Source organism: Podarcis melisellensis, assembly GCF_964234715.1.
Source record: "Podarcis melisellensis genome assembly, chromosome: 15".
Lineage (NCBI taxonomy): Eukaryota > Metazoa > Chordata > Lepidosauria > Squamata > Lacertidae > Podarcis > Podarcis melisellensis.
In genome coordinates this window covers 9,544,843-9,788,635 of record NC_138532.1, presented here as the reverse complement: position 1 = coordinate 9,788,635, position 243,793 = coordinate 9,544,843, and the positions used below count along the sequence as shown (strand labels likewise).

At 46.7% G+C, this 243,793-nt stretch overlaps 4 protein-coding genes and 2 long non-coding RNA genes across 9 annotated transcripts; 2 read left to right on the top strand and 4 right to left on the bottom strand.

Moving 5' to 3' along the window:
- Positions 1-458: 458 nt before the first annotated feature.
- Positions 459-108,124, bottom strand: ADGRA2 (adhesion G protein-coupled receptor A2). Its single transcript, XM_081890851.1, has 19 exons — positions 107,583-108,124; positions 69,324-69,395; positions 28,462-28,533; positions 26,201-26,272; positions 24,672-24,743; positions 22,979-23,142; positions 21,956-22,169; positions 19,161-19,325; positions 13,185-13,380; positions 12,646-12,795; positions 10,175-10,336; positions 9,000-9,209; positions 6,922-7,126; positions 5,846-6,054; positions 4,611-4,738; positions 4,166-4,289; positions 3,355-3,500; positions 2,874-2,963; positions 459-1,770 (listed from the first exon to the last, which is right to left on the bottom strand). The coding sequence occupies exons 1-19, from the start codon at positions 107,786-107,788 to the stop codon at positions 534-536; spliced, it is 3,894 nt and encodes a 1,297-aa protein (XP_081746977.1). The 5' UTR covers positions 107,789-108,124; the 3' UTR covers positions 459-533.
- Positions 108,125-120,023: 11,899 nt separating this feature from the next.
- PLPBP (pyridoxal phosphate binding protein) lies at positions 120,024-133,319 on the bottom strand. Of its 2 annotated transcripts, none has more exons than XM_081891131.1 (8): positions 133,296-133,319; positions 130,328-130,435; positions 128,324-128,359; positions 127,726-127,801; positions 126,665-126,799; positions 124,533-124,675; positions 124,337-124,435; positions 120,024-122,164 (listed from the first exon to the last, which is right to left on the bottom strand). In XM_081891131.1, the coding sequence occupies exons 1-8, from the start codon at positions 133,311-133,313 to the stop codon at positions 122,027-122,029; spliced, it is 753 nt and encodes a 250-aa protein (XP_081747257.1). In that variant the 5' UTR covers positions 133,314-133,319; the 3' UTR covers positions 120,024-122,026. The 2 variants fall into 2 exon arrangements, with proteins under 2 accessions (XP_081747257.1, XP_081747258.1); XM_081891132.1 differs by lacking the exon at positions 133,296-133,319 and adding an exon at positions 132,677-132,821.
- A 1,515-nt stretch (positions 133,320-134,834) lies between these two features.
- On the bottom strand, positions 134,835-160,325 carry ERLIN2 (ER lipid raft associated 2). Its single transcript, XM_081891130.1, has 12 exons — positions 160,253-160,325; positions 154,199-154,320; positions 152,175-152,256; positions 151,440-151,486; positions 148,919-148,980; positions 147,833-147,958; positions 147,375-147,448; positions 146,752-146,810; positions 145,769-145,860; positions 145,136-145,225; positions 141,432-141,511; positions 134,835-140,599 (listed from the first exon to the last, which is right to left on the bottom strand). Exons 2-12 carry the CDS (start codon positions 154,303-154,305, stop codon positions 140,411-140,413), a joined length of 1,008 nt encoding a protein of 335 aa, XP_081747256.1. The 5' UTR covers positions 154,306-154,320; positions 160,253-160,325; the 3' UTR covers positions 134,835-140,410.
- A 66-nt stretch (positions 160,326-160,391) lies between these two features.
- Positions 160,392-174,966, top strand: LOC309358293. Of its 3 annotated transcripts, XR_014163420.1 has the most exons (4): positions 160,392-160,505; positions 161,828-161,953; positions 162,174-162,237; positions 163,263-163,654. It is a non-coding gene; the product is annotated as an uncharacterized lncRNA (long non-coding RNA). The 3 variants fall into 3 exon arrangements; XR_014163419.1 differs by lacking the exon at positions 163,263-163,654 and adding an exon at positions 174,495-174,966 and having other exon boundaries at positions 161,828-162,237; XR_014163421.1 differs by having other exon boundaries at positions 161,828-162,237.
- Positions 174,967-220,255: 45,289 nt separating this feature from the next.
- ZNF703 (zinc finger protein 703) lies at positions 220,256-224,586 on the bottom strand. The gene is made up of 2 exons (XM_081890975.1): positions 223,946-224,586; positions 220,256-222,970 (listed from the first exon to the last, which is right to left on the bottom strand). Exons 1-2 carry the CDS (start codon positions 224,234-224,236, stop codon positions 221,519-221,521), a joined length of 1,743 nt encoding a protein of 580 aa, XP_081747101.1. The 5' UTR covers positions 224,237-224,586; the 3' UTR covers positions 220,256-221,518.
- A 7,018-nt stretch (positions 224,587-231,604) lies between these two features.
- LOC309358303 lies at positions 231,605-239,958 on the top strand. The gene is made up of 3 exons (XR_014163432.1): positions 231,605-231,848; positions 232,050-232,150; positions 239,576-239,958. It is a non-coding gene; the product is annotated as an uncharacterized lncRNA (long non-coding RNA).
- The last annotated feature ends 3,835 nt before the right edge of the window (positions 239,959-243,793 follow it).

The following is a 243,793-nucleotide window of genomic DNA, read 5'->3' as shown; positions in this document are numbered from 1 at the left end:
TCAAATGGATAGCAATTTTGCCTATACATATGTACATACAACGCTAGAGATTTCAGCTTATAAACACTGCTTTCCTTGGTATGCCATACCAAAAAAATAAAATAAAAAAGCACCTAGGATCTAAGTGACATGCAGAAGGGATATAATATAGATTGCAATGCTCCAGAACAAATGATTGTCTTTCACCGTACAAATTAGGCCACCACTGCTCGTTCGGTGGGGACAGGAAAAGATCCCCAGGAACAAAGAGCAGCCAAGTCACCTGGTGCACAGGATATAGGTGATGGAGGTCATGGTGTGGTTCCTAGGATGTGATGCACGTACCCTCTCCCTACCCTGCCCCCTTGCAACTCAGATGTCAGGTGACCTTTCCTCTCGACTGCAGGGCAGGGAGTCTGGGAACGTGGTCAACCAGACACTGCCCAAGCCCCACATAGTGCACACCATCAGCCTCTGCAAGATGCCAGTGCCTTGCTAATTCCTGCCCGAGGCTGGGGAAACCTGCTCCAGCCCCCTGGCCCTTTGACCCTTCCCTACACAGTCGTCTCGCTCTTCCAGAGACCCGTTTTCATGCCGGCTGCGCTGTCAGCCCCGGTGAGGTTTATGTCGTACTCGCTGCCCTTCAGCCCCCCATTCTGATTGGCCGTGTTGAGAGGGAAGGAGCGCCTCTTAGTCTCTTTTTCCGCTGCGGCATTGGCCTGGTGCTTGAGGTTGTCTCGGCTGGTGCTCCTCCGCTGGCCTTGGCTGAAGTCTGCCCCGTGGTGGTGGCCGCCGCTGCCGTCGCTCAAGTCGGACTGCGTCAGGGCCAACTCCAGGCTTGGGACCACCCCCTGGCGCCGATTGTTCAAAGGGCTGTTCCGACTGCTTTGGTAGCTCTCCGAGTGGCTGGTGGGGAGGCTGCCGCTCTCACTGGTAGGGTGCTCCGAGGACGGCCCCCGCAGAGCCTTCAGGCGCTGCTGGTGTTTCCCTTCCCGGTACTGCTTAGTCCTGCTTTTGTGGTGTCTGCTGCGGCTGTGCAGGTTGTTGGCATACCTGGCCGGCGGGGTGCTTTTGCTATTACAAGGCTCGGCGTCCTCATAGCAGGCCGTCTGCGAAGGGCTGCCATCTGCCTGGCCGAGGGCCACTTGCAGGTTGTTGAGTTTGCAAGGCCCCGGGGCGGAATTGCTGCTGCTGGGGGAAGAGGAGGACTTGATGGACTGAGCCGCCTCGGGGCTGCAGCCAATGAAGACCTGGGAGCCGTCCTCCACTCCCATTCCCGGGTGCACGTAGGCTTGCATGGGCAAAGCATTCCTGTAAGATGGGCAGCAGGCGAACCACGAGCCCTGCACGTCTCGGCGGCGCGCGCAGTGGTGGGCAAAGATGAAGAGCCCCAACGCCACAGCCGTGACTCCGTAGAGGCAGCTGAAGGCGACCTTCAGGAGGAACCAGCGCTGGGACACCGCCATGGCCCCGAAGGTCCAGAGAGTGATGTACAGGAAATGGGTGATGACAAGAGCCCAGAACTGCACCCCTAAGGAGTAAACGCCGTCGATGTCGGCACTGTGCGGGGTAGAATTCAGCGTGACCAAGATGGACCCCGAGTCTGTCAAGAGGTTGCTGCTGCCGCCCAGCCGCTGACGCATTTCCAGGGGTTTGGGCGCCTCTTTGGGGTTCTTGGCTTGGCACTGCAATCGGATTCCGGCACACAGGAAGTAAATCCAAGTGACGAGCAGGACGAAAGCTGCAGGCACGTAGAAGGCCCCAATGCTTGGCTGACAAGCCAGCCAGCAACTGCAGGGAAATGGGGAGAGGGGGAAGGTTCAGTAGAGCTATCAAGTGGATCTGAAGTAACTGGGAGAATGTAGGGTGAGTCCTGGGAGATCAACCCAAAGGTCTGCCACAGCAATGGAAAGCCCATGCCCCTCCATTTGTTGCTAATATGGTTACCAGATTTTTTTCCAATGAATTGGAACACTTTTTTTTTTTAGCTAGTGGGGATTTTTTTTTTTTAGTAGTGGGGATGGTGAGGCAAAAGACCCTGGGCCCAAGCACACATGCATATTATATAAAGGTGCAAAGCCCTTCTTTTGCACCCTGTGAAACATAAATGCGCAGTTTTTAAAAAACTGGGCAACGGCTGCCCACCCACAACGTCCGAGCCTCCCCCAATCTCCTTTCCCATTCCCCCTTTGTTTTGACTAATTGGGGGAAGGCTTGGGAGTCATGGGCGGGTGGCGGTTGGCCAGTTTTTTATAAAAAAACTCTGCACATTTATGTTTCACAGCGTGCAAAAGAAGGGCTTTGCACCTTGCCTGGCAGAGAAACCATGCACCTTGCGCCCCTCCTGTGGCTAATAATTACTGCATTGCTTGGTTGTTATGTATTTCCCAAACAGGAGTTAACCATAGGAGTGTTACAAAGATTTGGTGCCTGGGCTTGGCATAGCTGCCTGTCAAGTCCCATGCTTTAGTAGGGTGACTCTATGCTAATCCCTGAAGCCTCTTGCCTTGCCTTCTCCAAGCACGAAACAGCGAGAGGAGAAGGAAGAGTAACCACGGTAGGCCTTGTTCTCTGTGGGAGGTGTGATTTGAGTCCAGAAGGAAGTGAATAATCTCTGCCGAAAGAGGCACACTAAGAGCATCTAGCCCAGCAGCAGCTAATATGCTGGACTCCAGATTTTTTGGGAGGGACTACAACTCCCATCTTTCCTGATCATTGGCTACACTAGCTGGATCTGATGAGAGTCCTGCAATAGGTGGAAGGAGCAACATTGGCTAGTCCTGATCTATCCCAGGAATTGTGAGATGCAACCAGTTTTCCAAAGTCCTGCCCCTAATTGGGGTCCCAACACATGAAGCCTTGCTGTATAAAAAGGAGCATTTTGGATTACTTACTAGGAGTCATGATCCCCGTAGTTATGGATATTGACTGCTGCTGTAATCCCACAGATGATGAGGGGGATCCCACCAGCTATCAGGTAGAATCTGAAACACAAAGAAAGTCCCCACTGTTGATCTCCTGGATGCGGGAATTATACCTGCAAACCTTCCACGGGCTGGAGACTGAGAGACTAAGTCCCCCTCTCTTGGTTCAAAAAGGAGCAATCCACTTCCCAAAGGCACTAGAGTTGTCTTGTAAGAAGAGCTGCTGGATCAGGCCAATGGCCTGTCAAGTCCAGCATCCTGTTCTCACATTGGCCAGCCAGATGCCTGAGCACAACAGCACTCTCCCCTTTGGTGGTTTCCAGTAACTGGTATTCAGAATCATTACTGCCATCGCGGCTAGTTTCCTCTTGAACCCAGTTTTGTAAACGTGGAGCAGGGGCGTCTCCCGCAGCCTACAGCTCCCTCCCTACGAGACCTTCTCCCTCGTTACCGTAGCATTGGGCGGGGGGCTGGCTGGGGGGCTTCCCCTTCCTGCTGCTGTGGTGCCTTCCACGTGGCCTCCTTGTAGATCACTCTCACCATCACCGCCATCCACAGGAGAGTCGACAAGGCAGAGTAGTGCAGAATGATGCCAACCTGTAGAGGGCAAAGGAAGAGTACACAGTCATCTCCTGGGGGTTAGCTGCACTCAAGGGCTGGGAGACACTTGCCAGATCTGGGATGGAATGCCCCATGACAACGGCGCTTCCAGGAATGCTGTCGGCAGTGATGCCATCTCCGTGTTATTTATTCCATTTAATAATGTGATGCCATGCCCACGGGGCATTCTTACAGAGGCAAAAGCAGCCTGCTGCTGTTTCCTATGGGTGCAACACCAGTGTGCCACTGGAAAGACAACTGCTTGCCCACAGGATGAAGTCCTCCTTGCCATACTCAGGAGTGACTACATTATTACATGAGCACTGTTCCACATCAATTTATATTTTCACCTACATACATTCATTCGGAATAAGATGGGTTTATGAAGCAATTCTATATCCTCCCACCACGCTGACGAAGAATTCTACGAGACAGTATATATCCAGAATCACTGTTCAGTGTCGGACATCATATTTGCTGAATACACAAAGCTTCACAGCTTGTCTTTCATCGTACAAAGTCTGGTACCTCGCTTCATTTAAAGATTTTTAGACTAAAGATTTCATTTTGGAGTTGTTATGGTTTGAAGGAATTCTGTAAAAGATTGTTTATTGCGTATGTACAGGGTCATCGTGTTGCCTATACATTGCTGACATACTCACCGCTTGGCAGATGACCACGTAGTTGGTAAGGGTGACGCCCCCCGCGAAAACGGCCGACGTCATGGCAATGTGAAAGCAGAGGTTGAGCAGCATGTGCCAGCACTTCCGGGAGATGTGAATGGTGCTGCGGGAAAAACAGGCAAAAAGGAAGGTGGGTGGAGGAGCCGAGGAAGGACCACAGGCCGGCGGTGGCTGGTGCCCATTGTGGCAGGTAGGGCGGAAGGCAAGGTACACCAACAGCAGGTAGATTTGCAGCCAAGGGCAGTGAATTCTGGATCAATCCCCATCCTCCCCACTGCTGAGTCCTACAAAGTTGACACTGAGACAAAGGAGGAGGTGGGAGAAGCTGGCAGGCAGTGACACCCGCCGGCTTTGTTGCAAGTAAGAAGCCAAGGACATGGTGGCAGGATGAGGCCAGGCAAGGGAGATGGGGCAGGATACTCACCTGTGGTTGATGATGTACGTGATAATGGTGGCAAAGAGGCACAGGAGGAGGAGGGCAGTGCAGCTGTAAATGACAGGGTGCAGCACCTCAGCTGGGCTCGGGGACTCACGTGGAAAGTTGCTCAGTTCCTGTGTTTAATAATAATAATAATAATAATAATAATAATAATAATAATAATAATAATATATTTCTTATACCCTGCCCATCTGACTGGGTTACCCCAGCCACTCTGGGCGGCTTCCAACAAAACACAGAGCGGGGAGGGAAGCCTCAACTATGAAACACTTCCCAAAACAGGACTGCCTTCAGATGTCTTCTAAAAGTTGTGTAGTTCTTTATCTCCTTGGCATCTGATGGGAGGGTGTTCTACAGGGCGGGAGCCACTACCGAGAAGGCCCTCTGTCTGATTCCCTGCAACCTCACTTATCACAGGGAGGGAATTGCCAGAAACCCTCAGAGCTGGACCTTGGTGTCTGGGCTGAACGATGGGGGTGGAGACACTCCTTCAGGTATGCTGGGCTGAGACCGTTTAGGGCTTTAAAGGTCAGCACCAACACTTTGAATAAGGTCTAACAGAGCGCAGTGGTTATAAATTAAGGCAGCTTAATTTAAATTAAAGCACTGAGGGGGATCTCGGTGTTCCAGCTCCTGTGGAGAGTTCACTACCTGCATGGCAGCCTTAGCTGAATATGTTGGGAAACTGTGTACGTGCAGCTACTCACACAGAGTCAATTAAGGTTTGGCAGACAGCCAGAAGGCAATCTGAAGGAGTAAGTCTGCCTGGTGATAACAGAGACATGGAGACAGCGCCCTGATTGGTCAAGCTCTCTCAAGGGAGTGATAATTAATGGCCTACTAACTGGAATGTGTTAGTTCAGTATTTCAGAGTTCAGTAGTTCTGTGTCAGTGTAGGAGTTGTGAGTCGTGTCAGAGAGAGCTAGCAAAAGATCCGTGTTCTGTTCCTGTAAATAGTCCACTGTATATAATAAACACCTAACTACAAGTTCCTGGTTCTTGCTTCGTCTATCCTGTCTGCAGCCAAGTTGCCAATTGCCTCCGTGGATTCTGCACTTACTCTGCTAGGTCTGGCTAAGGTCCTGCAGCTAGTCAGAAAGTTGCAAAACACCAAATAGGTTTTGCCAATAGAATATAGCTGGGCAAAGCAACCCAAACCTCCCTTGGGCTAGGCAGGTGCTGGATTATGTGGGCCAGTCCACCCCCCGCCCATGCCTCACCATCAGCACAGCGACGTTGCCAAGGTGCCGGCAGCTGACGGTGGTGACGTTGGGCTCCAGGCCAATCAGCTGGCAGCCTTCAGCTCTCCAGCCCCCGTACCCAGCCAGCACGTCAAAGTCCCAGGAAGCGGCCATGCGGTCTGTGCCCTCGCCCAAATGCCGCAGCGAGATGACGACGGGCTCACTGAAGTTGCTTGCTCCACAGCCATCTGGGGAAGAGCAAACGAGGAATGGGCAAAGTGGCTGCAAGCTGCCTTCAGGCTGAGCGGAACAGATGTTGTCTTGCACAGGAGAGAACGATAGAGTACTATCCCTCCCCTAACGCATAATAATAATAATAATAATAATAATAATAATAATAATAATACATATTCATTATTTCCTGAGCAGTTGCCTGCTTCATTTGGTTATTCCTTTCCTCATTCTTAAAGGAAAGACAAACAGTATGAATGTTGACTTTCAGACACGGGTTCTTAAGCAATGCCCTTTGAGGCACGAGTAACCAGCGTGGAGAGCGGGTGGCACTGTGGTCTAAACCACTGAGCCTCTTGGGCTTGCTGATCGGAAGGTCAGCAGTTCAAATCCCCACGACGGAGTGAGCTCCCGTTGTTCAGTCCCAGCTCCTGCCAACCTAGCAATTCGAAAGCACACCAGCGCAAGTAGATAAATAGGTACCACTGTGGTGGGAAGGTAAATGGTGTTTCCGTGCGCTCTGGTTTTTATCAAGGTGTTCTGTTGCACCAGAAGCAGTTTAGTCATGCTAGTCGCATGACCCAGAAAGCTGCCTGTGGACAAACGCCGACTCCCTCAGCTTGAAGCGAGATGAGCGCCACACCCCATAGTTGCCTTTGACTGGACTTAACCATCTTAAAGGTCTTTTACCTTTACCTTCCATATGATTTGGACTACAACTCCCATCATCCCCAGCCAGTGTGGCCTGTGTTTAGGGAAGATGAGCTCCCCACCCCCCAGAAACCCATCTGAAGGACCCCATGTTGGCTAGCCAAACCAAAAAAGGCAGGTCAGGTCATACAGCCTGTTCCATACAGCCACTGCCCGGGCACTGGGATCCTTACGTGTTCCTGCATAGATCACCGGAGTGGCCACACTGCGCCTTTTGCCATCATCTGCCAGGTGTGAAGAGTTTCCAGTGCTGCAGAAGAGCTTGCCGTTGCGGAATGCCAGGAACTGGAGCTTGTACTTGTGAGCTGAGGGGTAGGGAGGAGCCGACGGGCAGAAGAGACCAGGAGGCAACTGAATGGAGGCCAGAGCAATGCTGTTCTGATGGGACAGGGAACAAAGGGGTCACCCAGCAAAACAACGACAACCCAGTCCCAGCCTGGGGACACACGCAGGGAACTTGACTTCTACCAGTTCAGTTTCTTGTCCACGTTGCCAGGTACAGCTGGAGTAGCCCACCCCTTCATTCATTCATTCATTCATTCATAAATCCATTCCTTCCTTTCTTTGCATTAAGTTACAATGGGTTGCATCCAATGCCAGTCCCACACAGACTAATTAAAGATAATTGGCATGTCCAGGGGTCTGCAACCTTTAAGACAAAAAGAGCCACTTGGACCCATTTCCGAAGGAAAAGAAAAACTGGGAGCCGCAAAACTCGTCATTATAAAAATAAGTTTTTTGTCACTTTTTTATTATTTCTTTGTTTGACCCCTCAGAATTACTCCTCCTCATAGAAATAAACGTTAAATTAACAAGTTACCTTTTTGTGTGTGTGTGTGTTCTTCACTCCCCTTCAAAACAGTGACCAGCGTACATGCCCCCTTTCAATGCAGTGACCAGCGTACATGCCCCTTACAATGTAGCGGGTGGGTGGGTGGGAAGGTGACGTCGGGACGGTGCGTGACTAACACACGCACCGCCCCCATGCGACATCACAGCCAGTACAGCGCCCGCCACAGTGGGGAGTGTCGGGGCGCACAATGCGCCTCCTCCCCTCGCTAGTATCCACCCCGGAGCTGCGGCAAAGGTGTAAAAGAGCCACATGTGGCTCCGGAACCGCAGGTTGCTGACCCCTGGGCATGTCTAACTTGGGATGCAGGTGGTGCTGTGGTCTAACCACAGAGCTTAGTGCTTGCCGATCAGAAGGTCGGTGGTTCGAATCCCCATGACGGGGTGAGCTCCTGTTGTTCAGTCTCTGCTCCTGTCAACCTAGCAGTTCGAAAGCATGTCAAGTGCAAGTAGATAAATAGGTACCGCTCCGGTGGGAAGGTAAATGGCATTTCCATGCACTGCTCTGGTTCGCCAGAAGTGGCTTAGTCATGCTGGCCACATGACCCGGAAGCTGTCTGCGGAGAAACGCTGGCTCCCTTGGCCTATAGAGCGAGATGAGCGCGCAACCCCAGAGTCGTCCGCGACTGGACCTAACGGTCAGGGGTCCCTTTACCTTTACCTTGGGCCCATTAATTTCAAAGGGTCTGTTCTGAGTAAAGCTAAGATGGCTACAGACCATTTATTTGTCTGTTTATTTAAAAACAAACTGCATGAGAATTTGTTTTTAAATATGCGTTTCTCAACAGATTTCCTCTCAAACTTTTCTAAACACATTTCACCCTAACATACAGGTTGGTACTCTCCTTAAGCCCCAAAATTGTGTTGCAAAAGTTGGAGTAGTGCGACATCTGAAAGACAGCTACATTCTGCTCCGTACAAAGCATGTCAGGGGGAGGTTTGAGAAATAACCCAGCATAGTGGCAGAGCTTCTGCTTTGCCTACAGAAGGTCCCAGGTTCCATCTCTGACATCTCTAGGGAGGGCTGAGAAGGACCCCGTTCTGAAATCCTAGCAAACTGCTTCCGGTCAGTGTAGACAATACTGGTCTCAATGCGCCAACCGTCTGACCCCATATAAGGAAGCTTCCTACGTTCCCAAATCCTTTCCCCCCATGTTATGGTGCTGACCCAAATGCCTCCTTCTCAACTCAGTGGTTGCTTTTTTAGGTTGTGAGACCTGATCATGGACCTCCCACTTCAGGTCTGGTTTGAGTAGCAGACTCTCTGAATGCAGTTCATCTGCACTTGCCCTGCCCATGCAAGGGCTGCCTGGATTTCTGCTCTGCTTACTTTATTCTATAACGGTTTGCCAAGATCCTTTCCTCTCCTTTATCCACCCGACCCTGCCCTTCCCCACCTCACCTTGATGTGAAAGCTGGCCAGGGAGATGTTTGGCCGCCCCGTGGCACACCGGAACTTCAGCTGCTGGTCTGCCAGGGACTCGGCATATCGCTCCTGCCGGTGCGGCCGACTGCTGAGCACCACCTCGCGCTTCTGAAAGGCCGTGCAGCTCAGGCCCACATAGCTGTCTGGCTTGATCAGGTAGGCCTCAAAAGCAATGTTCCTCGTGTTCTGCCAAAGCAAAGGTACCCGACTTGGGCAAAGCTGTCCTTTCCACTTTCCCTTGTCTTAAGCTTAGTTCTTCCCATCCATTTGCAATTTATTTATAGTATATACTTATTTTTTAAAGCCCTCCCGAAAGTTCATCGCATTTTGGTGTGCCTTTTTCTTAATATAATGGCATGTTTGTATGCAATTTTGCCTAAGACCCACATATCTGCACAGTGATTTTCCCCAATATAACGCATTTTCTGTACATTATTTTCACTAATATACCCATTTCTATGCATGCTTTACCCCAATATGTGCAATTTTTTGGGGGGGCAGACATTACTTGGTGGGACAGCTGCATTGCAAAAGTGCAAATTTTGAGGAAGGTGGTGTTTCAGTTTTCATATTGTTTCAGGAAGTGTGAATAAGGTAAATTCTCATTTAAATCGTATTTCTCCCCCATTTTTTACTCCCAGGTAAAGAGTATCATTGTTCGGCATGGTGGCACAGATCCACACTCTTGTGTCCATCCGTCCCCCCTGTTAACTTGCAACTACCCCTTTTGTCTCAATACGAATATTTCTTACTACCCACACCTTAATATTATTCCTCCGATTGATTTGTTCCAAGTTCAATGAGTCCCTTAATAAATTGCCCTGCAGTGACCTCCTCCATCCCTCATTCCCTTGCTCTCTCCAAGCGTAGCTGGTGGTACCAGTCGCCATTTCAAGTTCCCCCAATGCTACCATGGCCGCTCCAGGGCACTGTGGGAAATTCAAAATGGCAGGCAGCTCCCAGATAAGCCCATGGACAGGTTGCTGGATGGGTAACTGAGCTGACTGTCAGCACTGGTGAGCCCTGTCAAAGTGCTTGGTCCCCAGCAGCTGCCCAAGAATACTGGGTGTGTCCGTGCCGCCCGTGTTCCTTAGTTCCAAACAGCCCACAACCCTCCCCTCCCCCTCTGAACATCTCTCGGTGTGACCTACCACGGCTATGTACTGAGAGCTGGTGCTGAGAGTGTAGGCGGCAATCTTCTCTAGAGAGCGGACGATGCTGGTGCAAGCCTTTTCCTCAATCTGAGCCATCCACAGAACGTGGTCGTCCACTAGCATCATGTTGCTGGCCATCTCCACAATGACGTCCGTGAGCTGCGGGAAGGCAGACAAGGGTGAGATCTTCCAAGGCATTGCTGGGAAAACCCCAGGGCTGCAGCAAAAGAGATGATTTAAATCAGGGACGGAGAACCTGCGGCCATTCAGATGTTGCTGGATTTCAGCTCCATGCTGCCTGGGGTTGGTGGGGCTAGGAGTCCATCAGCGTCTGAAGGCAGTGATAGAAACTGGGGTAGAAAATCTAGGAGCCAAATGGCTTCTGGGACCTGGGTTGTGGGCGCCAAAACAGAATGTCTAGTGGCCACTGGCGGGACGGGGGACGGGGAGATCAGCAACACTTTTTATTTATTATTTTGATAAGCACGAATTAATATGCAATTCACATAAGCGACACATCGTTAATATCACATTTTTAGCAGAAATTGTTCATACATGTTTAATTTGGTGTTTACAATAAAAATACAGTGGTACCTCAGGTTACAGATGCTTCAGGTTACAGACGCTTCAGGTTACAGACTCCGCTAACCCAGAAATAGTACCTCGGGTTAAGAACTTTGCTTCAGGATGAGAACAGAAATCGTGCAGCGGCAGTGGGAGGCCCCATTAGCTAAAGTGGTACCTCAGGTTAAGAACAGTTTCAGGTTAAGAACAGACCTCCAGAACGAATTAAGTTCTTAACACAAGGTACCACTGTATTGGTACCATACTTCAGCTCTCAAAACACTCTACTCTTTATTGTTAAACTCCTTAACATATTGTCTATCCTTAAGATATACTATGAGGCTTCAAAACACATACATTTCAGTAATCCTTGAGTGTCAGCCAGGCACACACAAAAATGGCACCCAGACTTTTTGAGGTGCTCACTAATGGAGAATCTTTAGGCGCAAAATGCGCCTGATGCCCTGCTAATTTCGAAGCCTGTCTAGAGGACCTCAGCTTCCCCACCCTGCTTTAAATGCAAAGAGCGCTCTGGACAATGCACAGGACATGGAAGCGAGACCCCATCCATCCAGCATTAGAACCCTGCTCAATCTTGGTCCAGACTCCTGTTCTTAAAGAGACCAGATGGCTTTAAGAAGCCTGCAAGCGAGGCCTGAGCACAACCTGGCATTCCCAACAACTTTGTGCTGTGAGGCATCAGGGCCTTGTCCACTATTGCTTCCAATCCACCACTACGGAAAGAGGAATGCAAATGGATAAAATTGATGGTAACTGCAGCCAGACAGGTTATAGCGAGTAACTGGAAAAATCCAGAAGAGCTAGGGGTGAACCAATGGGGGGAAAAACTGAATAATATTATAACTTTAGAATATCTAACTGTGAAGATACACAGAATGAAAGGGTTTAAGGTCAGTGAGAAAGAGGAGGATTGGTTTGAGAAGATACTGAATTATTTGGGTAGGTTTGAACAATTTGGGGCAATTAAAATGTTAAAAGTTAAATAAACCTTGTGGAGGGAGGAGTGTTAAGGTATATGGAAGTGTACATATGGTTGATTTGAATATGTTATTATTGAATATTGTTGAATATGTATATTATTGAATATTGCATACCCAATGTATCAGCCGCTTGGGGGGTTTCACTGTTTGTGTTTTGGTGGTTTTTAAAAAAACAAAATATAATATATATAAAAATACCACTATGGGCCTGTGGCTCCGAGAATAATAATAATAATAATAATAATAATAATAATAATAATAAAAATTTATTGTACCCCACTCATCTGACTGCGTTTTCCAAGCCACTCTGGGTTGCTTCCAACCAGGTATAAAGAAACACACCAAAATATCAAAGCTTCCCAAAACAGGGCTGCCTTCAAATGTCTTCTGAAAGTCATATGATTATTTATCTCCTTGCCATCTGACAGGAGGACGTTCCACAGGGAGGGGGCCACCACCGAGAAGGCCTTCTGCCTGGTTCCCTGTAACTTCGCTTCTCACAGTGAGGGAACCACTGTGAGAGGACCTCAGGGTCCGGGCAAGATGATGGGTGCGGAGACGCTCCTTCGGATATATTGGGCTGAGGCTGTTTAAGGCTTTGAAGCTCTGCATCAACACTTTGAATTGTGCTCAGAAACGTACTGGGAACCAGCGTAGACTGGTTTTATATGGTCCCAGCGGCTGCTCCCAGTCACCAGTCTAGCTGCCACATTCTGGATTAGTTGCAGTTTCCACATCACCTTCAAAGGTAGCCCCATGTGGAAGGTTTCTCTCTAGGGAATCCTCTGTGTTTTGAGGCACAGAGGAAAAGACAACAGGAATCGCAGGCAAGCAGCTTGCTCCCTGCATTGCATTTGGGGAAAGCAAAGGACCTAGGAATGCGGTTACACATGACTCAGTTACCTGCTTAATCTGATCCACGTAACCAGTGAACTTCTCAATCATCTGGGAAACGTAGATGACATCCATCATGTCCGAGAAATTTGCCGCCTCGGCTGTGTAGACACGCAGCTGGTGTGCCAGGGTCAGGGCGTTGGAGGCGTTGATGGGCATCTGGGAGCACAGAAAAGGGGTTGGGCCCCATGTCAACATAGTGCTTGATACATAAAATAAGAGAGGTAGCCCAGGTGTTATGCTCAGCGGCAGAACACCTACTCTGCAGGAAGGTCCCAGGTTCTACCCCTAGTGCCTCCACCTGGGACTGGGAATACCCCCTGCCTGAAACCCGGGAGTGCTGCTGCCGGTCTGAGCAGGGTATATAAGACAATATTGCAGAGCCTCCACATTTGCTTCTCTGGGCCAGGCCAACCACTCCTAACAGAGAAAAGGACATTGAAGGCATGGCTGGCTGGGAGCTGGCATAGCCATGCCAACTGTGCAGCTGCAAGGGAGGGCAAGGCAAGCCCCTGGCAATGACAGGGGCACCCCGAGGAGCAACCCACCAGCACAAAGGTGTAGAGGACACGAGTGATATCGTTGGTGTACAAGCAGTGGGAATAGTCCCCTTCCTCCCAGCGGCCTGTGCGGTCACAGCGCCTCCACGCTTGCTTCTCCAAGCCAGGCCCCCCGTTCCCAGAGGCGAAGGGGTACTGCAGACATGACTGGTAGGCGGTGATGCCAGCCAAAGTGCGTGGCCACCTGCGGGCAGGGAGGAGAGAGGCATGTCATGAATTCTACTCAATATGATCCAGAGCAGAACTCCAACGTATCGTTAGCAGAGTAAAAAACTTAAACACATTGCAGAATTCCAAAAAAATAGACCAGAGGCAATTGCATTTCATCCAGCAGAGCTTTAGTGCTACTGAAGGCAAATGAGCATAATGGTCCCAAATCCAATACATTCAAGACTGGCCCTGTCCGTAAGAAATCCAGTTGCAGCAGACTTAATTTAACTTATACAGTCATACCTCGGGTTGAAGTAGCTTCAGGTTAAGCATTTTCAGGTTGCGCTCCATGGCGACCCAGAAGTAACAGAGCATGTTATTTCAGGGTTTCGCCCCTCGCGCATGTGCAGACGCTCAAAATGATGTCACGTGCATGCACAGAGGCGGCTAATCGTGACCCGCGCACGCATTCGCTTCAGGATGCGAACGGGGCTCTGGAACGGATCCCATTCGCATCCAGAGGTACCACTGTAATAAGTATAAACCTTAACGCTAAGCATCCTATCTACAGAACCCCACACCAGAAGGAAAAGAGATAGAAACAGAAAGTGAAACCCAGGCTCCTTCTAGCCTTACTATTATAGTCAGCATGATCTTGACAGAAAGAGATAACAGAACCGGTTTAAGCTAGCTGTACTCAGCTTCTCTGAAGGAATAACCCAAACATCATGAACCTTCTGCTTGTTTCTTTCACGCAGATAAGCTTCCAGAACCCTCTTGAACTAATTAGAATAGGAAAGACCTCTACACATCAGACTTTCTGTACCAAGAAATGCAAACTGACAAGGTGGCCATTTGGAGGGAGTGCTTCTGTAATGGGAGGCCCATCGGGCGACTTGTTTGGAGAGGAGGCAGGAGGAGATTGCGCAGGAGGAGTTGAAGGGAGCATGAGACGGCAGCAGGGATGGGGAAGGGTGTGCCTTGATGGTTGGGAGACCAGGAGGGTGGAGGTCACAGGGGATTAGCTGGGTACCGATGGGTTCAGGAAAGCCCTTTCCAACCTGATGTTCTCCAGGCGTCGCTAGGCTGCAACTCCTGTTATCCCTGACCATTGGCAATGCCGGCCGGAGCTGATGTGAGCGGACTGCCAGAACATCTGGAGGGCACCCTGCTGGATTTGACCAAAGGCCCAACTAGTCCTTTTCACTAGCCAACCAGATGCCTATGAGAAGTTCAGTCCTCTTATGGCTGCGCCACTCTGTTTGGATGCTCCCCTGAATTTTAAAATAATAATTCAACATATGGGGTGGGTGGAGATAAGAGAGCGAGCTACAGATCCTTCTCCCCCTCCACATTACCTTTCCATGTGAAAGATGGTTGGTGGCTGTTAGCTCTTTATGGGAGATGTGCTCAACTGTATGGTTCCCCCGTCCACAGTCTGAGGACCTTTCCACACAGCCAGGTAGTTGTGGATTCTGTGCTGCTCATACAGGAATGCTTTTGCCCACAGCTCCGTGAGGTCTTCTTCATCAATATGCCACCCCATATTAACTGCTACCCTTCTGAACCATATTTACCATTTCCACTGGCTTTTTTCTGTACCGGATTTTCCATGTGAAACAGCAAATCCAGATTAAATGGGGAAATTAATATGGGATGCCCTATTCGTTGAGAAAGTCAACCTGTAGGTGCTACACAAAACTCACACGCACAAGCAGCAAGGGAGGTGCAATGGCCACACAAGGAAGGGTCTCCTCGGTGGTGGCGCCCTGGTGGGGAATGATCTCCCTAGGGAGGCACGGCAGGTGCCATCACTATCTGCTTTTAGGTGCCAGGCAAAAAACAATTATTTTGCCCAAGCTTTTGACCTTTCACTCTTTTCTTTCTTTCTTTCTTTCTTTCTTTCTTTCTTTCTTTCTTTCTTTCTTTCTTTCAGGGGGTGCCTTGAGTTGGATCTCCTCTTTTATAAATATTACCATGGAGTGTTTAAGGTTGTTTCTACTCTTGCATTTATACTTGGTTGTGATGTTTGTTTCTGTAAGACATCTTCTGTTTACCTTTGTGAAAAAGTGACTTATTATCATTATTATTACCACCACCCCCATCATCATCAACAATTGCACAGGAAAGTTCTGTGCAATTGCCCTGAATCTCCCACATATATCTCCCCCTTGCCCTTTAAGAGAGGGCTATAGCTATGCTATATGCAGAAGGCCCCAGATTAAGTCTCTGGCATCTCCAGGTTTAGCTGCGGGAAACCCCTGGAGAGCTACTGCCAGTCAGTGTAGCCAGTACTGAGCCAGTTGGACCAATAGTCTGACTCCAACTTGATATAAGACAGCTTCCTATGGCAGGGATTCTCCTTCCTGCCTCTCCTCGTCCGCATTTGGAATAAAAATACTGGTCAGGCTGCTCCCTGATAAATATCACACAGAGTAAACGAAGGGAAGAATGGTTGCATTGCAAGCCAGTGAGCATCAAGGAAGGAGACCCCCGCTGCCTGCAACTGAATGAGAGGGTGGGGTTGGGAGAACAGGGAAAGGGATAAGGGATTGTGCCTCTAAACAGGATGAGGCCCCATGATGGGAGGGGGGTGACTTTCATGCTGTGCCACAGGGTTTGAAACAGAGAAGAAAAAATGTCTGATGCCAAATGTTTTATGGAGTAATTTATTTGCCTCCCTGGAACTCTCTCCTTGGTCCAGCTGCTTCAACATCTGGCTTGCAAAACTCTTCCTATGCCTTCTCCCTCCCATGCCGGCGGGAACAGCTGGATGAAGGCATTAGGCTGTCACATGGCTCCATCCACACACACACACACACACACACACACACCAGACGCAGACCTGATACAGCACACCCCTTGGGCTGCCTCTGCAAAAACAAACCCAGTTCCTCCTTTGGTTCTCACAGCCTATTGTCCCAGAACATAACTGGCATATGCGGTTGAAAGCAAGCTCTACCCAAGAGAACCCTAGGCTGTGTACACACCAAAACCTTGAAGTGTGTGACTTCTCCTGAAGAACCATGGGAACTGTAGTTCCAGCACCCTTAGCAAACTACTGTTCCCAGGATTTTTTTTAGGGGGAAGCAGTGTGCTTGATGTGTGCTTTAAATGTAAGGTGCGGGCTGCAAAAATGTTTATGCTATTCTCCACCATCACCGTGGTCTCTATCTCCTCCCATTAGCTACATTTGATTAGGAAATATCAGAGGCAGGAGCAGGAATGGAAAGAGGCAGAGGCTTGTATCTCATCCTCTGTTTGTTGCAATCAGCTCTGTTTGCCTTCCACTACGGTTCAGCTTCCGCTAAAACATCTTCACCTCATTATCTGCAGTGGCTAAAAGTGATGTAATTGATTTCAATGAACGTCAACAGAAGATAAATGTGAAAAAAAAATGCCATTTTTTCCAGACTGGAAAAAAAAATACTCCAATGGCGAATACTGCTCATAATGGCTTGCGTGATTTACATCCGTCCGAAGAACGTGCAAATTGAGGGAATTTCTGCTCCATGCTGGACTTCTCCAATATTTCTGGGCAGGGGATGCAATCTCAGGTCATCTCATCTGCTTTGGTCCTTTAAGCTCTTTTTTAGTCCCAGGCAATAGAGGACCAAACAATGAGGACATCTAAACCATTTCTCATCCATTCTGGGATTTAATTAGTCTCTTTCCAAGTTTTCCCATGGGATAGGAATCCTTCTGCTCTCCCCCACCCCTTCCAAATGCCTGCGGTGCCGCAAAGCTCTTCTGTGCTTTCCTAGGGTGTTGCATTTGTGTCACACACTGGAAGGATCAGGGGTTTTGGGTGCTGCTCTTCCTTGCCTCTAACCCCAGGCCATATCCTGCTCATGCAGAGTGCGGAGGCGGAAGGGGCCGGGATGGGGGGGGGGTTTGGAGGGAGAGAAGACAGGCCCGCTGTTAATTTAAGCCACATTGACTGCGCAGTAATTTATATTCCATCAAGACCCTGCCAAGGTTACAGCGGGCTCCATAAGCCTTTTTTCTCTTGCCAGAGAAATTCCAACACCTCTGCTTCTGGAGCCTGTCTGCGCTGCCAGAGCCGGGCCTCTCTCGGACAGCCTCCCTCGCAACGGACCCTTAATCATTCCCAGATCCCGGTTGCCAGAGAGATCCCCAAGCCCATCCCCTCCCTCCCCTCTCCTCTGTGCAAGAGGGGCTCTGGGAGAGCAGGGATCAGACATCCCAGGGCTGCCTGCCCCCTAGCCGAACCCTCCCGCTCAAAGGGAGCTGGAGACATGGGACCCTACGGGGCCAAGAGGCAGCAGGGATGGCAAAGAGCAAATGAATTCTCCAGTGGCGTAGCGTGGGTTGTCAGCACCCGGGGCAAGGCAAGTAATTTGCACCCCCTAACCCGTGGATTTGCGCTCCCTAACCCGTGGATTTGCGCCCCCTAACCCTAACCCCCAGATGTTGTGCCCGGTGCGGCCGGCCCCCCTGCACCCCCCATGCTACGCCACTGGAATTCTCCCATCCTTGCCAACAGCCAGCACATCTGTGGAAGCCCACCTGGCAAGCACTGGAATGGGTAGGGGAAAGCTGCAGCTAAGCGGCAGACCAGCTGCCTTGAATGCAGACCGTCCCAGATACAACCCCCACTATCCCCAGGCAGGAATGGGAGAGCTTCCTGCCAGAAACCCTTGAGAGCTTCTGCCAGTCTGTGTAGACAATACTGAGATAGATAGGCGAATGGCCTGACTCTTATAAGGCAGCTTCTTGCACTTCTGCGGAAGGGATTCCCAGCTCTTTTCTGATGTGGTCGGCACAGCAAGAAATAAACAAAGCAATGACCCCCCCCCACTTTCCCCAGCAAGTCCAATGCATCAAGCAAGAAACAAAGACTTTTTAAAGTTATCCTATTATTATTTTTTTGTTACGCTGGCTTTCCTTGCAACTCCACCAGGAAGACAGGAGAGGGCGGACGAGAGAAAGCCCAACAATATTAATTTAAGCAGTTCCTGCTTGCAGCCTTCTTAAGGAAATCAGCCCTGGGTGCTCACTGGAAGGACAGATCCTGAAGCTGAGGCTCCAATACTTTGGTCACCTCATGAGAAGAGAAGACTCCCTGGAAAAGACCCTGATGTTGGGAAAGATGGCGGGTGCAAGGAGAAGGGGACGACAGAGGACAAGATGGTTGGACAGTGTTCTCGAAGCTACCAGCATGAGTTTGACCAAACTGCAGGAGGCAGTGGAAGACAGGAGTGCCTGGCGTGCTCTGGTCCACGGGGTCACAAAGAGTCGGACACGACTAAACGACTAAACAACAAGAACAACAGCTTGCAGCCTAGGAAATCACCCTGCCATAGTACCCCTTGCACATTACAGAAGGGCGAGGTTCTAGCTTCTAAGTAATGGCAATACTGCTAGGAACCAGACTGGTATTTCAGAGGTTGGGATCATAATAGTAAGTCTGTTTGTCATTCAGCCACAACTTTCATTCTTCTTTCGAAAGTTTCCTAAAACAGGGCTCATTATATAGAGTTAAAAAAATTATCCACTGAAATGGTACTTTGGACTACATCAGCCCTGGCAGTTGCCTCGGCCACCATGCAAACACACCAGATGAGATACCAGTTTTCCACATTTGATTTAGCGCATCCCTTCTTTCGTCCATCATGCAGTCATGAAGTCTAGAAACCTGACTTAAAAACAACAGCAATGGAAGTTGGTGTTCCTTACACACGATCTCATGAAACCGGGCCCGGCACATATCAGCCTGGCTCGCTTAAGTCTTAACTCAGGCCCTGCCAGTCCAAGGCCCTCTCTGGTCCAGATCCCCATAGACTCTCCTACCTGAAGTCTCCACGGTTGTTGGTGACGCGCTCGGCTGGGCAGTATGAGGCTGACGTCTCCAGAACAACTATTTCGACCTTCTTGCTAACGTTGCCCTGAGCAGTGGAGATGGTGCACTCCCAATCGCCGCTGGCTGAGACATGGATGTTGGACAGGATCAGCTCGCTGGGGACAGACAGGGCTTTTAGAAACCATACGAGACTGAATGGTTGATAGCTTTTAGGAGACAGGTATGAGGGATTTCACAACTTTCAAATCCCAAAAATGAGGGGTGCTAAGAAGCTGTAACGTGACTTAGGAATTCAAAAGGCTTAGTATAATTAATATAATTTAGCCTTGTTTGGTAAGTAAAACATGTGTAAAATCACGCAGAAATCATTACAAATGATTGTCAGGTACTTGCAGTTATATATTAATATTATTTTTTATTATTTGCTTTTAGCATTGTTAGCATTACCTGACATTTTCTGAATGTAAAATTAAAATTCTTTGGTTTTTTGAAAGCAGTTTCTGTGCTTTTTCATCAAAACATAGACTTACCAAGCTACACGTTGTCCAATCACAAAAATGATATCAGATTTGAATTCCTCACACTCAAAAGAAAAATATATTTTTAAGACCCCTCACTGAAGAAATGTGCAAAAATTGTTTCACCCCCTAAAATGCAGGAGAATAACTTCCCACTACTTTTGGTCCCAATTTCTAACGTTTCTTTCGCACTGTAGAACCTGTTGTATTCTGGAACTGTGGCTTTTTCATCAATATGCCATCCCAAATTTAGCTTTTTCATCAATATGCTGCCATGTCACGCAAAAGTTGCTGTAAAATGGCAGGGAAGAACTGTATGCTGGGATACCACCCCAAATTGAGTCATGTGAAATTACAATGCGAAACTCCCACAATTTTCCAAGTTAACAAGGTTGCAAATTGATTTTCCCCCCCTGGAAACAATTAACACAGAAATGAGTGCTAAACATCTTCTAGATTCCACTAGATTTCCAGGAACGGCTTTTATATCATGTGAAAGATCACATAATATGTGGAAATTATCAGGTGAGAAAACAACAGGAAAACAGAATTAAGTGCTGTCTGAATACAGTCTAACTTAGTCTGCAATTAAACCAAAGCATATGGAACTGAACCAATGCAGCTTGACACATGGAAATAAATATATTAAGATACAGGAATTAAAAATGGCATATAAATTCAGCCAAAATGTACTGCGGCTCCTTAAAGAGTAGGGATGGGAGAGAAACTCAATTCAGTTTGCATTTAAAGGCAAAACTACTGTATTTGTGTTTTCTGAAAAAATGTGTGTACTGAAAACACAGCCATCCTTTGAGACTTGCACTTCTCCAAATGTTTCAATGCAGCTCTCCAGTCAAGTACGGCGGTAAAAAATGCATATACTGGGGTAAAGTATGCATGAAAATTAATATACACCATATGATTGAAAATAACATACAAAAATGCATGATATTAGGGGGTATTGCTTGCTGAAATTAGTCAAAACCACATACAAAAATGTTTTATTAGGAGAAATTCACACTAGTATGCTGACAAATTTCCACGAGGATATTTTTTTTAAAGTCACAAATAGTTGCGGAAATGTGGAGAACTGGATTTAAGACTGGGAATGTTAGAAACATGAAGAACTGAAATAGAGAGATTTGTCCATCCCTCTTAAAGGTTCACAAATTTATTATGGCACAGCTTTTCATGGATTCAAGCCCATGAAGCCTTGCATCTGATAATGATAGCTTATGCCATGATAAATTTGTTAGCAAGTCTCTCAGGTGCCTCAGGAACCCTTTTGGTTGCTTTTTGCTTTGTTGTAAGCGACAAACTTTTTCATAGCAAACGTATTTGTTGCAAGAGGCGAAGTTTTTTGTCTGCTGCAAGAGACAAACACTTCTGGGAACAACAACACGTTAAAATAGTGTGATTAGCTGTGATTCCTCTGTTGCAGGGACTTGGGTTAGATAGCCATTGGGTCCCTTCCAACACTACAGTTCTATGATTCAAAATATTCTGAAAAGCTTGTGAGATTTTTTATTTGGTTAAAAAAAAAGAAAAAAGGATTTACCTGGCACAGAAATGATCACAATGTTGGCAGCAAGTGGGTTTCCCCAGTGCCGGATTTACATATAAGCTAAACAAGCTATAGCTTAGGGCCCCACTCTCTTGGGGGCCCCAAAAAAATTTAAAGGGAAAAAAACCTGGATGTACATTTCCAAAATATAAGATAAAAATAAAAATAAAATAAAACCTACATACAGCAACAGTGTTTTGTGTTGTGTAGGCTCCTATTTGTTATGTGCAAACGGCTTGAGATACCTATTAGCTCCATAAATTACCATATAGCATATATTCAACACAAAAAACGGCGACAATTTGTTGTTGACAAAGGACAGCTGGACATATAAAAGGACCCGTTACCTTCAGCAGCTTAGGACCTCATCAAACCTAAATCCGGCCCTGGGGAGTGATACCCAAAAAATGAGGTGCTGAAATTGAGAATATTCTCTCTTGATTCTTTGCCTGTTACCTGTCTAACCTTGGATGGGATTAGACTTCCACGCAACCTGTCAAACCCTGAACTGCGTATTTGTCCTGATCTGTATCCTTCCCAAGGAACTTTGGGAACTACAGCTCACCTCTCAATAGAGTTGCAATTCCCAGCACCCTTCACAAACTACAGTTCCCATGATTCTTGTGGGGAAGCCATGTGTTTTAACTGTATGGTGCAGATGTGAAGTTTTCTCCCTTTCCCCAAGGCAGCAAAGCCCCCGTACCTTGTGATGAAGGTGCAGTCGTGGATGAGGCTCTCCTCCAGGATGATGCCGTTCCGTTCATCCCCCCGCACCAAGGCACGGTTGTGGTACCACAAAATGTGTGTGCTGTTGTCCAGGTAGCTGGCTGTGCACTGGAAAGGGAGGCGATCGCCTTGGAAGACCACTTGCCGTAAGGAGGGGATGAGCAGGTGGGTGTGCAGCTCTGGGGTCCCTTCTGCGGGAGGGAGAGCGAGATCCCACTCAGGTTGTGTAGGCAGGGAGGGTGCTGAGACCAAGACGGTCCCAGGCCCTGCCATGCAAAAATGCCAACTTGCACACAGGTGCCTCTAACACAGTTATGTCTTGCACTTAAGGTGGAAAAGTGATAACCAGAAGTTTACATAAAGGAAAGCTCATTTAGGCAACCAATTATAATTACATAGACTGAGCAAATTTCCCTCTGCTTCTGTCAGCTATGGAGAGTGTTATGTACTGAGCTGAATCCTAGAACAATAGAATCCAGAATGCAGCCGTCTGATTGGTCCACAGGAGCCACCCAATCCAGCTCCAGGTGGAAGTGAATCAGTGACCTGATTGGCCTGCAGGAGCAGCCAATCAGGCTTCTGGAGGAGGTGAATCCGCAACCTGATTGGCCTACAGGAGCAGCCTGCAATTAGCCAATCACACGGGGCCCATTGCGTAAATAATGTATATATAGCTAGACGTTTTGGGGAAAGTTTCATTCATTGCTACTATGAGCTGAATAAAGAGCATGAAATTCACACTCGACTCCAAGAAAAATACTATTTAGAAAGGGAAGCCGAGGGGTGCCCAAAGTGCCTCAACGAGGACTGAGCATGAACTGAGCTTGCTCTGTTACGGCAAGATGCTGCCTGTTTTCAGGGTCGGAAGGAAAGCGGGACGGTGTGTTCTGCAAGACGATGTGGCTGGCGAGCTGGATCAGGGCCACTCCCACCCTGCACAGGTTCCTGCCAGTCCCACTAGTAAATAAACACACCCTGCCCGTCCAGCCGGGGGCCTCACCGCAGCGCATCTGGCTTTCCCGGATGTTGCGTAGCAGCTTCCCATGCAGGCTGCCAGGGTAGATGCACAGCGTCTTGTCGGAGATCTGGACGGAGCGGTTTTTGGACCAGGCTGAGACCCAGCGCATGTTGCAGTCGCACGTCAGGTATTCGGTGGCAAAGTCACTGGAAGGGAAGGAACAGAGCCACATGCTGGGATTAAGCAGAATTGTTGTGTGGGGAAAGGGGTTGTAGAAGACAAGAAGAGGAGGCCTATGTAAAGAGCTCTGTATGGAGTGAGCTCTTCTACCTCAAAGACTGGGTGGGTAGCATACAGTCATACCTCGTTACATTCGGTTCAGGTTACGTCTTTTCAGGTTGTGTCCCGCGGCAACTCGGAAGTACCAGAAAGGGTTACTTCCGGATTTCGCCGCTCGCACATGCGCAGATGCGCAAAATGACATCACGCGCAGAAGCAGCAAATCGCAACCCGTGCGTGCACAGACATGGGTTGCGTTCCTTTCAGGTTGCAAATGGGGCTCCGGAACGGATCCTGTTCGCAACCAGAGGTACCACTGTATTCTGCTTTCAGATTTCCAACCTCGTCCAACCAGAATTTGTGTATGTGTGTGTGCGCTTTTCTTTGATGAATGCTTTTGGGGGCATTGGGGATGGGGAGGGTTGCGAACTGCATCGCAGAATTTCGATAGGTGTGAACCTTGAAGGGAAGCTGTGTTTTGCCTTGTGTATTAGCCTGCGAAGCATGAACTGTGGAGATATGCATTAAAATGAGAACTACCGTAAATGGATTTCTTCCCACCCCTTCCCTACTTTGGAGTTGATAATGGCTCTAAGAAACGGCAAGTAAGGAAGCTCTTCCAGTTTTAGCACCTAATTGGCACTGCCAGTGGTGCCCACACTTCGGCTGCTGAACCATCTTGTCCCTCGCCCTCCTGGTAAGTTGTTTATGTTGCAATTACTCTGTTTTTCAGGTTTTATATTTTGTAAACTGCTTAGAAGCCAGCTTCTAAGTGGCATAATATTTAAGTAATTATAATAAAATGGTTATGAAGAATTCTCTTCCCCCTGTGTTGTATTCGCAACATTTTAGGCATGTGCTGCTTTCTCCTAGCTAGTGCCTCCATTGCCATTATGAAAATGGGTTTAGGCGCCCATCAGTTTACCATTGTACTATCAATAGGGGTGATTCTGCTTCACAGGAAAGCTGAGCAACCATCTATGGCAACACAGTTCAAAAGGTGTCCACCACAGTGGAGGCAACACATGAGTTCAGGCTCCCATGCTCCACTCCTTGCAGAAGCTGAAAGCATGTCCCCGTGACTTCTGAGACAACCACAAGAGGTTCAGAGGAACGCCCTCATCTTGCATGGGAAAGGGGGATGCTCTCATCCTCTCAGCCCCACCCTGCTTAGGACAGCAAAATAGCATGATCTGGCACCAGCCATGACTCACATTCAACCCAATCCCAGCACCGACTGCTTAAACAGCGGTTCTCAACCTGTGGGTCCTCAGATGTTGTTAGACTACAACTCCCATCATCCCTGAGCTCTGGCCTTGCTAGCTAGGGGTGATGGGAGTTGTAGTTCAACAACATCTGGGGACCCACAGGTTGAGAAAGGCTAGCTTAAGACGAAACTCAGTTGCCTCTTCCCTGCCTGCCCCTTCTTTCAACATGCAGGAGAGGATATACTCACAGAACTTTTAGAGACAGCAGCTCATCAAAGACCCCACTCTGGATGCTGGAGAAAATATTCCCTGACATATTCCTGTGGAAGAGGAGAATGAACAAGTCATTTGAGTGGACCAGAGTTGGCCAAGCATGCTCTTTCACTTGATGGCATGATGGGAACATGATTTCTGTTACAGTGTTGGTGTTTGCATGTTCTGGACAGGGATAGCCTAGTTCTGCTCACCTCAAGGTTAGATTACTGATGTGTTATATTATTAATTAATTAATAAATTATTATTATATGTGGGGCTGCCTTTGAAGACAGTTCTGACACTGCAGCTAGTGCAGAATTTAGTGGCCAGATTGTGGACTGGCAATAGGAGGACTGATCAAATAACAACGATCCTAGCACAACTGCTTTGGCTGCCAGTTCATTTCCAGACTCAATTCAAAGGGCTGCTTTTGACCAATAAAGGACCTTAATACCATAGGGACTGCTTCTCCCCACATGAGCCTAGCCAAGCCCTGAGTTCATCATCTGAGGCCCTTCTTCATGTGCCCTTTCTGATGGAGCTGCAGAACATGGCAACATCAGAATGGGCCTTTTGGTGGTGGCTCCTTGGCTGCGAAATGTTCTTCCAAAACTGCCACCATCATTACCAGTTTTGAATAACCAGGGCATTCCTGTTCACCCAAACATTTGGGGCTTGATTGAGTCACAGGGTATGATTATATCCAAGCTTGAATTGGTGTTCCATTTTTGTGGGGTGGGGTAGGATTTGTTCTTTTTATGCTATTGCAAGATGAATGCTTCGAGTTAATTAATGTTTTTTAATTCATTTTTATATATTTGCTAAATTTTGTATTATGTATGCTTTTATAATAGTAAGTTGCTTTGAGGCATTTTTGCAGCAAGCAACAAATAAACGGAACATAACATGTGTTTTATCATATGGGCCGTAGCTTGGAATTGCTGGTCACCATCCTCTTTGAAAGAAAGTCCTCCTCATAAGCAGCAATTCAGTGTTGTCTGACTCAATGCAACCAAAGAGTCAAGAACCTAAGAAGAGCCCCGTTGGTTCAGGTGAAAGGCCCACCTAGTCTACCATCCTTGTTCTCACAGTGACCAACCAGGTGTCTGTTGAATCAGGACCTGAGCACAGCAGCACTCACCCCACCTGGGATTCCCGGCAACTTGTATTCCTAGACCCACTGCCTCCGACAGCAGAGTGAGAACATAGACATTGCAGCTAGCAGTTATAATAGAAGACCAAAGCACAACATTTTGCAACTTGCATGGACAGGAGGTGTATCTATGACAGCAGGGGTAGACAACTTGGTGCCCTCCAGATATTGTTGAGCTCCAACTCTCATCGACCCTAGAAAATATGTGGTCAGAGATTATGGTCACTATAGTCCAGCAACAACTGGAGTGCACGAAGTTGGCCACTTCTGCTTGGCAGCCAAGGAATCGGTCTGCTGAGCAAAGATTCAGTCACTAACACAAATGCGGAAGACTTTGGGCCAAATGACGCCCCCACCACGAATACTCACAAGCGAATGAGGCTGACCAATCCCTGGAAGATGCCGGAGCTGAGACACCCAATGCGGTTGTTGGAGAGGTCCCTGTTGAATAATCAGAGGTGGCAAAAGAGCCGTGAGAGGACTGTGGAAGCCACGGGCAATGCCAGGAAGAAATGCAGCTCACAGGACCCCGAGGTCAAACTAAAAGGGACATGATGGCTCAATGAGTAGTCCATGGGCAAATAGCAGCTGCTGCCATGTCATCCTGACGTTTTGCAAGCTGTCTTCTCCAGGATATCTGCTTTTTTCAGTGGTATCCAAACTTTCTTCAAAGAGGGTCAGTTTTCATGAAGCAAAGGGCCATGAGGGCCGACCAAAGGGCCAATCAAATTTGCTGACTTTTTTAAGGATTGAAGTTGTCAAGGTTTTTTTAAGGGCAGGATTAAACCAACCAGCGGGCCAGATTAGGCCCCCAAAACCAATTTTGGACATGCCTACTGCTTAGCAGGGGCGGGGGTGGTGCTGTGGGTTAAACCACAGAGCCTAGGACTTGCTGATCAGAAGGTTGGCAGTTCGAATCCCCGTGACAGGGTGAGCTCCCATTGCTCGGTCCCTGCTCCTGCCAACCTAGCAGTTTGAAAGGATGTCAAAGTGCAAGTAGATAAATAGGTACAGCTCTGGCGGGAAGGTAAACGGTGTTTCCATGCGCTGCACTGGTTCGCCAGAAGCGGCTTAGTCATGCTGGCCACATGACCCAGAAGCTGTATGCTGGCTCCCTCGGCCAATAAAGTGAGATGAGCGCCGCAACCCCAGAGTCGGTCAGGACTGGACCTAATGGTCAGGGGTCCCTTTACTGCTTAGCAACATGGAGAGGGTGTGAGAAATAATGTCACTGGAGGTGGATTTTGTTGAGCATGAGAATCTAGGTCTCTTCAGGAGCCATTCCTGAACAGCCCCACACCCTGACTGCTGGAGGGTGTGGGGCTGCAGATGCCAGCCTCTACACCTGGGTGTGCTGTCCTCACTCACTCTTCTCACAAAGGGGCTTATAAGCCTCCCCATATTTGGGAAACCAGGTGGAGACATTGGGGGTGGCGCTCATGTAGTTGGAATGCTGTGTACAGGAATAAAACTAGAACGATTTGTTCTTGTGTGCTAGCATCAATTGAGATTCTAGTTGGGAACTCACTGGATGGTCAGAGTGATGTTGGCAGCAGCAGATACTGTAGGAGGAGATCTACCATGGCAATTCATGGCGTTGAAACTACAATTGAATGGAAGGCAGGGGCCATGCCAGAGATGGCCAAGGGTGGGAGAGAGCAGCCCTTTGACATCTACTTTCTCCCTCCCTGCCATAGTCTCCAGTGACAGAACAGGTAGACAAACTGAAATGGGTCCAGAGAACAGCAGCAAAGATGGCCATGGATATCGAAAGCAGTGCCCTGATGTTTTATGACATGGTAATATACACCGTATTTTTCACCCTATAGGACGCACTTTTCCCCCTCCAAAAATGAAGGGGAAATGTGTGTGCATCCTATGGGGCAAATGCAGGCTTCAGGAAGCTATCCGCAAGCCTTGGGAGCTCCGCGCAAGTTCCTGTCGGGCTCCCAAGGCTTACGGATAGCAGCCTGCATCCTGAAGCCTGGGGCGCGCTGTTCCCCGACCTGGTTTTTTGGGGGGGAAATAAAGGAATTTCCCCCCCTTTAATCCCCCCCAAAGAACTAGGTGCGTCCTATGGGCCGGTGCACCCTATGGGACGAAAAATACGGTAAATACTTTTTGATATACTTTATATAAATAAATACTTTAAATGCTTTAAAGGGATAAATCTAATCTCACAGACAAGAGTTTGAAGGAAGTAATGGAGGAGAGAAGACTGGAGGGGGGGAAAGCATGGTAACATTCTTCAAATACACAAATGGTTGCCACGAAAGGCTTGTTCACGCATCACACTGAACTCAGGTACAAGCTGTCTCTACACATGTGCAACTGTTTGTGTGAAACAGCATACAATTGTTCATTGGCACAGCTCAACTACTGTGCCCACTGATAAAGGAATGTGCCCATCAGCATGTTACATGAGAAAAACTGTACACGTGTAGAGATATATTTGACTGTACACTCATTGAAGATCACGTGGGGAGGGCAAAGGTTTGTTCTCTGCTGACCCAAAAGGCAAGATTGGATCTAAGGGGCATAAATTCCAAGAGGCAGTTTCGGCTGAGCATTAGGAAAAACTAATAGGCTGCTCTGGAGTTGGGAGGGGAGGCTTTGAGAGTGATACTTACAAACGCTTCAGGTCCGAGAGGCCTAGAAAAGCTCCAGGTTGGATGATGCTAATCAAGTTGTTCTTCAGGTCTCTGGAAAAAAAGGAGGAAACCACAAAAAGGTGTTAGGAAGGATCTGAGGGCCATGTTCCCGATGGGCACATTCTTACTGAGGACTGGGTGAAATTCCTCACTCCGTATCACTGCAACCAGGCTGCGCCTAGTGGTGGACCAGAAAGCAAGGAAGCCAATGGTAGGCAGAGCTGGAACCAATGACAGGAGGAGCCAACTAACTCACGTTTTGTCCCCATCCTTCTCCCTGCTGTTTCCTAAAAGGGCAAAACTGAGATTGAGGAGGAAGATGGCAGCCAGGCCCCTCTTGGTCTGGCTTAAGAAGGCAGGCAGACTTAGGCTGGGGGGCCATTCACCCAAACGGATCAGTCTCCACAGGCTATGCCAACATTTTCTGTATACACATATATCTAGCCATTCTAATCAACCAGGTGGTTTTAAAAACAATTATTACAGATTGAAGCCCATATAACTCCCCCCCTTCCAGCGGGGGGTTGTCTCTTGTTTGCTATGTCTACAGTGCCATGATTTGTGATTTTGTTTCTTTCACTTTTTATTGTTCCTGGCAAAAAGGGGAGATGACAACTGCATTTTTAAATGAATGAATGAATGAATGAATTCAATCTTTGAAGTGCTCCCCCTCCTGGCCCATAACAAAAAGCAACTATTTTTTAAAAAAATTAAGGAGAGCCCTGTTGGTTCAGACCAAACAAAGTCCTTGTGCAGCTTAGCAGCATGTATCACACAGAAGCCCAAGATGCCTATGGGTTACCCAGGAGGAGGACACAAGAACGTGCTGTTCTTCCCCTGCAACTGGTGATTCAGAATCATGACGCTTCGGATCCTGGCAGTAACATATAACCAGAATGACTAGTAGCCATTGATAGCTTATCAGTCATGAATTTATCTAATCTCCCTTTAAGGTCAGTAGCATCTTATGGTAGCAAATCTGGCTCTCTGTCTGCCTGTCTCAATCATATGTGTGTGTGATTTTTTTTGGGGGGGGGGGAGGTGGATGAGCAAAATAAAACACTGAAAATGGTGGAGGTAGCAAGCCAGTTTCCCACAAATTAATCAGAAGAATGGTGCCAGTACATTTTGCCACATATCTCAGGTTCTACAAACGCTGGAAACTTTGGGCCACATCCAGCCAAGCTGTACTCATAGTAGACTCGTTGAAAATGATGGGCCTAAGTTAGCGATGTATATTCATATAATTAGGATTATTCTGGGTAGGACTAGCGTTGGATAGAATAATAGGATCATAGAGTTGGAAGAGATCCCAATGGTGATCTACTTTAACCTCCTCCATGGCAGGAAGCCTGCCCACAGCCATCCCTGGGTGGGCTCAAACCACCAATGTTCTGATTGACAGCCAAACACACTGCCCCATTGATAACCCTGTGTGTGTGTGTTTTAAAAATAAAAGTAGGAGTCCGTGGGTTGTAGTTCGTCCAGAGGGGATAGGTCTTCCTTCCCTTGCTCCCCATAGACATCTGTGTGTGTGTGTGTGTGTGTGTGTGTGTCACAGTGCTCTCATCACCTCCTATCTCACCATTACCTGTTTCTTTTGCATCAGGAGAGAGAGATGGGGGGAGGGGAGGGCAAACACTTGTGTAAGGAGGAACTGCAGTTAAGCACACGCTCACTGATCTTCTGGATAAGAAGCCAGAGCAACCCCCAGGCTCCTGTTCATCAGACAGCAACTTCCCCCTTCCCTTTCCTTTGCAATATAGTGGTGGATTTTCACCGCACGGAAATTAACTTGATGGGTAGGGCCTAAAGGCGTTCACTACCGTTAACCTCAAACATCAAAGGATGTGTACAGCTTCAGGAGGTTCGTTATTGTTCTGTAATTCATTAAGAGCCCTTGTCTGGGTTCTTCTTGCCCCAGTAATGGTGGCTTCTTCTCACCGCTCAGTGTTTATACTGTGTAATAAAAAAAACAAACAGCACAGACTACCCAGCCCACCCAAGCGCCCAGAAGACCTTGTGTTTTAGCATTATAAGAGAGGGAGGAAAACCTCTGCTTACTTTCTATGCCATGATATAAGAAGTATGTATGAGTGGATCTTTTTTCCTGGATTAGATGATCCTCTTACTGACCAGTGGTGTCCAAACTTTTTGAGCTTTTTTTACGATTTTACCCCAAAGTTGTTGAGGTATTTTTTAGGACTGAAGTTGTTGAGGTTTTTTTTAGGATTTTACTCCAGGAAATAAACTGCCACAGGGTCCGGATTAAACTGATCCGGCCCAATCGCCTTCTAAATCCGGCCAGGATGGTCCAGGATTCAGCGTGTTTTTCAATGAGTTGGGCCTGCCTGGTGTTTGTACATGAGTAGAATGTGTCCTTTTATTGAAAATGCATCTCTGGGTTATTTGTGGGGCATAGGAATCCGTTCATATTTTCCCCAAAAAATATAGTCCAGCCCCCCACAAGGTCTGAGGGACAGTGGATCGGCCCACCGCTGAAAAAGCTTGCTGACCCCTGTCTTAGTCCCTTCCAACACTACAGTTTTATGATTCTATGATATTGCATTTATACCCCCCCCAAAAAAACTCGCATTGCATTTCCTTCACATTGAAATGAATGGGGTGCAAGAATGCAACGACAACCTATTTTACATGATGATGAAATTACTTAAACTGACACAGCAGATGGTGATGCAAATACTGTCGTTTTCAGTGGAAGGTTAACTGCAGCAGAACGGGAACAGTGCTGCATGAGGTAAATACAGAGCAGACTAGAAAATGATGCATCCTTATCTCCCTAGTGATGCGGCATGCAATTCAGAGAAGGGCAACTTGTGATTACAAAGCTGAGCAAATCCCTTCCATCCATCGCCACCTCAGTGTCTCAAGATTCAGGGCCAAAGTGCAGGCACTTGGCTCTGCGAGTTACTCATTTCAGAAACTCGCTAGCGATAAGATCCTCCTTCCAGACATGAACCTACTGCCGTTCTCTCTCCTGTCCCCGAGTCTCTACAGAGTTTTGCAAAAAGAGGAGATGAGCAGAGTCACGCAGACCACATTGTGCACAGCTGCTACCCTAAATCATACTTTAAAGGGGGAAAAGAACAAAAGCAGCAGGAGAAACCATCCCCATAATCCCAAACAGACAGCTGGAGCTAGAAATCAGGGTTGGCAAGCACTAAAAAAGCTCTTCTTCAAATGCTGCCTGCCTTGCCTCCCAAATGTCTGTGCTGGGAAAGCCGTTTCCCCTGAGATCATAGAGAGCCGCATCATTCAACATTCCTCAAAGGGAAACAGGGGCGTGCTTGCGGCGTCCTGGACTAAGGATCATTACCCAAGTTCACCACTCCATAGTTGCATGGAAGTGGGACCTTAAGAAAAGGGTGCAGCACAGAGTGCTGACATTCAGGGTCCTAACCAGTCAGTCTGCCCGTTTCCAGGAGACTCCATTCCACCACTACTGCTTTTCCTCTTTGCTTGCAACGATCAGCCAGCAACTCCCATCAACCTCAGAAAGTGTGGGCCATGGTATGGGGTGATAGGATTCAGAGTCCAGCCACATCTGAAAGGCCACAGGCTCCCCACCCCCATTTTTAATGCACGCAGAATAGACCTATTTGCACCTTCTGAGCATGTCCACTGGACATCTGTGAGCCTTTGTGGATGGTCCTGCTGGCCTTGGCCCTGATCTCCCCTCTGTGGTTGCTGTATTTGGGGCCAGGGAAGAATTTGCCTGCAGACAAATTGGGCTGGACTGGGTTTTTTGCCTGCCTCATAGCAACCGTCACAACTTGCTGGTGGAAAAAGGCAGTGGGTCACATCCTTAGTCTAATAGAAAGGTTGTGGGGGGGGGGTAAGGAGCTCCACACACCCCTCTTTATAATCAAAGTAAGAAAAGGGGAATCTCAGATCAACTTTGTGAGAAATATCCAGCCCAGTCTTTCCTTCTTGTACTTGAATCAGAAGACAGGCGTAGGACCTATGAAAGCCCACCTGAAACGTAACGTCTAGCTGCCGCTGTTGCTACTATTCCTCAGAGGCCACAGAGGTAAAATACTACCTTACTGGCAAAATAGATGCTTGGGGAAAAGACAGCAATAGGAGCAACTCAGGGTGGAACGGGTCTTTGACAGTCCAATGGAGAATCCCTCCTTGCCCATTCCTAAGGATGGAACCACACACTGCACAATTCTCATGGGCCGTGCAAAGGGGATCAAGGAGAACTGTTCAAATGCTACAAGCGGCCTCAGGGCAAAGTTGTTTCTTCAGCTGGGACTATCTCATAAGCATGTGATAACTCTGAATGAAGGGCCCTTGTCAATGCAGCCACAATAGACCTCTGTCTGGAGTTCAGCTTGGGAGGAAGCTCAAAGGCTTTCATTAGCTCCACTTCAAAAGATCCGGTGGCTAAATCACAGATGCAGGAGTCCGTTATGGAGCTGCCAGAGCCAAGGGTTCAGGGCGTTGCTCACAGCCTCTGCAGCGACAGGAGCTATAGGAAGGCTTCTCCACATTTGACAGGTGGAAATAGATAGCCTTGTTTGATGACACACTTCTGCTGTGTCCAGAAAGCAAGGCTCCAAGCGATTTCCCCTTTGCCCTACTCCATTCCAAGGAAAACCCACTGTTTACAAGAGAACAGAACTAATGGCAATCCAGGGAAATATAATTTGCTGTTTGCTCCAATTGGGTGCTAAAGAATGGTTCCCCGAGGAATGCAAAAAGCAGTTTCCCCCACTCTCCATGAGGAAGATCCCAGGTTCAATTCTACCATCCCCAGGCACGGCTGGGAGAGAACATCTTTGCATACACTGCTCTGGAGGGTTGCTGCCAGCCAGAGCGGACAATGCTGAGCTAAATGGACCAGTGGTCTGAGGTTAAGGCATCCAGGTCCCAGACCATTTTGGGCTTGAATGGAGCTCAGGAACAAACAAGCAACTACTGTAGCTCACGCAAAACTGGCACAGTAGCGTCAAAACTCCTTGCACCCATCAGTGTCCTGGCTGCAACATTTCCCCCCATATAGCATTTCAAAGCACTTTAAGGCAGCTCCATACATTAGATTAAACCTGGATGTACAAGTAACATAAACATCTCTCTCTCTCTGAACACCATACACCAGCACTTGTTTGAACCAGCAGAGCTCACAACAGCCAGATAAAGACTTGAGTACACACTCTCTGGTAGCCTTCCTCACCCCTCCAGATGTTGTTGGGACTCCAATCACCTTGGGCCATGCAGACAGGGGATGACGGGAGTTGGAGTCCCAACAGTGTCTTGAGGACACCAGGTCAGGGGAGGCAGCTCTGTGGGAAATTCTGATATAACCCTGTGTCCATACAGAAAACATGCTTGCTGTGTTAATGGTGGCACTGCCCTGTGTTTTCAATGGATCTGACTCCACAGGGGTTAAAACACAGCAGTCCCTGGAAATTTAGCAGCCCCTGCTTAAGCATGGGTGGGTGATGGTTGCATCTTTGGAAGGGCCATGTCTCACTTGGAGAGCATCTGTTTTGTGTGCAAAGGGTCCCAGGTGCAAGCCCTGCCATCTCCAGCTAGGGTGGGAAAAGACCTCTGCCTGAGATCCTGGACAGCTGCTGCCAGACAGTGTAGGAAATACTGAGCTAGATGGACCCATGGCCTGATTTGGTATAAGGCAGGATCCTATGCTCATAAGGAAAGGAGGAATGTCATGGATCAGCTGGGGGGGGGGACAAACCCTCAGCTTCTTTGCAAACTCCTGGCTGCTGAATTTATTGCATGCATCTGGAAGGAGCAGCTGGGAAAGGATTCATGAATTCAGCAGACGCAGGAAGGAAATCTATCCAGATTTTACAGGGAAGCAAGCAGGAGAAGGGGGTGGTTCTGCTGATATATGGTGGTTTCTTCTCTCTGCATAGTGACGATTGTATCAAATCCACCTGGCTTTGGAATGAGTTCTCTTTTTCTTTTCTTTTTTGAGGAGATATCAACCACCCCCGCAAAGAAATAATAAAAGACGGGGAAAGGAGGGATTTTGATCTCAACGGAAAGCAGAGAATTCTTTGCAGCATCGTTTCTGTCTCATCCCCCTGGTACGTGATGGACAGGGGCAATGGCAAAGCAGCCCCCAAATGTAGCAGGACTGAATTAGCACATTTTTGAGTAATATATGTGGCCGCTAAAGAACAACTTGTCCTAAAACTAGCTATCTGTGCCAGTGGTGATGGGTATCACTAATAGAAATGGGGGAAGGAATTCAATTAGGTTTGCTGTTAAAGGCGAAATCTTTCCAAAATAGTATTACAAACTGAAACGCAGCCGCCCTTCAAAATTCACACATCTGCGAATTCTGCAATGCAGTTCTCCAGTCAAGTAAAGTGTACAAAAATGCATGTGCTAGGGTAAAGCATGCCTAGAAATGCATATTGGTGGGAAATGCTTTGCACAAAATGTGTGCATTAGGCAAAATTGCATGCAAATTTTAGGAAAGATTTGCACAAAAATGCTGACAAATTTTCATGATTATGATTACAGTGGTACCTCGGGTTAAGTACTTAATTCGTTCCAGAGATCCGTTCTTAGCCTGAAACTGTTCTTAACCTGAAGCACCACTTTAGCTAATGGGGCCTCCTGCTGCTGCTTTGCCGCCGGAGCACAATTTCTGTTCTCATCCTGAGGTAAAGATCTTAACCTGAAGCACTATTTCTGGGTTAGCGGAGTCTGTAACCTGAAGCATATGTAACCCAAGGCACCACTGTATATTTATATATGGGGAAAACTTCTGCAGAAACATAGAGAACTGGCTTTAAGATTGGAAACATGAAAAACGGAACAAACCAAAATTGACACAGCTACTCATCCTGAATTACTAATATGTTTTTATGACAATGGTGTTGAAGATGATTGCATTTTTAACAATACATAGTGAAATGTAAAAGAAGCATAAAATATAAAATACTAACTAACCAAATAAAAAAAATAAAATGAACAGCTGGGATATGAGTAATCACAGGGTGAATTTTTATGAGGGCTATTTAAATAAATTGCCAACTGATGTGAAAATGGGGAGAAATGATCTAAAGAACGGAAAAATGAGAAACAGAAAGAAAGTTAGACTGACAGACTGGCCTCTCTCTCTACACAGCAAGATTTCGTTAGCGGCCACACTTATAATGACTATTCCCAACAGCCAAAATATCTCCCTCTGTCCTACTGATCCCAAACACTGTCACAAACACAGAGCTGACGAACAGGCTGCTGAGCCAAGCAGAGCCAGGCTGTGGCCGAGACATTGCAGCAGCAGGTTGCCATGTTTACTGAAGCAAACGGTGCGTTAGGACCGACCTCAAGAGCTCAGGCTAAGTGGCTTTTTCCTTGCATCCGACTCGGTGGCCCAGTGCCACGTCTCAGAAAGCTGATGCTATCGCTGCCAGCTACTTTTGCAGCCAACAACAGAAAGCACCCAAATGGAAAATGCAATGCAGATGTCCTCCTAGATCTAGAGGGGGAAGCAAATGCAATGTAAGACAGGACTGTGTACAGAAGGTACTGTGGATTCTTTCTCTCTGAAGCCATTCCATCTTCTTCCAATATTTGCCATGTCAATGACCAACATACGTATGCTATCCTGCTACCTGACTTTTTCATTTATTTATTTTTAAGTGTATGATAGGAAAAGGGCTGATCTCATGAAACAACCTGCCACACATCAATGGACCAGTTAATGTTCCCAGAAGCTCTTCAAAGGATGCCACTGGGGCGTGAGTCAAAGGGTACAATGGGCATATGACACTGGACAAATGGACTCCTGGCCCATACTGCCACCTGGGCATCCAGAAGCAGGGCTGGATTCAGGAACAGCCCCCAAGTGACAAACCCATTTTTTAATAAATGCTTTTAAAATTGATTTTGAAAAATAAGCGGGTAGATCAGCACTGCAAACTGTTCAAAAGAGATAGTCTTTCAGTACTATACATAGCTCAATTCAAAGAAGAAGAGGATTAAGAAGAAATGTATACAGCTTAAGCATCAGAGTCCTTTTTATCTCTTTTATCTTTTTTTACAGAGTTCAGTAAGTACAGTTGGAAATACTTGTGGCATAGACTCACATAAGGTCTAATATTGCTAGGAAGAATTCCATATGCCCACATGCCTAGCTGGGGTTGCTGGCACTTCAATTCCTTCATTGATAAATTTAATAAAATCAAACCATGTAAAATAAAATGGCGTTTTTTTGTCACACTTTTGGTCCCACCCTCTTGGGTTAACAGATAGGTTTTTTTTGTTTTATTTTTTAAAAGACCCAATTGTACCAATATTCTAAAGTGGCATTTTCCAAATACTTTCAGATTCGTGTAGCAGTTAATCTTGGCACTAATAACAGGAAGCTGATTAAATCTTTACTGTTGCAGTCATTTTGCCCGTCGCAGATATTTGTAAGCTATTGGAATGGAATCAGTGATGGTGGTTATTCTTTTTTCCAATCAAGTGTTATACAAACTTTGTGAAATAAATAAGTAATTTTGGTGTAAACTTGAGAGAAAGCATAAAGGTAAAAAGTAAAGGGACCCCTGACCATTAGGTCCAGTCGTGACCGACTCTGGGGTTGCGGCGCTCATCTTGCTTTATTGGCCGAGGGAGCCGGTGTTTGTCCGCAGACAGCTTCCGGGTCATGTGGCCTGCATGACTAAGCCGCTTCTGCCGAACCAGAGCAGCACACAGAAACACCGTTTACCTTCCCACTGGAGTGGTACCTATTTATCTACTTGCACTTTGTGCTTTTGAACTGCTAGGTTGGCAGGAGCTGGGACCGAACAATGGGAGCTCACCCCATCACAGGGATTCGAACTGCCGACCTTCTGATCGGCAAGTCCTAGGCTCTGTGGTTTAACCCACAGCGCCACCTGCGTGAGAGAAAGCATAACCCCACCCAAAAGAAGCTGGGAATTCACCCTGCTTTGCATCCTCTTTGAATGTTTCTGCCTGTCCCCCACCCCAACCTAACACTGCACCAGGTCTGGAAGGGAGGGGGGGTGTTAAGAGGCCTCCCTCATTTTCTTCCTCTCTGCTGTTTTCTGGTGCCACTGCCAGAACAGCACCATGCAGGTGAGTGAGTGAGGAGGAAAGATGTGGATGGAAGACCATAGATGGGTATAGGTTTGTGGGCTGGCTGGGACAAAAGAGTTAACTTATTTTGCCTTAAAATGTGCATCAGCAAGGAATTATGGGTTTGTAAGTCTTATCTGGCAGAGCCCCTCTTGAGAATTATGTATTTCTGAGCAAAAGTAGATTTGGGTTTAGCAACTTCTTGGTGTTGGCTACAGGAGAAGACGCTCTGTTTCAAGCACTGCAATACTGGAAGGCAGCTGCCCTGAAATGAAACAATGCTGAGAAGTCAGTTTAAAATAATTACTGGCAAGGATGTTGGGTGGGGCAAAGGTTGAGTAGCCCTACAATCACCACCCTTTACCTGGTGAAGGTAACAGTCAGTGCATTCAAGACTCCAGATGAAAGCTCTGAATCTCTTATCGATCTCAGGATTGTATTCCTCAGCCTCTTCCAGATCGAGAGATGGAGTTCCTTAGCCTTTTCTAGATCTCAAGACAATCTCTTATCCTCCTCCAGATCTCAGCCTCTTGTAGGCTCATTTTGCCACGCAAACCTGAACCCTTACAGAAAAGGGCAATGAGGTGCAACCCTGTTTTGTCAAGGGCTGGAGATGGATGAAAGCATCCAGCTGCAAAGAAAAAACCATATCCATTCCATACGCGGTGAGACCCCGCCAACACATGCTCGGCAAGGAGTCAACCCACAGCAGCCCAGAACAAAGCTGATCCTGTTCCCTTGCAGATCAAGAATCATTTCCTTTGCGACAAATAAACGCCTTCCCACCCACCTTGCTTCTGCCTGAAGTTGGATGGTAGACTTCAGCTTGCTGAAGGCCTCCTTTGTCTTCTGGGGACTGTTGCCTCATTGACCTACCGAGCCACAGCTGCCAGCAAAAGAGCAATTTTAACAGCAGGTGGGTTTGGGTTGTTGGGTGGTTTTTTTGTTTTTTACAAGGAAGGTTACAATTCTCTAAGGAGAAAAGGATCCAGGCACTGCTGGTTTTACCAAGTTGCTCATCAACAGGCCCACCTAAAAGGCATTTAAAAAGTGGGACGCTGCAGCCCCTTAGAGAAATGAAAGTGTGCTGTGATCCACAGTTCCCGAGCCAGCATATCACCAAGCAGATCTCCATCTCCATCTCCACTGCAACTTGGAAGAGACTTAGTGTGAGCATGGAGGCTCCCAGGGAGTAAAGTGCACCTGCTTTGCTTCTCTCTGGTCCTTCTGGCTTAATGTGGAATTGCAGCTAAGCCAAGGTTTGTTCTTGGTTAAGGAGTCTAGAGCTTAACTAGACTCAGACAACACAGTAATCCAAACCTTTGCTTAGCTGCTGTGCCATAGTGAGCTAAATGGGCTTGGGGTGAGCAAAAGTGAGTGCAAGCTGGTCTCTATGGCTCAAGAGTTTTATGCAGTCTTGGAAAGCCACAACTTGTCTTACAACAATGTGTGAAGCAGGCCACTGAGGAGACTCACTTCTGAGTAGAGATGCATAGGTTTGCACCGCTAGTCGCAGATGTGGAAAGAAATGCTGTAGTTATGAAAAACAACTTTAGGAAGAGATGTTTTAATTGCTGGCATCCTCCCTAAGGGAGCAATAACATGCCCAAGAATATTAGAAATGAAACAGAAATAGTTTGCTTTTCTATAATTTACTGCTGCCTTCCCCAACCTGGAGAAGGACAGCAGCAGAGATTCCTGGGGAATCTCTGGACTACAGGAGTTGTAGTCCAAAACAGCTGGAGGGGATCAGGTAAGGGAAGGCTGGTTTACCGAAATCTGACAGAAAACAGATCCCCTGCATTTTGCAGATGCTACATTCCATTTTGAAGAAAAACTGTCTGGCAATCTGTTACTTAATTTCATTGGAGGTAGTCATGCTTAAATGTTCTGATGCCTGTTTATTTTACTTATTGACAGAACTTTTTTTCTTTCTTCAAGTAAGCTACGGATGTGGAGACCTCTTAAGATACTGTAACCACATTTTGCATGGTGGTTCCTGAGTTCAAGGAGCAGATTTTCATCTGTGTTTTGATACGATTGGAGACAATGCTGAATCAAGATGGCAGACTGGACCTTTCAAAACTGTCTTGATTTTTGTTAGGTTTCTTAGAAATCCTGAGCAATGCCAAGCATGAGGCTGCTAGCATCTATTAAAGAACTGGGCTGTGAAGCTACTGCCAGGGTAGAAGAAGGATCCTAGTCCGTGGCAGCCCAGGTTCTGTGGGGCTCTTGGAAAAGAGCTATAAGTGGGGCCTTCTCTTGGTGTGCACCCATTTTTTCCTTGCCATTGTCATCCCCCCCCCCCAGGCCAAACCATGCAAACATCCAGGGTCAAAAAACAGTGCTCCACCTCCTCACTCTGCTTACTACTTGCATCTTCAAGACAGGCTGGTGAACAAGCAGTGATGGCAATAGGATCAGGAAGCTTCAGGGACTGGCAGTAGCTCCCTCACAGGGGAGTAGATACTTGCCTCCTGACAATGACCCTTTGTCTTGAATATCCCTCAAGGTTTCCCATGCCTGCCAAAGGTTTGGGGCCAATAGACACTTTGTAATTTTAAGGAAGTACTGTGGCCACCAGTCACAAAATGGCTGTTGTAGGGAGTGTGGCATAACACAAAATGGCAGCTGTGAATGCCCAAACCAGTCTAATTGGAAGAGAAGTCTCTGATGAATTGTCAATTTTTGAGGGAATGTTTACTTTTACTTTGATGTTGTTGGTCCTGTTGCTGCTCTCCTAATAGACCAACATAGCAACCTGCAATCTTTGAAACTTTTCCAAATGGAGGGTGGATGAATTAGTTTCTGATTAGGATGGAATCATAGAGTTTGTTCCGTTGCTGTTAAAACTGACAGAGTAGAGGAGTGAAGGAAACTAACATTGGGTTCTTTATTCTTTTTCATGGGAACTGATGTGCAACAAAATCCGATTTGCAAAGAGCATCAGAAAAACACTCCTTGTGGCCAGGTAGGCGGTGGTGCTGAAGGGACAGCTCCAAGTCACCTGGAGAAATTCTGGATAGGTAACTAAGTGAATTCATAAGAGAGATAAAACACCTACAAAAATTGGGTGAGGTATAGCTGTGGAAGAAAAGACAGTATATTTTATTCCTGGTATTTCGCTTTACTGGCCGGGGGAGCCGATGTTTGTCTGCAGACAGTTTTTCCGTGTCACATGGTCAGCATGACTAAGCTGTTTCTGGCGAAACCAGAGCAGCGCACGGAAACACCATTTACCTTCCAGCTGGAGCGGTACCTATTTATATACTTGCACTTTGACGTGCTTTCAAACTGCTAGGTTGGCAGGAGCTGGAACCGAGCAATGGGAGCTCACCCCATCACGGGGATTCGAACCGCCGACCTTCTGATTGGCAAGCCCTAGGCTCTGTGGTTTAGACCACAGTGCCACCCGCATCCCCAGCAAGCATGGCCAACGGTGAAAAATGATGGGAGTTGTAGTTTACCACATCTAGACAAACTCTCAAGGAAGGCTGCCTTTAGAATTTTGAAGTTAAGAAATATTGTTCCATTCTTCAGCAATATCAGCATATATCAGTATAAGCAGAGGATGCTGCTAGCACTGCTGTAACTATTCATTTTGTTTTCAGTATTATTGTTCACTGTGGTTAAAGACACCAACCACCCAGAGAGTCTTATGAATGAAGTGGAGGAAAGCGAAATCTTCATGCCATTTCTTACATTATGGTATAAGTCAGGAAGGTAAAGTTAAGTGGATCAGTAAGTATATTTGCTGCATGCTTTGGCATGAGTCCAACTCAACCCATGTTTACCACACAGCAGTTTTGCAGTGGCATAAAAATACGAGTGGATTAGAATACTAAACAGGCAATTTACACAAGGGCTAGGCAGACTTCAGTCTTGCAAATTCTGGGGTTTTGTGTTATATATATATATATATATATATATATATATATATATATATATATATATATGCATGCCAAGATCCACAAAACAGAGGCTGGTGCAAAAGAGAGACACTTAGAATTAAAGAATTCTGTGCCCAGGAATTTGTTCTAAGTACCAGAACTGAATGGAGATCACATTTCATCCACACAAAAATCCGCTCTTGATAACCTTCCCCAATCACTTTCTACATTTCAGCAATATAATTAGGAAGGGGGGAAAGTTATTTTGTTGGTATTGTTGAAGTCCAAAATCCTTGCCAAACTACTGTAAATCAGAGATCAACCAGTTGCTCCTGAACTACCTTCTGCCTATCCATGATATACGGTATTTTTCGCTCTATAAGACACACTTTTCCCCCTCCAAAAATTAAGGGGAAATGTGTGTGCATCTTATGGAGTGAATGCAGGCTCCATGGCTTCAGGGATAGCTTCGTGAAGCCTCCGGAGGGCAGCAGGAGCTCCCGCTGCACTCCAGAGGCTCAGCGTTGCTTCGCTGGAGAGGCACTGCACAACTTTCCCTCTCTGTGCAGTGCCCCTTCAGCGAAGCGGGAGGAGAAATGGAAGGGCTCCGTTTCTCCTGCCGCTTCGCTGAAGGGGCGCTGCGCAGAGAAGGAGAGATTTTTTTTCCCTTGTTCTCCCCCTCTAAAACAAGGTGCGTCCTATGGTCGGGTGCGTCCTATAGAGCGAAAATTACGGTACACAGAAATCTGTATAGATCAAACCAGCCCACATTCTAGTAACTATTTAAGCTGCATGTACTGGTAACAAGAATGCCATTTTCTTCACTTGCTCTTCACTTGTCTTAGTTTACCAATGACTTTATTTAATTTATTTCTCTTTATTTCTAACAATATTTCTGCCTGCCTTTGAATCCTCTTCCATTTGCTGTCAATCAGTTATGTTCCAGCAAAGTAGTTCAAGTGCCTCTCTCATCTCATCCACTGGATGCAAAAGTTCCAAGGCTGATGATCCTGGGATTGTTTGTGATGCTGTCCTTCTTAAATCATTCTTATCTTTGTTTTTGTTTTTAATAAGCTATCTAAGCTACCAGACATCTTATGAGGTTCCTGAATCTATGTGATGTGTTGCATGGAGAAATAATTCTCTTTCTCAGTCCTGAGCTAAATGCAAATACACTTAACACTGGATGACCCCAAATTCTTGTAGTGCATGAGAGAGAGAGAGAGAAATGCCTTTATCTACAATCTCCATTCCATTCATGATTTTGCAAGCTCTGTCATATAGGGACATAAAATATATATGAAGAGCTTGATGGATCAGAACAAAAGCCCATGTAAGTCCAGCATCCTGTTTTTACAGTGGTCACCAAATCATATACACAGTGGAAAGGCAACTGGGCGAAATCCATGCAGGTATTTTGCTTGCCTGCCTGCCTTCTCTGGATGAAGGCATTGCTGTTGTAGGTGACAGACATTGCGGTGGCTGGCTATCTCAACTGTCGGAGGCAGCACACCTCTCAATGCCAGTTACTGGGAACCACAGATGGGGAGAGTGCAGGCTTTCCACGGGTTGGCCCTTGTGAGAACAGGACTGTCAGGTGTGCGTGCAGGAGCCAGGCCCTGTGACCAATAGGACTCTGCAGGGCTGGGGCCTTCCTAAGTTTGTTCTGAAGAGGCAAGGCACGGCCACACAGGTGAAGCTGATTGGTAACTCACTGCACCTGGTGGCAAGAGCCGGGAAGGGATATAAGGTCAGCATTTTCTCTTCGGCTCTTTGCCACAGCAACACGTTCCCTGCCTTGCTGCATTTGACTCCTTGCTTCCTGACCCTCGGACCCTTGGCTTCTTGACTCCCGGCTCTCTGACCCTCGGACCCCTGGCTTCCTGGCTTCTGAACCCCCGTTCCTGCTCCCACCCCACCATCTTGCCCCTGGTCCTGACGTCCCCTGCCAGGACTTTGATCGCCTGTGAACCTTGACAAGGATGCTGGACAAGATGAGCCATTGGAATGATCCAGCAGGGCTTTTGTGCTCTGCTCTTCAGTGGGAGATAATCAGATCTGAGCCTTCATACGAGGGGTTAAATAATCCTGCAACTGCCCTCTTCCCTACAAGGCTGGCTGGCAAAGAGATCACAGAACAGGGCTCATATTCTACCAAAGAGCACAATTTGGACAGAAACCAGAGACTTTCATAGTCTGAACATAAACAGCCCGAGATAATATAAACTCCCCCCTACCCCAGTTCCCTCGGGACATCTGTGTCTCTGGGACTTTAACCCAACATTCCACCAACAGCATAAACAAGGGACGGCCCCAGGAGCCGACCAAAACAGCGCAAGCTCTGTTCAGCTCAGCCCTCACTTCCCAGGAATGCTAGAAGCAAGTGCAGGGATTTGGAACCAATGAAGAAAAGGAACAGGCTATGGGCAGAAACAAGGAGCTGCATTCAGAAGGGCTGGGGTTAATGACAAATGTCATTCCTAGACCAGCTGCGAAAGGAAGCAACAACAGGCGAGGTCCACAGCTGGCATCAGCTGGCACATGCCTGCAGACTGTGAGACCGTCCGGCCAAGGAATCCGAGTCAGCGATCTTAACAATGTGAAACCAAACGCCACTGGCTTCTTAGCTCATGTCTTAGTACTTTGAAAGCTAAGGAGTTCCTCGGGATTCACATTGCATGTCCGGACGTGGGGGGAGGACAAGAGAGCAGGCGGAAGGAGGTAAAGAGGCAATCCAGTCCAGTGGCTGAAGAGACGGAGTTGGAACTGGGAGAAAAAGACCAAGGAGTGGGGAGCCTTTTTGCATTTCCTTCTGGGAGCCAGATGCTAATGGTGGGCGGAGCCAGAGGCAAAAGAGGGTGGAGCAATCAATGTAAATGTTGCCTTTTTACAGTAGGCTAGTTTCTACACAGAGAGAGACGGTCACATTCCCCTTATCCAGTTTTTGATTTAGCTCAACCATCAGTGTGGCGAAGGCTGGTTTGGTCCCAGATTGGCCAAATTTGAATCCAAACTGGAATGGATCTAGTTAATCCATATCGTCCCAAAATGCCTGTATTTGCCCCAGCATAACTCTCTCTACAACCATCTCTAGGAAAAGTCATTTCAAACCAGTCGTAAAGGAGGCCTCCCTTGTCACCCTGGATGTCGAGTCTCTGTATACAAATGTCCCGTTACCTGAAGTCAGGACAATTATAGAAACACTTTTGGATTCCAGACCCACGAGAGAACCTCCAACACATTTTTTGCTCGACATTCTGGATATTATTTTGGATTATAACTTTTTTCGTTACTTAAAACAGTTCTATCTGCAAATCAAAGGCGTAGCAATGGGCTCCTCCTGTGCCCCTTCTATTGCGAATATTTACATGATACACTTTGAAAAAACTTTCATCCTTCATGACAACAATCCTTTCAGATCTAAAATAATCAAGTATTATCGGTTTATAGATGACTTATTCTTTGTTATACAGGATCAAGACACAGCAACACAATTCCTCCAATGGATCAATGACCAAGATCCAAATATACGACTGTCTGGTACCATTCATGATACATCAGTTAATTTTCTGGATGTCACAGTCTTTAAAGATCACTCTCAACAACTTAAGATCCGCCCATACCATAAACCGACCGATCGAAATTCATTATTACACGCTTCATCCTTTCACGCTCCACAATTATTGAATAACTTACCGTATGGACAGTACTTAAGACTAAAAAGAAATGCATCGTTCCAACATGACTATAAAATAGCGGCCTATCAACTCACACAGTCCTTATTACAACGAGGATACACATTACGGACTCTTATTGCAGCTCAAGACAGAGCGGAAGTGAAAAACAGGAAAGACCTTCTTGCTATAAAAACCTCGGATAAACCCAGAGAAGATCGTATTTACACATCACTGCAATTTACACCACATACTTCCAGCATTAAGAAACTCATATATAAACATTGGCATTTGCTATCCAACATCCCAGGATGTCAAAAACCACCTATAATTGGTCTAAAAAGAACAAAATCACTGAGGAATTATTTGGTGAAATCGGACCAACTTACATACCCGGAAACATCAACTAAAGGCCACTACAAATGTGGAGGTTGCAATGTATGCAAATACGCACTACAAGTAAAGGAGTTCACTAACATACAGACCGGCTTCAAGTTTCAGATTGAACACTTTAGTAACTGTAACACGAAGAATAGTGTGTATGCATGGATGTGTCCATGCCACAAGATATACATAGGCAAAAGCACCAGACCTATTAAACTACGCATAAATGAACATCGATCACGGATCCGTAACAGAGTGCTAGAAGCCCCAATGGTGGAACATTATATACAGCAAAAACACACGGAGGATGATTTTGTTTTCTTCATTATCTGGAAACCAAAAGTAGATTTATATACCAGGAGAAATATTGATAGACTATTGTTACAACAGGAAGCACGATATATTCATCTGTTTGAAACGATGTCCCCCAAGGGCTTGAATGAACATCAAGACTACAATTCTTTTCTTTAAAAAACCATTATAGATGACCTTGGACTTTAAATCCCTTCTCTGTTTACACCTTTAAGAAGGGAGAGCCTTTCCTCCTCCTCCTCCCCCACAGACACATATATAAGACAATGATCTCACTCCCTAATAGAAAACGCACAGAGAAACGCTAGAAAACTTGGATTCAATTATCTAAGGTGAGAAAACACTCATCTGATGTCCGTTTTTTTAAAAAACAATTTGACTGGAAATAATAACTCTTGTAAATTCTTATTTCTAGACGCATGTTGAAAAAGAAACATAAAAGAATTATATGATATGATATAGACTTCCAACAGATTTATAGTCCTCAAAAAACCGAGGTATGGAACCAAATATCATAATATGTGCTAATACACTCTAGAATGTATATACTTTATTATATTTATGATCTATGGAATTGAAGAACCTTGATTTATTTTGACATATTATTTGATATTACCAGCTGAAGAAGGCGTTTACTCCGAAACAGGGCCCTGTCCTGGTCACCACTACTGAGTCGTACATCTGATTCATACTCCGGATACTCCTTTTTGGCTCTTTATTCTTTATTCTGAGTTTATATAATATGGACTCTCTTTGACTACCATTGAGACTTGTATAAAACTATTGTTGTGTACTGGTATTTTATGTACCTTTATACTATATTATTGCACATTTGAAACTACATTATTTCGGCACTTAAACGTTATATCTAAATTTATTATTATCTTAAAACTATTGTACTCACACGTTGCGTTTAAATTTACTATTAGCTTTAAACTGTCATTCTTTGCAGAATATATACGTTTTTTTCTTTTCAACTCTTGAGTAGTAGTTAATCCTTACATTGAAACTTGTGGCCAGAGTTCTTGGTTTATCCATTTCAGTGCATTTCAAACCAGTCGGCACTTAGTCCAAAATAATGCTGTCTCTTTCAAGGAGATCATACAATGAAGCATTTAGCATGCTCTGAGTCCAACCAGTTAACCAAGAGGGACTGGGGAGCGGGTCATGCTCAGGTGTACAGCTGCCCGCAGTTTGTCGACAACATACAACAGATTGTGGCATTAGACACTTTGATCAGAACTGCAGCAAATGTGTGGTCAAGATCTCTCCAATCAAGCAACTTTATCTGTCAAATGTGCAGCCAGCTAGTCATGGCAAATTGCACACAAAGTGCATGCATGTGTAAACTGGGCAGACTGGGGTGATCATGTTTCTTAAACTGTCATCCACACAAGGCATAGGAACACAGGAAGCTGTCACTAGTCCATCTAGCCCAGTATTGTCGACTGTGATGGCCTGGGACTCAGGCTCAGACTCGGAACCAGAGGAGACACAGTCTGCACCGGATCCTTTGCTTCAGGCACCATCTGAACCAAGTCTGGGGCCTGATCCTGAAGAGTCCCAGTCTGCACAGGTTCCCCTGCAACAAACACCAGCTGGGCCGAGTCAGGGGCCTGAGCCTGCCCTGGCTCCAGATGTGGAGATTACCTCATTGCCTTCAGCTGGGCCTTCACTTACAGCTGCTCCACTACCAGTTGGGTCAGGGGAGGCTGAGGCAGCCCCTGGGTCTAGTAACCCACCGACGTCTCCCGAGCTGCAGAGACTAAGGTCTGAGAGAAGGAGAGACCTGAGTACTCGCAGGAGGAGTGCTTGCCTTCAGGTGAAACAGGGAGGTGAGTCGCCGGGGGATCAGGACCAGCCGCTACCCCAACAAAGATAAAAGGCTGTCGGACCCCGCCCCAGGTTGCGGGATCAACATTGCTGTATGCTAGAACCTGCCTGAGATCCTGTACCTGTCCTTGCCTGGTTTCCTGCCTCGTGTCCTGTCTTGGCCCTGTCAGACTGACCCCCAGCGGAACCTTCAGTCTGGACCAGTCCTGGACCGTGTTTCACGGGTTACCCCCGGGGCCAGCACATTGACACTAATTGGCAGCGATGCTCCAGGATTCCAGGCAGGGTCTTCTCCCAGCCTTACCTGGAGCTGTGGATTAGACCTGGGACTGTCTGCTTGCAAAGTAGGTTCTCTACACCCCTTCCCCAAACATACATGCAGTAGTGGTGTGGGAGCACTTTAAATGCACATTTTGTGGCATCCCAAAGCATTTGTTTTCAGGCCAGAGAATCAAGCCGCTTCTGTCTTTCCTCACTCTCATTTTATTTGGAGAGTTCAATCATATGCAGATGACAAAGGGGGGGTGAGTAGCATCCCTGTGGCTAACTAGTTGATTTTAGCATGAACTTCCCTAGGTAAGAGCCTACTGCGCCAGATGCATGAAGTCATCCGGAAAAAAATAAAACAGAGCAGGGACCAAATAAACAACTCAACAAGCACATCACAATTCAGAGGGCAAGAATCCTAAAGGAGCACATAAGCTAAACATGTGCTCAAGCACCAATCAGGAATATTGAAACAAACTGCTGGAATGTTAAATGCAAATGCAACACATAAACAAATTGTGAATGGTTACACATTAAGCTTATTCAAATGCTCAGCAATGTTACACTACTCGTGTACTCTGGCTCTCCAGCTGCTCACTGTACTTAGCCTTTGCCTTACATTATTTTTTTAAAAGAATTTTAAGTATAGAATCCCTAAGTGCCGAGATAAATACAGTCAAGAGGAGACTGAAACGAGGCCTTGATGGTTTCTCTGTGTTCCCGTTTTAAACACAGAGGGGCAAGTCGGTAACCAAAACTTCTAAAGGTCACTTGCTGCTGGTGGCTAGTCCTACAGTCCAGAGGGCTGCTGACAATATTAGCTTCCTTCTGACTGTAACCCATCCGTTTGATGTCTGCAACATGATCCTGCAGCTAATGATCATTTTATTAACCACTCCTTAACACCATTACTCCACGGAACATGAATGTGTGACTGAGCTGTGCAGCTGACAGCCTTGCAGGCACCAGGCTGCTCTTGTCACCCCAGGGGCTAACTTGGGATGTGCTTCTGGTGCTGCTTACAGAGACCAATTATAGCAGGGGTAAGGAACCTTTTTCAGCCGGAGAGCCACATTCCTTTGTAGGCAACCTTCCGAGGGCCACATGCCACTGGGGTGTGTGTGCGCAGAGGCAACAAATGTGCAGAACGACAAATGTGCCTCTTAGCCTTTCTTTGGTAGCCTAAAGAAACCCTCCCAGCTGCACAAATTCAGATACAGTGGTACCTCGGGTTACAAACGCTTCGGGTTACTAATGCTTCTGGTTACAGACTCCGCTAACCCAGAAGTAGTACCTCGGGTTAAGAACTTTACCTCAGGAATCTCTGATCAGAGATTCTTAGAAGACTGGAGTAAATATATGAACTATCTGAAAAGTAATTGTGATGAACAGATTACGCTAGCAGGACTGCAAGAAGTTTTGTAAGGTGGATTATTTGAAATATTGCAAGAAAGACTAAGAAAAGAATTATTAGTTAAGGATAATTAAATGTAATAGGAAATTAAGAAATGCAGAATAAGTGATAAAGAATGGAAAATCATCAGAGTTGTTGATGGAAGTCAAAAATATTGTATAAGATGTGAAGATATGTTGTATGACTGTTGGAACTGATATGTTTATAAAGTCAATAAAAATGTATGTGTGTGTGTGTGTGTGTGTGTGTGTGTGTGTGTGTATATATATGCAGGTTTTGGTGTCCTCGGGTGTCTTCCCGTGTAAAAGTTGGGGTGTCTAGGCGACGTTTCGACGAGGTCTCACTCGTCATCTTCAGGCTGGTGCTTTCGGCTTCTTGTTACTGGAACAGAGCAGGATCTCAGTGTTTGAGTTCCTATAAATACTGTTGAGGGGGTGTGGTGTATAGCCTCCAATGTTCTGGGCAGAGAGGAAGTTCCCAGGCTAGTGTGCCTTTTCTTCTTTTGTTCCTTAATTACTTGAGGGATATCTTGAGTGATTTCTTGAGTGATATCTTGAGTACCACTTAGGTGGGTACTCAGGATATCACTCAAGAAATCACTCAAGATATCCCTCAAGTAATTAAGGAACAAAAGAAGAAAAGGCACACTAGCCTGGGAACTTCCTCTCTGCCCAGAACATTGGAGGCTATACACCACACCCCCTCAACAGTATTTATAGGAACTCAAACACTGAGATCCTGCTCTGTTCCAGTAACAAGAAGCCGAAAGCACCAGCCTGAAGATGACGAGTGAGACCTCGTCGAAACGTCGCCTAGACACCCCAACTTTTACACGGGAAGACACCCGAGGACACCAAAACCTGCATATATATATATATATATATATATATATATATATATATAACTTTACCTCAGGATGAGAACAGAAATTGTGCGGTGGCAGCAGCGGGAGGCCCATTAGCTAAAGTGGTACCTCAGCTTAAGAACAGTTTCAGGTTAAGAACGGACCTCCGGAACGAATTAATTCCACTGTACCACTGTATTTCTTTCTGCGCATACAGATTTCACCATCTTCACTCCAGGCAAGCCAGAGGAATGATTAGAGCTCACTTTCCAGCCAGCCAAAAGCCAAAAGGAGGCAGCAGTGCAGGCCCACTGAAGGATTTGGGCCCAGGGAGCATCCCAAGGGTCAGAAAAAGAAGAAGCTTGGGGGGCACATTCAGCCACACAGACCTGAGGTTCCCCATCCCTGAATTATAATCAGCAATCAAGAGTTTTGCCCAGAACAACTATGCACAGATAATTGGCGTTCTTGGTGTACAACCTAGGTTTTCTTGGATGGAATAGAAACTGCAAACAATCCTGTCTGTAGGCAATACATCATAAGCCTCCAGTAAACCTCTGTTAGGTCTTTGGCCAAATCCAATCCATAGACAGAATTTAAGAGTAATATTTAAAGAGTAATAGCCAGCTTTCCAATCTGAAGAAAGTTCCTGATGTGGTAACAATAAAAGCAAAATGTTTAAAAGCAAAAAACCATAAAAGTAGCAGATTAAAACAGCAACAAAATAAAAATAAATAACCATAAAGATATAAAGACAGTGTAGAGCCGACATCAGATAAAACAGTAGATTAAGATTGCTGAGTGTGAAAAGGCCTAAGGTAAGTGTTTAGCTAATTAAAGAAAAATACAAATAAAATAAAATAAAATGCCTGGACAAACTGAAAAGGTATTAAACAGCCATCCAAACTTTAATCATGAGGACACCAGATGGCATCACCACTGAAGCGAGGAAGTCAACACAAAAAAGGCCCTTTCCACAGTTGCAGCCAGATTCACATTGCAATGGCAGGACCACTCAGAAGTACAGATCTTAGATTTCCTGGTTCTTTTGGAGTCATAGTTCCAGAATATTATGGCGGGAATGATGTTATGATGACCCCAATCCTTTCCAGAAGGTTGCACTAGGGAGCAACGCCTTTCCCTCTTGGCCTCCAGCCTTTAGGTACCATAGGGTGGCACTGTGGTCTAAACCACTGAGCCACTTGGGCTTGCCAATCGGAAGGTCAGCGGCTCAAATCCCCACGATGGGGTGAGCTCCCGTTGCTCTGTCCCAGCCCCTGCCAACCTAGCAGTTCGAAAGCACACCAGTGTAAGTAGATAAGCAGGTACCGCTGTGGCAAGATGGTAAACCGAATTTCCATGCACTCTAGTTTCCGTCAGTGTTCCATTGTGACAGAAACGGTTTAGTCATGCTGTTAACATGACCCGGAAAATTGTCTGCAGACAAACGTTGGCTCCCTTGGCCTGAAAGTGAGATGAGCGCCACACCCCATAGTTGCCTTTTACTGGACTTAACCGTCCAGGGGTCCTTTACCTTTCCATAGATTCTAACTTGTCCCCTATGCTGTTTACTTTAACCAGCTGACAGCAAATGCATTAATTCTGTGACCGACACCCCTAAATTCTCTTCTATGAGGCATAATGGAACTGCAGAATTGAGAGGAACAGGAGGAAACTGCTCGTCACCCCTAGATTGATTGATTGATTGATTGATTGATTGATTGATTGCACGGGCCTTGAGCAAGATGGGCTGAGAGATGGGTGCTGGCCCTTTGTCCATGCCAGGCATAGGCAAACTCCGGCCCTCCAGATGTTTTGAGACTACAATTCCCATCAACCCTGACCACTGGTCCTGTTAGCTAGGGATGATGGGAACTGTAGTTCCAAAACATCTGGAAGTCTGGAGTTTGCCTATGCCTGGTCCATGCCTTACTCTAGACTGGCACACCAATCCAGTTGCCAACCAATGCCAACAGCAGCATCTAGAGATGCACATATTTCTGTCCTTGCCACCCTCCTCCTTATATTATGGAAATGTGCTCTCTTGCCTTCCTTGGGGACGTTTTGTAACCTGCTGAGATACAAAATGCAGAACCTGCTTTGACATTTTCCCTCTCCCAACAATGCATAAAGAACACATTAGCTCTTTCAAGGGAGATGGTGCACCTCCCCCACTTCCTACACAGGAAAACTAATGATGGCTGTTGCCCAGACTGAGCCGCCAGCCAGCCACTGTTTACAGAGGGCGGGATCCATTTACTAGGAAAGCCATTCTGCTTTCATACTCTGGGCATTTTGACACCAGCCTCTTTCAGGGATACAGTAAAAGGAATGCCTTCAGCGGCACTCATGTTACTGCCTCCTTCGGCGCCCCCTCTTCTCCCTAATTTCCACATTTGGGGCCTAAAACAACAAAAACGAGCTCGCTGTAACCTGAATGCAAGCTCTCAGTTCTTTCGCCAGGTATTACGCCAGACTTTTTAAAATACTTCCTCAGCATGGAAAAGAAAAACAGGAACTAAAGGGCTGTACCTTGCTCAGGTGTGTTTCTGTGTGTGTGTGTGTGTGTGTCTGTCTGTCTGTGTGTGTGTGTGTGTGTGTGTGCTAAACCTTTGATGACTTAGCACTTGATGACTAGCAGCCGAACATGGTGAATTGCTACCATATATTACTGTACTGAGCTTGGCTGAGCTGGTTGTAGTGGCACAGAATGTTCACAAACACTCCAACTGAATGAGGTAAGGAAGCGGGAAGCTAGCGCAATGTTTGCAAGTCCCGGTTCTCGGAAGGAGAATTCTTTAGCTAGGGTAGAAGCAAAACCACATGCAGGCACAAGAGAAAGGAGGAGCTTTTCTGGAAAGACTGTCCTCCTAAGCATTGGGGATTGGTCCCAGGAAGTAGAGTAAGGGGCAGAGAGTCACAATGCAAAGTAGCTTAGACAGTGGGCTGAAGGAACAGGAACCCGAGGGAAATATATGTGGAAGGAGCCTTGAAGATAAGGGCAGAGGATTATAGGGAGCTTAGGCAAAAGAGAGAGAAGGCAAAGATCTAAATTGAGAGGGGCTCAGAAGAAACTCCACAGTGCTTAACGTCAGGCGGGGGCTGTATGCTCCTGAGGTAAGAGAGAATTGCTAGAAAGACAGATTAAGAGAATTGTGACTAAGGTCACATTCACAACATATATTTAAAACACTATGCTATCACTTTAACCGTCATGGTTTTCCCCAAAGATTTCTGGGAATGGGAATTGTTAGAAGACTCCTAGTGCCCTCACAGAGCCACAACTCCCTGGGTAGCTTAAGAATCAGTCCCAGGGAATTCTGGGAATTGTAGCCTTCTGAGGGAATACAACCCAATCATCATCATCATCACTATCATCATTCTCAAAATAATGCAATCCCACTGGAAAGGAAGAAAACCTCCCTTGCCACTGCCTTATGAGAATTATTTGAAGTAGGATTGCCATACGTCAGAATTTTCTCAGACATATCTGGAATACTGCAGTTGGCAGCAGTGTCCTGGCAGAAATCCAGGAAATGTCTGGGAAAATCCGGATGTATGGCAGCCCATGTTTTTGTCGTTTTCCCATAAAAATAGCTTGACACCGTTAAAAAAAAAAAGTCAACAACTTTTCTGTCTGGCTTTTCACTGTTTGAACATGACAACCCTATATAAAGCGTTTCACAAGATAAAATCATTAAAATTATTGTAGAAGGTCACATCTGCATGTAACCTTTAAAGCACGATGATAGTACTTTAACACTCTCCAAGTCTGGCTTCCCCCAAAGGATCCTGGGAGCTGTAGTTTGTTAAGTTGTTAGGAAAACCCTTATTCTCCTCACTGAGTTACAATCAATCCATATTCCCAGGGAATTCTGGGAATTGTAGCTCTGATAGGAGCCTCCTTACAACTATCAGTGCTCCTAACAAATCACATTTCCCAGGATTCTTTGGGGAAAGCCATTGCTGTTTGAAGTGGTGTAACAGTGCTTTAAATGGTATGAATGCAACCAACGTAACACACATCACACATAAACCGCAGCCAGCAGTCGAGACCACCATAAGCTTAGTAAACACTATTTCAGCCCAGAAGCAAAGCACAGATTCACCAGTTTTGAGCACAGTGCAGCTGGGAGGCAGATTTCATGAATCTCTTGCTCCGATTTACAGTGGTACCTCGGGTTACAGACGCTTCAAGTTACGGACGCTTCAGGTTACAGATTCCGCTAACCCAGAAATAGTACCTCGGGTTAAGAACTTTGCTTCAGGATCAGAACAGAAATCGTGTGGTGCCAGCACGGCGGCAACAGGAGGCCCCATTAGCTAAAATGGTACCTTAGGATAAGAACAGTTTCAGGTTAAGAACGGACCTCCAGAGCGAATTAAGTTCTTAACCCAAGGTATCAATGTATTGCATTGAAGGCCAGCTCACGTCTAACACACACATGCACACTCCTTGCAATTGTTGCCGAGCTTATCTGCACCGGACATCTGGATACTATCAGCCAGCACTTACTTACAAGTTCAGTGTGAGAGTTCACAGTCGTCACTCTCCATCAAAATTAACCCTTTAAATCACACACACAGGCTTCTTTGCAACTCCCCTTAAAACCTACGCAGAGAGCGGAAGCAGAACATCATGAGCCGGACGGCAGCTGTTGCTCTTTTTAAAATCTGCTGCTCTAACCGTGTGCCGGAGCAGTTCTCCACAAACTCTGCCCATGTGTTAAGCTAGGGACCACCATGCTCCCACACATGTCTGTCTCTGTACATGGTCAGAGGTACTCTGTAAATGACTTTCTCGAAGTGGTTGCTACATGGTTGTTCTGCTCCCACTCTATGTAGTTCCACTCTGCAATGAGGATGGGAGGAAAACTTGAGATATATATATATAATTTCAATCCTTTTTAGGATTTAATTGGTGCTCTCTCTCCCTCCCCCCCTCTCTCTCATTTCCTGCATCTGAGACTAATAAAACTCAATTGGGACATAGGCATAAAATGAATGTGATTTAATATTGGGAACTTTACAGATTTTCATACCTGATCGGAGTTATTTCTTTTTGGTTTATCAAGTGCTTTTGGAAATTTAGCTGCTGCAGCACCATCCAGAGTGGTGCAAAACAGCTGCCTGACCACATACCATAGAGCTTAACACAAAAGGAAGTGTTGCCCCTGAGTTAAACCGTAATGAGGGTATGTGTGTGTGTGGAGGGAATCCTAGTGCAGGAACTTGCCCTGGAAAGCTGACTAGGACACATGCAGTAATTACTGAGAGAACAATGGGGTTAACATTTGGAAAGAGGCAATTAGCAAACAGGAAATGCCATTTAGTTTGCAATGGAACAGAAACCCCTGTCTGCTCTTGCTCTAGTGATCCCAGACATGGGTGTGGGATTGTGCCTTCGGAAGGCCAAAACCCATATTATACAAATGGTAATTTGCATGTATGAAAATGTATGAGGTTGTGTGGGTGACCACACCAGAAGATTCCCACCCACTTGTCCTGCATCGCAATGCAAAACTTGGAACTAGGCTTCCAATGGGTGTATCAGAGTCAAGGCTGTCAAGCAATTACATACCTTAACGGCACAATCCTATGCATGTTTACTCAGAAGCAAGTCCCACTATGTCCAACAGGGCTCACTTCCTAGGAAGTGTGTTTAGGACAGCAGCCTGGCTCCATAGTTCTATGCATATTTAGTTCAAGAAAACTTTCCTCCAGGTTAGTATGCACAGGACTGCAGTCTGACAGTGCAAGTATGTACCGTACTTTTCCATGTACAGTGGTACCTCGGGTTACACACACTTCAGGTTACAGACTCCGCTAACCCAGAAATAGTACCTCGGGTTAAGAACTTTGCTTCAGGATGAGAACAGAAATCGTGCTCCGGTGGCGCAGCAGCAGCAGGAGGCTAAAGTGGTGCTTCAGGTTAAGAACAGTTTCAGGTTAAGAACGGACCTCCGGGACGAATAAAGTACATAACCGGAGGTACCACTGTATAAGACGAGGGATTTTTATTAGAAAATTATGTTAAAAATGGGGGGCTGTCTTATACATGGATAGTGCATAGAGGGGACTTGGGATTGGTTGCTGCCACAAGTCTGAGATTGTCAGTGGCTATTGGGCATGCAGCAAGGGCTGGTGTTGATTGGCTGCGGCAATTGGGTGGGCGATTGGCAATTTCTGCCTGTGAGGGGAAAGACAATAGGTGGCTTTTGCGATGCGTACGAGTGGCTGTGTAGGTCAGGCGGGTGAGCGGTTTTTGGGAATCCTCCCCCCCAAAAGCTGAACAAATCTGGGCAATCCTCCCCCCCATTTTCTTAATTTGGAGTCCCCCAAAATAGGGGGTGTCTTATACACAGGGGCATGTTATACACGGGAAAATATGGCATGTTTACTCAGAAGTAAATCCCACTGAGTTCTGTGGAGTTCACTCCCAAGTAAGTGCGACCAGGACTGCAGCCAAAATCAGTCAATTAATTAGGGCTGTATTACAGCTGTCTGTCCTCTAGCACAATGGCAAATTTTTAATGTTCTGCAACAGAGGAATCCAGTGCCACAATTGTGCTAATGGAAACACATTGTGCAACAGATTGTGCAACCTACTTATGGTATGGAGCAAACTGCAACATGCTTCCAGGAGAGCAAAATGCTATACCAGTGGAACGAGTATAATTTAACTTAATTTAACTTATTGGATACAATCCTTAACTTTTAACCCAATTGTTTCAGTGTATTTCCACATTACAAAACATAAAAGAGGGTTGATGTTGAATTCGAAAGGAAGAGGGCACTCATCTCTCCAGATGTTGTTGCACTACAATTCCCAAAATCTTTTTGTTTGTTTGTTTGTAGGGTGGGGCCTCTTTCCCTTTATATTTCTTTCTCATCTTATTGCTCAGGTGTCATGGAACTGATTAGCCTGGACTAATTAAACAGGATGGAATCAGAATGTGAGCTGTAAGTTCATCTGTATATTGATTTAAACCAGGGAACCTCTGGCCCTCCAGATGTTGCCGGACTGTTGGCTATGCTGCCTGGGGCTGAGTCCAGCAACATCTGCACTACAACAGATTCTCCATCCGGGATTTAAACAACGTTTTAATCAGTTTAATGTGTTTAGGTTATGTTAATGGTGTCTCTATTGTTGTAGTAAGTAAATGAATGAAAAAGAGGAGGAATTCTGTCTAGAGCAGGGGTCAGCAAACTTTTTCAGCAGGGGGCCGGTCCACTGTCTCTCAGACCTTGTGGGAGGCCAGACTATATTTTTTTGGGGGGGAAATGAACGAATTCCTGTGTCCCACAAATAACCCAGAGATGCATTTTAAATAAAAGCACACATTCAACTCATGTAAAAACGCACTGTTTCCTGGACTGTCCACGGACCGGATTTAGAAGGCGATTGAGCCGAATCTGGCCCCCGGGCCTTAGTCCCCAGATGTTGTTGAACTACAACTCCCATCATCCCTAGCTAGCAAGGCCAGAGCTCAGGGATTATGGGAGTTGTAGTCCAACAACATCTGGGGACCCAAGGTTGAGAAACACTGGGCTAGAGCAAGGATGGGGAGTCTACTACAAATACCATAATCTCTGACCACCAGGCATCTATCTAGACACAATCTCAAATGCTATGCTCTGGACACAGCCCTGCAAGTAAGAGCAGAACCGCTGTGAAAGAGTTTACCCAAAATCCACCCCGCAGGGCTGGTCTAGGAGGATGTCATAGTCAACTGTATCAAAAGCCATTTCACAGGTTGCTGTTTTTCGTTACAGGGATAGGTTTGTTGTCAGTTCCCTGAGAGAAGAGCTAAAAGCATGGGTTCCCCTGCCCTGCCAACAAAATTCTGTTGACAGCCTCACCCCAGGGGTGGGGAATCTCAGGTCTAGCAGGCAAACGTAACCCTCCAGTGCTCTTGGCAGCAGCGAGCCAGCAATAAATCACACCAAGTACGTGAAGTTAAACAGGATCTGCACAGCAGTGTCAGACCTAATGAGCACAGCAACTCATCTCCAGCTGGTCTTGTCCCATGAAGCAGTTCCTTAGACTGAAAGTACCCACCTTCCCACAGGTGCCAAAGTCCCTTCCTCTCCAGGATTTTCCCCCAAGCAATTAGAGACTGTGCCTGTGTGAAGATAACTTCTCCTTCACCATTTTCACACCTCTCCTAGTTCTGGGAGACCAGGGAGGGGGAGCCTGTTGCAGCAGGGAAGGAGGGGGAGACACCCACGACTCTTCACAAGCCTGATCCATCTCTGCCTCTTGGGCTCCTTCCTCTCCTGCTTCAGCTTGTGTCTCTGATTCTGGACTTGTCTCTGCCACAGACTCTCCCCGCAGACACTTCCCCTTCCCAGTCTTCTCTCTCCTCTTCCTCTGAATGCTCATCATCATCCCACCATCACTCCCTGGGCTCTGAGGCTTCTTCCCTTGGGGGTTCCCCAGCTGGTTTTTCCCACCGTTACTCCGCATCCAACCACTTCATGGTACCTCTCTGCTTGGCTGCCAAGACTCAACTCAGGCCACGCCCCTCACCAACCCTGCCTCACTCAAGGGCCACATTCCTTCATAGGCAACCTGCCAGGGCCACATGCCAGTTGTGGGCTGGGTTACAGTCAAAATGGGCTGTGCAACAGGCATCACTCTTACCTTGTGTAGTAGGCTACAGGCCACACACACACACTTGTCTCCCTAGTCAGACAAGCAAGAGGACACATTCCTGCCAGGCAAAAGCACTCAAAGATGGCTCAAAGGAGAGCCATGGGGGGGGGGGGGAAATGGTCTGGGAAAGGTCCCAAAGGCAGATAGAGAGGCCTGGAAGGCCACAATTGCCCACTAGACATGAGGTTCCCCATCCCTGCCGTAAAAAGGTAAAGGTAAAGGCCCATACGGGCCAGTCGTGCCCGACTCTAGGGTTGTGCGCTCATCTCGCTTAAGAGGCTGGGAGCCAGCGCTGTCCGAAGACACTTTCGGGTCACGTGGCCAGCGTGACGAAGCTGCTCTGGCGAGCCAGCACCAGCGCAGCACACGGAAATGCCGTTACCTTCCCGCTAGAAAGCGGTACCTATTTATCTACTTGCACTTGGGGGTGCTTTCAAACTGCTAGGTGGGCAGGAGCTGGGACCGAACGACGGGAGCTAACCCAGCCGCGGGGATTCGAACCGCCGACCATGCGATCAGCAAGTCCTAGGCACTGAGGTTTTACCCACAGCGCCACCCGCGTCCCTTATCCCTGCCTTAACTAGTTGCTAAAGTACAGATACAGAATCAGGCAAGACTCATCTTTTCCAGCGGGAGAAAAAGACCTCTGTTCCTATCTGCATCTTATTTTAAGCTCAAGCTTATTGCTTTATGCTTTAAACAGCTTTAGCTTGGCACTGTCATCTGCTCTGAAATTACTCCAGGTGGACCTAAAAATCCAAACCCCCCCCCCTTTCTTTCTTTCTGGAAAGCAAAACGTACCAATTAGCTGCCATGCCACACACACAGGAAGGCCAGCTCCATTCAGCTTTTTGCCAGCTGCACACTCGGCACACAGAGGGGAAATTCTTCTGCATCCCATATGGTAAAAGAGCCTTCAAGCCACTGCAAAGGGCTGAGCCAAAGAAACAAGGGACTGCACTGCGCCAAGCCTCCACTTCATCCCGACCCAAAGGACGTGTTGACTTTGGCATTTTCAACTGTGTGCTTTACTTCTATTCTCTGCCATAGCAGCAGGTGGCCAAACACCATGGGATGTTTGCACTGAAAAGCCCTAGGGAGAAAACAGCTTGCCTTGATGGACTCTGTCAGGTTCCTGAAATGAGTGAGCCAGTTTGTTTTCTCCAGGGTGCCCCCTTTCCCCCCCCTCTCTCATACACACACACACACACACACACACACACACACAGTCTCTGTTGCAGACAAACTGAAATATATAACATTTCACTTGGATCCAAATTCACTTAGTTTTGGAAAGCTATACAAAGCCATCAGCTCACTACCCCAGGGCAAAGAGGGGTCCCATCTGCACTACACATTTAAAGCAGAATCCTACCACAAACGGTCATGGCTCCCCTCCAAAGAATCTGGGAACTATACTTTCTTAAGGGTGCTGAGAGTTGTTAGGTTGTCCCATGTCTCCTCACAGAGCTACGATTCCCATAGTTCCCTAGGAAGAGGGATTAATTGTTAAACCACTCTGAGAATTGAGGTTTTGTAAGAGGAACAAACAGGCCATCCTAAAAGATCTCAGCACCCTTAATAAGCAACACTTCCCAGTGTTCTTGGAGGAAGTCATGACTGTTTAAAGTGATGTGATAGTATATTCAGTGCATAGTACCGCTGGGACTAGAATCATGCTTGGAGAGGAAGAGGTGCCTAAAGAAGAGTTTTCCAAGGAATAGTTCCACCCAATTCTGTTTTCAGTTCTGGGCATCTGGAGTACGGCATCTCATTCTAAGCACCTGGAGTGCTCTATCCAGTTTTGGGTGCCATGTTTTAAAACGTACATTGACAAACTGGTGCCTGTCTAGAGGAGGAAGGGGTGAGGTCTAGAAACCAGTCACTGTGAGGAATGCTCAAAAGACCTGGGTAGGTTTAGCCAGGGGGAGAGAAGAACCAAAGGAGGCATGATAACTGTCCACATATATCCAAAGGGCTGTCACTAGAGGGCAGAACTAGAACCAGCGGGTAGAAACTGCATTGAAGGGAAGGAGATTTCAGCCAAACGTTAGCCGAAAACTTCCGAATTGGAATGGTTGTTTGACAGTGGAACAGATTGTCTTGAGAGGCGGCAGGGTGTTCTTTGCAGCAGGTATGATCAACCCTGCATTGAACAGAGGGTTGAGTAGATTGCCTCCTAGGTCTCTTCATATGCTCTAATTCTATGAATCCATAAATGAAATGCAATATCTGCTCTGTCTAGTATCCTGTTTTTGACAGTGGCCAGGAACCTAACACAAGCAAAGGCACAAAAGGAAAATCTGGGTCCTTGTTTTGATCTTGCCAGAATTTAACCTGCCCTGGCCACATCCCAGGGGCTGCATTCAACATTTTCTGCCTACTAGTGCAAGAGCTGCCGGTTGAGGTTCAGCGTCGTGCAAACATGACAGCTGCACTAGCAGGAGTGCATTGTGCAACAGATTGCACAATCTATTGTGCAATGAATCTACCAGCAACCTCCTTGCGCCACAACATTCCGCTGGTGCAAAACATTTCACCAGTGGACTTTTGACTTAGTTCTACTCTGCATACAACCCCATATGTCTCTCACCACCACCACCACTGCTCCAGCTAAAGTGCACTGCTAGATAGAGAAGACAATATTGTGGCTAAGAGCATTATCCTTCTGGACTGTGGCACAGCCTTGATGGAAATCTGTAGATCCGAGATCTTTTTGATCAAGCAGTGCTTGAGCAGGGACATAAGCATAGAGGGATAACCCTAATAAATCTGAAGAGAAGTGGCAACATTAGAGCTTTGCGGAGACTAAGCAAAGGGGATAGTGATGGCAGAGCCACAGGGATCAGCATTCTGCCTTCACTGCCTCCTTAGTTGTCATAAAGACCTAATCCTCAGGGATTAGTGTCTATAAATGAAGCTTGGAAGCTACAGAGCAAAGCTGAATGAAGATATTTCTTTTCCTTCTGCCCTCTCCTTTGTGTTTCTTTTGATTTTATCGCCTTGGAACGATGGGGGTGTAGAGTGGAGGGGGGGAGAACAAGTTTAATATCCTAAAATTGAGCCAAAAGCAATATTTGATCTCATGACTGTACTCGCTCCATTGAACTGTTGACATTGTAACAGCAGCAGAAATAAGAGCTGGAAGCCTGGAGACTAACATTGAAAGGAGACATCTGTCTTCAGCTAGGCCAGGGGTCCCCAAACTAAGGGACGCAGGCCGGATAAGGCCCGAGGGACTCATTTATCCAGCCCGTGGCAACCACCGCCACCCGCTGCCACCGCCTGGTCTTACTGGCGCTGCACTGCATGGCTGCCCACTTCCGGGTCGGAGGAGCACCGGAAATAGTTTGTGCGCAAGACCAATGGCGTAAAGCAGTTTCTCTTACATTGGGAGCAGAGACAGAGAGCATGAGCCAACTCGTTCCATATGTTAAATGAGCCACACATCTCAAACATCATAAGGACGTAAGAAGAGCCCTGCTGGATCAGCCCAAAGGTCGATCGAATCCAGCCCTCTGTTGTCACAGGAGCCGACCAGATGCAAATGGGAAGCCCACAAACAGGACACAAGCACAACAGACTCTCCCAGCCATGTTCCCCAGTAGCTGGTATTCAAAGGCTCTGATCCTGGACGTAGTATATCATCATGATGACTAGTACCATTCATTGATAGCCTTATCCTGCTCCACTAAATTGTCTAATCCCCCTTTAAAGCCATCTAAGATGGGGGACCATTGCTACTTCTCATGGGATCGTTCCTCTTTTTTGTTATACGGAGACTAACATCAGGCCCCAATGTGCCTTGTGCTCATGTCCACTCAAAAAGAGAGAGAGAGAGTGCATCTTTTCCGTTTTGGTCCATTGCTTTGATTCCTTAAAAAAAAACCACAATACCGGCCTGTTATCCATAAAATAACGAGGAAGTAAATAAGATTCTCCATCCTTTAATACTGAGCTGTGCAGCCTCCCTTTCAGCCTTCACCTCCTCTGTCGTCAAAGAATGGTGGGAAATTGTAACTCTGGTTATCATTAGGTCCTTTTGAAATTCTGGCCAATGATTTAGCCCGAAGGGTCAACTGCAAAAGCGAAAACGTTGCAAATTCCAGGCCCCAGTCTGATACTTGGGAGAAGAACGGGGCAAAGTCTCTAGCAGAAGGAGGGGAAAGGAGCGGGGGTGTCACAGCATGATTAGCTTTCAGCGGTCCAGCGCAAAGTGTCATGGGGAGCGCATAAGGCAGGAGTCGGCTCACAAAGGGGGAGTCCTCCTCTCTCTTAGGTCAGGGGTTCAAGCGCAGCTCAGGTTCACAGTGACGGGATCTTTCGTTCCCATCCGCTGGTTGCTTGTCAAGCCCGAGCGGAGCAAAGCAACAGGGTGCAGCCTAGTTAGAAGTGTCTGCGACACAAAGGCCATCATCTCAATTGGCACTAATTGACCCTCCTTGCTGGTGCCATCAGGAGTGAAGCCAAGAGGTGAATGAGTAAGCCACAAAGAAGGAACTCTTTCCCAGTTTCCCCCTCTCTCTCTCCCCTCTCATTCACACACCACAGCCCTCACCGGTAGTAAAAATGAAAGCTGATTCTAGGCCATTTATATCTGTGCTTTTACCAAAACAAAAAACTGGAGCCACAAATACATCGCAGATAAGGGAGAATTGTCAACAGGTGCATTTTTCTCTCTTGTAACAGTGGAGCTCAGGGACGTCCAGTGAAGCCAACTGCTACCCCACCAACACCCCTCTCACCAGCTTCCTCAAATAAAGTCATGGTGGGAAAGGGCTGAGAGGGCATGGGGTGAACCTACAAGTGTCCTGTCCACATTGTCAGGCCTCAGAAATGGTGCCACAAAATAAGATAAGACGGAGCATGGCTCAACTCCACAGGTACAGTACTAACTCCGGCATTTGTTGTGGTGATTTCTTCGCCCCCCTTGGCCTGCTGCAAAATCAGTGCTCCTCCTGACAAATTCTAACTCGGGACGCTCCAACTTCTTGTACCAAGTGGGCCGCAAGAATACTTCAACTCAGAACCCACTGGCCATGCACTGAATTACATTTCCATACTGTAAATTAAAGTGTTTGCAATATACTTAATATTATTGCATATATAATTATATTATATATACTGTAATTAAATACACAACTAATAGATTTAATATAGTTAATTATCAAACTAATTTAATATACACAGAGAGATATGCGCTTTCATTAACAACGCATGATGGAAAAAATCTTTTTTTTAAGGCTTTAAGATGTTTGTTCTTGAATGTTGCTGAGGGCAGCCAAAAGATATTAAGCCATGTGACTAGGGAAGCCTAAATCTATCAATTACAGTTTCTCATTTTCCAGTCTTGAGTTCAAACCTTCACATTTCCCATGTCAGTTTGAAATGTTTCATTTTATATTTTTTAAGTCTGCAGGAAAATTCATCAGCATTTTAGTGTGAATTTCTTCTAATATAGCGGTACCTCGGGTTAAGTACTTAATTCGTTCCTGCGGGCCGTTCTTAAACTGAAACTGTTCTTAACCTGAAGCACCACTTTAGCTAATGGGGCCTCCTGCTGCTGCCATGCCACCGGAACATGATTTTTGTTCTCATCCTGAAGCAAAGTTCTTAACCTGAAGCACTATTTCTGGGTTAGCGGAGTCTGTAACCCAACATTTCTCTACGCAGTTCACCTTAATAGCGTGCATTTTTGTGAGCAATTATCACGAGCAGATGTGCATTTTTATGCACATTTTGCCCTGGCATTTTTGTGTACACGTTTGATGTTTTGAGAACTGCATTGCAAAATTCGGGAAAGTGCACATGTTCAAAAGATGACTGTGTTTTGGTCCACGTATTGTTTCAGAAAGTGCCAATTAGAAGTAGGCCTGCCTTTAAATGTGAACTGAATCAGACCTCACCCATACCTGCATACATCTCCTTTCCCCAATGAACCAGTGCCTGCTTTTCTCTCTGCAGTTGCCACGCAATCCCACAAGGATACGACGACATCTCTGATCTCGCGCAATCCTTTTCTTCACCCCTCCTTCTCACCCCCCCCCCACTGAGCTACACAGAGCGCTGCTTCTGGCATGCACAAGCCGCAATCCAGAGCTGAGAGGGCAGTGGGGCTGCCCAGGCACCCCTTGACTGACAGCTCCGGTCTCCCAGCGTAATTTGAACATTCCAGAGGTGACCGCGGGGTTAATGCCGTCTCGAGCAGGCTGGGATCAGGCCTGGCTGTTTGTTCAGGACTCCCAGAACAATGAGACTTTAAAGAGATTTTCAGCACCCCGGGGTCCAACCCAATTAGACACAGTTTTTCAGGTTGGCAGTCAAAAAGTGGGAGGGAAACCAGGTTTTAAAAGAACACGCTCAGGAGTCAAGTTCAAGGGTTGCCTAGCAAGCTCTAAGCTGGGGAGAGAGGAAATGGTGTTTGGGGGGGGGCGGAATCTCTCTTTCTCTTGAAAGTGTCATGAGTGTCCATTTGCTAAAATTATCGCTTTGGAAGACCAGCTCTCCAGCTATTTCCTCCAGCTGCCGCCTCGCCCTTGGGGGAGCAGTAATCCCTCGCCATTAATGAGAGCTTTGTGCCAGGATCAAGGGGTGGGGACGACCCACAACTTCAAAAAAAATATTAAAAAATTAAGATTGGGGTGGGGGGGAGGAGAACGAAACAAACAAGCATTAAAGAAGCCGCATCAAATAAATCCAGGCCTTTGCAGCCTGAGCGATGGAAGCATGTCCCCTTCAACAGTAGCTGGGAAACCATTTTGCCACCCTCCCATTTCCAAATGCATTTATTATATTTCCTTCCTTCCTTCCTTCCTTCCTTCCTTCCTTCCCTCCCTCCCTCCCTCCCTCCCTCCCTTCCTTCCTTCCAGGTACTCAGGGCTCTGTATGTCTCCCTCCTGTGCCTTGATTTCTCACAACAATCCTCACAACAAAGTAGAATAATATTCTGAGACCATGAGTGTCAACAGGCTCAGGGTCACCCAATAATCGTTGCTTGACCTGATGCTTGAGCACAGGACTCCCCGTCTAAAATTCAACATGCTAAATCAAGTGTCTTCAACTATTTCGGACCCAGGACCTAGTTTTAACTCAAAGATACATTTGGCAACCCGTTTTCTTAACCTTTTGCCATACATTGGCATGGGGGTGGAACTCGTGTTGTGACACACCTTGGATCAGGCATTGAGTGACCCACTACCACAGGCATAGGCGAACTCGGCCCTCCAGATGTTTTGAGTCTACAGTTCCCATCATCCCTGACCACTGGTCCTGTTAGCTAGGGATGATGGGAGTTGTAGTCCTCAAAACATCTGGAGGGCCGAGTTTGCCTATGCCTGCACTAGCAGGTCCACTCCTGACCCACCGGTTGAAGACCAGTGCTCTTTATCAGCACACTGTACTTTCAGAACAGCAAGTGTCCCTGTTGCAGATGTCTCAAATTTGCCACATTTACACTGTTTTGTTCTGGGTTTATTTATCAATTCATCTATTTATTTTTAAAAGTGTAAATAGCACTATGACTAATCTGCAGCAAGCCTAACTTTTCCCTCTCAGCCCTATCACCGTGAAACTTGACTACACCATACAGGCTCTAAAAAGGCACAAATATATACCGTATTTTTCGCTCTATAGGACGCACTTTTTCCCCTCCAAAAATTAAGGGGGAAAGTTTGTGCGTCCTATGGAGCAAATGCAGGCTCCTTGGCTTCAGCGAAAGCAACGCGAAGCCTCCAAAGCGCAGAGGGAGCGTTCCCTCTGCGCTCCAGAGGCTACGCGTTGCTTTCGCTGAAGCCTTTGGAGCGCAGCGCGAGGTCCTGCTGCGCTCCAAAGGCTCCCCGTGACCTGCGGAGGCTTCGCACAAAGCTAGACCAGCTATCCCAGTGGCTATCCCAGAAGCCAGAACAGCAAGAGGCTATCCCAGAAGCTAGATCCCTCTTGCTGTTCTGGCTTCTGGGATTCAGAATTTTTTTTTCTTGTTTCCTCCCCCCCAAACTAGGTGCGTCCTATCGTCTGGTGTGTCCTATAGAGTGAAAAATACGGTAACAGGTTTATTAGGCAGGGTTATATATGCCTACCCGGCAGGGGTCTTAACACAGATCTGCAGCAGGGTTTCTCCTAGGGCGGGGGCAGGGCTGGATTTTCCTTAAGCAGACTGTGCACTATTGGAACTGCACCAGTTCCGATCTCTCTCTACTTCGTTTGCACGCTTCAGCCCAGTCTATGAAAAGCTGCATTTTCAAAACCTCGTTCAATAATATATCCAGCCACAGTCGCAAATTTGCTGGTGGTACACAAGAGGTTTGCTTATGCTCAGTGTCTAGGAACAAAAACTCCTCAGTATATTCTACCCCCCATCCCCTGACATACCTACCTACCAATGAAATCCATATGATTTGGGGACACGAACACATAAATCTCTCCTTATGAAAGCCTTGAGCCATAGAGATGCCTTTCATTAGGAGATAAGAAAGCTGACTTTGTTGGAGGGGACAATGTTGCTTTTCAGACTGGGCCCCACATATTGGTCTCTTCTTGCTTCCCCTTTGCCAGAAGACCAAGGCTGATCTCTTTCAGAGCACAGCCTGCCCCAGTCTACTTCACTCTGGATTAATTCTGCACATCTCTGAGTCGAAGCAGATGTGGTAGATCCATGTGCGGATCTCCCTGGTTCTTAAAAAGGTTTTAAACAACTGCCTCTAAGTGGGTGGGGAGGTGTTGATCAGAGCACCGATGCTGAGGGAGGGGAGATTAACCCCTTTGTTGCATGCCATTTCCCTGGTCTACCACTCCCTCCCACAGCTGCCATTACCTCTGCTAGAGTAGGAAAACACCTGCAACGTGCTTGTGTGTGTTTTCCCCCAGGAGGCTCAGCAGTGGGCCCCTCCAAACATCCTGTTTATCATGCACTCACGATGATCTGCGATCAATATGGTATTGAGGAAGTTACACACAACCCTGCTTTCAATACCATTTGTGTTTGCAACAAAGTTTTGGAGCGGGCCCACTGCTTTGTCCCGTAACTTCCTAATGAACCCCTGCAACTCTTCACACCTCAAACATTTTTGTTGTTGTTATTGTTCCATTTTCGTTGCTCTGTAGTGCAATAGTCCCCACCTCTAGACAGGATTATTGCAACATCAATGGGGAACCGGTACAGAACAACTAGTAAAATGGAATTGTGTGTGAATGGTCCAGTATAAATCCATCAATACAGTGGTACCTCGGGTTAAGTACTTAATTCGTTCCAGAGGTTTGTTCTTAACCTGAAACTGTTCTTAACCTGAAGCACCACTTTAGCTAATGGGGCCTCCTGCTGCCGCCGCACCGCCGGAGCACAATTTCTGTTCTCATCCTGAAGCAAAGTTCTTAACCTGAAGCACTATTTCTGGGTTAGCGGAGTCTGTAACCTGAAGCGTCTGTAACCTGAAGCGTCTGTAACCTGAGGTACCACTGTAAAGGACTATTATTGCATCAACAGAAGACTCTCGCAAAACCCCCAGTTTGGAGGGGTCCAGTTGCTTTTTGAGGGGGGTGTGTGATTTAGATTGGGTTCTTATCTTAGCTGCTGTCCAAACAGGAAAGGAGATTGTAACTAAACATCAGGGCTAGCTTTCTGGCAGTAAAAGCATGGAACAGTCTCCCATGAGAGGTGATGGACTCTCCTTTCTTAGAGGTTTTTAAGCAGAGGTTGAATGGCTATCTGTCATGGATGCTTTAGTTGAGATTCCTGCATTGCAGTGGGTTGGACGAGAAGACCCTCGGCTCTTCCTTCCAACTCTACAATTCTATGTTCAAAGTTGTTCTCTGAAGCGGTAGAGGTTGGTCCAGTAGGAAGAATTCCACAGAGGGCACAAGCAGCCTGAATAAAGGGCTGGTGTTTGCATGCCAAAATAAGCTGCAATTCACCCCAAACCATGCACTCCCATCACTGGGAATCTGCCATCTACAGAACGGCTCAGCATCATGTCCAGCTGACCCCTGGGTTTTTTGGACAATGAACTTTCAGCACATGATACTCCCAGGTTGATACCCAGGATATAAGAGGGGCAGGCGGGCAGAGTGTTTTGTGGTACCTAAAAGGCTCACAATTTAATTTATTGCACCACAATCTTTTGTGGGATACAGTCCAGCAACTTGGAAGGAACCACATAAACAGCAGTTCAGACTCATTGCGCAGTACAGATCTTTGAAGCTGTGGCCTCAAACACATCCTTCATTTGCTTTACTAAGAATTCCAAAATGTAACAGCTTCCACATTCTCTCTCTCTCTCTCTCTCTCTCTCTCTCTCTCTCTCTCTCTCTCTCTCTCGTCACTCTAGTTCTCGCTGTGGCAATTAAAATTCCTACACACACACACACACACACACACACAGCCCAGACTTCAATTTTGTTGTATTTTGGTCACTAATTCCTCAGCCCTTCATTAAGGGCCCAGAACTGCCCAGAGTACACAATGGCACAGAAAGGCACTTACAGCTTCTCGAGAGCACGAAGTCCGAAAAAAGAGCCATTCTTCAGAGTTGCTATCTTGTTGTTGCTCAAAATCCTGGGGAAAGAGGGAGGGAGGGGAGAGAGAGAGAGGGTTATTCTTCCTGCGTTAACCAAGCATCCAGGGCTTAAAGGGGTGGACTAGGTGTGTGGTCCTTAGTGATGGATTCATTAGCCACACCCCAGTTAGCAAGGGGGGCAGGAGAGTAGGGAATGGTACAAAGGCTATAGGGAAAGTGTACGGCATAGCAGTCTATAGGAAGATGCCCCACCCAGCTACTTAACAGTTATATATAGGCCGATTTGCAAAGTGCTCTTCCAGATGTTTGCTTCCACGTCAGCAGAAGAGTGATCCATAGCAACATTTTGCAGTCACAGAACTAGGAACAACAGACACAGACTTCTCTATAAGACTGAACAGTGAATGCGACGGTCTTTTTAATGGACTCCAACAGCCATTGACAACTAAGAAGCTCCAGTCTAGATATGTCAGTGCTTCCTGGTTTTAAATCTTTATGCTGTAAATCTTTATGCTGTCAACTTTTACAGGTCATGTTGTGTGATTTCAGAGGAAAGCCTTGCTCTCATCCCCTGCTGTACATTGTAAATGCCTTTGGCTATACACCAGGCATAGGCAAACTCGGCCCTGCGGATGTTTTGGGACTACAACTCCCATGATCCCTAGCTAACAGGACCAGTGGTCAGGGATGATGGGAATTGTAGTCCCAAAAAACATCTGCAGGGCCGAGTTTGCCTACGCCTGCTATACACAATAAAATCGATTGGTTGACTTTCATTGACAAGCTGGTGTTGTCCAGCTATTGGGAACTACAAGTCCCATCAGCCCCAGGCAGCACAGTCATGCTACTTGGATCTGATGGGAACCTGTAATCCAAAGCAGCTGGTGGGCACCAGTTTGGCAAAGCCTGGACTACACACTCCCAGCACATATTAATGTATCCCACCCAGTACTTCCCCTGTATCCATTACCGCATTCAACACACATCTGCTGGGAAGGCTTATGATCGTAGCGGTGGCGGTGGTTTTGAACGCTTATTGCTCATGGTTTCCATTCAAAATATAATGTACACTTGTAAAGCAGTGCGGAATGGAAACAGATTGGAGTACAGAGACGTTGCAGTTGAGGAATTCAAACTATGTCTGGGTGGCCTGTTGCCATCTAATGCATACAAGGTTCAAAGTATTTTTATAGTCTTGTCCCTGAGCCAATGGTTGTCATTAGCATCTGTGCCTAAATGGTGGTCCCAGATGAGGGTGAGCTCGCCCATTCAGCCCAGAAGATTCATGCAGTTAGTTCAATGGGGCTTGGATGGGCATCGCAGTGCAGGGCGGGGGGTGCAAATCCATCGGCAAAGGACGGGAACAGGCTGCTCACAGGCACAGATGGATCAGAGATGGATTTGTGTTTTACTCTCAAACAATTTGTCTCTCAGAAGGTTAGACATTTTCTAATGGTTTAAAACTATCAACATCTCCCAATTCTTCTGTCTCTGGAACCCTAGAATTACAAAAAGGTTTCAGAACTGTAAAAAAAAGTTACAATTTTCTGATCTTCTCCCCAAATTTATGCTAAGTGGTGTTCCTACTCATTATTATTGTGCATATGTGGCTAATATTACTAATCTGAATTTCCTTTATCCTATATATTGTTGTTTCATTTATTCATTCATTTAAATGCTTTCTATTACTATTTCAGCTGGGAAAATATTACCTTCTGTTTGTTGAAGTTAACTGGCTAGAGATCTATTATCTAGATAAGGATATGCTACTATACTAATATAAATTATTGCAATATGTACCACAATTCTTTTATAAATAAAAGAATGTGATCATTTAAAATAGTAAAAAATTGCCTGCCCTTTATCCCATTTACTGATTAATTAACCAATTACATTGAAATAAATGGAGATATAAATCAAGATCTCGGTTTCTTTCAGTGATGCTGGAAGAAACACAAGATAATCAACTAAAAAGCTAGCATAATTAGAAGGAAAGCCCTCTTGCAGCTGTTGTCCTCTGAGCTTGGAAGTAACAGAGAGCCACCATGACTCACCCATTGATACCTTCCTTCTGCATGAATTTCTCTTAATCCAAGATGGCAGCCATCACCACCTCATATGGTGGGAAATCCCACACTTAAACTATGTGTGAAGAAGTAGTTTCCTTCATCTGCCCTGGATCTCCCACCATTCAGCTTCCCTGGATGACCAAAGGTTCTATATTATGAGAGAGGAAGGATCTCAACAGGTCTGCTTAAAAGTCCTTCACTGCCTTTCCAGCATCTTCTCTACCACAGTACTGCTGCCGGCACCTTAGTTCAGGATTGGGCAGGGTAAAGTCTGCTGTACCAAGTCAGAGCAGCTCTCCAAGATTTTAGGCATGGGTCTCTCGCAGCCCTACCTGGAGATGCAACTTGGGTCCTTCCGCATGCAAGGTAGATACTGTACCACTGAGCTACAGCGCTTCCCAATCGTGTGGTGGCAAACTGTGATGGGGTAAAGCCAAAGCACAATGTGCTACATGTATATTCTCCCACTGTCCTTGTGAAGTGGGAAGACTCCTGATTTCCTTCTAATTGCGCCCGGTATAAATCACTATTCCTTATTCTGCCCTTGAGGAATACCTTGTTAACATCTGGTTAGCGCACATTGCTAGCACTGGTGTTCTTCAAAATTCATACAAGAAGGGCTAACAACATTAACTTTAATTGTATGGTACAAAAAGGTAAAAACCATTTCCAGACAGCTAGTCCTCAGCGTGCGTCAATGCTAGTTCTCCACACGTTCAGCCATATGCCAAAGCGCTCTGCTCAACCACGCTGCTGAGATCTGCTCTCTGTCCAGCAGAGTTCCTTCATCTCACAAGTTTGCAGGTCAAGTGTCCCCGTCCCAGTTCAGCATTTTGGCAGCAGCCAGGGCTGAGGGCTTTTCAGACCTCTTTGTCCCAAAGTAAACAGTTTAGCTTACCACAAAAAGGGCCTTCTTTTGGCCTCAGGCCCAACGAGCAGGAAGGCAGCCATGCTGAAAGGAGGGGGAGAAAGGAAGAGCAGCCACCAATTCTCCCAGATGCTCATTAAAAGCTTTTTTAATGAGCAATTAGCCCTCGCAGACACTGCCTTCCACCATCGAGGGCCATCAAGCAGCCCCTGAGCTTTAGACAGCTTGCAGTCAGAAGCCACTTCAGACTCTCGACGTCACCCTTTTAAGCAAGGCCACTTTCTCAATAGGCTCTTTGGCAGCCATCACAGCGATGCCACTGTGTCACTGCGCAAAGAGAGAAGCCATCCCCTTGGGTCATCCCAAAGGAAACAACCTTGGCTCCCATCAACCGGCTTTTGGGTTCTACCGGGAAGGTTTAGGGCGGGGGCTTTCCTACTCTCAGCTACAGCAAAAATCTGACAAGGTACACACAGGTAATACTGATGGCTGCCAAAGGGTGTTTTAAAGATGCACTCGAGAAAACGGTTTTTCAGGTATGTGTGGAAACAGAAATGATATTTATTTCTTTAAAGGCCCCACATTGGTGATTATGGACTTCAACCTCATGTAATAAAGGGTCACTAAATACAAACTCTGCTAGCAGCAATTGAAAGCAAAACACTTCTTCCGGGAGGAGGGTGCCAAAAAACACCTCCTAGGTATAAAGCAGGAGTGGGCATCCTGAGGCCTGAAGGCCAAATGTGACCCACCATAACTCTCTCTCTGACCCTCCCAGCTCCCCCCAGCCTGTCCAGATTGCACAGATCACTGGCCCTCCTCCACCCCTTCCTTAAGCTGTTCTTGAACTGTGTACATGAACTGACAAAATGCCTCTATAGCTTGCCTAGGAAGAAGATGGGGAGATGTGTGCATGAGAGTGTAGAAGCCTCTTCCTCTTTGCGTGGCTGGAATACCACCTATTGTACATAAGTCACATCCAGTGCTCTGCCCAGTTTTGCCTTTGGCCCCTGACCATTGGTGGCCCCCGCGAGGCTTTCCACAAAAGAATGTGGATCTCAGGGGGGGAAAGGTTTCCTGCCCCTGAGACGAAACCTTTGCTCTGGGAGCCTATTCCTTTTCTGATATAAGGAAGCTGCCTTATACCAAACCAGACCCTTTGTCCATCTTGATCAATATTGTCTACAGCGACCAGGTTTCTCTCTCCAGGTTTTTCAGACAGGGGTCTCTCCCAGCCCCGCCTGGAGATGCTGGGGATCGAACCCAAGATCTTCTGCATGCTCTGCCAACCAAGTTCCAGCCCTCGTCAGTCGCGATTGGCCCAGCTTCAACTTCACGTGCCTGCAGCATGTATCTTAATATATAAACTACGCATGGCCCCAGAGCAGCTGGCAATAGGTGGTGTCCTGTCTGGCAACTGCAGATGGAATTTCCTCTCTGAACAATAGGAAAGCCTGACCTCTATTTCCCCCTTATTGGTTATGCTAAGTACTTCCTTTGCCGCTGACACATGCGTAGTTATGCCTATCGCCAAACTGTGAAAACATCTTCCTTTGTTGGGTCATTCCAACACAGGCCAGGGAACGTGCCCACCCCCCAGCCAGGCCAAGTTACCTCCCATCCTCTTTTCCCTGAGCCAGCAGAATAAAAAGGGCCAATCATAGAGTTGGAAGAGACCACAAGGGCCATTGAGTCCAGCCCCCTGCCAAGCAGGAAACACCATCAGAGCACTCCTGACATATGGTTGTCAAGCCTCTGCTTAAAGACCTCCAAAGAAGGAGACTCCACCAGTGGCATAGCATGGGGGGTGCAGGGGGGGGGCTGGCCGCACCGGGCGCAACATCTGGGGGGGGGCGCTCGCACTCGCAGCTCTCTGCCCCTAACTGGCTCACTCACTCTCTCTCACTGCAGTGCTGGCTGTGTGAATCCAATCCGCGCCGCCGCCCACTGTGGAGGGGGTGGGTGCCAGGCGTGCGGTGCGGAGAGAGAGCGAGGGACTATCTGGGGGAGGGACAGTGCAGCGGCCGCCCAGCGCAGCGCTGAGCGCGGGAGAGAACCACACCAGACCAGACCAGGCAGCAGCAAGAAGAAACTGGCAGCGACGGCAGGTTAGGGGTTAGGGGGCACAAATTACTTGCCTTGCCCCGGGTGCTGACAACCCACGCTACGCCACTGGACTCCACCACACTCCTTGGCAGCAAATTCCACTGTCGAATCCCTTGCCTTCAGGTGCTCCCTTGGAAGCTATCAGAAGATGCCTTTGACTGAGCTCAGTATTTCAGGCCGGTTCTCTCCCAGCTGTAGTCAGAGTCTGAACCTGGAACTTTCTTCATGAAAAACTAATGCTCCACGGCTGAACTCCTTCCAAAAGTCCAGAATGCTACAAAATGACCACTAACCACAATTTCAGAACTGCACGAGTGCCTTTCTTGACCACCTTAAATTCAAATGAAGAGATCTTCCACAGTTTAGTGTGTTAGAGTACACAGTGGCATTTCAGGAGCATAATGCATGCACACTTCTGATCTAAAATGAGTAATGAAGGAAGACGCTCTGCAAATGAACCTTCACATGCATTCAAAGAACACAAGAAGGGATGTAAAGGAAGCCCTTGCTGACCATGCCCCCTGGCAGCTGCGCATTCAGCATTAGTAAGAAAGGGGTGGCGCCTGTCAAGGGCTCCTTCGCTGGATTGGCCAATGTCCCCAAATGGACTGAAAGAGCCCTGTGCAAACGCAGTTCTTTTAGCACCAGCATTGAATGCTTGTTGAGCAAGGTATGTGGCAAGCAGATGCATCGGCAAGGGATGGGTGTGGCCAGCAGGTTTGCACCCACTCTGACAGGTCCAGGGAACCTGTGGCCCTCCAGCTATTGTTGAACTCCACTTCCCTTCAGGTCCAGCCAGCGTGGCCAAAGGTCACGGGCGATGGGAGCTGGAGTCCAAGAACATCAGGAGGGCCACAGCTAAAAACGGCAAGAGTTATAGAGCAACCACCTTATTCAGTTAAAGTCAGCTTTGGATAGCTAAACAAATCACTAGTGCATCCATATCACCCTCTTAAAGCAGGGGTAGGGAAACTTTTTCAGGCTGAACACCAGGTTCCCTCCTGCGTGACCCACTTGGAGGGGAGGCAACATGCCAGAGGTGGCGCCAGAGGCAAAAGTGAGTGGAGCCTTGTGTTATGTACTGAAGTTCACACCCTGGGCCAGCAGGGGGATACTGTAGATAGTTTTCACTCAGGTCCACACATGCAAATAAGGGATTGAAAGTGACGTTGAGTGATTGGATGGTTACAGAAAATGGTTACTGTTGCGTTCTAGTGGAGTTCTATATAAGTAGGCTGGCTGAACCCTTCAGTTCAGTTCTGTTCTGGCCTGTGAATAAACAAGAGCTGTTTGAAGAATCACTGTGTCGCTGTGATATGTTCACCCACAACTTAACACCATGAATGTAAATTTCCCCTTTGTACAGTAGGCTACTTTCTACACACACACACAAACGACCTCCATCCAGGCAAGCAAAAGTCTTGATCTGAGTTCAAGGGCACTTTTCAGCCAAGGAAGGTGGTGAGGGGCATGGCTTGTGCAGAGACCCAGAGGCCAGGCATTTGGCCCCTGGGCCTAAGGTTCCCCACCCCTATCTGAAAGCTGCCCCACCCCATGAATGCTCAGCAATCCAGCCATTGCAGTGAAAACAGAGAGAACAGATGTACCAGGTGTACCGCTGCATACACAGATGGGAAGACATGTTCACAAGGTGGAAAGTGAAAGCTTTGCCTGGTTTTTAGATAACTTTGGGTGATCCAAGTTTCTGCCATAACATCCAGATCACCTCCCAAAAAAGGCAAGGACCCAGGCAGCCGAGATAAAAATCAGCATCCTGACTGATCTGCTGCCAGCGTCCAAGAGAAGGAATCTGCATCTTTATGGCTTGGAAAGAATATCCTTGACCCTCTCATTCCCACTAAAGCTTCAAGCTCAGACCGCCTCCCCCCTTGTATTCTTCATCAGAGACGTAGCTTTGGATATCCGTTAGCTTCCCACAAACCCTCTTCCACTGCTTCATAGTATCACAGAAGTGTGGAGCTGGAAGGGACCCTAAGGATCATCTAGTCCAACCCCCTGAAAAGCAAGAATAGGCAACTAGCACCATGCTCTAATCAGCTGAGCTATCCAATCAATAGGATGAGTCAAATAATCCATGCAATTGCCATTTTTTGCTGTCTGTGCAGACCAATGGAAGGATTCTTGCAGCTGGAGAACGGGATGCAATACTGCAGGTGGTGGTTAGAGGTTGCCATATTAGGATGCTTCCAGATAAACCTTTCATTGAGCACTATCCTGAATTGTTTGCAGGGAAACCGGCTATTTACCGGTAAAGAACATTCATTCTGATTGGTTTGCGGGGAGGTTAGACAGCATAGCGTCAAAGCAAGTGTTAACCCAAAAAATCCAGTGCATTTTCCCATCAGTTTCTTAGTCACAAAAAGTCAGGTCTTTGAGGGAAGCTGGTTTGTTGTGCAAGACACCCCCACCCCATCAACAGTAATAGAGCAGCCTGGATGTGCCAGTATGGGACTGAATCCCCACCCGAAAGCAGCGGCATTCTGGAGGCTCCCTTTGCCTTGCATTAAGCCTCAGCCAACCCGTTACCAGAACCTTAATAGCTTTTGTGCCATCGGCTGCATTGACTTTGGCAGTAAACAAAACCCACCCCAGCAATGTTTATGAGGCCAAAGAGTCAAGTAGGGTTAGAGGTGCAGATAACAGGGGCTAAACAAAATAAGAGCAGGCAGCTCTATGACCTGCATGGAGGTTAAGCAAGACAACTGGCTAGAAAGTGTTGCAAGGCTGGGAGAAAGAAATCCACTGAGACTGCACAAATTCACCCCCCACCCCCCGCAGGTTTGTAAAAAGCAGATTTTTCCAGTTGTAGCAAATTCCCCATCAGACACCCCACACTGAAAAAAACCAGGGGGGAGCTAAGCATATCAACACATTGCTCCTGTGTTAAGCTTACACCCTGTACCTGGGGTTGGTTTTTCCATAGCAGACAGGCCTAACTAATATCCATTGACACTGACAATTCATTTATGAATTTTTCTCAGTTCAGTAAGTAGCAGCCACAAAACAAGGAGCGCTTTGATGGTATTGAAGGATACGGAAAAGCGTTATGGGTCTGCAGATGAAGGTGAGGACGAGGAGCTTCCGTCCCGAAATAAGGTGGTTTATATGGCAGTTTGTTTAAAGCAGTACATTCCACCCTTATATAATTTCATAAGGTAAAAGTAAAGGGACCCCTGACCATTAGGTCCAGTCGTGACAGACTCTGGGGTTGCAGCGCTCATCTCGCTTTATTGGCCGAGGGAGCCGGTGTACAGCTTCCTGGTCATGTGGCCAGCATGACTAAGCCGCCAGAGCAGCGCACGGAAACGCCGTTTACCTTCCCGCTGGAGTGGTACCTATTTATCTACTTGCAGTTTGAGGTGCTTTCGAACTGCTAGGTTGGCAGGAGCAGGGACCGAGCAACGGGAGCTCACTCTGTCGCAGGGATTCGAACTGCCAAGCTTCTCATCTGCAAGTCCTAGGCTCTGTGGTTTAACCCACAGCGCCACCCGCGTCCCTATATAATTTCATAGATTCATAGAATTGCAGAGTTGGAAGAGACCACAACTGTCATCTAATCCAGCCCCCCTGCAATGTAGGAACCTTTCACCCAACGAGGGGCTCAAATGCATAACCCTGAGATTGAGATTATTTTGCTCTACAAACTGAGCTATGCAAGCTACAATCTGTGTACATGTTGTCCCTGTGATGTAAACAGTTAGCAAACACAACACGCCTAACATGCCTAGTTTCCTTCCCATATTTCAAGCTGCACATTATCAGCTGTCCAAAAGCACCATAGAATCATAGAATTGGAAGAGACCACAAGGGCCATTGAGTCCAACCCCCTGCCAAGCAGGAAACACCATCAGAGCACTCCTGACATATGGTTGTCAAGCCTCTGCTTAAAGACCTCCAAAGAAGGAGACTCCACCACACTCCTTGGCAGCAAATTCCACTGTCGAACAGCTCTTACTGTCAGGAAGTTCTTCCTAATGTTTAGGTGGAATCTTCTTTCTTGTAGTTTGGATCCATTGCTCCGTGTCTGCTTCTCTGGAACAGCAGAAAACAACCTTTCTCCCTCCTCTATGTGACATCCTTTTATATATTTGAACATGGCTATCATATCACCCCTTAACCTCCTCTTCTCCAGGCTAAACATGCCCAGCTCCCTTAGCCGTTCCTCATAAGGCATTGTTTCCAGGCCTTTGACCATTTTGGTTGCCCTCCTCTGGACACGTTCCAGTCTGTCAGTGTCCTTCTTGAACTGTGGTGCCCAGAACTGGACACAGTACTCCAGGTGAGGTCTGACCAGAGCAGAATAAGGTTTCCCTCCAAACTCCAGATTTTGTGTCAAACTGCACACTGAAACAAAACCCTCACCCCTGACCTGTTGCTCTACCAGGGGCCACACTGACCAGCGCTAATGGGAGTCAGGAGTCTAGCAGCACCTTAGGGGCACTAGGTTGGGAAAGCTACCCTATGCCGATCCGTTTCCAGCATCTGCCTGTGGGGTCTCCGTTTGTATGACACACACACAGAAAGAGGGAGGGAGGAAGAGAGAGAGGATTTTGGCTCATTTGTTTAAAAGGGGAACTATGTTAATGAAAAAAACATGGACTTGAAAGATAACAGCAGCAATGGGGAAACTTTCTTTCCAAGGCGCCTAAACAATTAAGGGGCCTCGGCAGTCCCACTTTCAAAAGAGACTCAAACACATCAGATGCAATTTCACTTGGAACGCAAAATGGAGCCGGAGGTGGGGGGGGGGCAAGCAAGAGGTGGGGGGAGATTTAAACAAAACAAAACACCAAGTCGGGTTTGCCAAGCGTCAGCGCAGAGACAGATCCTGCCTGTGCCTTGAAAAAGGTCCAAGGCAGCGAGAGAGGATGGAGACCCAGCATTTCCTTCCCGGATCCCTCCGCCCATCCTCTTATCTTGGAGGCAGGACAGGAGGGGGAGCAGAATGAGTCGGGGAGGGGAGGTCAGAATGCACTTACTATGTCCCCTCTTGGCTTGCAACTTCTATGCAGTTTTACTGACCATGGAGGTCATTTGCTCTTGCAAGCAGCAGAGGCGGCGTTCCTTCCCAGCCCTGGGGCCTGAGACTTTGAACCGGAGAGTCAAGAGCGAGGATTGAGCTTCAAGCCTCCTGCGTGCAAAGATACAGTTCCTCCTTCTTCCCCCAAGCAAGGCTTTCCTTAATGGAGTCCTTTTAAGAAGGCAGAGGCATGGTTTCTGGGTTGATGCCTGGCAGATGTAGCTCTAGACCAGAGCTGGGGAACATCTTTCAGTCCAGGGGCCACACTCGCACCCTTCTAGGGGTCACATGCCAGTGGTGGGCAGGGCCACTTGCAAACACGGGCAGAGGAATGAATCAAATCCTGCTTTCACGCAGTAAGCTAGTTAATAATGCACAGCTCACTCTACCCTCCCCACCCAGGTAAGCGCGAAGCATGGCCAGGGCTCAAGGGCACATTTGAGCCAGAAACAAACCATAAAGGAGGGTATAATGCAGGGCCAGTAGGCAGTGCAGCTGTGAGGACTATGGGGAATTCCAAGGGCCAGATAGAAAGGCTTGGACGGCCGCATTCAGTCCCTGTTTCCACTGAGTCAGGAACGTGATTGTGTGCGTGTGCTTTTAAAATCCTCTACTGATAAGCTCGCACAACCCCAGAGTCTGTCAAGACTGGCCCGTACGGGCAGGGGTACCTTTATCTTTACCTTTACTGATAAGCTCTTCCCCTTATCTACCAAGCTTCTAAGGTCATGGCTTTGTATGCAGAGGGTACTGCATTTCCAGACCCCGAAGGTCTAGTGCTGAGTGGACAATACTGAGTTAGATGGGTTAAAGGTCTATAAAGCAGTTTCCTACGTTCACAATATCCAGCTACTTCACAGGAAAAGACACTACAGGGTCGAATTCATTCATGGGTCTCCACGGACATGTCAAATTTGCTGCTTAGCTTCAGTTTCTAAGATTAAGTTATAGAACTATGGCTTTCAGCCACGATGTTTGCCATCCAGGTGCTACAACCAGAGATTCCAAAAGCATAAGGAAAGCCCACCTAGATCAGGTTGTCCCTTCAGTCCAGCATCCTGTATCCTTACTTGGAAGACACAACTAAGGATGTTGGAGAATTCTGACAGAAACAGAAACGGGAGCAAAAATTGCTGGTGTTCTCTTATTTGTCCCGCAATTTGAACAGAAATCACTCCAGTAAAAAATGATAGGTATATACTCTGTTGTTGCTCCTTTCAGTTCGTAAATGATACCTAATAGATTATGCCCACCCCACACACCCAATTGTCATTGTTTGTACCTTTCATTGAAATGAAAAGGGCAGAACAATGTAATTTATTTAACTATGTACATAAATTACGTAAATTGTGTAATTTCACCACAGCAGACAGTGAGACGAATAATGCAGTTTGTGGCAGAATACAAACTGCAGCAGAAAGGAAACAGTGCTGCGTGACGATCAAAGGGCAGAATAACCCTAGCCACAACCAACCAGAATTGTACCCATTATTTCAATGTGGCTAAAACCAGAGATTTCCATAAGTCTTGAGAGATTCAAGATATTGGCAGTTCTATTTCCAATCAATTCAATGCATGGGATTCTCCATTTTCACAGCTGCCCCACATTGGGGCAATGTTTTATTATCACTCTCTACCATGAGCCCCAAGATCCCTTTCTTGGTTAGTCATCACCACCTCAGACCCCAGGAATGGCAGCTGGAGAAGTCACCATCTGGCAGGCAGACTCCTAGTGTGAGCTAAAGCAAAATGCACGACAAGACAAGGAGATAATTCCTTATTCTTCCCACATGACCCTTCCCCAAAACTAGTCAATTCTAAGGACGTGGAAGAAATTAAGTTCAGCTTGCAACTAAAGTCAAACTGACCTAACTGGCATTCCCTGAAGCAACCGGGAAACTGAAACACAGGAATCCTTTGAAATCCACAGCTCCCTGAATTTTTGCAGTGCAGTCCTCCAGCCAAGTAACGTGTACAAAAATGAATATACTAGGACAAAGTGTAAATTAAAATGCATTGCAAAAATGTGTAGAACAGACAAAGCTGTGGAAAGTAGGATAAATTTACACTAATATGCTGGTACATTTCCACAACGGTTTTTTTTAAAAAAAATTAAAAAAATCATAAACTGGTGTCGGTTTTAAGATTGGAGCATGGAGTTGTTCTTTACCTAATTTCAGCCGCTAGTAATTAACATCCCTAGTAATTTCTTGTTACTATTAACAGCAGGGCAGAATCACAGAGCAGACCCAGGACACAAATTTTCTGGGCTGCAGGGCCTTGTCTAAACGGGTCTCCCGCCTGCTCTGCTTAGCTGGTTTCCTGTTATTGACTAGCTTCTTGTTATGTTTATTTACACAGGACTTGTCCGGGTTGGGCTGGGCCTAGGACTAGGCCCAGTGTTGCAAAGGGAGGAAGAAGTTTTGTTTTTTTCTGGGGTGGGGTATGAGGACAGTGGGCTTGCCGGAAGCTGCATCCAGCCTGCCTCACTTGAAAACCAAAACCGTTTCCCTTGCTGGAGGACAGTTCAGGTGTTCCAGGCTGCATCTGCTCTCTGGGCATGGCAGAGGACAGGATCCAAATGGTGGTGCAGATGCCTTTTATGAAAAGGGCAATTTGCTCAACAAACCCTAAATTTCTTCAGGCCCTCCACCAGGGCCTGCCCGCTCAGGAGGCAGGGTGAAGCAGCTGCCTCAGGCAGTGGAAGCCCAAGAGGCAGTGCCCATTTGGGGCGCCCCCATCTGCCCTGCCACCTCAACCACTGGTAGAGAAGCAGCGCCGGCTTCCGTCAAGATCTTGAAGAAATCTTGAGCACATGAGATCTTGTGAGACTTCAGCAAGATCTTGCAAGTTCTCGCTGGGACTCGTCACCACTGCTTCTGCTCTATGGTCGGTGCCACGCAACCCAAGTTAGGGAGACAGCAGTGTGTTCCTGTTTTGCCTCAGGCGACCAAATGGAACGCACCACCCTTTCCTTGAACTGGTTTACTTATTAAATTTGGATCCTGCTTTCAGAGTGGCTAGGAACCAGCTAAAAACCACACCAATTAACATTTGACACTGCAGGAAGCAAGCAATCCTAGGCAAGAGTGTGTTAGCAATAAACAATCACAAATACTTAAATATCCTGCAGGCCAGCTTCCCAGAGTCACGGTGGGAGTAGCCATGTCTCTCCATGAATTTGTCTAATCCAGGGATCAGCAACCTTTTTCAGCTGTGGGCCAGTCCACCGTCCCTTATAGACCATGTGGTGGGCCAGACTATATTTTTTTGGGGGGTGGGGGATGAATGAATTCCTATGCCCCACAAATCGGGCCCTCCCTTAAAGAGGGCATATACTGCAGTGAGACCTGGACAACCAACTCCCTGTGTTGTGGGTGGGTACGATTGGTCAGCCACAACACCCGATTGGTAGGTCCCTCATAGCTGGGTGTAATCTGGCCAATGGGATGCAGTCCAAATGGTTTGAGGGACCTATCTATGCCCATGCACGTGACCCAGAGCTTCCTCTTTCGGTGCCTGCATTCGGAACACCCACCCACCTCTCCCTACTTTTAGGACTTTGCACTTGACCTTGCTAAGCCGCCGTGTGTCGTCTGTCGTTGGGACAGGGGCACGGCAGGAATTTTCCCCACTTGTCTGATTGGCTGTTGCCATTTGGGTTTTGCCTGCCACGTAGCAAATCGTCACAACTTGTAAGGTTGTGGATAGGCTCTGGTTCAGGTGATAGGGGTGGGAGAACGCTCTCGCCATCCCTATGTGAAGGGTATTCCGTGAAAGGAATTCAAGGACTCGATGGTTTGGTCAACCCCTGAGAGAGGGTTGAGCCTGTGCCTGAGTCCAGGGGGACATTTGGGTGGCGGAGATAGCCTGTTCCCGGCTTTCCACTTTTCCAGGTGTTCACCCTTGGCTGACCTATGCTGGAACCCAGGGTCAGCGCTACCTGCATGGCAGGGAGCTAGTCGAACCAGAGCCTATGCAACCATTCACTTTCTGTAATCAATAAAGTTGTGGCCTAAATTCTACCAAAAACAAACCAAAAATTTGAGTCAAGTTTGAATTTATTTAGGGGGAAGGTTTCTGCGTCTGAACATGCAAATAACCCAGAGATGCATTTTAAATAAAAGAACACATTCTACTTATGTTAAAACACTGATTCCCGGACTGTACACGGGCCAGATTTAGAAGGCAATTGGGCCACATCAGGCCCACGGTCCTTAGGTTGCCTACCCCTGGTATAATCCCCTTTTAAAATCATCTAAGTCATCACTACATCCAGTGGTCATGAGTCCCATAGGCCCCCCCCCCACTTAGTGGTCCATCAACCAGGCAATTGCTTCATCAGGAAGCTAGCCTGGCTTATTTTAACACTTGCCAGGCCCAGGGGTTCAGGATGCTGGCCTGCCTTGATTAGCTTTTAGCACATGCTGGACCCAGGGATTACAGAGGTCTGGCATCCACAGTATTGTGTAGATGCGGCTCTGCTATCAGAAGCAGAATGATGAAGTAGATGGAACACCTCTGCTTAGATTGGGCAGTGCTCTTGTTATGTCACTGCTCTTCCTCCATTGCCAACACCACACAACATCCCAAGGTTTCAAAATAGCACATCTCGCTTTGGGAAAGGAGACTGTTTGGGATTTGGTGGAAAGAAATGCCCACTAATTCTGGGGTGTAGTGACTGTTGTTGCTAATAATAGCTTGGTTGAGATGCATGGCCATTCCCACATGAACAAGCAGAGTCCTTAATAAAAGATGCACCCTTACTTTGCTTGCAGGATCACTACTAGTGATGAGCTGCCCAGACATTGCACAGATATTCATTTTATTTTATTAAGATTAAACAGTTCGCAGATGCAGGACATCAGCTTGCCTTTCCCGCAAAGTAGATCTTCCATTGTAGAGAACAGAGGGAACTGCTTTTTACCAGCAGTGTTCATCAATAGTTTTGTAAACTCGAATTTTATAAGCCATGCATGGGAGTTCATCCCTTGCCCCCATCCTTTGCTGTTGTGAGCATCACCCTGCCAAAAAAGGTCCGTATAGTTAAAGCTATGGTTTTCCCAGTAGGGATGTATGGAAGTGAGAGCTGGACCATAAAGAAGGCTGATCGCCGAATAATTGATGCTTTTGAATTATGGTGCTGGAGGAGACTCTTGAGAGTCCCATGGACTGCAAGAAGATCAAACCTATCCATTCTGAAGGAAATCAGCCCTGAGTGCACACTGGAAGGACAGATCCTGAAGCTGAGGCTCCAGTACTTCGGTCACCCCATGAGAAGAGAAGACTCCCTGGAAAAGACCCTGATGTTGGGAAAGATGGAGGGCACAAGAAGAAGGAGACGACAGAGGACGAGATGGTTGGATAGTGTTCTCGAAGCTACCAGCATGAGTTTGACCCAACTGCTGGAGGCAGTGGAAGACAGGAGTGCCTGGCATGCTCTGGTCCATGGGGACACGAAGAGTCAGACAAGACTAAATGACTAAACAACAAACGTTAGCAGCACTGAAGTGTCCTCTCCAGGGCGCAAGCCTGGGCAGTGTATATGGAGGTCCTGGGCTGCCAGAAGACAAGTCCAAAGAAAAGAAGAGCAAGATGTTTGGCAACAGTTTGGCTGCAGGAGGTGCTAGAAGAAGGTGTACAAAATGTCTTAGGGACTCCACTCCAGAGTTTTATAGCTTTACTTCTTAGCCTTTCAGTCTCCTGAATATATCCACCAAGGTAGCAGATACAGATTTTCCCTTCGGGTTTGCTCCCAAAGCCTTTCTCACAAATGAGTACATCCGCAAGACAGCAGAGGTTTAGGATCAGAGCTTTTCTACTCCTAGATGGGCTACCTTCCAAGGTTGAGAATTCCCATCAGCCTCTCATTTTCCTCTACAACATGGGCAGTAACCATCTTCTTGACTGTTGGACCCTATACAGTGGTACCTCGGTTTTCGAACGCCTTCATATTTGAACATTTTGGAACTTGAACACTGAAAACCCGAAAGTAAGTGCCTCAGTTTTCAAATGCGCCTCAGAACTCGAACAGGAAACGCGGCTTCCATTTTGAGTTTTCCGTATTGAGGCTTGAGTTTTGAGGCTTTCACTTTCAGTTTTCGGACGTTTCGGAACTCAAACGGACTTCCAGAACGGATTATGTTTGAAAATCGAGGTACCACTATATCATTCTCATCCACTCAATCTGCCAGAGCATGTCTTCATATGCAGGGGAAGTCTGTAACTTTGCCCTACCTAAAGACGCCAAATATTGAACTCAGAATCTTTTGAATGTAAAAGCTGTGCTCTACAAGTTGAGGTACAGTTCTGCCACAAACTGCATTTTCATTGCCTTCAAAAGCCAAACCACAACATTTTGTTGGGAAAATGATATCTCTCACTCCCCCCTTCTCCCACCACCTCCACTAGGTGCAGGGGATACTACTCAGTTGATTCTTTTATCCAAGCAAACTGTTAAGGGTGCAGGGAGTTTTTGGGAGACCCCTATTGGCCCACAGTGCTACAATTCCCAGAGTTTCCTGGGCAGAGGAACTGACTGTTAAGCTACTCTGGGAATTGTAGCTCCATGAGGTGAACAGCGGTCTCCTAACTTCTCTCAGCATCCTTAGCAAACTCCTAGGGTTCCCTTTAGGAGGACACCATGACTGTTTAAAGTAGTAGTATAATACTGCATTAAATGCATAGTGCCGATGGGGCCTAGGTAATCTCTGACGTCCCTTCCAAACTGATGATCGTTGCAAGAGGAATACAAGGGGTGGAGAGACAGTACAACAACTTTCAGCTACAAGTTCTGCAACACGTGGGCTCTGCTCTGACCACCCTCCTGCGCTGACCTCTTGGGAACACAAAGCCAAACAATAAAGTCATCGCCTAATTGAGCGAGGGCTGGAAATATCCCTCCTAACAATGTGAGGATTAGGGGGTGGGGTGGGAGGAAACCAACCAAACTGAAATCTCCATCAAAGAAGGGAACTGTTCCTCAGCCAAACAGAACAGAGTGTAGTGTGATTCCCTTGGTAGGCCAGATCCACACCACACATTTAACGCACTATTATACTGCTTGAACAGTCATAGAAAATCCTGGGAACCCTAACGGTGCTGACTTCAGAGAGCTACAATTCCCAGCACCCATTGTTGTTGTTGGTGGTGATGCTCTATGGCACATATATATATATGGTGCGGATATGAACATAGAGAGCTGACTTCTGTATAAACCCAGCCAGGCTTGACTTTGATCCAGTGCCATTCAGCACATCGAGCCAATTGCATCCAGCGCGGCCCTAACACTGAGTCACCTTGAGTTTCCAGCAGTTTGAAGCTAATGCCGCTTAATTGCTAGGCACAGAGGCACTTGTGACCGCACCACCAGAGCTGCGCACAATCAGCCACTATCAGATTGCGGGACTTGGGCTTGGCTGCTTTGCTCTCTTGCTCTCTCTCTCTCTCTCTCTCTCTCTTCCCCTCCCTCCGCCCCCGCCTTCTTCCTTAAATAAAATAAAATAAAATTCTCATATGAGGAGCTGAAAGGAAAACAGACAATTATTTTCTCAAGCACACTCGAATCCACTTGGATAAATAATAGCTCCAGAAACAGAGCTGCTAAAACAATAAACTTCCTCTCTGCGCCCAACCAAAAAAGGATGTGGAGTGATGCTCGCCCCCCTCGGTCAGAAAGCAGCCGGTGGTATGGAGACGTGCAGCAAATGAAGATAGAGAGAGAGAGTAACCCCCCTACACCCCCCCACCTCCCAAAAGAAGGAGATGGGAGTTGAGAAAGGAAGCAAGACAAAAAGAGAGAGAGAGAGAGAGAGTGTCTTTCTGCTTCAAGCTCCCTCCCTCTCTCAGCTCTTTCTGTTGTTGCTAATACTGCAGTAATTAAAAGCACATGCTGAAGGTCTAACAGGATACAGGCCGTTTGCCGCATGCAGAGAGTGGACGGACTTTCTTAGGACGGTTTTGGGTGGGGTTAACTTATGAAAGAAAGCCAATTTCTTTATCCCCCTTTAACAAAGATTCGGCAGATAGGTTCTTGTTCTCCATTAAAACACGACAGTCGCAATGTCTGGGGTGAGGAAAGAATTTCTCCTCTATGCCAGCTGGTGAACAACCCCGGTTTGCGTGTTGCGAGGCAGGGAGAGAAGGAGAGGGCACATTTTCCTGTTTGTGCAGCTGCGAGCTGGTGGGGGCAGGAGTTGGTTTGTGATCTTGAGCCACAGGAACATTTACTGCTACATGAGGGGTCGGGCACCTCAGCCCCAGGGGCCAAATGCGACCCATTAGACCTTTCTCCCTGGTCCTTGGGACTCTCCACAGACCACACCCCTCATTGCCCCATCTCCACATTCCCAAGTGCTTTTGTCTGTAAGGAATGCATGCTTGAACTGTGATAACCCCTCTTCCTTGTTTAGATGGGACACACAGCAGTGTAAGTGTGAAGAAGCCTCTGGCTTTTCTGTGGCAAGAATGTCGCCTGTCATACAAAGATAAGAATTGCACCCACAAGCTGCACAAACCATAAAGACATATGTAGGGCAAAGAATGAAATACAGATGGACCCAAAATTAGCATTGTCATCAATCTTTTGTAGCCAAGATTTCAGAATCCCATATAAGGCAAAATGCTTAGATTTATTCATTCATTTATTTAAGTTGTGAAATGCTGGATGAAACCCTAAAGATCTATTGTTAGAAGCATGGTATAACAAAGTATGGGCAATTCTGATGGAAGGAAAACTGACTAGTCAAGTTTGGGCACACAGACAACAAAGGGAAATAGATTGGATTAGGGAGATTTCCTACCACAGAGATTTCCACCTCTCACAGTGTGTGGATGTACATGTGTGAATAGAACTAGATCTCCTTGTTTTTACCTGTGTACTAAGCTCTCTACCTCCTACATCCACCCTTTACGGAAGCAAAAAAGGTGCACCCCGTATACAGCCCACTGACCAAATCTCCATTTCCTTTTCCTGCTACTCCTTCCACTACTTCCAGATGACTGCAGTGAACTTTTCCCAAAAGGAACGGAGTGAACGCTGTAAGGGCCACCTTTACTTTGAACAAGGATAAAGTTGTGTCTTAGCTGGTACAGGAGCTGGCCAATTGGTGCTGTGCAATCCCAGCTTCTGCTGCAAACCAGAATAACAGATCCTGTCTCACCCCAATCCCAAAGAGAAGACTTTTCAAGTGCATCTAATTTTTTGTGCCTGGGATGTTATGAGGGGCAAAGAGATGAAAAGAGACTCTCATATATATATATATATATATATATATGCTTTCGTAGATTTTCACGGGTACAGGAATGCAGGTTTTGGTGTCCTCGGGTGTCTTCCCGTGTAAAAGTTGGGGTGTCTAGGCGACGTTTCGACGAGGTCTCACTCGTCATCTTCAGGCTGGTGCTTTCGGCTTCTTGTTACTGGAACAGAGCAGGATCTCAGTGTTTGAGTTCTTATAAATACTGTTGAGGGGGTGTGGTGTATAGCCTCCAATGTTCTGGGCAGAGAGGAAGTTCCCAGGCTAGTGTGCCTTTTCTTCTTTTGTTCCTTAATTACTTGAGGGATATCCTGAGTGATTTCTTGAGTGATATCCTGAGTACCACTTAGGTGGGTCATTAGGTGTGGATTAGTTGCTAAAGTCTTTGTGTCTTGACCTCTTGAACTTTGTGAAGAGTTTTTCTGAGAAGATGGCTGTACTGCACTTAGTTGTGCTCTGGCTTGGCTTCGTGTATAGGGGCGAGCTGTGGTTTTGTGGCTTGTGTCAGCCAGATCTGTGTAGGGATTGCAGGGGGGTGCAGCATCCGGAGGTGCCACCATGGTTTGGCTACTGGATGGTGTCTGTAATTTATCTGTGGAGAGGGTCTGGGTTTGGGTCTGGTGTGGTTGATTGGTGATGGCACACAGAACGCCGAAAGCACCAGCCTGAAGATGACGAGTGAGACCTCGTCGAAACGTCGCCTAGACACCCCAACTTTTACACGGGAAGACACCCGAGAACACCAAAACCTGCATATATATATATATATATATATATATATTCTCAACACCATGCACAGAAACACTGGAAAACAAGCATATACTGAGCCAGACAGAACATTGGCCTGTCTAGCTCAGTATTGTCTACACTGACTGGCAGCAGATCATCAGAGTTGCAGGCATAGGGCCTGCCAGGGCTTGAAGCAGGCGCCTTCTGGAGATGTTCTAGTACAGTGGAACCTCGGGTTGAAAACGTGATCCATGCGGGAGGCACATTCGCAACCCACAGCATTCGCAACCCGCAGCTCCGCATCTGCGCACGCGCGTTATGCGATTTGGCGCTTCTGCGCATGCACAAAGCGCGATTTAGCGCTTCTGCACATGCACAAGCACCAAAACCCAGAAGTAACCCATTTCGGTACTTTCGGGTTCGGTGCAGTCAGTAACCTGAAAACGCACAACCCACAGCATTTGCAGCCCGAGGTATGACTGTACTGATTTAAGGCCATGTAGCTTATTTCTCTTGGGAGAAAAGCAATGACAAACCTAGACAGTATCTTAAAAAGCAGAGACATCACCTTGCTGACAAAGGTCCGTATAGTTAAAGCCATGGTTTTCCCAGTAGTGATGTATGGAAGTGAGAGCTGGACCATAAAGAAAGCTGATCGCCGAAGAATTGATGCTTTTGAATTATGGTGGTGGAGGAGACTATTGAGAGTCCCATGGACTGCAAGAAGATCAAACGTATCCATTCTGAAGGAAATCAGCCCTGAGTGCTCACTGGAAGGACAGACCCTGAAGCTGAGGCTCCAATACTTTGGCCACCTCATGAGAAGAGAAGACTCCCTGGAAAAGACCCTGATGTTGGGAAAGATGGAGGGCACAAGGAGAAGGGGACGACAGAGGACGAGATGGTTAGACAGTGTTCTCGAAGCTACCAGCATGAGTTTGACCCAACTGCGGGAGGCAGTGGAAGACAGGAGTGCCTGGCATGCTCTGGTCCATGGGGTCACGAAGAGTCAGACACGACTAAACAACTAAACAACAACAAAGCTTATTTCCAGGTGGGATTCAATCAAATGCTGACAAATTCAGGTTGTGTGCCTATAAATGATTCTGAAACAAACCCACTTCCTAAAAAGTTTGAACTTTTTGCAGTAGGAAAATGCATTACAAAGTGTCAGATTAACACAAGCCTTTGATACAACATCCTCTATCTTCCCCACAAATAAGAATGAACATGCATGAAATACCTGACACCACCTGATCTCTCTACAAAGAAATCATGACAAACCCTCAACAAACTGGTCACCTAGAATTCCCATGGCTAGAGCTGTAGTGCAACCGCAAACTACACACTCTTCCTGCAATTCGTTTTCCCTGCTTCTCCAACAAAAGCAATTGTTAGGAAGAAGGGATTTGCATCTAACCAAAATAGCCCAACAGTTAAGACTGTGTGGATGTGGAAGCAAAGGGAAAAGTCCACACACTTGTGACAGCAAAGAAGAGGAAAGATTAGAAGCAGACAGTTCCAACAGTTGTCTGCCATGTCTGTGTATTCATTCATTCATTCAAACAATTTATATACTACAATACTCTCCAAGCAGTTTACAAAGCAAAAAGGTTTGTTGTTGTTTAAAACCCAGTTCAAGGTATAAAATCAAACTTCAGTTAAAATGCCTGTTGGATTTGTTTTTGTTTTTTTTAAAAAGGTCTTCACTGGGTGACAGAAATTCATTGGAGAGGGACCTGTCTGATTCCAACTGGGCCCACAATACAAAATGCTCCTGGTCAATATGAGCAACACATCTGAGCCATTGGGAACCACTAACTGTGACTCCCTCAAAGACCTCAGCGATCAGGCAGGGTTACAAAGGATACCTTAAGGTATCTTGGACCCCAAGTGATCAGGGCCCTGGACATTAATGCAAGAGCCTCAAACCTGGCCCAGTCATGTATGGGCAGACTTTTGAGCACTGGAGCTGTGTACTGGCGATCCCATTGGTGCCTGTCTATCCTGGGAGACAATTAAGAGTGTGCCTTTGGGGGTCAAGAGAGTTGGAGAGTTACAGCACCTGCTATGGCTGTAGAGACAGGGAAGAGCTGTGATTTACTGCAGCTGAAACTCTATACCAGGTACGTCCAGCTGGTCAATCGCGATCTACTGGCCGATGGTGGGGTGTTCCTTGTCAACAACTCTGGTCCATCCCCCCTAAAAGAAGCTCAATGACAATGGGTAGATCACTGCCAGATTTATTATACCCGGAGTAGATTGCAGTCTCCAGAGAGTTGGACGTGGCTGCTCTATACACACTGCCCAGGTTTGCTGTTAACTTCAGTGCTGCTAACACAGAGGTTTGTCTTCACCCCTGGAGGCGGACTCCATTGTCTCTCAAGACAGATGGATACTAACAACAACAGGGCCACATGAAGGCATCCAGTTTCACTGGTGTAGATGTGCCATGGCATTTCTTCTCGCTGCACTCCTTCCAACAATCGTTCTTCTTCTGGTCACCACCATGAATGATGGTCTCCGGGCACTGCAGTTGCCTGCAAGGGATTCCTCCATGGCCACATTGATGTTGCCAGCCTTAATGGCACATTTGCAAACATCTTTGTAACGCAGAGTTGGCCTGCCAATGGGCCAGGTGCCTGAAGCCAGCTCCCGGCAGAGCACGTCCTTGGGGACCCTGCCATCTTCCATCTGTGGGCATGACCGAGCCAGTGTAGATGTTGCTGATGATAAGTCTGTCCCCATCCATGCGCAAACCACAGCATTTTGCATGAGCTGGAGCTTCTCACATGGATGCAGAAGAGCATTAGGGAAAGACTCTGCCAGAAGGAAAATCCACGCTTTTCCTGGCTTGGCGGAGCTGGAGCACAGAGAAAGATTTCTTCCTCTCCAGTGCAAGGTTCTACTACTCATTCAGCAATGACAGAACATTTCTTCTGCTGTTTGACAGAATTCCACAACACTTATTGAGTACGGTTTGAAACTGATTTGAGCATTTTAAACAGAACTATTGGGTAAAATCTCTTCCAGCAGAGATTCAACTGGCATCAGTACTTTTGACTTTCCTGAAGACTTTGTTTATGCTGACAGGCCTAATCCTGTCCTTATAGCCAGTCATTGTAATAAATGTTCTGTACAAGTTTTAATGTACCCCCTCTTGTATTTTGCTGCTAAGCACCCTGATATTTTATAACAGAGCAATATATACATGCATTTATAAACAAACAATCAACGTAAAAACCAACAGGAACATAGAAAGCTGCCTTATAGATTTCAGTTCTCACATAGCCATAAGCTATGGCAGGGGTAGGCAACCTAAGGCCTGGGGGTTGGATCCAGCCCAATCACCTTCTCAATCTGGCCCACGGACAGTCCAGGAATCAGCGTGTTTTTACATGAGTTTTTACATGTGTGCTTTTATTTAAAATGCATCTCCGGGTTATTTGTGGGGCTTAGGAATTCGTTCATCCCCCCCCCCACCAAAAAAATATATAGTCTGGCCCACCACATGGTCTGAGGGTCGGTGGACTGGCCCATGGCTGAAAAAGGTTGCTGACCCCTGAGCTATGATATATGGCCAGGTGGGAAACCTCAGGACAAGAGGCCTTCTGTCTGGCCCTCAGGAATCTCTCCTGGCGACACACCTTCCTTTGCCCTGCTTCACACCCTCAAATGCTTTGGCAGGGCTGGGATGTAGCGTCCTTGGAGAATTGAGAAGAAAACAGAAGAAGGAGAGGAAATGGTGAGTGTTCGCTTATTCATCCCATCTCTGGAACAGAAATCAATACAGCTAATACAGTAGTTTTTTGCTGTTGCAGTTGCTTTCAAGCCACAAAAAACAACATAATTGATTGCTTCACACACATACACTCTTAAATTGTGTTTACTATGAACTGAAATGGATGGGGTGAAACAATGCAATCGCAATGTAACTTATTTACGGTAATTGACATAATTAATTACATCAATTATGGCGGTTAACTAATTTCACCAGAACAGACAGCAGGACGAAATAACACTGTTTATGGCAGAGGGTGAACTGCAGCAGAATGGAAACAGTGCTGCTACATGTGACGAATACAGGGCGGAACAGAAAACCATGCATCTCTTTCATCCCTAGATAAAGCGTCACACCACTTGTCCCATTCATTTTCCCCTCTGGCCACACCCACCAAAGGCAAGCAGCCCGCAGAAGGGGGCCTATGAAGGATAGGGACCCTCAGGCTAAGAAAGGGGCCCCATCCCTACCCATCCTGCTTCTCTGGGTCAAACAGCTGCCTGATCATTAAGAAGGGCACTTTGTAAAATGACCCCCTGCCCAAAGACTGACTGCAAGCGGAGCCAAGACACACATCTTTTATGAGCAAGATCAGCCCTCCATCCAACAGTAAGGTCAAATTTGTGGCTTTGCATCCTCTTCTCCCTAAATTGTGCCCAGAAAGCATTTCATGAAGTGGAACTGAGCTGGAATATTTTTTAAGTGCCTGTGGGAGGGTCCTTGAGGCTTGCAACCATTATGTGGCTACATGTGGCTGTTCTTCTTTTTGGGAGTGGGGAGGTGTTGGCCAGCATTCACACTGCCCAGAAATCATGGTGCAAATGACTCAGGGATTTTCCTGAATCCGCTGTCTTTTGACATGCCAGCTCCCTCACCTCCCAGGATACAGCTGGTTAGGAACCTAATCCCTCCACCACCGCAGACTGGCTCTTAGAACATGCAGAAAAACCACTTTTGTTGCGATCCACTAACATTGCTGGTGGTGAAAGGTTTGCCCGGGTGGAAGCTGATTCCCAGTGCTTTTCCAGCTGCACTGGCTCCTGGTGGAGTACAAGGTCAGATTTAAGGTGCTGGTTTTGACCTTTAAAGCCCTTCACGGCCTAGGACCCTTGTACCTATGGGACCGCCTCTCCCGGTATGCCCCACGGAGAGCCTCAAGGTCCATAAATAGCAACACCCTACTGGTCCCGGGCCCTAAGGAAGTCAGATTAGCCTCAACCAGAGCCAGTATTTTAATCTTGTTTTTTAAGTTGTATTTCAATCAACTTGTTTTTATTATTGGTTGTTAGCCGCCCTGGCTGGGGAGGGCGGGTTATAAATAAAATTTATTATTATTATTATTATTATTATTATTATTATTATTATTAAGTTAAATCAGGCGTGGTAATTTCTTAGCAGCCCGAGAGCCACATTCCCTTCTGGCCGTCCTCCCTGGGGCCACATGTCAATGGTGTGAGGCCAGAGGCAAAACCAGGAGGCACAATAAATGTAATTTTTACTTTTGCACAGTAGCCTAATTTCTGCATAAACTCTTACAAGTGGGATGCATTGTCGATGACAGCTGCTACGGTGGTAACCCTGACCAGCACGAGCTCTTATTGCACACCTTGCCTCAAAATGGTGGAGGATCAGGAAGCTGGGTCCGTTTTACAGACAGAAGCATCTCATGCTCTGCAACCTACAGTGATCTTGTCCATGTAAGAACCAATGAGTTTTTCCCCCTCTAATAAACAATTAGTTGGGCCCCAAAAGCCACATGGAGCCCAGTCAGCATCAGCTAGGAATGAGCAAATCTGTTCATTTTGGGTTCTCTCAGTTTTGCACTTTTTCCTGCTTGAATTCAGTTCTCCACATTTTCACATCAGTTTGTGATTTTCTTTTTAAGTCCTCATAAAAGTTTGTCTGTATTTTGGTGCAAATCTCTCTTAATATACCTATGTCTATCTGCAATTTTGCTTAATATACACATATCTGCAAAGCAGATTCCCCTAATATATGTTATTTTCACTAATGTATGTCTGTTTGTGCACACTTTACACTAGGACATGCATTTTGGTACACATTACTTCACTGCAGAACTGCACTGCAAATTTCAGAGAACCGCAGATTTGAAGGAGGGCTGCATTTCAGTTCTTCTGTTGTTTCAGAGAGTTAAATGCAAACTGAATCGCATTTCTCCTGCATCCCTAGTGCCAAGCTTTAGAAGAACTATCCCTCAGAGGCAAGCTTGCTCTGGCACGCAAGAAGTCACACTATCCTGGCCATAGTGGCAAAAGACCCATCATCAACAGTCTCTCAGGATTTGCAAAAGCCAATTCCTACATTTTCTCTCTCCCCACACACAAAAGAAAAGCTCATAGCCCAATAAACAAGCAAGCAAGCAAGCAAACAAACAAACAGCTGGAAATTCATCAAGAATGGATCAGGCAAGAGAAAGACACAAAACAGGCCTCAGTTCAAGTAGGCCTGGAAATTGGTCATAAGATGAAGCTATCTTCTTTTCCCTCCCACCCCTCTGCCCGCCCACCAACAGTACCTAACCCCTCCTAGACAATACGCAATTTCAGAGCAATCACGCTGCGTCCATAAAGGAGGCCGGGCTCAAGAATTCCACATCTGGAAGAGGTTTGAGCTCTCCTGTGTGATAGACAGCGCGGCTGGCTATGACCTTATACAGCTATCTGTCTCTTGTTAGGAATACAGTACTTTTTCCATTAAGCTATTAGCACAGAGGTCAGCCAGAGAAGGAGGGAATTAAAGCCTTGTTAATACATGCCCAGATAGGTCCTGCAACCTCACAGCAACTCCAGACAAGACATTGCAAGCTGCCTGATGGGCAGGACCAGCAGCAACACGCCAGCCCTGTGTAGGCCCAGATCTTGCAGATGGAAGAAGATTGTTGCCAGTGTCCATCCCCTCCATTTCAGAAAGAAACTGGTCTCACTCACTGCAACCATTCCAGATACGCACGTTCCCCTCTCTCCACCCCAAAATATCCCAGACAGTGGAACTCCCTCCTCACAAAGACTCCTCTGCCACAAACATTTTAGAGTGGTACCTCGGGTTACATACGCTTCAGGTTACAGACTCCGCTAACCCAGAAATATTACCTCGGGTTAAGAACTTTGCTTCAAGATGAAAACAGAAATCGTGCTCCAGTGGTGCAGCGGGAGGCCCCATTAGCTAAAGTGGTGCTTCAGGTTAAGAACAGTTTCAGGTTAAGAACGGACCTCCAGAACGAATTAAATACTTAACCCGAGGTACCACTGTACATCTACTAAAGATGCTCCTGTCTACCTTGGTCTTTGGATGTGAAGCATGTGTTTTTGTGGTCCTTCCTATGAATGGTGTCATTATCCATTGTATCTGTTTCGTGCTTTTATTGCTGCTTTACAGTTTGTTCATTAATCATTATTTTGTATTTGTATTCTTCATGCAGCTTGCCTTTGAGTCAAGGGAAGGAACACCAGAAATTAAAAAAAAAATCTGGCTTATCATAGTTTATCTGGAATGAGCAGTGTATTGGTGCACAATTGGTGCCCGACTGATACCACTTCACTCCTTGAATGAGCAGGATGAACAAACCAGGAATCCTTGGCTGTCCGTTGCATCCAAACCAGAGGCAGTGGTTTGTTCCCCTCTAACAAGGCTTGATTGCTAGCCAACCTCAAGCCAGGATTTGGTGTTGCCTTCCTGAACACAGCCTGTTCATGAGTAACAAACCATAGTCTCATGTATGACACGTGTAAGGCAGATGAGTGAAGCTTGGCCAAAAGTGCCTGACAAGTTGAATGGGAAAGGTGGAGATGCCACACTGCTGTGCTAGAACTTCAGGCCTTTCCATGAAGCTGATTTGGCTGGCGATTCAGGACAGGCAGAAGGAAGTACTTTTCCCGCATGACACAGAGCTAGCTGATGAAATTCACTGATAAACAGTTTGACCATCGGAGCTTAGATGGTTTCAGTAGAGAAATAATGTTTATGGAGACCAGGTTTATCAGTGGCTATTAGCCACAGTAGCTAAATGGAACCCCCAGTCTACCACTGAATCCCAGTTGCCTTTTGGGGAAACAATCCAGATGGGCTGTTGATGGCATGTCCTGCTATTGAGCTTCCCAAAAACATCTTCCTGGCTATTGTATGAAGCAGGATGCTGGCCTTTTAAGTCTGGTCCAGAAGGGCTTTATACTCTTTGTATAGAATCCGGGTTTTGGAAAATTGGACTGGAGAAAGATAATAGTATGAAATGGCCTCCCTTAATCAATATTCCTTTGTCAAATAAACACAAAACCATATAGCAAAGATGCTTTTTGAGGTCTCATCCCAATTTATGGCCACTATGCTTTCAAGAAACTATGTATTATATTTTTTTCTTTTTTTATAATAAAAGGCACAGAGAAGATGTAGCCTTAGCCAACATATTGTATTTGTAGGTGTGGCTGACTCAGAAATTAGCCACAGTTGCTGTTAAGTTGTGGGTGAACATATCAGACGACACAGCAATTCTTCAAACAGCTCTTATTTATTCACAGGCCAGAACAGAACTGAACTGAAGGGTTCAGCCGGCCTGCTTATATAGAGCTCCACTAGAACGCAACAGTAACCACTTTCTGTAACTATCCAATCACTGAATGTCACTTTCAATCCCTTATTTGCATATGTGGACCTGACTGAAAACTATCTACAGTATCCCCCTGCTGCCCCAGGGTGAGAACTTCAGTACATAACAGTTGCTAAGAGTCTTTGACAACAAAAAAAGCATGTGGCTCTCACAGCTGGAAAATGCACTGGGCCACCTGTGCAAAAGTAAAGGCTTGTTAACTGGAAAGCAACCTGCAGCAAGAGGATTAGCAAGGATTGAGACACCCATGCCATGTAACTGAAATCGTAAACGATGTTTCGGAGTCATCCAGATAACAGCTTCCTGCCATAGTGCAGAACCAAACCTGGGGGAAATGTACTGGAGGGAAACCAAGTTCCTTCTCCGCCACCCACTCCCTGCCATAGAGTCATTCCGTGGCTTAAATGGCTTTAAAAGGGGATTAGTCAAACTCAGAGAGGAGGAGGAAGATACCAATGGCTCTCCTATAATTATATACCAACAGCGAATTCATTTGCCACATGGGGATCCTTATGTAGCCAGAACAGAACCATCGATGCCTCAATGCTTTGCAGAGGCGCAGAAACCCAAAGGAAGGAGGAGGGCCCTAAAACAGCTCAAAGGACAGGTAAAAGGAAGCATTTCTTCACGTAAAGGTAAAGGTAAAGGTACCCCTGCCCGTACGGGCCAGTCTTGACAGACTCTGGGGTTGTGCGCCCATCTCACTTAAGAGGCCAGGGGCCAGCGCTGTCCGGAGACACTTCCGGGTCACATGGCCAGCGTGACATCGCTGCTCTGGCGAGCCAGAGCTGCACACGGAAACGCCGTTTACCTTCCCGCTGGTAAGCGGTCCCTATTTATCTACTTGCACCGGGAGGTGCTTTCAAACTGCTAGGTTGGCAGGCGCTGGGACCGAGCAGCGGGAGCGCACCCCACCGCAGGGATTCGAACCGCCGACCTTTCGATCGGCAAGTCCTAGGCGCTGAGGCTTTAACCCACAGCGCCACCTGTGTCCCCTATTTCTTCACGTAGTGCATAGTTAAACTGTGGAACTCACTCCAGCAGGAGGAAGGGACTCCTGCCAACTTTATAAAGGGATTAGATAAATTAATGGAGGTTAAGGCTGTCAATGGCTATAAATGTAGAAACAGGGCAGAAAAGGAATAGAACAGAGACGGGGGGGGGGGATCTGTTTGTTACTCCCAAATTTCACCTTGCCTCCATTCTCATCACAGATCATCTCCACACTAAACTCTTACCATTCATGTTCTAACACACTCTGAAGTCCATTCTCACAAATGTGGTTTAGAGGACAAATGCACACATCTTGCTTGCGCTGCCTGAAGTTGGTTCTTGGTTGAGCAGAATTTCCACCGATTGCAACAAGCATGAGTTTTTACTTTATTATTATTATCTTTTAAATCCCTCTTTCGGAAACCCAAGCCAAACTAAGAAGTAAAGCAGCAATAAAAATAGGAACCGGAAATAAACTTGGAACACCAGAATAAACATACAATCAGAGGCATTTGAATAGCTGCTGCCTGGCCAAATGATCTAAGCTCAGAAACAATGCAGGGGGCTCTGATTTAGCCCTCTTATTTGCCATGTTTTATATCTGATCTGGCCCTGCACAGTATCCTATATCAATTTTAAGGGTTACAGCAGAAGTCAGGCCCTGCAGAGCAGCTCTGGCTCCCATCAGCTCCATCCAGTCGGTTGTCCCTAAGGATGGGCAGATTCAGTTCATTTCAGTTTCTCTTGGCGTCTTATTTTCCCAGTTTTAATTTTATTTCGCCACATTTCCACATCAGTTTGCCATTTTTTAAAAAAAAATCCTCATGGAAAGTTCATCAGCATTTTTGCAAAGTGGTTAGCATTTAAGTGTGGCTCTCACCCAACATGCACGTTTTTGCAAAGTGATTTTGCCCGATCCAATGCATTTTTGTTTTTTACTGTTGTGAACCCTGCAATCCCAGCTGACTTGGGGCTGAGGAAGCAGCATTTACTGTCTGATGAGGGAGAGGATGCCGTCACAGAAGAACTCTACGAGGGAGGACGGGCTCCCAGCTCCTTTGCCTTTAGAGGCTAGGAAGAGGAAAGCAGTCCCATCAGGAGGGGGGAGGCTAGACAACTGCAAGGAGGAAGAGGCTCCCCTTCCCGTCGCTTAGAATCTGGTCCTGCCCAGGGCCATCTTAAGCATATCTGGCACCATGGTGCAAAGCTCCCTCCGGCATGCCCCCCCATTTCCCAGAGTTTTTTAGAGAGGATGGGCGCTGCTGGTGGGGCTGGAGGAGGCGGGCAGCAGCTGGAGGGCAGCTCCTCCAGTGAGAGGTGGAGGCTGGACGTGGCACCTCCCGGCTCAGCTGGCCGCTTTGTGCCATGGTGGCCATGGCAGACGGAGGCTTCAGGTGCAGCGCTGCTTCGGCACGGTATGGTGGAGGTGGGCGAGGGCGGCGAACTGATGCCAGGAGGCGCCACGTCCAGCGTCCGCCTCTTCCCTGGCGCCCTCCGCCACTAGCCTCTATGGGTAAGACGCCCCTGGTCCTGGCTGCACTGTTGGGAACAGACCCTTGGAGAAGTACTGTATGTGCCTCCATGTGCACCAGTCTCATAGGGAGAGAGAGTCTCCCTTTAAAAGTTGGTGGGAGCAGCATGATTAGTTGCTGGTACATCTTTTAAGCTTTCTACCAATTTCAAATCCCTGGTGTCATTGTTGAACTCTTGTCGTGCCAAGTCGCTATCTTACTCACATGTAAGGGTCTCTGTCGTCGTTCTTGGAACGGGACCCTGGACAGTTGTTTTCACTAATATATATGCACATATATTACCCCAGCACATCAAGTATTTTTGTGCACATTACTTGGCTGAAGAACTGCATTGCAAAATCCAAAGAAACGTGAATTCCGAAGGATGGCTGTGTCTCAGAAAGTGCAAAATGAATTGAGTTTCTTCTCCATCCCTAGTTGCATCCCAGCAAAATAGGGAAGGCCACAGGTTTCCCCACCCCTGCTTTCCCAAATGACCTCTAGATGATCTAGCTTCATCAATTTAACTATACTGTAATACAGTGGTAAGGGACGCAGGTGGCGCTGTGGGTTAAAGCCTCAGCACCTAGGACTTGCCGATCGAAAGGTCGGCGGTTCGAATCCCTGCGGCGGGGTGCGCTCCCGCTGCTCGGTCCCAGCGCCTGCCAACCTAGCAGTTCGAAAGCACCTCCGGGTGCAAGTAGATAAATAGGGACCGCTTACCAGCGGGAAGGTAAACGGCGTTTCCGTGTGCAGCTCTGGCTCGCCAGAGCAGCGATGTCACACTGGCCACGTGACCCGGAAGTGTCTCCGGACAGCGCTGGCCCCTGGCCTCTTAAGTGAGATGGGCGCACAACCCCAGAGTCTGGCAAGACTGGCCCATACGGGCAGGGGTACCTTTACCTTTACCTTTAATACAGTGGTACCTCGCAAGACGAAAAACGCGCAAGACGAAAGGGTTTTTTCGCTTTTTGCGTAGCTTCGCAAGGCGATTTTTCCTATGGGCTTGCTTTGCAAGACGAAAACGTCTTGCGAGTTTGCTTCCTTTTTCTTAAAGCCGTTAATACCCAGGGAATCCGCGCTCCACAAGACGGAAGAATCGCAATACGAAACAACTCGCGGAACAAATTAATTTCGTCTTGCGAGGCACCACTGTATTTAGGTTGCAATCCTATACAGTACTAAGGTCTCTGAAAGTAAGACTTACTGAACTCAGTATGGCCTGCCTGCCTTTGACTGGGGACATATGTGGCACTGTTGCACTGTGTGCTATATAATCATGAAGTCTTGTTAGCAGAACAGAAAGTTAGGAATTATTCCCTTCCTCTCCCTACCCACCCCTTTACAAGACCTGGTCCAGAGAGCAAGGTACTAATTTTTGTGTGCATTGCGCCGAGTTCACCAGTGTTGAGCCAAAATTCAACTCTGATATTTCCTTGAAGTTTGCGAGCACATTGAAAAATAAGCATGCAAGAACACAGTGGCATAATTTTCCGTCCTCCATTAAAGGAAAATTGGCACAAAAAGTTGGTTGACTACTCCACCACCTTCCCCATTTTTGCAAGAGGAAGCGAGAAGTTAGCAACTGCTGTTTTTGGATATCATCTCTGATTTTCATTACATGCAATCAAGTTTCAAAGAGGGGCAGAATACATTTCAAGCCATAAAAGAGTGGCATCTAAGCTCAGCCAAATTGTGTGCATGCTCCTGGCACTTGCAGTCTTACAGCACACTCCTCTAACTATGACTGCTGCAAAGAAGTAAATCCCATTGAATCCAATGCAGTTTTAGCCCCAGACAAGTGAGATTAGGATTGCAGCCTTACTGGCCAGTTACTGTAATTATTCATTGTTTATTTCCTGAAACATTTATACGCTGCACTTGGATTCCATCTCCCCAAATGGCTTTACGTCACTTTAAATGCACAATAAATGATAAAAACAAAGACAACATAAGAAAAAACTACAGCAGTAAGAAACCATTTTTTAAAAAGCAAAACCCAACAACTTTAGTACTGTATCCTATTTCCTAGCCCTCGACTTAGGGTTCCCTCCAGACTGGCGGGGTTTTGGGTGTGTGTGTTCTGCAACATATCACTGATGCAATAGTGACGCAACCATGGTGGGTTTAAACTGGACTGTCCACACACAGTTCCACTGCAATGCCTCCCCCATTATTGCCACCTGGTGGGCCACTCATGCTATATATGGTGCACCAAAAGTGGGAGAAGGAAACCAAATAAAAACACTGCAGAACATGAAAAGTTCAAGGTTTCAAGTGGAAGTTGTGGAACATGCACTGGTTGGAAATGAGGCATGCCTGTCCTGAAACTTCTGGAAGTACAAACAGAACTGAAAGCAGGTTTGCATAGAATTGCCCCAATACCATCATCAGCACAAATCTTCATAGCTGCACGATAAAAAGGACATATAGAGGGGACCTTAATTTTAATGTGCTTTAAATTTGTGCTGCAACGTCATTTGTTAAGGGCGCTGTTAGAAGGCTCCTCACAAAGCTCCAGTTCCCAGCGCTCTTATCAAACGACAGATCCCAGGAGACTTTAGGGGAAGCCATGGCTGTTGAAAGTGGAATAAGAATGCTTTAAATGGAGGGCGTGGATGAGACCAGAGTCCCTCCCAGACAGTACAAAAATCAGGATGCGCACCTAGGATTCTGGGATAAAGAAGCAATGGCCACTCCCAATCTCTGAAAAAACAAAGTACGGCTTCCTGACACACATGTTGAAAGGAAGATTCCAGAACTGTATTTCATAAGTTCCTGTGCTTCCATTCAAACCTTTATATGCATTGCTGGATCATTTGGAATGAATTGTTCGTGTTGAGCATTGAGTTGGTTTGGAAATCTTTTTAGACTATTGTGAAACGCCTCGTTGGCGACATTTGCCAAGACTCCAATGCATTTATTTATTTATAAAAATCTATTTCCTACCTATTTTCCAACGAGTCTCAAGGCAGCTAACTAGGGTGGTAACAGAAAGAGAACAAAAGCATGATTGCTTAAAGGCTGGAGGACCTAATATACGCTCAAGTTAGCAATATCAAACACTTTTAAGGAGTTCCTGCAGCAAGAAAACTGAGACAGCAAAGATTCACCAAAAGCTTTTTTTAAAAGTTGACAGAAAACCTGCAGCCCTCCAGATCCCATCAGCCTCAGTCAGCACGACCTATACAGTGGTACCTCGGGTTACATATGCTTCAGGTTACACACTCCTCTAACCCAGAAATAGTACCTCGGGTTAAGAACTTTGCTTCAGGATGAGAACAGAAATCGTGCTCCGGCGAAGCGGCGGCCCCATTAGCTAAAGTGGTGCTTCAGGTTAAAAACAGTTTCAGGTTAAGAAGGGACCTCTAGGACGAATTAAGTTCTTAACCCGAGTTACCACTGTACTCAGGGATGATGGGAGTTGTAGTCCAACAACATCTAGAAGCACCAATGTAGTGGTCAGAGTGTGACCAGGGTGCAAATGCTCACTTAGCCGTGAAATTCACTGGGCAACCTTGGGCCAGTCATTGCCACTCTGTCTAACTACAGGGTGATTGTGGGAATTAAAAGGGGGGGGGACATGTATGCCAGAAAATGTGAGATATAAATGCAAATAAATAAATAAGGGGTGCCATATTTCAAAAGGACACAAAAGTTGTTTGTTTTGGGCAAAATTGTTGAGCTTCCTTGAGTTTTGCCTGAAGCTGTTGAGTTTTTCTTTTTGCACGCTCTCCCTCTCCCTCTCTCTCCCTCTGAAATTTTTAAGCTATATTTAAGGAAATTTGCCAAAATATCCAGCTATGTCCAGGAAATTAAGGACGTATGGCAATCCTAAAACAAATTCCCCTGAACAAGGCTATCCTCACAGCAGAACCACTGAAATCAATGGAATTAGGAACCTATGTGGCAAATGGGACTACTCTGAGCATGGCTGCATACACACCAGACATATAAAGCATATCCAGAGCTTTTCCCCAGGGGGAACTCACAGGAACTCAGTTCCTGCAACCTCTCAGGTGGGTGCCATTGCCATTTTAAGAGAACAGGGGAGATGTTTGTGGTGAGTTCTGGCACCTCTTTTTCTAGAAAAACAGCACTGAGCATATCTGACCCCACCAAGAGTCCTGGAAACTGTAGTTTGCTAAGCATGCAGTGATTTGTGACTCTGTGAGGGATAAACGACAGCCTTTAAATGTATGGTGCATACTCAGCCAATGACTAACATTGGATGTGACTGCTGTGGAATTGACAAAATGAGAGAATATATCTAGCTGAGGGATTGGGGGACGACGATGACACAGAGATAGACCTTTCAGGGTGCCTGCTTTCAAGACACAAGAAGTGCCTGCAGGATCAAGCCAGTGGCCTATCTAGTCCTGATGCCCCAGTGGGAAACCTGAAAGCAGGACATTCTCCTCTCCTGCAGCTTCCAACAGCCTCTGACACAGAGGTGTAAAACTCTGCCCTTAGCAAAGCCAAGGATGTGCCACTATTGGAGCTGAACGTAACCCCCTAATAAACGTAATTTTGTGTGTGCAATTTTGCCTATCATGCACATTTTTGCAAAGCAGATTTCCCTACTATAATGCATTTTTGGTATGTCATCTTCAATAACAGATACTTTTAAGCCTAGGCACTGCAAGACTCAACTCTCTGTTTCAAGTTGTTGCCATCTGCCAGCGAGGAGCAGTGGCGTAGCGTGGGGGGTGCAGGGGGGGCCGGCCGCACCGGCCGCAACATCTGGGGGTTAGGGTTAGGGGCGCAAATCCACGGGTTAGGGGGCGCAAATCCACGGGTTAGGGGGCACAAATTACTTGCCTTGCCCCGGGTGCTGACAACCCACGCTATGCCACTGGCAAGGAGAGAAGGACCTGGGCATCTCAGTTTACAGGTGGTGCCCCTGGGTGCAATGTCACCCATTAAGCCTCTGAACTCACTCATCTACACTGCACTCATTGACACACAAGCACCCTGGCCATGTGGCAGCAAAGGGGGTGACATTTTCCTCCCTTGGAAGAGAAGGGTGCTTTCCAAATCTCAGATTAATTCTACTGGATCCCATTTTAACCATGATGCCTTGGAAAGGCAAAGTGTGTGTGCAGGGGGTGAGTCGAACTGAGGGACGCGCGACCTGTTCCGTCCCACTGGGTGCCAAGCTTAGGGGAAGCACAGGGTGCTGCAACTATGACATAGTGAACTGAGCAGAATGGAAGGGGAGAGGCAGGGGGCGCCAGACCAAAGTCCACCCCTGGGAGAGAAGTGACCAGGGAGGGTAATACCCACCCCAAACACTAAAATGGTTGGTGATGCCCTGGCTTTTAAACTGCTCTGCACAGGGTGCAAAAGGTAAAGGGACCCCTGACCATTAGGTCCAGTCCTGGCCGACTCTAGGGTTGTGGTGCTCATCTCGCTTTCTTGGCCGAGGGAGCCGGCATGCAGCTTTGGGTCATGTGGCCAGCATGACTAAGCCACTTCTGGCAAACCAGAGCAGTGCATGGAAACATTGTTTACCTTCCCGCCGGAGCGGTACCTATTTATCTACTTGCACTTTGACGTGCTTTCGAACTGCTAGGTTGGCAGGAGCAGGGACCGAGCAACGGGAGCTCACCCCATCGCAGGGATTCGAACCACCGACCTTCTGATCAGCAAGTCGCTGAGTGGTTTAACCCACAGCGCCACCCACGTCCCCTGCACAGAGTGACCACCTACTATGAAGAAACATGACGTGGATCACTCCCACTGGCTGCTCCAAAGAATCCTGGGAACTGTGGTTTACCCCTCACAGAGCTACAGTTCTGAGCGCCCTTAACAAACTACAGCTCCCAGGTTTCTTTGTGCTGTAAATGGATAGTATGGTTGTGATCACGGGGCATTGCTAGAGGGGCACAGGCCCATGATTTGCATAGATATACTAATACATACAGTGGTACCTCTGGTTATGAACTTAATTCGTTCCGGAGGTCCGTTCTTAACCTGAAACTGTTATTAATCTGAGGTACCACTTTAGCTTATGGGGCCTCTCGCTGCTGCCGCACAATTTCTGTTCTTATCCTAGGGCAAAGTTCTTAATCCAAGTTAGTACTTCTGGGTTAGTGGAGTCTGTAACCCGAGGTGTTTGTAACCCGAGGTACCACTGTATGTACGGTAAGGTTACCAGATCAGTCTCCTGACAAAATCCACTTAAGTTGAAAAATGTCCCCGGATTCATTGGGGGGGGGGGGAACTGGTAACCTTAATGTACAGATGCCTCTAGGCAAGTTAAGATGGTGAGGGACTGAGGTCTCACAGTGCACCCAGTAATTCTGTAAGCGGTTTTTCTTCTTTTTTCTTTTAATGTTCAGGCCTCCAGGACACCCCTTAACACGCCCCCACCTGCTTTGGCCATGTGCAAATGTGCCTATCCAACCACTGTGATCTATAAATACTTCTAAATAAAGTAAATAAAAGTGTGGTCCCATTAATATTATTCAGTAACCACAATCTTCACTCCCTCCATGCTCCTGAGCATTCAGATGGCATGTCCCTCAGCTGCTCTTTGCTATAATTTGAATAAATCTTGTGGAAGCTAAACATTGGGGCTTCTGGATCAGCTGAAAGTCTCCCGAGATTATCCCCATTTCCAAATAATAATAATAATAATAATAATAATAATAATAATACCATAATAATTATTGGAGGATTAAGGTCAGAGGGAGGGGATGGAGTTGAGTTCTTTCTTTTCATTTTTTTGAATTGCAGATTTCAAAAAGTGTGGATTTCTACATTGCTATATACGGTACTTTATTACTAAACTTATCAGTCACTTTAAAAAAAACACCCAACAAGTAACTCTAAGCGACTCATATACAACAAAAAACAGATCCGGAGACAATTTAAGCCAATGAAATTAAGTCAAAAGGATGTTCATGTGTTTTGTCTTTTCTTTTTCTGTAAAAAAAAACCTCGTTTAAAAATAAGTGAATAAAAAAGAAATTAAGTCCAAAAGGAAAATTGTAACAAAGCTGGTTAAATATTTTTGGATATGGGAAGCAGTATAACCTCCGAGGGCGTTCAAAACGCTCTCCAAATGACCACCGCAAACTTTTCCGCTACAGCCTTTCCGCTTTGCACACGCGCAGCCTCTGAGCATGTCCAGAGCGACATTACCGGGATCAGAGCCGGGGGCAATTCTGGTGGGGTCTCTGCCCACCCCACCCCGTGAGATCTCACGCCCGCCCGCCCGCGCGCAGTCCCCGCCGGCGCTACTCACAGGGTGACGGTGCTGTTGGGCAAGAGCCGGGGCGCCGGCGGCTCGGCCAGCTCCTCGCCGCTGCAGCTCACCCTCTTCCTGGCCGCCGCCAGCCCCTTGGCCCGCTCGCCCACGCACTTGCAGCCGCGCAGCTGGACGGGGCAACTGCGCGCTCCCCCGGAGCACCACAGCGCCGCCAGCAGGAGCAGCGCGGCCGGCCAGAGCATCCTCGACGGCTCCCGGCAGCGGCACCGTCCCAAGCCTGTCAGCCCATCCTTAGCCGGGCTGCGTCCAGTCCCCAGCCCGGGAGGAGCCCAACAGCCGTCGGGGCCCGGAGCGCCGCGCGAGGATCCCTCGAGGGGGCGCCCGGCTCGGAGGAGGAAGGCGCAGCTTCAGAAGCGCAGGCGGCGGCGCGCTGACATGAACCGGGAGGGCGTCCGCCGAGCCCCGGATCCGGCCCGGGGGCTCTTCCCGCCCGTCACACCTCCCTCGAAGGGAGCAACGGCCGAGGCGCGCGGCCGTCTGCCCGGAGCTCGGCTGCGTCCGGCGCCTGCCCGCTGCCCGGGGCTGCGCGCTGCATGGCCGGAGGAGAGCTCTGGGCTCCGGGGCGCCGCCAGTGGGGAATGTCCGGCGGCGGCGCTTGGGATGGGTTGGATCTAGCGGTTTCGGCTGCTCACATTCGCGTCCCTCCCCTCGGTTGCCTGCATGGCCATTCCCGCTTCCCGGCCACCGCGCGGCCCTAGCGCCTCCAGCGCCTTGTCCCTCCGCCAACGCTGAGCCTGGAGTTGGATCCGCAACTTGCTCGTTCGGGACTCGAGCGAGACGGAGTCTTTTCCTCTTCTGCTGCGAGGGTTCAAGGAGGTCCCCTCTTCCTCCGACGCCTCCCCTTAAAAACAATCCCTACTGAAAGTGCGTAACTGGATGGAGTACAACAGATCCTCCCTTTACAATAGTTTGCATTTTTTTCCAGACGCCAGACTAAAAGCATTGTTATTGAACGGTCGTATCTACTCGGAAGCAAGCCCCGCTGAGTTCCGTGAGATTTGTCCCCCGGGTACACGTGTGCTGGATTGCAGCCTCATCCTCACGATTTGGGGGCAATAAAGTGATTTGGGGAGCTTCCCCCCCCCCGCGCGCCTTTTCCCCTTGCAGTTGTGTGTGTGTCTCTTTTACGCGCGCTTCTCTGACGCTTTATTTGGGGGTTGTAAGCTCAGTGTAGTTTAAGTCCATTAAGGCAAATGGGGCACTGCCCCTGGTGCCCCACCAGTTGCAGTCTGCCCTTAGCCAACCCTCCACTGTCTACCCTTTTCCTTCCATCCTTCCATCCAAGCCAGAGGATGCGGACCAAACCAGAATGAGTTGGCTTTGCCTGTCATTGGCTCTGGAGTCTGGCTCCACCTACTGTTGGTCTCCCCGCCTTTCAGCTGCCTCCTCCTTAGCCTTGGTGTTCTCAGGAGGGAGGAAGAGACAAAACTAGAATTAGTGGGCTCTGTGTACCATTGGCTCCAGCGCCACCTATGGTTCGGCTCCCTGCCTTTCACCCTACCAGCTTCAATGGGTACCAGCCGCCACGGCCCCTGCTGCAGTTGCCTCCTGCCTTGTAGATCCTGTACTGAGTCGAGCGTTGGAGTATCAGGGGTCAGCAACCTTTTTCAGCCATGGGCCGGTCCACCGTCCCTCAGACCATGTGGTGGGCCAGACTATATTTTGAAGAAGAAGAAGAAGAAGAAGAAGAAAGAACGAATTCCTATGCCCCACAAATAACCCAGAGATGCATTTTAAATAAAAGCACACATTCTACTCATGTAAAAACACGCTGATTCCCAGACCGTCCGCAGGCCGGATTGAGAAGGCGACTGGAAGAAGCAAAGATAATCAGTATCAAAACAATGATTCTTCAACATCAACTTCGTTGGACTGGTCATGTTGTGCAGATGCCAGATTATCATCTTCCAAAGCAACTACTCTATTCCAAACTTAAAAATGGAAAGCCTAATGTTGGTGGTCAACAAAAGAGGTTTAAAGATTCTCTCAAGGCAAATCTAACAAAATGTAGTATAAACACCAACAATTGGGAAACAGTGTCCTGTGAGAGCTCCAATTAAAGAACAGCCTTTACCAAATGTCATGGACTTTGACAGCACTCGAACTCAGGACAAAAGGGAGAAACGTGCTAAGAGGAAGGCACGCTTGGCAAACCCTCACTGTGATCAACTCCTGTCCAAAAACCTATTTCCCCACTGTGGAAGGGTGCGTGGATCCAGAATTGGCCTCCACGATCACTTACGGACTCCCTTTTAAGACCGTGTTCATGGAAGACAATCTTACTCTGCTGTGAGTGATCGCCAAAGAAGAAGAAGAAAGAGTAGATGACCTCTGAGGTGCCTTCCAATTCTTGACATTCTAAGATTCTCTAAAAATAAAAATGGAGCAATACATTTCTGCTCCCACCATTCTGTGCATGTTCCTTTGCTGAGTCCTCCTGCCTTCTCCCACTCATTGCCATTATTTCAGCTCTGACCCCATACACACCAGTCATTTAAAGCACATTTATACCACTTTAAGAATCCTGGCTTCCCTCAAAGAATTATGGGAGCTATAGTTCACCCTCACAGAAGTACAATTCCCAGAAACCATACTTTGATTTATTTTATTTTATTAATTTTTTTAAAGAACAGTTGGCCATAGTAAGGACATGTAGAATCCATTTACGTTGTCCGGTTGTCAAATTCCATATAGTGGAAATGTAGCTCAAAAGAACCAACAGCCGTAACAAACAACAATTCCCATGATTCTTTGGGGGTAAGCCGTGAGCTTTAAAAGCGCAGTTCCTTCCCCAGTCCACAGATTCAATGGAGTTGATGGTCCTTGTACGGCTTCTGGGCCAAATCTTTGCTGGGCACATGAAAATCCAGTGCTAGCCCATCCCCACAAACTGGACCCTCTGTTACAAGGCCTCCAGCAAGTGATGTCTGATGTGGATATGACCTTCGGTTTTCTTGAAAAACTCCGAATTAACAATGCTAACTTGCCTCAACTCTTCCGTATCCTTCATTTGTCTGCTCTGGAACTCCATTCTTTCACTCGGCTTCTCCACATATTATTTATTTAAAGTCCACTGAGACTTCTGCTGCCTTCTTGTGTAGCGCAGCCTGTTAGCTGTACTCAAAATCTCTCTTTTTTTGGCAGTGGTGGGCTGGACTACACAGAGCATTATTTTTTTTATAAATTTTTTAATTAATTTTTCAAATACATAATAAAAGACATACACATTACAAAACAAAAACATACCCAACATTAAACATATACCGACTTCCCCATACCTCCCTTTCGCTGCATCCTTATTCCAAAGTTCTTTAGCAACCCTTTAATCAGTTTATCTACTGTTTTCCTTTCATTAAATTTCTTTAAACTTAATAATTACAGCTGTATTTCTCTACTTCTTACCCCTTGACATCTCAACACTCCTCGATTTTACAACAGTTTTTAAGATATAATTTAAACTTCTTCCAGTCCTCTTCCACTGTCTCTTTCCCCTGGTCTCGGATTCTGCTGGTCATCTCTGCTAGTCCCATGAAGTCTGTCACCTTTGTCTGCCATTCTTCCAGAGTAGGTAGTTCTTGCATCTTCCAATACTTTGCCAGAAGAATTCTTGCTGCTGTGGTAGCGTACATAAAAAAAGTCCTATCCTTCTTTGGCACCAGTTGGCCAACCATGCCCAGGAGAAAAGCCTCAGGTTTCTTAGGAAAAGTCCATTTAAGGACCTTCTTAATTTCATTATAGATCATTTCCCAGAAGGCTTTAATCTTTGGGCAGGTCCACCAAAGGTGGTAGAAGGTACCTTCCATCTCATTACATTTCCAACATTTATTATTGGGCAAATGGTAAATTTTTGCAAGCTTGACTGGGGTCATGTACCACCTGTAAATCATTTTCATTATGTTCTCTTTTAAGGCATTACATGCCGTGAATTTAACACCAGTGGTCCATAACTGTTCCCAGTCAGCAAACATAATGTCATGACCGATGTCCTGTGCCCATTTAATCATAGCTGATTTCACCGTTTCATCTTGTGTATTCCATTTCAACAGCAAGTTATACATTCTAGACAAATTCTTAGTATTGGGTTCTAACAGTTCTGTTTCTAACTTTGACCTCTCCTTCTGAAATCCTATTTTCCTGTCCTGCTTAAATGTCTCATTTATCTGACGGTAATGTAACCAATCTCGAACTTTGAACTTTAGTTTCTCATAACTCTGAAGTTTAAACTTCTCACCATCTTGTTCTAGGATTTCACAGTATTTTGGCCAATTAGTATCCATATTAAGTTTTTTCACTGCCTTAGCTTCCATTGGTGACAACCACCTGGGAGTTTTACTTTCCAGCAAATCTTTATATCGAATCCAAACATTGTATAGTGCTTTCCTAACAATATGGTTTTTGAAACTTTTATACACCTTTACCTTGTCATACCATAAATATGCATGCCAACCGAAGTTATTGTCATATCCTTCCAAATCCAAAATGTCTGTATCTTCAAGAAGCAGCCAATGTTTCAACCAGCAAAAAGCTGCTGATTCATAATAGAGTCTTAAGTCCGGCAGGGCAAAGCCCCCTCTATCTTTTGCGTCAGTTAAAATCTTAAATTTTATTCTGGGCTTTTTGCCCTGCCAGACAAATTTGGATATGTCTTTCTGCCACTTCTTGAAGCAGTCCATCTTGTCTAAGATCTGTAACGTCTGAAACAAAAATAACATTCTAGGCAATACATTCATCTTAATAACAGCAATTCGGCCTAACAAGGAAAGTCTCAATCTTGACCATATTTCTAAATCTTTCTTTACTTCTGTCCAACACTTTTCATAATTGTCTTTAAATAAATTCACATTCTTAGATGTTAAGTTCACCCCCAGATATTTCACTTTTTTTGTTATTTCCAACCCTGTTTCACTCTGAAATCTCTCTCTTTCTTCCATTGTTAAGTTTTTTTTCCAACACTTTCGTTTTCTGTTTGTTCAGTTTAAATCCTGCTACTTGACCAAATGTCTCAATTAGTTCTAATACTCTTTTGGTACTAGTATCTGGCTGTTGCAAAGTTAACACTAGGTCATCTGCAAATGCCCTTAACTTGTAATTTTTGACTCCGACCTGATGGACTACACAGAGCATTAAAGCACAGCCCATGCATCTGGTGTTCCTCCTCAACCCCATCCCAGCTACTGAGATTTCACTGGGGACATTTTTTGTCCCCCCCCACTCAATTTATCTTTCCACCATAAGGACTAGCAACTTGTTCATTAGTTTTGGTGAAAACCTCAGGGCATCAACTTTTATACTGGATTCCACTGCCTGTGTTTGAGCAGTACAATCCAAAACAAGGGATGTGTCCTATTCACGCACAAGGGCACAATTTTGGAAGTTAAAAAAACTTAATTGGGAACCACTGTTTTACCCCCCAGCCCCCTTAAATCCATTCTAAACATGATTAATGCATCCCTGCCTTTTCCTCTTCAGGCAATTCCTAGCGGCAGGAGCCAGTTCTGCATTCTCAGCAAGGCAAACAGGGTGGTTCTGCTGCCTTCAAATCCTAGAGGATGCTGGTCGGTCAGGGCTGCTGTCTCCAGAGAGTTGTGTGGTACCATCAGCTTTGCCTCCGCCGTTTCCTGTCAGAGCACCTCTCCAAACAAGTCGGCTCCACAGATGCAAACTGAACAGAAACGTGAAACCCCAGGCCCATCCCTGCCTCAGGATTACAGTTCAAACGCTGCTGCTTCCCAAAGGGGTTGAAAACCATGTAGCCTGAGTTTCCTTTCAACTCTTTCCAAACCCTCTCAACCCGTTCCCAGATAAACACAGACTCCAATCCGTTGGAACCCCTTCTCCGGCAAAAGGCAAACAGAAAGGTGAACTTCTGCGGTGCTGAAATAACAACACTGGGCTCACGATCATCCAGAGGGCTTGAAGTTTCTCAGAGCAAGGCTGCTCAGAAAGCACTCTGGGTTTGTTTAAGCACAGAGCGCTCTCTCTTCCTCACACACACACACATTCAGGTGATGTGAATGTTCTGCCTTACGGAAGATGTTCCTGCATCGAGAAAAGTGTTGGTTGGCCTGGACGTTATTAACTAAAAATGCAATACTTCTCTTAAAGAAAGTATAAACTCTTTTTTGGAGAACTGTTAGATTGTATTTAAATGAGCGGATATAAGATTGTAAACAAGATGATAATTTGCTTGGAAAAACTTTTCCACAATGTAAGTGGGAGCGGGAGACGTGAGGGAGTCCAAAGAAGTGAAGAAAGTATGTTATATAAGTAAAGTTGTTTATTATTTATGTATTTGTACTCAAAAAATCTTAATAAATATTTATAAAAATAAAAATGCAATAGTTCTCACCCTGGTGAGGAAGGCTGTGAGTTCTGTGACTGCCCAGATCCTAACTGCTAATGAGCAACCTGAAGGCCATTATTTCGCGTCTTCTTCTTACAAAGCTTCACCTACCCCATCCTTGGACTGGACAGCCCTTCAACGAGAGCAAAGGTGGGTGACCTGTGGCCCTTCAGATGTTGTTGAACTATCAACCTCGATTACCAGCCATGCTGGTTGGGGTTGATGGGAAATGTGCTTCTGAGGGCCAAAGCTTCCTGGACCCTGAACTAGAGGACGCCATCGGAGGACCGTCCTATCTGAAGCAGGACACAAGACACGATGCAAAAGGGGGAAAAAGGGAAGGGATGCGGGGGGAAGAGGAAAACAAGCACAGTTGCTCTTCCACTGCCTTAAGGACAGAGCCAGGTCACTCCCTCTCTTGCTTAAGAGGCCAGGGTGTGCAACTTCATGGGCAGAGTCAGACCCCCTTAATCAAGTAAAACAATAGAAATACTTAACTGAGCAATCACAAGAGTTCTGGCCCCCAACCAAGTCTTGGCCCCCCTAACAAAAATCCTGCCTACGCCCATGTACAGCCTCCCAGTAGCCTCAAGGGTCCTGGTCAATAGCAGGAGCCAGATTGTGCCCCCTTCCCCTTTGCAACCACAAGGTAACTGGCAGCTGAAGTCAGGAAGGAGCCGATGGATGGGGCCAGGCGAGCATCCTCCTTGCTTTGATTCTTTCTGGAAGGCAGGAGGTTGAGCCAAAGGTAGAGGCCAGAGTGTGCCTTCTGATCTCTCTGTGCATAGCAGGGGTGGGGAACCTCAAGCCTTGGGGCCCAATGTGGCCCTTCAGGACTTTCTATCCGGCCCTCGCAACTATCCTCATGACACACTGTGCACATGTCCTGCTCCCCTGCATGTTTTTGCCTGGCTGTTTGTTTTTATTAAATTTACATTCATTGCTCCACCCACTTTTTCCACTGGCCCCACCCACCTGTAGCATGATGGAAGCTTGCCATGCAGAGAAAGTGGTTCTTGGGATGAAAAAAGCCCCCCACCTCTGGTATATAGGAATCTGCAAGGGGGGGCAGTCTATTACACGAACAATCTGAAGCAGTTTGGTGCAAGAGCAAGTTGACCGCTTAAGTGCGAATTAAAGCCCAAATTCCTCTTACTGGTGGCCAATAAAAGCGGCTTCCACCTAACTTTGCTAGAGGAAACCCAACAGCCACTGAATAAACGATTTCTCCACAAAGGCAGACAAGGCTGTCTTGAAATCGGAAGGCACTATAAGCCAGTCTGCTGTTCCAAAGGGATTTCTTCTGTCTCTAATCCAGCAATTGGGAATACTCACCTGTTTCTGCATCCAATGTGTGGTGTTCACCTAAGGCATAAACACCCCCCCCAGCTGACCTTGGATCTGGTGGGCTTCAAGTTCCTGCTATGTGTAGTCTGAGGGTTCCAAAACATTAGAAATATGGTCACAGCGTGTCTAAGAATCCTGGTAACTCCGGTGGAGAATGTGTGTATGAACTTAGGTTATCTTTTGGTTGCTGTTTTGTTGCTGTTGTTAATATTGTTTTATAGATTATAAAAATGCCGTGTTGGTTTGTTATTCTTAGGGCTTTTGCTTTAATTGTGATGTGATTTTTTTTTAGTTGTTGCTTTGCTAACAGTGTTTTATAGATTGTAATTGTTCCACTGATGATTTGTTAATTGTTCTGTAGGGTTTATGTTGTATATCATGTTACTGCTCGCATGCCGCTTTGGGATTCATTTGAATGAAAAGCAGCATAGAAATATAATAAATCAAATCCATCAATCAAAATGCTATAGTTCTCAGCCCCTTTAACAGATTACAGTTCTCAGGATTCACTGGGGAAAGTTGTGTGCTTTGAGTGCAGCTCGTATTGTATATGCAGCCTGTGTTTCCTCATCCTACACAGGATTAAATACACTACCGAGGTCCACAGATCCCAGGGAAAATCAATGGGATCCCCTCCAGATGTTGTTGGATTCCAGCTCTCATCAACTCCAGCCAACATGGTGAAAGATGAGGAGTTAAATTCCTCAGAAGTTCTGGAGAGCTATCTGAGCCTTTGGGCCAAGCTACATGTTGTGTAGAGCCAGAGTGGTGTAGTGGTTAAGAGTGGTGGACTCATAATCTGGTGAACCGGGTTCGATTCCCCGCTTCTCCACATGCAGCTGCTGGGTGGCCTTGGGCCAGTCACACTTCTTTGAAGTCTCTCAGCCTCACTCACCTCACAGAGTGTTTGTTGTGGGGCAGGAAGGGAAAAGGAGATTGTTAGCCGCTTTGAGACTCCTTAGGGTAATGATAAAGCGGGATATCAAATCCAAACTCTTCTTCTTGTGTCGTCATACAGCAATGTGAGGGTCTGTTTAAAACTCTGAATAGCAGTCATGGGGAGGGTGTGTGTCAGGATCACAGCCAATGTGACCTGGGAGGAAGAGCTTAACCTTTCCTTTTGCACCAAGCAAAACTCTCCTTCCCCACCACAGCTGCTATTTGGCACAAGAATGCAGCTGCCTTGGGTATTCAGGGGTGGCATGGCGTGGGAGGAGAGGGTTAAGTCTCATTTTACCCATATGCTGCAGTAGCTGCTATTCAAAAGAACTTCTATACCACCCTTCATTAATAAGGGTAGGATAGTCCCTGCCCACTCACTTACAATCTAATAGACAACACACAAAAGGAGAAAGAGATGCAGAGAGAGGAGGGGGAAGGAACTTTGGCACCCACTCTTAATCTTGGCGTTTTTAATGCTTCTCCAAGGATTCGGCCACACAGCTGCAAATAAAACGTTTTAAATGTGTTGCGATGTGCAATATACGAATGTGACACTAGATGGTGACAGTGAGCTATGCCAAATTCAATATATTTTTCAAAACGTTTTTAAAAAAATCATTTTCATGGCATTTTGTATATGTGTGTAGATTCCACTCTAGTTTCTTGTACTAGTGCTATGAGTAATTCTGCCCCTCGAGGCCTAAAATGAACATGACATGGGAAATGAATTACTGAATCTCTCCACCTTTTTAAACTTCAAAGCAAATGCCGCAGTTTCCAACATTTAATGCTGCTATGGCCATAGTGCTGTGTGTGCACACTTAAACCTTTCCCCTTCAAAATAATCTAAAACACTGCCTCCACCAAGTTGCTATTGGTTGGTTGTTGGCACCTGTCTGTCTTGGGAGAATATGCAAGCTACATTTGACTGGAACCAGGCTAAAATAACTGCTGGGGGGCAGAAGTACTTCCCTCAGCAGGGGTCCTTTGGCTCAGGAGAGACACTATATGGGTGGGTATTCCAGCACCTTCAAAAGGCAGCCCTTCAAAGCCGTGGGTGCAAGAAGCATGTAAACCTTCTCTAGCTGGGCCTTTAAAAGAATCTGAGGCTTTTTGTAATCCTTGCTTCTCTTGCAAGGCAGGCATTATCAAGTCCCCAAAAGTCACTTTGGGGCCTGAGGCCAGCAAACCTTGTTCCCACTTCTGCTCATTTGCTGCAATATTTCAGAGTTAGTTGTTCTGTGGGCAACCTGGTTATGACACCACATTCTTTGCATCTTACGCTCTGGTTGGAGGCATCAGATGTGGGCTTTTCAAAGCTGAAATTTGAAGAGTAGCTGGGAGTGGAACTTATTACTTCAAGCCACTGGCAGGACAGCTAGGACTTTGCACTTTCAGTTTGGCCTGTGGATTGTATAACACACTGAAGAAACAGTTTGTTCCACGCATCAGTAACAAAGGATGCTCTGAAGTCTTGGATTAATAGAATAACTTGAAGAGTTTTTGCTTTCCATTTGCCCAGCATATGTGAAAAGGCTGGAACAGATATGTAGTGCAAGGTGAGATATTAATTGCACCTTTACAAGCGCCACCTGTGAAAAAATGTGTTTGTGTTGACTATAAGTCACAATGACCTCCAAGGCAGATGGAAGAACGGATAACTGAGCACTCCCACTTTTGCTGCATTTTAAAAGGACAGACTAGGAAGCAAAAAGAATGTACTGGTCAGTCTTGAGATGTTCCTTTTCGTCCAGCTCCCTTCTCTTCTGTAGCAAATTCCCACACAAGCCCATCTTTTCCCAACCTAAATGTTGGGTCCAATTATCCTTTGGGAAGTTAGGAAACTCTGCCACCTAGTGCCCAGTTTATGAGCGACTCTGTCCTACTCCCTGAAAAACAAAAAAAATTTCTTCCAGTAGCACCTTAAAGACCAACTAAATTAGTTCTTGGTATGAGCTTTCGTGTGCTCATACCCACAGTGTGTATCTGAAGAAGTGTGCATGCACACGAAAGCTCATACCAAGAACTAATTTAGTTGGTCTTTAAGGTGCTACTGGAAGAATTTTTTTTTGTTTTGACTATGGCAGACCAACACGGCTACTTATCTGTAACTACTCCCTGAAAGTCTGACAAGACGGGGTGGCTACTCTGTACTTCTCCAGATGTTGTTGGACTCTGCCTTTGGCTGTAGTCAGCATGACAAATTGTCAGGGGAGATGGAAGCTGTAGTCCAGGAACATCTGGAGGGTCACAGGCTAGCCACCTTCTTAAGATTATTAGGCTTTACGCACACAAACTGTGTATTTCTTGTTTGCACGTGTTCAGGACTGAGAAGGTGGGACACCATACAAACAGGCTAGCAAAAGATGTACCCTTATTTCTATGCTTTTCCGCTAATACAGAGGGAGCCAACGGAGTGCCCTCTGGATTTTGCTGGACCACAACTCCCATCAACCTAAGCTTGTTGGAGAGAGCTACCCTGGCACTAACAACACCCAGGCTGTTTGCAATATTCTTATTTGAATTTACCGTATTTTTCGCCCTATAGGACGCACTTTTTCCCCTCCCAAAATGAAGGGGAAATGTATGTGCGTCCTATGGGGCGAATGCAGGCATTCGCTGAAGCCTGGAGAGCGAGGGGGGTCGGTGCGCACCTACCCCTCTCGCTCTCCAGGCTTCAGGAAGCTATCCGCAAGCCGTGGGAGAGCTGCCTGCACCCCGAAGCCTGGGGCGCGCTGAGCTCAGCACGCCCCAGGCTTTGGGCAGCTCTCCGCTAGCCGTGAGAGAGCTGCGTGAAGTCGCGCAGCTCTCCCACGGCTTGTAGATAGCAGCCTGTTCTGGGGGCTGGGGTCAGGGGAAGCTCGGGCTTCCCCCGCCCCAGCCCCGCACCTGGGAAAAAAATAATTCCCCCCCCCCCTTTATTTCCCCCCCAAAACCTAGGTGCGCCCTATGGGCCGGTGCGCCCTATGGGGCGAAAAATACGGTATATACCACCCTATACCCAGAGGTCTCAGAGCAGTTTACAGAACAAAAATAAAAAAATAAAACCACAAAATATATAATAAAAAAGAGCAACAACCCAATACCCCCCCCCAAAACCCACATTTTAAAAGGGCATAGGATGTCAATCAAATCAGCCAAAGGCCTGGTTTAAAAGGAACACTGCTGCCTAAAGGTATATAATGAAGGCGCCAGGCGAACTTCCCTGGGGAGAGCATTCCACAGACAGGGAGCCACTGCAGCAAAGGCCCGTTCTCGTGTTGTACAAGTGTGTCATTCTTCTTATTTCAGCAACACTGAAGACGGGAAGCCGATGTACACTCACCCCCACCAGACTGCTTTCTCGAAGGTGCACCCCACCACTTCTCCTCCCACAATGCTTTGCACTCTCCTTACTGCACATGACCTCATTTGAGAGCAGAACCCTTTCTCTCTTACGCAACCCTCTCTTCTTCATGGGGCTGGTGTCATCAGGCAACTTCTAAGGCCGGCTGCTGACCGCTAGAGCCTTCTGCCCCTCCTCGCCAGACCAAATGGACCGGGTCCTGCTGCAACATGGGTCCCCCAGGGTCCAGTGCAAAAGCTGCCTGGAGAGCATTCAGACCAGAGCAGGGTGGTCCGTTTTAGAACAGCTACATATTTTGAGCTGGACACCCGCCATCCCTCCAGAACAAGAGCTTCTTGGCCTTCAAAGGGCAATAAAATCTGAGCAGCCAAGCACAAACCCACCGGCACTGTTCTTTCCTTTCCCCCCTTTGCAATTCACAACACCAAGAACAAAAGAAGAAGAAAAAATAACATCTTTAATAGCTTAGTAACTGGCACAGATGGTACAGTATTCTGATCCACAACTGGTTTTATTTCTTAACACACATGAAAACACTGCACTGCGGAGCTCGGGGCGGGAGGGAAGAGGTTTGGGCTGCATTTAGCACTGCACCTACGTAGTGGGACACTAAGTGGGCTGGGTGTTTGTTCTTTGCAGTTACATTCAGTGTCCAGGGCGAGAAAAACCAAGTCCCACTGCTAGGAGCATAGGAAACTGGCTTATATTAGGTGACACCACTGGTTCAGCAAGCTCACTGGAGCCAAGAGTGGCAGCAGCTTCCTAGGGTCTCAGGTATGCTATCCATCCTTAACTTGCTTTTGCTTTAACTGGAAAAGCCAAGGCTTTAACCTGGCACCTTCTGCATGCCAAGCATGTGTCCTAGCACTGAACTATGGTACCTGAGCCAAAGACACACCGCTGGAGTAACCCAAAGAAACACCAAACTCCCAAGCTATTAGGGAAAAGAGGACCGGGGGGAGGGTATATTTCTACTGGGGACTAAAGTCATTTGTAGCAGCAGACTGGGCCTTGAAGTAGATTGTCAACATGTGAGTTACAAAACAAGATTTCACTGTAAACATTTTCACTGATTGGGGATGCTGCAGAGGAGAGATGAATACTTAGATGAGGTCTTAGTGAAGCAAGAGTGATGGCTGCTTTAAATGAACCTTAAGATATGTACAGTGGGGAAACAACTCGTTACTTTCTGCCACTTGGGACCCAGCATCTGGGATAAGGATGCTTTGCATTAAAATTTGGGAGTTCACCATTTGCCCAGGGTAAAAGTTTCTTCACACATGTGCTACTTGCAGGCTCGCTGCTCAAGCTGTCCTGCCACACCCACACCCAGGCGAGTGTGTGAATGTCTGCCTGGAGTTAAGGTTTAGTTTGGCCTTCTGTCCGAGACTGCTCTACTCTGCAGTATTGCCTTTCCTCCAGGGCAGGTGGGGTTTAGGGAGTGTGGGAAGGGGGGGACAGGCATTTCAAGGAACTTTCCAGGCACGACAGCCTCTCGGTCTCCCACGTGAGGTAGGTCAGCCCCGTTTTTCTCATATAGGGGACACAGGCACAGTATGGTTAAGTGACTTGGCCAAGATCACGCAGCAAGTCAGCAGCAGAGTCAGGGAATTTCCCGGCTTTGGCTAGCAGAACATACTGCTTTTACCTAGCAGAACTACTCCATCCATCAATTTTCCAGAGGAGGGGGCGGGGAAGGGACATTTTATAATGTGAGAGAGAAAGCGATATGCAGTCGACTATCAAAACTCGTAGCAGCAGTCTTCGGAGGATGAATACAACCTAAAAAAAGAGAAATCTTCCCAACCTGTGGCTCAAAAGCTGCCAGTAGCTTAAGCTTGCAAGCGCACCCTGACTCATCTCTTTCCACAGTGTAGCAAGCAGCAAACCGCCCATGCTGAACAGGTCCTTTTTAGTGTCATTAAAGGGGTCTAAGACCTTGACCTCTGATAGGATGCTTGGTGGGACACAACACAGCAGTTTACCCATAAAGCATTTCAGTGGGGTGGAGGAGGGGGGCTTAGTCAATGGAGCATGGCCATGGCACCCCCGCAAAGAGGGGTTTCCACCTCAGGGAAACCAAGTTTCCGATTAGAAATGTGTAATGTTCACAGCTGGAAATGTTTCCTGCCCAGACCTAGTAGGGCTTAAGTCAGCTGGTTATCCAGAGCAGCTATCTAAAGTCACTTCAGCTAAGGTACCAAAAGTCACTTGTCAATCACTGGTGCTCCATTTGCTGGTTTTTTTTTGTTTTGTTAGAAAAATTCAATCTCTATGGATATACAATATTAAAATTACATGTGTCGAAGTGCCTGCGACGCCCTCTGATTACCTGATGGTGTCCCACAGCTGTCAGCCCAAAGGGAAAGTCAAGTGCATAGTAAGGTCTATTAGAAAGGTTTCCCCTCCCTCCATGGAAGGAATCGCTAGGGCCTTCTCCTGTTAGTGCTCTTTCACTGTCAAATTCTCCAGCTGGCCTTTAATCTCCCTCGGGGCTTTGTCGCTGGAAGGTTTGTTGGGGTAGTCTCGCTCTCCGAAGATGGTGCTTCCGATCCGAACATTTGTCGACCCAACTTCAATCTGCAAAGCAGCAAAAAAAAAGCAGGAGAAAGATCACGGGTGCTTTGGAAGTTGGAACTTTGATCCCATTTGTAAATTAGTAAACAAACCAACCCCTGTATTGCAAAATATGAGTAAGCAATATCAAAAGCAACACGATGGCCAGAAACAATTACAATGTGAAAAACTTTATGGAATAATTCAAAACATCAAAACTAACAAACTGAAGTCTCTGAAAGTCCTTAAATGAATCACGGTGCCAGACTTTACCCGGCGGAGATCACGCTGTGAAGCTTTGTATAATCAGCAAATGTCCAGTTCTGATGTCCAATTCTGAACTCTGCTGAACAGCGTTTCCGGATAACAACTACTGTTTCGTTGAATTCTTCATCAGCCAATTAGTTCAACACTCATAAGTAGAAAGATACGTAATTTCTTCATTAACCATTCTTTTTTCAAGTAGATATAATATACACGAGAATGAAAAATACTCTGGAACAGTGCTCATGCGATTATGTAGTCCCTGTTCCAGAGTATTTTTCATTCTCATGTATATGTATATATAGACCCAAGAGACCGATTTATAAAACCCGTTTGCGAATGGAACACATCTGAATAGGGTGGAAAGGGTGAAATGGCTGCTGAGCGACACCAACGACTTTGTTACTTATAAAGTAGCACTCTATGTGCGGGCAGCTAAGAAGATCAGGAGGAAGGAACTAGACAAAACAGTGGTCAACTGCAAAGGGGATTCAGATATTTAATTTGGCACACCTTACCTGAGAATCTTCTGCTATTCTATTCTATTTAATGCAACAAATAGTTTTAGTAGCCGTGACCATGATTTTATTGTATGCCTGTGCCCGGTGATTTTTATGGTTATTGTTGTTCTTTTTTTCTTGTTTTTTTCTTTTTGTTCTCCTTCTGAATGATGCCATGGCCTACGGCTGGTGCAATAAAAAAATTAATTGGAATTGGACATAATGGGTCGATGGCAGGATATTGGCTCCTTTTGGAGCTGGATGCTGTCCTAAAGAGCTGCTGTTTCCCCCTCCCTTTAGGGCCTTTTTCCTGCTTCTGTTTCCCTTTCTAGTACCTGGAATCTCTGTAGTGTATCCAGGGTGGATTTGTTTTGATTTAAATCACTAGTCAGTAAGATTTGATTTAATTTTTTTTTTTTTTACAAAAAGACTCATTATTGCTGGTATAATCTTAATATTTACAACAAATTCACACTTTTGTGAACTGCAAAAACAAGCATCTGTGATAATACAGTAAGTACAATCTAATAGTTTTGCTAAGAAGGAACAGACCTTGCCATCTAAAAAGAAGGGAGAAATTATGCAAATAAATGAGGAGGAAGGACACAAGGCGAAGATGGGGAAAGGAGGAGATGTCAAAGGCTTGGAAGAAAAGGTAAGAGTTCAAGCCAGCTGCAAGGAGGAAGAAGTGGGAAAAATTGGGAGGCAGAGCATCCCAGAGAAAGGGACAGTGGGAAAGAAAGGCTGTGTGTACACCATACATTGAAAGCACCCGGTTCCCCCAAAGAATCCTGGGAACTGTAGTTTGTTATGGGTGTTGGGAATGGGGGCTCTGCTATGAGGTAAACTACAGTTTCCAGGATTCTTGATGGCAAGGTCAGGTGCTGAATGTATATTAAATGTATGGTGCGTAAACACTCAAAGACTTGAAAGTGTGAAATAGGTGAAGGACAAAAGTAAAAGCACAGTGGAGATCATGACAGCAGATAAAGAGAACAAAATGAAGAGAGAAGAACCTTTCATTGGATGAAGGGATTTAAATACAAGAAGTAGCAGCTTCTGTTGGGTCTGGTGAGAAAACAGAAGCCAGGCAAGGGAGAGCAATGGAAGAGAAATGAAGGCAAAGAGAGACACGTGCAGCATACTTATCAGTGCAAGCCTGACCATGTCTACTCAGACGTTAGGTCCTATTGAACTTAATGGGGCTCACTGCCAAGTCCATGGGTTTATGACACTGCCTATGAGAAGCAGGGAAGCTGTCCACATGGGAAAACCAAGATTTACTCAAATGTTCCAGCATGAGCTTGGTTGCTCACTCAGAGGGCCAGACACTCTGCTAGGAGGGAGGGAGAGAGGAAGAAGTGGAAGGAGAAAGACCCCATGATTAGAAACTGCAGAAAAAGAGAAAATAAAAGGCAATAGACTGACTTACTGCATGCTGGAAGTCTGTAGACATCCCCATGCTCAGCTCAACTTTTTCAATGGGGAGATTGAGCTTGTCGCACAACTCCTCACGCAAGGATATCAACATCTGCAGGGGAGGGAAGACAATGCAATTGAACTTGGCCCTCTCCTTCCTTAAAAGACAAGCTTTGCATATGAGTATTTTCCCCCCAGATCAGGAATACCTGGAAGTCAGGGTTGGGCCCCTTACTGAGGTCGTGCCCAAAGCTGCCAATTGTCATTAAGCCCACAAATTCCAGGCTGGGACACTTCTGGAGGATGTGTGCCACTGTTGTTACTGTTTCTCCAGGCGGCAGCCCATGTTTACCTTTAAAAAGAAAAGCTTATTTGTTAATCATAGCATTTCAAGAGTTGGGAGGGACCATGAGAGTCCTGCAATGCAGGAATGTTCTGCACAATATGGGGCTCAAACCCACAACCTCGAGATTAAGAGTCCCATGCTCTACCAACTGAGCTATCCTGCCTTGTTATACATTGCATTTTTATTGCAACCTCTGGGGGAGGACCATGGCTCAGTGGCAATGCATCTGCTTTGCATGCAGAAGGTCCCTGGTTCAGCCCCTGGCATCTCCAAGCAGGGCTGGGAATATCCTCTGTCTGTAATCCTTGAAAGCCACTGCCAGTCATTAATAATAATAATAATAATTTTTATTTATACCCCGCCCTCCCCAGCCAAGGCCAGGCTCAGGGCGGCTAACAAGCAATAATAAAAACAAGTTGAATGATTACAACTTAAAAACAAAATTAAAATACAACATTAAAATATTAAAATATAGCCTCATCGCAGGAGGAGAAAGGAAAAGAAAAAAAGAAAGAGGGGGAGGGAATCAAATTGGCTCCAAGCCAAAGGCCAGGCGGAACAACTCTGTCTTACAGGCCCTGTGGAAAGAAATCAGATCCTGCAGGGCCCTGGTCTCATGAGGCAGAGCGTTCCACCAGGCCGGAGCCAGTGCTGAAAAGGCCCTGGCTCTGGTTGAAGCCAATCTAACTTCCTTAGGGCCTGGGACCACTAGGGTGTTGCTATTTATGGACCTTGAGGCTCTCCGTGGGGCATACCAGGAGAGGCGGTCCCGTAGGTACGAGGGTCCTAGGCCGTGAAGGGCTTTAAAGGTCAAAAGCAGCACCTTAAATCTGACCCTGTACTCCACCGGAAGCCAGTGCAGCTGGAAAAGCACTGGGTGAATATGTTCCCATGGCAGAGACCCCGTGAGGAGCCTCACTGCAGCATTCTGCACCCGCTGGAGTTTCTGGGACAGCTTCAAGGGCAGCCCCGCGGAGAGCCAATTACAGTAGTCAAGCCTGGAGGTGACCGTTGCATGGATCACTGTGGCCAGGGGCGATACTGAGCTAGATGCACTAAGGGTGTGAATCAATACAAGGTTCCTCCAAAGTTCAATCCAACCCTCTGTTCCTCCAAGGAACTCAGGTGATGTATATATAGTTCTTCCTCCCTGACCCTTCTGTCCTTACAACCACCCTATGAGGTAGGTTAGGCTCAGAAAAACCGATTGGCTTGTTGGTCATTCAAGCAGCTTCATGGTGAATTTGCACCTGTGTCTCCTCTGTTTTAGTCCAACTCTATACAGTCATACCTCATGTTACGTTTGCTTCATGTTAAGTTTTTTCAGGTTGTGTCTCGTGACAACCCGGAAGTACTGGAAAGGGTTACTTCCAGGTTTCGCCACTTGCGCGGAAGCGCTATATTGCGCCGTGCACCTGTGCAGATACGGCACTTCGGGTTGCATGCTTTTCATGTTGCGAACGGGCCTCCGGAACGGATCCCATTCGCAACCAGAGGTACACACTATAGCTTGCTGCCTCCCAGTGGTGAAGGCAGCCTTGCTAGGAAGAATCTAGACCATATCCTGTCTGATCAGGGATCCCAACTGCTCCAAGAGCCAAGTGCATTCAGTGGCGTAGCGTGGGTTGTCAGCACCCGGGGCAAGGCAAGTAATTTGTGCCCCCTAACCCGTGGATTTGCACCCCCTAACCCGTGGATTTGCGCCCCCTAACCCTCAGATGTTGCACCCGGTGCGGACGGCCCCCCCTGCACCCCCCACGCTACGCCACTGAGTGCATTCAGCTGCCTGTGCACAGGATTCCTTTTCCGGATGTCCTGCAAGGCACGCAGAAGCCTCAAAGAGCCCAACATCACCCTTCCACGCATTCACATGTCATACTTGTGTGCACATGAAGGAGGATCATACAAAGAAAGTGCTGCTCTTTAAAAGAAGGCTGAAATGCAAGCCCGAACCCTTAGCATGTGAGAGGGGAGAACAACATCAAATCTACTTACTGTCTTCCCCACTGGTGTTCACTTGCACCATGATCTTTAGTTTCTCCAAAGACCCCTTCTTCTGCCAAGACCCGTTCACTCTGTCCGCCAGTTTTAGGGAATCCACCGTTTCCAGCATAAATAGGTTAGGTACCGCTAGACGACATTTAAAGAAGAATCTGAGCAAATATCCATTGCAGAAAGCATACCAGTTTCATTCAATTTCAGAGTGCACAGTATGAGCTGTACTGCCAAGTTAGGGACCTTCGCATAAACTGTACATTCTCTACCTGAGTAGCACAATGCTCCCTGCACCATAAGGCTATATCAGGCTTTTGGATGACTGGTTGAACAACAAGGCCTTTTGCTCCTTTCCGGTTTCTAGATTATTAATCACCTCTTAACTAATGTTTTCAAAATGTATAATGCAAAACAACATCTTAGAACGGGGAAGAGAGAACAGAAACCGTCTTGTCCTAAACCAAGCAGGAGAAAAGGGCCCTTTGCCCATGGCACATGCAAAAAGTAAAAAAATAGCAAAAATAGAAGCTGGTCTCTCAGTCACCTTCTGCCTGATCTTATGAATTAACTAAATAAGTTTATCAATTGAAGGACCAGACATACGAGACACCATTGACCACATTGCATTCAGATCCATTAACAGAGTTGTGCAAAATTACAACTCAGGAGGATGCAGGAGGAAAGCTGACCTGCTGAAAACTAAGCTCAATCTTATGAAATGGCCATGACTGTGAAACTTAATTAAAACAACAATAATAATAGCATGCCACATAGTCCAAGTCCATGTTTGCTAACAGCAGCAGCCCCTAAGTCCTGGGAAAAATAAATCCCTCCAAGCCCCAATTTCAATTTTTGGAGAAATCACTGGTTCTGTGTCCTGCACTGTGCAAATTAACTGCATCTCAAAATCAGGATCTCCTTAAGTCAGAGCTGGTAACAGTAGTGCATTCACTGAAGTGAGCACATTACAACTCTCCCCCCCCCCCAATGTACACAAAGGATTTCTTGTTGTCTCCCTGCCCCCCACCCCATAAGTGAGCACAAAAAGAAATTATTATTACCAATGAGTTTGTTGACATTGTTTTTCTGTAGGTGGCCTATGAAATGCCATTTAATCTCTGGACACGAAGAAAGAATCTGAGAAGAGAGGCAAGTGAGTAGAATTTGAAATTCATTTTCATGCTAGTCACCCATAGAACACTTGCAAGTGAAGGATGATTTCACTTTTATTTATTTATAACTCAATTTTCAAGGCAAAAAGCCGTCATAAAGTGGCTCATAATAAAGACAAAGGATGGTCCCTGTGTAAGAAGAGAGCGGCAAATCTCATCCAAGGTCCCTCAAATGTTAAAATTATTTTGATGGCAGTTAACACACTTGGTAGCAGTTTGCTGTCAGTGTAAATAACCTCTGCTGGGACAGATTCAGCATATAGGCTGCCATCTGTGCTCGAAAATTATTTCAAATGACTGGGGCTCCGCAAGAAAAAGAAGCATCTTGGCCAAGATTATCTGCTATTTATACATAAAGAACTGAACAGCTACAGAAAGGCAAACAGAGATTCTTCTCTGAACATGAGCTTACTAGTCAATTTTCTGAAACAAGCCTCTGCCAACTTGACAGAATGAGGATTTTATCTAGCACACAAAATGAACTTACTCTGGAGTCTGATGCCTTTTCTAGAAGTTCTTGGACCTGTAGAAAGTTAAGACATGGATTAAATTTTGCCAGGCTTGCTCTGCCTTACCTCCAACTCAACCACCTTGACTTACAAGGGCCTCTGTTCACATGCAATGCTAAACACCATGGTTTATTGCAGAGGTGGGAAACTGACAGCTGTCCACATACTGCTGGACTCCATTAGTCCTAGTCAACATGGCCACTAGTCCAGGAAAATGGGAGTTGTAGTCCAACAGCATCTGGACAGCCACAGCTTCTCCATCCTTGGTTTAATGCAACATGGACTAAGGACAACATTCCTCCCCTATCCTCCTCCCATGTGACCAGGAGGAAGACTTTTGCCACGCTTAGTTTCACAGTAAAAGAATGATGACTCAGTGGTGCATTCAAACAAGGGGTCCTGGTTTAAAACAATGACAGTTTCATAATCAAAGGCTGGAGGCTGATTTGCTATAAAACTCACCAGAGTTAATCTTAAAGAAGGATTCCCAGTTCAAACATTAACACTAAGCCAAGGTTTTTTTTTAAAAGTAAAACTAATCTTAGCAGAAGTCCTTCCAAGCTGCAAAGGAGATAGGGAGGAAGGAGGAAGGAAGAGATGTCAAACCATGGGTGAACATTACAAGCAAATGTGCATGGCATTAAGACACTGAGTTCCAATTATGCCTCAACAGAAGGCAAAAGGGTTAATGTGCAGCGTTTTACAAGAAAGGCAATATCCATTTGTAAAACTGCTAATAGAGACTATTCTTGAGTACAAAGTCATGCGTCAGATTGCCAACTGCTCCCACAGTTATTCTGTCCAAGAAACTGCTTCAAACCACATTGATGCCCCTGTATCCAACATTAGTGCAATTATTTCCCCATGTTCACTCATATGCAACTCAAATTAACCAGCTGTAATATAGCATTACTGCTGCACAGTGATGAGCAAACTGATATCTGCAGGTCTAGCTTACATTTTAAAGACCTCCAGAAGCCATTTCGAAATAAATGAGAATGTGGGAATGTGGCCAGATCCAGAGTTATCTCTGCTATTGTCACAACCTTTCAGGGCTGCCTTCATGACATCAGATTGCACCTTGCTGGTATGCATCATGGAAGAGGCTGACAACAGCCGTGAAAAGGCCTCCAATATCACACTGCCTTTTTACAAATGATGCGACCACACTTGGAATACAATTGCCAAATCCCTGTAGATCCTGCTGCCTGAGGTGGTCGCCTCAGCTTGCCTCATGCGTGAGCCAGGCTTGTCTTCTTCCTTCACAGACACAAAGTGTCCCTTATTTTTCAAAGTTTCAGTTTAGCAAATTTAGGATCATATGAAGAGTCTGATGGATCAGATCACTTAACCCAGCACCCTGCTCTCAGAGCAGCCAACCTGAGGCCTATGAGAAGCCTGAAAGCGTGACCTGAGAGCAGCAGCCTTCTCTCCATTTGCGAATCTTTTAAAGCCACTTAAGTTGTCTCTGTAACGTTTACTCGCCAGCTATGCCACAGTTCTCCAGGGTGATGCGGGACTAATGAAATATGAGCTCCTTTTGTGTCCATCTGGTTTGTGAGTACAGTGGTGCCTCGCAAGACGAAATTAATCCGTTCCGTGAGGCTCTTTGTATAGCGGTTTTTTCATCTTGCGAAGCAAGCCCATTGACAGCTTAGTGGATTAGCGCTATTAGCGGTTTAGCGGCTTTTAGCGATCAGCTGTTAAGCGGCTTATCAGCGGATCAGCTGATAAGCGGCTTAGGAAAAGGGGGGGGAAGGGAAAAAACCCGCAGGAACTCGCAAGACATTTTCGTCTTGCGAAGCAAGCCCATAGGGAAATTCGTTTTGCGAAGCGCCTCCAAAACGGAAAACCCTTTTGTCTAGCGGGTTTTCCGTCTTGCGAGGCGTTCGTCTTGCGGGGCACCACTGTATGTCAGCTTCAAGCCTTATTTCCTTCTGGTCCTGAAACCCAAACAATGCGGAAACAGAGAGGACACTCACATAGTTTTCTCCAAAGCTGCGCTGCCCATGGTTGTAGGCCTCAATCACCATTTCCGCCGGCTTCGTTTTACTGACAGCTACAAGGCGAGGCTGTATAGCAGGCAATCCCTGTATTTGCAAAGAAAGAAATGATCAGTGGCCAAGTGCACATGGGGATGCTCTCAACTCTGTGACTGGAACATGGGAAATATTTATTGCAGGCCAACAGGCACTGATAAGAGATTTCATATTATCTCACATCCATCTTGAACTTTGTTTTTTAAGGGAGACAAGTTCACATGTTCTGTTTTGAGTTAAAGTGGGAAAAACACAAAGGTTCCTAAAAATTAACAGACACGTTATAGCATAAGCTTCCATGGATTAATAGTTCACTGCATTGAATACTGAAGTGAGAGGGAGGAAAAATGTTTTAAAACGAGGCTAAATGAGTATGAAATGCAATAAGTATTGACTATGACAATGCGACACAAAGCTTAAGACAAGCCAAATGACCATCCACAACAGCAGCAACCGGCAACAACACATCCATTTGTGAATCTGCCCTAAGCTGGGCTTCCGACCTCAATTATTTTATTTATAATAAATTCCATTAGAGTAACTTCGAATGCAATCCCATAGCTGCTGCCCTGGGAGGCCCTGCTGAACTTAACAGCATTTACTTTTCACGGTTGTTAAGGCACGTTGGCTCTGACTTAATGATTTAAAGAGATCCCGAGTCTTGCTTTGTGAACATACATCAGCCCCATCCACAGTTACCTGGAAGTAAGTCCAACTGTATTCAGTGGTGATTAATCCCTACTTAATTGCTTATAGGAATTTCTGGGATGAGGGCAGATACAGAACAGGTCAGGGCTCCTGCACACTGAGCAGCTGTGTATAAGAGTGAATTTCAGCAGGTATAGCTTGCTGTGCATCAAGTCCCTCTTCTGCACATCTACTGAAAGGTACAGGAGTCCCGTCCTCTCTTCTGCATCCCACCACTTTAGCAGGACTGCATAGGGGACACAGCAGCTCAATGGCAGGGCAGCTTTTTCACCTGCAAAGCCCCTGGGCTCATTCCCCAGCATCTCCAGGCAGGGCAAGGAATGTGGAGTGCTGCTGCCAGTCAATCAATTCCATTCAATTCACTGTCTGTGGTCAAAGGCCTTCACAAGGAACAACAGAGGGCAGAAAGCAAGGAATTCTTCTATGATCACGCAGCGTGAGTCTATGATTTACAGCATAAAATTGCCACACGTTAACGTAACACTGCCAGAGCAGATTTGGCTACCAGAGGTGTCATTTGCAAGTGTTTTTGCTTAAGAGTTCAACCATCACTTCCAAGGGGGATCAATCTGACACCTGATGGAGAACATAATTGTAGTAATTCTACTGTCTCAAATATAGAATAAATTTTGATAATTGCACAAGGTAAGCATACATACATAGGTATATAAACCACATGTCTAAAATAGTACAGGAGAGCAATCCAAAAGTCAACTTGGGACTCCTAAATATTTCCTCTGCCTCCTTAATCCTCCTTGCCTGAGAACTCTGATAGCAATCAGAAGAAGTTCCTGAATGGATTCCTCTCCTATATCTATGAACCTCCTTTGTATTAATTGTCATTGTTTGCCCAGATGCTCTGCATTGAGGGATGTCTGACAGGCCTCCTGATTGTCTTATCAAATGTTAATGTTTTGTGTAAACTGTGTCTGGAACTATGCGAAACTTGCTAAATCCTCAGGAATATCACACCTTGGCCTGCCTGAGCCACAGTAACCCCACCTTAGGTGGGATGTAATTTCTGACAGTTTGTAGAAGGGACTGTCCTCCTTCTCCACGCCAAAACGCATCCCCTTAAAAGAGATATTTCTTCTTGGTTCTGGGTCTCTCTTGCCTCCTTGCTAGGAGGGGAGGGAACTCTGTTGCAACAGAAAAATATGAAGCCAACCAGCCCTCTTTTTCTAGATCACAATCAACATTCATCGTGCATGATATCCACGACCTCCCTGCATGCCTTCCCGTTCCCTGTGCGCTACCCCCAGGCGCCCCCCCTCTATGTATGCCGAGGGCCTTTGCTGAAAAGGCCCTGCGCAAGGGGGGGTGCTGCTGCTGCCAGTCAGTGCAGGAAACACTAGGTTAGGTGGACCAAAATTCTGATTTCGTATAAGGCAGCTGGCTATGCTCCTAAAAAGGGGAGGGGGGCAAACCCGGTAATAAGTTATTCATGCTAAAAGATGCATAGGCTATTAATAACAGCAGCGAGCAGCGATCCGCAGGCCACGCCAGGTCTCTCCCACCCGCCGCCTCCAGAGCAGGAACCGCCCGGCCTGCCGCCGCCGCGCTCCCCGCCCTCCCGCCTCGCACCTTGGGCCTGCTGGCCGCCGCCTGCTGCACCCGCTCCTGGACTGCCCTGAGCGCCGGTCCCAGGCCTTCCCCGGCAGCCATCCCCGCTCTCCACATTCCCCAGCCGCGCCGCGGATCTTGGGCCGGGCTTCCGCCACACACGCAGCCGTCTCGTAAGCAGCCAATCGCCATTCCAAGCCCTGCTCGGCTGGCCAATGAGAGTCGGAGGTGGGGCTCAGAGGAGGCGGGCTCAGGCCTGCGGGCTGGGCTCGGCCCTCGGCCATTTTGGAGAGGTCGGGGACCCGCAGCTCAGGGCGGCGGAGGGAAAAGGCGCTGCGGGGGAAGGGAAGCGGAGGGGATGCTTTTCTCTCTCGGCGCATGCGCGGGAGGCGCCGCTGGCGCAGTGATCGCAGCAGCGAATGCTTCCCAAGAGGAGGGGGAGTTTTTCGAGCAGGAATTCCAGAGGCGTCATGGATCAGCCCAGAACAGAACTCCAAAGGAAGGAATCTTTGGGATTCGTTACCTGCAGCGCCGTGCACGCACTGGCAGCTGTTTCTGAACCCCCGCACGGGGCTGTTGTGAAGATCTGCATCGCACCAGCTAGTAGGAATACCACTGTCCAGGGATGAAACCCTCCCACCAGGATACTCCATTCCATCCCCTCTCCATTATTCTTTTCATGAATCCTCACCAGGATACTCCATTCCATCCCCTCTCCATTATTCTTTTCATGAATCCTCACCAGGATACTCCATTCCATCCCCTCTCCATTATTCTTTTCATGAAACCTCACCAGGATACTCCATTCCATCCCCTCTCCATTATTCTTTTCATGAAACCTCACCAGGATACTCCATTCCATCCCCTCTCCATTATTCTTTTCATGAATCCTTACCAGGATACTCCATTCCATCCCCTCTCCATTATTCTTTTCATGAAACCTCACCAGGATACTCCATTCCAACACCCTCTCCGCATTTCCCCTCAGTTGGCACTCCTCGTTCTATTGCTAATGAGCTGGCTCCAACCTCAAGGGGTTGTCTTTGGGTATGTGTGTGTGTGTGGTCAGTGGCAGATTTATAGGTATGCACAATATGCAGAGATTTAGGGTCCTATGTGGCCCAAAGGAGGACCCGGTCCAAGAAGAAGATACAAGTGATCCCAGCTAATACCACCTCCTAGTAATTGTAATATACGATTACGAGGACCTAATTTTTGAAAAGTCAGAGAGATTGCCCTCTATAGAAACCTATATAGGCTCATGGCTGGTCTTGGACAGCAGGACTGGTAAGAAGATGACCAGCAGCCAATTGGAAACCGCAGAAGCCACACCGGACGTTCGGCTTCTGAAAATCATTTGAAAACCGGAACACTCACTTCTGGTTTTCGATCGTTCAGGAGCTGAAACGTACGAGTTCCAAGGCATTTGGCAACGAAGGTACGACTGTACGACTCTCAGATAAACACTGACAATTGGGAAACACTGGCCTGCGAGTGTTCCAGTTGGAGAACAGCCTTTACCAAAGGTGTCATGGACTTTGAGGACGCTCGAGCTCAGGAAGAAAGGGGGAAGGCGATTGGAAGCAGCAAAGATCACCAATGTCAAAACAATGATTCTTCAACATCAACTTCGTTGGACTGGTCATGTTGTGTGGGTGCCAGATTATCATCTTCCAAAGCAACCACTCTATTCCAAACTTAAAAATGGAAAGCCTAATGTTGGTGGTCAACAAAAGAGGTTTAAAGATTCTCTCAAGGCAAATCTAAAAAAAAATGTAGTATAAACACCAACAATTGGGAAACACTGGTCTGTGAGAGCTCCAATTAGAGAACAGCCTTTACCAAAGGTGCCATGGACTTTGAAGGCGCTCGAACTCAGGACAAAAGGGAGAAACGTGCTAAGAGGAAGACACACTTGGCAAACCATCACTGTGATCAACTCCTGCCTGGAAACCAATGTCCCCACTGTGGAAGGACGTGTGGATCCAGAATTGGCCTCCACAATCACTTACAGACTTAATGTTAAGACCGTGTTCATGGAAGACATGGGGGAAAATGCCTAGCTCCTAAGTTATGCAATTATTTCAATATCCCTTATATAAATAATTCAAACCTCAGCAGAATGCGCACTGATCCCCCTCTACACACAACAGATCTGCCCATTCCATTGACACTAATCTTAAAAGTGAAGAACATTTTATTCATTACAATATTGAAACATACAGGCTGGTCTTAATCTGATACACAATTGCTATTGAAAACATTCCAAGAGAGTCAGAAACGACAGCAGCATATTTGAACGGATGATGGCCAAGACAGTGATATTCACCATTTCCCCCTCATTAAGAAAATCTGTTTTAAGAATTCACATCCTCTTTGCAAAGCTTGCACACAGGAAAAAGGAGGAAAATATATTCAGTGTTACTTTGTTCAATGCACATACAAAAAGGAATTATAAAAAAGTTATTTCCTAAGAGCCCAAAGAGCATTTCAGAAAAGGCATCTATCTCATTTTAACAAAGCAGCGATCACACTTAAAACAACAACAAAAATTGTTAAATTGCATTTCCAGTACCTAACAGGTTGGAAAGAATTTAATTGTTTTATCAGGAGAAATCTACACCTTAATTCTTTATTCGAAATTAATATTTGCTGCTCTTTATTGAATAGTGGTTTTAAGTTTTCTTTAGAGAACTTCTCTATATAAAAAGAATCAAAAGACTTAGTTATTCTAATCAATCTTTTTACATCAGAGTCATATAAAAGAAGTCATATAATACACTTTGGCTTTGCTGGAATTTAGTTTTTGCTAGTTAAAAAAAGCTTGTGTAAGAAAATATCCTCCACCCTTTCAGCAGGACCAAAAATTTAAAAAAAAATCAGGACTTGCATCCCACAAGTCTAATATAAACATTTTCCCACTTAATTTTTACATTCTTTTACATGCATAATACCATCTGCAAAGTGTGATAGTATGAAAGCCAGGGGGGGAAATTGTGTCTTTTTCTATTCCAGCATCTGACACAATACTAGACAGGAATTTTACTGCAAGGATGATGTGAAAAGAGCTACATACACACTTCAGTGTCTACCTATTCCACTTTTGAAACCATCCTTTAGTAACTTCCTGATGAAACTGACATGTAGCATCAGGTAGATTCTAGCATATTCACGTCATAGACAAATAGCCACTCAAGTTCAGCAATAAAGTAACCAATCCCAAAGCAAGACTGGAGCAGATATTTAAGCTCAACTCATTCTGGATTTTGGATGCTCACTTAGTACTCTGATGCAAAAGGAAAATAGACAGGTTTGACATTATCAGCTCAGGTGTGTGCCACAAAAACAATTCCTAGCTTCAGCTCGGAGGCTAGATGATGCATTTTGCCTGGCTGGTGGATCATGCTGGGGTGCAGGGAGAAAAAAGAGAAGGCAGCGAAGCAAATCATTAGACAGAAATAGGTTTATTTATTAGCAAAGGTCCCCCTTTCTTCTCTCTCGTACCTTCTACCAAATTTCATTGTGAAAGTTTGTCTTCTGCCATCCATGTTTAATATTTAAAAAACACGGATGAATCACAGATACATTAACAACACACACACACCCCTATATCAAGGTTGCTTCACATATTAAGAAGTTAATCAGTACCTCCTGATGCTCAGGTTAAGTGTGAGAAAGAAACGTGCTTTGAGGGAAAGGGAATCAAGACATACACTGCAAGTCCTATGACAATCAGACTCAATTTCTTGTTTCTCATGTTACAAGAGGCATGGACGGACATACATCAAGTTATTTATTAAGGTGTCCAGTGGTTGGTAAAATCACCTTATGGACATTAAAAGACGCTACAATTTTCAAATCACTGCTGTAATTTTCAGTGATTCCAACAGAACAGCTCTCCTGTCCCAAGCAAGCAGCATGAACTCAAGATAATGTAGTTTTCAATCCCCAATGCTGTGCCTTAGTATGTGGTCCTCTAATGGACATGTGGGGCTTGCTAAACAGAACACCACAATCTTTCAAGAATTTGCTTGAGAAATACTTGCATATCACATAGGTCAGCTTCTCCCTTAGCGCCTGCGATACTCAGCACAAACCCACTAAAGTTCAAAACAGGGCTGGGTAACGATGGCCAAAGTTTCACAGACATGGTCAATGTTTGCCTGGAATGTACCACTTGAGACTGCAGGTGAGGGATCACATGCTTGCTCCTCCATTAAAATTTAAACCTGCACTTAGAAGAATAGCATGTCAAGGAAAAGAATGTCAACTTCACATCCCCCTAGACATGCTAGGTGGGCACGGAAGGATTTGTTTTTATACGGAGCAGCAATCATATGAGCCAGACCTACAACATGAAGCCCCAATGCAGGTTCTACTACCTCAATGGAAACTAAGCCTAATGTGAGTTACCACAGGACAGAGTACAGCACAGCTTTTTCTGTTTTCAAAGTTAGGTGTTGAATATACATCACCATCAGAAAGGTTTGTAATGTTACACTAAAAGAGGTTCCCAAGGACTGTACCTTTCATCTTGAGTGGACCACACACACACCTTGGGAGCATCAATAATCTGGATCTCCTTTCACTCCAAGAGGAACTGGGGGGGGGGGGGAGACCTCTATTTTGCACGTGGAAGATGCATACAAGAAAGCAGTGGGGTGAGGGAAGCCAAGGAGACCTGTGGTTTGTAATGTGGGAACCATCAGAAAGAAATCTAAGGCACATCTGGCTAAGTGTCTGGGACTCTCTAAGCCCATTTGGGGACTGCAGACTCACAACTTATTGTTCCCATTTTACAAAAATGCAGTTTCGGGATGCTGTCCTACTTGCATATTGAAAGGACAAGTTAAGAAAGCAAAAGGAAGAAGTAGCCTGTGGTTTCTGTTCACTTCTAAAGTCATCTTGCAAGAGCACAGCACACCACAGTATAGTCTATCAGACTGTCCAAACCACCCTTTTAGACAGACCTATGGCAAGCATCCCATTAAGCCAGGAATTGTGGCAACCAGACTAATTTTAAAAAGCGCATTCACATCAGCCCTAGTCCCAGAAATTTGTAACACCTCAAAAATTATTCCAGGGCATTTGCAGAATCAGAACTAGAGAGATAGCAAGAAGCATAGCAGAAAGATTTTGTGGTTGACCCTTGTTATGCATAAACAAAACAAGTTTTGAAGCAGAAGCTGGATAATTGTGATGTCCCGCCCAACTATGGGGCAGATATAGAGGAGAGTTTAGCAAGATGATGCCTTATGTAGCTGTTGCTCTGTACTAACCTGGTATGGAAGAATGGGACTATGGTTGGAAGCAAAAATAGAGGAGCGATAAGTACTTTGGAGACCAGAGCTTAGTGTTTCTTTGCATCTCAGCCCCATTTATGAAAGAGGCCACGCCATGTTTAAAACACAGAGCTGCAAGCTATAAGACACAATGAGTGTTTTGAAACCCAGGAACCTGTCGACAAGGGTGCCACTGGACAGGCCTTATAACAAACCAACGACTCCACAATCCACTTATCTGTCATGTCAAAGAGAAGTTTCACACACTGCAAGAATGAAGGCCTTGACTGCACAGCCAATTTTGCGTGTAACTAATCAAGGTTATGTAATAGGCTTCCAGGTCTTCTTACTCTGACTATACCCATTGGCATTGTATTGAGGGCTGATAATAAGGAGCTGTGTCCAACTAACACCTACTCAAGAGAACACCCATTAAAATCGCCTAAGTTAGCTATCTCTGTTATGGTAATTTCAGTGGGCCCACTATGAGTAGAAATAGCACTGGATAGAATCCAAGGTCTACAAGGTGCATATGCTTAATATCATCTCTGGAAAACAGACGTCACCGAGTATCCCAACACAACAATGGGATACTAGATGTTGACCTCTGGCCACACTGTCTGGGGCTGATGGGAACTGGGAATTCAACAGTTCTGGAGGGTCAGAGTTTCCCCATTACAGTCCTCATACTGAACACACTTATAGCACAGACTAATGTAAGATAGCACAGTTATCAGGGAAACAAAGCAAAGCCCACCTCTAAATCAAAGCCTGCCAGCTGCTTTGGAACAAACCATTTCTAGAACAAACACTAATGGGATTAATCTAGAGGAAGTGGTCTGACATTTACAGTCTAACCAAGGGCATCATCTGAAGAAGAGTTTACTGCTAATGGAAGAACTTGGATGCAACTACGTAAGTTGAAGGCAGCTCACAGGGCTGTCCCCAGGACAAAAATCCACAACTGCATTGATGCCAATTCAAAAATAATTCCCCCAAAGCATCACTCAAAGGATCACTTCAAAAAGCAACCCTCCAAGAGCTAAAAATGAGGTCAGAACAAGTACAAAGTAATGCTATTCACCGCTGGAAACCTTTGCTATGAGCAAGCATGGGGTGGATATCCACCAGATGCCTTCCTCTAGGAAGACACTGAAATATTTGGACTAGGACAGTTGCACCCATGAAGCTGAGGGAAACAGAGAATCTGACTGCTGGTTTACAATCTAGAACACAGGTGTGCAACTAGAGATTTGCCAAGCTGAAACACAAGGCATGTACGGTGGCCTGCTAGGGTCTTAGTAAATTAGTTGGAACTTGGTGTGTGTGTGTGCGTGTGTGTGTGTAAAACATCGAGCAGGCCATGATTACATGGCTGGTGAGCTTGGCTTGATGGATGACCAGTTTTGCATGCATGGTCTAGAAAGAGGGATGCAAGCCAGGGTCAATTTGCGAATGCAGGGTGACCACCTGGCTGACCAATGCTCTCTCGTGCAGAAGTAACATTCCTGGAAAAGGTAACTTATTCCCCTGCGAGCACTGCACTTAGACAGACCATTACTGTGGGGGCAAAGCCTGCATTCCACCCAACACTGGCCCTGTGATTGTCCCTATCAGCACATCAGGAGAGGATGGTAGACTGTGGGGTTCAGACGTACTGTATGGATGCATCCTGAAATAAGCACCATTTGGAAACCCCTTTAGTGTGCTGATATTCAATGCTCCACAACACAAGCCAAAATCTAGAATTTGTAGTGTCTCTGTGTGTTTTAATTCAAAACATAGCACCTTTATTTGAGGGTGGAATGGGGTCAACATATATGCTACAGGTAAAATCCAACGGTTGGACAGCATGCTCATGAATCCTAATAATCCAGGAAGGACATGTAGTTGGTATCTAGCTGGTGTGCATATTATCAAATCTGGGCTACATCAAGCACTCAAAGACCGGTAAGAAGAGAGAGAGAGAGAGAGAGAGAGAGAGAGAGAGAGAGAGAGAGAGAGAGAGAGAGAGAGAGAGAGAGAGAGACTCCTTCCGACTGCTGAATTTGCTGGGTAAGATGCTTATCACCCACCTGTTGGACTTGACTTGTAACATGTGCACAACTGCCAGAGGAAAGAACAGTTTCTAGCAAGAAAAGGCTCCCCTTCTTTAATTGCAATGAAACTGATTGGCTGCAGAGTCCATCAGGAAAATGCTGCAGCCTCTTAGTGTTGCTTTCTCCATCCACACGAGCACAAACATGACAGTGAATCTGACTGCTGAGAAATAAGTCAGGAAGCTGTCCCATTATGTGCTTCCAACAAACCAGCCTGCCTCCCCCCAAACACCTTTTTTTTTAAAAAAAGCACAGCTTTGCCTGGCTCTTCTCCGACATCCCAGAAGAGAGAAAGAAATCACATTGAGGAGAGGCGCTAGGCGTCAGTTCCATTCATTCAAAAATCAGGTTGCCCCGTTGGCCAGACTCAAGATTCACAAACCCTCCCCTGCTCCTAGCCAGTTTTCATCTCTCTGCTCCTCTGTGGGTCCTTCTGAAGACTTTGTGGGAGTCCCAGCGTGGTCCATGAACATGTTTGGAATATCTTTGCCAAAGTAGATCTTGCTGTTGGTGGCAATTGCTTTGTACTTCATGAGCTGCAAGTATTCTGGAGTCAGTTTTAGCTGCAAGAAAAGAAAGTGCATCAAGAGCCCAGGGTTAGAGAGATCCTTTAAAATTCAAGAGGGTCAAAAGAGCCCTGCTGGATCAGGCCAATAGCCCATCTAGTCCAGCATCCTGTTCTCACAAACCAGATACTCCAGTGGAACAAGCAGAACCTGAGCGCCAAAAACACTCTCCCCCTCCTGCAGTTTCCAACAACTGATATTCAGAGGCATACTGCCTCCGACAATGGAGGTGAACTTGGGAGACCTAGGTTCTGCCTATGGATCAAATTATCTCCAAGGTGGCTGTCGACAGATTGGAAACAATGCAAAAATGATACAAAAAAGGAACTGTGTGCGCCTCGATGGTTGGGCCACTAAGTGAGATGCAGGGAGGGCATGACATTTTAGAGCAGCGATGAGGAAGCTATGGCCTCCAGGAAGCTGCTAGATTTCAGCCAGCATGGTCAATGGTCAGGGATGATGGGTGTTGTGGTCAAACAGCATCTGGAGGACCTCAGGTTCCCCATCTCTGTGTTAAAGCACTTCAGTCTTTACTTAGCTCAGTTGCAATCTGAGTAAGAACTAGGCCCAAGAGACCACAAACCCATGTCAAATCATAATCACACAGCCTTTGCATCTACAGAAGCAGTAGCCAATATGGGGATGTCTTTGGGATGTTATTAGAGTAAGCTCCCAACATCCCTGGCCACTGGCAGTGCTAGCTGGGATTGATTGCAGCTGTAGCCCAAAGCACCATGACAGCACCATGCTTGTTTCCCTGCAGGAGGATGAGCCATGGGGAACCTGTAACACAAGCTGAGGATGCCAGCTGTGTGGAAGAACAGCTGACCTTGTTGGCTTCTGCCATCTTCAAAGCAGTGTAACATTCAGCATCTGCCCTCGCCTTCTCTCTAGCAAGGAATGCAGCATCTGCAGAAAGAGGAAGGGGAGATTTAGAAGTATAGGGAAGCTGTACAAGTCCCTGGAAAGCCCCTTACTTACCCATTTCCACCTTCAAAACACAGCACAAGTTTTCATGGTTGTAATCAATGCTTTACCAAAGTCCAAACTCCGCCTCCTGCAGCCCCAGCACAATTTTGGATTGAACCAGAGCAGAAATAGGGAAATGACTGGGATCCTAGGATATTGGCTGGCAGTAGTTAGAAGGGAACATGAAGGGAAGGAAGCAGAGAACAGAATTTCACTTGCGCCCATTCAGATTGTATCGCTAGCGAGTCAGACTGTTTTAATACAGGGATGAGGAAGCTGGTGCCCTCAGGGGGTGTTGGGCTACAACTCCCATCAGTCCCAGCCAGCATGGCCAAAGGTCAGGAGCAATGGAAGTTAAAGAGCCCAACAACACCTGGAAGGCCACAGGTTCCCCATCCAGTATAAGTACCGACTGATGAAAATTAACACTTCTCTCTGTAAAACATGAAGGCTAGGATTTGTCTGGTAGAAACGGGCAAGAAGAACTGGCACACAAGAGAGTTCAGAGAATTCCATGCAGGCAAGTGAGAGGAACAGAGAAGGAGGGATGGAGAGCTCCAATATAGAGATGTAACTGACTGCTACAGAAGAGGCAGTTATCCTCTGCCAGACCACAATAGGCTAGTATTTTTTTGGGGGGTGGGCAGGCTAGCAATTTTTGTGGGCTTATTTACAGGTGGTGTTGTTGTTGTTTCAACAATTTATACACCACTTAATTGCTGTGGTCTTTAAGTGGTGCACAAGCAACTATGAAAACAAAAAAGACACAACTGAGATACTTTAGATCAGCCTCCCCTAACTTGGTGCATTCAAGATCATTCAGCCCCACTCAGTGCAGTTAAATGAAAACTACACAAGCTATGAGTAACCACCCCTGTTTCCCAGAGTGCTGAGTGGCATTATACCAGCTCTGCCCTTTCCAATCTATGGCGTCCTCCATTTCCCTCCCGCTCCCTCCTTTGTGATTTTCAGGAAGAAACAAACCAAAGAAGTTTCAACCTGCTGCATGAAATTCTAGAGACCCAGCCACAAACTCCGGCAGTTGATCAACGAGGTGTAAAACCTTGTTTGGAAAACTCTTTAAGCGCAGAAAGCCCACGATTTTAAAAGCAACTCTTGCAAAACTGCTTTTTAAAAAACGGAAAAGATAAAAAGTGTGTGTGGGGGGGGGGGGAAGCCTGTCACATTCCCCCTGCAGTCTGTGCTCGTGTTGTTTCAAAACACATCAATCCATTAGCTGGTCATTTCTGCTCACATACCAAGAGGGCAGCTGCAACCAACTCCAACAGCTGAGAGTGCCTGAGATTCAAAGAGCACACAGCAATCAACTTGTCAGAGCAGCTGGAACGGCTTGGGACAAAGCCAAACATTCTCTGCCGAGGGTTCGGCTGGGCCTCCCGACTCCTAGGGGGCTGCATCGAGGGCCTGGCACCTGGCAACATGCCTTGATGAGAAAGAAAACCACCAGCGCTCTGCTGGGGACTGCCTAATGAGAGACTGCTGATCTGTAAACCACTAATTGGCTCCTCAGCGAGATGCTGCAAAGCTTGACAGGGCCTTTAATGAACCTAACAGGATTGAGGGACATGCTGCTCAGAGGCAGCCGGCACAGCCTTTCCCAGGTCCAGGAATCTGCCCGACAATAGGAATGACAGAGAGGAGGGGAAATCCTTCCACATCACATGCCTGCAGTTGTAATCAACTGGCAGCAGCTCTTTGGCTGAGGGCATGGGCTGTAGCTCAGTGGCAAACGGTCCCAGGTTGAATCCCTGGCTTTGGGCTGGGAAAGGCCCCTGTCTGAAACTCTGGGGAGCGCCGTCTTGTGAAAATGCAAGTCCAGAACAGACTGTTGGTCTGACTCAGCACAGGGCAGCTTCATGCGCTCCAAGAACCGAACTGTGGCATGCACAGCACATGCTCTGCTACAGTGCATCAGTTCTATGTGAGGACAAAGGTATCCAGGGCTGACATGTTGAACTGTGGAAGGAGAGTTGCAAATTCTACAGAAACACAAACAAACACAAATACCAGGGGAGCTGAAACGTTTGGCAGATTTCTTCTGGCTTACAGAATCCTGGCTGGGGAAACTAAACAACCTCATGTGCAAAGAAACACATGGCTGGAAACAGGGAGATATGCAAGTGTGGAGGTATGCAATCAGTGGAGGCAGAACGGGGATTAAAAGCAATTCACTCGATGGTGCTGCTCCAAAGATGTTTCTCAACCACAAGGACTATTTCAGGTGTGGGGAACTTTGGGCCCTCCAGATGTTGCTGAGCTGCAACTCTCATCCTCCCTGGCCTTTGGCCATGCTGGGGCTGATGGGAGCTGCTGTTCAGAAACATCGGGGGGGGGGGGAATGTTCCCCACATGTGTGGACTACTTGAATCAGCTGCAACCTGGCGACATAAAACACTGAACGACTTGGGACCCAGGTACATAATGGACTGCCATCTTCAGAACTGGACTATTCAGCTCTATAGACCTGCCAGAGATGCCCCACTTGTTGTTCCAGCTTCTGCTCAGCAGCTGGCAACATGAGAGAGGGCACTTTCAGTTGTGGCTACTCGATTATGGAGTTCCCTCCCAAAGGGCATTTGGCTGTCCTCTATAAATAGGATCAAGGTAAGATGCTTTCTATAGGGACGCGGGTGGCGCTGTGGGTAAAACCTCAGCGCCTAGGGCTTGCCGATCGCATGGTCGGCGGTTCGAATCCCCACGGCGGGGTGAGCTCCCGTCTTTCAGTCCCAGCTCCCGCCCACCTAGCAGTTCGAAAGCACCCTTAAGTGCAAGTAGATAAATAGGTACCGCTTTATAGCAGGAAGGTAAACGGTGTTTCTGTGTGCTGCGCTGGTGGTGGCTTGCTAGAGCAGCTTCGTCATGCTGGCCACATGACCCGGAAGTGTCTCCGGACAGCGCTGGCCCCCGGCCTCTTAAGTGAGATGGGCACACAACCCTAGAGTCGGACATCACTGGCCCATACGGGCAGGGGTACCTTTACCTTTCCTAAGATGCTTTCTATTTGCCCAGGCCTTTGGAATGTGACTTTTTATGGTTTTGCTACTGTCACGTCTACTACTGATGTTTATATTTTGTTTTACCATCTGGCTTGGATGTGAGGTTTTAACAAATGGTTACTGCTGTTCACAGCTTTGTATGCAATATTGCATTGTCAACTGCTCTATGCTCCCATTGGGAGGAAGGGCAGGATAAGAGAATGGCAAAATAAATAACCCACACTTCTACTCCCTGCCTGTCTTTTGTCAAGTATCCTGTGGTCCGTCTTCTCCCTACCTTGTGCCCTCCAGAGGTTTCAAACTGCAATGCCCACCAGTCCTAGCCAACATAGTCAATGCAGGTATGACTGGAGCTGATGTTAAAAAATGTGGAGGGCACTAAGTTGGGGAAGGCTGATGTTCTTAGATGCAAAGTGGCCAACTTCATCTTTATTGGACCTTAAAATATTCATCTGCGAGAAAGGAGGGATCCACCAGGCCCATACCTAAGCCTATTTGTGCTCTGACATCCTTGGTCAGATGGAAAATCTTTTCCATAGCTGCTTACCTTCAATCTCAGAGATTCGCTTCTCAGTTTCTTTTTCCATCACCTTCTGCCCGTATGTTATTTCAGCCACCTGGGCTATTTTTTCTGCCTCTGTATTAGGAAAGATAGGCCGATGATTATGGGAACCAACTCCGATGGTCAGCATGGCTAATTAGTTCCTGGAACAGCAAGACACCTGGCAAGCTCAACTCATCTACTTCAAAACACTGACTTGCCCCTCCTGCCATCCCTGCAGACACAACAAGGTAACAGAAACCTTCTCTTCTCTTTTGGAATATGCTTCTCTCTTTGATTAAGACTAGCTCGTGGCACATTACCACTTGTCCATGAACAACTGTGATTATCTCACCAATAGGACAGTTTTCTCAATCCAAACTCTCTCGCTTTTTGCCTTGATAAGATGTGTGCAGGCCTGGTCTAGGAACCAAGAGGGGCAGCAATCAAGAATCTCCTTGTGCACAAATTAGATGCTGCGCACACAATTTATTTAGCAAAGCCTTTTGTCATCACCTCATCTCTCACCAACCTCTTGATGAATCGGCTACCCTGCCTCACATCCCCCTAGGGATGAAGTCTCTTCCTATGTGCTATGCAACCCCATGTGCTGTTCTCTAAATAAATATCCACACAAACCAATAAGAGCCTTCTTGCGTTCCGTCTCAGCTTCTTTCTCCACCACCTTCTGCTTCTGAGCTGCAATCAACAGCTTTGTCTTCTCGCTCTCCCTAGAGGGACCAAGACGGGTGAATAAGTAAAACACTGGCAGAAACAGCAGATGCTCCTGGAAGCAGCCTGATTAGAACTGGAGTGGGGAACCTCAGGCCTCCCTATCTGGCCATGCTTTGCAACCTCTTTGTCTGTTTTTGCCCAGCTGGAATGTGTCCTTGAACTCTCATAATGCCTTTTGCTAGCCTGGATGGATGCTAGAGAGGTGTACATGAGCATGTGCAGAAATTGGCCTACTATACTGAGACATGCATTGTTCTGCCCACTTCTGCCTATGGCCCTGCCTGCCCACCTGTTGGATGCAGAGGAATGGTGGGAGGGAAGAAGGCTCAGAGCCTGGGGAGCGCTGGTGAGACAACGATGAGTGGTCCAGAGAGAGAAGACTCTGTAGCTGAAGAATGCCCTGACAATAAGCATGCAATACTGAACTATCTTGGCTATGAGAGGCGAACAACTGCTTATCCACAAGGGCAGCCACACAATGTACAAAAAGTTAACAGTGTGTGTCCCGCAGGAGAACACCGGAAACCTTTCCAGTGCAGCATCCCGCTTCCCACATGGGTGAAAAATATGCTCTTGGGAAGCTCACAAGCAGGACGTGAACGTGGTAGCCATCTTCTGTTGATCTTACTGGGCACAGAAGTAGCATACAGTCATCATGACTTGTACTCACTTATCCTACAGAAATTGGTCCAATCCTCTTTTAAAACTATGTGAGTTGGTTACAACGAACTGCATAGGTTACCAAGGTGCAGTGCCTGGGTTTGCATTTCGCCATGGTTTGTTTAACCAAAACATGGTTTGCTTGAGTATGAGAACCTAGCCCAGGGGACTAGCTACACACCGTCACAACTGTACTGAAAGCGAAGGAGAGAATACCTGCTACTTACATGAGTTCGTAATTCCTCCGAATTGTCTCTGGGATGTTTGGTTTTGTGACTCGGACTGCCTGGGGAAATAAAAAGGGAGGATGATGAGGGAAGGAGGCTGCTGAGCAGCATGTGCTCAACTCGGTCAATAGCGACCTTATCATATATCCATCTGGAGCACGAGATGCTGCCTAATCAAGGAAAGACTCCCCATGTTACAACTCAATACAATCTGCAATGGGAGGAAGCAGTCTCCACTCTCATTCTGTTAGCATGCAACTGATGCAGTCTAAAGTAGCGCAGGAGAGTCTAGCAATGAGTTGGCAGAAGAGCCCCCAGCATGGATCCCCCAAAATTGGGGTGGCCCTTCTATTTGGGTGGGTGCTGTATGGCACCAAATTCTTTGCACAGACTTCTAAAAGATTCAAATTATCTGCTGCCCGTCCAAGCTCTGCTAACAAAAAGCCAGCACAAAAAGAAAAATTAATTCCGCTCTTCTGCTTGCTTGATGTTAAGATCTATCCAGGAGCATCAGCAAGTTTGATGAGCAAAGTGGGACAATGTTAAGTCTAGCTTGCAGCTCTTCAATCCCTTGTCTGGTACTGGACCAGAACTCCACCCCCACCTCTAATATTCTTGGTTACCTGTATGATGAGTCCTGGTGCCATGGATGTCAGGTCTTGCTGGAGAGCCAGTTTCAGGTTTTCATCAATCTGATCTGGTAAGATAATGAACCAAATAATTAGACAATTTTAAAGGATAATTGTGTGTGGCGTGTGAATTAGTCACGTTGGACAGAGTACCACATGCCTCTGAAGTGGAGCAGCTTTTCATTCATGGAATTATAGAATTGTAGAGTTGGAAGGAATAACTAGGATCATCTAGTCCACTCCCCTGCAATGCAGGAATCTTTTGCCCAACGTGGGGCTGCAACACATGACCCTGAGAATAAGAATCTCATGCTCTACAGACTGAGCTAACTCCATTCACTTGGACACGCACAGCCTAGAACGCATTAAAAAAACCAACCACCCTTAAAAAGATGCTAACAAGTGGGTCACATCAGTGGCACCACCTCCATTTTAGTGATCAAGGCACTCACCAAATAATTCAATGTAAACTTCCTGGAGAGTGTGGACACTGCAGAACTGGTTGAGCTCATGGTGGATCTTGTTGAAGATGAGAGCTTTGTCATAATCTGCAGTGAAGTTCTTCACTATGTCATATACTGGTGAGAAGAGAAAAGGGTGCTGTCAGCTCAGATCAGCCCTCACACTTAACAACAGTAGCAGGTTGCAACAGCAGGCGGCAGCACCCTGTAGTCTCTGTTTAACCCTGGGCGTGGGCACTATTGCCTGTGAGTAGACCTGGAGGCATTTCAGGCCAGGCAATGGAGACTGCAGGTCTGATGACTCCCAATATGACCCAAGAAGAGCCAATCTCACTCCACTTCTTCCTACAAAGCTTATGGGTCTGCTGCACTTTATCAGGGCTCAAATACACTATGCCTCACCAGGATTGGTGAGAAGAAAAATATATTCTGGCCCTCTGGGAAGGCCCTGACTCCCTGGACAAGAGGGAAGCCAGCTAGGCCTCATCCATTGGACAAATATGGAGCAGCTCCAGGGACAAGGACACTCTGCTCTTTGGGGAAGGGCTCAGTAGTAAAACATTACATGCATAAGGCGCCATCTTCAGTCAGCAGCATCTCCAGGTAGTGGTGGGAACTGTCTTGCCTGATACCCTGGAGGACCACTGCCTGCCAGTGTAGACAATACTGTGCTAAATGGACCCAAGCACTGGACCCAGCATAAGGCAGCTACTTATGTTCCTTGCTGTCTGCTGCGTTGGTATTGCAGAACTGAAGGGAAGGAGGCTCTGGCCCCATCTATCTGTCGGAGGAGTAAGAGTTGCTGCTGTGTGGTGCATGCCTGCAATATGTGTGCGAGAGAGTATGTTCAAAAGTTGTTGTTTTTTTGTGGTTATCATTACCTGTTTGTCGCAAGCCGCCTTGAAACTCATTTGATTGAAAAGTGGGGCGTAAATCTTCAAAGTAAATAAAACTATATTACTACTGGAACGGGTGTGAACATTCTGTGTGGCAAATCCAGCCCCCAAACTCTTGCACACTCCTCCACGCCACAGCCCGGAAAAGGAAGCACAAGTAAGCAGAGCTCAATAAACTCACCGGCACTTTGGATTAGGAAGTTCACAACCTCAATTCGGTCAAAATAGATCATCACTCCTCCACTGCAGAAAGAAAGTGCGAAGAGAGGTGAGTGTTTTGATAACACACCCTAGGGATGAAGACAGAATGTATCGAAGGCTAGAATGTACCCAGTGCCTAACCAACAAACTGTAAGAAAAAGAGCAAAATCGAAACAGGGAGGATTTCTTATCTAGTTCTAGCACGTATGCAGGACCTATGGCAGCGTTTCTCAAACTTGGGGCCCCAAGTGTTGTTGGACTGCAGCTCCCATCATCCCTGACCACTGGTCCTGCTAGCTAGGGATGCTGGGAGTTGTAGTCCAACAATAGCTGGGGACCCCAGTTTGAGAAACACTGATCTATGGGATAAAGAATTGTATAGATGTGGGAAGCTGTCCCGTGAGAGGCCCACCAGGCTCCATCTCTGCTGGCTTCCACTGCCCAGAGACATTGTTACTACTCATGGCAGCTCTATGCAACCTCTTGCTTCAGAGGTAGCATGTCTCTAAATACCAGCTGGTGGAGAGCAAAAACAGAGCCAGTCATTGCTTTCATGCACTGCTTGTGGATTTCTCACCGGCATTTGGTTCATCACTGTAGCAGGAAACAGGATTGTGAACTAGATGGGACAACTGGCTTGATCTGGAGAACGTCAAAAGAGCCCATCTAATTCTTTTCTTGCCATGACCAATCAGATGTCTATGGGAAGCCCAGAAGCAGAGCTTAAGTATGCACTTTTGATACTCAGTTTTGATACCCAGCAAGTGATATTCAGTGGATTTAGAACATGGTCACCATGACTAGTAGCCGTTGATAGCATCCGCCTCCCCAAATTTGTCTCATCCTCTTTTAAATCCATCCAAGTTGGCGACCAACCTTGAGGGTGCAAATTCCATAGGTTAACTACATGCTGTGTGAAATTGTGGTTAAAGGTTTATTGCTTATTTTAAAGTGAATTGTTAGCTACTTAGGGGATCAAGTCCTTTTGTGGCAAGGCAGAGCATGAACAAAGAATACAAAAAATATAACTGCATGAGTGATTGCTCTTTAAGCACACACCCAGCATTTCCCCCCAAGACGTCATCCCTGACCTGGCTGTGTTGGTTGGGACAGGAGGGTACCATGTTGTCTGGCCCTGGTGTAATGAGTTGCCCACGCTTTAGGTCACTTGAGTTCCTCCCAACAGACTATGACAATAAAGAGATAATTGCGTAGATCTATGGTTAATTTTATAGCCAAACTATTTGTTTGAGCCATCTGAGTATTCAGCTTTGAGACTAAAAAAATATTCTCAGTAATGGGTTACTTCAGTTTTCAGAACAGAATTAACTGACTTTCATTTGTTTTTGCAAGCACGGTTTCTGTTTTGCACGCTATTCCAACTAGTTCAGGCCACCACCCAAGCAGCATTCACCCCAAACACCAAATGCTATAGAGGGAAAGTTTTGACGTTAATGAAGGAGAAAATGCCATCTAGTGGCAGGTACAGAGAGCTTCACAGCTTCTTCTGAGAAGTAAAACTCAATAAGGACATCCCATTCAGAAGGAAAAAAACAAATTTGCATGGAAAACATGGTGCCATCAGGCGCTTAATTGCCTAGAGAGGTCATACAATCACATTTCTTGAAGGATTTTCTGTAATGCATTGCACAAGCATCCTTAAAAGAGGTTTTAAGTGCAGGCAAACCAACATGGGTTGAATCCTGCTAAGTCATTGCGTGAGCGGAAACAACTTCCACAACTGCTTCCCCCAAATCTGGTCTAGGGATTCCCCAACCTTCTGGAGCAGTTTTGGGGAAGTTCCATTTTTCTCAGAGAAGTCCTTCCGCTCCCAAGAACTTAGTTGAATACAACCCTATACTTCAGAAATTGCACTGTACATACAGAGAATTTGCTATCTGCTGTGGGATCCCAAAAATCTGAGCTTCCTTTTGAAAAACCAAAGCAACTCCCCATAACCTATGTTTCTAGCCCTTATGAATGCAAACAGAAGGTTAAAGGAATCTGCGGAAGAAAGGGGTGAGTGGGCTGTCCAAACAGGAGCCTGCACAGCTATTTGTACTTCCCTCACGTCTACGGCAATGACAATATAAGCAAACAAGGCCAATTAATGAAGGTGCATCTATTTACCCAAACCACATGATTCGGCTTTTCTTAACATGGAAAGCTCGACTTCTGATGTGCGATATCTTGTTTTAGAGGTTTGGACTGTCCGTTTCTACTTTTTGATTCTAAACGCTCAGCGAAGCCTGCTTTAAGAACACACTTCGCCCAGCCTACATAGAGGTGTGCATATACATTGCAGGATATAGCATAATAAGGCAATTTGGGGCAAGGTGCTTCCATTTACTGTCTCAGCAGAGCCGCTTTTCAGTGCCACTGCACAGAGGCACCACAGAAGTCGAAGAAGGTCCAAAACGGCATATATGGGAAGCAGCCTCAACCTGTGAGCTTGAGAAGGACATAAAGGCACCAAATTCAATTCTGGGGCTACAACTCACCTTGTGCCACATGGAACATTTTTTACTTCATCTGTTTGCAATGTTGTCTAGAGAGAGGGAGAAAGAAAGCAAAAGGATTTGTAATGAACTGGATCGCTTACAATGGCGTACGACCACATTCCCACCGGGGCAACATTCAGGAGAAATAAAGGTTAAAAAAAAAGAAAAAGGTAAAGGACCCCTGGATGGCTAAGTCCAGTCAAAGGCGACTATGGGGTTGTGGTCTCATCTCGCTTTCAGGCCGAGGGAGCCGGTGTTTGTCCACAGACAGCCTTCTGGGTCATGTGGCCAGCATGACTAAACCGCTTCTGGTGCAACAGAATATCGTGACAGAAACCAGAGCGGTACCTATTTATCTACTTGGGCTGGTGTGATTTCGAACTGCTAGGTTGGCAGAAGCTGGGACAGAGCAGTGGGAGCTCCCTCTATCATGGGGATTAGAACCACCAATCTTTTGATTGGCAAGCCCAAGAGGCTCAGTGGTTTAGACCCCAGTGCCACCTGTGTCCCTTCATTCAGGAAATATATGCCAGTGATGACCAGAGTAACAAGGTTGATTTTACACAGCAGGCTACATTCCAATAACAACAACAATGTATGACACTTTTCCAGGCTCAGAATTTGAACTTGCCATTAGGAAAAAAGACTAATACAGCATCCCAGACTACTTGGGTGCAACTAATAAGAACTCTATGTGCCACATTCCTGTAAGGAGATCATAAAAATGAAAATTACCTGTACTGATTTATAGGAGGTTATGAAAGGGAGCATTAGGTGGAAGCCAGGGCCACTGGTGGATGTCAGCAGGGCTCCTCCCCTGTTAAAAACAAAGAGAGAAATGTGTGCATTTATATCAGGCAGTGCTGTGATCCTTGCTGCAGAATAATGGGAGTTTTAGAACAGGCCTAGCAGGGGTCTTAGTTTGGCCTGAGAGGCAGTTTCCCCTAAAACATATTCTCTTTCTGCACATGTGATGTCAGGTGTGTGGCAGGTGAAAATGCATCTGAGAAAAAAAAAAGATTTGGGAGCCTGAAGGGTGCATCCAATTGTTCGCTGGCAAGTGGAGATCGCTGATCGGTGCCGACTGCAAGTGCCTTTGAGGCTGCCCATTCACAGCTGCAGCTGGGATTTATTTCAGAGGGGAAATGTCCATTTACAGGCATGGTTTGAATCCAAACTGCACCTGCAAATGGACAAAGCAGGACTCACTGTTACTGCCAATGAGCACCAAGAACAGTCAATGGGAACATATCTTAAACATCTTCACAGGGTTCATTTCCAAGCATGATTCAAAGTGCTGGTGAGTCCTTTGAAAGCCTGCCTTTACAGTGAGATTGCCACTTCAGGTCCCTCTGGATGCTCCTGGCTAGAGGTGAGTTGCAAGAAGGGTCTTCTCGGTTGTGGCACCCTACATAAGGAAGACTCTTCTTAAGAGGTTTTCCTGGCACTGACAATGCCACATGCCTTATTCTCTTACTGTTAATATCCTCTACTCTTTTAATTATTATGCTTGTTGTACATTTCCTTGTTCTGTTTAACTGATGCAAGCTGCCCTGAGAATATTTATGCTGAAAGGCAGCATACAAGTTTTTTTTAAAAAATAATAAATGATGCCGCGAGACAGCCTCTTCCATTGGAGTGAATTGGAGAATTTGTTGACTGTCACATCCTAGAGTCTTGGCAACTTGAGTTCAAAATGAACTTTACCGTATAACATACACATTCTCAGAATCTGAGGATTCACAGGATTGTATCCAATGTTAGCCATACTTGTGAGCAGACACACTGAAATTAATGGGCATGACTCACTTAGGCCGATTAATTTCAATGAGTATACACCGAGTAGAACTTATTTTGGTACACTCAGTACATCCAGATATAGAGATTTTATTGCTGGGGGGGGGGGGGGAGTTGGTGCTTACTCACAAAAAGGGGAAGTATAGTAGTTTATCAATACAGACAAAATCTGGCAGAAGCAGACATAGAATAAACAGAGACAGATCTGCAGTTCTATAGCCCTCTTTGCTCTTAAGAGAAATACGCAGGCTTGAACACTGCCACTGCCACCTCTCCTGCACACGGTTCCGCTTTCAAAATCATTTCTTGCTGAAGAGACATTTTTTTGTGTTTGCCTCTCTTCCTGAATGTGAGATTCACTGGGCTGCTGTATATATGGGGCTACTTTAGTTTATAATTCTTTAACTTACTGTACTAGGCTGAATGTGTATTACCGTTGGTTCTTGTTTTTTTAATCATTTATATTTTATTATGCTTCTTTTTATTTGATAATGTGCATTTGTATGTGTTGACACTTCCTGGCAAGCAGCCTGCATATATTCTAAAGGGAATAAAAATTAATAACCTATAGTCTGTAATGATTAAATTGGCAGGGTATGGTCAGTGCCTACCTAAGAGAAACCATTGTTTGAAGTGGGTTTCCAGTTCTGTTTTGCAGGGCAAGAACTAGGAACAAGGAATAAAGGCAGTTGCCTTATATAGTACATCAGACCATTGCCCATCTAGCTTAGTATTGTCTACACTGACTGGCAGTGACTCTTCCTAGGAGCCATTTGATTCATTCACCATGGCAATAGTGCTAAACAGGAAACAAATCGAAGCTGCATGGAAGAGGGAACTATTTTGAGTGTTTAAGGGCTTCCCCCACTTTCTGATCCTAGAAACCATAATCTGGAGAGCGGTATAAACTGACATACACACATCTGCAGAAAGCAGAGCTCCCTCTAAGCGCCTGCACGTACCTGTAATAAACACCAATGTGCCCTTCTTCGATCTTGTGTATTGCAGAAAAAAGAGCAGCTGCCACCAGGCTGGCAGCTAGAGCTGCTATGGCACCCAGCTGAGTCATCCCTGAGAGTATAATCTAGACAAGGAGGAGAAGGGCAGGGAAGGAAAGAAAAGAAAAGAACAATGAGTCCTGCAATACTTTAGAGCTCTGTGTGGAAACTAGGCCCATTATTCTGAACCTCTGGGGACAGGATGTCCTGCCTTAGAGCGTTATAATTTAAGCAGTTAAGAATGCCCTTTGCTTGATCAGATCAAGGTCCACTTTGTCCTATCCTCCTTCCCTGCCCAAATGCCGTATCGCAAGCTCCCAAACAGAGCACAAAGGAACAGGCTAATATCTCCTGTTTGTCAATTCTTTTCTATGCCCTGGAACACTGAGATTCTGTTTCATCCACCACAGCTGATGGTCCTTTGTTGCCCTATCCTCCAGGACTGTCTTGCCTGCTTAATTTGTCTTTTGATTCCCTGCTTCAAATTCCATCTCCTGAGAATCTCGGATGTGTGTGTGTTTAAGACAAGTGTCTACTTCTCACAATGTGTGAGCAGAACCTAATGAAACTGCACAAGCTGGAAACAGGACTTCCAATAACCAGGAACTAAGGTTTCTGAAAAGCCTTCTCCAAACTTGGGTTCTCCGATGTTGCTGAGCTACAACTCCTGCCCCCTCCCTGCACAAACACACACCCAAACACACACACCCCTGATTGTTGGCCATGTGGCTGGAGATGATGGGCATTGTACTCAACAACATCTCAAGACTCATGGTTGGGGGAAGCTGATTTGGATCATAAGCCTTGTCCCTCCTCCCAAACAGCTAGCAAACATGATGCACAACTGTCACTTGCAGATCAACTTTGCCAAGTCTGTTTAGATAAGATTATTGGGAGGGACACTTCAGAGGAAAGGCTGTAATCCTAGGGTGTTTTTCAAGCACTCCCTTCGGAGCTTCCAACATACTAGAAGCTACATATCCAAAGGAATCAAGAAATAAGGGCTATCGAAAGAGATGTGCCTTACAAGCCCATAGTCCAATTTGTGCAACTTCAACTAAAACACACTAAATCCATATAGTAAGAGCTGCAATACTGAACAAAACAAAAACTAAAAGTGGTTCCCTCAATAAACCAGCAGTGTTTTTCTTTTTAAGGTTAATTTTAAAGGCTAGTGGCAACATGCCATTGAACTTCTCTCGTGTAGAAGTGATGTATATTGCAATACACATGTGCATAAACCTAAGGAGAAGTATGATATTTCCTTGGAATTATGGTCTTGTCTATGTGCATTTATATAGAAATATAACTGATTGGCTAGAACCTGTGAAATTAATAAACTAATATTTAGTTAGGTGAGTAACCCTAACTAAAAGCCATTAATTAAAAAATGTTGGGTAACAAGCTCCAGATTCACATTTTCTCTCTGTTTTCTCTTCCTCTCCAGCACAGCAGCTTACATCTATCTTCCCCAGATGACAGATGCCCAGTTTGCAAGTTGAAAATTGTGCATATAGAAAACAGGAGCACAGAAAGCTGCCTTCTACTGAGCCAGACCATTGGTCCTTCTAGTTCAGTAAAGTATTGTCTACACAGACTGGCAGAAACTTATTTAGATTTCAGACAGGACTTGCTCCCTGCCCTACCTTAAGATGCAAGGGACTGAACCTGGGACCTTCTACTACACAAAGCAGATACTCTATGACTCTTCCCCTTGGGAGATTCTGCCTGTAACAACACTAGATCCACACACAAAAATTGGCTGCAGTTATGTCTTCTGCTACCCTCCTTCCACTCTTCTCACATCACTGGCTTCACTCCCTTTTGTCTCTGATCTGCTGCGGATGCAAGGAATACTACTGTTCTCAAACAAGTTACAGTGCCCTATGTCTACCCTTTAAAAGCAAATCCTACTGAGTTCATTGTGGTTTACTCCTAGGTGAGTGGGGCTAGGATTGCAGCCCTGAGGCAAGATCTCTGGGTCATCCCTGGATGACTCTACGTCTTCATGATGCCATCAGAGAAAAGCTCTTTCTGCCTGCCCCTCATGAGTTGGGTGGCCCCATTGAAATGAGCAGCAAATGTACAAGAGCATTATATCCATGTACCATCCATCTTACACAGGACTTCCTAACGGATTGTGCCCAAATTTCTCACATCCATCAGATGGACACTGCTTGTCTTGAAGAATAGGATGGACACTATTTCAGAAATCAGTGTGCTGCCAGCAGTAGGCAGCCACAGCACATAAATGACTAGATTGCAGGTGGGGAACCTCAGGACTAGGGACCAAAAGTGGTCCTCCAAACCTCTCAATCTGCCTCATGGGACCCTTCCCAGACCACATCCCTCCCCATACCTATTTGAGACTCTCAGGTGTTTTTGGCTGGCCGGAATGTGTCCTTGAACTCAGATAATGGCAGGGGTGCGTGTGCTCATGATTATTACCATTATTAGTACACAGAGGAAGAAGAGCAGTGTGCATAAACGCTGGCCTACTGAACAAAAGTAGTATTGGAATGTTTTTGCTTCTGGTTCCACCCACCAATGGCATGTGGCACTTGTAAAGTTGTCCAGAAGGGAACGTGGGCCTTGGGATTCACCTTTGGTCTACAGAGAAGCAACCTGATTACTTCTATGAATCAGCCAAGCCACACAATGTTAGCAAGGCGATACATTCATCTAAGATTTTGGGCATCACATGGCAGGACATAGTCTCAAAAAAAGGTGTGCTCTGCAAAGCCCACATTCCCAGCATTCTATCTCAGCAACATGGCTTGGTCACGTACACAGAATGAAAGATAGCAGGATCCCCAAGGGATCTGGCCTCAGGCCTGTTGGCAGACCAACTCTGCATTATAAAGGTGTCAGCAAACCTGACATGAAGACTAGGAACATTAACCCTGCTGTGTGGGAATACCTGCAGTGCCTGGAGGCAGACTGTCAGGTCCTGTATCCACAGCAATGACCAGAGGAGAAATGACCGCTGGGAGGAGCGCAGAGCCCCAATGGTTTGACTTTACCCCCAATGGCGCACTCTTCCACTGTCTCCTGAGACGGATGGAGGCCAACAACATATGTGAGCAAGGCAATGCATTCTGCTGTGAGGAGTCTATGGACACTTTAGGAAATTACTTAAACAACTTTATTTCCTGTTCTCTTCTCATTAAGATAAGAATTAAGATGAACACAGAAAACAGGAACACAGGCTATGCAACTCTGCTGTTTGTTAAAGGAGGACACAAGAGTTACATAACTTCTTCCCAGGATGTGTCTGTGTGCAACAGTGAGAATGACTTCTTTTCTAGAAAGCCAAGAGGTGAAAACTCACATGACTTCAAAACACCCCAGACCACCCAGCATGTTAGATATCCAAGAGCCACAATGGTGATTTATGAGATGCAGCTACAAGACAGTACCAGGCAGGGATTTGGTGCTTGTGAAAGCTCTTCACTGGAGAGGTGACAATTCACAAAACAAGAAATGGTTTTGACTAGGAAGTGGAGTGGATAGGAAAGGATATGCAGTCTGCAAAGCAGAGAAAGGACCTTCCAGAGCAGGGTGGTCAAACATGTGGCCCTCAGCAACATTTGGCACCCTACCCCCCAGCCCTTGGGCTGCCTTTCCAAAAGCACTGGGCTAGTTAGTGCTTTCCCAGCTTTAGGAAAGAGGAGGGAGGGCTCTAGGACACCGCCAGAGCTTCACACTCCCTTCCCAAAGCCTGCTGTTGCTTAGCTGACTTGAGAGATGGGTGTCCTTGTCAAATGTTGGTCTCACTCCCCTGCCATACAGGACAAGGCATTGTGTGGCCTGCAGGTTCCATGTCCAAGTACTCTTGTGACTCACTTGGGATGAAAAGTTGAACCCCACTTTGCTTTACGGTTCCAACCCAATCTGCTGAATTTTCAGGGTGGTGGCCCCAGGAAGGCAGCTCTACCTTGGGGTGAAGTATGATATAAGGAATGTCCACATGGCATTAATCCACAAATCAAAAGACAAGAGAAGCAGCTACAACACAGTACGATGCTTCATATATCAATAATGTTACTTGCCCTTCCGCATAACCCACAATTCCCCGCATCTCCCACCAAAGCAGGAGAAAAACAGCTGAAAATTATTTGAGATCTCAAAATGGTCAAGGGGATGAGGTAACTCCCCTATGAGGAAAGGTTGCAATGTTTGGGACTTTTTGGTTTAGAGAAAAGGCGAGTAGGAGGTGACGTGTTATAAGTTTATAAAATTATTCATGGCATAGAGAAAGCGGATAGAGAAAGGTTCCTTCCCCTTTCTCACAAGCCATGAACTCATGGACATCCAAAGAAGCTGAATTTTGGAAGACTGGCTATATTCTACCTCCACCGTCAAGAGAGAGTATGCTTCTGAATACCAGTTCCTGGGAATCACAGGTGTGCAGAGTGAGGTTGTGCTCAGGTTCTGCTTGCAGGCTTCCCACAGGCATCTGGCTGGCCACTGTGAGAACAGGATGCTGGACTAGATAGAGCCTGCTGGATCAGGCCAGTGGTCTTCTTAGTCAAGTCTAGAGCTCTAAACTTTGTGGGCAGCACACCTGTTTACCTACAAACCCCACTGAACACCTGGGACTTGTTTACAAGTAAATATGCACAAAACAGAGCTGTAGGGGTTGGGCAGATTCTCTCCAATGGCTACAGCATTCAATGTGACATTAATTACTGGAGCTTGACCAAGTCCTCTCCTTTAAGCCTTTTCAGGAAATGGCTGGTGCCAGACACACAAGAATGCCAGCGTGGTTGAGCAAACTTGAGCACTGGAGAAGGACTGAGGAGGCCAGGCTCCAAATACTGCTCAAACACAAAGTTCACTGGGAGATCCTGGGCCACCTGACACCAAAACACAGCCCTAGGCTACCTCACAAGCTCATTATGAGAAGGAAAGAGCTCATATGGAACCTTCTTTTGTGTGTTGAAATACTTTCTTTTTAAAAAATCTCCTAGTCTTTTAAAAAGTTTTGAGTTCTGGGAATATAAATATACATACTGTGTTTTTAAAAACCTGCTGTTTTAATCTATTGAGTTCCACTTTGCCCTGCCCCGCCCCACTTGCTTGCCTTTCTTTGGATTTCATTGCACTGTAAAGGTAAAGGTACCCCTGACCATTAGGTCCAGTCGCAGACGACTCTAGGGTTGCGGCGCTCATTTCGCTTTATTGGCCTAGAGAGCCGGCGTTTGTCCGCAGACAGCTTCCAGGTCATGTGGCCAGCATGACTAAGCCGCTTCTGGCGAACCAGAGCAGCACACAGAAACGCCGTTTACCTTCCCGCCGGAGCGGTACCTATTTATCTACTTGCACTTTCGAACTGCTAGGTTGGCAGGAGCAGCAACAGGAGCTCACCCAGTTGTGGGGATTCAATCGGCGAGCCCTAGGCTCTGTGGTTTAGACCACAGCGCCACCCACATCTGTATTCTGCTAATAACCAACCAGTTAGCGAGGCAGGACAGAGATGGGGCCCTCTTTAAAAAATATAATAAAAGGTCAACAAGTTTCGGGATGTAAAAAGCGGCTCCCTACGTGTCAGCTGGGTAGGAAGGAAGAGAAAAAAAAAATCCTTATTATTGTTACTGTTATTTAAAGAAAGCAGGGTGCAAGGGCGTAGAAGGCTTTATGTTGGGTGGGGGGAAGAACCGAGTTAAGTGTTTTTTATTAATTCTTGACTTGGGGAAATGGTCGCTGCCCCCCCTGCATCCCCCCCCATGGCTACAACCAATGACAAGGTGGCCCTTAAAAGAACAGGCGAGGGAGGGCCGGGGAAGGACCATGGGGGTCCTGGCTTTAGAGCAGGGAGGCCTGGCTGGAGCGAGCAGAGCCTGAAGCAAGACGGTCCCTGTAACCGGGCGAGAGGGGTGGGAGCCCGGCTGGGAGGAGGAGGCCCTGCCTAGTCGAGGGGCCGGGGAGGAGGAAGAAGGCGGCTAGGGGCCAAGGAGGGCCGGCCTGGGAAGCGGCCCACCCCCCGCACCCCGCGCCTCAGCCGCTCGCACTCACCGCCGCCGCCGCCACCTGCTCCTCCTGCACCAGCTGCTGCCGCGACTTCCGCGTCGTCGCTCCCGTGACGCCATCAGCCCCCGACGCTTCGACGCTGCCGCCCCTCCCCGCCTTTCCCTCCCTGCAGTTCCCGCGTCGGCTCCGGCAGAGGGCGCGAGAGAGCCGGTGCCGGGTTTCGTTTCGCTTTCGAAGAGCGTCACTTCGGGCTCCGCAGCTCGCTAAGGCTGATGGGAGTTGTAGTCCGAGGCGCGAGGTGGGCAAGGCTTGTGCAGAGAGGCAGTGGGGGTGAGTGGTTAGATTTCAGAGCAGAGCCAGGGAGAAGAAGGGTGGCCGGTTTCTAAAAATAGGAAGCGCTTCACGGGGGGGGGGGATTTCCATAAATTTTTGCCAGTGCCAACACCCAGATGCAAATATAATTTGAATATAAATGCAACGACACGTTTCATTTGTAACCGAAAATAAAGCATTTTTTTTTTAAAAAAAGGCAGCAATGTCAGCAGGAAGTTTTTGTCGGGAATCTCAGACAAGTTCTGAGATTCTGACTACTACTTCAGCCCAAGATTTCCAGCTTGGAGTTACATAGCCACCATATCAAAATATCGGGACACTACAAACTGGAAGTGAAATCATTTCCAGGAGGGGAATAGGGAGGGATATGTTGACTGCAAGAAGATCAAACCTCTCCATTCTGAAGGAAATCAGCCCTGAGTGCTCACTGGAAGGACAGATCGTGAAGCTGAGGTTCCAAGACTTTGGCCACCTCATGAGAAGAGAAGACTCCCTGGAAAAGACCCTGATGTTGGGAAAGATGAAGGGCAGAAGGAGAAGGGGATGACAGAGGACGAGATGGTTGGACAGTGTTCTCGAAGCTACCAGCATGAGTTTGACCAGCATGAGTTTGACCAGCATGAGTTTGACCAGTGGAAGACAGGAGTGCCTGGCGTGCTCTGGTCCATGGGGTCATGAAGAATCGGACACAGCTAAACGATTAAACAAAACAAAAAAAGTTGAACCTACAGTTCATTTCTAATCTCAAAGGGCTCTCGGAGCGCTAGTTTGGAGGATCATATTTCAACTAAGCCAGTGGTTCTCAAACTTTTTTCCTTCCAGGCCACACTTTCACAATAAAAATTTGCTCGTGCCACACCGATTTTTTAAATTAATAAGAAATACATTGGAAAACAAACAAAAACAACTAGCAGCACTTAATTTATAAGATAATGCACAGCTACTTTATAATATGACCATGGGGCACCCAGAAAGTATAACACAATGCAGCTAAATAAGAACATGAATCATTCCCCAAATACAGTATTGACTGTCCTTGAATCTTGCCTCCATACTTGCCACCCTCTCCTGTCCCACCAGTGTGGTGTGCCACATCCTTTGAGAATCACTGGAAAGCCACTGGGAGTTTCTTGGCTTGTGGTAACAGTGTTCCGTAGAAGTGAAAGATGGACCTAGAGTGCTTTATCTTGCTTTAATTTCTCATCGTTCTACAGGATGGGCAGACCACATGCCTGCTGCAGATGCCAAAGGCATTAATTCCTGTTGCATTTATTCCTTCTTTGGTAGGACGGGTAATCCTGTTTGAGAAGCCCATCAGTGCAAGTGTCTCCATTGCCCAGGGAGAGAGGTACCGGTATTTGTCTGCAATTGAGCAAGGTAACTCACAGGAGTGTAGAGAGCAGAGGAGAAAGGGTGAGTTGGAGAAAAAATACCAGGTGATAACAATGCAGTGCTAGCGTCCTTGTATATCACTTCTTTGAAAGTAGCCAGTACAGTTTTTATTTTCTTCAGAGCTTGAGTGGTGTAGTGGTTTGAGTCTTGATCCAAGATCTGCTTCCAATTCCCATTTAGCCACAAAGCTGCAAAAGTGACCTTAGGTAATCACCATCCCTCCTCCTACCCTACCTTCCAGGGTTACTGGATCACAGAGGGCAAGAAAAAGGACCATGTATGCTGTTCTGACCTTGAAAGAAGAGGTGAGCTAAAAATGTTACAAATTGAAAACGGGTATACCTGGTAAATGTACTCACTTTTAAATAACACACCCCCTAAGAGGCATGCCCCATCATCCCTTGAATTCTGAGTTACCTTTTGGATCTGTTCCTTAGGACAGAAAATATCCAGCATGTGATTCTGTGCTAATGAATGAAAACTGTTAGATTTCAGACCTGTGCAAATCTTCATGCGTAACTTTGCAGGCGGGGAATATATTGTGTAAGTGACTCAGCCTCTCATCTTAATAGTGATACAAATCTGAGGTCACTACAGAGGTGCGATGTCATGGGAAGACTTTGGCAGAAATTCCTAGCCTCTTTTCTTTCATGGCTAAAAATTAAAAACAATAAAAATCTGTAGATGATTAAAAAGGAATAAAAATATGTTTTCTATTAGAATGCATGCTTGGTCAAATGGAGGAGCAATAATAAGAGTGTCAGATCATGCAGAAATATATTAAATATTGTGTGTGTATGTGTAACTGCTGAAGGGACTATAAAGAAACATAGGGGAAAAAGACCTATAAAACGTCAATAAAAGAGAATAATTTTATATTTAGACAATATAAATCTCATTGAGTATGTATGTGTGTGTACTTTATACACACACAAACATAACAAACCTGTCAGAAGAATTCTGTGCCAATTTATAAAAATGAGTAATGAAATATCTGCAATATTTGTCAATCCAAATTTTACAGCTCCAAAATAAGTGTTAAAAAAGGTGTCTGGAATGAAATACGCCCTGCATTAAGTTTTTAAATACTTGCCCAGATTTAAAGCCTCAATAAAATGTATTAAATCTTTTAAGGTTTTTAATGAATCTAGCACGTGTTTCATAAATCACAGAGCTTGGCTCAGCCCCTTTGTGTTTTAATAACTGTAAGCTAAGAAATTGCTCTGAGCTAAGACGAAACGCATTCCTATAACGGAAGGGGAAAACAGGTTTTTTTTAACAACAACAACAAAAATCCTTGCTCATTGCTGAGACTGACTTTGGCCTGTAGATCAGACCCTGTCTGCTGATCCATGGTTAACAGCATCAAGATGTGACCTAGTAGTGCAAAGGTAATATTATTAGTAATAACTCCAGAAATAAAAGAAATCTACAAGGAGACATTAGCAGAGACGTCGTTCCATCTCCTGATACATATCTTGGGGTACTATCATTTTTTATTCACAAGCGTCTCAAGGTATATTAAAATCAGCAAAAAAAGGAAAAGGTTTAAAATTCAAGAAACAAGAGGCATATTTAAACAAAACAAAGCAGAAACAATACAAAACAGGCACCCAGCAGAGACCTAGAGAGTAGACAAGGTTAGGATTGCACTGTCACTTAAGTCAATTCGTTGTGATGGGTCTCACTGACCACACATCCCTCTGCCCCATGCTTGATGCCCTCCACATGTTGGAGGGCAAACGCCAGCCGCAGGAAGCCTGCTGTACTTGTGTAGTTTCATTTTACACAAATAGGTCAGACACCATCAATAATAACAACAAAACAGTCAAGGTATGAAAACATAAGACTTGTTTTCTCCTGCACTTTCTGACTGTAAGAACCAGTGGCGTAGCGTGGGGGGTGCAGGGGGGGCTGGCCGCACCGGGCGCAACATCTGGGGGTTAGGGTTAGGGGGCGCAAATCCACGGGTTAGGGGGCGCAAATTACTTGCCTTGCCCCGGGTGCTGACAACCCACACTACGCCACTGGTAAGAACTGCTTGACTGTGGAACGGTTTCCCTCAGAAGATGGTGGACTCTGCTTCCTTGGAGATTTTTAAGCAGAGGCTGAATGGATGGCCATCTTTCATGGGTGCTTTAGCTGAGATTCCAGCATTGCAGGGGGTTGGACTAGATGACCCTTGTATCCCCTTCCAATTCTACAATTCTGTGTAGCTGCCTCAAGACCCACCAGGGGAAAATGTAGGGTGTGTGTGTGTGTGTGTTCAACTATTTTATTCTTGTTTTCATTATAGTGTATATTGCTTTGAGATGCTTCACGGAAGGAATTAATAAATGCAATCAATGATAACATTTCATTTGAACCAATCGGGACCCTGAGACCATCATGTGAGGTGCCTCTTTGTGTGTCCCCTCCATAATAATAATAATAATAATAATACTTATTATTTATACCCCGCCCATCTGGCTGGGTCTCCCCAGCCACTCTGGGTGGCTTCCAACAAAGATCAAAAATACATTAAAATGTTACACATTAAAAACTTCCCTGAACAGGGCTGCCTTCAGATGTCTTCTAAATGTCAGGTAGCCGTTTTTCTCTTTGACATCTGATGGGAGGGTGTTCCACAGGGCGGGTGCCACTACCAAGAAGGCCCTCTGCCTGGTTCCCTGTTGCTTTGCCTCCATGAAAAGTCTAGAGGGTGGTGGCACAAGAATGGGCTTTTTCTGCGGTGGCTCCCCGTTTGTGGGTGCTCTCCTGGCACCTTCATTGCATATCTTTAGGTGCCAGGCGAAAACATTCCTCCATAATCAGGCCTTTGGCTGATTAATCCATGGCCTTTTAAATGTGCTTGCGAGAGGAGGGGTTACTGTTCTGTTTTTGCTATGTATTTCGTGGTCTCCTTTTGTGTTTTTATGCTGCAAACCTCCCCGTGATCTTTGGATGAAAGGCGGAATACAAATTTAATAATAATAATTAATGGAAATAATTGTGTTCCAGTTTTAATTTGTACGTCACCTCTCTGTATTGCAATGCACAAGGCGGTTTGCAAGCTAAAGAAACAAAAACAAAAAAAGGTGCAAGATCACGGTTCACATCACCCAACACAAACCAAGAATGTTTCTCCTGTTGATTTATGTGACCTGCCAGGTTTATACCAGGTAAGGTGTTCCCGGAGGTAACTTGGTCTCCATCTATTCAGGGCTTTATATACCAGTAGCAATAACTTTAACTTGTCCTAGTATCATATCAGCAGCTGAGGCAACTCTTCCAGCACTTCAATAACTTTTTTTTTTACCCCCTCCCAAGACACACCTTGCTGTTTTGGAGCCAGTGAAAAATTACTCTGTACTTTTTACGAGCCAACAAACCGAGACAAGTTCAAAGGTCTTTGAAATATTCTCATTAACACTATTGACTCCAGCCTGTCTGCAGAGGCAGGGCCAGAAAGCAACCTCCCCCCCCTTTAATGCATAGAGGTGCAATATTTTATTTCTTTACCTTTCCTTGGCCTGCTCCAAACTCCAGCGACAAAGGCATGGGAGGGGTGTGACTGGATTCAAACAGGTGGACAGACACTGCCCTTGGCAGTTGCTTGAGCTCTTTGTCTATTGTCTTAAAGGGGAAATCAAAGGTTCTTAGCTCCTTGCCCAGGGAATCTGGTGGTTGTGTTAAGCTCTGCAGGAGACACGTCCCCATTCTGCAACCCTGCACTAAAGTGCTGTGTAAAAAGTCTGTCTAACCTCATTAACTGCCACAAGCAACAATACTGAGCTGGCATTAAAGGCAATTTTGAGCTGGTTGGTCATTAATCACCACTTGACAGTCATAAATAGTGGTGAACCCCCCCCCCCCAATCTCTTTTCAGTTTAAGGTTACCTCTACTTAGACTGGTATGAGCTCATGGAGGCAGTGTTGGTGAGAAGCTGTGGGTCGTTAGCTGTTAATAACGTTAATAGCACATGCACTGAGGGACAAGGAAGTTCTGAAATAGGGTCCAAGTCCTGGATGAACTTTTAGGGCGTTCTTGGGACCACGGGGAAAGTAATAGGAGGGAGAAGGGAAATGCTGAAGAGCCAAGGGGTTTCTTCAAGGTCTCCGCTGCATGCTGAAGAGCCTAGCCACTTTTTAGTTTCAGCTGAAACGGAATAGACGCTTGCCCCTTCAGCAGAACAAGGTGCAGCAGGCAGACTTTAAAGAAACTCCAGGCTTAACGCAACATTCTCCCCTCAGAGGGAATGCTGTGCTCTTATATCCCATTCACAAAGGAAAAACTGAAGCAGCCACTGACTGGAGTGCTAGACCAGGGCCAAATTCACACTGTATGCATTTAAAGCATTACTATGCCACTTTGAATAGTCATGGATTCCCCCAGAGTATTCTGGGAGCTGTAGTTTGTCAGAGGTGCTGAGAGTTGTTGAAGAAACCAGAGGCCTTTCTCCTGGGCATGGTCGGCCAATTGGTGCCAAAGAAGGACAGAACATTCTTTATGTATGCAACAACAGCAGCAAGAATACTCATCGCAAAGTATTGGAAGACACAAGATCTACCCACTCTGGAAGAATGGCAGATGAAGGTGATAGATTATATGGAACTGGCAGAAATGACTGGCAGAATCCGAGACCTGGGAAGAGAGACGGCGGAAGAAGATTGGAAGAAATTTAAGGACTATCTTGGGAAATATTGCAAAATTAATGAATGTTAGAATGATGTTGGTTTAGAAATTAAGTGGTTTTCAGCTGTAATGATTAAGAAAATTGGAGGGGAAAAAAGAAAGGAAGGTTGAAAATTAAATGAAAATCAATGGTGAGGATTTGCTGAATTAATAAGTAGAATTGGAATACAAAAAGGGGAGGTATGAGGAGGTCTGGGAAGTACGTTATAAGAAAATAAGTGAATGAAATTTTATTTGTTTTTAAATTGTTTTTTAGTTTTGTATTTTTCTATTTTTGTTATTTTTTCTGTTTGTATTTTGTTTTTATTATTGTTTTTTGTATAACCTTTGAAATGTTAATAAATATCTTTTTTTTTTTTTTTTTAAAAGAGAGTTGTTAGGGTGCCGCTATTCCCAATTCTCAGAGTAGTTTAGCAATGAATCCTTATTCACAAAGAACTCTCTGGATCTGCCACTAGCTTGGTGGCATTTAGACAAACTTAAAGTTAGCTATGAACAGAACGGTAACGAATTAGCTTCTTTTGTAGAGGGATGAATCTAAACTGGAATGAGTTGATGTCTGGAGCAAAACTAGTTGCTTTTCCAGCACCAGAGGGGGGAAAGGTTAAGAAGACGTTATCATATTTTAAAACGTAAATTGCTTTGAGGACCTGTTGCTCAGAAAGTGGAGAATATACTTAATTTATAAAGAAACGCTGACATAGGAAGTGATTTGAATGCAGTGCTTGCCCCACTGTCAGTAGAAAGATGTTATCTAGCAAACGATAGTGACTAGGATGGAAACGTAGAAAAGTGGCTTAATCTACATGTTAGGCCATGAATGTTAATCTACGTGTTAAGCCAGGTTTTGAGGCAGGATGCCACTGAAACACAATTTTTCTGGAGCAACTGTGTGTGTGTGCTCTGACTAGCTTCTGCTGTGGTTAGGGGATTCCTGAAGGGATCTAGGAAGCATCCAGAAAGGATGGTGGATGGACCATAGGTCTGATCTAACAGGTCCCCTCCTACGTTCCTGTTTAGGTTTTTATACTTTGCATTTGTTTGGAGATGCTAATAACAAAAACTACAGTTCAGGCTGGGTACCTGCTATACCTTTGAAGCACATTTTCATCACCGCCACTAGGAACCCTGGGAACTGTAGTTTACTAAGGGTGCTGGGAATTGTAGCTCTGTGATGGGGCTGAAGTACACTTCCCAGCGTTCTCTGTGGGGCAGCATTTGCTTTGAACGCACTTTAAAGGTTTGGTGTGCGCACAAAAGCTTTGTGTAGAAAAAGTTCCTGCAAAGCAAATAGTTTAAGTTGGCTCATGTGAGGAAGAGATAGATTATGCTGATAAAGGGGGGAAGAGAAGGAGGCAGGTAGATGCTGTCATTTTTAATTTAATTTGCACCCCCTCCAAAAAACCTCTAAGGTATTCTAAGTGCCTCCTTGCCTTTGATTTTATGGAAAGTTGCCACTTGCCCATAAACATTCTCCCAAAAAACATTTTTGAAATATGTTAAGAAGAAAGGCAGATAAAACGAAGCCCTTTTGAGACTTCCCTTCCTGTCAAAAGAGCCACCTTTCAACTCCATTTGATCAGGCTAAGCATGCCTGTAAATAGTAATCACGCTTCTATAAAGTATTTCATCTTCAAGGCGCTTTACAAACAACCTATTTAATAATTATTAGGTATGGCTATTAGGGAAGATTAGGAGCGCCTCGTCTCCTCCTTCCAGCAATTTTGCCCAAACTCATTGGAACGGAAATGTGCCATGAGACAGGAAATTAAAGGCCTTTTCAGAAAACGGGGAGGGAGCGTTGGATTTTATTCTTAGCACGTATTGTAAGTGGGCCTCACCGCAACGAAATGCACGACGTTTCAGCCAGCCATACCCTTTTCCAGGACATTCCATTCCATTCCCCACACCCAGTCAGCCAGCATGCTATGGCTACTGAGCATGCCCAGTCCTCATTGGGTTGCTTTGATGGCATTTGAAGAAGGGAACCAGCCCAGCGGCAGTGAGGGAAAGAGCCACCATTGAACAGCCATGACCATTGCCACCAGAAAGGGGCAGAGAAGCCCTTTCGCCTCTTGCTCCCTCTGTGGCAGCCCCCGCTGCCTGAGAGTCTCAAGGGCTGTCACCTGGAAGAGGGAGCATGCTTGTTTTCTCCTCGGAGTCAAGTGTGAATTTCATGCTCTTTATTCAGCTCATAATAGCAGTAATGAAACTTTCCCCAAAACGTCTAGCTATATATACATTATTTACACAATGGGCCCCACGTGATTGGCTAATTCTGGGCTGCTCCTGCAGGCTAATCAGGTTGTGGATTCACCTCCTCCAGAAGCCTGATTGGCTGCTCCTGCAGGCCAATCAAGTTGCGGATTCACTTCACCCAGGAGCCTGATTGGCTGCTCCCGCAGGCCAATCAGGTCGCTGATTCACTTCCACCTGGAGCTGGATTGGGTGCTCCTAGGGACCAATCAGACTGCTGCATTCTGGATCCTATTGTTCTAGGATTCAGCTCAGTACATAACAGTAGGACTTCAAGCAATGGCTTCAAGTTACAAGGACACTCCTTCCTTGGAGGTTTTTAAGCAGAGGTTGGATGACCATCTGTCATGGATGCTGAAGAAGAAGAAGAAGAGGAGGAGGCGGAGGAGTAGGAGGAGGAAGAAGAAGAATTTGGATTTAATATCCCGCTTTATCACTACCCGAAGTAGTCTCAAAGTGGCTAACATTCTCCTTTCCCTTATTCCCCCACAACAAACACTCTGTGGTGTGAGTAGGGCTGAGAGACTTCAGAGAAGTGTGACTAGCCCAAGGTCACCCAGCAGCTGCATGTGGAGGAGCAGAGACGCGAACCTGGTTCCCCAGATTACGAATCTACCGTTCTTAACCACTACACCACACTGGCTCTCTAGCTGAGATTCCTACATTGTGGGGGGTTGGCCTAGATCGTGGGTAGGCAAACTAAGGCCCGGGGGCCGTATCCGGCCCAATTGCCTTCTAAATCTGGTCTGCGGTCGGTCCTGGAATCAGTCTGTTTTTACATGAGTAGAATGTGTCCTTTTATTTAAAATGCATCTCTGGGTTATTTGTGGGGCATATGAATTCGTTCACCCCCCCCCCAATAGTCTGGCCCCTCACAAGGTCTGAAGGACAGTTGACCGGCCCCCTGCTGAATAAGTTTGGTGACCCCTGGCCTAGATGACCTTTGGGTTCCCTTCCAACCCTAAAATTCTCTGTGTCAAAGTCAAGAGCTCCTGTCACCCCTAATGATTGGCCATGCTGACTGACAGTGATTGGAGCTCACAGGTTCCCATCTCTACTTTGGAGGAGTGGCTGCCCAGGTTGGAGGGTTACAAAACAAGCAGATGGCAAGGCAGTTAAAGGAGGGGAAAAGCTGAAGAGGGAGCCCATATCCATGCAGGTGTCCTAAGCAGGGGGAGACCCTAATCCAGAACACCCTGATCAAAGAGATAATGCTGACAGGAGGGATTAGGATCCAAAGGAGAAGCTTCAGGCAAAACCTGATGAAATGACAGTGGGGATTAGAGCTGGAAAATAACCTGATACAGAGGAGTAACTTAAAGGAGTGTTGTTGACTGTGAGAAGGGCGAAGGGATGGATGGACGATCCAATCAAAGGAAAGGGAGTGGAAGGGAAATTAAGTTTCCAAAACACACTTCCCGCAAGCACTCAGCTGGCTCCATAAATAAACAAATCACTTAGGTAGTTTGCAATCCCTGTACAGTACACACTTCCTTGAAAGTAGGCCCTGCTGAATTCAGGCGTAGGATTGCTCTGTTTCTAACAGTAAAAGGGAAAGGGACCCCTGACCATTAGGTCCAGTCGTGGCCGACTTTGGGGTTGTGGCGCTCATCTCGCTTTATTGGCCAAGGGAGCCAGCGTACAGCTTCTAGGTCATGTGGCCAGCATGCCGAAGCCGCTTCTGGCGAACCAGAGCAGCGCATGGAAACGCCGTTTACCTTCCCGCTGGAGCGGTACCTATTTATCTACTTGCACCTTGAGGTGCTTTCAAACTGCTAGGTTGGCAGGAGCAGGGACCAGGCAACGGGAGCTCACCCCGTCGCGGGGATTCGAACCGCTGACCTTTTGATAAGCAAGTCCTAGGCTTTGTGGTTTAACCCACAGCGTCACCTGTGTCCCTTTTGTAACAGTTAGTCCCTGCTTTAAAATCATTTGAGCATTCTGCTGCACCACTTGCACTCCATAATCCAGCTTTATAGTGTGGCTGAAACCTTTAATCAGTTCTAGGAGGGAGAATGCTCTTGTGCTTGCAGGCTATCCATAGGCATCTGGTTGGCCACTGTGAGAACAGGATGCTGAACTACATGGGCCACTGGCCTGATCCTGCAAGTCTGCCCTTAGATACAAACTAAAACCTCTCTCATTGACTGTACTTTAAAATATTACGTGCTACCTTGGGATTCCTCCCCCCCCCCCGACATGTTGGAAGGAAACTATCCCAAAATAAATAAAGAATTCCCATGAATAATGCTTTTGCAGCATACATCCCATATAGATTGGGCAAAGGCATTTAAATAGGTATAGAAGAAAAGTCTGATTCAGCAAAGCAGTTCATTCCTAAATGTGATCTAGGAATCTGGCCTGTTTCTGCAGTGTACTTGCGGCTTTGGGACCTGGCACAGAAAGGAAACACCTGGTTTTAAAAGGGGGCGGGGAGAGAAATCAAGGTTTTGTAACACAGAATAGCTCATAGGTGTTGCGGCCTCACAAAGTTGAAAGGCAGAAATGAGAAATCATGTTTCACAGGATATTAAGTGCCAGGCCTTATCCAGTCTCCCGGGGCAAAGCCAGAGGGAGAACTGCAAACCCGTTTCTTGGCTGTGAAATTTCAGCAGAGATTTGCTTCTACTTCTCCTTTCCATTCCCACGTGGGTCACTTCCAGACCATTATTGAACATTTACTTTAATTAGCTGGCACAAAATTTTAGGGGAGGTTAGACCTTGTGACCTGTTTGTGGGTCACGGGATGTTGCATCAAGCTAGCGCTAGCCAGTCTCCTCCAACACCATAATTCAAAAGCATCAATTCTTCGGCGATCAGCTGGAGGAGACTCTTGAGAGTCCCATGGACTGCAAGAAGATCAAACCTATCCATTCTGAAGGAAATCAGCCCTGAGTGCTCACTGGAAGGACAGATCGTGAAGCTGAGGCTCCAAGACTTTGGCCACCTCATGAGAAAAGAAGACTCCCTGGAAAAGACCCTGATGTTGGGAAAGATGGAGGGCACAAGGAGAAGGGGACGACAGAGGACGAGATGGTTGGACAGTGTTCTTGAAGCTACCAGCATGAGTTTGACCAAACTGCGGGAGGCAGTGGAAGACAGAAGTGCCTGACGTTCTCTGGTCCATGGGGTCACGAAGAGTCGGACATGACTAAACGACTAAACAACAACAACATCGCTAGCCAGCACTTTCCAGTGCTTTACCTTATTTACTGCAAAATGTCCGATTTTGTGGTGGGAAGCAGCTTAGCTGTGCAAGAGCTCCAAATAGACTTTAGTTGCACCACCTGAATATGCTAGTATCTGATTAAATCCTTATCCGTTTTCCCCTGTCCCAGAGTGGGTGAATGTGGGAAGCCAATAGGCAACAGCAGTTGGGAGGAGAAGGACCAACTGGTAACAATATGGCGGCAAAGGGAGTCTGGCGGCCTCAGTCTGAAAGGGAAAACTGAGTCTTCGTCCAAGGAGGCTCAGTGACTTTGCATTCAAATTCCTGTGGGGTGGGGAGTGAGGGTCAATGAATATGTCAGTTTCAGTTTCTTTAAGGTGACATGCACTCTACATTTAAAGCACTATGATACCACTTTAAACAGTGATAGCATCCCTCAAAGAATTCTGGGAGCTGTAGTTTGTATAAGGATGACTCTTCCCCTCACAGAGCTACAATTCTAGATCTCCAGGCAAATCTGAGAACTGTGGCTCTGTGAGGGCAATGGGGCCCCCCTAACAACTCTCAGCAGCCTGTTGCAAACTACAAACTACAGCTCCCAGAATTCTCTGGGGGAAGCCAAGACTGTTTGAAGTGGTAATACAGTGGTACCTTGGTTCTGAAACGCTTTGGTACTCAAACAACCTGTAACCCAAACACTGCAAACCCGGAAGTGTTCCAGTTTGCAAACTTTTTTCAGAAGCCGAACATGCTCCGTTTTGAGTGTTATGCTTCTGTTTTGAGTGGCACACTTCCCTTTTGAGTGTTATGCTGAGGTCTGTTTTTGCTATTTATTTTGTGTTTTTGCGGTTCTTTTTTGTTTTTGTGACAGTGTGGAACCCAGTTCGGCTACTGGTTGATTGATTGTGTGACTGCAGTACATTGTTTATTGCTTTCATTTTATGGATCAATAGTCTCGTTATAGTAAAATCCATGTTAAATTGCTGTTTTAGGGTTGTTTTTTTTAAAAAAGTCTGGAACGGATTAATCCATTTTGCATTACTTTCTATGGGAAAGCGCACCTTGGTTTTGGAACGCTTTGGTTTTGGAACGGACTTCTGGAACGGCTTAAGTTTGAGAACCAAGGTACCACTGTATAGGGTTTTAAATGCATGGTGTGAATGTGGCCTCAGTTCCTCATTTTTTCCAGTCTTAAACTCCGTTCTCTATGTTTCCACAGCCAAGTTGTCCCTCTTTAGTTTCCCTGTTGTGCAAGAGTGGCAGCAACGTGCTAACACTGGGGGAATCATCACAGAACAACTAGTAAAGTGGTCTGGTAGAAATACACCACCAATGCACTAGTATTGCATCAGCGACATGTTGTAGAATACAGGTATGAAGACAATACCAGTCTGAAGGGACCCTCGATCCCCATGTCACACACCTGCAGAAAAACACAAACCCCCAGCCCTTTGGAGGAGACCCAAGACACAGTTCACAAAGCAGGGTGTATCACAACTGGAGGAGAGGAGAGGAAAGCAGGATATGCATATCAAATATAGAAAGAGCTGAGCTCGCATTCTTCCTTTATTAGGAACAAGGGACTGCCCAAGCTGCCTCCGCAGTAAAGAGGTAGGATTGGAGCTCTGAGAGCATTCCGCCATCCCTCCCTATCTCACACACAGTTTGCCAAGAGGAACATCTCCGCGTCCTTAATATGTGTTAATACTTCTGTTCCTGATTGATGGGTTTATCTTTTTGTGTGTGTTTTCAGCTGCCTCCTTTATCTCCCCTGTTTTTAATATGCCTTATTCCTGTAAATATTGTTCTTTTATCTGCGTAGCTCTTGTTCAGACAAGCTTTTGGCCTATTAGGTTAATATGTGCGCTTAATATGTGTTAATACATCTGCCGCTGATTGATGTTTTTATCTCTGTTTCGTGTGTTGCTTTAGCTGCTCTTGTTTTTGAATGGCTCGCGTGATCTTTTTTTCTTTTTTTTAAATGGTGTTGCTCTTTTATCCATATTTTACTGGTGATTTGATTGAACTTGTATATCTGTTCTTGTAAGCTGCCATGGGGGACATTTGAGGAGGTGCACGATACAAATTTAAATAATAAATAACCTGGGAACACTTCACTAGGTTGCATCCAATGCTACTCTTACTCAGAGTAGACCCATCGCAATAAATAGGCGTGGCTAACTTAGGTCTGTTCATTTCAATAGGTCTACTCTGAGTATTAGTTGGCTATGATCCAGGGTCCCCCTTATCAAAAAATGGCAGGGCGACCCAATATATTCTTATTGTGCCTTTTTGATGATTCGTACTCATAATGCTGTCAGGGCAGTCACACATGATTCTGCAATCAATACTGTTTGCACCTGCAAAAAAGCTGCTTTATTTTCAGGCAGTGCATAGTCTCTTTCTTCTTTCTGCCATAAATGTTCTGGTCTTTTTTTGTCCCTGCTTTTGTTACGCTGTAGCCCCGCCACAGAGAAATTACCCAGTTGCATTGGGGAAGCATTGCAGAACAAATTAAAGCAGAAGACATCCACTGCTAATTTACTGTTATGGTATCAAGAACACAGCTGCAGTAAAGCACCAGTCCAGAGAGACTGAAAGTCAACTTCCAAGATAATATTGGGACTTCCAACCCAATCAATCAATCAATCAATCAATCAATCTTTATTGCGGTCAATAGACTTCCAACCCATTTTTTACAATAGTGGAAGTTCCAAAACCAGGCAGAGGGCCTTCTCGGTAGTGGCACCCGCCCTGTGGAATGCCCTCCTATCAGATGTCAAGGAAATAAACAACTACCTGACTTTTAGAAGACATCTGAAGGCAGCCCTGTTTAGGGAAGTTTTATTCTGTTTTTAGTGTTCTGTTGGGAGCCGCCCCGAGTGGCTGGGGAAACCCAGCCAGATGGACGGGGTATAAATAATAAAATTATTATTACTAAATGTAATATTTCTAGATGTCTTAACTGTGTTGTAACATTATCACACTTTATTTTAAAATAAATAAAACATCTTTTTATAAAAGCAACATATATATAATCAGTTCCAGTTTCAACACAACGTTTTCCTCACACATGCCTCTCTAGAAATCATTTCCGCAGCAGCCTGGCTAGGATCCACGTAACTTAGGAATTGGCACCAAGTGTGAAAATATTGTTAAAGATGCCACAACCCTGAGTCTTCTTTCTGGGGGTGGGGGGACCTTTTTCAACTTGAGGGAAACCTGAATACTGAATGAAATTGGGCTGATTCAGAAGGTGGGTGGGGAATCTGGGTTTGGGCCAAACCAGGCCAAGACAGCCCCAGATCATCCGAGCGAAGCAGTGCTGTCAGGGAGAAGGGGGTCTGCTTAACCAGCATGTTCCCTAGAGAAGGTGCCACTTTAAGGTGCCACTGGAAGGAATTTTTTTGTTTTGACTATGGCAGACCAACACGGCTACCATCTGTAATTGTTATTCATGTTTTTATACCGTAGTTTATGCTGCTTTTATAATTAAGTGTTTTAAAGTGTTTTAAATTTGTTGTTAGCCGCCCTGTTTTTGAACTGGGAAGGGCGGGGTATAAATAAAAGATTATTATTATTTATTATTATTATAATAAGATGCTGGTCTAGATGGACCTTTGGCCTGACCCAGTCGAACTCTTCGTATGTTCCTATGGCCATGGTTTCTCACGCTCCCATCTGAAGCCCATATGTCTTGTCACAAAATCATAGAATTGCAGATTTGGAAGGACCCATGAGTCCAACCCCCTGCAATGCAGGGATCTTTTTGCCCAACATGGAGCACAAATCTTCGGATTACAGCAAAAGTGATACTTTGATCAACCCCGATACCTTTTTGCACATATCACCTGAGTAAAAGGACTCGCCGCCTTGCTCACTGAGTCACTAACCCACTTGGATCATTCCTGGATTCTAAGCAAATATCCTCACGAGGCTTCAGCAGGCCTCCCAGGTATGCCAGAAAGTAAATGCCGATGGAGTGTTTTGCCGCTGGGGATTTATCCTTGCGGTTCATAAAGGAATAGTTCTTGCTTTCAGCTTCAAATGCCTCTCCGACATATCCCAAGATAGACACCTAGGAAGGGAGCGGTGATTTTCAACCTACCCCCCACCCAGCACAATTCCATCTCCCACATTGCTAAACGCCCTTTCAGAAAACCATTATTCCATCCGACAATATGGTGAGAGCCTTCAACCCCCTCCCTGGATGCCTTTTTTGACACCATTTTGAAAAGGAAGTGGGGGAGGGAGAGAAGAAATACTTAACAAATTAACCGTCTATCAAACATTATTTGCGGATGATGGTGCCGAATTGTGTTCAAGTATGTCCAGCCTCATTAAATGTCAGCATTAACAATACAGCACTTGGCAATCAAGGCAGAGCCGTGGCTGTTAGTCATTAATCACTCTCTGACAGGCCTGAAGTGGAAACTAGGAAACTGCTCACATGTGTTCTGTGTACCTATTTACTCGCTGCCGCAATCACGGCGCGAACCGTTTGCTTTGACTTGCTGCCTACCAAAAGCTTAGCCATGGTGATAAGGAGAAAGGGCCCTTATTTCATTTCTCTGGGATTTATGGGGTGCTGAAGCCGTGTGAGTGTGTCTCAGGATATAATAAATGAAAGACTTGTTTACTACTGTAAACAGTTTAATAGCACATGTATAGCGATATTGTCACTTAGGCTTATTTTTCACAGGAGGGTGAAACACTGTCTGGGCTGTACTTAAAAAACTAACCATTTGGTGGAAGATCCTAGCCAAACTGATATATATATAATTCGAGGATTATTATTTTTTTTAAAAAGGGGGGGGGGTATGGAGGAGTATTTAATTATCTGAGCCTCTCTGGACTCTCCCCCCCCCATTTGATGTAACCTGGCAACAGGGTGTTAACAGGCCACTCTCATTGCCTTTTATTTTCTTTGGATTGATAGTAAACTTTGGGTTACAGGCAGCTCAAAAAGGTTGAAAACCTCCGGCCTAAATGATCCTGGAAATCCCTTCCAACTCAATGTCCCCCTGTCTCCTCCCTGGGTGACAACCTTTTTATGGTCCATTCTTGAAGGTTTGTGCTCATGGAGGTATTGCGGTGGTTATAAGCTTTGCAATTCCAATTCAGTACTGTTTGCACCTGCAAAAGTTTTGGGACTGCCGTTCTGCTTCCTTTCCAGTGCCCCATGACTTCCTGCTGAAATCCTGCAGCTTTTTCGCACCACAGATACACCGGGGTTTTCCTTTGCCCTGCCTTTGTTGTGATGAAACGGGAGAGCTCCTCTCCGGACATCAATAATGTGGTCACTTTGGGGAAGCATCGCAGAACGAGTCAAGCAGAATGATGTGTGGACAGTCGCACACTTTTGGGTGTGAATGACACATTGCAGAACACACCGCCAAAGAACGCCAGTCTAGAGCAGCCATAAGTCTGCATGGATCCTGCTTCCTGTCCAATAGATCCTTCTTCTGCTGCTGTGGAATGCCTCCAGCTCTTTGCTTGGGCTTCAGCAACGCTGAGGGATTTGCTTGGGTCCTGGCGGAAGGCCTCCCGGATGAGCCCAGCATGCTTAGAGAGGGGATGGGAAGGGGGGAGGCCGAGGCCTTGGGAGTTTGCTGTGGGGAATTTGCCCAGAGGCTTTTCCTTCACTTAATCTTCCAGACGCCAGCCCAGTGGACAGCTGCCAGGATGCCAGGTCATCTTGTCAGTAAATAAAAAGGAGCAATGTTTCCAGCTCCAGATCCCATTTGTAAAGGGAAAATGATTAATGGCACTAAGAAACCGCAATTCATCTGGGGAAAGAGAGGAGACTTGCCTCCAAAAAAGTCGTGCATGAGAATCGGAGCTCAGATTGGCTCCCGGGGGTTGGGCGAGGGGACGCTAATGGCAAACAGAACCCATCTGTGCCGAGGCAGAAGGAGAGACGGCTTGCAGCAACAAAAGCTATTTGGGAGGAATATGCAGAGGGAACAGGGATGGGCAGACTCCAGGAGACAGGAGAAGGGAGAGGAGAAAATTGGGAAGCCTCCTGGACCAGGGTAGGCCCAGAAGGCAGCTTAGAGCATGCCCCATTGGGCACAGATGCTCTTGTTAAAACTCCGAAGCCTGTGAGCACTTTCTGAAGTCCTTTCGCATGCTGCTAGGACCCGTCTCTTCACCTCTGAACTTCTTCAATGATGCACAACTTAGCAGAGTAGTGCAGCTTTTCCTAGGCAACGATCGAGACTGCTCAGTCAGGACAACGATCAGGAACAAAACTGACGACTAGTAACTTGATTTTGTAGTTTATTATATACGGCAGTAAACTCACAAGCTGTATACAAGTTACTATATACAGACACAAATTTCATCACTCTCCAAGCACTGCAGAATACTCCTAACTAGCCAAACAATGTCATAGGTCATGCTACCTATATGAGAGACCTCAGCCAATCACTGTGCTGTTACTAGGTCCTCTTACCTCCAGGCAAATTTCTCCCGTGCTCTGTCTCCCTAACCTGTAGTCAAAACACTAATTGCTCACTTGCCAAGCTGCACATAGACTATGAACTCCAACAGCTCTCTCCCTCCAGGAGGTGCCCACTCTCTCTGCCAGAAGCCAGTCTTGCAGGGTGCATGCCTTACCCAGTTCTTGCACCATCAGTGCAATGGCAGCAAGAGCCTGGACCAGTGTTGGAAGATGGCATTGACAGGCACCCGCCAAGTATGGTGACCCAGTAAGGGGCTGGCTTCCAAACCCTGGAAGTCGGTGGCCCGGTTGCTGCTCCTCTTTGCCATTGCTGCCTGTTCACCTGGCCTCCTTGACTGAGCAGAGGGAGAGAAGAAGCAGTGATCTCCATGCATTTTGTTTCCCCCTCTGCTTTCTCTGGTGCAGTCTGAGCCCATAGGGCAGCATCAGTAGTGGCGGTGGGGAGATGGACACCCCCACAAAAAAACAACCCAGGAACGTACACTGGTGAGAGAGTGCGCCACATGCTCAATGCCCCAAATCAGCTGTCCCAGTGTGCCTGAAATGATACTAGAAAGGAAGCCTGCTTTTATAGGCCACAAGGTATCTGAAGGAAAGGCAGTGTGTTTTATCAGGGGAAGGTATGCCAACTGTTGGGAACATCTCTTCATCATCCAAGCATATTACAGTGATGGCAAAGCAAGCAAGCAAACGAACAAAAGAAACACATTGGTAGAAAGTTTAGAAGTGTTCAATTTCTAGTCTTTAGTTTCATCCCAAGAACACAGGGACAGCAAACTGTCAAGTCATTTTCTAGAAAGAGATGTAACAAGCAAATGTAATGTGAATTTGAATTCAAGTTTCTGATACTCTAATCCAGCCTTTGCCCACCTGGTGGCTTCTTGATGTTTTGGACCACAACTCCTGCGATGGCAGCTGTCGTTCAAAACTTTGGGAGGGGACCCGGTTAGCAAAGGCTGCTCCGATAATTGCATCGCATCTCAAGTATAACCTCACCCTACACTTTTTCTGCATGTTAACTCTGTCCAGATTGTGGCTGTCAGCAAACAATGGATATTTCCATGATACGCTTCTAAGTGGAAAGGATATCCCTCGAATTCTGCTCTGGTTTTCCATGGGTGATGCGGAAGTACAGCTTGCTAGCAAGTTACTCCACTTCACAACATAAGTAAAATGAGTTCAATGGCTTAAACAACTCAGTATCCTGAATAGGCAGCTAATGAGAAGCCCCACACATTTCCTCTGCGGGATAGATCAGGTATCCCCAATTGTTTTGGGCCTGGAAGTGTAAAAAAGTGTTGTGAGGACCATAGCATTTCAGAGAAGAAAAACTGGTCATGCACCAAACCACCCCCTCCCCCCAAAACCAGGCAAAACACACACAAAAGGAGCAAATGCCAAGGTCCCCTAATAGGCAGTTCCCTTCCAAATGAACAACCCCCACCACTAGAGGCAAAAGCCCTCAATTTAATGTATAAAAATGAGATTTGGGAAGAGCAGAGGGCCTCTGTGGGTGCCAAGAGGGGTGTCTGAAAGTGCTCTGCCCATCAGCACCACACCGATGACCCCAGCTCTAGGCAATGTTAACAAAATGGTCAAAGATATTGCCCCATGTTGCCACACTATGTAAAGCACGGATTTCACTGACAATTATCCAAGGTTAATAATTTATAGCCTCTAGTTACCCATGGAAAAGAGAGGGGAAGCTGAATGTCATCAGTAAGCTACTGATGCTCAGCACTATCTCTTTTTTCCATCTCTGGATCCCAGGGAAGCAGCTGAAGTCCTAAGCCAGTGCCTGGGGGCAATTCTGGGATGGATGATGGGGAAGAAACTAAGGTTAGATCATGGCAAGGTGGAGGTGTCATGGGATGGAGGGAGGCATAGAGCTGGTTCTGGATGTGGTGGCACTCTGAGAAACCAGGCCTGCAGTTTGGGACTGTTTCTGGACTCGAGAAGTTTCCATTTCTTCTGCAAGAAGTAGGCTGTTTAGTGTGTCTGTAGAACTCCTTGCTTCTTAATATTAAGCAAGTGCCACCAGCATTTTGTTTCAAATTCCTGCTAAAGACTCTTCTGTTTACACAAGCCTTTTCTGATGGGTTGCTTATTCCACTGTTTATTGTACATCCACTGCCTAGATACTTTGTTAACTGTGCAGCATACAAAACTGTCGTTGTTCTTGTTATTTTGATTTCTTACCTGCCCTTCATCGTGAGTTTCCGCAGCCAATTAATACAATTTAAAAGCACAGTATTTTTTTAAAAAATAGTCAAAACAGATTACAACCAAGAGAATAGGGTGGATCGTATTATATGTATCTGGGATGTCCAGTGCTCTCTCAGACCAGCTGGGGAAAAGGCCTGCAAGGCAGGGAGCAAGTCTTCTAGACAGCCAAGACGGTCTATTTCTGTTATGTGCTTATTCTTATAATTGAATTTATAATTATAATTGCATTGGGTTTTTATGTTCTCGGTTGACATTTGTGTGCTGTACTGTAATCCTCCCTGTGGCTTTTTAGATTCTAGTTTAGATTTTTCCCAAAGTTGTTGAGAAATTGGATGTTTTTGAGCTATTTCTGAGGAAAATTGGCAAAAAATGACAACATGGGCTGCCACACATCCAGATTTTGCCAATTTCTGCCCGGACACTGCTTGCGGCTGCAGTATTCTGGATATGGGCGGGAAATTCTGGGCGTATGGCAACCCTAGTGGTAAATAAATAAATAAACTTCTCAGTTGTGTAATCTGTAGCCTGACCTATGTATAGGTAGTGGAGTCAATATTGGTATAAAGCTTTTGGCAAAAACCAAGCTCAGCGTCTGAGTGCCGTGTTCCCTAGTGGGAGCCACTGCAAGTGGGCTGCTGGGGTTGTGTCAGATCTCTTTTTAATAAATCTATTATTTGTGTATTTTAGGTTGCGTTGTCCTCATTTTTAATGTTCAATTTGGTAAGTCGCTTTGAGTTTCGCTCTTCTGAAAAGCAAAGCAAAAAGTGACTAATCGATATAATAAAATAAATAAATGTCAGGAAGTGAATTTCACCTGGATTTGGACGCCAGCCAAGATGGCCGTCACCTGCACTCGGCTCCATAAGCCAACATCAGCTCTGCTCTTGTTCTGGCTTCAGAGCTGTATAATTCTTCTTGTCAGACTGTTGAGTGGGGAGCTGAGAGAAAACAGGGGCTGATTAGCTTGGAAATGCATAAAAAGAGTTTTCCAGCATGATTCCTGACTGTAATCCAAGCAGCTGTGTTCTCTCTGCTTTGGCGTCTAAAGCCCTTGTGTAATTTTCTGGGTTTGAGGAAGGGCTAGTGGTAGAGATCTATCACGGCCTAAGAGTTTGGGGTGGGTTTTTTTTTAAGGCAGAGGGAGGGTTCTGCTCTTAATCAGGCCACCAAAAGTTACAGCGTGGTTCAAGGCGAACAAATAACACAAGGCAGACCTAACAGGGAACCAGGGCTTAGAGCTGAGACAAAGGACAGAGTTCTAGCAAATGAGGCAAGCTAAGCAGAGCAAGTTTCCTTTAAGACGCTAAGCCAAGGGTCTAGCATGCAAACTAGGCTGTTTGTGAGGGATGAGCAAATGCATAGCAAGGCAACCCGGTCAGGATTCAAGAAGTCTCCCTGAGAATGCATGGAGTGAAGAGTGGAGCCAGGCATACAAGTCCCACCTCAATGTCCCTATCCTTGCCGGCTCTACAAACTCTGCATGCGTGACTGAATTCTTCACAGAACCTTCCATGCAAGCAGGAACACACTGCTGTGGAAAAGGCTCTCCTTCTCTGGAAGTATTTGTGCAGAGGTTTTGGATGGTCCTCTGCCAGAGATGCTCCAGTTGTGGGATGTGAAACTTACAGCAGTCAAGTACAACATTCCTACAGTGGACGTGTTAGGGGATGTTTTGAACCACTCAGGAGAAGACTTCCTGTTTCCTCCTGAGCTGGGACAACCTTCCACTACATGTGACTTGAAGAAGATTTAATGCTGTATTATAATAAGGAATGCATGTCTAAAGTATAATACAAAAATTTATTAGGGAATTATGGACACTTATAGAATGTATATATAGTAATCACGCTTAAGCAAGAGCAATGTGGAGAAGCCAGAAGAATGGTGGAGGGAAGTTAACTCAGATAAGATATAGATTTAAAGGAGAATAATATTGTTAAGCTGTATTGTGTTTAAGATATTTGGAAAAATTTAATACAAATTATTGGGGGGAGGGGAATACATGTGACTTGAAGAGGGTGGGGTCTGTTGTACTAGCACGAAGGAGCACACAGCCTCCATGTTCTGATCAGTGTGTGTTTTCCATTTTGTATGCTGCTGAGTGTTTGAAGAAGTGACTGCTTAGTTGCAGTCACTTGGGACTAACTTCTTTATGGAATAGTTCTAGTTGTTATGTAACCTAAGGCTTGGACTAGATGACTCCCATGGTCCCAACTCTACAATTCTATGCTCTTGCTCTTCCCTGCTGTTAACAGTTGGCGTTATCACTTCAGCCCATGGAAACTTGCAAGGGAGCAGATTTCAGTTCACCATTAGGAGGGATTTCCTAATGGCATGAGCCATTCGACACTGGAACAGATTGCATCAGGAGGCAGCTCTCCTTCACTGGAGATATTTAAGCAGAGGGAGCTTGCAGTTGCCTTGTCCTGCATGGCGGATCCTGCACGGAGCTGTGGGCTGGACTCTAAAGCCCCTTCCCTACCAACTCTATGATTTCACATGCTGCAGTGAAGTCAACGTTGAACCCAAAATAACCTGTTAAGCCAGGCCAGAGCCTCCTCTTACATTCATAGGCCAGCTTTCCTCCAAGGAGCTCAAGATGGTATACAGGGTTTTCCCCGCCACCAGTTTTTACCCTCACATCAACCCTGCAAAGTAGGCTAGGCTGAGAAAGAAAAGACTGGCCGAAGGTCAATCAGTGAGCTTCATTGGGATTTGAACCCTTGTCTTCCAGGTCCTCCTAGTCCAGCACTCTAACCACTACATGTCTCCCCACCTCCATCTTCCATCTCTCCAATGGTCAAGCCCAATAGGCATTCTTCCCCCTTTCTGTGGGTCTCTCTAAGCAAGACTCCACCACCTTCCTCTCTCAGCCACCCAACATTCTTCTGCTCGTTTTCTTGGAGACCTTGATGCTTGGAGGACCCACCTAGAGGTCTCCTCCCTCTCTGGGCTGGGCTGTCCTCAAAAGACGATATATGATATATACGATATCTTTATTGTCATTGTCCCATGCAGAACAATGAAATTGAAAAACTACATAAAACTACTACAAAACTACATAAAACTACTACAAAACTACATAAAACATTCAAAAACCCCTAAAAACTCTAAAACCCCATTTTAAAATACACTATACTATAGAGACCCCTTATGCTGCGTTTAGAACCAGAATTGCATTTGCGTAGAAACTGTTTCTCAGGCGGCTAGTCCTGGCCTTTATAACCCTATACCTTCTTCCAGAAGGCAGAAGCTGAAAGAGATCATTTCTGGGGTGCGCTATCTCTGCCACTTTCTTATGGCACCTGGCAGCATAGATTTGATCTAAGCTGGGAAGAGTACACCCACTTTGACCCTGATGTTTCTTCAGAACATTGAAGTACCTGCTGTTCTGTCTGCAGGTTTGCTGAATCTTCTCTTTTAGGGTTCATGTTGTTATATCAGATCCTTCTCCATTCAGCCACATTTCCAAAAGGAGACAACCCCAACGTCCCTTTAAATGCAGTAGAAGACTCCCAAGTCTAGGGGTGTCCATAGCACAGGATTAGACAATCGGCTTTGCATCATCATCCTCCTCACCATCATCCTCATCCTCATAGATAATCCTGGATGACATCTGCAGGTGGGGCAGAGAATGTCCCCTGTCTGAAACCCTGGAGAGCTGCTGCCAGTCAGTGTAGACCAGGCACATCCAACTCACAAAAGACTGCGATCTACTCCCACTATAAAAAAACTGGCGGTGATCTACCCATTGGATTGACCAAAGTTGTTGAGTGATCAACCAGTAAATCGCGATCGACCGGTTGGACATGCCTGGCTTAGGGGACATACATATCCGGAAACTAGACAAGTATTTTGTTGTCTTTCTCAGTGGCGTAGCGTGGGGGGTGCAGGGGGGGGGCCGGCCGCACCGGCCGCAACATCTGGGGGTTAGGGTTAGGGGGTGCAAATCCACGGGTTAGGGGGCACAAATTACTTGCCTTGCCCTGGGTGCTGACAACCCACGCTACGCCACCGGTCTTTCTCAAACAGGAACAGAACAGCAACAGGGAAGTCCTGACTCCACCACGACAGAGCTAAGTCCAGCACCACCTAGTGATTAAACAATATAGTTGGAGGAGGAAACTTTTTTTACCCCAACTTTTTTACCTTCCCTCCATGTCAATCCATGGGGTTGCATACCCACTGGAAGCAAAGACCAAAAGCAGGAGACCAAAGTATACAAGATATGGGCTACACTCTCACATGCACATATTCAGGCGTGCACAGACAAATGTAGATGGACACATGCACACCATTCTATTAACAGCAAGAGTTGGGGGGAAGTTTTCCTCAGTAAAGTTTTAATAGGATATATTTTCTCCTTCGACTCCACTTGTGGATTTTAAGTGACTTTCCTAACTATGAAACTACAGGAAAATCAGTTCTGGTACTGGAAACAAATTCCTAGGCTGAACATGTGTTCAGAAGCACCCTGGTTCTCAATTCTAAGTGCAGGCCTGCCCCACTGAGCCCCCAATTTGCTACTGCTTCAAGTAGGTGAACTGTGGGGATGGACAAATCTGTCATTTCAGTTTTTCATGTTCCCTGTCTTAAATTCAGTTCTCCATATTTCCACACCAGCTTGCAAGTTCTTTTTAAAATTATAATTCCTCGTGAAAACATGCCAGCGATTTAGTGTGAATTTCTTCTAATATGTACGTTTTTGCCAGCAATTTTGCCAAATACGTACATTTTCACGAGCAATTTCCCTCAATATAATGCATATGTTTTCACTAATTTGTGCATTTTTTATGCACACTTTACTTGGTTAGAGAACTGCATATTACTTGGTTAGGGAACTGCACTGCAAAATTTGGAGAACTGCCAATTTCCTCTTTGGTCCCAGTAAAAAGAAGCGGGGGAAGATATTCTGCAAGCCTAAAGTCTGCCCACCCCTCGTGAAGAACATTGGCAGTGGGGGTGAAGAGACCTTGAGATGAGAATAAGTGTATTGTGTTTGTCCCTGTTTTAATCTGTGAAATGTGCATATAGTAGTAATGCTACTGTGAATTAACAAATTGAGAGGAGTCATCCTAGCTCTTCCCCGCTGGGTCAGTCTGGAAGGTCCAACACAAGAACAGAAAAAGCTACATTTCCCTAGCTTCTGCCTACAAATAAATCAGGACTCCAGAACTCTTTCAACTTTGCAAGTCGATCTGTTCTAATAAGGAAGGGAATGAAAGGCCACATCCCTCTGGAAGCCACCACTTCAATAAATCTCCAATGTACAAACACATCCCCGATTCCCAGATGCATTTGTTTTCATGGTATTGTTTTAACAGAGAAATCATGCTGCAATAAACGCAGCTCTTGTTAGATGGTTGTGTCCAACATACTGCTGGCAGATGCGACTGGGGATAAAATAATGCAGATGGAGCTGGGGGCGGGGGGAGGCTGATGGGAACCAGCCCCTACCCAAAGGCCTAGTGGCCTGACTCAGGCATAGGACACATTTGGAGAGCCTAACACTTTCTTGAGCCATGTATCCTGCTTTACAGAGGGCAGTCCTCTGTTTGAGGGATTCCTCCATCTGAAAGACTGTCCCAAAGGTTCAGTTTAAAGGTGAAGAGCTCTAAGAAACGAGAGCAGGAGCTTGGATCTGGCCTGACAATGGCACTGAGGTCACCTGGCCACACACTGCTGCTTCATGGTGAGATGTAGTACATTTCTTCTGAAATCACAGTAATTCATTCTATCACTGCATCTCAGCATTTTAGTAACAATTTGCACATATTATACAAATACAGTACACCATTATTTGTTTATTGCTTATTGTTGTTGTTGTTGTTGTTTAAGTCGTTTAGTTGTGTCCACCTCTTTGTGACCCCATGGACCAGAGCATGTCAGGCACTCCTGTCTTCCACTGCCTCCTGCAGTTTGGTCAAACTCATGTTGGCAGCTTCGATAACACTGTCCAACCATCTTGTCCTCTGTCGTCTCCTTCTCCTTGTGCCCTCCATCTTTCCCAACATCAGGGTCTTTTCCAGGGAGTCTTTCTTCTCATGAGGTGGCCAAAGTATTGGAGCCTCAGCTTCAGGAGCTGTCCTTCCAGTGAGCACTCAGGGCTGATTTCCTTCAGAATGGATAGGTTTGATCTTCTTGCAGTCCATGGGACTCTCAAGAGTCTCCTCCAGCACCATAATTCAAAAGCATCAATTCTTCGGCGATCAGCCTTCTTTATGGTCCAGCTTATACGTCTCCTCTTTTTTGGGCAATGCAAATGCGACCAAGCACCCTATTTTGGGTTGGTTTCTGGTCTAGGATCAGCACTCGAGCAGCTGCCAAGACCTGAACAATAATGGAGACTGCCCTTTTAATGCTCCAGAGTGGCACTATATCCTTTTTCCATGCCCCCTCCCACAACCCCAGCTGTTTTCCATATGTCAAACAAGTAGCTTTTCATGCGTATTCCATGCCAGCCACACCCACCATTCAACAACATTTTTGCATCAGTGCAAGGGGATTTCCCCACATCTCCCCTTCCCACACTTCATGCCTTCCCCATAACTTCTGTGGAGGGTTGGGGGAGCTCCTAGAACAGATTTAGGGAGCACACAGAAGGAGCTCATTCCATCGCATAAGAAGAGATCCTCGCACTGATGGAACAGTCTGTTTAACGCTAAGCTGAATACAACCCTATACATTTAAAGAACTTGGCCTCCCCCAAAGAACCCTGGGAAGTGTAGTTTGTTTAGGGTGCTGGGCAGGGGTAAACTACAGTTCCCAGGATTATTCAGGGGAACCTATGACTGTTAAAGTGGTACAAATGTGCTTTACATGTATGCTGTGGGTGGATATGAACCCTACAAATCTACCCCACCCCTCTCTTATCCCCTCTTACCAAAGTTTAGATTGTATGTTCCTCTAGGCAGGGATCCATGCTATTTTACTTTACTGGCAGTCTCTCTCCCTTTCTCACCCCCCCTCCCCTGCCATCCATCAGCACATGAAGCCATGAGCCTAAACAGCTGTCTCAGGAAAGGATTTTGCAAAAGTATGTCCGAACTCATTATACATCAGGCCAAACAATACCCAAAGTGGCAATTGAGGGCAATTTCAAGGTTGTTGGTCATTAATCACATGCTGACAATCCTGACAGGGCCAGTCACTCCAAAGAGTTCAGCTGTCTGGGGAAAAGCAAGAGAAGAGCTCAGGGACAAGAACTCACCTCCTCTGAGTGGCTTTCTGCTTGCAGCAGCAAAAAATAAAAAAAATAAAATAAAGGATCAGGGCAGCCTTTGCAATAAGCTTGCATGAGGCCTCCCAGCATGCTCTTCATTCACAAGGGCGAACCTAGGCTTTATTTCACCCGGGTCAAAGACCCAGTTTGGCACACACACCATGTGCATTTGCGTTACCCCCCCCCCACAAGCTGGGAGTTTCAATGGCACTCCTCTGGGGGCTTCACCCGGGGCAAAAAACCTGGCAGCAACCCCCCCCTCCCCACAAGCTACAGCACACTAGGGCTAGGGGTAGACAAAACTGTCTCAATCTGGGCTGTGTCCTTTGCACACTGTGAATCTGTTCTGTCCTAAATCTATGTGGATTTTAAAATCCTAGAAAAATTGTACCCTTACAATAGATTGAAATTGCTTTGGAAGTGCTTATGGGGTATCCTGAGGCTGTTTCCCCCTGGTTCTTTCTTTCTTTCTTTCTTTCTTTCTTTCTTTCTTTCTTTCTTTCTTTCTTTCTTTCTTTCTTTCTTTCTTTCTTTCTAACAACCATTTGCAGCAGCCACGTTGGTTGAACACTTTGGACTAAGTAGTCCTAGACTGGTTGGTTGCACAACTGCATTGCACGATTCAGATAAGTGCGAATTTTAAGAGCCAATTGTGTTTTGGTCCCCATACTGCTTCGGTAGGTGTGAATTTCACAAAATTTCACCAGTCTTGAAAGATCTTCATTGGCTCCCAGTATATTTCCGAGCACAATTCTAAGTGTTGGTGCTGACCTTTAAACCCTAAATGGCATCGGTCCTGTATACCTGAAGGAGCCTCTCCATGCCCATCATCCAGCCTGGACACTGAGGTCCAGCGCCGAGGGCCTTCTGGTGGTTCCCTCACTGCGAGAAGCCAAGTTATCAGGCAGAGGGCCTTCTCGGTAGTGGCGCCTGCCCTGTGGAACGCCCTCCCAGAAGATGTCAAACAGATAAACATAAAGTTTTTAATGTCTGACGCTGTATTGTTTTTAATATTTGGTTGGAAGCCGCTCAGAATGGCTGGGGAAACCCAGCCAGATGGGCGTGGTATAAATAATTTATTATTATTATTATTGTTGTTGTTGTTGTTGTTGTTATCAGCTTTAAAGGTGAACTGATTTGGATTTCTCCCCCATCTCTACAGTGGCAAGGGACCAGCTTCTACCCTCCCAAAAGAACTACCCCCCTCAGCTCCCACCTGTGATTGCAGAGCTGAAGTGAGACCCAGTTTGCCATCAGCTGGGAGGCCAAGGGCCACTGGAAGGAAGAACCCCCAACCTACCAGGAGAACCATCATGTCAAGGGGAAGAACAGCCTTGCCCCCATTCATTGACCAGAGAAGGAGCAGCTACCCCAGAGCTTGCTTTCTCATCCACTCCCCATTCCCTTTCCCCTTTGTACTGTAGTGCCTATGAGATTGTCAGCCGACAGGCCGGGACTCTTTTTTTCTTTCGGTATCTCTGCAGCACTTTGAATAATAGAATCGTAGAGTTGGGAGGGGAACATGAGGATCATTTAGACCAACCCCTGCAAGGCAGGACTCTTTAGCCAGTGCTCGAACCCATGATCCTCAGAGCGAGTGGCTCATATTCTACCAACAGAGCTATCCCAGCTCGGACAATTTTAGGTGTTCTATAAGTTGATGGTGATAACACAACAACCAAAGGAAAGTGCAGTTGGGAACATGAAGGTGGCATATGGGCTTCCTATGGGACACTTATTGGGGGCACTTATATTCATATACCTATTTATAATGAGCCAGATGTAGAACATGTGTAGATGAGCCATGAATTGGATCAGTAGCTGCCTCCTTTCTTCTTGGTGTCCTTTGAAAAACTGGAAGACAGTCAGCATGCCTTCTCTTGATCTTGTCCCTGGCACAGCCAACTTATATCCATTTCCTTTAACCTTTCGTCATAGGATTGGCCTCCAGCCCACTCTTATCCTTGTAGCTCTGCCCTGATCCTTTCCAGCATGTCAACACCCTTCTTGAACGATGGCACCAGCAACACAGTATTCCTAATGTGGTTGTACCTTAGTGCTGACTGCAGCATATTGGTCCACTGGGACTTCTGTGATATGTTTGGGCAGGGATTTCTGTTTCAGGCTGTACTCCTAGGCATATTTAACTGGGAGCTGGCCCCATTGCACTCAGTGGGACTTACATTTGAGTAAACACAACCAAGTGGCAGGTCTAGAAACAGAACTTACTTGGCTAGTCTGGCTATTGCTCCTTGCTGTGTTGGTGACATTTCTTCTCCTCTCCTTCCCTCTCCCCGACTCTTGCAAAATGATCGTAATAACAGCAGAAGAAGCAAGACCATCACTGTGAAAGATGATTTACAACACCATGAAAGTACATCATCCCAAGCAGCTTACAGTAAAAACAACAACTGATATACTGTAGGACAGACACCAGATGAGAGGGAAGGGAAACAGAGGCTGGAGTAAACTGATGTAGAATAACATATTAATTTAAATTACAAATATTTCAGCTTAGCTGTAGTCTTAAGTCCTGCCCCTAAAATAATTGCTGGGGGTAGGGCTAATTCAAATTGGGATCCATGTATGCATGTATGTGTGGGCTTTAATCCTTTTTTGTCCACTGTGATTCCTGTTCAGATTGCGCTTGTCATATGCATGGGGGAAAATATCTTTGCAATAGAAATTTCAAGGGTGTGGGGCCCAATGCAGATTAGGGAGGTGGGAGGTGGGACAAAGAATTAAAGCCCCCTTATTCTTTTTCCAACACTAGGGTTCCAATCCAGACTGAGCCCCCTGCACTGGCAATTTGTGTGTAAGTTTCTGCACTCAAGGGCAGAACTACACAGTTACAATCACATGTTATTCGGCGGTTAGTTACAGTAGGGCAAAGATTGGGGAGTTGTGGTCCTCCAGATGTTGTCAACTCCCACCACTTAAATTTGGCTCTGCTGGCTGGCATGATAAAAATTGGTGAGATTAGCTCTTCTAGCTAAATAATATTTACTTTTATTCCATCCTATACATCTTATAGGATTGGGCGTTAGTCTGGATGTCATTTCTGGGTTGCCCCCAACCCATAATTTCCTTATCCATAAAATAGGGTTCAGTAGAGAACGGGGCTGCTGAAGTCACCAAACAAGTATCTTTCTTAAGTCACTGGCTCTAGACAAGTGACTTAAGTATCTTTTTTATATGACTAAAGAGTGCAGAAACTGTTGTCTGGAGGTGCTTGCAGGAGGAAGGGCTTCCCGTCTCCCTCCCGCTGGTGGTGAAGCCTTCAGTGAGTGTAACTGAGCAAAGACACGGGACAGTCATCTTGGTGGAGTTAGGAAGACTCAGGGGTCTCTCTTGCCCTCTGTGCTGAGTCCAAAGCTATGGCTTTGGCTCTCCTAGAAACCTAATGAGGCAGCAAGAGCTGTTGGGCAAGACTTGGCCAAGAGCTGAAGCAAGCATGTCAGTTTTTTGAACAGTGCTCAGCCCACTGTCTAGCCTTCAGTTCTTTTTCAGCTTTGTGTGGTTTCGCCTGTGGGATTTATGCCTGAGCAGACATTTGAATCCAGGTCCAAGGTCAGCATACTATCCAAAACACCAGGAGTGGGAAACCTTTTTTTTTCTGTCGAGGGCCACATTTCATTGGGGTAATCTGTCAGGGGCCACATACTAATGTCAACAGGGACCAGGGCAAACTCTTTCTGCCACTTCCTTTCCTCCTGTTTGTTCTCCTCCTGGCAACAAACATGAAATTACACCGAGGGCCACTTGAAATTGAGCCAAGGGCCACAAGCTGCCCATCTCCGCAGGAAGCCATGCTGCGCACAACACATGAAATACATCTGGGGGACCTCCATTGCTCAAAAACAAATTCCTTTAATTCACACTGTGAATTCTTTTAAATGCACACTGTGCGTCCCATACCTGGTGGTTTTTCCTTCTCTTTCAAACCTGGACACCATGAACAATATCCCTCCCTGTGAGTAATAGATCTGGCTAGTAATGGCTAAGCAGACCCAAGCAGAAACCTAGACATGAATGAATGAATGAATATAAGCTTCTCTCCATGGAGGCAGTGGGGGGGGGGAAGGCTTTCTTCTCTGGGCACTCCCTACAGCTCTGAGGCACTAGGCTGGGGAGATGTCCTGATGAACATGACAAATGGGGCCTGGATGCAGATCAAAGGCAAGCGAGGCTTAGCTTGATCTCTGCATGCCTGCACGTGTTTGCACAGAGAAAACATTTCGCTTGGATGTTTCCATTTCAGCAGGTCAGTGGAAAGAATCTCTCTCCAATGATAGATCTGTTGAGGCCATGCAAGGGCCCAGGTGTTAGGAGATGCAGATGGCAGACCTCAGAACCTATGCAAGCAGCCCGAGGAATAGTGGGGCCAGTCTCCATAAGTAAATCAAAGAGCTTAAAGAAAATCCATTGAAAGCAAGGGATTGGCGGAGAGTTTCTTCCTAGAATTGCATGGCATGGAAACAGCAGGATCTGATTTGGATTCCTGTGCAAAGTGTCCAAGGGACTCACTGTGATACTTCAGTGCATGGGTACTGTCACGGCCACCCAGGACGGGTCCCAGCTCACAAGAGACCTCACTCCGTTGCAGTTTATTTACAGGAAAAGTTTATTGAAGATTTCTGCTTCTCGTACAGTTCAGCATCGTGGCCGTACGTCTGTCACGTTAGACCGCTGAAGTCCCCTCTGACTCCTCCCCTCTTCCACACCAACTTAATAGCCTGGCTCTAGACCACCTCTTCCTCTCCTTTCTTTTCCGCAGGGTCTTCCTGCCCCCCTGGGTTCCCTCTCTCCGTGACTCGCCTGAGGCTGAATCCTCTGCCGCCTCTTCCCCCCTCCTTCTGGCTTTAGGGCCGGGCTCCTCCCCTGAGCTCTCTCCACTTCCGCGCGCCTCTACGTTTGAACTTGGCGCGCGTACGTTGCTGCTGACCTTTCTTTCGACCGCTACACCACCCCTTGTTCTGCTCTCCACCCTTTCCGGCTGAACACCTTGCTCCAACCCCCTTTCTCTGTTCTCTCCTAATCCTGCTCCCTCCGAGAGGCTGACGACTCCACCCCCTTTACTCCGTTCCGGCTGAGACGCCTCTTGCTGCGTCTGTCTTCCACTGGGCTCCTCTCCGCTTCTCCCTTCTCCTCCCTTTTGCTTGATTAAGGTAACCCCCTTTTGAGAATCCTCTGACTCGCTGCTCAGACTCGTGGATTCCCTCAGAATTCCGTCATCTTCTTCCTCATCCTTCTGCCCCTCCTCCCACTCGCTCTCCGTCTCCTCTGTCATCTCCTCCTCTCTCCCAGAAACCCTGACATCCATCCCCCCCTCGAAGCCCCCCCTTCCCCCCTCCCGCTCGCCGGGTGCAGGTTGAGGAAAACGTGGTTCTTCCGGGGTCGGTTCAGGATACAAGTTGTCCACTTCAACGTTCTCCTCTGTCATCTCCGTATATGTGTGTTCGAACTCGGGTTCCCCACCCACAGACCTCACAGTCTCTTCCTCCATCACTGCTTCTCCTGGCGCTGCCTGCCAAGGACCTACCATCCATCTCTGACTCCATGCCTCCCTTGGCTGATCCACCCACCAACAAGGGCCTGTCTCCTCCCCCCCCCAGTCTCGGATCCCTGGTCGGGCCTGTTTCGGGCGTATGGCCCTCGGGTGAGGAGAAACCCTCGAACGCGCTGTCTGACAAAGTGGGCGTGAAAAGCCAATCATCAAAATACTCCTCGGGCATGGGCTTGTGCGGAAAAAGTGCATGGAACTCCTCCTTCAACAGGGGTTCGTCCAACGCGTAACCCGGCACCCAGCTATTGGCAGAGGCCGGAGTGCCTTCCCTGGCTAGAAAATATTCAACTCCCTCCTCCCCCCATCTCGAGTCCAGTATCTCTGTGACCTCGTTAAGAGGTTCTGGTCTTGGCGATTCCCCCCCCTCAGGCGCCCTCCTACGTGGCTCTGGGAGTGCTCCTGACTCTTGAAACCTGTGTGGGGTTTTGTAGGGAGTGAGCACCGACCTATGAAAGACCGGGTGCACCCTGGAACCCTCCGGAAGGGCTAGACGAAAAGCCACCGGATTGATCTTAGCCTCAACTTGATATGGCCCTAGCTGCCTGTGTCCTAACTTCTTCTTGGCCAATGACCTGGCCGGCATCGCGTGGGCTGCTAACCACACCCAGTCCCCAATCTGGATGTCCTCTCCCGCCCTCCTGTGCTTATCGGCCTGCACCTTATACGCCTGTTTTGCCAGCTCCAAATGTCTCCGCAGCTCCTCGTGCACCTCTTGCAACTCCGCTGCAAACTGGTCGGCATCTTGAGGCCCCCCCCCTCCTGGTGCCGCAAATCTCGGGAAGGTTCTGGGATGACGGCCATTGTTCGCGAAGAAAGGCGTCACCCCGGTGGATGCGTGTTTCGTGTTGTTGTAGGCGAATTCAGCCATCGGCAGATAGTCCACCCACGCCGCAGGTCGCTGGTTGGCGTAGCACCGCAGGTACTGCTGCATGATCGCGTTGACCCTCTCCGCTTGACCGTTGGTTTGTGGATGTCTCGCCGATGTCAGGTTGATTTTGACGTGCAAGATGCCCAGAAGCTTTCGCCAGAAAGTGGAAACAAACTGGCGCCCCCTGTCGGACAAGACGGACTGCGGAAGTCCATGCACTCTGAAGACGTGATCGATGAAGAGCTTTGCGGTCTGTTCTGCCGTCGCCACCTTGGCACAAGGGATGAAATGCGCCATCTTGGTGAACAAGTCCACCACCACTAACACCGCCGTCTTACCTCTGGAGCTGGGCAGGTCCGTAACAAAGTCCAACGCTACCCTCTCCCACGGTTGCTGCGGTGTCTCCAGCGGTTCTAGCAATCCCGCCTGCTTCTGGTGCACTGGTTTGGACCTCTGGCAGATATCACACCTGGCGACGTAGTCCGCCACCTCTCCTCTCATCTGGGGCCACCAAAAGTCTCTAGCCACCAACTCCATCGTCTTCTCTTTGCCGAAATGGCCTGCACTAGGGGCGTCATGCAATTGTTGCAGAACCTTGGCTCGAAGATCGTCGGTGGGCACGTAAAGGGCACCCTTACGAGTCAAAAGTCCATCTTGCAATTGGAACTCATCGTTGTCTCGCGACCCTCCGCGTAGCTCCTCCATCTTGGACTGTGCAAACCGATCCCTTTGCAACGCGCGTCGCACCGCGTCCAGGTCGACTGCGATGGTAGCGCACGTCCACGCCTGCGGTGCGAAAATGTGCTTTGCTGCGATTGGAGCTGCTTCCTCCAAGTATTGCGGCTTTCGGGACAGCGCGTCTGCAATAACATTGGAGTCTCCTGGGATGTATTCTATTTTGAAGTCGAAATCCGCAAAGAACTCCGCCCAGCGCATGTGTCGCTGGGTCTGTAACTTAGCCGTCCGCCAATACTCTAAGTTCTTGTGATCCGTGCGGACTTGCACCGTGTGCTTGGCTCCTATTAAGAAGTGTCGCCACGCTTTGAAAGCTGCATGAATGGCCAACAACTCCCTGTCCCATATGGTATAATTGCGCTCCGTCTTGCTGAGCTTCCGGGAGTAGAACGCACCCGGTCTCCAGTTGCCTTGTGAATCCTCTTGCAAAAGAACGGCCCCAACCGCTCTGTCTGACGCATCGGTCTCTACCCGCATGGGTCTGCCGGGATTCACGTGGAGCAGCTGCTCTTCGGAGGCGAAAAGACCTTTAAGCGTCCGGAAGGACCGCTCCGCTTGTTCGGTCCAGACGAACTTCTTCTTCTTGGAACTGAGGGTGTCAGTGATAGCCGCCGTCGCGTTCGCAAAACCTTTAATAAACTTGCGGTAAAAATTGGCAAAGCCGATGAACCTCTGGACCTCTTTCCGATTTCGAGGGCTTTTCCAGTCCAACAGCGCTTGAACCTTAGCCCTGTCCATGGCCAGTCCCTCGTCGGACAACTTGTAGCCAAGGAAATCAACCTCTCTGACATCAAACTGGCATTTTTCCAACTTGGCGTACAGCCTGTGGTCCTTCAGCCTCTGCAGGACCTCCCTCACGTCCTTATCGTGATCCTCCGGCGATTCCGAGAAAATCAGGATATCGTCGAGAAAGCAGACACACTTCTTGTAGAGGAGACCTGCTAGCACGTGGTGCATAAATGCTTGAAAAACGTGGCTGCCATTTTGGAGACCGAAAGGCATGACTCTGTATTCGTATGTGCCCAGAGGGGTGAACATGGCGGTCTTCCACTCATCTCCTTTCCGGATGCGGATGAGATTGTAAGCTCCACGTAGGTCCAGCTTGGTGAAAATCTTGCCCCTCCTGACGGTCGCTAAAAGGTCGTCAATCTTGGGCATGGGGAAAGCCTTGGGCTTAGTCAAGCTGTTTATGAACCTGTAATCCACTATAAGCCTTTTTTGGGGCGTGTTTTTCTTCTTCACAAAGAACACAGGGCTGCCACCCGCTGCTTTAGATTCCTGGATGAAACCTCGCTTGAGGTTATGGTCTATGAACTCCCGAAGCTCTTGCATCTCGTCTTCCGACATGGAGTACAGCTTGGCAGCAGGCAGTTGCGCCCCTGGCACTAAATCAATCGCGCAGTCGTAAGGTCTGTGAGGCGGCAACTTGTCAGCTTCCTTCTCACAGAAAACCTCCAAGAAGTCCTGGTACTTGTGAGGCACTGTTTGCACCATACCCAGATGCAACTGCTGCTCGGCTTCTCCTCCCTGATCGGTCTGAAAGCAATGCTGAGCACAATACGATGAACAAAAGGTGATCTGCCGCTGGTACCACGCAACCGCGGGACTGTGCCTCTCCAGCCAACTCATGCCTAACACGATGGGTGTGTCCGATAAGTGGGTGACATTGAAACTAATAAGTTCTCGATGGTTGCCAATCTGCATCATCATGGGAGGGGTTTGCTGCACCACTTGCCCCCCCAGCAACTTCCTGCCGTCTACCGTGACCACGTTTAGAGGCGTCGTTGCAGGCAGGAGCGCCATGTTGTGCTGCTTAACGAACTGCAGTCCCACGAAGTCGGCGTTGCTTCCCGAATCGATCGTTATTGGAACCTCGAGGAGTCTCCCATCAGGCAACTGGAGTGTTGCTGTGAGCAGAACTGCCGGTCTGGGAGGCAAAGGGTCCACGCTCTGCAGTGATGCTGGGGGCTTGTCTACAGATCCGCCTGGCTGAGCCCCAGTAGCTCTGCTTCCAGCCAGGCACTGTCGTTTCCCTGAAGCTGCTCCCCTGGTTGCACCTCTGCTGTTACAGTTGCCAGTGCTGCAGTGTGCTTCTGGAGCCTCTGGGGGCACTCCTTCGCCATATGGTGCGCACTGTCACAGATGTAACACTTCCTGGTTCCTCTAGGAGGCTTCGCTTTGGCTGCACCAGGGACAGGGCTCTGGGATGGCTTCTGAGCCCTAGCACCACCAATCTCCATTGGCTCCTCGCTGTCCTTCCCCATTGGCGAGGGGTGCGCACGGCTGAAATCCCTGTGCACAAAAGGGAGAGTCCTCGCTTGCGCACGCGCTTGGGGCCCGTCCTCCTCGTGCCACGGACGTCCCTCATGTCGAATTCCAATAGCTAAAGCCCGTTGCACCACGTCTTCTAGGGTCTGGGGTCTGTCCCCCCTAGCGATCTCATCCTTGATGGGGGGGCTCAATCCCTCCCAAAAAAGATCTCTGACCGGCTTACTGTCCTTTGGCCAATCTAAGGCGGTGAGCAATGCAAAAAATTTAGAGTGGTATTGGCGCACAGTCGCTTTCCCCTGCCTCAGCCCGTGCATTTGACGGCGCGCAATGTCCACATCCACAGAGGATTGAAAACAAGAATCCATCGCTTTGATGAACGCAGTTGAATTGCGACGGGCCGGTCCATCTTCGCGCCACAGATTGCGTAGCCAAGCCCTGGCCTCCCCATGCAGGTGCGAAACAATGAACCCCACTTTCTCCTCCTCATCTTTAAAATCGTGACGGAGTAAATGCAGTGCATATACGACGTCCGCTCTGAAATTGGGATAGTCTTGCAAGTTGCCATTAAAATGCGGAACCAGGGCACCCCCCCTCCGTCCAAGCGCAATGCCCTCCGCTCTGGAACCTGGGGCCCCCGCCCTGTCCGCGTGTTCCCACCTTGCCTGCAAATCCTGGCACGTCTTCTCCAAGTCGTCATTCTTCTTCTGCGAAGCAATGACTGCCGATGTGAGAGCGGTAACCTGATCCCGCAGTGCAACCAGCTGCTCCTCAGCGCTCATGGCTGCTCCCGTTCGTGAGCTTCGCAAAAAAAATTTTTTGCTTTCAGAGAGGGGACTTACTGTCACGGCCACCCAGGACGGGTCCCAGCTCACAAGAGACCTCACTCCGTTGCAGTTTATTTACAGGAAAAGTTTATTGAAGATTTCTGCTTCTCGTACAGTTCAGCATCGTGGCCGTACGTCTGTCACGTTAGACCGCTGAAGTCCCCTCTGACTCCTCCCCTCTTCCACACCAACTTAATAGCCTGGCTCTAGACCACCTCTTCCTCTCCTTTCTTTTCCGCAGGGTCTTCCTGCCCCCCTGGGTTCCCTCTCTCCGTGACTCGCCTGAGGCTGAATCCTCTGCCGCCTCTTCCCCCCTCCTTCTGGCTTTAGGGCCGGGCTCCTCCCCTGAGCTCTCTCCACTTCCGCGCGCCTCTACGTTTGAACTTGGCGCGCGTACGTTGCTGCTGACCTTTCTTTCGACCGCTACACCACCCCTTGTTCTGCTCTCCACCCTTTCCGGCTGAACACCTTGCTCCAACCCCCTTTCTCTGTTCTCTCCTAATCCTGCTCCCTCCGAGAGGCTGACGACTCCACCCCCTTTACTCCGTTCCGGCTGAGACGCCTCTTGCTGCGTCTGTCTTCCACTGGGCTCCTCTCCGCTTCTCCCTTCTCCTCCCTTTTGCTTGATTAAGGTAACCCCCTTTTGAGAATCCTCTGACTCGCTGCTCAGACTCGTGGATTCCCTCAGAATTCCGTCATCTTCTTCCTCATCCTTCTGCCCCTCCTCCCACTCGCTCTCCGTCTCCTCTGTCATCTCCTCCTCTCTCCCAGAAACCCTGACAGGTACGCATACAAACTTATTAATAGCTAAACAAATGCAAACAAATACATAAAGTTTTAATAAAGAAAGGCTGTAGCTCAATAGTAGAGTACATGTACTGCACACAGAAATTCCCAGGTGCAGACTCCAGATACAGCTAGGTTGAAACCCCGGTTGAAACCTCAGAAAGTATCCTCAGTGGTTCAGAATCCCAGGAAACCATGCGATCATGCAGATTCTATTACCGGTAAGTTGGGTGTTATGCTATGTATTGCAGCTCTTTGCTCTGAGTGTGTCTTTGATGTTTGCAAACTACAGTTCATCTTCATTTTCGTTTGCTGTTATATCTGAACTGACAGACCATCAGCAAACAAGTTAGGACCATTGCTCCATCTCAAGAGGTTGCTCCCCCATGAATTTTAAAACTTCCAAAGCTGAGGGCTGAGCAGATGAGCATCTCTAAACCATGGCTTGCCTTTTGTACACATTGAAAGTGCAAGTCACAGCATGGGTTCTCCACTACAGTCAGCGTAAAAACAATGGGTTGGTCTTATGTGTGAACTCAGCCAATATCTGGGTGCTGAACTGCATTTGCCTTGGTGACCCACCAATTGTGCCATCTTGGATACATAAAGGCAACTCTACCAGTATAACTTAGTAGAAATGCAGATGCGGGGAATTTTTTTGGGTCCAAGGGCCCCATCCTTCTGGGGGCCACATGCTACTAGTTGGTGTGGTCAGAGGCAAACAAGGGGATGTGACTGTTACCTTTGTACAGTAGACTACATTCCAGCCATGTAAAAGCTGAGAGACTTTCAGACACCCACCCACACCAATACCAATACCAAACAACTCTCCATCCCCGTAAGCAAGTGGAATCATCACAGTTCAATAATGCAAAAAAAAATCCAACCAGGTAAAAGTACTCAAGGAGGGTGCAAACTGAGGAACAGAGTGGCCTCCAGAGAGTCCTAAGGGACAAACAGAGAGACCTGGGGGGGGGGGAACACACCTCACCACCCTAGGAGAAAGATAAAACCAAGGACGAGCTTTGATGGATGGATGTTGAGCTAAATAGACCCTTTGGATTGATGATGCAGGAGTGGATTGCGGGCAAAGGGTTTTCATCCGCCTTCTCCGAAAACCATAAATAAAGCCAAGCCTACTGAACTGGAAGATGTAAAAGAGTCAAGTTCCATCCGGCTCGTCTCAGCAAATTTATGGCGCTGCGGATTTCTGAGCAAGATCTAAGCAAGGTCTGGATTGTGTAGTCTTCTGCTGGTGCCCAAAGAAAGCACGGCTGGAGGGGGGGCGGGGAGAGAGAGAGAGAGAGAAAGAGAGAGAATGCTATACTAATGGAATCATATTTATCATCTTTAAATACGTTACACATATGCAGGTCCATGTTCGTCCCTGAATGCATAAACATCTTTTAACTAACTCAGCTCAGGCTAGGCCTCTTTCAGCAGTAATTTATATTTAACTTTTTCCATATGTGGAGCCTGTCGCCTTAGTGTCATTTCCGGAAAAACATTAGGGGTTGGGAAGAAGAGAGAGTGAGAGAGAGTTATTTGGGGGTGGGGGGGTGAGTGAGGGAGCTCCATGTTCTAGCCTGCTGGAACAGGCCCACTGCCGCTCCTGGCACCGCCAACAAAATCTACCCAGCAGAGCCAGCACTCATTAATCATTTGAACTACTTAACTGCCAGCTCCTTTCAAGATCTTTCAAGAAGTGTTTTCACCCAAAATAGAGCTTGAAAATGCGCCGGGCCCTACTTTCAGAACCTCATCAATCTGGCTATTATGGGGAGTGTCAGGCAGCCCCTGACAGACAAGGCTGCTCTGTTCGAGGGGCCCCGACTCCCTCAACCTGTCATATCAAGGACCTGATCAAATCGGACAGCTTCATTTGTACCTACAGAATAGATAAAAGGGCTGTTCATTGAAACAAATGGAGGGGAGGAGGAACGGGGAGGAGGGTGAAGCCTGAGCCCTCTGCGCAGGAGGAAACGGGGCAATCCAGCACAGGGCAGAGAGTGGAAGGCGGCTGGCCAGCCACCCAGGGTCCACATGTCTCTGCTGCCACTCGGGTCATGCTGTCTAGCCATACGGATCTAATAGGGGCAGAAATAAGAACCATACTTAACCCTTATATTACTTAGGAATCTTTCAGACGACCTGTTTATTCAGCATTCATCCATATTTGCTTGCACAAAGCCTACGTGGAGGTTGAACTATCCATGCTATGCATTTAGAGCATCATCATAGCACTTTCAGCAGTCATGGCTTTCCCCAACAAATCCTGGGACCTGTAGTTTGTTAAGGGCGCTGAGAGATGTCAGGAGAACCTCTGTTCCCTTCATAGAGCTATGATTCCCAGAGTTCTCTGGGAAGAGGGGTTGATTGTTAAACCGCTTCAGGAAGTCTCAGCCCAAAGACTTCTTGGGCATCTCCATCCTAGGTTGGTGTAGCTTAGCACCTAAGAGACTGAGCCACAAATCAGAAGGCCTCCCTGGTTTCAATCTCACCTCTGCTATTAAAGCACAAAGTACATAGGAACATATGGAGCTGCCTTATACCCAGTCAGACCATTGGACCATCTATTGCCTACACTGACTGGCAGGCAACTTTCCAAGGTTTCAGACAGAGCCCTCTCCCAGTGCTACCCAGGGTTTGAACCTGAACCTTCTGCATGCAAAGCAGATGCTCTACCACTGAGCTGTAGCCAAACAACTCTATCCAAGTCTCAATTATCCACCTTCTCCATCAGCAAGATGGAGATGGTGTAATATCAACTTTATCCTATAGTGTTGTTGTAAAAATTACCTCCAGATAATGCATGTGAAATGCTTAGAATATGTGAGAGGGCTGTATACATATTGTTATTCTAGCCACACTACAAAGACTATTATTATTATTATGTATTTTTGGTTTCTATGGAAGCCGCCCAGAGTGGCTGGGGAAACCCAGCCAGATGGGCGGGGTACAAATAATAAATTATTATTATTATTATATTCAGAGGCATGTCAGTGTGCAAAGGATGGCAGCCGTACAACAAACACATGGCTACCTGCCTTTGTGTAAGAATCTACCTTTGTATGGCAAATCCTTAAGAAGAGGAAGTATGATTCAAACATCAGAGTTTGTATCCAACATTAGTCATACTAAGAGTAGACCAACAGAGATTAATGGGCATAAGTTAGTCGTGTCCGTTAATTTCAGTGGGTGTATACAGAGTATGAGTAACTTGGCTACAACCCCAGAGATATTTGGTATCCTAATTCATAGCTGAGTATAGGGCCTGTGTTGCACAAATAAGTTGTGATACAGAAGGTATTCTTGGCAGATCCTACATCCCCCACCTCAAAGGGAGATACAGTGGTACTTCTAGTTACGAACTTAATTCGTTCTGGAGGTCCGTTCTTAACCTGAAACCGTTCTTAACCTGAGATGCGCTTTCGCTAATGGGGCCTCTTGCTGCCGGCATACGATTTCCATTCTCATCCTGGGGCAAAGTTCTCAACTCGAGGTAACTCTTCCAGATTAGTGGAGTTTGTAACCTGAAACGTTTGTAACTCAAGGTACCACTGTATTGACTGGCTGCCTGAAAAAAAGAGTTATCTAGAGCTCTATTAAGAGTTATTTGGCACCCCCAGCTGTGGATCAGGCAAATTATGTGGAGTGGGGGTCTGGGGACGAGAAGAACAGGAGTTATCACTTACATGTCATTTGACCTTTTTCTTCTTTCGAGGGTTGGTGGGGAGACTATGGTAATCATTCTTTTAACAAACTTGCTGCAGTTATTCCATCTTGGTCATGCTCCAAAGCTGAAAGTTCTCCGAGGTTCCAAGTGGGGGAAACCTTCAGGTCCCCAGAAGTTGCTGAGCTACATCTCCCATGCAAGCATGGCCAGTGGTGATGGGAGCTGTGGTTCAGCAACATCTGGAAGGCCAAAGATTCCCCACACCGGTTCCAGGGTTTTACTCCCCTGCTCCCAGGTCCTCTAACTTTCTACTGAAATTTCATAGCTTTTTATACCACAAATGTTCTGAGTTATTTTTGCCCCACTTCTGTTGCCCTATAGCCCTTCTGTACAGCAATAATGCGGTAGCATTGGGGAAGAATTGCAGAATGAACTAAAGCATAATAAATTCACCACTGAAGCATCATTATTTTATCACAAACATGTTGCAGAACACACCTGCAATAAAGCACCATCCTAAAGGTTTTAGGATGCTTGAGGTTTTAGATGATGTTTCTCTATAATAGGGATGAGGAACTTGGGGTCCTTTGGATGCTATTGGACTCCACCTTCCATCACCCCCAGGCAGCATGACTTAATGGTCAAGGACAATGGGTTTTGTAGTCCAGCAATACCTGGTGGGTCACAGGCTCCTCATCCCTGCTCTGTAAGTACCTTCTTAGAACCACTTGCAGTATTGTGTTCTCAGTTGCATAAGTTGATACATGAGAAGCTGGTGAATTTGTAAAAGGCGAAAGATTTATACGATCTGAAGAGAAACCAGAGTATAAGGCGAAAGATTTATACGATCTGAAGAGAAACCAGAAGTGACCCAACCAGATTTTGGGTCACTTCCAGCTCTATGATTCTTTGAAAGTGGATCAATCTGGGAACAGTCAGGGTATGCTAATCATCTTGCAAAGAATGTGTAGTCATATGCTAAGTTACAGAGGACCCCTGGACTATGCCAGCCATTCATTCATTCATGAGATAAGTATTGAAGATGAAATTATTGGAGAGTGATAATGGCATGCCATAAAGTTACAATGCGTTGTTGTTTTTAGTGAAAGACTCCCTGCTAAAGGAACACTTCCAAAGCAGCCCTGGCCCAGTCCGTAGCTACGAGAAGAGTTAAACCCTACAGAGACTAGTTCTCTTTCCAACTCACTTTTCAAAGTGCTGCAGTGATAAAGACTTGCCCTTTACTCTCCACTCTTGGTTCAAATCTTTCAAGAGAAGAAGACTTATGCGGTTCCTTTCTGCTCTGCCAATAATTCTTAAATAGCTAGTTCAACTTATGCCCACAACAAATCAGAATGTGGCTAGCAAACATGGATCTTGTTTGGTACATGCTGAAGAGTGAAATCTCTCTCTCCAAATTCTAGCCTTTTTCAATCTCTTTTAGGGATGGAATATTATGTCAATTTTGGCTTCTTTTCATTTCTCATTTTTTCAACATTAAATTTTGAAAAGTTCAGCTTTTTACATATTCTTGTGGATTTTTAAAAAAAGTTCTCATGAAATATCACCAGAATTTTAGTGTGACTTTCTCCTAATATATACATTTTTGTATGCAATTCTTCCTAAGTGCACATTTTTTTTCAAACCAATTTCCCCTGACAATGCATTTTGTACACCATTTGCAGGCCTGTGAAGAGGCATGGGTGTCTCCCCTTCCTGCTGTGATGAGCTCTCCTCCCCTCTGGTCTCCCAGAACTAGGAGAGGCATGAAACAAGAGGATCAAAGACAGGCACGTGGGCACAGTCTCTGATTGCTTGGAAAACACCCTGGAGAGGAGGAGACATAGCCGGTTATGGGGAGGCAGGGACCTTTATTCTCTGCAACCGCTTCATGAGGGCAAGACCTGAGTTGCTGTGCACATCAGGCCAGACTTTGCTAACACAGTGGTACCTCGGGTTAAGAACTTATTGTATTTTTCGCTCTATAAGACACACGAGACCACAAGATGCACCTAGTTTTTGGAGGAGGAAAACAAGAATCCCCCCCCCCCCCCGAATCTCAGAAGCCAGTGAAAGCAGCAATCCTTCTTGCTGTTCTGGCTTCTGGGATAGCTGCGCAGCCTGCATTCGCTCCATAAGACGCACACACATTCCCCCTTACTTTTTAAAAGGGGAAAAGTGAGTCTTATAGAACAAAAAAATATGGTAATTCGTTCTGGAGGTCTGTTCTTAACCTGAAACTGTTCTTAACCTGAGGTACCACTTTAGCTAATGGGGCCTCCTGCTGCCGCCGCGCCATTTCTGTTCTCGTCCTGAAGCAAAGTTGTTAACCCAAGGTACTATTTCTGGGTTAGTGGAGTCTGTAACCTGAAGTGTCTGTAACCTGAAGCATCTGTAACCCGAAGTACCACTGTAGAGAGTTAACTCCAGCTGGCTTGTGTCACCCACTGACTCTTGTGACTGATTAGCCCTGGCACAGCCTTCCTCCCCCTGGCAGGCATTTTGGACTACAGTGCCCATCACCCCAGCCAGGATGGCCAGTGGTCATGGGATGATGGTACTGGGGTCCCACAACATGTAGAGCTCACCAAGCTGGGAGAGGATGCTTTAGCAGTTCACTGGCTTTGACTGAAACAGACTAGTGTCAACAAGACAGTGCCAATTATTCTCTTGCACATCCCGTCCCATGAGATCACCGCCATTGCTTGTAATGTTGGAGAGTACATGTCTTAGAGCTCTAAATCAGTATCTCCCAAACTTTCTTTTTTCTCCATGGGCTGCATGAAAATTGCTGATCGTCTTGGCGGGGCACAATGGTTTTCCTGCTTGTTGTAGTAATTGTAATGCGCGATGCATGATGCTGCATGGTTTTTAATTGTATTTTTATTGGTTCCTTTATTTCTTACATTGAGTTTTATTGTATTACAGTTCAAACTGTAATGCCACGTATAAGAAATGAAAGAAGCAATAAAATGCAATTAAAATCAATGTGAATATCTGATGTGATGGATGGAAGCATTTGGAACAAAACTGGGAGAAATTTACTGAGGGATCGCTGTTGGTAGGTAGGACTGGTTGCAAAAGGCAAACCATCTGTGTAAACGGGGAAGGGAATGCCTGTACTCAAAGCACCCCACAGATGTTGTCTCAGTTACTGACAAAAATCCCTTAAAACCTGCAAAACCTTAAAACTTTCTTCTCCTTCACCCTTTCCCTCCCAATCATAACTGCAGTTCCAGTCTCTCTTTTTTCCTCCAGCTGATCCCAAGTAAGCACCACCAAGATTAGTTGCAGATATGCATAGGACTGCAGCTTTTGGAAGCTTCATCCCATGTAAAGGTAAAGGTAAAGGGACCCCTGACTATTAGGTCCAGTCGTGACCGACTCTGGGGTTGCGGCTCTCATCTTGCTTTATTGGCTGAGGGAGCCAGCGTACAGCTTCTGGGTCATATGGCCAGCATGACTAAGCCGCTTCTGGTGAAACCAGAGCATCATACGGAAATGCCGTTTACCTTCCCACCAGAGTGGTACCTATTTATCTACTTGCACTTTGATGTGCTTTCGAACTGCTAGGTTGGCAGGAGCAGGGACCGAGCAAGGGGAGCTCACCCTGTCGCAGGGATTCGAACCGTCAACCTTCTGATCGGCAAGTCCTAGGCTCTGTGGTTTAACTCACAGCGCCACCCGCTTTCTGGAAATAATCATACCAGGGACAAAATTTCCTTATTGTGGCCAAATTATTCTGTCGCTTGATATCATATAGGCACTGTCTAATTAAATTATTTGCTTTACTGAAGCCCAGTGTTAATAACTGTTGTGGTGATAAACCAGAAAAGTAAAGCTTTTGGTTGGCAATTTTAGTCCATGCGCTCTCATGACAATCTTGCGATACTAAGGGTTTAAATTTAGCTGAAGCCAATTATTCAATGTCCTACACCAAATCTGTAATTCAACAGATTTGAATTAGCCTCCAAGCACAATGAGGCATTTGGAACACACACAAAATGCCTTAGGAACTTAGACTGAACAGTTTCTGTAGATCCAGTGTGAGCGCCTGTCCAAATCTGAGCCCCATATAATAACTGTGCTAAGAGTTTCGCTTTAAATGTTTCAAGTGCTGATGGTATGTGATTGCCACCTTTTGTATGGAAAAAGCGTGTCAAAATTTTGGCGCTTCGAGACGCTTTTCCCTTTGCATATTTCTGATGTGCTTCCCCATGACACTGTTGACTGAAAAATAAGGCCGGGGTATTTAAAGACTCCGAGGGACACGGGTGGCGCTGTGGGTAAAACCTCAGCGCCTAGGACTTGCTGATCGTAGGGTTGGCGGTTTGAATCCCTGTGGCGGGGTGAGCTCCCGTCGTTTGGTCCCAGCTCTTGCCCACCTAGCAGTTCGAAAGCACCCCTAAGTGCAAGTAGATAAATAGGGACCGCTTTATAGTGGGAAGGTAAACGGCGTTCCGTGTGCTGCGCTGGCTCGCCAGCTGCAGCTTCATTACGCTGGCCACGTGACCCGGAAGTGTCTTCGGACGGCGCCGGCTCCCGCCCTCTTGAGCGAGATGAGCGTGCAACCCTAGAGTCGGACACGACTGGCCCGTATGGGCAGGGGTACCTTTATTTAAAGACTTCAACTTGTTCGATCAACTGATTATCCATATACCATCTACGGGCCCTAAGCAGGTCCAGAGTTTTTGACAGGTCTGGAGGCACAGCTCAGCACAAAGAGTGGTTTATTCACTTAAGGTGTACAGCAGGGGATGAGGGGCAACAGACCTCAATCTCCCAGGTCAGAATGCAGCCTTCTCCACCCTTCCCTTGGGGATAGGCCCTTCTCCAGGACATATCTCTCCCTTGTCCTGCTCTGTGTGCTCCTTGAGTACATTTACTAATCTGAAATGCTTTGCACGCATGGCCAAGGACCAGGGATGATGGGAGTTGTAGTTCAGCAACATTTAGAGCACTGAAGGTTCCTCATACCTGGTGATGATGCTTCCTGCTTCTTGGGATGGAGGGATGGAGATTGTGTGTGTGTGTGTGTGTGTGTGTTTTGTGTTCAAAGTTAAAAATCACCTCCAGCCTTTCTCATCACTGGCTGGAATGTCCCCAGAAGGAAACGAGGTCCTTGAGCTGATAAAGGTTTGTCACTCCTGATATATGGCTTATAATGACTTGCCCTTGCTTTTCTGGTAAGTGGCTGGGACTTTCTTTTTTTGGTCAGCTGTCAGAATAGTTTACTGATATTATGTTCTATAAAAATGACTCAGCAGCCAGCAAGTCCCTGTGGTAAGGTAAGTCGCAGACTTCGCTCTCCTATGCTACATCTATCTCGGAAATCACAGTTGTTGCTTCTATCTCCACTGAGTTGCTCATTGTCTCTCCAGTGAGTTAGAAAGGAGCTTGCAAGGTCACAGGAAGATAGAAGAATAACCTAAGGCAGGAGATGTGTATGTGCTTCTGCTTCCTCCTTTTTAAAACCCCAGTTAGGCTGTAATCCCATCCCTACTTAGCCACGGGCAGAAGCAGTCTGTGGGGTGGGACGGATCGGACTCCGCTGCTCGCTTGGCTCCCCAACATCGTGGGTCACTGCTGCCTACCAAGAGGGGAAGCTCAAGGCACAAGGAGCTCATGTGGTATGGCATCCAGCAGCCAACGCAATAGATTGGCTCCACTGCCATGTGCCAAGCTCCCCACACCTCATCCCTATTGGTAAGCAGCAGCAACTCATGGTGTTGGGTAGCTGGGAGAGCAAAGGATTCATTTCCAGGCCCAATTCAAAGTGCTGGTTTTGACCTATAGAGCCTTAAATGGCTCAGGACCGCAGTACCTCAAGGGCTGCTTCTTTCCATATGAACCTACCCGGACCCTGAGATCATCTTCTGAGGTCCTCCTTCATGTGCCTCCTCCTCAAGGGGTCCAGAGGGGGGCAACATGAGAACGGACCTTCTCTGCAGTGGCTCCCCATCTATGGAATGCTCTCCCCAGGGAAGTTTGCCTGGCACCTTCATTATACACCTTTAGGTACCAGGCAAAAACGTTCCTTTTTAACCAGGCCTTTTTGGCTGATCTGATTGATATCCTATGCACTTTTTAAATGAGGGTTTTTTTTGGGGGGGCTATTGGGTTGTTGTTTATATTATTATTATGCATTTTGTGGTTTTATATCTTGCTTTTATTCTGTGAATCGCTCTGAGACCCCCAGATACAGGGGGGTATATAAATTCAATAATAATAATAATAATAATAATAATAATAATAATGGAGTAATGGAGTCCCACCCATGCCACCTCACTGGCCACTACTGCCTGGGAGTAAGCCCCACTGGATTCAATGTGACTAGACATGAGTAGACATGAGTAAGATTGTTCTGTTACTAAACGTCACACATGTACAGAATTTTGATGATTGTCCCCGAAGTGCTGTTGTCAGATGCTACCTATATGTTGCAGAGGTGTTTTTTAAAAAAATATATATAGAGAGATAGTTTTAATTTTATTGCAATGCTGTACGATTTTATGAAGTGCTCTTACCTGCTTGATGTCTGTGGGGTTACAGGTGGGGTGGAAATATTTTGAATGAATAAATAATAAATGTGTAAGCATCAACTTGGTTATTAACCTGAATAATCCCATTTTACAAAGAATTTTAACTATGGGGTTAAAAGTATGGAGGATGAAGCTGTCAATGGCTACAAGTCGATGACCATATGCCACATTCAGATTTGAGAGGTAGTATGCTCCTCCATAGGGATGCAGGTGGCACTGTGGGTTAAACCACAGAGCCTAGGGCTTGCCAATCAGAAGATCAGCGGTTCGAATCCCTGTGACGGGGTGAGCTCCCGTTGTTCGGTCCCTGCTCTTGCCCACCTAGCAGTTCAAAAGCACGTTAAAGTGCAAGTAGATAAATAGGTATCACTCTGACAGGAAGGTAAACGGTGTTTCTGTGCACTGTTCTGGTTCACCAGAAGTAGCTTAGTCATGCTGGCCACATGACCCGGAAGCTGTCTGTGGACAAACACCAGCTCCCTCAGCCTATAGAGCGAGATGAGTGTGCAACCCCAGAGTCATCCGTGACGGGACCTAACGTTCAGGGGTACCTTTACCTTTATTCTCCTCCATATCAGTTGGCTGGGAGCAAAAATGAGAGTGGGTTCCCCCCCCCCCGTCCTGCCTGTGGGTCTCCCTGACGCTCCTGGCTGATCATGGTGTGAGCAGAAAGTAACCATCTACAAAGTGATAAAAGGTATACTTGTTGTTCCATCTAGTTTTTTTCTTTGACCTCAAACCCTGGCTTATGGCCCTCAGAAGATTGCCAAGAAGGAAATGTGGCACTCAGTTTGACAAAGGTTTCCCCACACCTGATCTTTGGAATGCTGGAGAGGGTTCAGTATATCTACTAGGGGGGTGTCTACATTAAGGAGAAAGGGCTGTCTTTGAATTGCTTCTGGCTTTTGCCATATTTATTGGCCTGTAAAGTTTCCTGTGTAAGATAAATCCCAGTATAGTTTTTCTTCATGAATGACCCAGTGCAGAAAATACTGCAAGCTATGGAAGGCTGCTTTCTTGTGAATCGCGTTAAAGAAATATCCTTTCCAAATGAAGTGTTCTGCTAAATGTTTCCACAAGAAGTTCTTTAGCGAGCAGAGATATATGCCTCCTCAGTTATTTGCTGTGAAACTAAACAGAGAGCTAACTGCTTGCCATATATCATCATCACCATCAGACAACATCTCTTTCCGAACAATAGATCTGTCTGAAAGCAAACGTCAGCAAAGCCCTGTGGAAAATCATAGCGGTACTATCCTGGCCATTGTCTTGGATGAATGTTTTGGAGAACAAAGAGATTCTCTTCCAGCCTTTAGTGGAACACGGGCACTGAGAACAAAGGCAGGGAACCTGTAACCCTTCACGTGTTGTTGCATTGCAGCTCCCCACATCCCTGCCCATTGCCTATGCTGGCTAGGGAGGATGGAAACGAACAGCTGGAAGGCCATGGGTTTCCCTCCCTCGAGTGACATACAACAGGCAGACCTCATCCAGGAGGTGTTTGGCTGTAGGCCAAGCAGCAGAGCACATGATTTGCATGGAAAAGATCCCAGGTTCAACACTTGACGTTTTCCAGATTAGAGCTGGGAAGGAACCTCCTTGAACCCCCAGAGAGTCCCTTCCATTCAACGTGGACAGTACTAAATGAAGCAATGGGCTAGATCAGTAGGAGGCAACTTCATATGACCATACGCTCCACACTAAGATGAAAGGATGAATTCAGAAGCGGGAACAAAATGTTCCAATATTTATTTCCCACACTTTTAATGCAACCCTTGCTCCTCCTCCTCTGGTCTCAGGTGGTTCTTCCCTCTTGCTCTTCCTTCCTCCCTCCTGCCCATTTTATCACCATGACAACCTGGTTAAGGAGGGTCAGCTGAGAAGTGGCGGCTGTGGCTCACTGGGTGTCCTTGGGCACGCTTCTCTCTCTTTCTGTTTCAGCATAACCTGCCTCACAAGGTTGTTGCACGGATAAAGACAAAAGTGGCAGAGGAGGAGAGGAAATGAGACAGAACCACGTATTCCTTTGAGAAAAGACAGGCTATAAACACTGGCTTGTGTCCACTGCTAGCTCTACTCAGAGGAGTTCCCATTGAAGTTAATAGACAGGACTAACTTATGCTCATTAATTGCAGTGGGTTTACTCTGAAGAGAGCCTGGGGTGATCACAACTCGGTGTCAAAATCTGCAGTTGGCCTGCAGCAACCCTGAAGACTTGTAGAGGCTCCAGCTGCTGCTACTACGTCCATGAAATAAAGGAAAGCCTCCATTTCAGAGGATGGTAGATGCTCCATCCCCTTTCATGGCACTTGGTTGTTGCCTCACTTTCCCATTTATTTATTTATTCATTTTTTTGCAGAGACATCAGTCTTCCTTAAAAGGGCCAGAGTGGAATTCATCCAACTGAGACAATAGATCTTTGATGCTCTTCTCATCCAAGAGCCTCCTCTCTGCCACCAGCCTCCCTTCATGATGGATTGATGGAGATGTTTTTAGCAAGGATCACACACCTTGAGAGAACAGCTTGCCTGTGATGGCGTCCAAATCATTCACTTGCCCACTCCAAGTGTACAATGTTGCCTTTGTTCAGTCTGGGCTGCAAAACTGAGTTCAAGAAAGAAAGAAAGAAAGAAAGAAAGAAAGAAAGAAAGAAAGAAAGAAAAAAAGAAAGAGAAAAAAAGTCCCTGGTCTTTTGTGCAATCCTCTGCGACAAAAATCTTTGAACGTTTTATGTTTAACTAGAGAGAGAAAAAGGTGGCGAAGGGTCTTGACTCTTTTCTCCCTGCTTCTTGCACACAAGTGCATGCAGGCACATGTTCGTGCCCCCCTGCACACGGGCCTGAGCAGCGGCTGCAATAAATCAATAGGAAAATAGAGGCTGCCAGTTAGACTAAACAAGTGCATTTGCAAAGCTTGCTAACCCTCATTAATCACTCTGACAGCCCTAAAAACACATTTCCCCTTTAATGACTGTATTTGGATAATCAGTGCTTTTTCCTCCTCAGTTAGAGTTTGAGTAACGGACAGCTGGTGTTATTGCAGCCATTCATGGGGGAGCATGGGGATCGGGGTCAACCGGGAGTCAACTGCTGAAGGTCTTTCGCAGTCCCAGGCTAGAACTAGGAAAGTTGTTGTTATGCAGCAAGGGGAACAGCAGCTCACTGCCAATAAGAACTGGAACACAGACTTCGCTGCGTCCCTCTGCATTATTCGAACAACTGCCCCCACTGGGCTAAAAAGGCGAGTTGCAGCTGGCTTGGATAAATCTCTCTCCTGCTTGCCTTTTCCTTTGTTTCCATGCCATATTCGAAAGCCCTGAAGTTTCCCTGGCTTAAATGTTGCAGAAGCGTTAATGCACCCCCGCATACATGGAAATGGTAATTCACGAGCGCGGAGCTTGTAAATTAAGCCATACATTACCCAAATGCACCCAGCCATATATATATTTCACCCAGAAAGACAGGAAGAAATCAAATCGTACTGAAAACTCTCAAGTACAGGTTGTTAAGACAGAATGATTAATAAAGTGCATCCCGGCGCTCTTATTAGAAGATGAATTCAGCAGTAACCAAGGCATACATCCGACGGGAAGTTCTTTAATACATTGGCAGCGCAATCACTCTGCAGCAGATAAAATTGCAGAGCATTGGCAGGTTGCAAACGATGCTTGACAGCATTTTTGTGTGCACATTTTCTTTTCTGCTTGGTGATGTAGGCAGAGGGGAATGGCAATGAGGAATTTGTCAGGGTAAAGCAAGGTCTGAAGGAGTGTAGCTGGGATAAACTAAACTCAAGGGGGTAGGGATGATAAGCAGAAACATTTGCTCACACAGTGACCTTCCATAAAGTGTACATGAAGGGCAACACTCAAGGGGAAGTCAAGAAGGAGGGCAATGTTACAGCAGCTTAACCCAGAAATGCTCCCCGTCTCTCTCCACTGTCAGTGCCACAAACTGGACTCATCCACTTTAGCCCCGACTGGGCTAGGCGAGCTGGGTAGCACTTCCAGAGACCACCTTCTGCACAGGAACAGGTCAAAGTGCTGTGGACTCACAGCTTAGAGTTGTGAGCACCGGATTCACTTCCACAAGAAGACAGTCGTCGCACAGCAGAGTATAGCAGAGCATAAATGACTCTGAGAGCAGCTCTGTAGAATATCTTCTTTATTCTATCTACAACTATTATACAACTATATACAGAGCTTAATGAGGTCTAAGCATAAATGAATGCTGCACTACACTGAGTGTCTGCAGCTGCTCTTAGCAGCAACCTTATCTCTACACATGATCTGTAACACTCAGTCTCTCTCTCTCCGACACACTGACTGACTGATTCTTTGATGTGGTGCTGGAGCAGAATAAGTAGAGAGCAGAACACTGCTCCTCCTCTCGGGAGAATCAGCAGAGACACCAGGAGATTCTTGGATATGGGAGGGGTGAAATCCCTGCAACTTCCCCTAACAGAGAGCAACATAGGAAACTGCCTTGCATTGAGCCATGCCATAGGACCGCCTAGCAATGTGCAAAGGATGTGGCATGCACCAGTGGCATCAATGGTATGGCAATGATGCTGTGCATGCTTTTGAACATGACAGATACAAGGCAAAGAATGTAGGATGCTACCTTCGACCGACTCCCACTTCTCAGTTCACTATTGCTGACACTGACTAGCAGTCACTCTCCAGGGTATCGGATGGGAGCAGGCCAGGGACTAATCCTGGCACCTTATGCATGAGACCTTGTGCTCTGCCACTGATTTTCAGTTCCTTCCCAAGGTGCAAGGAGCAAGAGACTGCATTAGTTCGCTCTGTGCGGCAGCCAGCTCAACACGGGTTATTTTCGTAACACAACTGTACACATTCGGGGGGGAAGCTTGATAATGGTGTGGAGAGAAATTGCCCCAGCTGCACAACTGGGCTGCTTCCATGTGGCAGTGCCAGTAATAACCTGGCCTCAAAGCAAACACTTGCTTGTTATACCTGCTCTCCCAGTGATTTGGATGTTAAATGGATATTTTAAGTGTTTTGAAGGTTATTGTATTTTATGGAGTGATACATTTCTGTTATTTGTAAACCAGTTTGGGAGGATGAAAAGCAGTATAGAAGTCTTTTAAACAAATAACAAATACATATTTATAGTCTGCCTTTCCTCCATGGAACTCAAGGTGCTGGTCTTAGGGTTCCCATATTGCTTCCCATCAGGACATTGGCCAAACTCAGCAAGTCTGCAGCACCCGTTGCCTATGAACACTTTGGGGAGGTGACTCGAGAGGCTGGGTTTCCCCACCTTAGTTTGACACAATTTTCTGCTTACCAGGAAAAATATGCCACCTGAATTGCATTCAAGGGATATCTACTTTGCTTATAAGGAATACAAACTGGAAAAAAAAGCTGGAAGCAGGGTGTTTTCAGTACTCAGACTCTACATCAATCTTTCCTGAGCCTGGTGACATCTATATGTTTGGAACTGCAACTCCCGTCATTCTTAACTAGCACGACCCGTGCTCAGTGATGATCAGCGCTGTAGCCAAAAAGTTCTGGAGGGCACCAGATTGGGGGAAACTGCTCTACATAAACAAAACTAGTCCAGGTTTGCCCTGTGTAATGTGAGTCCTGAATTATCTATTTCTTAATCACTTGTGTAACTTGAAACAATATTTCTTTTTTGCTGCTTTTTCTCTCTTTCCATTCCAAGTTTGCATACGAATTGGACTTATGTCTGATATCTTATTCTCTTAGACTTTAAATCTGCCCACCACTCCACACAGTTTTTGCATACAAGTCCTGTGAAATATGATTTAATACAATAACAAGAAGAATTACTGAAGGCTGTAACTGTAAAACTCAGGATTTGAGAGGCTTGCTTCAGAATAAGACGTTGAACCATACTAAATCTATTTTCCATTATTTTTCTGAAAGTAAAACCACTTTGGACTATCCGTAGCAAATGTGACTCAGACCCTCTTTTCAAACTTGCAATGTAGAATTATGTTCTAAATGTGCCTTCCATATTCTATTGCCATATCTCCATGTTCCAAAGGGGTAGCATTTTACAAAGAAACAGGAAATACCAAACAAGACCTCAGCTCACGAAGCTGGAATAACCGATTGGCCATGATTCTGGCATACAGCAAGAGGTTACAAGAGGCATCTGTGCAAATAGGAAAACAAAGATGAAGAAGGCTTTTTAATCTCAGAATCTGAGAACTGCATCACACCCCTGCATGTGACTGATGGAAGCTATAGTTCAAAACAACTGGAGAACACCAGGCTGAAGGAAGGGAAAATGTACAAGAGTCTATTTGATATGCTTAGAACTTGGGAAGTCAAGGAGAGACTGCCTTAAGTTCACAGTAGCAAAATGGAGATGTGCAGCCTACTCATTGATAACACCTGTGTTCAACACAGTTTTTCCTCTATATACAGAGAGGGCATCCATGTGGGGAAATGTCCCATAGTCCTGGATTTGGCTTTTGAAATGAAAAGAAGTGGCATCAAGGAGGTAAGCCAGAGACTCATGTTTCTACTTTCTTCTCTTCCGACAAAATATCCAAAGATATTTGCCCAAGGAGCTGCAAGTATAGCTCACCCAAACAACTTCCGCTTTGGACTGTGACATCAAATATGTGAAAAGCTGATGCACAAAGCACACCTACAAAAGAACGCAAGAAGAGCCTAGTTGCTGGATCAAGTCAAAGTCCCATCAAGTCCAGCATCCTGTTCTTACACGGTGGCCAAACAGGTGCCTATGCACTCTAACCCTCCACACTTGCAATTTTGTGTTTGAAGGAAATGCTACTTGATATTGTTTCTAGTTTCATGGTCTTGGAGCCACTTGTTTTTACAGCTTCGTAGCATGTCAGGGGTAAACAAAGAAGAAGAAAAGGAACAGCAACAATACTACTGTGGCAAAAGGTTATTTATAGCAAATTAAATCCTGGTACCCCAGAACAAACAAGCAAAAACTAATCTGAGTGATAGAACAGGATGCAATCAACTCATCAGAAAAAGGAGAGATTCCCCACTGCCCCCCGAAACCTTGCAGACTACTGCTCCACATAGGAACTTGTTTCTGTATTTTCCTTTCAGAATGGAGGCAATGACCTTATTTGCCATCCCAGAGATGACGCTGAAGAACAGTGGGAATGGTATTCCTGTTCGCAAACAGTTTGCCATTTGACATCTATAAGCCCACAACAGCAAAGCTCCAAATTCCTATGAGGTGTTTTTAACCTCTTGGTATGTTTGTGTCCTTTGGAGATCTTGACCTATATTATCTCAAAACTCTATTATAGTTAAAGCATACATCTCCTCCTAGACACTAATCTCTTTCGGTTTCCCTGGAACACTTAAAGTGGAGCCCCAAAGAGCCAAATAACCTTTCAGTGCTTAGTACTCCCATTCACCCATGTAGGGGAAGGGCCATCGTTCTGTACGAGGACAGCTGCTTTGCATGCAGAAGTCCCCCAGTTTGATCTCCAGCATCTTCTGCTAGAGTTCCCTGCCCCAAACCCTGGAGAGCCACTATCAGCAACTGAGCTGGAGGGACCAATGATCAAATTCAGTGTAAGGCAGGTTCCTACAATCCTATCCAATTGATTTTTCACAGAACTAGAACTGGGTTTCCAGGCATCCCTGCGGTTTTGCTCTCATTCCCTCGGAACTGCTACGCAAAGATTCTGTTAATTCAGAAAGACACAGTGGAAACAAAGCTAGACACGATCGGCTTCAGCTTGAAACAAGATTTTATGTCTCAAAAATAACTTAGTCCTGCCTGAGATGATGAGGGACGAGAGCTGGTTTGGCTCCTCCATCTCTGCCCTTGATTCAGCAGGCTTGCTTCACACATGACTCTGGTGGCGGCACAGTTCCTGACGGAGAAGACAGAAAGTCTTTCTGCCTGACAAGTCACATGGTTTCGAGCAAAGAAGAGGATTTCACCAACATGTAGGAGTCGTTCCCCACAAATGGCTTCCTATGTGATAGGATGAGCATTCAAGCCTTCCTTTCTGGTGGCAATGATGCCACAAACAGGTATCTTTGTGGCACTGAGCAAATCCCCCCATGCCAGCCGCAAATCCTTCACCTAACAGATGGAACCGTGTCCTACCTTGCAGGACTGTTGTAAGGGCAAAAGCAATGACTGAAATTTTAAAATGCTATCTGAATTCGACACCAGCTCCCCTGTAGCCACAGTTTAGAACTGAACTCAGCTCAGAGGTTGTAGTTCTACACAAGCTTAGCTCAGCACCTGTCTTTTACTTATACTAGCCACTGAAGAAAAGGAACATCATGTCTGTCTACAATATCTCAATTCATATCTTTTGGACTTGGAAGCCAAGTTTCAGTTTTTAGTGCATAGGAGCTCTGCTACAAGCATTCAAGAAAGTGATTTGGGATGGTGGTGATGGAAGGATAGATATATGCAACTACTTGCATAAGGCTTGTATATCTCAACACCAATGCATGAGTTTTAAAAAGCTAGGTGGCTTTCTGACTCACCAAAACAAAAATTGCAAGACAATGAGCATTAAAAACTGTTGAAAATGGACTAGGCCGAGTAAACAAAAACCCTCCACCTATTAACAGAATCCCTGCATTAATGATGGACAATTGTTTCACTGAAGAAGAGAGAGGCTGTGCCTGGTGTCAGAGCTTAGCTACCCCATTGGGATGTGGTCTGTAGCTGCCAGCTGGCTAAATAGGGAAAAGATGGAGGTTGTGAACATACCATACGTTTAAAGCACATTCAAAGCCCAATAATCCGGGCAGCTGTAGTTTGTTAAGGCTGCTAAAAATTGTAGCTCTGTGGGGGCAAACTAAAGTTCCCAGCATTCCTGCGGGGAAGGTGCCTTAAAGTCATGGTGTGCACACAGACAGAGACTCTACTAAGTGTCCTGCAGCCTCAGCAGGTGAACAGGACAAACAGAAGCGAAGCTGATTGATTTAATGTCCAGTATAGTTAATGCACTCTGCAACATGCAGAGCTCCCTTTCTCCTCCTTGGCACAATCAAGAGTTTTGGGGGAACATATCCTCACCCTTCTTTCCTCACTATGTTCCATCATGGAATGTGAGTTCAGGATGGAGATATGGAAAGCATATACAAGCCTCCTGTGCCCCCCACCCCCCAAGGCTGGTATGGTCCCCCTGCACTGCGGGGGGAGGCTTTCCATTATGCCCTTCTGTTCCTGGACTGAGACTTGGGGTTGCAACCAACTAAATCCTACTAAATCAGAGCAGATCCACAGAGCAGACTTCAGTTAGTGGGGCCATTAACTTCAATGGGTCTCAGCGGCGTAGCGTGGGGGGTGCAGGGGGGGCCGGGCGCACCGGGCACAACATCTGGGGGTAAGGGTTAGGGGGCGCAAATCCACGGGCTAGGGGGCGCAAATCCACGAGTTAGGGGGTGCAAATTACTTGCCTTGCCCCGGGTGCTGACAACCCACGCTATGCCACTGATGGGTCTAACATTAATGAGCAGGCCTAACACTAGGAAGCCCCCCACCAGATTTTAAATAGAGGACATATATGCCAACTAGTATCATGGAGGGTAATGAAATGCAGGTACAGTGGAAATGGAACAACCACAAGGAAAGCCAAACCAAGCTTACTCAATTCACCAGCATTCCCACCTGACTCAAATTCCATGCTACTTTGGGTCCACTGCTACTAGGAGAACAGTATGCCTAGGAGCCCAGCCCAGGAGCAAATTTCGCCAAGCGCACCTTTCCAGACCTCAGTTGCAAAATTCAACTACGGATGTCTCCCGGCTCTTCACAGACCGAAATATGGAAACGGCGCCCCCAAATATTGCTACCCAGAGCAGCTGGTTTGCAAAGCTTATGCAGCACTGTTTTGCAAAAGGAGAAAGAGGGGGGGAGCTACCCCCTAGTTTGAAAGGCAATCTGGCTTAGTGCCACGTATCCCAAGAGGCTGAGCGATGGAAGACCTCCTGGGAATTTGAGTAAAATCAGATGATAGCGCGAGGCAATTGCCCTTCGTGTTTTGCATCTTTCGGCAGATTTGCAAGGGAAAGTAATCGTCATTAAGGCGGCCGAAGGTGCGCTTGTCGCTACGTACCGTAACCGGCGTTCCTACCAAGACACACAATCAGCTGGATTTTTTTCTGTACCACTAGATGGCGCTGCAGCCTTTCGGTGATCCTTCTCCCAGGCAGGCTAGAAAATTACGCCGCTGACTCGCCTCCGCTTTGCTTTTTGTGAAGACTCCTGACACAGTCCTTCAGTTTGCAGATTTCCTATAACGAGGACTCATTCGCGGAGGCATCTTGAGGAAACACTTTGGAGGGAAGCTGAAGCAGTCTACAACATGCTGCAGAATCAAGTGGCAGAAAGGGATATAAGGAACAGGTGACAGGTGTGCGGAGGTGACGCTCCCCGGGGAAGAGATGCTGCTTCTGCTGCAAATGCTGGCATAGCAAGGAGAAAGAAGCGAGCTCAGCCTGGTGCCTATTGTGCCGCTTGCTGGCAGGTTATTTTCTGAAGTGAAAAAGGTGACCCATTGCAGCCTGAAAGGATACAGCCTACCTTACAAATTCAGGACTATACCACCTCATTGTTCCTACCTGGGGAGGCAGAGAAGAAGAATGCCTCCTCCCACACGAGAAAGAAAAACCGTCAGCTGCTAATGCCTTGGAAATTAGGAGCACGGCTATCTGCTTTGTACTGAGCACACCTTTGATCCTTCCAAATCAGTATCGTCTCCAGTGACATGGCTGTGGCTCTCCAGGGTGTCAGACAGCGGATCTTTCCTGCCTTACCTTGAGATGCCAGGAAGTGAACCAGGGACCGCTTGCATGCAAGGCCGATGCTCTTACCACTGAGCTAAATCTCCAAACTAAACCCTCACCTTCATATTCTTGCTAATCTTTAATGTGTCCTAAAAAGGCCATAGGTCATTCACTACAGGGGTTTCTCCCCCCCCCACTTTTGTTTTGGTGCTGTGGTTCATAAGGAAAGAATGCGCACAACACACAGGCAGCCGGAGGGAGAATGCAAGACAGCACAAACTACAGGGTAGATATAGCCAAGTATTCATTTATTAACAAAATAAGACTTACCAGGATGGAGCTCTTATCACCCAAAATGATCCTCAGCCTTCCGCGCTGGGTTAAGACTGGGGATGGGGGGTGGGGGTGGGGCTCCACAACCTAATGACAGTTCCATTCCCATAGGTCAAGATAAATTGGGGGATTAGGGAGGATTGGATGGGGTTTTTTTTGGTATGTAGATTTGAGCCTGCTGTTGAGGATGCAACTGGCCTCTTGGGGCTAGCCGGACTCTTCAAAAGGATCCAGCTTGAACTAGGCTAAGCAAAAGTTATTTTGAGTTCTTCATTTGGTGCATGTTGGGGGAAAAAGGTCTTCAGTTCCAGTCCCTCGAGGGTGCTTGCCAATTTTATTTAAATCCAGGTCTTTAAAAAACAAAACAGAAAAACACCAAAATAAACAAAAGAAGAGCCACCTCAAAAAAATTGTGGTAGGTGTCCCTGTGATGGATCAACTTGCTCAGCACTCTTTCTGGGCTTCATCAGCAACATCCAAGCGCCAGGATAAGTGGCACATCAGCGCTTGCCTCCATACAGGGCACCCACCAACTCTCAAAGCTCAGAGCACCTGACTTTGTGGAGAAGAGAGAGGGCACCCGACTTAAGATGGAGTAGTCCTCAGAACCAAAGTCGGCAGCAGAGGCTGGGGTCCTTCCTTGCTTACAACCCATCAGCAAAGTGCATCTCACCACCGCATGGCAAGCGATGCTCTTGCCATCCTGCAGCTAGAACAAAGCCACAGAACATCTCCCAGCTGACCTCCCGCCGCCCCTTTCCTTAGAACACAATACACAAAAGGACAAAAAAAATATAATTACATTTCTGATAACTGTACAAAAGGGGGGAAAACTATTTCCTTTAAAAAAAAAGAAAAGGGGGGGGAAACAAAGGAGGGTGGGATGCATTTTGTTGAGAATCATGCAAATGGTTTATGGGGGATCAAGAGATTTTTTTTTAAAAAAAGAAAATTATAGGGGGTTGAAAGAAAGATAAACGAAAACACAATTAAGAGCCCCCACACAAGCAAAAAGAGAGAGAGAAAGATTTAGGTTGGGTATTGTTATAATCAATATTATTTTTTTGGGAGGGGGGGGACACAGACTTTTTGCATACCATTGATTCATTGGTGTATTAATGCACTTATAATTCCCAGCTTTAAGCTAACATACAGTAAATAAATACATAGTCCCAGGACGAGGGCAGGAAAAGAAGAGGGAGAGGCGGCAGACAACTGTAGTTACTGATATCCAAGTGCAGAGGCTGAGGTTAGTCTTTGGCCATAAAGGGCATAAGGAGAGTAGTAATGTCCGGCTGCGGGCAAAGAGGGCACAGGCAACGCCCCGGCCGTGGGCAAGTGGCTCTTGCCGTAAGGGTGGTACCGGTTTAGTCCCAAAGTGTGCGGGCTTCTCAAAGACAGCGATCCTGGCAAGGAGCTGGGGCTCCCGGGGCCGGTGGGGGGGAGATGCAGGTGGCAAGATGCTGCGGACCCCAGCCCAGAGGTAGGGTAGCCAGCCAGGAGTTTTTCTGCCCCTGGCAGTGTCGTGTGGGTCCGTAAGTGGGCCAGCAGTTCCTCCGAGGTGGCAAACCTCTTGTCGCAGGGTCCGCTGGCAGACACCCAGTTGCATATGTGGGGAAGGGCGTCGTTCTGGAGCATGAAGCCGTACGTATAGAGCGGGTGGCCCGGCAGGCTGGGTGTGGCGCTGGAGAGGGTGGTGTGCAGAGGGTGCGTGGGGTACACCAAGGGATATCCGCTTTTCAGGCTGCCCGGGTCGTGCACGCAGCTGGAGCAGTTGCTAGTGCCCAAATGCGAGGCGCTGTGGTAGCTCAGGCAATAGGGGTCGCGGCATAATCCTTGCATGAAGGAAGGGGGAGAGGCCCCCGTCAGAGGGCTGGAGCTGGGGGGCTTGCCTGGTAACCCCAAGGCGCCAGGCAACTGGCTGCTCACCAGGCTGGGCTTGGTAGGGTCCAAGCTGGGCACAAACTGCGACGGGTAGCCAGCATAGGCCCCGACGATGGAGCCGTGGTAGCCGATGCTGGAGGGCGGCAAAGGAAACACCGAGTGTCCCGGCTTGTATGGGGACACCGGAGCCACGTGGCCCGCGCTCAGGGCCGGAGGCTCCGACTTGCGCCCGGAAGCGGCCTCGGTATGAGCTCCGGGCTCCGCGCTGCCCGCGCCGCTGCCCGCGCGGCTGCCGCCGGCTCCTTGCGCGCCGTCGGGGCTGGCCTTGGCAGACATATCCATCTCCTTCTTGTCGTCGGCGCCTTTGCAATCCGCGTGCTGCGGAGAGCTGCCCCTCGAGCCGCCCGGGGAGGAGGAGGTGGAAGAGGACGAGGCGGTGGCGGCGGCTGCTCCGTGCGGAGGGAAAGGAGGGCAGGCGGCGCTGGGCACGCGGAAGCCCGTCTTCTCCACGCCCGGCCCGGCCTGGTTCGGCTGCCCGCCGCCGCCGCCCTCCTTACGCAGATCGCCGCCTCCGCCGCCTTTGGAATAAGGCTTGAAGCTGGACTTGTCCTCGGTCGGCGCCTCGCCAAGCTGCTTGAGGGCGCCGCCGCGGCTCCCGGACTCCTTGTCCGGCCCGGAGAGCCCGGCCGAAGCGCCGGAGTTGAGTTTGGAGGCGGGCGGAGGGTCCGGCTTGCCGATCTGCGAGCAGGTTTGCGCCAGCAGCGCCAGAGGGCTCTTCTTGGCGTCCAGCTGGGGAAGGCAAGGCAAGGAGGGAGACAGAGAGGCTGGTTAGACCACGCAGAGCTGGACGCGTCGGGAGGAACTGCGCCCCCACCCCCAATACAACACCCACCCAAAGGACGCAACAACTCGGAAAGGCCCCCGGGGCGCACCGCGGAGACCCCGCAGACGGTGCCCCCTTCCCGGCCCTAGTTGCAAAAACACTCCTGCCCCGACTCCCCTACTATTTTAGGCTACCCCCCTTCTTTTTAGGAGCGCCACCCTTACGGAAATTCCCTCCGGCGGAACCGGACGGAAGTTTTCCCCTACTGCAAACCCCACAGACGAGCAGATCCGGCCCGGGTTGGTTCACTCTCCAGACGGGAGCTCGGCTCATGGAGGGTCCGAACCCGGGTGAAAGGTTCTCCCAGGAACCGAGAGACAAGCAGCCTCGGCGATTCACACCGGCTGCCTATCCCCCCCCAAACCCCCCCGCTCTTTCGCACCCCGATGGATCCCGCGATCACCCGCCTTGGATCCACAAAGGCTCCGGGCGCGCGCAACGATCGTTGCCGAAGCCCACGAACCTTGCCTCGCAAAGTTCGGCCCGGGAGATCGAGGAACGAACAAGCGATTGCTCCACCGTCGGAATCTGTGTTAAAATCACAGAACTCAAATAACTCTCTTTGCTTGGGACTCTATTTAAAAGGAAAGTCCGGGCGAGGATTTTCTCCCATCCGGCTCCACAAATTCAGAGAGAGAGAGAGAGAACAGACGGACTTCTAGTCCATGCCAGAGCGAGAGATCAGGGTGGGGCTCCCCAAGGGACCGCGGACCGACGCGAGGGAAGCGGGGCGCAGCTCTGGAGGGGCGCAGGTGAGAAGCGCCCGGAGGTGGCGGCGGCGGCGGTGCCGGGGGACCCTCCCGTCGCCCAATTTGCCGTCGGGGCAGCGGCGTGTGCGGAGAGGGAGAAGCGCAAGCAGGCAAGAGCTGGCTGGCACTGACCTCGATGGGGCTGACGGGCGTGGAGGAGAGGGGCTGCAGGTATTCCGGGTGCAAGAGGTGTCCGCTGTGGGCGCTCAGCATCTTCAGCACCCTGATGGGAAGCCGGTTCGCCTGGCGCAGGGGGTCCTCCGGAGACAGGTGCGAGAGCGCCGGGCACGCGGCTCCCGGAGCCTGGGCTGGAGAGGAGGAGAAGGTGGCGGCGGCGGCTGCTACGGCGGCGGCCGCGCTCTTCCCTCCGCTGCTGGTGGGCGATGTCCTTGCGTTAGATCCAGCGGGCGAGCCAGCGCTCATTTGGGGAGCGGGCCGGGCGGGGGTGGGGTCGGGCCGGGCTGGGGAGGGGGAGGGAGAGGCAGGAGAGGCGAGCTCCGCAGCGCCCAAGCCCGGGCGCCTGGCAGGAGCGGCGGCAAAGACGAGCGCACCGGCCCCAGCGAGACTTTAATGAAAGAATAATAATAATAATAAAAATAATAAAAACCTCTTTTGGGGGAAAAAAAGCCCTTCCCGTTCCCGGAGCCGCACGTCAAATAGCTCCGATCTTGCAGCACACTTCAAAGGCACCGGCCCTGCCCACCAATCGGGGACGTGCCAAGGAGCTCGGGGAGGGGCGATGGGCCGGTGGGGGGAGCTTAGCCTAGTGGGAAGATGTGGGGCTTAAAGGGATCTCGCGCGCTCTCGCGTTTTGGCACCTCGCGGATTGCCGAGGAGCTGCGTTGGCGAAAGGGCGCTGCGCCCTCGCCCTCGCCGGATTGCACCCAGGGGCGAGGCTGGCTCCCCCCCACACACTTTCAAAAGGGGGGGGGGAGAAAGGCAGTGGGGGAAAGGGTGTGTGTCTATGGAAAACATTGCACTCACCTTTCTTCACTTAACTGAGCAGCAAAGACTTTTAAGCTTTATCTTCTTTCCTTTTTAAAGGAGGCGGGAATTCAGGAAGAACAAAAAACATGTAATAATCTTTCGTCACTGGAGAAGCGGGTGCGGGGAAGGCACTTACAGTACAGGACTTTAATGAGCTGCCTACGCTCTGTGCACTGAAAGTACACGGCTTCCCCCGAAGTATCTTTTTTAAAATATATTATTTTATTAAGTTTTAAGAATAACAGCATACAGAAAAAAGAAAAAACACAAGAAAAACACAAAAATAGACAAAAGATACACAAAAAGAAAAAAACAAAAATCCCTCTTTTTGAATTCTCATCTTTGATTCACCTATTTTCCTGACTTCCTCACGCCTCCCTTTTTTGTATCCCTTTTTAAAAATTGTTCAGCAAATTCATATCCAATTAATTTATCTGTTATCAATCCAATCTTATTTTTTCCCCCCTTGTTGCTAGAACCCCTTCAGTTCATTTCAATGTCATCAACGTTCAAAATTTTTTACAATGTTTCTGTAAATAAATTTTAAATTTCCTCCAATCTTCTTCCACCAACTCTTCTCCCTGATCTCGGATTCTGCCAGTCATTTCCGCCGAAGTATTCCCCCGAAGTATCCTGGGAACTGTAGTTTTGTGCAGGGTGCTGGGAATTGTAATTCTGCTAGGGGTAAACTGCAGTTCCCAGGACACTTTTGGGGGAAGTCGTGTGCTTGAAGTATGGTGTGTATGCAGCCTCGCAAGCCTTTTCCAGCACATCCTTTCTATGGGTTGTTTCCAACTAAGCTCAGAGTAGACCCATTGAGGTTAATGAACCTCAGTTAGTCAGGTCCATTAACTTCAAGGGGTCCACTCTGAGTAGCGCTAGCATTGGAGGCAGCCGGATGTTGTGTTTATTGAGTTGCTCTCTGTTTGTTTTGCTGGTACTGTAGTTGTTTTGGGCTTCCTTCCAGGAGGAAAAGCAGGAGATAAGCACCGCATGAAAAAAAGAAAAGAAAAGAAACGAAAGGTCACGGGTCTAAAATATGCTCTTCCGAAGCCAGTCTGTTGGTAAAATAACTAAGAATGTGGAATGGTGAGCTTCAAAATTAAGAACATAAAAAGACGGAGCCCTGAAGGATCAGACCAGCATCCTGTTCTCTTGGGAAACCCTCAAGCAAGGCCTGATTGCAACAGCAGCCTTCCGACCACTTGTGCTCAGGCCCATCCCATAATATGGATTCAGTAGAGGGCCTTTAGGGGATGTGGGTGGCACAAAGCCTAGGACTTACCGATCAGAAGGTCGGTGGTTTGAATCCCCGCAACGGGGTGAGCTCCCATTGTTCAGTCCCTGCTCCTGCCAACCTAGCAGTTCGAAAGCACGTCAAAGTGCAAGTAGATAAATAGGTACCGCTCTGGCGGGAAGGGAAACGGTGTTTCCGTGCGCTGCTCTGGTTCGCCAGAAGCGGCTTAGTCATGCTGGCCACATGACCCGGAAGCTGTACGCCAGCTCCCTCGGCCAATAAAGCGAGATGAGTGTCGCAACCCCAGAGTCGGTCACGGCTGGACCCTTTAACTAGAGGGCCTTTAGAATCAGCTACTGTGGTCTCTGCATTATGGCGCCATCCTATGCACAGGAACACAGGAGGCTGCCTTCTGCCTATCCCATGGGTAGGCAAACTAAGGCCCGGGGGCTGGATCCGGCCCAATCGCCTTCTAAATCCTGCCCGTGGACGGTCTGGGAATCAGCGTGTTTGTACATGAGTAGAATGTGTCCTTTTATTTAAAATGCTTCTCTGGGTTATTTGTGGGGCATAGGAATTCATTCATACCCCCCCCCCCAATATAGTCTGGCCTCCCACAAGGTCTGAGAGACAGTGGACCGGCCCCCTGCTGAATAAGTTTGCTGACCCCTGGGCCCTAGCCAGACCATTGGTCCATCTAGCCCTCCACTGTCCACACTGATAGGCAGCAGCAGCAGCAGCAGCAGCAGCAGCAGCTGTGCAGAGTTTCAGACAGGGGGCATTCTCAGCCCTTGCTGGAAAAGCTGAAGATTGAACCTGGAGCTTTCTGCATGCACCTACCCTTTGGAACCCCCTGCCTTATTAACACCAGGCAGCACCTTTTTGTTTTTGCTCAAGCCTATCTAGACATGTAGATAGAAGTCACCTGTGTTGTATTTCTTTTTTGCTACTGTTGTTCTTAATCGTATGGAATAATTTTTGAAAAACTAGGTTTTTTAAATTGATAATTTTATTTTTTAGTTTTGTAAACGGATTTGAGGGTTTTTGTTTACAGTCGAGTGGTATATAAAACTTATTAAATGAAATAGATGGACCTAAAGGAAAAGCAGATGTTGTGCCTCTGAGCTACCGCATATTTACTTGAAAGAAAGTCTCACTGGTCAGACCTTCAAACTTCAGCTCAGGTACCTTGATTTGTTTGTTTTTTAACCCACTTCCCCCTTTTTGCCTTCTGTGGCAGCCAAGCAAGAGTGTCAGCTTGGTCCCACGGGGCTGTGGGTACCATGCATGGCCCTGGCACCAAAATTTGTGGGTGCCCGGCCCCTTCATGGGGAATTTTGTGGGTATTTGGGTACCCAGGGCTCTTGGGAGTTGGTACCTATGTGGCCAAGTGTCCTGTTTTACAAATGGCAGTCCTCAAATGGCATCCTCCATTTGGAAGGCTGTCTGGTCCAAGCCCAGTTTAAATGGAAGGAGCCATAAGAAATTAGAGCAGGGGCTGTGTAATTGCACTTGAAATGCAGAGTGAGCAGGCACATACAGTAGGTCATCTGGGTGGCACTCAGTCTCATAAATTCTGAGCACATGATAAAGCACGGGGAACTGTCATTTGTTAAGGGTGCTGGGAATTGTAGCTCTGTGAGAGTAAACCATAGTTCCCAGGATTGTATGATGGACGCAATGTGCTTCAAATCTATGCTGTGGATATTCTGTAATATTCTAAAAGTAAAGGTAAAGGTACCCCTGCCCGTACGGGCCAGTCTTGACAGACTCTGGGGTTGTGCGCCCATCTCACTTAAGAGGCCAGGGGCCAGCGCTGTCCGGAGACACTTCCGGGTCACATGGCCAGTGTGACATCGCTGCTCTGGCGAGGCAGAGCTGCACACGGAAACGCCGTTTACCTTCCCGCTGGTAAGCGGTCCCTATTTATCTACTTGCACCCGGAGGTGCTTTCGAACTGCTAGGTTGGCAGGCGCTGGGACCGAGCAGCGGGAGCGCACCCCGCAGCAGGGATTCGAACCGCCGACCTTTCGATCAGCAAGTCCTAGGCGCTGAGGCTTTAACCCACAGCGCCACCTGTGTAATATTCTACAGCCTTTTAAATGCATCTGCATTTTCTGTTTTGTTTTAATTATTAACTTGTTTTTATCCTATATTTTATTCTGTGAACTGCCCTGATATCTTATGAAGAAGGCGCCATATGTAAATCTAATAAATAAAAATAAAATGGCCTAGCCAGAGTCTACCCCACTACAGGGACACATATTTCTATTTCTGTTTGAGTAATTCTTTCCGGATTTGCATCTAGGTGTATAAAGTAGCATATGCAGATTTTGTGCAAAGCTGTGCCCTCCTTTGTTCGTGTGTTAATGATGCAGACTCAATGCTAGGTTGCAGGGGTCTGCGGAAATGGTTGCCCACTCCCCCTTTGGCCTCCCCACTCATAACAACAACAATCAAAGATGAGCAATTCAGACAAATTTAAAACACTCCTGAAAATTGGGTCTCACTGGGTTCCACCATTATTAGGACAAAACAGGAATCCCTGGTCTATTGGAGACATTGGCAAATACTTCCCCTTTTGTGGGGAAAGGAGTCAGCAGATGTGAGCTCTTGTCTTTCTTTGGAACTGATTGGGCTTTTTCCAGAAGGCTCTTTTCCAACTTTGGGAAATGTGGCTGTAGAGACAGCTATGGCCCCTACTATGGGGTAGATTTGCAGCTACCTAGACTCTCCATGGGAGGGTGGGGTGACCTTTGTAAAGTTTACAGTGAATGGGCAGTGCCGTGCAATAAACACAAATCGCTCCACCCACAGTAATTAGGCTTGGAAACAATTTTCAGTTGCAACCAATGGAAGGCTCTTTTCATGACCAACTGACGTGTATCCAGTAAAATCCTACTTGGCTTATGTCCAGTCATTTCAATGGGTCTACTCTGAGTAGGACTAAAACTGCACATAACCAATTCAGGAGCTACCTTTCGGTACACCAGACTGCAGGCTTGTCTTCGAAAGGAACCCATGGAATGGGAGGTAGGACTTTACAGTGTTGATGAGACCAGAGAATTTCCAAGGAAATGAAAATTCACTTTAGGTGGCCATGAATACGACCAAGTTCTTACCGTCTAGCATGCAATACTTCAGGGCTGTGGGGAGAAAAGCAATCACAAGTTGTCGGAGAATAATTCAGTGCAGAGATAGAATCAAGTAGCGGTCAGGTAGATTGATGAGTGTTGCCGACAAGTGGAAAGCAGGCATGAATGGCACCCAGAGCAGCAGAGAATATTGCCATAAATCTAGGCGGCTGGGACGTCTCCAAAGGCAGGTTCACACACAATCATTTCAAAGTCATGGCTGACACCACAAAGCCACTGTGAGATGTCTGAGTTGCAAATGCTTCTCAGGTATGTGTCCAGACACAAGCTTAGCAATTCCTTCAAAGTCACAGCTGAGTCAAGTGGCCGTGGAGCTAAGATTTCAGCATGTGCCTGATCTGAGTTAGAGCACTCACATGGCTGGGCATAGCTGAGGAAAAGTGGCTTTAGCAAATGATGAGCTGTAACCAATGCTAGTCATACTCAAAGTAGACCTGTTGAAATTAAGAGGTCTTAACTTGGACCCACCAATTTTAATGGGTCTCCTCTGAGTAGGAGTTTGTGGCTACAACCCTGTTGTGTTCATGGATATTATACAGTAGGACAATAGCTGCAGGGCAGGGTTTCTTATGGGAAACTGTGTTATTATAAGTGAATCCTGCAAGAAAATGCTGCAGAATATGCTTACTTCCTAACAGTAGTGCTCCTATCAGCCATTCACAACAACCAGCCACACCTCCTTGCAAGTTGTTTCATTCTATTCCTTTGTCCACATTTTCATTTTTTGTTCCCAGCTGACACTCAGTGTTCTATGACCACTAAGCATGAATAGTCCCCCCTTGGGCGATATCTCCCTTGCTTTTCTGTGGCCCTGTATTATCCCCAATCTTGTCTACACAGCATTTGAATTTGCTACTAGATGAGGATGAATGTTGTGGTTGTATTGAGAGCTGGCCATTGCTGCCTGAAGCAAACAACAAGATGGTGCCATGGTGCCTGGAAAGAGGAGACTGAGAGGAGATATGGTAGCCATCTTCAAATATCTAAAGGGCTGTCACATGGGAGAGGGAACCAATGGCTTCCAGATAAACAAAAAGGAGATTCTGACTAAACATCAGGAAGAACTTTCTGACAGTGAGAGCTGTTTGACAGTGGAACAGTCTCCCTCGGGAGGTTGTGGACTCTCTTTCATTGAAGGTTTTTAAGCAGAGTGTGGATGGCCATCTGTCATGGATGCTTTAGCTGAGATTCCTGCATTCCAGGGGTTTTGAATAGATGGCCTTTGGTCCCCTTCCAACTCTACAATTCTACAATTCTCTGATTCCTCATACAGAAGCCGACCAGGCATCATTATTGGTGACAGGACAGAATCCTGCACCACAACAAAGGACAGCAAGCTGCATGGCATACAGAACTCCCAGCATCCAGTAATCAAGATGTCCACCTCATGGGCCAATCAGAGCCAACCCCTACCATTACAGTCAAACAGTAGAGCCGGCCCTGATTATCATGACATATGATGCCATCAACCTACAGGGTGCTCTATGGAGTTGGCAAGATGGTCAAGTTCCTATCTCCAAAGGTTTCTATCAATCTAAATGGATGGATGGGAAAATAAGTGTGTGTGGGGGAATCTGGACACATGTGGTTATATTAGTTGTCGCCAACTAAGTTCTTCTTAAAGTAGACCCGTTGGAACTATTGAACCTGAATCAGCCATGTCCATTGACTTCAATGGCTCCATTCTGAGTTGAACTAGCATTGGATACACCTGGCGGTACCTGAAGCTCAATTCCAGCTGACAATGAGAATTAAAAGGTGGCCTCCGGTGGTGCAATATATCTTACTTGGCAGATATATAAGAATATAAATGGTAAAGCTGGAGTTGAATGGCAATGAGACATACCTTTAAGTATACCTTTATCCTTACGCAGTAGCAGGCTGGTGATAACTGCTGGGATGATTTTATCAGTACTTGTAGTTTGGCAGGGAACCGTTTGCAAGAAACAGTCCTAGATAGCACAAATATTCTGGCATTGGTGAGCTACGTGAAACATGTCTCAATGTAACCCACAAGTGATGACATCAAACTTCTTGATGAATTATAATTCAGCTGTTTCACATTGTATTCTTCCTCTGAAGTTCCTTTGGCATATATGTGTAAATAAATCTTATATTACAAAACACCAATCAGTCTCCAGTAACCCAATTCCAAGGAAACCAAATCCCAAAGTAAGTGCTGGAACCTCAGCAGTCGGATAATTGAGGTGTGCAAAGCAATATATTATTTTCAATTATGGTTAGCCTGTTTCCCCAAAGGGAGGCTTCTGCAATTTTATATTTGGGAACAAATTCACTGGTTGAATTTCTGTGGGCTTGAAGTCCTTGAGTCCAGCCCTCAGGCCTTTCTCTCCATGTTCAGTTCAGTGTGTTCTGTGTGATTACTCTGAAGCAGACTTCGCCAACTTGATGCCCTGAAGATGTTCCTGTACTATAGCTCCCATCAGCTCCAGCAGCATGGTCGTGTTGGCTGGGACTGATGGGAATTGCAGTCCAAAACATCTGCAGGGCACCAGGCTGGCAAAGGTTGCCCTGAAGGACGTGGTTTGGAGAATCATGGCCTCAGTCAGATGAATTGCCCTGAATAAAGGAAGCATTATATCAGCCAGCACAGACTGAACCAGTCTGTCAGTCCGTAGGGTGGAAAATTGAAAGGGTGAGTACATGGTATGTTTGGGGTGATGTAATTGCTACGATATTTAAAAATAAAATTAAAAAAAACCCCCATGGCTTATCTGGAACAAATTACCCGCTGAAACCCAGTAAACCTGCCTCTCTGATTGGCATGCCACACCACTAACAGATTTATAACTCAGATTGTTTGACAGTTTCCTACTTCCTTTTATGTATTTCTAAGCGACGGCGTGGAATTTGCCAATGGAACACCACACGGCAATTGTTGGCTGAGCGGCTCGGCAGGATGGAGATGAAAAGGCTTCCAGGAGAGCTTTCCTGACTGTGAGTAGAGACATTGCAGCGTCCATTCCTAGGAATCAGAGCCTTGCCATTTCTTCCCTAAATCACAGAACACAGGTTTTAGGTTACCGCTACCTCCTGAAGAAAAGAAAAAAAAAAAGCCGAGCGAGCAAGCTGTATAATTAATCATATTAGATCCTGGCAGATGCTTTAGTTTGCAACAATGTTGCTATTATTAAGCATCTACGGCCGCCCATTACAGCCGGGGCCCACGTGCTCAGAGTTCTGGGAAGGAGGACTTGGCAGGACTCCCCTGAGCGAAGTAGGCTTGTCACATGGCATGCTTCAAGTACCACTTTCCCAACCACAATCAATCACTCCGCCTGTCGGATCTGTCAGTTCTACCTCATTGCGAGACCTTTCTCTGAAACTGACCGCAAGCCTGATTCGAACCGAACGGCGGTGATGGCAGGGATGGGAGTTGGCTGTGTGTGTGTGTGTTTTTTTCCCCTCTCAAAGGGGAGCCATTCAAGTTCAGGAGAGAAGCAAGAACAGAGCTGGGGAGGGAGGGAGGGAAGGAAAGGAAAACAGCAGCAAAGCAAAACATAACGATTGCTTAAGAGTAATTCAAGTTGGAAGAAAATGACAAAGAAATATGCATGCACAAAGGTGGGGCAGGTAATGATATGTGAACGACTCCTTTCACAGGTACGGATGGGTGAACATGCCCCATTTTGGTTTCTCCCAGTTTCTTATTTTCCCAATGCTTCAGTTCTTCACATTTCTGCATCACTTTTCTGCCTTTTATAACTAACTAACTAACTAACTAACTAACTAACTAACTAACTAACTAACTAACTAGCCAACCAACCAACCAACCAACCAACCAACCTAACTCATTGAACATTTCCAGCATTTTAATGTGAATTCCTACTAATAGGCACATTTTCACAAGACAGTGCCTGTTTCAGTTGGAGAACTGTAGTGCAGAATTCAGAGGAATACGAATTTCAGAGACTGACTGAAGTTTGGCTTGTGTGAGGAAGTCTCAGGAAGTGGATTCGCCTTTAAATGTGTGTGTTGAGCCAAATTTCTTCCATTTACTTGTCCCCTCCTGTTCCACAAAACACCTAGAGCTCACAAGAGCAAAGACAGCAATGATTATGAATCTGTACCATTTCTGAATCATAATGTAACTAGGAAGCAGCAGATGGACTTGAGGCATGCAAAGTTTTGAATCTACTAATGCCTACGTCTCTAAGTCATGCTGGCTGGATGACCAAAGGAGATGGGTTCTGTGCATGGGCAGGAATCACACAGGATCTTTTCAGGTCATTTTCACAGCCTCTGTTCTTGCTGCTGAAGAGATAAGTCATTGTTCAGTTTTGTTTTTTGTTTTGTTTAAGCAGCTTGTCTCTTCAGCAGCTGGAACAGGGATGAGATGATAGCTGGCGATGTAAGAGGATTCCAGAGCAATGAGAAATTGAATGGTGGAGCTGGCCCAAGACATTTTGATGCCTGAAGCAAGGCAACAAATGATACCCTCCCTATGCTAGGGAGGTGGTGGACAAAATGTAAACAGTCTTGTTGCACTAGTTCAGATGTAGCTTCTTGACTTTATGTATTCCCCTAAATTCTGGCTCCTGAAACAGAATGCGTCACCGTAGCAGAACTGACACAGTGGGATCTGAAGAAGTTTCATCAAATGTGATCAAAGGCTCATCTGACAATCCCCTTTCAACAATAAAATATGGACACAATCGAAAGCGTTTGATATATGGTTTTAAATCTTAGGCTATTACATATTTCTTCAGTCATGAGTTGCGCTAGCCACTGCCAGAGGCTGGATACTGGGTTTCGGGGCAGCTTTATGACTTTTGGCATATCAGACAAAAAATGTATTTGGGAGTTTCTGGGCTGTCAGAGTTCCTAAGATATTGCACCCCATTTTGTGTATGTGTGTGTGTTTCCTATTGCCAAAAATTCCTCTAGCCAACTGGCTCTTCCGATGTGGTTTATTTTAACTGTCTACTTTATTCCAAAGTCCCTTCACTACCTGAGAGTTTATTTTGCTGAAGGCATCTAAATGTATAAGAATAATTAAAGCACCCTTGTTTTGAGGGGACCTTTTTCTTAATGAATAAAAGTGTCCAAAGCTGGCAATCAAGAGGAAAGGTAGTGAAACAATGACCAGGGACTGTCGCTAGTTTATTGGCAAGAAAGCTGCCAGCTCAAAGTAGTTTCAGCAGCAACAAACTGTCATCAGGAGATCAAGATGATGAATGCTTTTCAACCGACTATTATGGGGAATTATTATTTCTGATGATTCGTTCCTTTTAAACATACACTCTGCTTCTGCTATCCTGAGCACAGCACTAACTATATGGGCAATTCATCCAATAACCTCATTGGTAGAGCATCTTACGCAGGGGAAAATACGTATAAGCCGGCTCACCTTTTTTGTGAGGCAGCATTGCAGGACAGAGGAGGCTTCACTGGAGGGAATTCAAGCCGGCTGTGCCCTTCCTGATTGGTGGATAGGGCATAAGCCCCACCCGCCTATCAGGAACTGTATCCTGGCCTGCTCCCTGCTTTGGCAAATGGGGATGCAGGCCCGGGCTTGGACTGTGCCAGGGGTAGAGTCAACACAGTCAATGGTGGGCTTCCCTCAAATCCGCCCCTTGCCCATTTAAGCAGCCAGCATCTGGGGGCTCAGCCTGTTTGTTCCTGTGCTGGGTTTCCCTGCCCACCTACCCTGGGTTTAAGCTGATCGTCAATGACTTTGCTGTGGCTACAGTGGTTGCCATCCTTCAAGGGGCTGGGTAGGAATTTGGCCACTGGGCTAATTGGCACTGACCACTGGATAGCAATCATCACAACTGGTTGGGCATTGGGGCAATCCTTTGTTTTGGATGGAGGGGAGGTTGTAGTCTCTGCCTGCCCCTCCAAACGCTGGGTTATCCCATTAAAGGGATCTGGGGGGAATGGTTACGTCTGCGTGCCCAGGCGGGGGCCAGGGCTGAAGGCACTCCCCCAGATGGCGGTCCCTGCGAGGGTCACCCTATTGGATGTAAGTTTTAGGAACCCCCACCTGGATCGCGTTACTTCTGGCAGGTGGGCTGGAAGTATTTTGATTGCCCCATGCCCAAGCCAAACCTCTTTCATCCGTATTCAATAAAGTTGTGGCCTGTTTGGACCCCAAACCAGTCTCATTGGTCTCTTGTTATTTGGGTTGGGGTATGCGAAGTCCGATGCCTGGTCCTACTAGACAGCTTTTTATAGTCCTTGTGGCTGTGGAAGGGCTGGAGCTCAGTGGCAGAACACAAAAAGCTTCCAGGTTCAATCCCTGTCATCTCCAGGCGATTTTGGAAAAGACCCTATCAAAAACCTTGGAGAGTCAGTCTGATAATAATGATGTAGATTTAGAACGACACAGCTTTCCATATTCCTGTTGCATACTTTTATGATTTCTTGGAAAGAAAAGGCAACATAATAGAAAGTGCCTTAAAAAAAAGAGTATATGATTTAAAAGGAAAAACAAACTAATGGATAATGGAAATCAAATCAAATCCAAGATTAACTCAACAGAACATAAGGCCTTCCCCCACCCCAGGTTCTTAGACATGATCTTTCAGCGTGACCGATTGTCTAGCTCTGAAAAATTGTTATGCATAGGGGAAGGCACAGTGAAGGACTTAGCCCATTTCCATGTGCTAAAAGTGCTCTTTGCATCTCACAAGTCTGTAATTTGAACATAAAAAACTCAAGGTGCACAAATGGTGCACTTGGATTGTTCAAACTGCTTGTTTCCATTTTCTCATGATACACCATTCGCATGTGAAGACAAATAGTCCTCACAAGACTTATTTATTTTTTTATTGAGTTTATATCCTGCCTTTCTCCCAAGGCAGTTTACAACATTTAAAAACGTCTTGTCAGAGTGGCACATGCTCTGTTTATCTCCTGCTTGAACTACTGCAATGCTCTCTACATGGGGCTACCTTTGAAGGTGACTCCGAAAATACAATTAATCCAGACTGATGACTGGGAGCGACCACCAGGACTGTGTAACTCCGGTCCTACAAGACCTACATTGGCTCCGAGTATGTTTCCAAGCACAATTCAATGTGTTGGTGCTGTCCTTTAAAGGCCTAAATGGCCTCGGCCCTGTATACCTAAAGGAGCATCTCCACCCCCATCACTCAGCCCCCCCATCACTGAGGTCCAGCTTAGAGGGCTTTCTGGCGGTTCCCTCCCTGCGAGAAGTGAGTTTACAATGGACCAGGCAGAAAGTCTGCTCGGCAGTGGAACGCCCTCCTATCAGATGTCAAGGAAATAAACAGCTATCTGACTTTTAGAAGGCATCTGAAGGCAGTCCTGTATCGGGAAGTTTTTAATGTTTCATGTTTCACTGCGTTTCTTATATTCTGTCAGAAACCACCCAGAGTGACTGGGGCAATCCACACAGATAAATACTAACACCAGTCCTTTTTTTGGGAGCGGGGTGCAGGGGTACGCATACTCCTCAATATTTTGTGAATCTAAGGTTGGCCTCATTGAGGGACAGTATTTCAATATGAGTAGGAAAATGAGAGTATCCCTAAACATTTTTTTTTTTGGAAAAAAGCACTGACTAATACTAATGCTAATTGTTTGTTTGTTGTTATTAAATACAAAATAATCAACATGAATTAGTCTTCCTATCTGCCTTCTTCCTTACAACCAGTCCAGGGGGTGGCACCACTATCTCGACCTTAGTCTCTGTGTTGCCCAGGAAGGAGGATGGTACTAGAAGTAGTTGGGTCTGTCTGCCATTGACTCTAGTGCCACCTACTGTTGTCCTCCTGGCTTACACCCTACCAGACCCAATGGACTTTAGCTGCCACTGCCATGGGAAATACTGTAGCAGTTCATTTGTGCATCATTGGCTAATGTGATATGCCTGAAGTCATCTTGGATGGAAAGCCACTGTGGCTCTTCCCCCTTATAAGGGGTTCCAGAGTTGAGGCGTGGCAAGGGCAATTGCTCCCACCTTCAACAAGAACTTCACCCCCTCCAGCCCCTCACCCAACTGTTTGCCCTGGTGGTTCCTTGAAGGAAAGGCACTTTCCCCAAGTACATTCCAAGTACAGCTGAACCATATATACTGGAGAACAGAACAAGGCTGTAATCTTTAGAGTGCTTACTTAAAAGTTCGCTCTACCAAAATCAATAGGACTTAACTTCAGAGAAAAGACCTTGAGGATGGGAGCGGTAATGTGAAATATGTTGTTATTTGTCGAATCATGTGAGGCAAAGCTTGCCTTGTGCCTTGTGGGAGGGACCCCACACTGTGGCTGCTCTCCAGACCACAGCTGTCAACGTTTCCCTTTTTTTTAAGGGAAATTCCCTTATTCTGAATAGGATTCCTCGCAAGAAAAGGGAAAGTTGACAGCTATGCTCCAGACTGCCCTCACCCCTTTGGAAACAGGAAGGATGTTGGTGTGGGAAGTAGCGCCAGCTCCAGGAAAAAAAACAAAATGGGGCAGGGCATGGAAGTGATAAAGTGCCTTCAAGCAAACCCCTCACTTCCTTTCTGCCCTCTGCCCTTGCTCAAATTCCCCTGCATTTCCTGCTTCCTCCTCTTCTTCCTGCAGACAGTACAATCTTCCTCCCTTTGCACTTTGGATCTGACTTGAGGCTTGGCTGAACAGCTCCCAGTTCCAGATCTGAACTTTGCTGCTTCCCACTTTCCCTTTTCCCCATGTAAGGAGGCTCCACATGTACACACACACACACACACACACACACACACACACACTCGCATGTTTGCAAGCCTTGGTGTTCTCCTGAGCCTGCTGATACCCCTTTTCTTTCTTCTGCGTGGTACCATTTGGTGGACATAATGATTGGCACATAAGCCAGAACTTTGGTATTGACAGGAATGATAAAAAGAAAGAGACAACAGTACCAGTAGGGAGAGTGCTGCTTGAGAGGACATATTTCCTACCAATTATGTTCCTATTAAATTCCAGGCCAATAAGAGGCCTCATGTACCGTAAGGCATAAAACAGAAGGGAAATTTTTACCTGGTACTGTTTCTCCCATCAGGCCCGTGATGGACAGGAATGGGGAAAGCTTCACATGGTGAAGTTTTCTGTTTTGCGGAACAAACGACCTCTCTGGCTACCCAGTGCTCAAACTTTCATGCAGTCATTTGGGCTCCGTGCACTGAAATGCAATTCTGCCCAATGAGGGACTTTGTTTTCTCTCTCCCTCTCCTGCATTTAAGATCTTTCAGCAACTTGTAATTACATGTTGGTGAGATTTCCGTGTTGAACACATAGATTAGGGTGTCCGTCACGCCTTGCACATATTTCCGGCCTTGTTCCAGTAGTTTAAAGGCATTCCACACACAAAAAATAGGCTTTCAAAAGGGCTTCTCCACCCACCCCAATGATAACCAATGTTTTGTTTTGTTTTTTCACTTGAAAGAATGAAAGGGAAAAAACACACACACACACAGGCTGTAAGTGATGGCAAGAGACCACTGGAAAAGGTCCATCAATAACAGACCTGTCTACAGAGTCACTAGCACAGGAAACATGTCAGTAATGATGGATAAAGGAGTAACACTGACTTCCCCAAGTGATTTTTGTGGTGGCCAATGCCCTAACTCTTTGAAGGAAGCTATCATCATCAGTGGCAAACTCATGTTTTCTCATTACACATATCCTAAAACAGTTATTTTTTTTATTTAAAAAAAGCCTTTTGAAAAGCCAGGATATGATGGACACTTTGGCTCCATGCACAGTATATATTTAAAGCAGTATCACACCACTTTAAGCAGTTGTGGCTGCCCCCAAAGAATCCCAGAGACTTTGGGCTACAAAAACAACATAGAGCTAGTGAAACTTTGTAATAAAAACAAGCAGCATGATAAAAGAACTGAAACAGGTGAAAACAGGAACTGAGGAATAACAGGGCCTGATCTTGTGGGTCTGGGAAATCCTGGGCAAAATGCTGTGTCTGAAGCAACCAATAGATGTTGCTTCACATTCCGCAGGGACCATGGTAGAAAATGCCTGTCATGGTATCCTGTTCTCAAAGTCACACCTGTGCTTTTAAAGAAACACTTTGTTCAGAAGGGTACTTTATTTTGGCAGGGCATATCCTTTCTGTTTCAAATCTGATCTTCATATACTGAGGAAGGAAGAGATTTCTGTTGCAAATTTCCTGCAAGAGACTTCCTGGTCCTTTAATCAGCTACTTCCTATTCTGGGTCCTCCTGATGCTTTCTGCTTAGTTCTGCTCACGATTTTCCAACTGCCCATCATAATGTGCCGTTCCCCGTTCCTGTTCACCCCATATATTGCAGGATCTAGCCTTGAAGGCTTCATGACAGGGTTTCCCAGTCTCTTCCAGATTTCTTCTGAAATTGATTCTTACCCTTTGTTCCATTTCTCACCTTTTCAATTTCCACTGCAGCTGATGTTGAGGAGGCAAGCTCCTTGTGCTCACCCACTCGCCATTCCTCCCTGGGGAAATGGTCATTGGTCAGTGATGGAGCGTGTGCTTTGTATGCATAACATACCAGGTTCAAGCAGAAGAACCTAGAACGAGGCCTTTTGGATCAGTCCAAAGTCCCACCCAGTTCATCCTTCTGGTCTCACAGTGAACGGCCAGTCAGATATGTCTGGAAAACTGACAAGTAGGTTGGGCACACAATAGCACACTCACACCCATAATCCCCCAGCAGATGGTACTGGAGGTACCACATAGCCATGATGACTAGTGGCCATTGGTAGCTGTATCTTCCATGGACTTGTCTAATGTCCTTTTAAGTCCATCAAGTTGTTGGTCATCACTACAGGCACCAGATGTGATGGCCTGGGACTCAGGCTCAGACTTGGAGCCAGAGGTGTTTCAGTCCGCACCGGATCCTTTGCCTCAGGCATTATCTGAACCAAGTCTGGGGCCTGATTCTGAAGAGCCCCAGTCTGCACAGGTTCCCCTGCAACAAGCACCAGCTGGGCCGAGTCAGGGGCCTGAAACTCCCCTGGCTCCAGATGCGGGGATGACCTCGTTGCCTCCAGCTGGGCCATCACTTACAGCTGCTCCACTACCGGTTGGGTTAGGGGAGGCTGAGGCGGCCCCTGGGTCTAGTAACCCACCGATGTCTCCCGAGCTGCAGAGACTCAGATCTGAGAGGAGAGACCTGAGTACTTGCAGGAGGAGTGCTCACCTTCAGTGAGTCACCGGGGGATCAGGACCGGCTGTTACCCTGTCAGAGATCAAAGGCTGCTGGACCCTGCCCCAGGTTGCGGGAGCAACATTGCTGCTATCTTCCTGTTACTCTGTTCCTGACCTAGCCTGGTTTCCTGCCTTGGCCCTGTTGGACTGACTCCTCATGGAATCCTTGGATTTGGGACTGGACCTGGACCGCGTTGCTCGGGTTAACCCCTGGGCCCAGCACACCAGTGGATTGAGTGGATGAGACCAATAGTGGGTCCCGTGATCAAGAAGGCAGTTTTTGCATGTACTGTACTGTGTGCTTTCAATGTACATAGTCCAGTTCTCTTATAAAAATTGCCTGTGAATTGTAGTTCTGTGGGCATACACTACAGTTCCCAGGATTCTCTTTTGGGGACAAATGCAGTCCTCCAGGCCTCTCTGGCCCTGAAGACTCTTCCCCATGCCACACACACAGAGGGGGCCCAACTTGAATAACATATTGGGAAGGCCCTGGTAAGTACCACCCCATATACCGTATTTTTCACTCTATAGGATGCACCTTTCTCCCTCCAAAAATTAAGGGGAAATGTGTGTGTGTCCTATGGAGTGAATGCAGACTCCTTGGCTTCAGCGATAGCAACGCGAAGCCTCCGAAGTGCAGAGCCTGCGCTCTGGAGGCTTCGTGTTGCTTTCGCTGAAGCCTGGAGAGCGAGAGGGGAGTGCAGTGAGAGTTCCCGCTGCGCTCCACAGGCTTCAGGTTCCTTTTGCTGAAGCTGGGAGAGCAAGAGTCTCCTGGTTTCAGCAGAGAGGGAGAGCTGCACAGCACCCCTTCAGCCAAGCAGCAGGAGAAGTGGAAGGGGCTCTGTTTCTCCTGCCGCTTTGCTGAAGGGGCGTTGAGCAGAGAGGGGCAGATTCTCTCCCCAAAGAATCCTGGAAACAGCATTTTCCCCTTCACAGAGCTACAATTCCCAGCACCCTTAGCAAACTAAAATTCCCAGGATACTTTGGGTGGGGTGGGATGTGCTTTAAATATATGATGTGTATGCAGCCTTAAAAACTGGAGGCGGGGATATGGCACCCTCTGTAGAATCTGTTGCCTAAAGTGGCAGCTTCATTTTGATTCATTGCAGTGCTGGCCCAGTCTGGCTCAAATTAAGTCCTGAGTCAGGGCTGTCCTCCACTTAGCTTGGACGGCTGAACCCCAGGCAGGAACATCTCATATATCAAGCTCCTTTCCTTAATGGAACGAAGATGACTCAAAGGCTTTTTAGAAGGAGTGGTTTCATTTGCTCTTGGATGTTTGCTTCACATCTTTTATTTTATGGGTAAATCATCATCTATTAGGCCTCCTTTAAACAAGACGATGGGAGCCTTTACTCAAATCATAACAGACCCTTTCAGCTGACTGTGTGGAAGAAAATGTGTGTCAGCGATTCCCACCAGCCTCTCCAACTCTCGACGCAAGTCCTACCTTGCAAACTGGAAGCGGGCCTCCCTTCTTGCCGCTGAACAAGTGCATAAAGAGGATCTTATTTATTGCAGGAGACATGTTTTAAAACAACTGACAAAACGGCAAGATGTAAAATGACAAGCAAAAGGGATTTCTTTTTTTTTTCAAAAAACCGCATACTGCATAGATTTCTGGCATTGATAAAAATAGTGTTTTATTTTAAAGTTGTAATTAGGGTACTTTCTTTCTTTTTCTTTTTTTTAAAGAGCAATAATGTAGCAGGAAAGCAAGGAGACATTTGGGTATTAGCTAAGGATGTCAAGTGCAGTGCCGTGGAGAGCTGAGGCCCCACATTCTTCTTCAGCTTAGCTTTCCACCCAACTTGGAGAAGAATTGAACTATGGAATTCTTTCCCACAAGAGATGGCCACCAACTCAGATGGCTTTGAAAGAGGAGTAGACAAATTCATGGTGGACAAAGCTCTCTGTGGCTACTAACCCTGATCAGTAAGTTCTACCTCCACTGCTGGAGGCAGGAAGCTTCCCAATACGAGTTGTGGGTGGGGTGGAGAGAATACTGTTTGCTGGCTTCCTATGGGGATGTGGTCGGCTACTGTGAGAACAGAATGCTGGACTAGATGAGTCCACCCAACCTGGCCTCCAATCCACTCGCCTTCTTCGCGGCGTTGGTGGCAACAGACAAACCTCCTTTATTTTCCTCATGGCTGGAGTCTCTCTGCTGCTTTTGCAATTTAAAGAAAGGGGGGGGGGACAGGATGTTGGGAGATTTGGGTGTAATGGAAGAGGGATGAGTGCAAGAAGGGAGATGCTTTGGTTGTACAGTAAGAGTTGTAAGTGTCGGTCCATTCACAGTGGCTCAGAGTCAAGAGCTCAGCCATTCTCCAGTGTTTTGGCTTATGAGGGGTAAGAAGTTGCTCGTCTCAAATATTAACTGATAGGCACTGGATCACAAGTTGTGCAGTTTCAATTGCCTCGTTGTTCTCTTCTCAGCCCAGTGACTAACATTAAAGAACTGTGTGAACATCAGTGGAGGGAAAGGGGGAGGTGAGATTGACCCCCCCCTTCTCTTCCATTCCCTTGATGTGTGACTAACAGCTGTTTTTCTTTGTGGCAAACCAGTGGGATCTTCCTGTTGTTGATGTAATGGAGATGCTTCCTGGTGTGAAATTCTACAGGATGGATTGCGCAAGGGGAGGAGGACTTCAACACACTTATCAAAGTGCTTTCCAAAAAAGAAAACCACTCTTCTATTCTGTAGGGACAGGCAACAGAACAAAACACACACCGAGTGGCTGACATCAGGTCAGAGTGACATGAGTTAATGCCTTTTTGGTGTGCTCTTTTTTAAAACAACAAGAAGAACTTTTATGAGCAAAGTGATGCTTTTTGTGGAAAATGCAATCGGATAACTGTAATTTCAGAGGCATCCCCACTTCCCAGGAAGGGTGTAATTGCTACTTTTCACTGTGATCTACATGTGTCATTGATATAGATGCAGCCAGCCATCAATCCAATTGGTCTACTAGGACAATGAGTGCTAGATACCCCATGCATGGCAGCTTTCAGAAAGACTTTCCCCATTGTTGTTGTTGTTGTTTAGTCGTGTCTGACTCTTCTTGACCCCCTGGACCAGAGCACGCCAGGCACTTCTGTCCTCCACTGCCTCCCACAGTTTGGTCATACTCATGCTGGTAGCTTCGAGAACACCATCCAACCACCTCGTCCTCTGTCGTCCCCTTCTCCTTGTACCCTCCATCTTTCCCAACATCAGGGTCTTTTCCAGGGAGTCTTCTCTTCTCACGAGGTGGCCAAAGTATTGGAGTCTCAGCTTCAGGATCTGTCCTTCCAGTGAGCACTCAGGGCTGATTTCCTTAAGAATGGATAGGTTTGATCTTCTTGCAGTCCATGGGACTCTCAAGAGTCTCTTCCAGCAACAGAATTCAAAAGCATCAATTCTTCGGCGATCAGCCTTCTTTATGGTCCAGCTCTCACTTCCATACA

Excerpts from the sequence above, each read along its gene's own strand:
- ADGRA2 (XM_081890851.1), bottom strand. The coding sequence starts at position 107,788 with ATGCTCTGGCCGGCCGCGCTGCTCCTGCTGGCGGCGCTGTGGTGCTCC. Across the intron at positions 26,273-28,461 it reads CTCTCGGACCTGAAGCGTTT|GGACCTCTCCAACAACCGCA; the intron begins GTAAGTATCACT and ends ATTATTCAACAG. Across the intron at positions 24,744-26,200 it reads TTGGTCAGCCTCATTCGCTT|GAATATGTCAGGGAATATTT; the intron begins GTGAGTATTCGT and ends CCTCTTCCACAG.
- PLPBP (XM_081891132.1), bottom strand. The coding sequence starts at position 132,772 with ATGTGGAGAGCGGGGATGGCTGCCGGGGAAGGCCTGGGACCGGCGCTC. Across the intron at positions 124,436-124,532 it reads GGCCCAACCCTGACTTCCAG|ATGTTGATATCCTTGCGTGA; the intron begins GTATTCCTGATC and ends CCTCCCCTGCAG. Across the intron at positions 122,165-124,336 it reads CTACAGACTTCCAGCATGCA|ATTGAAGTTGGGTCGACAAA; the intron begins GTAAGTCAGTCT and ends GCTGCTTTGCAG.
- ERLIN2 (XM_081891130.1), bottom strand. The coding sequence starts at position 154,305 with ATGACTCAGCTGGGTGCCATAGCAGCTCTAGCTGCCAGCCTGGTGGCA. Across the intron at positions 152,257-154,198 it reads CACATTGGTGTTTATTACAG|GGGAGGAGCCCTGCTGACAT; the intron begins GTACGTGCAGGC and ends TGTTTTTAACAG. Across the intron at positions 145,861-146,751 it reads CGGAGGAATTACGAACTCAT|GGAGAGCGAGAAGACAAAGC; the intron begins GTAAGTAGCAGG and ends TGGTCCCTCTAG.
- ZNF703 (XM_081890975.1), bottom strand. The coding sequence starts at position 224,236 with ATGAGCGCTGGCTCGCCCGCTGGATCTAACGCAAGGACATCGCCCACC. Across the intron at positions 222,971-223,945 it reads CGCCCGTCAGCCCCATCGAG|CTGGACGCCAAGAAGAGCCC; the intron begins GTCAGTGCCAGC and ends TGCCTTCCCCAG.